This window comes from Sminthopsis crassicaudata, chromosome 5 (assembly GCF_048593235.1).
Source record: "Sminthopsis crassicaudata isolate SCR6 chromosome 5, ASM4859323v1, whole genome shotgun sequence".
NCBI classification, from domain to species: Eukaryota; Metazoa; Chordata; class Mammalia; order Dasyuromorphia; family Dasyuridae; genus Sminthopsis; species Sminthopsis crassicaudata.
In genome coordinates this window covers 17,116,397-17,404,754 of record NC_133621.1, presented here as the reverse complement: position 1 = coordinate 17,404,754, position 288,358 = coordinate 17,116,397, and the positions used below count along the sequence as shown (strand labels likewise).

General features: G+C 45.2%; 4 protein-coding genes across 10 annotated transcripts; 2 read left to right on the top strand and 2 right to left on the bottom strand.

Annotated features, from left to right (window-relative positions):
- Positions 1 to 11,757: 11,757 nt before the first annotated feature.
- On the bottom strand, positions 11,758 to 51,810 carry PLEKHA8 (pleckstrin homology domain containing A8). The gene is made up of 14 exons (XM_074266709.1): positions 51,306 to 51,810; positions 30,163 to 30,279; positions 28,626 to 28,781; positions 27,715 to 27,839; positions 27,032 to 27,190; positions 26,018 to 26,058; positions 24,558 to 24,715; positions 23,170 to 23,356; positions 21,995 to 22,080; positions 20,971 to 21,029; positions 19,837 to 19,967; positions 18,668 to 18,738; positions 16,793 to 16,854; positions 11,758 to 16,464 (listed from the first exon to the last, which is right to left on the bottom strand). The coding sequence occupies exons 1-14, from the start codon at positions 51,343 to 51,345 to the stop codon at positions 16,267 to 16,269; spliced, it is 1,590 nt and encodes a 529-aa protein (XP_074122810.1). The 5' UTR covers positions 51,346 to 51,810; the 3' UTR covers positions 11,758 to 16,266.
- Positions 51,811 to 54,738: 2,928 nt separating this feature from the next.
- FKBP14 (FKBP prolyl isomerase 14) lies at positions 54,739 to 63,121 on the top strand. 3 transcript variants are annotated; one of them, XM_074266711.1, is made up of 5 exons: positions 54,863 to 55,276; positions 56,539 to 56,690; positions 58,561 to 58,637; positions 61,266 to 61,392; positions 62,280 to 63,121. In XM_074266711.1, exons 1-4 carry the CDS (start codon positions 55,092 to 55,094, stop codon positions 61,278 to 61,280), a joined length of 429 nt encoding a protein of 142 aa, XP_074122812.1. In that variant the 5' UTR covers positions 54,863 to 55,091; the 3' UTR covers positions 61,281 to 61,392; positions 62,280 to 63,121. The 3 variants fall into 3 exon arrangements, with proteins under 3 accessions (XP_074122811.1, XP_074122812.1, XP_074122813.1); XM_074266712.1 differs by lacking the exon at positions 58,561 to 58,637 and having other exon boundaries at positions 54,870 to 55,276; XM_074266710.1 differs by lacking the exon at positions 62,280 to 63,121 and having other exon boundaries at positions 54,739 to 55,276; positions 58,561 to 61,393.
- Positions 63,122 to 81,485: 18,364 nt separating this feature from the next.
- On the top strand, positions 81,486 to 142,503 carry SCRN1 (secernin 1). The gene is made up of 8 exons (XM_074266683.1): positions 81,486 to 81,767; positions 104,643 to 104,802; positions 113,729 to 113,910; positions 118,080 to 118,282; positions 123,357 to 123,551; positions 126,445 to 126,610; positions 136,851 to 137,031; positions 138,362 to 142,503. The coding sequence occupies exons 2-8, from the start codon at positions 104,644 to 104,646 to the stop codon at positions 138,518 to 138,520; spliced, it is 1,245 nt and encodes a 414-aa protein (XP_074122784.1). The 5' UTR covers positions 81,486 to 81,767; position 104,643; the 3' UTR covers positions 138,521 to 142,503.
- A 4,242-nt stretch (positions 142,504 to 146,745) lies between these two features.
- On the bottom strand, positions 146,746 to 211,170 carry WIPF3 (WAS/WASL interacting protein family member 3). Of its 5 annotated transcripts, none has more exons than XM_074266679.1 (9): positions 211,005 to 211,170; positions 184,460 to 184,603; positions 162,929 to 163,061; positions 160,450 to 160,581; positions 158,652 to 159,353; positions 157,312 to 157,461; positions 156,290 to 156,391; positions 150,114 to 150,190; positions 146,746 to 147,477 (listed from the first exon to the last, which is right to left on the bottom strand). In XM_074266679.1, the coding sequence occupies exons 2-9, from the start codon at positions 184,547 to 184,549 to the stop codon at positions 147,454 to 147,456; spliced, it is 1,410 nt and encodes a 469-aa protein (XP_074122780.1). In that variant the 5' UTR covers positions 184,550 to 184,603; positions 211,005 to 211,170; the 3' UTR covers positions 146,746 to 147,453. The 5 variants fall into 5 exon arrangements, with proteins under 5 accessions (XP_074122780.1, XP_074122782.1, XP_074122778.1 ...); XM_074266681.1 differs by lacking the exon at positions 211,005 to 211,170 and adding an exon at positions 210,785 to 210,994 and having other exon boundaries at positions 184,460 to 184,605; XM_074266677.1 differs by lacking the exon at positions 211,005 to 211,170 and adding an exon at positions 210,792 to 210,994 and having other exon boundaries at positions 184,460 to 184,605.
- Positions 211,171 to 288,358: the final 77,188 nt, after the last annotated feature.

The following is a 288,358-nucleotide window of genomic DNA, read 5'->3' as shown; positions in this document are numbered from 1 at the left end:
CCAGATTCTCCTAGGAACACAGCACCTGGGTCTCATTCCATCTGGGCGCCTTGTTGCCGAGTCCCCAAGCTCTCCAGGGACTTTCTCTTAATTCCTCATTCTGTCTACAGTCTCAGAGCCTGCATCCGAGGTGGGCCAGATGCTTTCATCCAGGCCAGCAGAAATCACTTGTCTGGCCCTATTAAATACTTAGCCAAACCGAGCCTTGCGTTAGTTAAACCAGATTGAATCCCTATGAGCAAAAATAAAATTTCCCAAGATCCAGGAGTCAATGAGAGACAACAGAATGAGCTTTAACCTTAGAGTTCAGAGATCTGGGTTTAAATTTTGTCAGCTACGTAGGGAGTCACTTAAGCTTTCTGAGCCTCAGTTTCTCCATCTGAAAAATGAGCACAATAATTACAGTACTTATCTCATTAGGCTGTTGGGAGGAAGGTTTTTGAAAACTGTAGCATCATCTCTAGGGCCATTTTGCCACTCACACTGGCAGACAGAAGACAGATGGTAATGGTTTTTAATACTGTCACTCCTGAGCCCCTACTGATATTGTCCCCATCCACAGCCAACTGCTCGACTCTTTTAGCTTTTTAGAAAAGGTATTTATTAAGACAAGTTGACACAAAGCATTCCTTTCCAATACACATGGAGTCCTTGGGAAGAGTGAGCAGTCACTCATTCCTGGCCCTAGAAGTACTTTTCTCTCTGTGTGGAATCCTCACCAACTTAGCCGTGGGTGGTGATGGGAGGTTCACCCCATTGTTCAGCTGCCTCCTTACAAAGCCTGGCTGTTTCCCCTGGATGGGCAATTCAGCTGGACAGGCTTTTCTGCTGGGAGAGTGAATTCATTGTTGGGCTGGGCTGCTACTGTGGCTTTCAACTGGACTAGTCAGCTGGGTCACTCATGGCAACCTCTCCAGATCACGACATGCTCACAAGTCACGCCTGTGTACATCAGGCTTCGGGATTCTGTTCAGAAATCTGATTCATGTCGCTGTTGCTACTGCTTACCCTGAATTCTGCTATGACTCCAGTGGTCATTGGGGCAGCTTGCAAGGTCACTGCCTGGTACATCCATTAGGGAACACTCATTTGCTGATGACCAGGAAATAATAAACAGCAGAGAAAGAGGCGGCTGTGTGTTCACAGTCACCATGGTCAGGTATGACTTAGGAAAGATGTCCCCGCCCTCCTACAGCAGCTCAAAGCTGTCCCACTTCCTCACAGCTGCAAAGGAGAGATTGACAGATGTGTGGACCACCTTTCTGTCTGCCCACCCACCCCTGCGCCATGGTAGATGAAGAGATCCTCATTCATGTCAGCCAGAAACCAGCTTCCCTCAAGTTCCCCATAGTGGCGTGAACTGAAATGAGGGGGTGGAAATACTTGCTCCCCCACAGGCCCAACCCCCTTTACAAAACCCTAAAGAGCCATAGAAATGGGAGTAATTATCTGGCCAGTGACTTAAGAGATGTTCCTCAAAAACTCCCCGTTCCTTAGAGTTAGGAAGTATTTCAAATTTCATCCTCATCCTCATCTTCATCATTACATTAATAATGCATATAATTAATAAAAATAAGCATAACAACTTGCATTTCCATGGCGCTTTTAGGCATTTTACATATAATATCTCACCTGATCCTCACAATAACCCTGGGAGTTAGGTGATATTATCTACATTTTACAGTTGAGGAAATTGAGTCTTACACAAGTTATGTGACTTGCCCAGTGAGTATTAAAATCCTCCATCCCCATTCACCTTAAATATGCTCCTCTGGGCCCCAGGCCTTAGCAGAGGCTAGGCACATGACAAGCTCTTAAAAATGCCGATCATTTAACTTGCACCTACAGAGGGAATGGATAATAAAGAGCTCATCGAGCTTCTGGACATGTGGAAGTTCAGAATCTAAAGAAATCAGGATCCAAGGTTGCTATGGACTTGCCTCTACATGAATCAGGGAAGGAAAGAGGAGAAAGCGCGTGTTCTGCTCTCAGCAAACAAGTGGAACTAGAGGCTAGCCACAACAATCGAGCAGAATTGGGAGTGGGGACTGTTTCCCTCCTTCTCGTCTATTTTAGCTTCATTTTTAATAAAAATGTTTCCTGAGTAAATTTTTTTTTTAGAAAACAATGGATAAGTACTTAATAATAATACTTAATAATAATCCCCACTTCCTAAGGGACTTGTGGGGATTAACTTTTAATATTTTAATGGTTGGATGAGCTCGTTGATATGGGCACTCCTTTGACAATGCAGATTGCAGTCCCTCTAGACCTGCTTATTAATCAGTCATTCGACTGACATGTATTTATTGTGTCAACTCTGATCTGGGTACTGAGGATGAAAAGAACGGGCTCTTCCTTGCTTCTAGAGAACTTGCATTGTACTGGGAAAACCAATGTAGACCTTATAAATAGATACAGAATAAATAGAAAATAAATGCAAGTCTAGATAGGGAGGGAGGGCACTAGAATTTTTGGGGGGGTGTCTGAAAAGGTTTCTCGTAGGAAGTCATGCTCAAGTTGCATCATGAGGGAAGAGAGGGATTCTAGGTGACTCTTTTTCCATGTCCTCTCATAAATCTTTGATGGGGGTCCACCCAATGTGGGAGGACTTTCCTTATGAGTGGATGCCATTTGAGCATTCCATCGGTTCTTTCTCTTTCCTAAATGTCTTCCATGGCATCCTTTATACTTGAAACTGACTCATGCCAACTATATGTTTCTCCCATATTCTCAGTGATTCCTTCCTTCCTTCCTTCCTTCCTTCCTTCCTTCCTTCCTTCCTTTCTTCCTTCCTTCCTTCCTTCCCTTCCTTCCTTCCTTCCCTTCCTTCCTTCCTTCCTTCCTTCCTTCCTTCCTTCCTTCCTTCCTTCCTTCCTTCCTTCCTTCCTTCCTTCCTTCCTTCCTTCCTTCCTTCCCTTCCTTCCTTCCTTCCTTCCTTCCTTCCTTCCTTCCTTCCTTCCCTTCCTTCCTTCCTTCCTTCCTTCCTTCCTTCCCTTCCTTCCTTCCTTCCTTCCTTCCTTCCCTTCCTTCCTTCCTTCCTTCCTTCCTTCCTTCCTTCCCTTCCTTCCTTCCTTCCTTCCTTCCTTCCTTCCTTCCTTCCCTTCCTTTCTTCCTTCCTTCCTTCCTTCCTTCCTTCCTTCCTTCCTTCCTTCCTTCCTTCCTTCCTTCCTTCCTTCCTTCCTTCCTTCCTTCCTTCCTTCCTTCCTTCCTTCCTTCCCTTCCTTCCCTTCCTTCCTTCCTTCCTTCCTTCCCTTCCTTCCTTCCTTCCTTCCTTCCTTCCTTCCCTTCCTTCCTTCCTTCCTTCCTTCCTTCCTTCCTTCCTTCCTTCCTTCCTTCCTTCCTTCCCTTCCTTCCTTCCTTCCTTCCTTCCTTCCTTCCTTCCTTCCTTCCTTCCTTCCTTCCTTCCTTCCTTCCTTCCCTTCCTTCCTTCCTTCCTTCCTTCCTTTCTTCCTTCCTTCCTTTCTTCCTTCCTTCCTTTCTTCCTTCCTTCCTTTCTTCCTTCCCTTCCTTCCTTCCTTCCCTTCCTTCCTTCCTTCCCTTCCTTCCTTCCTTCCCTTCCTTCCTTCCTTCCTTCCTTCCTTCCTTCCTTCCTTCCTTCCTTCCTTCCTTCCTTCCTTCCTTCCTTCCTTCCTTCCTTCCTTCCTTCCCTCCTTCCTTCCTTCCCTTCCTTCCTTCCTTCCTTCCTTCCTTCCTTCCTTCCTTCCTTCCTTCCTTCCTTCCTTCCTTCCTTCCTTCCTTCCTTCCTTCCTTCCTTCCTTCCTTCCTTCCTTCTTTCCTTCCTTCCTTCCTTCCTTCCTTCCTGGCAATTGGGGTTAAGTGACTTGCCCAGGATCACACAGCTAAGAAGTGTTAAGTATCTGAGACCAGATTTGCACTCTGGTCCTCCTGACTTCAGGATTGATCCACTGCGCCTCCTAGCTGCTCCTCGGTGATTAATTTGTGTCAGTAAAATATTCTGGAATGATAAGATACTGGGTATTATTGAAAGGCAAAATATTATTTATGAATCCTATGTAAACACTTACCAATAGTCAGGTATGTAATCCACAGGTTCCAGACACTGACTCTGTCTTCATGATGTCCATTTGAAAGAGGCTGATGACAAATATTATTTTCCCTATTTTAAAAAATTTAATAAGGAGCAATCATACAATGAAGCAAAGGATTGGGAACTGTGTTCACTGATTCAGAAATAAGTTATATACGCTCATCAGCATTGCCTTTCTCTGTCCACTTCCAGGTTGATTTCCTTTTGTCCAATTCTCAATTTGCCGTTGCAGTTTCTGACGCCAACTAGGGCATAGATGCTGGAGGGAAGGTGGACAGCTTGTCCCAAATTTAATTTTCCCTTTACAAGAGCAAATGAAAGGCAGCTCCTCATTGTGACGGCCCAGCCTGTGCCTCTCGAGAAGAGAAAGGACAGTGTGCTTCTGATGATCAAGCTTGTCATTCCCCGAGCCCTTTCAGATCATCTCAGAGCTCTGTCCCCTGGGAAAGACGGTAATTAAATTCTGCTCTTCTCTTCTCGGCCCTTCTGCAGCAGCCCTGCTGGTGTGCTCCTTTGACATGTCTGACTAGGCGGGGAGGCCAATTTCCAACAAGATTTTGAGAATGGGGGATTGCCAGGAGGAGACACGGCAATAAAATCCAGTTACTCAGCAAAGTCAATGGATGTCAGCTTCCTGGCAGGAAGACCGTGGTGTTCTGCTGATCACTTAATGCATCTGTCAGAGGAGACCAGGTGAATTAGGTCCATGGGGCTTTGAAAGCAGACAAGTCTTTTGTGCTCATATTCCCCAGGTCCTGGGGCTCAATACAATGACCTGGGGCTTGATGTAAATGACAGACACTCCAAGAGTCAGCAGAGAATGGGGATGTCCATGTCTCTGAGAGTACCGTGACTAAGAAAGCCAGCTACACCCACCTCCTCACCCTCCCCTCAAGTCAGTGATGAGCTTTTGTGAGCTTAGCCAGGCTGGTCCGCAGGTGACAGACTTTTGCTGGGCTCCCGCTTGGCAGGAGCTAGAAGTTCCTGGCTCTGCTACGATGGTCCTTTGGAGGCCAGATTCCCATCCACATGCTGAGGAAGCAGCCAAAGAACGTGTTAGGAGAAGCCCAACAAGAGCACGAGACTCAGTTAGACTTAAGTATGACAGACCCTGCTCTCCACAGAAGGATTTCATGGAGGACAAGAACCAGCTCAGGCTCATTCTTCCAGGGGCATCTGCAAGGGGGAAAAAAATCTTAATTCTTTCCACTCCAAAACTTTACTGTGGTTCCTTTGGCTGAAAAGGGCTTCCATCATTGCCGACAAACTGCCAAGATTCCGAAAGTTCTTCCTTCCTGGAGTCAGAGATCGCAGTTCAAAAGTTGGAAGGGACTTTGTAGAGGTCATCCAGCTCAACTCCTTCTTTCTCTAGATGAGGAAACTGAGGCTACGAAGGTAAAGAGATGTGTTCAACATTACCCCTAGGATCACAGATCTAAAGCTGGAAGGAACTTTTGGTGGCTACACCCAGTTAGGGAAACTCTGGAGCTGTCCGAGGTCATACAGCGGGTAATTGCTAAGTTGGAATTTGAACTCAAACCTTCCAACTCTTAGTATTTCTTCCTTTGTGATACTTTTCAAGGAGGAAAAGACATGAGAAAGGAGGGGATGAGAGACACAGAAGTAGCAGGAGATGTAAACAAGAGATATAGAGGACAGCGAGTCTAAGGATAGCGGAGGGCTGAATACAAGTCACCAGCCTCTCTATCCATTCCTCCTTCCCTTTCTATCTCCACTCTAGAGTATACGTCTTCCCCTTTTTCTGGTCTTGACCCTCTGACATTCAGTGAATCCATCTCAGTTGGTTCTCTCCTCCATTTTTTCCTGGACCCATCTTTCCCTAAACTATATACTATAGCTTCTCCAAAGGACAGTCCTGTTCTTACTCTCTCTTCTTCTGAAGGGCAGAACATTAAAGCCCACTGGAGCTGCTATCTTCTTCAATGGACAGAGGTGAATAAAACTCACCTTGTCTATATTCTACTTTCACTCTCTTTCTGTTAGCAGTTGGGTAGTTCACATGATCTTTTTTTTTTTTAATTATAGCTTTTTATTTACAAAACATGTATGAGTAATTTTTCAGCACTGACCCTTGCAAAACCTTCTGTTCCAAATTTTTCCCTCCTTCCCTCCACCCCCTCCCCTAGATGGCATGTAATCCAATAATTGTTAAATATGTTAAAAGTATATGTTAAATCCAATACATGTGTACATATTTATACAGATATCTTGCTGTACAAGAAAAATCAAATCAGAAGGAAAAAAACTGGGAAAGAAAACAAAATGCAAGAAAACAGGGTGAGAATGCTATCGCATGATTTTTTGTGAAAACAGGTCCTCCTTCTGTAGGAGAGGTGCTCCATTGTCATCCCTTTTTTTTTTTTTCAGGAATAATTATATGCCTTACATTTTTAGGATTATTACTAAGGACCTATTTTCATTACGTGTGATAGGTTGCACGTTTGTACTGAACTAGGAATTGCCCTGGGCATCCGTGTATTTGACCTCTAACCTTATATTAGAATCGCCTGTTCCTTACTGAGCTAATCATCTCCCTTGGTGATCCATGTACGTCATATTACCCATTTAATATTTCTCTCTCTTGAGCAAAATTATGCCCTTGTTTTGTGTGGTTTAGCTGCTGGATGCTCTCAAATCCAATGGCAGAAACATCTTCAAAGTATCATTGCCCAACAGACACGGGCAGCAACAGGCCCAAGAAGATGGGTGGAAGATGGAGGGAATGTCTCCTTTGAAATCTTCCCTTCCAGCAGGTTCAAAAACACAATGCCAAAGGTATCGTCCATCTCATGACAAGGATCTCGGGCCCAGGAATCTCCACTTCTGTAACTAAAATATCATTCAAATTCTCTCCATTTTGTCTGCAAGGAGACCATGGTTTCCCATCACTCCTTTAGGAATGGAAAATTGTACCAGGAAAAGAAGGTGAATGCCGAGTTCTTCTTGTTCTGAATCCTGAGTCTCTGATGAGCGATCACTATGCAAACCCAGTAACAGGTCTTGGACTCCGTTCCCAAGAAAATGGGGGTATTGAAGAGGGAGAGCCCATTTCCTTGGAGGGTGATTTTTTTTTACTAACTTTCTGAAATTCAACATTGAGAGGGCTTTGGTTGGATTTTTTTATATTTTTGAAGCGCTGCTCCGAGGGACTCGTTCATGGACGTCCAAGAGGGAGATGAGGCTGGCGAGAGAGCGATCCGGGGGGGACGAAGCAGGGGAACTTCCCCCGACGCTGCCCCCCTAGGAAGCCCCCGCCGATGTCTCCGTCCCGCCTGCCACTGGCCAGCGACACCTCCCCGGGGCTTCGGCTGTCAGACGGCTCTCTGATACGGTCCCGACAGGGCCAGCTCCTCTCTCTGCTGCCACCTGCTGACGAGAGCGAGCTACCCGGCTTTGGACTTGGTCTGCGGCCTCGCCAGCCCGCCCCAGGCGCTGAGCCAGCTCGCCCCCGGCCCCGTCTGCTGGCTGGGATGTCAGGCGCGGCATCCGAGGGGGAGCGTGAGGATGAGGGGGCTACAAATCGCAAAGCGCTCTGCACAGTTGCTGGGGTTTGATTATTCAGGGCTTCACCTCCCCAGGGGGCGGGTCGTTATTCTCATTCACGTGTTCACCATCCTCCTCCTCCTCCTCCTCTTCATCACCAAACTCGAGATCATCTTCATCACCATGCTCATCATCTTCATCACCATGCTCATCATCACCTTCATCATCTTCATCACCATCATCACCATCCTCATCATCTTCATCACCATCTTCATCACCATCATCACCATCCTCATCCTCATCCCCATCACTCCCTCGGGTTCTAAGCCACCAAACCCAGTCAGCAGCCAACAAGTTTTCCATTCTCGATGTGTTTTCTGTCTGGGACTGATTCAAAGTCAGATAACTTCCGGCCTTATCAAAGTTAGATGCCCAACCCAGAATAGGAACTCCTATTTCCCTCTTTGGAGACCAAGACGACCCTGGTATCCCTTTCCTAACGTGACTGGTTCCATCCTTAAACCAGCGCCCATTCTGCTGGGGCGCTCCTGTCCACCGCTCTCCACATCCTCCTGTTTCAGCCTCCTCCATTGCCCTCCGTGTTAGCTACAGAGAAAAACACCGCCCTTACTATGCTCTCCTGAGGTCAAAGAGATTAATAAGCCCCTGCCTGCCTCCAAGGGCAGCTGAATACTCAGAGCAAAAATCCTTCAATTCTCCCTACACTCCATTACTGTATTCCCTCCCTGCTCTTTGGTTGGCAAGGAATGCCATGAGTCATGTTTTCCCTATTGTGGCTTATAATGATATCTGGCCGTGTGTGTGTGTGTGTGTGTGTGTGTGTGTGTGTGTGTGTGTGTATATATAAAAGATCTGATCCAAGATATAATATCTGACCCAATTTTATGAACTGTGACCCTTATGCCATTTCCAAATTTCAATCTTTTGCGCACCTAAAGATTGTCAAGTACAGAGCTATTGGAGGCTGGAGGGCTAAGGGGAAGCCCTCTCTAAATCCTTAGATTGGCATTCAAAGGACCCCAGGGACCAGAACAAAAACTAGATGCTCTTTGACCCCCTCTTGTGGGACATCCTCATTTGCATCATTATTTTATAAATTCTTAGAAACAAAACCTGAGCTTTCATTTTCCTCCACTGAGCACAAGTTCTGCTTTCCTTTACTTGTTTTATTTTTACTTTAGGACAGACCCTTGCAAGTCATGAGACAAAGATGAAACTAGAATTTTCTAGAATTCTAGGACCTGGAATCTCTAGAATTGTGTATGGGCTGGGGATGAGGATGAACCCAAGACCCACCCATCTATGGGAGATCAGGACCCTCTAAAAGATTATTAGCATTACTAATACTGTGCATTACAGAAACTTCTGTAGACTTGCACAGATCTCAGCTTTTAAAATTGTGGTTCATGACTCCATGTAGGTCTTGTAACTGAATGTAGGGGCTGCAAAAATATAATTTATTTGCTGTTAGGTTTTTACTAAGTGCTAACTCGGTACTTGACAATTCTCTAGTTCCGGCCTTTACTGGGAGTTTTTACTTGTGAATTCTTGGAGAAGAGCTTGAATGCTTAGGAGGAGCAAGTTCATTGGTTGGAATACTTCTTCCCAGAAGCCCTTGCATTATCCCACGCCCATTCTCTGGGAGGATAAAGAGGGCAGCTCTGGAGGAAAAAGGGAGTTGTTTCTGGACCAGACTTGAGGCTGCTCTCTGCAGGAAGGGAAGTCGGCTCTCTACAGGAAGAAGAGTCTGTCCGAGAGATTTGAGTTGACACAGCAGATCTCCTCCCAGAGAGCGATCGATCAGCAGCTTCTGGAGACAACAGCACGTCACAATTTGCAAATGTTTGACTTGTGTATCTATTTTGTACACTTATGTATTTATCCAGAATCACATACATTTCTTGGGTTAGAAGGGATCAACAATGGAAAAATTTATGAAGCCTTGATGTAGATTATGGAGTGGATTTGGGAAAGAGAGCAACCATTGTATTGAGTGATCTGCTTGACAAAGTTGAGCCTTCCTAAGTCCCCAGAAAGATGTCCAAAGTTGGGGATGCATGTCAGTGCACCAAAAAGCATCTTGGTCAGATGAGTAGAGACTGTACTTTTTCACTGGGAGGACAAGCCATAATCATGATCAGGACAGCTAATTAATTTAATAAGGTGAACTATTGCTTGGAATTTGGTCTGTCTTCCCTTGTCTGACTGTGCCCGGTGGCACATTTGAGAAGACTGAGGAAATCTGGCCCAGGGTAGCCATAAATCACTTCTCCTGAAGGAGGTGAAGTCACAGATGGGAGATTAATGACCACTGGGATTCAGAGTCAGTTGACTAGAAGGGTTCAGTTGTAGTCCTTCATTTTGGAGATATCCAAAGAGAGCTGAGCTTCAATCACAGACTTGTGAGTCATCTTTGGTTCTGGGCACTGGCATAGCCCCTCCAGGGTGGATCCTTCTCTTCCTCCACCCTCCCATCCTCAGCCTCTGAAATGGCAACGATGAAATGGCAACAAATGTTCAACCCAGGAAATGGCGACAGGCACGGGGCAGCAAGATCTCTGGGAGCCCTGTGATGACCACGTTAGCACCCTGGATACCTTAGAATCAGCCAGAGTCAGGATAAGCAAAAGGCCTTAGTCTTTATTCTTGGTCCTTAGCAGTATAAGTGAAGGGAATGGCCACTGAGGATCTCCACGACCTCACTCTTCATCTTCCGCCCAGAAGTGATTCTGGCTTGTCTCACTCCACCCCTTAGTCCCTCCCATAATTCTCTGTATACACCAAACGATCGAACCAGCACAGGATAGTGGAAAGAGCCATTTTCCAAGCATATCCTTGTGTTGTCCAATCGGTCATTAGCCTCAAGTGCTGGATTGTCTGACCTCGGTGCATTAACTTAAGAGTTTCAGCCCTTTACCGACCCCCACGTGAAGAGTGGTAGAGACCTAGTTTAGTTATAAATGTTCTAAACCAGTGACATCAAGCTCAAATGCAAAGGAAGACCCCTGCAGTGGTGTACTGACTTAGAAAACCACAAATCAATATTATCTATGTTGTATTGTGCTTTTCTGTTGCTAAATATTTTCCAATTATAGCTTCATCTGGCTTTACGCTGGGGATTTTTGCAGCCACGATGGTGAATCGGACAGCTCTGCAAAACTAGGCTGCTGCAGGAAAAGATGGAGCTACTTACTTAGTCTCTTGGATAGAAAAGGGGAATTTCTTGGACTATGGCCAGGTCTTCGAATGTTCTGGTACCTGGTGGTCTGGAGAGGGAAGAGGAAGTTTCTTGAACACATTTTGATTTTCTCAACAGTCCAGAGATCCCGTTGTTTTAGAGAGAAGGGAATTTTAAGGTGGTACCATACTCTTGGAGAGAAAGCCCTAGTCCTGGGGGAACAGCAAAGTCACAATAGAGATGAGGAAAACAAAACAGTCTTTCCCCTCTGAAGCTCTCAAGGGATGTGTGGATAGCAGAGTTCCATTGGGAAGAATGAAATGCTCCAATTCCCAAAGTAACACTTTTCCCAAGGCTCTGACTCGCCTGTAGAATGAAACTGTATTAATGTGTTCTAAAATGTTCCCTACAGACCTACCCACCTCTCTCCCCCTAGATTTGTGCAGCATCTGCTATGGTTTAAAGCACCAGCCCGGGTCTTCCACTTCCAGGGCCTGCTGGCAAAACCTGAGCGCCTCATCCCATGTCCCTGCTCTCAACACCAGTCCAACGTTAGAAGTCACAGAATGGAGGTCTTGGAAGAGGCTTTGGATTTTTCGTCCCTCTTTTTCCCCTTCTCTTTTTACATCTGGGGAAGCTGAGTCTCACAGAGGGGATGTGACCTGAGTTAGCCAGAAAATTTTGACAGAACTCAGAGAAGGAAAATATCCTAGTGATGGCATAATTGAACAGAAACTCAAAGGCAAATACTTGAAAAATAAGTTTATTGTAACTAAACAATATAAAATTTGACAGATGTTTCAAAACATTCTTGCAAAAAAAGTAAACCCATGCCCCCCCCCCTCATCTTGTCTCAACTGATATACAGGATGAACTTGTTCAGAGCCACAACAACAAAAAATAATCAGCTTTTATTTGGTCGAACTCAAGAATATTTCAAAACTTCATGTTCTAGGCAAAGTTCAGTAAAAGAGGGACTAATGGAGAGAAATCAATGGACTACTTTATGGTACATCTTTTATGTTTATTCTCTGTTCTATTGACATTCAGAAAGGCAGGACTGTCTCCAAATGGGAGACCGCCTGGGATGCTAAAAAGTTCATCCATTAAACCACAGAAGCTAGAGAGAGAAATACAAGACATGAAGCTGAACATTTATTTAAAAAATGAATGCAAGGAAATATCACTATGTACATTTTAGCCTTTGGCATATATTTGACCAAGACCCTCCCCCTTTCCCTTATATACACCACTCCGTTCATTCGCTTGTTTACATTTACTTCCACAATACAGTTTTCTCATTTGTCTGTGGCCAATTTCAAAATGAGGTAGATGAGCTGTCTGATGACGTCCTACTGAAATTCCCAGGTGGGCTGCAGGACACATGCCTCACACCGGCCTGGAAATGGCGCATATGTGACGAGAAGCCAGAAAGTGCGACGACCCCCCTATGCCATGTCACCCCGGGAGACACGGATTCCGAGGTCTGGGGAGGTTGTGGATGTGGCAGAGTTTGTCTCTGCTAAGAGAAGTGGGACCGACGCAGAACACAGAGTCTGTAAAAGCGTGAGATGGGCTCAGATGGGGAGCAGTTGCCACCTCGGTCCCTGGGCATTTCCTGACAGCTCCAGCGCAGACGTCTTCCCCCTCGTGTTCGGGCAGCACCTCAGGAGAAAGGCCAGTGGGGCCCGTGCACTTCAGGGGGACCCTCGGCTTCTTTTGCAGAGCAAGGAGTCGACACTCACTTCGACATGTGGCCGGCCAGCCTACGAAATGCTGGCGTGCCCCGCCAGGTCGGTGAGGAACCGTTACCTTTGAGACGTGCAAATGGACAGAATGTGCAGGCACACAGACTGAGCATCTGAGGGGATAGAGATCAGCACCCTGGAGGGAGAGAATGCTCACGGACTAGCAAAGGGCCCCAGAGACCGGAGCCAACCTTAAAATGCCCTAAATAGCTGGGTCAGGTGAAAACCCTGAGTAAGCAGTCAGCAGATTGCAGAGGAGAGAGGGGCTCGTTTCTCAGCAGCATCCAGCACACACTTAACACAAGGTTACAAGCTGAGGGCGTGCGCTGTCTGTCTGTTACAACAAGGATTCTAACCTGGGGGCTAAACTTTTTTTTTTTTTTTTAAACACCTAGATAAGGGTATTTCTCTGTAACTGATTTTCTTGGAAATCCTATCTATTTTATTTGATACTTTCTTCTGAGGAGCAGTCTATAGGTTTTAGCCAGATTGCCAAGAGGTCTATGACAGATGCCCCAAACTGAGAACCCAAGATCTCTAGCATCACAGTTAAGAGGAACTGTGACTAATTCTAAATATCTTTAAAAAAAAATCTAAATTTTAACAAAGCAATCAAATCAATACTGGATCTTAGTCTCCCTACTGTAAAACACGAGAGTTGAACAAGATGACCTTTGAAGTTTTCTTCTAGCTCATCCTCAGCTGAGCAATATTTAAAGGAACTGCTCTTGGATATCGTTCAGATAGTGAAATCCACTTAACTGGCAGTTGTGAGGATGCTATAACTTGGGTCTGTTACTGGGGGAGCCCACGCTCATCCAAACTGCTGCCTTCCCTCTAAGAGCCCCCCGTGGGGGGAGTCACAATAAGGTACAAGTACAGATTCCCAGCATGCTTCAGGAAATTCTCTTAGCTGTTGCTGACCCGGTGAGAACCTGACCTCCCTTTGAAGAGATGCCTCCCTGCCATTTGGTACTGGCTTAATCTTCCCATCTCCAGTTAAGATGCTTTGCTAAATGATTGTTTTTTCCTTTTACCATTCTGCACTGAACGCTGGTGGCTGTAACCATTCTCTTGGCTTGATGCACCCCATTCTTGGGAGGAAAGGCGAACTCTATCAGGAGCTCTCTCTTGATAGGAATGTGAACAAGATTCTGTTACACGCGCACCCTTCAGAGTTACATCTCTGGACCAGGGCGGCCCAAGTGATTCCTTTGACTTCTGGAAATCCCTTGGAAAAGAACTGGCGAGTCACGGGAGTTTTCATTTCTCGTCATTCCTTGAACCTTGCTACCGATGGTCTTACCCAGGGAATCTATCTTATTTACCCGCTGTAGCTCTGAAATACTTAGTTATTTTCGATAATAACATCCATCTTTCAAGGACTGCTGAGGATACAAGAATTGGACACAGGGGCTTAAGACTGAATAGTTCTAGGGGGCAGCTAGGGGGCGCAGTGGAGAGAGCACCGGCCTTGAATTCAGGAGGACCCCAATCTGGTCTCATACACTAACACTTCCTGCTGTGTGACCCTGGGCAAGTCACTTCACCCCAGCCTCAGGGAAAAAAAAAGACTGAATAATTCTGGAAATATTTTAAGGAACAGTAGTTCTGATGAAACATGGCTATCACTGCCCCAAAATGGGGGCTCTTGAGAGCCAGTTCCCATGATTGTCAAGATGGTGGGATGATGGTCTTTTGCCATCGCTTTTCTAAACCAAGGCTCTCAAAACGAGAAAACACAAGCCAGATCCAAGGTGACGACTACATTAATCTTAACGTATGAGCTCTACTAGGTTTGTGAAAAGATGAATGCTACGACTCCCTATCAGTCATGTAAACTGGTGAGAGGCGGCCCAGGGAGCTGAGGCCCACCCAGAGAGTCTGCGGGGGTGGGGAGTTGGTGCCTCTCTTCTGGTGCCGACTTCTAAGGGAGAACTAGAGAAAATCAACGCTGGCCCAGCTAAAACCAAGAATCTAATAAGAAAGCCTTCCAGACCCCTTTATATACACAGACACACAGAAATGGAGCAGTCTCCGTCCCTGCGTCGGCCTAAGTTGGACAGAACTTTGGGTGTTTCTAGACTCCAGAGCCTTGGGCCAACCCCCCTTCATGCTGGTGAGGAAAAGGGAGGGCGGGTTTGGGGCTAGAGGGCGTGGGATGCCTCGGCCACCCTCCCAATCCATCTGAGGGCACTCAGACCCTCAGAGGCCAGTGCCGGGCTCAGGAGCACACAGCTGGTGAGGGAGAACCCAGGGCTCTGCCCTCCCAACATACCCTGCTGCCTCTGTGGGCGGGGAGGATGGAAATGAGGGGAATATGGCTATGCTCAAGCTCTTGGCAGACTCAATTTGGGGTCTTCAGCACCCACAGCAAGCCCCTCCCTCCACGCAGACAGCAGCACGCACACAGCGTCCTAACGGCCCGGGCCTGGTGGCGGAGCCTGAGCTGCTGACCAGGCTGTCTCACCAGTGTCCGCAATTTCATTGGGAATGAGGAGGCGCTCCAAACTCCCCTGCTTCCTTCACCTTTCCACCATTGCACAAACCAGGCTTCCAAATTCACAGAAGGGGGCGGGCTTCCTGGCTTTGCCTCCCCTTGCCAGTCTTTTTGGTCCATCCGCTTTGCTCCAGGAAGGTCAGTGGGCGAGGGTCTGCAGCAGCTGAACCAGATGCTCTGATTTCACAAAGCGTTGAATAGTTTAAGGGCTCGCTCTATCACCCTTGACAAGCTGGCAGGTTCTCTTCAGCATCTTAGGCTTTTACCAGGTACTCTCATTTGCTCCTTTAAACTACTCGCACCCACCTGCCCATCGCCTTCTGCAGGAAGCTTTGGAGAAAACGGGGGCTCTGTGGATGGGGGACGGTTCATATTCCCGGAAGCTCGCTGGCCCCCAGCTGCTCTGTGATGCTCACCTACAAATGCACAAAGTGGGGGCACAACTGCTCAGTCACTCTCAAGAGTGGGGGCACAACTGCTCAGTCACTCTCCCTACCGGGGGTTGAAAGCAGAGGCTTCGTGTCCTGAAGGAAGCCTCGTCAGCACCCTGGTCTCGGGGCTGGTCCTCCTCTGCTAAGCCGCTTCCCAAACTCCTCCTCCCCTGCCTCAGTCTATGGCCCTGACATCTATGTTACTCCAGGAGAGAACACTGGGGAACTCTGTCAAGGGGGAGCTGCAACGACGCCATGGACACTCCCACTTCTTCCTGACCTCCCCTTGGAAAGGGGCGTCGCTCTGGTAAGCGTGAAGGGCTCCAGGGCACCAGCCTCCCCTCCCCCGAAACAGCTTTGGGCAGCAGCCGCAAGAGGCTCCACAGAGAAGGTGAAACACGGGCTGGCGCCTCTGGGAACGTCCATCTCCCATCACCCCCAAAGGCTGGTTTGGGAGAGGAGCAAATGGCCCTTGCCGTCGCCTTGTCCTTGTCCAACAACTCAGCCCCGGTTTGGCCTCTGAGAAGGGCACCGGGGCTGACCTCCCTGACAGCATGGATTGATCAGAGACACACTGGGGCCCTTGGGCCCACAGAACCGGGACATAGCACCTTGGTCCTCACACACACAGACGTGGGCACTGTGAGCTTTGACAGAGAAAGCAGGGGCAAGCTCCGTTGGCCCCCCACCATCCTGGGGGTTGTGGGGTCAGAAGACAGAGGTGGGGAGGAGGGAGGGGGAGGAAGGAGGAGGCTCACGGCCACAAGCCTCAGAAAGCCAAGAGCGGATTCAGCTTCATCCCCTGAAGTAGCAGGAGGCACCGTCCACAGCGGTCACACCACTTCGTCGGACTCCAGACCGTGGGCTTCGTACAGGGCGTCCAGGATGTCCAGCTGCTTCTCCATGGCCGGCAGGTACAGGTCCAGGTCCCTCTGCATCCCCAGGTCAAACGCCTCCTTGTGATGGTCCCCCTCCCTGATGCTCAGCGCCGCCACGAAATCTTCATAGGTTGGAGCTGCCCGTAGCGCCAGCTGGAAGAGAGAGGAACGGGCTCCTGAGTGTGCCGCGGGCACGGCCACCCCCCAGACACACGCGCACCCAGACAGACAGACAGACAGACAGACTCACACACACACACACACACACACACACACACACACACACACACGCACACACACACACACACACACACGCACACTGCTGGGCATCTCCTCATTTCTCTCCCCTTTTCCCTGATGCTTAAAACTACTCTGTGTTTAGGAAGGGAAAACCAGGGCCCCTCGCTCTCCCCTCTGGAGACCCTGCCGGGCAGGCCTGGTACTGTCAGGGCACCCAGGGCGACCTGGCACGAGCACTCACCGCGAAGACGCCGCGAACCACCCAGCCATGATGCTGCCGCAGTGTCCGGCCATAGGCGTTATCTGCAAAAGAACCAAGCGCCTCCGTGAGAAGCTGACGCCCGAGTGCCGGTGGTTCTACGTGTGTGGGTGCGCGTGTCCGTGCGTACACAGCTGTGTGCATACATGTGTATATACGAGCACATGTGCGGGTGTAGATGGAGCCAGCAGTTTCTCACAGGTGATAACCCCGGGCCCCCACTCTGAACCCCAGCAGAGCTTCCTTCCATTTTCAGTGGGAGCCCCCCCACACAGTGATGCTGACCTCAGCTAGGTCCCCACGGGGGGGGGGGGGGGGCTCTCCAGATAATGAAGGAAGATTCAAAAGCAGGTGACCTTTGGGGGACTCAGGAGGACACACTGAGGGACGGCGGCCCCCCTCAGTCACGGGGCCTGACTCTGCCGTTTAAAATTCAGCTTTGGTAGCTGACGCCATTAAGAAATCATTTCCATTTCGGTTTAAAAAAGGGCCCTTTCGCACAAGCCCTCGGGCTCCACAGGCCCTGCTGGGGCCCAGCTCTGGCCCGCCTCTCTTCTGCACACTTTCATGTTTTCTTCCATTTCAGAGAAAATCCAAACTTCACCAGCAGCCAAGCCGAGCGTTGCCAGGCCGAGCGTTTCCAGGCCGGGCGTTTCCAGGCCGGGCGTTTCCAGGCCGGGCGTTTCCAGGCCGGGCGTTTCCAGGCCGGGCGTTTCCAGGCCGGGCGTTTCCAGGCCGGGCGTTTCCAGGCCGAGCGTTGCCAGGCCGAGCGTTGCCAGGCCGAGCGTTGCCAGGCCGGGCGTTTCCAGGCCGGGCGTTTCCAGGCCGGGCGTTTCCAGGCCGGGCGTTTCCAGGCCGGGCGTTTCCAGGCCGAGCGTTTCCAGGCCGAGCGGAGGACGCCATCGGACGCTGAGGCTCTCCCCCATGTGCTTATCTCCTTCAGGGTCGCACGCGGCACCGAGAGCTTCCAGAACCAGCCCTGTGCGCCCCGCGTCCTTGTGGGCCGCCTTCTGCTCCCTCCCTGCAGCAGGCTGCCCCACGCTAACCCCAGTTTGTGACTCAACGGACCCCTCCATGATGGACTCCTTCCTGATGGGCTCCTCCATGGGGGCTTCACGGGGGGGCTGACACAGGACAGGTGCTTCTGCTCTCTGTGGGCATCTGGATGGGCAGGAGGCCGTGGCACCTAGGCAAAGCCCGGCCGCAGGGTGCTGGTCACTTCTGGCTGTGGGGTTCCACAAGGCCACGGGGAAGGGGGAGCACATTTGGAGGAAGCCGGTCAGCCGGTGAAGGGGCTCCAGCTGTGCTGGGAGGGACTGAGGACACGTGTCCTGGGAGGCCTTGCAGGACTTCTGGGGCTCATCCTGCCAACTGCTGTAGATGGAACCCAATTTGGATAGTCCATGGGCCCCCAACAGCAGCAGGGCTGCCTCTCAGAGCCCAGCCCTTGCAGGGCCCCCTCCCCAGGCCTCCAGCCCAGATTTCGGGGGGAAGCGGGACCCTGTGGCCGGGACGGGAAGGGGCTCTTTGATGCCCAGGCTGGCATCTCTCTCCGTCCCTGTGGGGCCGCTGCCTCCACCAACAGCCCCTGGTCGTGCCCTTACTCTGCCTCAGCCCGCTGACAAGGAGGAGCCCTCAGCCCTTCCAGCCAGGCACACGGGCAGGCCTGGGGAGGTGCCCATGGTCGCTGAACAAGTTCGCCTGGCAAGGAGCTGGAGTCGACTCCCAAAGTGCAAGCATTCCCGCCCGCTAAGGAGGGGCAGGGGACGGCCCCCGGGACCATGACCAAACATAGGGTGAGCTCGGACCCACAGCCCGCCCCCAGCCACCGTCGCAGCAGACGCAGCGCCAACTCACTCAGGGCTCTCTGGACGTCCTTCTCCCCGTTCTTCACCTCCGTCAGGAAACCCTTCAGAAACTTCAGACCTCTGTGGGGGAACAAGACAGGGCGAGGGAGCGGTCAGCGTCCGAAGGTCACAGGCCGGGCCTGGGGAAGGGGCCAGGCTGAGGCCCACGGGCAGGGATGGCTGAGGCACCTGGCAGGCACCCTGCAGGGCTAGGAGGTGCACTGGATAGCCTGGGAAGTCCCTCCCAATGCAGGGACTCTGGATGGTCCCCCCTGATTTTACAGATAAGGGACGGGAGCCCCAAAGAGTCCAAGGGTCAGGGAGGGCCTGAGCTGGACCTTGCTCTAAGCCCCTGGTGTCCTGAGTACGAAGGTGAAGAAGGCAAGCAGCTCGAGGCTGACAAATGGGACTGACCACAGACTCCCTTCCTCCAACCCAATGTGCACTCAACAGTGGAGAGTCAGGGACCCCCTGCCTCAGTTTCCTCATCTGTAAAATTAGCTGGAGAAGGAAATGGCCAACCGCTCTGCTGAAGGTGAGAAGGAGTCAGATGTGCCTAAAAGTGGCTGAACTTGGAAGGGGAGGCAGGAGAGACGCTGGGCCTGGGTCAGGGAGGCGAGTTCAAGTCCAGCTTCAGACACTGACCAGCCCCATGATTGCCTGCCCTCCCCAAGGTTGTGAGCAGTAGAGGAGACGCTACAGACAAAGCGCCCCACGGGGTTGGGCTGCAGCGCGTGCGGGCCCCGTGCTATCAGCAAACTGATCCTCAGAGTCCTCCCTGATACCTGCGGACCTTCCCCAATCCCCAGTCCAGGAACAGAGGCCCACAAGAGGCGCAGCTTCGGTACCGGCAGTGCACCAAGCCAGCCCTCAGAGGCTTCCCGAGGGCAGGGAGGCCCCCACTTTGGGGTCCGGCCCAGGGTTAATGGAGGAACTCCCTATCTCTCCATGAGACTCATTATCAGAGAAAAATGTGAAACAGAAATGAAGTCCTGGCCCAAGGGATGTCCCCCCCCAATGGCCTGTCCTCTGTGAGTCAGATTATGTATGAGCCCCCTGCCCCCCTCCCAGCCTGTCCTCTGTGAGTCAGACTCCGGGGGAAGCTGGGCCCTGGTTAGTAAAAGCCCGTGCCCACGGCCCACGGGCGGCCAGAGCGGGTGTCCCCAGGCCTCCCCTTACCTCTTGAGCCACAAGAGGGCCTCCGTGGCCGAGTTCCTGACCTGAGCCACGCCGGCGCTCACTTCGTGCAGCACGATCTTCTGGAGGGTGCTGAAGCCTTCCTTGTTGGTGATGTACTTCTGATTGACTTTCTGCAGGAGAAGAGGGAGGCACGTCAGGGACAGGAGTCCGGCCCGAGCGGAAGCAGGAAACAGGCTGCCACGTAACCTGCCTCCCATGGCCCGGGAGGCCTCCTCCCCTCGACGGCGTCCACTCCCTCACCTCCCTAAGGAGGCAGGGCTCGGCAGGAGGCCAGATGGAGGGTCTGGATCCAACCCAAAGCCTGAGGCCTCGTGCCTCTCCGAGCCTGGGAGGAGACCCTGCCCCTGGTTTCACCTCCTTATCCTTAAGCACGGGGCTCCCTTCCTGCCCCAAGACCCAGCGATGACCCGGCTGGAACGAGGGCCAGGCTTAAGTTACACACGATGGTGACGCCGGGCCAGGGGGCCCCCGCCGGCAGGCCTGAGAGGCTTCCCTCACACAGATCACTCCCAGCTGCCTGAGAGATGGGGCTCAGCACAGAAAGCCCCAACTTCCCCCAGCAATGCAGGGCCTGAATCAGGGCAGGGAGGCCGGGGCGGAGGAGAACGCCGTCTCTGGCCCAGGCGGGCCGGGCCTTTGCTCCAGACCGGGAAGGTCCCTTTGGAGTGGGAGGGGGTGGGGGTTGGTGGGGATGATGACGAGATCACAGATTCGGGTCATTAAACAGCTGTCCTGGGCCAGACATTGGGCTGGGGGCACAAAGACACAAAGACTAAAGAGAAGGAAAAGCTCTTGCCCCAGGGGGTTCCATCCTGCTGGCTGATAGGTGCAGGTCAGTAAATACCAAGTCCTTTTAAAAGGGAGAGACCCTTAACTGGAGGCTCAGCTGCGGACCCCACCTCGGGCGAGGGTGTGGAGCTCACGGGAAGTTGCAGACAGAGCCCCCCGTCCACGATCTCCTAGGCCCCGAACGCTTCTGAATCTCTTTTAAATCGCAGATCGCCCAGTGCTGAGAGGAAGGAACTTGTGGCCCCGGGCTCCCCGCCAGCCGGTGACGCGCCAGTCCGAACGCCAGCGCCCTGCCCTTCGAGTGAAAGCCGGGCTTGTGCTCACCTTAATGTTTCCTACAAGGTCCATCTTAACGGGAGCAAAGACCGTCGGGCCAAGTTTATCTACAAGAGAGAGGAATCGGGCTGGGTTTTTCCCTTGAACAGTGGGCATTTTCAGGCTGCTCTACCTCCCCATGCCCTGGGGGCCGAGTCCCTGCCGACTCCTGATTCACAGGTCCTGGATTTGAATCCTGGTGAGGCTGGTGAGCTCCGGCCACCACGGCCTCAGTTTCCTCCTCTGAGGTGAGGGAGCTAGACCAGCTGGCCTTCCTGCCCTGGATGTAGGTCCGGGACCTTCCCCCAAGCCCTTTACCCTCACTCCCTGGCCTCCCACTCTAGGACTGAGACCCTCCAGCTCTTGGCTTTGGACATTTTTCTCCACAATCCTCTGCTCTCACTGTGGGACCCTCAGAAGCCTTCCCTGAGCCCCCTTAATCCCCACATTACCCCATGTACAATTGAGTGTGTGTTTGTCTCTGTTGTCCCTCCTTTGGGTCATACACTCCTTGAAGCAAGAACTACCTCTTGCCTCATTTTGTGTGCCCATAGCCCAGTGCAGTGCCTGGCACATAGTAGGAGCTTTACCAAGACTTGTTTCTCCTCCTCCTGCCCTTTGGTCACCTCCCAAAGCTTAGGAACCTCTGTCTGCCCAGGGGTCCGAGGAGCCCCACTCTCCAGGGTACTCATAGGGAGAGGGAGCCGAGGGGCCCTTGGGGGCTGTGACTCCCTGAGGGAGCTGAGGGCCCTCAGGCCCTGTGACCCCAGAGGGGGCGGCACACTCTGGCCAATGCAGTCTGAGACTCCAAAGCTCCCCCAAACGGACGTGCTTTTATCTGGCCTTTTATCTGCTCTGTGTTCCAGGCTCAGAAGGGAAATAAAAGACCCTCCAGCCCCGGCAAGGCTCCCCTAGCTGCTCTGTGAGCCCCAGGGGGTCTCTCCCTCCCAGCTCCCCGTGACCACAGGCCTCAGTTTGGGGGACCTGGGGCACCTCTCCCCAGACCACTGCTCCGGGCAGAGGCCGCTCTTACCCAGGACCGGGACGATGGCGTAGCACGACTCCAAGAAGGCTTCCGTGGGGATGCCGCCGTCTTCCAGGAGGTCGATGTCACTGAAGCTGCGCGTGGGGGTGACAGGGAAAGGAGGGAGGGTTAGAGCCACCTCCGGACAGCCACAACTGCGCCAGCCGGCCCAGTGCCACGCTGAGAGCCAGAGCTGTCGAGGCCGGTGGCACTGTGGGCCTGGGGGGCCAGGGAGGAAGATCCCTCGTGCACGGGGGCCGCCTCCTGCGCTTCTCCGCGCCCTCTTGTTCCACTATCAGCAAACTCTCCTTGGTTGGAGAGCCAGGCCCCCCCTCCCAAAAAACTACTGGGCCCGTGTATCCTGTATCTGATCCTCCATGTCTGTCTGGGGGCCCGTAACACCGCAGGGGCCTAATCAACCCTGACTCGATATTCCGCCTCTGTGAACTAGAGCCCTCTGCCTTCCTCCAACAACAATCATCACTAGCAACCCAGACAGTTAACGTTTCTATGGTGCCTACTATGTGCCAGGTGCTTCACAAATATTACCCCATTCTCGCAACAGCTCCGGGAGGTCGGACCCATTGTCTCCCCAGGGGCGGAGCAGCCATTACAACAGCCCCAATGTCCGAGGCTGGGCTGAGCCTGGGAGTCTGGCTCCAGGCCCAGGACTCGGCCCCCGTCCCACCTCGCTCAGCCCAGGGCGGCGGGGACCCCCGCCCAGCTCCTGGCCCAGAGGCCCTCGTTCATGTGAACTCCAGGGCCCTTCAGAGCAGGCAGACACGGACGACGTCGACCGCAGACCCGCAGTGCGCTCACTCGCCGCGCTGCGCACATGTAAGTAAATGCTGTTTGTGAGGTCCCGTGTCTAGACCATTTGGGAGCAACTTTTTCTTGAAGAAAGCACGCGTTTCACCGGCTGCACTTATTTTGTTTAATGGAAGCACGAATAAAAACAATCTTCGAGTTCTGCTCTCTCCCTCCCTTCCTTAATTAAGGATTTGCTCGTCACCATAGAAAAGGTGCCTCCAAGAGACTAGCATGGAAGGTTTCACCTCCTCAAGACTCAAGTGTGGCTTCTCTCTCTTGTTGCAGGAAGATTCCCCTCCTCCACATCACTGTCCACGTGCAAAGTAGCCGGGTACGGGCTCCCACTAACATGATCTACGTGGCGCGGACGGTACCTTATGTTCATGGCACTGAAGAACGTCTGGACCTCCTCCGCCTCCTCCTCCTTCTCCTCCTCCGCTCCTGCTCCCGGAGATTCGCCTCCAGGATTCGTTCCCATGGGATGCTCCAGGGGCGGCTCCACGGCACTCTCGTGAGGTGTCTCCGTATCCCTTTCTCCATCCTTGATGTCACCACTTTGTACTTCAAGGAGAAGAACATCACTGTCAATCATCACCGCTCCCTCCCCAAGAGGGAAAAGGGGAAGATACCCGCCGTGGAAGTGGGGGCAGCAGAGGCGTGGGGAGTGCATGGACATGGACCAAAGGGCCCAGCGCTTCCGCTGAAGTTTTTTTTTCTCATTTCAAAAATCCTCTGGAAGGGGACAGTGATGGATATGGAAGAAATCAAAGTGACGTAAAAATAAGATTTATGAAGTAAAATCTATTATTAAAAAGCAAAGCCAAACAAAATCAGTGTGCCTCTTGTTTCTTGCTTCTGTAATAAGTGACAGAGCTAATGAAGTTGGGAGATTCAGACCAAGTTCACTTTTTTTTAAATGACAACTCTACCCCCAGGGAGAGGACTGTGGGAGCTGAATGTGGATCAAACATAACACGCTCACTCTTTCTGTTGTTGCTCGTTTGCATTTTCTTTTCTTACTCATTTTCTTTCCTTTTTAATCTGATTTTTCTTATGCAGGAAGAGAGTTGTATAAATGTTTATATATGTTGGATTTACCATATATTTTAACATGTATAGCATATAGTGGATTGCTTACCATCTAACGGAGAGAGGAAAGGGGGAGAAAATTTGGAACACAAGGCTATGCAAGGGTCAATGGGGAAAAATTATCCATTCATATGTTTTGAAAATAAAAAGCTCTAATAAAAAAATTAAATGACAACCATCAGCAGAAATGACATTCGCATTTCTGACCTATTTGCAAAAGCAGAGTTTTTAATAAAACAAAACTACTTTGGGGAAGGTGAAGAAGGAAACCGTTTTTTAAAAGATCTCAATAACAATTCAGTATGAAGGTGCTTTGGCAGAGTCCTCTAAACCATGGACTGTGGGAGGTGATGCCTTGGTCCCCCGCCCAACGAAGCTGAAGAAATGGAAGCCTGTCTCTAGTCAGAGTCCCACCAGTAAGTGGGTCTGGTATGAGAAAACACAGAACCACAGGACCCCCCAATCACTGGAGCTGGAAGGAGCCCCACAACCCCATTGAGTCAACCCCTCAGCCCCCATTCTAGAGATGAGGAAACTAAGACCCAAATTTGTATGTGCCTTCAACAAGGAGACTGCTGGGTCTCACCCGGCAGTGTGCACCAGATCCCACATCCAAGTCCCCCACCCCTCCAAAGAAAGGCCCATTTCATGTGTTCTCCGTCTTTATTTTTACCTATTAAGTGATCTTCTGTATTTTCTTTAGTTGACAAGCTGTTCCCCTTCTCTGTGGGTTTCATATATAAGGGGCTCTCGTTTTTAATTAGAGTTTCTTCGGAATCACTTATTTCTGTATTTAAAGATCCGTTTTCACAGCTGTTTAATTCTGTCTGCCTAAAAAAAATCCAAAACCAATCCACAAGGCATTATTTCTCACAGAACAGAAAGGTACGCAATCCCTACAGCCTAAGAGGCGTCCCCCACCCCAGTTCTCAACAGACCCTCACAAACAGCTGGGGGAGGAACTGTCCCAATTGGACAAGGCCCAAGGCCGTAGGTTGTGTCTGCCCAGGGGGCTCTGGAGAAAAGGTCCTGAGGGTCCCTGAGTCCCAGATGCCATCCCAGAGCCCCAGGGGGGCTGCCCTTTGCTCAGAAAGTCACAGGAGCCTCCCCACACCCACACGACTTCTCTAACCGAGCTCCCGGGGTGTCGGGAAGTGGGTGCGGAAAACTCCCCCTTTAGCTTCCCACATTCCCCTTCTTGGGTGGGAGACACCTGCACTTTCCCTGAGACATAAACTAGGGGAGGGGGCTGTGGCCCAGCCGGGGAGCTGCGAGGAGCTGCTTACACTTTCCACACCAGTCCAGGGAAAAGAGACATTAATCAGCAATTAGACATTTAAAGATTCTCTCACTCGCCCAAAGTTAACCCTCTCAGGGCGAGCACCTGGGAAGTCAGTCTAATGGAAGAAGTCCCAGTCCCATAGTCCAGTCTGAAGCCTTACTACAGTGACCTCAACCACCCTGGGCTGCCTCAGTTTCCTTATTTAAACAGAGATTAATTGTTTAGTAAACAAAATTAAAACTACAGCGACAAGATGAGTGGCTAAGGCAGGACTTCAGAATTCACTGAGAAGGAAGCCTGACAGTCCTGGAGATCTGTGTACGTCGCTTTATTTTCTTTGTTCAAAATTATTTCATTTTTAATCATTTACGTCATTTAGGATTTGATTTTCCCCAATTACCCATAAAAAACAATCTTTAGCATGTTTTTCAGCATTTCGAGTTGCCAGTTCTCTCCCTCTCTCCTCACTGAAAAGGCAAGCCGCTGGATCTGGGGTCTACGTGGTATAGAATTCCCGAGAAGTCTTTTTCTCAGGGTCACCCCCTCCTCAAATCCTCAGGGGCCAAGCCCAGAATTCTTCCTGCCACGCTGCGCCTCGCCCCGCCTCTGGGAAGCCGTGGTTGGTCTAGTTTCTTTATTCCCATCCCATCAAGTTGGGTTCATAAGCACACCCCGAGCCTCTCTCTGGGACCCACAGGGGCAGCTAGTTCCCATGGAGCCGTCCGGGACCAGAGGACAGGGGCCCCCAGGAGGAGAAAGGGGCGAGACCCTGAAGCAGAGCTTGTCCTGGGGAAGCTCGCGGGTCCTAGGGAGAGCGCGTCTTAGCACCACAAACAGAGAGCGGACCCTACCTTTCCAGGGCGCTGGGAATCGGCAGGATGGGAAGTTTTGTCTTTAAAAGAAGAAAAAAATATATTCACACAAACAGCTTCCAATGCAACAGCCTTACAATTCAGGTGCCTCTGACCACCTCGGGAGGTCCTGAAGAGGAGATCCTAAGGAGGGGGTCCCAAGAAGGGATCCTGAGGAGGGTCCTGAAGAGGAGCTCCCGAGAGAGGGTCCTGAGGAGGGGGTTTTGAGAAGGGGATGCTGAGGGGGTCCTGAGGAGGGGGCCGCAGATGCTAAGGAGGCGGCTGAACACCTAATGCTGGTGTACAGATCTGTCTACACATTTGGCTTTTAAAAAACGATTCTGAGAGCCGTCCCTCAGTGTCATGGCCACTTTGTGGACAAGTTTTATTCTGCAGCATTAAAAACCAAGAGGAGTCCACAATTCCCCAAGGGAGGCCCAAGGGTCTAAGACTCCAAGGGGGAGGAGGGCAGGAGGTCCCTCCTTTGGCCACTGGACCCCCCGCCCAGTTCCACACCCCCTGCAGCAGCAGGAGCCCAGAATCCGGGCCGTCTCCACCAGCAGCCATCCAGCCTCTGCTGGCAGAGCTCTAAGGGTCTCCCACAGAGAGCCAGCCCCTCCTGGAGACCCCTAGCTGCCAGAGGGTTGGGTGTGAGCTAGGGCAGAGATAGACAGAACGAGGATGGGCCGCGGTGTGGAGGCTCAGGCTACCTCCCAGCAGAGGTGTACTGAGGGGGGGCCGCACCCCGGACTCTGGGCAGAGGCCACGGGGAGAGGGGATTCTGGGTCAGAGGCCTCCCAAAGAGACCAACTGCCGAGATGGGCTGTTGTAAAACAAGGGGCTTCTTGAGAGTAAAGGTCCAAGGCTGCCATTTATGGAGGGCTCACCATGTGCCAGAAGACGGGCTGCGGAGGGGAGCTCACGGGGCGAGGAAGCCGCCGCCGAGAAAGGGGAGCTTTGGGGAGCGGGACAGTGTGCCGAGGGGGGAGGGCCGGGAGACGGCAGCCCCCTCACCTTGCTGGGCTTCAGCACCGCGAGCCGGGGGGAGCCCGGAGGGGTCCGGTACAGCAGCTCCGAGGTGAAGGCCGCATTCGCGATCTGCATGCACTCCTCCAGCGTCTTCAGGAAGGTGTTGCAGGTGGACTGCAGCAGAGTGCCCACATCGATGCCCTCCTGCAGAGGAAGTGGGAGGCTGCCATCTTGTGGAGGGCCGCGCCGCGCGGTCAGGAAGTCTCCACCTCCCTGTGTGGGCCCCAGCCCCCTGAGCCCCCTCCCCGTGTGGGCCCCAGCTCTAAGCCCCCGCTGTGATAGGGGCGGTGTCCCCACGAGGGGCGGGCCTTGGCCCCCACAGGCTGGCATACCAGCCCTTTCCCTGGCTCTGGGATTAACTGCTGCCCCGCTCCGGCCCCCCACAGGGGAGAGGCTCCCCACCCCATGGGGCGTGCCTGGCCCGCAGCAGACACCCCATAAGGGCTGGCTAGGGCAACAATGCTCTTTTACTGTCACGTGAACAGCTACCACGTGTTCATAATTATGCACAATTACACATGTTAGTGAGGGATCTACGACAATAAACAGCCATAATTACACGTTAGCCCCTCCACAGGTTATAGGTAGCACAGCGCTGGCTCCTGCCCTGCGCCCCAGAGGGCCGTGACCCGCCACAGGGAGGGGCTGCGCCGGGGAGGTCGCCATACCTTTGCGTCCCCCACGCCGGCCGCGGCGGCTTCCTTCGTCCTGTTCACTTGCTGAACAAGGAGGTCGCAGTACAGCCTGAGCTCGGACATCTTGGTTTTCAAGGTTTCTGTATTCTCAGTGAACTCTGGGGAGAAGACGCAGAGGTGAGCATGAGGAAGGTGGGGGGTGGAAGGCAAGGGTCAAGGCAAGATGGGGAGGAGGCTCAGGGACCAGGTTTTCCTCCCGAGGGCAGCAGACCCGCTTGTGCCCTCTGCATAAGGGAATGTCCCATGAGCGGTTCCTGCAGGGCTCCCGCGCCTTTTACTTGGGGCGTTCAGAACCCCTCCTCTGAGCCAGGGCCTCCGCAGGCCATCAACAACATGGGAGCTGGGTCGTGGGCCTTCACAGGGGGTCCTTTGGCCACCTGGACCTAACTGAGTGATTGGGGAAATGGATTCCAGGCCAAAGTCGGGGTAATGTGGGGCCCAGCTGGAAAAGGTGCCAACATAAAAGGTGGCAGTGGGCATGGTCTCCTGCCGAGGGTGGCCACAGGGAAGGTTGTGATTTTACCCCCGAGGAACTAGGGAGCTACAGGAGTTTCCTGAGCAGGGCAATGACGCCATCATTCATGTTTTGAGGACTGCCATCAGGCAGGGGTTATCCGTCACAAGTGCAGGCGCTGACAACAGCGGACGTCCCTGATGGTGCCTTTTAACATGTCACTGCTGTGGCGGGAGGTGATGGTGAGAGCGCGGTGGCCTGGGGTCCGGATCCAGCCTCAGACCCTGTTAGACGCCCTGTGGGAGCCTGGATCACTAAGCCCCAAAGTCACAGTAAGGAGGGGAAGGCCCCGGAGGCCCTGACCCCGCACCCTGGGGGCGGCCTTGTTAGGAGGCGAGAACGGAGCAGGCCCGAGGGGCCCGGCACTCACCTCTCTCCTTCTGGGCCCTGCTGTCCGTGAGGCAGGCCTTGGCCGAGCCCAGGGCCACCAGCCACCGCTGCCGCTCGGCCACGTTTCTGGCTTTCAGGTAGAAGTACTGCTCCCCAGGGATGATCAGGTCCATCCGGGTGTTGTCTGCAGAGTGAACTGGGGACCCAGGACCGAGGTCAGCATGGGAGGAGGCCATTTTGCCCAATCTGCCCCCGCCTCCCTCTGCCCAAGGGCGAACCTGGAGAGGGGATGGGGGAGGGCAGCCGGGATATGTCCACGGCTGGACCGGCCACTCGCCTGCTTTTCTCTTCAATCCCCACACCCCGCATACGGCACGCAATTAATTATTTTGGATGGATGACTTCCAGTGATGGAGAAATCATTAAGGAGGCTCCCAGAAAAACTACAAAGCCGCTTTTCCTCTAAGCACTTCGGCCGGGCTAGCTCTCGTCATCCTCCACACACGTGCGTGCAAATATCTTAGGGTCAAAAGCCAGGCCAAGGTCAGCTAAGGCCACGGGCGGGGGTGGGGGTGGGGAGAAGGATTTCTTTGGTGATTTGTTGCAGGAACAGCGATGGCACATGGGCGGGCCTGGAAATAAACCCAGTGGGGGCTCACTCACCAGGAAGACCACCCCCCAGCGCCCTTAGGAACTGGGAACATTCTGGCCTGTCCGGGATTACTGAAGCTAAGCTGGATGATAGAGGGAGAGGCTGGGCCGGGGGACAGGGGGAGGGGGGGGAGATTTCCTTCTTCATTCATTCACTTAACAACATTTGCTAATATTGGAATATTTAACCCATAGAATGAGCAGTTCAGTGTCCACTATGTCTAGCACCGTGCTAAGGCGTGGGGACAGAGAGACAAGACAAAGACAGTCTCTGCCTTTCACCAAGGGACACTAATGAGCAGAGCTTTAGGGTTGGCAAAGCAGATAAATACATACAGAGTATCTCATTTCATCCTCATAAAAACTGAGTGATGCAGACCCTATTGTCATCCCATTTTCCAGATGAGGAAACTGGGATCCCACACCTAGGAAACCCCTGAGGCAGACTTTGAACCTCGGGACCAGCACCCACACTGCCATGACACTGAACTGCTTTTAACACTCACAGATACAATGAGCAAATCTGCATAAAGCTCTTCGCAAATATTAAAGCTTGTATCATGCTGGTTATTATGCAGTAATAGGAAACACCCGAAGACAGGCGTGTATCTGCATATCCACACAGGAGACAGACACAACATACCCCGTACAGAGTGCGGGTGCACACGGATGCATAACCACACACACACACACACACACACACACACACACGTGTATATATGTAAATATTTTACATAACCACATGGCTGGGTTGTGTGATTAATGTACAAAAACACTCGCACTTTTGGAAGTTTGCCGAGGTTGTCCAAGTCCCTAGAACCCAGGACCCCCCCAGGGCCTGGGACACCCCCATTGCCCAGCAATTCCGGGGGCTCCCAGTACCTCAGCCAGCTCCTGGATCAGGTGTGTTGGTGGGCGGGGCTTACCTTGAATTTCACACACCGCCATCTGGATGCTTCCTTTGCAGCCTTTCCAGGCATCTTCGGGGGAGTCATAATAAGATAAAATCCCCCCACAAAGAAGAAACCACCGGGGCTGCCAACCTGCAACGAGAACCAAGGTTTCTGCCGGGCGGGCCCGGGAGCCTTCCTCGGGGGTCTCTCCCAGGCCTGGAGCAGAGGAGCTTATCCAGCACCCTTCCCGGGGTCAGAGGCCAGATGTGGGCCCCGGCCTTCCCCCGTCAGAGCCTCCACCCGCCCCCCCCCAGGTCTTTGCTGACCTCCACTCAACCTGAACCTTTGTCACCTTCCTGGCCTGAGGGAGCCCAGCGCTGGGCTTGGGGACCCAAGGACAAAGAGCACAATCTCCACCCGCTGCCAGTGGCTCATGTTGCAATAGACAATGGGGCAACATAATGAAGGCAATGGCTCCTGAAAATCGGAGGGACTCGGTCGGTGCAGCGATGGGCCCCAGATCCAGAGGGCCACTGACAAAGCAGGCTACAGAGGGACGGTCTCTGGATGCGGAGGGAGAAGCGCATTTCTATACAAGCCTCATATTTGTCCATGTGGGGCTGGGGACGATTCTCCACATACACTAGAGGGGTCTGCTTTTCTTTTCAATTGGGCAGAGAGGTGGGAGGGAGAGAAAAGAAATGATTGAAGATTGAAAAAAATAGATGTGTAATGGGGAAAAAAAAGTCCTTGCCCTCAAGTAGTTTACACTCTACTGTTCTTTCCCCCCTTGCTTTTACGTTTAAAAGCAATGACGGAGGAGTTTGCATTTTGGCAGGTGGGAAAATGCTTTTGTTTATATTTTTAATGGATGCACATGTCCGAGCAGAGGTTCAGACTCCCCACCAGCTGGCCACAAACACTCCCAAGTGTGCCAGAAGCAGACTGAAGTGTAGTCCTCTCTGATTTTAATGCACTGATAAAAAAATCCTTCTACAAACATCTATAAATTTCTACGTCAGCACGAGGGACCAAAGTTTCTTGTCCCCTCTTCTGCCCCAGTTCCACACTGGGCTAGACAATCCCCTGCCTCCCCTCACTTTACCTCCACTGGGGACGTCTTTCCAAATTTATCTCTATTTTATAGATGAGGAAGCTTGAGGCAAACAGAGGTTAAGTCTTGCCCGGCATCACACATGTAAGTGCCAGAGGCTAAACTTGAATCCAGATCCTCCTGACTTAGTGCCAACAGCTCTGGGCACTAAATCTTTCCGGGCTGATTGCTTTAAATTTTTATTCTGGGCATGAGATTGGGGATTTTAGAAGGCGGATAGAGGCACCTAATTGATGATTAAGGAGAATAATGAACTCTTGGTAAGGAAAAGAAGGCTTCCTTCTGTCAGGTCCTTGGGATATAGCCAAATATAATAAGCTATTTATTAAAAGATACCATAGGTGCAGAGAACCCTAGAGAATGAACTAAAAAGCTATTAGAAATAGTCCACAACTTTAGCAAAGTTGCAGGATACAAAATGAATCCACATAAATCCTCGGCATTTTTATACATCACCAACACAATCCAACAGCAAGAGATAAAAAGAGAAATTCCATTTAAAATAACTGTCGATAGCATAAAATAGTTGGGAATCTATCTGCCAAGGCAAAGTCAGGAACTACATGAGCAAAACTACCAAACCCTTTCCACATAAAGTCAAATCTAAACAACTGGAAAAATATCAAGTGCTCTTGGATTGGTCAAGAGAATATAATAAAAATGACAATAAACTAATCTATTTAGTGCTATACCAATCAAACTCCTAAGAAACTATTTTAATGACCTAGAAAAAATAACAAAATTCATCTGGAAGAACAAAAGGTCAAGACTTTCAAGGGAACTAAAAAAAAAAAAAGCAAATGAAGGTGGCCTAGCTGTGCCAGATCTAAAACTATATCATAAAAAAGAGGTCATCAAAACCATTTGGTATTGGCTAAGAAAATGAGTAGCTGATCAGTGGAAAAGATTAAGGTCATGGGACAAAATAGTCAATGACTATAGCTATCTAGTGTTTGGCAAATCTAAGACCCCAGCTTTTGGGAGAAGAATTCACTATTTGACAAAAACTGCTGGGAAAACTGGAAACTAGTATGGCAGAAACTAGGCATGGACCCACACCTAACATCTTATACTAAGATGAGGTTGAAATGGGTTTATGATCCAGACAAAAGAATGAGATTATAAACAAATTAGAAGAACATTAGGATGGTTTTACTTCTCAGACCTGTGGAAGAGGAAGGAATTTGTGATCAAAGAAGAATTAGAGATAATTATTGATCAGAAAATAGAAAATTTTGATTACATTAAATTAAAAAGGTTTTGTACAAACAAAACTAATGCAAACAAAATTAGAAGGGATGCAATAAACTGGGAAAACATTTTTACATTCAAAGGTTCTGACAAAGATCTCATTTCTTAAATATATAGAGAACTGAGTCAAATTTGTAAGAATTCAAGCTATTCTTGAACTGATAAGTGGTCTAAGGATATGAACAATTTTCAGATGAAGAAATTGAAACTATTTCCAGTCATATGGAAAGTTGCTCTAAATCACTATTGATCAGAGAAATGCAAATTAAGACAATGCTGAGTCACCACTACACACCTATCAGATTGATTAAGATGACTGGAAAAGATGATGAATGTTGGAGGGGATGTGGGAAAACTGGGCCACTGATGCATTGTTGGTGAAATTGTGAATGGATCTAATCATTCTGGAGAGTGATTTGGAAACATGCTCAAAGAGCTGTCAAACTGTGCACACCTTTTGACCCAGCAGTGCTACTATTGGGTTTGTATCCCAAAGAGAGCTTAAAGGAGGGAAAGAGACCCATGTGTGCAAAAATATTTGTGGCAGAAACTGGAAACTGAGGGGATGCCCATCAATTGGAGAATGGCTGAATAAATTATGGTATATGAATATTACGGGATATTATTGTTCTGTAAGAAATGACCAGCAGGAGGATTTCAGAGAGGCCTGGAGAGACTTATAAGAATTGATGCTGAGGGAAATAAGCAGGACCAGGAGATCATTATACACGGCAACAAGATTATACGACGATCATTATGACGGACATGGCTCTCTTCAACAATGAGATGATTCAAACAAGTTCCAATTGTTCAGTGATGAAGAGAGCCATCTATACCCAGAGAGAACCATGGGAACAGAGTGTGGAACATAATGTAGCATTCTCACTCTTTTTGTTGTTGTTTGCATTTTATTTTCTTTCCCAGTTTTTTTATCTTCTTGAGTCGATTTTTCTTTTGCAGTAAGATAACTGGATAAATATATATACATATATTGGATTTAACATATATTTTAACATATTTAACAAGTATGGGACTACCTTCCAGCTAGAGGAGGGGGTGAGGGGAAGGAGGGGAAATTTTAAAACAGAAGATTTTGCAAGGGTCAGTGTTGAAAAATCACCCATTCATACATATGTTTTGTAAATAAAAAGCTTTAATAAAAACTAAAAAATTAAAAAAAAAAAAAAAGGATCGCTGAGGTGCTAGGGACAAAGAACAGTCTGCTCACAAGGAGCTTTCCACAGAGACTGGCTACATATACATGTTCAATTGAAAAGGATTTCAAGGAGGAGGAAATGCTAACTAACACCTGGAAGAAGCAGAAAAAACCTTTAAGAGGTGGCACCTGAGCAGATCATATGACAGGAGAGAGACCACCATTCCAGACCTGGGGGCAGTCCCAGCAAAGACACCAGAAGACAGATGGGATGGAAAGTGGGCCAGACTGTCTGTCAGGGAGAGTGTTGAGGGGGACGAATGTTAAATAAGTCTGGGAAGGTGAGCTGCGGCCAGATGGCAAAGCTTTAAATTTGAACCCGCCACCCTCTGAGGGCAGGACTGAGGCCACTAGGATGTTTGGGACCCCCTGTACCCTGATTTCTTCATTTTATAAGCCAGGAAGCTGATCCGGAGGCCCAGCGATAAAATCTGCTTATTAGATGCATCACCTGGACAATTATGGGATGAAGGAAGGGGAGACGGAGGGGGGGGGATACCTGAGGCTAATACAGAAAAGTCTGTCCCCTTCCTTTTTTCTCTCTCTCTGCCCCGCTCCCCCAATATCTTCCCCTTAATGGCTTCTTTTTTCTACTCTTGGCTAAACTCCTCCTCAGGTTTACATTTAGTGTACATGGCACCCTCGGGCCTCATGGCATATTCCCTCCACAGATTCTTCCAACCTCCTTCCCTTGATCAGCTGCTTGCCCTCCCAAATCTGTCATATTTACCACTCCTGAGGCTTATTTCCCCTTTCCATTTTGTCTGTAACCTTTTCTTCTGAATAAACTTGCCTTTTGGCAAAGGAAACAGCCACAGTGAATTGGTCCTGCTGATTTCGGGACAGGGTGTTTGATGGGCTAACCAGTCACAGGGAAACCGAGGAGGGTCAGAATTACGGCCGGCCTGGGAGGCCGGTCTGAGCCTCTCGAGAGGCCGGTGGCCCGGGTTCCATGTCCCACAGAGTCCCAAGAACAACTGGCCCAGAGCCATTTCCTGGAAGGCTTCTGGTAGAAATATAGGGGAATTTCAGAGACAGGGCCCTGGACTACGGCCAAAAGCCTGGCTCTGCCCCAGGCAGAGGCCACAAATACAATTCTAAACTTGAGAACGCAGAAAGAAGAGTTCCAGACCAGGGTTCTAGTCTTGGCTCTCACAATAACAAGCTTCACTGAGCCTCCATCTCACCATGTGTGCAAGAAAGACACTTTGATCTCCTACCCTTCAACTCCTTTCCCAGCCCAAGCACACACAGAGCTGGGGTGGGGGGGGGGGGAAATATGTACATAAATATGTGCCCTCTGAGGGGGCCGCTAGGGGGCGCAGTGGATAGAGCACCTGCCCTGAATTCAGGGGGACCCGAGTTTAAATCTGGTCTCAGACACTTAACACTTCCTAGCTGCATGACCCTGGTCACTTAACCCCGGCCTCAGGGAGAAAAAAAAAAGTGCCCTCTGGGAGGGTAATATTTTATACAAGAGTGAGATACCAGTCAAATTGAACTAGACCCTAGCCTCCTAAAGCCAAATGGACCTTCTTCTCTGCTGCACTCGACCCACCCACAGTGCCCTTGGTCTTGGGCAAGCCACTTAGTATCTATAAGCCTCAGTTTCCTCATCTGTAAAAAGAGGTACTTTCTAGTTTTAGATCTCTGAACTCATGATCTATGATAAAGAGCCACAGGATATTCTGGCTTAAAATACATTAACAAAACCCATAAATACTGGTCTAAGGGCTCCTCCCTGGCTGATAAAGGGAGGTCAAGGGCATTTGGGAGTGGGCAACAACTTAAACAGGAACATGGAGGGAAGTGGAGGTGGTGGATGTCTGTGTCTGTATTGGGGGGCATCAGGGGCCCCCCAGTGAGCGTCCAAAAGGAGCAGCTTTCTGAGGTAGTGGGCAGCCACAGGCTGTGAAGGAGACCAAGAAAGTTCAGGGGCCAGAGCCCAGAGGGTGTATGGGAAAGCAGCAAATGCCAGGAAAGGCTCGGGCAAGTGTGGAAATGGCAGTGCCCACAGCAGGAGGAGGCAGGAAGGGAGCAGAAGCTTCTTGAGGACAGGACCTGAGGCTTTTAATAATGTGCCCCAAGTCACTCTGTTATCCTATTTCTGGCAGGATCACTGAGACCCAGAGCACTGGGAGGAACCGCCAAGGCCAGCCAGAGTCTGCCGCTTTCATTTCAGATAAAGACTGAGGCCCTGAAGGTGGAATGATCTGGCCAAGCTGGAGTGTGCCAGGGCCCCAGCCCTCACTCGAGGAAACTGCGATCTAAACAAAGGGTGAAAGAGGATTGGAGGCCGGAAGTTCCAAGTTCCAATTCTGCCTCAGACCCGAGGCTGGGTGACGCTAAATAAGACACTAATCCTCCACCTGCCTCAGTTTCCCCATGTGTTAACAGAGGGATAATAAAAGCCCTTAGCTCCTAGGGCTGGCGTGAGACAAGTGAGAAATACAGCATAAGCCTTAGAGCTGGTACTAATCATCCTGATAAGAAGGGACCACAAGAGAGTAGCGAGGCAGTTGGGTCTGTAAGCAGACCCCTGTAGGGCTTTTTCAATGACCCTTTCAGGGCTCTACAGGAGCACTAGTACAGGCGCCAGCTCCTCCTGACCGGGGCCATCTCCATCTGCCTCTGGCCCATCAGGCTCATTCAGCAGAAATCCAAAGAACATGAATAAGTCACCACCCCAACAATAATCAGTGTCTGGCACGAATATCCTATATGGTTTGTAAAGCACTTTACACATATTATCTCATTTTTACAGCTGAGAAAACCGATGAGATGGAAGTTAAGTAACTGGCCCAGGCTCACACAGCCAGGCTGGATTGGGACCTGGGACTTCCTGACCTCTGGGCCTCCATCGCCAGGCACCAACAACCTGCTTTGAATGCTTAAGATGGGTGATGCTAATTGTGGTGTATGAAGGTTATGGAATATTATTGCTCTGTAAGAAATGACCAGCAGGAGGAATACAGAGAGGCTTGGAGAGACTTAAATCAACTGATGCTGAGTGAAATGAGCAGAACCAGAAGATCACTGTACACTTCAACAACAATACTGTATGAGGATGTATTCTGATGGAAGTGGAAATCTTCAACATAAAGAAGATCCACCTCACTTCCAGTTGATCAATGATGGACAAAAAAACTGCACCCAGAGAAGGAACACTGGGAAGTGAATGTAAACTGCTTGCACTGTCTTTCTACCCAGGTTACTTATACCTTTGGAATCCAATTCTTACCGTGCAACAAGAAAATTGGATTTGCACACATATATTGTATCTAGGTTATACTGTAACATATTTAATATGTATGGGATAGCCTGTCATCTAGGGGAGGAAGTGGAAAATTTGGAAATTTGGAAAAAAATGAATACAAGGGATAATGTTGTAAAAAAAATTACTCATGCATATGTACTGTCAAAAAATTATAATTATAAAATTAATAATAAAAATTTTAAAAAAAGATGGGTGATGCTGAGGGACTGGGGTGCTTGGTTTTGGTTTTGGACATCATGTCTGAGGAAGGACACAGACATGATGTCTAAAACCAAGCACCCCAGGAAGGACACAGAGAAATGTGGGGAGGGGGAGGAGAGCACAGAGAAACATGGCCAGGCTGAGAGAACACAGAGAAACGTGGCTGGGGGAGGACACAGAGAAGAAACACGGCCGGGATGGAAGGAGGATTAGAGACTGGACCCCCCCAGTGGTGGGATGCTGAGCCTAGGGGAGGTGAGGGAGGGGAGCCCCGCAGTTGTTCCCTGCAGGATGCTCATCTCCAGACTCTGGGCATCCCCCTTGCTCAATTCCTTCAAGGCCTTGCTACAACCCCACCTTTCATAGGAAGCCTCCCTGATCCCTGTCATGCTCCCACGTTCTCTCTGATTTTCTCTTCAATTTATCCTTCCTGTTGCTTCGGTTGTTTGCATGTTGCCTCTCCCATGAGACTGTGAGAAGACAAGGAATGGTACCCCTAGTGCTTAGCTCAATCTCAGGCACCTCGTAGGTGCTTAATAAATGCTTACTGACTGAAATTACAAAAGAAGCAGATTCTCCTGTGCATATAAGGAAAAACCTCTTTTTCAATCACAGCTTTCCAGAAGTAGAATGGGCTTCTTGGAAGGAAGAGAATAGCCCCTTTGAGGAGACCACCAAACAAGGGGGAGGGGTAACCTGTTGGGGAGATTTTCAAACTTGTTCTGGTTTTAAGTGGATTCTCGGTCTCTGAGGCTTCTTCCCAATTTGTGCTTCTGTGAGAGGAGAGGCACTTACAAAAACCTACAGCAATAGAATTAGCATCTTTCCAGATGGGGGCTAGTGGGAGCTCCACGGATGTTACTATTTAATTCTACGGTATTCTGGATTTATGGACTCAGTGACCTAGAAAAATCTCATTAAACATTTTACTGCCAGAGTTTCGGGAAACAGATCGAGGAACCTTGGCTGGACTTATATACAGGAAGGATGGGTGCTACCGATGGGCATCAGGACACCGAGTCCGCTTAGCAGTGGCTGGAGCTGCCTGAATGGCAGCGATGACTCATACGGGGAAACTGGCAGAGAGGGCAGAGGAGTGGGTGACTGTGAGCCTGCTTCCTGGTTGGAGATTCATCTGCAAGTTCTGTGGCCGTGACACAACAAATGAAACATGGAGGGTCTGTCCATGAAAATTTGAAAATCTATAAGTAGGGGGGCAGCTAGGTGGTGCAGTGGATAGAGCACCAGCTTTGAGTTCAGGAGGACCTGAGTTCAAATCTGGTCTCAGACACTTAACACTTCCTAGCTGTGTGACCCTGGGCAAGTCACTTAACCCCAATTGCCTCAGGGAAAAAAAAAAAAAAAAGAAAATCTATAAGCAGAATCTCTCTCCAAAAGGCAGCTTAGCCGGCTGCCCAGAGGCATTACTCTTGCCATTCACCAAGCTGGTAGGTCTTGATTTAGAAGGACAGGGAGAATTCAGATGGATAGATGGGAAAGAAGAATGCATCACTGGGAAAAAAGTATGAACAAAGACTAAATTATCCCAATCCTTATCACCATGCTTATTGTTTGCTGAAAGTTTTTTATGTTATTGCTTAAATATTTACCAAGCTGGGAGTGAAAGTTAAAGAGACCAGGAAACTTGTACCTTTTCCTATCATGAAAGTGTGCATCTGAGTAATTTTTAGCAGTCCCACCGCCTCCTAACCAACCCTATCTACTTATATATACCCCTAGAGAGCTGCTCCCAGACTATGTGCCTTCTAATCCTCCACTTCGGTGTTGAACTGTTCTAGAACCCATTTACTTTTTCTATAGTCTCTGTCACAAAGACAACATTTCTCCTTTTTTAAAATCAGTAAAAATCAGTCTCCTCTTTCTCCTACCTTTTCTTCTGCTCTACTGCAAAAGAGAGGAAAACAAAACCCATTACAGCCAAACAAGCAAACAAAATCCAGCATTGTCATCTCCAAAAAAAGAAGTCTCAATCTATATTCTTCACCTCTAGCAGAAGACAGGTAATGTGTCCCAACAAGAATCTAGGGGAATTGTGCTTAATTATTAGACTGACAAGAGTTCTGAGTGTCTCAAAGTTGTCTTTATAGTTTTACAATGTAATTTGTTTTCCTAGTACAGCAGTTTTATACCAGTTCATACAAGTCTTCCCAAAGCTTTCAGAAACATCCCCTTCATCGGTTCTCATAGCACAACAGTATTCCATCACATTCCTAGACTATTACTTGTTCAGCCATTTCCCAATTTATGACCAAGCCCTGTTAGAATTCTTACAAGGTGCTAAGTCACTGGAATAGATAGAGATAATAATTATCTAATTTAGCCCTTCAATTCTCAACTCTTTGCCAACACACACAGACACACACACAGACACACACACACACACACACACACACACACACACACACAGAAAATGTGTAGAGAGCATTGTAAGCCAAGGATTGATTATAATTTTGGAGGAGATCACTGAACTTTTAGAAACTGTATAGTACACATCTCCTTAGTTCGCTATGGAAAAAGAATTAGATCTAGAAGAATGGAAATTAGTAGAAGAGCAACTTTGTCAATACTACAACAAAAATGGACTTGACTCAATTTCCAAAGATACATACATACAATTTAATACAACTGGCTTTAGGAAATTATTTAAGTTATAGAATAAGGAAAAAGAAGAAAGAGCAGGAAGGGGAGAAGCCAACTAAACTAAGTGAAAAGGATGAAGAATAAGATAAGAATTCACAGAAGGAGAAATTAAATCATTTCCAATCCCCAGACCCACCTCCCTCAATTAACCCTTCATGGGTGGAGGGAGGAGGAGGAGGGGGAAAGGCAGTAATACAAACAGAACCACTTATTAAGCAGCCTATGACAAGACTAGAAAAAGCACTAGTTAAAGCAAAAAATGAAGGAGAGGATATAAGTGATTTTATAGATGCATACCCTGTGATTGAACAGCTTGACTCTTCAGGTCAAAAAAGGAGAAGATACACTCCTTTGGACTTGGATAAAATTAAGGATTTGAAAAAAGGTTTCACTCTTTATGGGGCTACATCATCTTATATTAAAATGTTACTAGATAATTTGGCTTATAAAACCCTAACCCTGAGTGACTGGAAATCCATAGCAAGGACATGTTTAGAACCTGGACAAAACTTGTTGTGGCTTTCGGAGTATCATGAATTATGTAATGAATTATGTAGGATTCAAGCCAGACGCAGTAGGCAAACAGGAGTTAATGTACAATTCACTTTTGACCAACTAGCAGGTGAAGGTCAGTATGGAGAGAATTCAAAATAGATTAATTATAACAGTGTATGAGCAAATTTCTAAGGCTGCAATAAAAACTTGGGGTTACCTCCCCGGACAAAAAGATCGAGGGGAAGCCTTCACAAAAATAGAGCAAGGTCCCAGTGAACCCTTTGCAGATTTTGTGGGACATTTGCAAACAGCTGTAATGAGAACCATTGGAGAAAATGTAGCTACAGAAAAAATGACCAGACATCTGGCTATGGAAAATGCATTTGGGGTGACTGAACTGAACTGAAAGGAAGGCTGCCTCCAGAAGCTCCCCAAGAAACCTACTTCCAGAGACAATTACAGTTTAGAGAAAAGAACATTACAAAGCTCTTCAATTCTCAACTCTTTGCCAGCACACACACACACACACACACACACACACACACACACACACACACACACACACGTGCGCATACACACACACAAAGAGTGGCTATAAAAATTTTTGTGTATTCTTAATTGAATTTTTCTGAAGACTTGAGTTTTCCCTCAATCTATCCTAATTCCTCCCTTTCTCCTCTCCCTTCCTGGGTGAAATGTTTCTGTACCCAACTCTGCGTGTGTATATTTTTCCCACCTTTGATCAGTTAAGATGAAAGATTCAAGTGTCACCAGCTCTCCCATACCCCTTCTTTCTTGTGTGTATAATGTTCTACTTGCACAGATTAAGTGAGATAATCTTCCCTAATCTTCCTTTCCCTCCTTCTTTTTCTCTTCCCTTTCCATCCTTCTATCAGGCCTTTTGTTCAAATGAACTTTTTCTATGATCCCTGATGATAAGATTTAAAGTAGACATGTGTGATCTCTCTATATATGAATGTAAGCAGTTTATCTTTGCTTAATTCCTTATGATTTTTTAAAAAATGTTTCTCCAGGGTTTGCAACTTCAAAGTTTCTATGTTTTCACCAGGAATACTTGGAAGTCTATTTAAAGTGCCATTTTCCTTGCTGTAGTATTTTAGTAGTTCTGTCGTTTGTTTTTCTTATTGTTTTTATAAGTAAGCTATTCTTCGTTGTAATACATCCTTTACTTTCTAAGCTCTCCACTGCTTTGATGTGAAGGTTGCCAAATCTTGTGTGATCTTGACTGTGGCTTGGATTCTTTCTGGCTGCTTACAATATCCTTTTTGGGTGGAAACTGGATTTTGGCTATAATGTTCCTGGGAATTTTCATTTGGTGGTTTCTTTCAGAAAGTGACCGGCAAATTTGCTTTATTTCCACTTTGCTCTCTGGTTCTAAGAGATCTAGGAAGTTTTCTTTTATGATTTCTTGAAATACAACCATTGCAAACCACTCACTTTGTCTCTTTCTGGATAAGTCACCATCACATTCTAACTATGATTTCTGATTCAAAGTGTTGGTTTTTCTCTCTCAGAAAAGCTCTTTTCTGAGTCATCCCCAGTGTTGACTCAAGAATGCTATTCTTTCCCTTCCTCCTTTTCAACCCTCGTGCAGTCCCAACATACCCTTATCAGATGCTATACCCTATTTAGCAAGACTGCATTTAAACAAGGTGACTGATCCATCAAATTAGAGCATAACCAGTTCTATCCATCCTCTTTCCTCCTTACCTAGTGACAGATCAAACTGTGAACTCTGGCCTTTACTCCTGAGAACTGCAAATGGAAGCCCAGTAGTGGGTTTTGGAGTTAGAGGTCCTGGGTTTGAATTCTGCCTTTGCCAGATGACCTTGAGCAAATCCCTACTCTGATTCAGAGACTCATCACCTCTTGCTTGAACTAAGAAAAGGCTTCTAAATGATCTCCTAGACTCAAGTTTCTTCAATCTATTCCCTACTTAGCTGCCAAAATGATATTCCTGAGCACAGAACTGCCCACAGCACTTCCCTTCTCCAGAACATCTGGGGCTCTCTATTGCTTGGACTATATAACAAACATTTCTTTCTGATGTCTAACACCTTTTACAATCTGAGCCTGACCTCATTTGAAGACTGTGAGATCTTCTACATTTCACCAAAACTGACCAATTTGCTGTTGCCATCCCTCACTGTCCATCCTTCCCTTTGTACAGAAATAGACCCCCCTCCCCTTATCAGAAGCGCTCTCCTTCCTTGCTTTTTTCTCATAAATCCCTAGCTTTAAAGCAGAGCTTGGCTACTCCCTCCCAGAGGAGACTACCCCAGCTATCAGCACTCTCCTTCCCATTCCTGCCTCAACCCTTGCCATCTTTCACAGGGACTCTGGACTTAAACCCAGGTCGCTTGATTCTAAATCATGGGCTTTCTTCTGTGCTGTAGTAGACATGCCATCTCTAAAATCTCTGCTCAGGACAAATACCCTGAATTTCTCCATTTCTAATAGAGCTTAATCTTTGGCCCAGGAGAACCAGAGTTCTAACCTCAATTAGCTCTCTGCATTACTTACGAGCCCCTCCTCTGCCAAGAAAAGGGCCAAGGCCCTTCCAGAGGAATCAGTCCCACTGAGTGTCCCTGGGGGGAATTCCAGAAACCCAAGAATTCAAAGATTGCCTAAACAGGAAACCCCTGGACAAGATCCACTCCTGGAGGCCCCGCCTCATTCTGGGCCAGCGTTGTCCTACCTCACTTTCACTCACAGGACCTGGCTCTGCCCTCTGGGACCAAGCTGACCAAGTCTGTTTTTTCTTCCAGGTGACAACCTTCAAATACCCAAGGACAGTTATCACAGTCTCCCTCCCTGCCCCTGCCCTTTAAGTCCTTTCTTCTCCAGGATAGACAGCCTCTGGTCACCCTTAACCCAAAACCACATGGCATGACTTCTTCTGGTTTTCCTCCTATGAATGAGCTCCAGCTTGGTCTCTGGAAGTGAATACAATCAATCAGTGAGTAAACATTTGTTAACCATCTACTCTGTGCCAAACATAGACTTAAGTCCCTGACCAGTTTAATGTCCCCTATTCTGGACAAGCTTCTATTGATGTACTTATATTGATCAATGTTTCTTTGGCTCTTATGTCCCACTGTCATAGTGGGAGGCTCAGATCTGTCTGTAAGCAGCTGTGTGGCTTTGAGAGAGCCACTCACTACTCTGGGCCAGAAAACTCTCGTGACCTTTGCCCTTAGCAGTGGGATCACCCTATGGACACTACTGGCAGAAAAGAAAAGGCTGACTGCAATATTCTGAGAAGCAGCATCCACAGCAGCAAACCTGGCTTGAAATAACCTTTGTGGTCTGTGATTCAGAAACAGCTGGAAGTGACATAGTGAAGGATTGCAATGAAACATTTCCTGAATCAAGAGCTATGAAGAATATGAAAAAGAGAGAAATATGGGGAGATTTGTATGAAGCAGCCCAGATGTAAAGTCAGCCAATTATAATATATTATTTTATTGTTTATTATATTATAAATTATTACACAAATATTATCATAGGTAACTAATAATTATATAATATCATCAACAGCAGAATCAGGAAATATATACAGTAAAAGAAAAATTCAAAAGGAGACATAGTAATAGGAGAGATATGTCGCTACTTTTCTGAAGCTAAATTATATTTTTAAAAATTTCTTAAAATATTCCAATCACCCCCTCCCCCCCCCCAAAAAAAAAAAAACAAAAAAGGGAGGGAGAATTTCTTCATTTGAAATTGCTGGATGTTTATTTTTTAAGAGACAAGGGAAACAACTCTTGAGGTGCCACGTTATACCTCTCAGATTAGCTAAGATGATAGGAAAAGATGACAAATGTTGGAGGGGATGTGAGAAAATTGACACTAATGCATTTTTAGTGAAATTGTGAATTGATCCAAACTTTTTGGAGAGCAATTTGGAACTACACGCAGTATCCCTTTGACCCAGCAGTGTCTCTACTGGGCCTGTATCCCAAAGGGATCTTAAAGGAGGGAAAGGAACCTGTATGTGCAAGAATGTTTGTGGCAGCCTTTTTTATAGTGGCCAGAAACTGGAAGCTGAGTGGATGCCCATCAGCTGGGGAATGGCTGAATAAGTTATTGTATATGGATGTTATGGAATATTATTGTTATATAAGAAATGATAAGCAGGATGATTTCAGAAAAGCCTGGAAAGACTAACATGAACTGATATAAAATAAGGAGGTAAGTATAACCAAGAGAACATTGTACACAGCAACAAGATTATGTGATGATCAACTGTGATGAACGTGGTTCCTATCAACAATGAGGTGATTCAGGCCAATTCCAATGGCCTTGTAATGAAGAAAGCCATCTGCACCCAGAAAGACAGCTATGGGGACTAAATATGCATCACAATGTAGTAACAGTTCCACCTTTTTGGCTGTTGTTTGTTTTTTTCTTTCTCATGTCTTTCCTTTTTGATTTGATTTTTTTTTTTTTTTTTTTTTTTTTTTTGTACAGCATGACAATTGTGGAAATATGTACAGAAGAATTGCACATGTTTAACTTATATTGGATTACTTGCTGTCCAGGGGAGGTGAGGAAGGAGGGAGAAAAATCTTGAACACAAAGTTTTCCTTTTTTTTTTAAATCAAAAAGAAATACTTTATTTATTTATTTTTATAAAGTTTTTTATTTTTAAGACATATGCAAGATAATTTGCATAGCCCTGTGTTTCAGATTTTTCCCTCTTCCCTCCACCCCCCTCCTCTAGATGGCGAGCAATCCAATCTATGTTAAACATGTTAAAATATATGTTAAATCCAATATGTGTTAACATTTATACAATCCTCTTGCTGCACAAGAGAAATCAGATCAAAAAAAGAAAGAAAATGAGTAAGAAAACAAATGTAAGAGAACAACAACAAAAAGAGGGAGAATGTTCTGTTGTGGTGCACCCTCAGTCCCCACAGTTCCTTCTCTGGGTGTAGATGGCTCTGTTCATCGCAAGATCACTGGAACTTATAATGCCTGGGCTAGCTCTCTGGTGGGCTTAGTCGGGGAGTGAAGTGAAAGAGGCAGAAGAGCCGCCATGTGGCTGGTCAAAGATGGAGTCTGGCGTCTGGTGCCTGAGGTTTTCTCTGTGACTGAGATTGCCTTGGCCAAGAGAGCCCTTTGTCCCCAGGACTCCTTAAATACCCAGCATGACTACAGCACCGCACCACACTGGACACAGGTATAGAACATCACATCACCACATCAGCCTAAGTAGTCGCCAACTAGACTGACCGCATCATTATCTTACATCAAGTATGTGCTCAGAGAACCACCATCCCCCACCCAGTAGGTACTTAACTACAAGCACCCTGCTGTCCTAGATTCAAGTAGGCCCTTTCAGAGGCTGCTACAGGAACTGGCATCAGTCATCTCATGTGGAAGAGAGCCATGTCCATCACAGCTGATCATCATGTAATGTTGTTGTTGCCATGTACAATGATCTCCTGGTTTTGCTCATTTCCCTCAGCATCAGTTCCTGCAAGTCTCTCCAGATCTCTCGGAAATCATCCTGCCGATTGTTGCTTACAGAACAATAATATTCCATAACATTCATTTACCATAACTTACTCAGCCATTCTCCAATTGTTGACGGGCATCCACTCAGTTTCCAGTTTCTGGCCACTACAAAAAGAGCTGCCACAAACATTTTAGCACATACAGGTCCCTTTCCACTCTTTAGTAGTTCCTTGGGATATAAGCCCAGTAGTAGCACTGCTGGGTCAAAGGGTATGAACAGTTTGATAACTTTTTGGGCATAATTCCAGATTGCTCTCCAAAATGGTTGGATCCATTCACAACTCCACCAACAATGCATCAGTGTCCCAGTTTTCCCACATCCCCTCCAACATTCGTCCTTGTCTTTTCCTGCCATCTTAACCTATCTAAGAGGAACACAAAGTTTTTCAAGAGTGAATGCTGAAAACTATCTTTGAATATATTTGAAAAAAAAAAAAGAGACAAGGGGTCCTGAGGTGGGCACCAAGATTCTAAAATGCCCGGGGTCTGTGCCATAGATGAAGTGATTGAAAGAAATGGGGATGTTTGAATTGGGGAAGAGAAGGCTAGGGGAGTGGGTGGGGTCAGGATGGGCAGATTTAGTACACGGAAGGAGCCGCCTTCTGGCTGGTCTCCAGGGGGCAGGACCCCACAGGGGCCACCCGAGCTTGGGGTCAGGCTCCCAAACAAAGCCAGGTGCCCCAGCTCTCCCTCCCAGGTAGTAGTGACTCCTTTTCAGGTAACAGTTGGAGCAGATGGTTTCTGAGATACTCATTCAACTCACATCCTGAGAAATCGCATGAAGGCAGAATTTCTTGTGCAATCACTCTGGAGAATTGTTTGAATTCAGGGGGGAGGGGAAGGTAATAGATCAGCAAGTCCAATCCCTCAATTTACAGAAGAGGAAACAGGCACATCAGTGAAGGTTCAAGACAAGATCTGAACCAAGAGAAGCCAGATGAGGAAACAACATCCTGCCTCAGTTCCCCCATCTGCAAAATGAGGGAATAACCTTGATGGCCACTGAGCTCCACGCGTCCATGCTGACCCCACCAGGAGAGCAAGGACCCAAATACCGAGGATGGAAACTAATCCATCTGCAGCAGCCCAGCTTGGACAAATCTGGGTGAGAATTCAGCGAGCGAGGGGAGTGGGTGGGGTCAGGATGGGCAGATTTAGTACACGGAAGGAGCCGCCTTCTGGCTGGTCTCCAGGGGGCAGGACCCCACAGGGGCCACCCGAGCTTGGGGTCAGGCTCCCAAACAAAGCCAGGTGCCCCAGCTCTCCCTCCCAGGTAGTAGTGACTCCTTTTCAGGTAACAGTTGGAGCAGGCTCCCCCCTCCAAGCAGCTTCTCCCCCTCAGCCTTCCAAAGCCAGCTCTCTTTTACTCTTTCTGTAAACACTAAAATGGAAGGTGGGGGGGAGGGTACCACATGACTTCGGCTCCAGGGAGCCTTCTGGAGACAGGTGCTCCTTCAGGCTGGCACCGCCCTCAGATAACACCCACCACCCTGACAAGCGGGACAGCCAATATCACTTGGGGACAGAGGAGACCCAGGGAGGGTAGCCAAGGCTTTGGCAGTCCATGATTCACATGAGACAGAAGGGAGGAGGAGGAGAGGTGGAGGATGACGGGGAGGGCCTCAGGTTCCCCCAGCAGCCATTGCAAATACGCTGTTCTCCTTTTGGAAAGGAAATGCCTCCGGTACAGCCCTCCGGCCGCCCTGGATGCAAGCCGTAGGCAGGCGTAGATGGTCAGGCTCCGTCAGAGCTGGGGGAGGGAAGGCTGGTGAGGGCCCAGGATCACATTCTGCTTTCAGCAGTGGGGCTCTACTTCCTCATTTGTAAAATAAGCGGGGTGAAGGCAGTTCTGTCTATGGCCTCGAGCAGCTGGGAGTCCCTGGACAGAATGCTCGCCGCTGTCTCAATGTCCCCATCTGTAAAATGGGGACAGTAAGAGAGCCTGAAAGAGCTGTTGGGAGGATCAAATGAGATCATAATCACAAAGCATTAGCACAGAGCTTGGCACACACTGATTATTATGTAAATACTAATTATTATTATTACTCACTATTGCTTTTCCTTATAGGCAACTTAAACATTAAAAAAAAGAGACTTATCTTCAGACTTGTAGATGGCAGAAAGGAAAAAGCTTTGGGATTTTAGCATCAAAATGGTCTCCCTTACCCAAAGGTAGGAAACCCTTCCCGCAGGAAATTTGAATAAGGATCTTATTACCGGAGAGCTCTGCCATTCAATGAGAACTCATATAAAATCCCAATGAAGCCGCTCAATCTGCTCCTGGGGGGGGGGGGGGCGCAGGGGCACCCACAAGGACCGCATGGGGCGGCGCCGTTCAATTCGCCTGGTTTTCAGCATCTCCCTGTGTCAGGCAGCACGAGGAAGGCACGGGGAGTTCCAGGCAAAAACCCAAACGGCCCCTGCTCTCAAGGAGCCTCCATTCTGTGGCTAATATTTTGTGATAACGGGGGTGACAACGGCCTCCAAATACGCAGGGCTCTAATGTTCCCAAACTGTCCCGTCCACATTATTGCACATGCCCGGGGCAGGGACCAGACCACGGGCATGTTTATCACGCCGGACGGACAGCTGAGGAAGAGATTCAGGAGGTAAGTGACCAGCCCAGGGCCGTACAGCTTCTAAGGGAGAGACATGGATCCTCCCAGCTTCAAGCCAGCACTTAATCCACTCATAAAAATGGAAGGGAGGGAGGGAGGGAGGGAGAGAGAGAGAGACAGAGAGAGAGACAGAGAGAGAGACACAGAGAGAGAGAGACAGAGAGACAGAGAGACAGAGAGAGACAGAGAGAGAGACAGAGAGAGACAGAGAGAGACAGAAAGACAGAGAGAGAGAGACAGAGAGAGAGAGAAAGAGAGAGAGAGAGACAGAGACAGAGAGAGACAGAGACAGAGAGAGACAGAGACAGAGAGAGAGACAGAGAGACAGAGAGAGAGACAGAGAGACAGAGAGAGAGACAGAGACAGAGAGACAGAGAGAGAGAGAGAGACAGAGAGCCAGAGAGAGAGACAGAGAGACAGAGACAGAGACAGAGAGACAGAGAGAGAGAGAGAGAGACAGAGACACAGAGAGAGAGACAGAGAGACAGAGACAGAGAGACAGAGACAGAGAGACAGAGACAGAGAGACAGAGAGAGACAGAGAGTGAGATGGTAGAAACTAGGACATGAGGAGGAGGAAGCAACAGGAGGAGAAAATATAAAGGAGAGAAGGGAGGAAACAAGAAAAGGGAAGAAGGAAGGGGAGGAGAAAAAAGGAGGGGAGAAGAGAGGGAAAAGAAGGGAAAGGCGGAGGTGGGGGAGAAGAAAAGAAGGGGGAGAGAAGGGGCCGGACGGGCCTTTGTATCCCACCCACCAGCACAAGAGTGGGACTCTGCGGAAGAGAGGTGAGTGCAAGTGATAATGTAAAAAATTACCCAAGCATGTGTTCTGTCAATAAAAAGTTACTAAAAAAAAGACTCGGTCTGAGCCGTCCAGAGCGGCTCTGTCCAAGCCCCGCCCGCAGGCCCAGAAGGCCCACTCCACAGGGAGGCCCCGGTGGCGCAGCCGCTGCCCCATCCCTGGGTGCACCCGAGCGCTTGGAACTTTCTCGCTGTACCTGGGAAAATCACACTGTGCTTCCTCCCGCGCCCGACGGGTCCGAGAAGCTCAGCTACCCCAACAACCACAATTCAAACTGTTTCACTGCACTTTAAATCTTGGCAAATTGTCCTGGAAAAGGTCAAAGTCCCCTGCAAGAATTCCTAATAAAAACCAACATCCCTAAAATGTCCCGTTACAGGAGAAAGACTCCAGTCTGAAGCCAAGGGTTCTGAGTTCAAATCCCACCCAGGCCGACACCTCCCTCCGTGGCGCCCCGAGCGGCTCGTGGGGAGCCGGCTTCAGAGCCCGGTTCTGTCACTTATCCTCCTGGACAGCGGGTTCGTCACTTCCGGGCTAAGCCTCGGAGGCCATATGAGCCCTAGCTCAGATCTTCCAAGCACTGGTTTTAAATGTCAAAGGGGCCGCTAGGGGGCGCAGTGGATAGAGCACCAGCCCTGAATTCAGGAGGACCCCAGTTCAAATCTGGCCTCAGACACTTAACACTTCCTGGCTGTGTGACCCTGGGCAAGTCACTTAACCCCAGCCTCAGGAAAAAAAAAAAATGTCAAAAAATTTTTTACAAGTTTTGACCCAAAGTTAGGAGGGGCCGTGTGCGCCAAAAGCAGGCCGGGAGGGGGCGTGTGGTGGTGGGGGGCCAGCTTGGGGAGTCCCACCCGGGCAACAATTAAACCCCGACTGTTGACGGGCACTCCCAGGGTGGCCTGGAGCCAGCCAGACCCCATTCATGAGGAGGGAATGTGGGGAGCCCGTGTGGGGGGGCGCTCCAGGGGACACCCCGGCTCCTCTCTCCCTTGGGCCCTGGAGCCCGGTCCCGAATGCAGCGCAGCCAGCGAAGCCCGCCTGCGGCTCGACGGTTTCTAAGGGACCGTAGTGGCCCATTTTCCATTTCATCCCGTTCTCCACTTCTTTGGTCATAAATCCCTCCTTTCTCCAAAGATCTGGGGGGAGTCACCTCGCTCTCCCAAGGCAAAGTTTTTCTAGCCCGGAGACCAGGTGGGGGAAAGCCTGAGGGGAAAGCTTCTCGAGGCGAACCTGGGAGGAGGGGCTGCGGAGCTAGCCAGCGATCCTGGGGAGAAGGGCCCGGGACTCTGTGTGGATGCAGAAGAATCACAAAACTGGGACCTTTAATCCCAGTGACCACAACAATGCAGAAGGCGGGGACTGAGTTCCAATCCCGACCCGGCCACTTACTAGCCACGTGACCTTGCTCAAGGCAAGCTCGGGGTCTCCGTTTCTTCCCCCGACTGAAGAAGGGGGAGTGGGCGGCTAGGTCCGGGATCCGGGCACCCCTACGGGCTACCGCGTGACCTTGGCCAGCTCACTTTTTTACCTGGTGGAACTGGCTACCTGAGTCACCGGGCTAGCCCGAAGCTCCTGCGGAAGCCGCACCTAGAGAGGAGGGGGCAGTCACCTGACCTGCCGGCCCGGCTCTCATTCATAAGCGGAAGGAGCAGGACCCAGAAGCCCTCAGGTCCCTTCCAGACCGAGACTCGAGAACCAGCCGCCGCCTCACGAGGCTCCTTCCGGGCCTGAATCAATGACTATGGCTGTGTAACCCCTACGTTTTCTTTGAGTGAGACTCCGAGATTAGGGGACCCGCCCCCAAGGCCCCGGACCCTGGACGAACCCCTCCTCGCGCCCGAGCCTCAGTTTCCCCACCCGTAAGAGCCGGGGCTTGCTTCGGCCCGCGGGTCCCCGCAGCCCCGCCAGCCCGGGCTCGGCTCGGCCGGCCCTCGTCGGTCGACGTCACGGGGGGCCCCGCGCCGCCCCCCGCCGAGGGGGGCTCTCCACTCACCGCTCAGGTAGTTAGTCCACTTGTAGAGCACCCCCTCCATGGTGCCGGGCTCCCGGGGCCCATCCACCCGCCGCCGCCGCCGCTCTCAGGCGCCCCGCAGCAGCCGCCGCCGCTGCCTCAGGCCACGGGGACTCCCGAGAGGCCGCAGGGCCATCGCCCGCCCGGAGCGGCCCGCGCGGCGAGGAGGGCGCTGCTCAGGACCGAGCTGGAGCCGGGCCGGGGCCGCCGAGCTGCCCGGGCTGCCTCCCGAACGCTCCGAGCCCGGCGGGCCGCGGGGCAAATCGGAACGGCGCGTGGCCGAGCCCGGCGGCCAATGAGCGCGCGCCGCGCGCGAGACAATGTGCCAACGTTCCAAAAGTGCCGCGAGTTCCCGGGCCAGCCCAGCCGCTCGCGGCGCCCGCAGCGGCTTCAGCAGCTTCGATCCAGGCTCCGGCTCCGGCTCCGGCTCCGGCTCCGGCTCCAGCCGCTGCCGTCGCCGCCGGCCGGCTACCCGCAACCTCGGGAGGCCGGCTCTGGACTGAGCACGCTCGCACATGCCCAGTGCTGCCATCCGTCCGGGCGTCGCAACCCGGAGCCGCGAGATCCATTTCGGGTTTTCGTTCCCACGCAACCTGTGGGAGGAGGGGGCTGGTCCTGGAAGGACGGCCTGGCCCAACCTCCGCTAGGCGAGCGATTCTCCCGGCTCTGTCCGGGAAAAAGCAGGCGCGTCAACTTGCTCTCCTGAGAAATGGGCACCCGCTTAGTCTCGGCGCGGCCCCTTTGCGGGGAGCTAAGGGAATGCTGATCTTGAGACAACAAATGATGTTTAAACTCTGCGGGCCGGGGGGCGGGCTCCACGTTCGTGGCCACACCCACTCGGGGGTCTCCGCCGCTGTGGTCTTCAGAACTCACCCCCCCCTAGCTCTTGGAAGTAGAGTGGGGGGAGACCCTTCGAGCTAAGCCTCCGTTTTACCGACGAGTACCAGGACGGGGCCCATTTACAAGCAATAGCAGGACTGGGATGCCCCCTCGCTCCTGGGGTCCCCACAAAGCGAACCGGGAATCCCGAGAACGGGGGAAGGCGGGGTGAACCTGAGAGAACCTCCGGGTCCGCTGCCCCATTCGCAAAACGAAAACCCCAATCCGGGAGAAAACCGGTCGTCCCGGGACTGAGAAGGAGAGCGCTTTACGGGCCGAGGGACCTGGACGTCAGTGTTTCCAGTTTTCCCCTTTGAGGGAGCTTGACCAGGCCCTGGATCTTAGTAACGTCCCCCGTAAAGTGCCAATAATGAAGGCTTTTTTTGATTTGTCCCAGAGTAGCCCGGCTCTCCAAGTGTTCCCACATCTGGGGCAACACTTATTTTAAGACCCTCCCTTAGAAGCAGGTTCGCTTTGTCCTTGTTTATCCCAAAAGGGCAGCAACCATTTTGTTAATTTACCCAGAACACTTTGTACGTTTAAATGTCAGGTCCTTGCTGTAGATAGGAGAGTTCGCTTGGGGGGGAGTAGATAGAGCCCTGGGAGGGAAAGAAGGAACGCTGAGTTTGGGGTCAAAGGGAGGTGGATGACCAGTGAAAAGAAAATAAGCCCATATTCTATGTGATCTGTACAGTGCGCTCACACTTAATGCTGTAATTCAGCGTTTTCAAGTTCCCAAGCCGCAATCAGGCCAGCTACAACCTCTTTGGACAAGCTTGTTTTTAATCTGTAAAATGATCTGATAGTTTTTAGGTCCCCTACCGCACTACGCTTATGATGGGATGGATGTGCTTCAGGATTTGGACAAACTCTTCTCTTTGGGAACCGGCCTCTCTTTCCTCGAGTTTTACAGTGGAGAAATCCTGCATCTCTACGTCTCAGGGTTGGAGTGGGCTTCAGAGGAGCCAATGTTCCCATGCAAAAAGCTTTGTGAACTTAAAATGGCTACATTAAGTCAGTGAGGATGCCAAAGAAGCTTTTGGAAGGCGGGACCGCCTAGCTTTTGTCTTGGAAAGTAGCACGATGCCTGGCATATGTTAATTTTTCAGTTGTCTGGATCTTCCTGACCTGGTGCACACCAACCTGAAAAAAAAGTCATATCCTTCACCACTGTAACACTGTTTATGGGGTTTTCTTGGCAAAGATACTGGAATGGTTGGCCAACTCCTCCCCTAGGGGATCACCTTTTGTCACTATGACCTGCCCCTCTTGGGCAACTGAAAAACAGCTCTCATAGTTTCACTGAGCTCTGAAAGCTCCCCTGCCATAAGCAGTGATCCAGGAGGAGCATAGAGTAAATACTTTATGAATGTTTGATTATTCTTCACCATGGACGTTATTACTCAACTTAAAATATCAGCTTACCTGAAATTTAGAATATTTTAAAAATCATAGGTAAAAATCTTAAACATGCTTATCTTTCCAAGTTCAAATAAGGACTAACCCTCAGTTTGCTTATTTGTCAAACGAGCTGAAGAAAAAAATGGTAAATCAGCCCTGCAGTTTTGCCAAGAAAACCCCAAATGGGATCACAAAGGGGTGGACACAACTGAAGAACCGCAACAACATATGTATGTATGCAGGCAAAATATTTTCCCATGTTCGTCATGTTGAGAAAGAAAATACACCAAAAGAAAAATGAAGTTTAAAAAAAAAAAAAAAAAGGCATGCTTCAATCTACATTCGGATTCCATCGGTTCTTTCCGGCCTGGGTAGCATTGTTCACCATAGAATTGTCTTGGATCACTCCATTGATCAGAATAGTTGTTATTCCAGTTGGTCTTTGTACAGCATCACTGATCCTGTGTATAAGGTTTTCCCATTTCTGCTCACTTCACTTTGCATCAGTTCGTGTAAGTCTTCTCAGGTTTTTCTGAAACCGTCCTGCCGCTCATTTCTTGTGGCACATAGTACTCCTTCACATCCATATACCACAACTTGTTCCGCCATTCCCCAGATCCTGAACATCCCCTCAATGTCCAAATTCTTTGCCACTGCAAAAAAAAAAAAAAAAAAAAAAAAAAAAAAAAAAAAAAAAAAAAAAGATTCGAAAGGTCTTTGTGCCTTTAAGTTCTTTTCACTTTTCTTAGGTTCGGGATACAGACCCAGACCAAAGGGCACGCGTAATTTTATAGTCCCTGGGGCATAGTCCCAAATTTCTCCCAAATGGGTGGATCAGTTCACTATCCAACAGCAGAATCCTAATTCTCTCTCGTTCCCTCCAATGTTTTAGGAGAATCTTAACCCTGTCCCTCAGCCCTCCCCCCCTTCCCCCCAGCATCTCCCTCTCTTCTCCCGGCCCGGCCCGGCCCTTTTCTCGAAAATCCGGAGCCCGGGAATGCCGAGTTGCCGGCTCTGTACGTCTCCAGTCCCGGGGCTGGACCAGTGAGCATGCTCCAAGAAGCCGCGCCGGCTTGGGTTGCCAAGCAGCGCATCCCATGGATACGCTACGTCCCGTAGGAGGCCGGCCTCATTTGAATGGGCTGTGCTCATTGGCCGGTGCGGTACAGGGTTCGGAGAGGGATGGGCCCGGGACCCAGTGAGCGGCCGCGATCCCGAGGCCGGGCCCACCCAGAGCAGCAGTCGTAAGCGCTGGCTGGAATTTAACCCTAAGATCTCCGCTGTGCTGCAGAGCGCTTTGCGGGGAGCACCGTGCCACGTCTACTAGCACCGGGAGCCATGAACTTGGCCGGGCGCAGAGCCTCCCTCAGCCCTTAAACTACGTCCTCGGAGTCAAGGCAGGCGTTGATTTCATGTAGTCAGGTAGGGCCCCCTCGCCCCATAAGCGGTTCGCTTTGGAAGGCCGCGGGTGCTGCGGCCCGGGCCACCATGAGACCGGTCCTGTGGTCAGCCCTGCTGGCCCTGGCCTGGGGGGCGCTGATCCCGGAGCCCGAGGTGAAGATCGAGGTGCTCCAGAAGCCCTTCATCTGCCACCGGAAGACCAAAGGCGGCGACATGATGCTGGTCCATTACGAGGGCTACTTGGAGAGAGACGGAACCCTGTTCCACTCCACGTAAGTGATGGGCAGGGAAGGTGGCGGGGGAGTGCGGGCGCCGCCTGGACCTGACCCCTTAGCGGGTGAAAAAGCTCGCGTGGAAACTCACCGAGCGCCTATCCCAGCCGCATCATTCATAAACCACAACTCCTGGAGGAGCTCCGCGCCTTCTCCATCACTTAGAGCCTTCCCAAGCCGGCCGGGGCGCGCGGGGAGCTTGCGGGACTCCCCTGGAGTGACGTGGAGCCGTGAACCCCAAGTCAGAGGCCAGAACGGCTCACGAGAGACCAGGGACAAGCTGAGCCACGGGCCGAGCCCTTTTATAGACGCTTATTAAGGCTTTGTCCCACACTTACCCGGACTATTATCTCATTCTGTCCCCACCACCCCGTTCTGAGCCAAATATCCCGTTATTGTCCCATTTTGCAAATGAGGAAACTGAGACTGGCGGGGTGGGGGTGGGGAGGAGTGCTTAAACCACTTGTCCTAGCTCCTGATTGATAAGGAGGGCCATAAATAACTTCTCCCAGCTCCCGGCTGATAAGGTGGGTGACCAGGCTTGTTCCAGTCCTTTGAATATAGCTATCGAAGTTACATTAAGTTATTGTTTCTAATCATCCATCTGTCCCAGACTGGGAATACAAGACTGCCCTTCTTCCTCCCATATACTCACCCGAGTAGGGATGTGTTTGCTTGACTTTGCGTATTTGTTGCAAAGATTCTGCTTCTTTTTTGTCCCCATTAGAGGCAGGTGAGAGGGAGAGAAAACGATTGTTAACTGAAAAACCTTAAAAGTTAATTAAAGAGATCTCGGGGCTCATGGAGAATTCTGACCTTTTTTCAGGGCTCTGACGTTCTCTACTACAGGCAGCTCTGTAGAAGACTTAGTGCTGGGGCCCCTAGAACCCTCCTTCTTTCCCTCTCTGCACCAACTCTTGGGTCTCTAGGTACCATAATCCTGCCCGGGGACACACACCTGGATTGGGTGTCTATGGATCTCTCCTACCTGACAAGACTTTGTCTTCCCCTCCTCCCCCTCTCTGCTTTCAAAGCTATTCCCGAGTACCCCTTTCTGTGGCTCTCCCTGTAGAGGACTTCATTCTGTGATACTTGCTCAATGGGAGGGAGCGCCATCCTCAATATAAGGAAATTATCCTAAGAGATATCCTAAGAGAACAAAAGGAAGGAGCTGCTTTCTTGGAACTCGTGGAGGATCCGGGGTAGCTGGGAAGTGAGGAGCCACTCTGTAACTGGACTTTCCCCATCTTCTTTTTCCTTAGCCACAAACATAACAATGGCCAGCCCATCTGGTTCACCCTTGGCATCCTGGAGGCTCTCAAAGGTTGGGACCGAGGTCTGAAGGGCATGTGTGTGGGGGAGAAAAGGAAGCTCACCATCCCCCCTGCCCTTGGCTATGGAAAAGAAGGGAAAGGTAATTTTGCCTTGTCATCATCATCATCATCATCATTATTCCCATCCCCATCATATTGTTATTAATATGAGCATTTTTATGAACATGTTACAAAGGCATATAACATAATGATGAACATCACTGGCATTAATTTAATAATATAATTATTAATAATAATCTATCTGATAACATTAATAGCATTTAACAGCAATAATATTGTTATCAATATCACCATTATTATTATTATAGTCGTTGTTAATAGTAATAATAACAATAGATGCTGGATCTAGGATTTCATTGGTAGGATGAACTCCCAGATGAAAAAACTCCCTCTACATGTGCATGTCAACATCTTCTTTAATATTACAATCTTGGGGAGTTGTTCAAAGCAATGGCAAAGTTAAGTGACTTGCCTGATGTCACACATATGTCAGAAATGGGATTTGAACTCAAGTTTCTTGGGTCCTAGCAGGTCGCTAACTACTGTACTGTAGCTTCAGATCAAAAAAATACTTGATAAATATCACGTCTTGGGGTTTCCAAGACATTTTCCATAAAATATTAGAACTGGATGGATCCTTTACCCTCTTCATTCTACAGATGGTAAAACTGAGGATCATTTACTTAGGAGAATACCCAACACATAGTAGGTGCTTAATAAATATTGATTGATTGATTGATGAGGGCTGATATAGAGCTAAAAGAGAACTGAGTGGTCATTTTGTCTAGCTCCCTGGACACTTCACTGGACAGGTGAGGGGTCTGGGCCCAAGCCATGAGGCTGTGGGTTCCTCCCCACTCCATCCTGCAGAGACCTTGGCCTTGATCAGGCTTTGGGGCCATTTAGAGTCTGGAGGAGACTAGATGGAAATACTCTCCAGGTGACCATTCCTCATAGTGACTGGGTAAGGAATGTTCTCTCATCTTCTCTTCCTTGTACAGACCTGGGGGTTGAGTTTCAAGGTAAGTGACTCCAGGCCTGTAGAGCGAAGGCTGTCTGAGAATGATCCAGAGCTTTTTGAATTAGTTCTGCTGGGGTCAACTTCACTGCTGTTTTTTTTTTTTTTTTTTTTTTTTTTTTAATTCTCAGGACTTTAGATTTAAGATATTAATTCTCAAAACCAGGGTTCAGGCATGAATATGGAAGCAGATTCCAAGATACATCCTGTCTGTGGGACAATCTGTCTTTACCAGAAATCTCCACCCTAGAAGTTACTTTCCACACCAATGATATCATAGGGCTAGACAAAAAAAAAAAAAAAGGAAAAAATGATTATTCTTTTGTCTCCTCTGTCTCATTCACATGCCCCATCCTAACTTCTTTGTCCTTAAGTTCGTTTCTTATCAATCTTTCAATGAGTCGGTTTATTTGCTCTTATTTTTTTTAAAGATGTGTTCTCATACTCAGATACACTCCCCCAAACCTTTCACTTTATAACAAACCCTTTCCCTGGCTGTTCTCACCTGCCTTCCCTTTCCTGGGCGGTGCTAAGGCCTTCCCGTTTCAGGACATCCCATTTCTTTCCCAGGTGTGTGCACATTCCTCCTCGCAAAGATCCCACATTGGTATTCCTGAAAAGGGACCCGCTAAGCTAAGCCTCCTCTGGCTAAAGTTAAATATTCTTGTTTCAGTAGTTAGAAGCCCATCTGGAAAAGAAAATCAGTCACCTGGAAAACTGGGGGTCAGAGTGGCCTGGGGTACATTCGCTGTGTTTTTAATGCTTCTGTAACTCTCAGTGAAAGCTCTTTCCCCGTCTCTTCTCTGCCTTTAATAGGGTGTCCCTAATGTAACAAACGCCTCCCTAACTCTGCTTTCCTTTCCTGAAACTGATGCCAGTGAAACTAACATGCCTCACAAGGAAACTAACACGGACTAACCCTGCTCTTTTAGCGCCGGGGGGTGCTCGCCTTCGGAATCGGTCGTGGAGAAGCTGGGCCCGGCCCCCTCGCCCTCACTGTGTGGACAGTGTAAGTGTTGTTCTCCAGGGACCCTCCGACCGTCCCTTGTGGTGTCTGTCAGGAGAAAAAAGCATTCGGAGGTGGTTACTGCACGCTCCCAGATTTACCGTATTTGGAAATATTTGGAAGGGGAGTTTGTGCTTTCCGGGAAGCTGGGGGGCTCCAGAAAAATTTCAGATTGAACATGGGGGATTCATCCTTCTCAGGAAGTGGGGGGGGTCTCCAGGTAACTAGCAGAGACCTTCAGTTCCTTGCAGCTCCCATCTTCCCTCCTCTGTAAGTGCTTGTTCTTTTACTAGGGAATCATCCCCATTTCCCAGGAAGTTGCTTGAGTTACGTGGCTTTTGTGATGACTTCTAGCTCTGTTAAGATGAGAAAGAGAGGTTAAATGGCTTGTCCACTACGTCAGCGGCCTGCACAGCTCTCCAGGGAGGGCAGAGCCAGATTAAAGTGTCCTTGAGAAATGTTAACAGAATCATCGAGACGCACGGCCACGTGGGAATCTCATTTGTGCATCGCTGCGGGCTTCTCCCCTTGACACCATCCGGCTCCATACACTGAGATTGCTCGCACCCATCTGCAGGTTTCTCTCTTTTTATAAAAGAGGGAACATCCCTAGAACCATAGTCTAGGTGTCTCATGATCTGTGGCACATTGCCGTGTTTTAGTGTCATATTGATAGGTCGGTGTTTTTGACCTCATTGACCCATTTGGCAGTTGTGTCGTGGGGTTACATTCAGTCTGTCAATCCACAAGCATTTGTAAGTTCTCACTCTGTGCTGGGTACTGGGGCTAAGTCATGTGATGTTATTGACCCCTGATCGTGGTATAACCGAGAAAGCTTAAATTCTGTGAGCAACACTGGCTAGCTGTGTGACCCTCTCTCTGCTGGTCTCAGCTTCCTCATGTGTGAAAAGCAGGGGTTGGACTAAACATTCTCTAAGGGCACCTTCAGTTCCAGATCTATAGTTAAATCAGGTTTGTATAATGTGGCTTTATTCTTTGAAAAATAAAATTAGTATATTAAATAAACCTTTTTCTAAAAAAATTAAGGGCACCAGATTCATCAGTATTTAAGCACAAGTACAAAAAAGAAAAAACAAAACAAATTCCAAAACCAAACAGGATTTTGAAAGCTGTCATTTTGGACCAGGACTCATGTTTTCTTCTGCCTCAGTTTAAACAAAAGGGAGCTGCCTTTATCAACAGTGATTGGGCCATCGCTTTAGAGCTACAGCCTTTAGATTGTAAGCTCCTTGAAGGCAGGGACCATCTTTCTTTTTTTTTTTAATTTGTATCCCCAACACTTAAGATGATGCCCGACACACAATAGGCACTTAACAAATGACAGATTCATTTGTTGGTCCTAAAACCAGGAATTAGTCTCCAATGGGAGTGCCCGGTTGAGCCAAGGAAAAGAGAAAGAATAGGAAAGAGAGAGAGAGAAAGAGTCAGGAAAAGACATAGGGAGGAGGCAGGGAATATGGGAAGAGAAAAAGGGAAAAAATAACATTAACCATTTAGGCTATAGGCCACTTACATAAGTTGAGGCAATTACAACTGCTCATACTCTTACTTTTGTTCATTTGTTTCAGTCATGACTGATTCTTTCTTAGTAAACATGGTTTGGCATTTCCTTCTCCAGCTCATTTTACAGAGGAGGAAACTGAGGCCACACTTGAGCCCAGGACTCAAGTGCAATCCCCTCGGCTTACAGATGGGGAGACTGAGGCCAGAGCTTGCTCAGGGGAGCTGGTCTTTGTCTGCTCCTCCATAGAGCTGACCCTATCTTTAGACTGATGGCAGTAACCAAGTACTTACTTTTTTTAAACTGGGCCAGATAAGTCCATTGATGGAGGGGACTGCAGGGGAGGAAGCTCCTGCTAGTGCAGATCTGCAATCTTATCTCCTGAAAGGACTCTCTGGGCCACCAACAGGTTGGGCTTGCCCAGGGTCCAGGTATCTGAAGGGGAAATTAAACTTGAGTCTCTCTGCTTCTCAGCTATTACATAGTGCTTTAAAGGGAACAAAGTGCTTCCATTTTTCACCTATTCTGATCCTCACGACCATCCAGGGGGATAAATGCTGTAGGAATTGCAGGAGGGAAACTGAGTCTGATTTGCCCAGAGATGGAGGGGAACTCTCTTTGCTGTGCTGTGCTGTAATTTAGGATTGAAGGGCTCTGGGTACATCGTTCTAGTTGAGTTGAACTAACTTCTATCAGTTTATTAAATAATAAGAGGGAAATCTCTCTTGAGAACATAGCCCAGTTACACAAATGAGATTTCCCTTTTCCCTCATTTTGTTTGTCTTAGGTCTGAGTAGGCAAAAGCACTTTAGTCCTCTCAGGGATGGAGTGTGAGTGTGTGTGTGTGTGTGTGTGTGTGTGTGTGTGTGTGTGTGTGTGAGTGAGTGTGTATGTGAGTGTAATGGAGAGCAGAAATCTCTAGGGAGCAGACCACCCCACTCCTTCTTGCTGATAAAGGCAGTGAGCTCACAGCCTTAAGACGTGACATTTCACTGGTGTGCTCCTTAGTACATTTGCCCCCAAGCTTAGCTAAGGGCTTATTTTGTGCAGATTCATAAATATTCTATTTTTAAAATTTCTTTTTTTCTTTCCCCTCCTTTACCCAACAGGTAAAATTCCCCTGAGAGCACATTGATATTCAACATCGATCTCCTGGAAATTCGAAATGGACCAAGATCCCATGAGTCATTCCAAGAGATGGATCTTGATGATGACTGGAAACTGTCTAAGCAAGAGGTGAAGTCCATGTAGTTTGGGCTCAGCTTGCATGAATAATCGTGGGCTCCTTGTGAGTGGGGGGCCATAGATGCTGGACAGGTCAGCCAGGTGGGGTCAGAATTTCTGGGCCACTTGGTGGTGGGGTCAGATTGAAAATGGCCACAGAACTCTCAGCCTAGGCAGAGACAAGGACACCTAACTCCCACCCCCCACCCAAAACCAACCAAAACAAGGGGACCATTTCCTGTCAAAAATTTTCCTATTTAGTTAGTTCCAAAGATTTATAATTTCCTTGAGGTACGTGCCCCTTCCTCTGATGCAGATTGCATCAACAAGATCATATATCCATCCAGATATACCTTCCTCCAATCAGATAGCTAAATTTATTAAGGGGAAGGGGATTCCCTTTTTATAAATAAAAAGTATTATAAAAATCAACAGTGTTTTGATTATTTGTTATTTAAATCTCCATCTCCAAAATAGGCATATAGGTGCATATAGGTGCTGGACTTGAAGTCAAACAAATCCTGCCATTGATACTTAATTGCTGTGAAATCTGGGGCAAGACACTTAACCTCTTTCTCCCGAAGTTTCCTTAACTATAAAATGGGAAAAATGAATAAGAAAAACCTCCTTCCTGGGGTGTTGTAAAGATTAAATGAGATAGCATCGATTAAGTTTTTGACAAAACTTAATGGCTTATACAAATGCTAGCTGTCATTTTTATTAATAATGAAATAGCTTGAAATACACATTATTATTATATGTTATATTTAGATATATTAAATATAAATTTATGTATTTATAAATATATTATATTTATATATATTATAATAATTATTATTAGTAATATTCCCAAGTTCCAGTTCCATCTTTTTCAAGTGGCTTGTGTCTTTCCTTTGCAGGTTAAAATCTATTTGAAGAAGGAGTTTGAAAAGCATGGGGCAGTGGTCAACGAGAGTCACCACGATGACCTGGTAGAAGACATCTTTGACAAAGAAGATGAAGATAAAGACGGGTTTATATCTGCCAGAGAATTTACATACAAGCACGATGAGCTATGAACACCCCCTGCTGTGCACAGCCCATGACGGGTTGTGAGTCTTTGAGCCTTATTTTCTAACTATGTTGATTTTTGTCTTTGAATTGGTATTTATTCATAGGAAAGGAGTGATTGTCTCCTGCTGTGGGTCTTTGACTTTTATAAGCAATCACTGGAGAGGGGCTGCTGACTTCCCCTTTCTCCCTAATGAACTGTGAACCCAGGAAAGAGGAGCACTTGGAGCTGACCCTCCGATCTAGTCCTCCCATTTTGCTAATGACGATGCGGACATTCTTAGAGGGACACCTTTTGTCCAAGGTCACCTGGGGCCTCTGAATCCGACTCCCAGGTTTCCCAGTGCACCCCGACCCCTCTTATTTAAGCCTCTCATTCTCACGCCTGCAGCCTGTCATTTAACTAGCTTGTTCATAATTTTAAAATACAGTGGCTATAAGCACGCATCAGCATCAGACTTAATTAAATCACAAATCACACACTTAGCTTTCTTCCACCCACCATTTTCTAGAAGTTAGATGCATTCTATTAGGAAAAGCCAAGCCTGTCAGATTTTTTTGGATTTTGAATTGTCTTCGTGAAGAACTGAGAAAAATGTTTATTCAGATTTGTTTGTTCCAAGTGTTGCTTTATTTAAAAAAAAAATGTGAGTGGCTAAAATGGTACAGAATAAAAAAATGTGCACCACAATGCTCAACAGACATTTATTAAATACCTACTATGTACCCAGCACAGAGGATAAGAGAAAAAAAAATCTGCCCTCAGGAGCTTACATTCTATTTGGGGGGGATGACCTGAACACATAAATAAATATAAAAGGGAGACTAAGTAATTGGGAGGAGGGAATCAGAAACAACTTCTTATAGGGAGTTTGGAAGAAAACTAGAAATTCTGCCCAAGATGGAAATGGTTCCTGGTACTTAGCCCATTTGTGACTGGGGCAACATGGTGGGAGGGGAGGAAAGTCGTAGACTGTTTCCCCCCCCCCCCCCACTGATATGTTTGTTTGAGGATGGGAGATACACTGCTTTTATCAAATGGTCAGGAAGTGAAACCAACAAACCAATAATGGCATGAACCCCAGGCCAGAGACAGGGAAAATGAATTTAAGACCAAGTCTGGGTGAAAATGGCTGTTAAATGAAGAGCAGATTTAGTGCCTGACAACCATGCTATTAATATTCTTTGGAAGAGAATATTTACAATGAGATGCTTCAGTGAATCCGGTTACACATTTATCTGTATTTCACCAATTTCAAAAGCACCTACATGTATTTTGAAAAATGTAGGACAAATACATATGAGATAAAATTCACAAAAGCTCAGAAGCCCTCTGGGCTGAACCCTAGGAAACCAAGAATCCCTCTCTATAATCCCTCTCTACTTCTAGCAAGAAGTCACTTCTTGAAGACTTCCCGTGATGGGGAGTTCACTACCTATGGGACAACCCCTGCTATTCCTGGTTAGCTCTAATTGTTGGGAAGTTGTCTCCGTACCAAGTCTAAATTTGTCTCTCGGCAGAATCTACCCATTTTCTTCTTTAAATACTTAAGGAAAGTCATCTTGAGTATTTGTTCCCTCTTTGCTTCCCACCTTCTTTGCTTCTCTGAAGCCCTTCTTTATCCTGATTACTCTCCTCCAAATACTTCCCTTAATTCTAGTCAACTAGATGGCGCAGGGTTTAGAGCTTGGGGCTTAAGAATTAGGAGAGACCTAAATTCACATGATTGCCTCAAACACTAGCTGTGTAACTCAGGCAAATGACTTAACTTTGGTCTGCCTCAGCTTCCTCACTTGTAAAATGGGAATAATAATAGCACCTCCTTTCCACTGGGAGGTGGGAGGACCAAATGAGATAACATGATAGATAAAATAATTTGACATTTATTTAAGATTAATGACTAGCGGGGCAGCTAGGTGGCTCAGTGGATAGAGCACCAGCCTTGAATTCAGGAGGACCCAGTTTCAAATGTGGCCTCAGACACTTAACACTTCCTGGCTGTGTGACCCTGGGCAAGTCACTTAACCCCAGCTTCAGGGGGAAAAAAAAATTAATGACTAGTAATACTAGTCATTCCCCTGAGGCAATTGGGGTTAAGTGACTTGCCCAGGATCTCACAACTAGGAAGTGTTAAGCATCTGAGGTTAGATTTGAATTCAGGTCCTCTTGACTTCATTGCACCACCTAGCTGTCCTGTAATATTAAATAATAATGTTTTATCACAATTTGTATAGCACTTTGTAAAGCACTTTATAAATATTTCATTTGATATGTAAAGTGTTTCTTTGAGTATATTTGGCATACAGTAAGCACTTAAGAAATACTGATTATTTTGAATTCCTATGGATGGGGCCCAAAATGGGAACATCCATCTCCTCTTGGAGAGAAGAATTCTAAGGATAGCTTAAATCCAATCCTCAATCCTCCTGTACATGTTTGTAGAAATTCTCTTTCAGCTTCTTCCAACTCACCAGCAGCTTTTTTTTTTTTAAGAGTTAGAAGATTAAATATAAAAATCTTATATTCCTACCTATTCAGAGGTGCTAGTGCGGATGCAGATTTGGTGAGCCAGCAGGGAATCATCCGTATTTTTATGTGGGTGATTTTCCTTTTGCCTCCCCTTTTCTATAGCCCAGAAGAGGCTTTTTTAATCAAAACATTTAATTACCTCCCACCCCCACCTAAGAGTTGTGAACCACGACAGAGACAGCTCTGTGGGAGGGTGAGACAGGAGCAGCTGGCCATGGGGGGGGGGGTCCTCTCTACTTATTCTTTTCAATTGTGAAGAAGAGTTTTGATTGGAAGGCCCAGGGAGTTGCCTCATTCCCAGAGCATGGGAAGCCTCATATTGAAGAGAAATATAACGTGCCTCCATAGCCAAACAGAAATGCTACTAAAAAGTGGTCATTTGGGTTAGCCCTTGCTCCCTACTGCCTCTGTGGTGGGCTCTCAGTCAGTCACGGCCTTTCCAGAAGTTAATCATGAGGCACACTTGGGCAGTTAGGACTGGAAAGGCTTGTCGGGAAGAACATCACCTTTCTGGGACCAGCTGCCGAGATGGGTAAACTCAGCTCACAGATGGTGAGAGGTCTCAACCGGGGGCCAAACAGTCAAGAATGGGCAATCACAAAACTTTACACATTCTCTGTTTGTGTCCTGGCTGAGCCCAAATCCCCCATCCTGAGGTTCTGCATCTCCAGGATGTGTGACTGCAGCATCCTAAGGGAAATGGTTGTCTACCTTCCTAAAAAAAGGTCTCAACCTGCATCTTTCCTAGAACTCCTTGGTTTGAGTCCAGTCTCATGTCCAGGGGGAATTCTGGACTTTGGGGAGAATAGCCAGCTTGGCTCATAGCTACTTAGTAGATTTTTTTAAAAAATTGTTATTATGCATTGTTTTCTTGTTATTACACATTCATAATTTGCCGAGTAAGCTTCTTAAACTGTAGGTTGTGGCCCCATATGGGATCTCATAACCGAATGCGAGGGTCGTGAAACTATAATTTATTATCAATAAAAGTTTGGTTTGTAAACCCATTTTATAGGCCTATATACCCAGGGTTGAATAAAATTTTCTTGGTGAAAAGGGATTGCAAGTGGAAAAAATTTAAGAAGCCATGGAATAAGTTGCATATGGTATCCAACTATGAATACTTGTCTTTATTATGTGAAGATTACATAACTAGGGTTCATTGAAGTGTAAGTTCAGAGAATTTATCAATGGATAGGAGTGCAGGAATTATTTTCTGATTAGGTAAAGAATAAGGCAACTAGATGGCATAGGGAAAAGAATACTGAGTGTCAAACTATGAAGACTTGAGTTCAGATATTTATTAAATGGGTATTCCTGAATAAGTCATTTATGCTCTCTTAGTTTCCTCATTTGTAAAATGGGGATAGCGATAGCACCTGTCTCACAGAATTGTTGTGAAGATTAAATAAAATAGCATATGTGAAGTGTTTTTCAAATCTCAAAGCATTATATATAAATGTACATTATTATTATTATTACTACTGCTTTTAACATGGGTTTATAATAGCACCTACCTCCAAGGATTGTCATAAGGATAAAATGACTACAACTTTTATAAAATACTTTGCAGGTCTTAAAATGTTATATAAGTGTTAATCAGTTTTATTATTGTTGTTGTGATAGCCATACTCCTAGGACAAGAAGTTGGAATTGTTCCACAGAGAAAGGTGGAGCTGAGGGATAGGAGGAGGATGAATCTCTGAAAATATAAAATTCAGGACTCACTTGGAGACCAGAAAGTTATTGTAGTGGATAGAGAGCTAGGCCTGGAGTTGAAAACCAGCCAGGCACTTACTAGCTGAATGATTCTGGACAAATCATTCAATCCTCAAAAAATCATTCAAAGCCTCAGTTTCTTCATCTGTAAAATGAGCTTGGAGAAGGAAATGAGATAAACTACTCCAATAGCATTTCTTGGAAAACGTCATGGACAATACTGGTATATTATGATCTATTTGTCACTCAGACACAATTGAACACAGCAAAGGAGTGAGTGAGTTAGGCTAACTCACTCAGCCTTCCTATGCTGCTTGCACTATGGTGTCCTGAGTGTTTTGGATAAGGAAAGTGTGGGGTTTAAATTTTTTTTTCTTAAACTTCTTCCCCCATTTTATAATGTGATAAATTCTCCTTTTCTGGTATTTTTTTTTAAGTTTTAGGGAAATTCATCTTTTCCAGTTATTTAGGCATTTGAAGAGGTTTTTTTTTTTTTTTTTTAGTCTCTACTCTGAAGTTGGGAATGAGATCTGAATTGTCAAATGGGAATACATTCTCATTATAGCTTTAAAGCAACTAAAACTACAATAAGTTGGTCTTTAGGTATTTTAGTGTTATCTTAAAAAATAGATATGACTGCAGACATATGGAAGTGTGTTTGCTGTCTCCAATGACTTTAGAAGAGGTAGTGTGATGGGAAAGATAGAGGGCTGCATTTAGAGGCAGGAAGACTCGGGCACTTTCAAGCCATGTGACCCCTCTATAAGCCAGTATTAAACTCAGTTTCTTCATTTGTATAATGGGAAAAAGAATACCTATGGCATCTACTTATGAGAGCATACTTGTGTGTGATGGAAGGAATCCTATGTCCAGGTCACTTCACACTCATTGCTTTTAGGGCAGCCCTTCCAGCAGGTTTTGTTCTGTAATAAAGTGTTTAGGGATTCGGGCCCTCCCTGACCTTCACCCTGGGTAGCATTCCCTCACTTTGCCACCCATGTCCCTCCCAAGGACATTGGGTTGGGCTCTGAAGGGGATTCTTTTCATCATTGTCACTATCAGGCTTATCTAGTTTTAATTTTTGTTCAACTGAATTCAGATAGAAGCAATCATGGGCTGGGTCACATGCTGCCGTGGATTTATGTTTAATCTGCTGCTATGCAGGTAGACAAAATGCTTTATGTAATTAAATAAAAAATATTGGGATCCGAGCTTATTTTGTGCAGGATCACCAAAAGCATCTTTGGGACAAGTCCAGCAGCAGATAAAAGGGTGGTGATGGTAATGGATACTCTGTCCTGTTTCCAGTATGTTCCCTGTGGATTTCTTCTGCAATAACTATATTTTGAAGCCCTTTAAAAATTCTGTGGAGCCTTGGGATCATGAGTATTCAGTAGTTAGGGAATCCATTAAAATGTTCTTAAATCTTTAGCTATCAATAATAATTTATATTCATTTATATTTATCTGTAGCCTTATTTATAGGGTTTGAGTCTTTATTTAAAATTAAATTTATTTATTTTTGCTTTTTCATGTTGCTTTATTCAGTGATGAGATTCTTATCTTTGAAAGCCTGCTGCCATCTTGAAATTATTTTTTTCTCCTTTGCTTTAAAAGTAGATGTTCTTAACCTGGGGCTCATGAACTTGCTGGTGGTATTTTGTTATTGTTGTTTTAATTTTGATAAATGTATTTTGGCATAACTGGTTTCCTTTGTAATCGAATGTATCTTATTTTATTAGATTATTAGAAAGGATCCCTACCTTTCACTTGATTGCCCGAGGGCCTCACTTCACAAAGGCTGTGTACCTCTGCTTCAGAATGTTTTAAATCTAGTCATCTTTGTTGTTATGTTGCATTTAATGTAATAGGATGCAAGTGAAATGGTCACAGAAGTTCTGAAATGTGGAGCTGGAAATGCTTACATTTTGGTAGGTTTAATTAAGGTCACCCAAAAGAGATTGGAGTGGATTGTCACCATACAAAAGGGTAATGCCATTTGAAAGCTGCTCTAGGGGTAGCAATGGACAATGGATTTGTCTGTGGACCCTTTTTGTTCCTTCCTCATTCTCTGTATATTTGCTTCGCTAGTGATGCACCCAGCCTAAAAAGGATGCACTTAAGTGAATCTGAGTCAGGCAATTATCTAGCCAGCAATCTAAGTGCCTCGAAGAGACCTGGGCTGTAAATCCTTTCATGTGATGCTCAAGAAGGAAATGACACAAGATGCTTGCTAAGAATGTTTTAGTCTAAATATACAGAACTCAGTGGGTAAACTGTCCCTGGACTTCATGGAGTATATTTCTTTTGTGAATTGTGGGGAATTTACAAATCCTTCTCCACATGAAAGCCTGAAATGCCTACTTGGGATAAAGAGAACTTTCTTGTAAGTAAAAGGATGCTGAGAAGCAATTCGAGCTGTATGACAAGTTCAGGCTCCAGGAAAGAATCTCCCCCATCCCCAAGAAGGAAATACACTTGAAGATTGGGGTGAAGCATGTTTCACTCATTTCCAGTTTTCTTTAACACCCTGAATTACTTCACTACCCCTGTCCTGTATGATGACTATATAGCCCTGAACCCTTAACCTTTACCCCTAAGACCAGGAAGCTAGAGCAACACACCAGGGCTTTCTCCAAAAGAATAATATGCACTGGAAACTTTTTTTCATAGCTGTATATGATATATAATAATGCTACTATATAATATATAATATGAAGATTATAAATCTTTAGATTTTCCTTATTAAGAAATTGGTTTCATCCTTAGCAATTATCAACTCTGTGTGTCAACCCCCACATTTGGGATCTGGGTACTAGTTTTTTCCTTGGGAGTTGGCTTTTTTTATGAGTTGAAACTGAAGAGGAAGAGGGAACTGGAAAGGCAGGACATGGTAAATAACCATGAGTTAAAATCTGCATCAGAAAAAATGTGGATGACCTTTACTGGGACTATTAAAGCTGGGAGAGGGCGAGTCCTAGGATGAGATCAGCAGATTGTTAAGTAGAGAGGCACATTGTGCTTGAGATATTAATCAATCAGCAAGCCTTTACTAACCACATATAATGTGCCAGGCTTTATGCTAACGGATGGAGATGCAAGAACAAAGTTTATATCCTCAAGAAGTTCATACAAACATGCATAGCTATGCATTTCAACATGTCTACACAAGCACATACATCATACATATCCACATATATCAGGACATCTAAATGACACAAGGGATTGGAATCCTTCACCTGGAGTTAAGCAAACCTGAATTCAAATTTGACCTCAGAGACCAGCTTTGTGGTCCTGAGCAAGTTACTTAACCCTATTTGATTCAATTTTCTTGTTTGCAAAAATGAGCTGCATAAGGAAATGGCAAACTAGTCCTGTATCTTTGCCAAGAAAACCCCAAGGAGATCACAAAGAGTTAGAAATGACTTAACAAATGACTGAACAACAAACACACATGTAAATATACAAATACGAACACATTTTTAAAAATATTTGTGTGTTTGCATACAGACACAGACACAGATACACACACATAAACAAATAGATACATACTGATTACAATGTAGTTTTTCAAGCATCAGCTGTGGGAATCAGTAAAAACTTCCTGCAGATACTGAGGGGAGACTGAGAACTTGAGGGGAGTCTTAAAGAATTTAAGGAGGGTCACCTACACAATGAAAGTATTGATTAAAAGATGGGCAAGAATCTTACAAAAATAGAAAGTGTCAGGGGTTGTTACAAGCATCAGAGAATAGGTCCATAATCATAAAACCAGTTCTCAAATTTTTCGATTTCAAATTTTAAACTCTAAAAAATTTTAAGGACCCTTCCATAAGAATTTTGGGCCCGTATTCTATTACTGTTTTTCAAATAACATATTAAATTATGTATTTACTAGATGGGTATTTGATTATTTTGATATTTACGAAATTACATATGACAAGTTTGGATGCCATAGTATTATGATATGTGGTGAAATATTGTGAAAATAGTTTTGGAGCTCTGCCTTGGGGACCCCTGGATCACACTTTGATCACACCCTGCTTTATAGTATCAAAAATGGTAACTCAAAGGAATGACAGTTGAAATTCAAGGAAATGAATTTACTCAAGAAAAGAAAGGTGGCTTTTAATATTCATATATTTTCAGGAACTTACAGAAAATCCTAAAAATGATCAGTTTATGAAGTTATAAATCATAGATTTGGAGTTGGAAAGCGTCTCAAAGACCCTGTAAGCCAAGGTTTTCATTTTACAGATGAGGAAATTGTGACCAAGAGAAGTTGTGACTTGTGCAAAAACTGGTAAGTAAAAAGTTGCAAAGTTGAGATTGAATGTATTTTCTGATTTCAAGGCCAACATTTTTTCTGTTGTTTTTTTTTTCCCTCAGTTTCCTCAGGCGTCTGTAGCCTTCCCTCATTTCTTCAAATGACTATATATATATATATATATATGTATATATATATATATATATAATATATATATATATATATGTATATTCTGTGTTTATTTATTTATGCCACCCTCCCCCAAAAAGAATGTAAGCTCTTTGGGAGCAGGCATTATTTATTACTTTTTTTCTTTGCATTCCCAGCACTCAGCACAGTACCTGCCCCATAGAAGCAATCTGTTGAATTGAACTAAATCACATCACTCTGCCTCTTAATTTAGAGTCAGTATTGCTGAATTCTGCTCTAAAATAGTCAGGTCCTTTGCTGGGCTTCAGAGAGAGTGAGCATTTTTTTCATATCTGGTCTCCCCTTTCCCCTCCCTTGTAATATGTATTTTTAAATTTTTGGTCTGAATCCCTTTGAGTACATAATCTTTTCCATAATACCTTGTGGGTCTTCCTTTATTGCATGTATTATTCTCTGTTTTCTCTTTTGTATCATCATCTGTTTAAGAAGATTAAGTGGTGTGCTAAAATTAATTGATTCTTTCTCTGGCATTAAGGCTGAGCTCTAAATCAATTCCACTTCTCTGATTCCCTCTTAATACTTGATGACCTCAACAGTAACCAGTTTATGGCTCATTGTCTTCCCCTCCTGCCTTTTCCCCAGTCTAACCCGTCATACTGACTTTGAATGTCTTATGTGACTTAGTCCTTCATGAAGAGAGACAGGGGGGTCATCTAAGAAGACATCCAATCACTTTGATAGAAAGAGAATCTCTATGACTTCTTAATGCAAATGAGCTTCAGTGTTAAAACCTCTACAATCCTCAAAGGGGCTATAAGGATCATGTAGGCCAATGGCCCCATTTTACAGAGGAGGTCCAGACTAGGGAGAGCACACAAGTCATAGGAATCAGAGGTAGGATTAAAACCCATTTCTCCAAGATTGACTCCACTGCCCCAAGCTACTTTTCTGATTTCAACCCAACCAACAAGGTGACCCTGTGGCTATCTCACACTTGGTCCTCATGGGAACAGTGGGGAGAGCATGAACTTGGAGTCAGGAAAACTTGCTCTCAAAATCAGTCTCAGACGTACATTAGCTTCAGGAGTCAATCATTTGACATCTGTCTCCCTCAGTTTCTGCATCTCTACCATGGGGAATGATAACAACTACCTCCCAAGATTGTTGTGAGAATAATATGAGATATTTGTAAAGTACTTTACAAACTCTAAAGCATTATATACATGCTATCTATTGTTATTGTGTTTCTTCTTGAAAACTTCATGTGAACTCAAGAGTAACCCTGCTCTACTACTATTACTACCACCACCACCATCACCAGTATCACTATTACTACTACTATGACTTTCAACTTCACCATTATTACTACTATTGCAATTACTACTGTCACTACTACCCCTACTATTGCTCACTAGTAATCACTAGACAATTACTATTACAATTACTACTATCACTACCACCACTACTATTGCTATTTCTATCACTAGTAATCACTAGACCATTACTTTTACAATTACTACCATCACTACTACCCCTACTATTGCTATCACTAGTAATCACTAGACAATTACTATTACAATTACTACTATCACTACCACCACTACTATTGCTATTACTATCACTAGTAAATCACTAGACCATTACTATTACAATTACTACTATCACTACCACCACTACTATTATAATTACTGCTATCAATACTGCCATGCTATTGCTATTACTATTGCTATTACCTCCATCATTACCACCATCACTACTACTCTACTACTACTATTATCACCATCACCATTACTATTACCACCACTACTACTACAATTGCTATTACCATAATCACTATCAGTACTACTACTTCTACTATGACCAGCACGGCTACAATTACCATTACTACTAATGGTAGTATCACTATTATAAAAATTACTTTTAACGTTAGCACAATATTTTGCTTATGTTTTCTCACAGCAAACTTATGGGGTAGTATTATAGATGGTTTTATCCCCATTTTATAGATGAGGAAAATGGGGTTCAGAGATTAAGTAACTTGTCCAAGATCATATAATCAATAAGGCTAGAGACAAGATTGGAACTCAGTGTTCTTGCCTTTAAATCTAGTTCTCATAGGAAGGGATGGCCAAAAAAGGTCATCAAACCTTTCCAGGCACAAGAATTCCAACTACAATATATTGCCCATAGTCATCATACAGTCCTTCCTTAAAGACCTCTAATGAAGGGAAACCACTATCTTCCCAGCCATCCATTCCTTTTTGAGGTGGTTTTAGTTGTTAGGAAATTTTTCTTATGCCTAAATTTGCTTTATTGAAACTCGAATTCAACAAACATATAAACATTTCTAAAGTAATTCAATGTGATTTCAAGAGGGAGGAGGTGCCAATGGGCCCAGAATGTGAGAGACTTGCAGGTCAGGAGATCAGTCCAGATGACTCTAGAAGACATTTCTCTTTCCCATCTTCCCTGCCCTGCCTCTTCTTCCACTCCCACCCTCCTTAAGACTTCGGGCTGCCTTCATTGGGCTCCTTTCTCATGCATTTCTATCCAAGAGTCACTCAAGGGGATTGAACTCTGGGAAGATACAAAACAGTGTGTGTGAGATTCTGCCTCTCCCTTTCCCCTGGGAGTTTTCTGTGTCTTCTGTTTCTTGGCCTTTGGGACCAAGAAGCTAATCAAACCCTCCTCTCCATAATATCCCATAATTCTTCCAGTACTTGCAGATGTTATCCTAAATCCCCAAAGTCTTTTTTTCTTCCTAACCTAAACCTCCCTCTTCAATTAATCCTCATGGAGTATGGGTTTAAAGCCTCTCCCCATCCTGGTGCCTCTCCATTTCATAAATGTCCTTCATAGGACATAAAATGTTGCCTTTTCCTCACCTTACCATGTTCAAACCCCAGCAAATATGCTGATGAATGGGCCTGCCAACTCTCTTCAACTGTTCTATGACTAAAGAGAATCTTCTTTCCAAAGCAGATGTAGTGAGACACTAATATCAGGTCCTGAGGAGACAGGTACTTCAGAGAAGGAAGTAGAAATCAGGAGGACCCTTTGTGGGCCTTTTACATTTCTTTTAGCAAATCTTTCATTGAAAACAAGTCTTTATTCTGTTTTCCTGTGGTCAGGGCTCTCTTCCAAGTTGATTCATTGTGAAATCTCTGTGTGACAGCTGCCACTCAAGCCCATGAAAGAACTGCAGAGACTTCCAACTACCAGCTCTTTGTGTGACAACTGCTTATCATGCAGAAAAAAATAACATTCCTTCCGAAAGTTTAGCCTAGGTCATTCTTGTGTTTTGTTTTTGAAATGTATGAAGATCTTTTATTTTTTTCCTTTTTAAATCATTCAAAATGAAACCTGAGCCACCCACATGCAGAGAATTTCTCCAAGAATTGAGTTGATAAGAGTGCTCTAGCTTATTTAGCCATTAAATGACACAAATCCTAAGAATATGCCATACTAGCTTTTAACTCAAAATGTAATTTTAAATTATCACTGAAATGTATGTCCAAAAGATTTGATCTTCTCTTTCTACAATCAAGACTGACTTATGGAGTGTGAATCTGAAAATAACAGAAATAGACAATAACTCCCATTGTTCCCTTGCTTACTTAGCCAGCAGTTGAAAGCTCAGTGATTGGTAAATGGGATTTATATATGTTCTGAAGACCTGTTGCTGTGGCAACCAAATTCAGAAAACTAACCTCTCCTTGAATGTCAGGAGATTATTCCAGATGACTAATGAATCTAGAAGACGATTTCTCTTCGCCATCTTCCTCTCTCTTCACTCTTGCCCTCCAAGAGCCTTTTGGCTGCTTTTATTGGGCTCCTTTCTATTTAAGGTTTCTAGTTAAGGGTCACCCAAGAGAATTAAAGTCCTGGAAGATGGCAAAGATGTGATCTTCTGCCTCCCTACTTCCCTGATATGTAAATACAGCATTCCCAGCAGGATGGCTTCAGGTTCCTCCCTGGAGACTCACCTAGTGGCAGCTTGTTTTTCTCCTCATATTTTCAGGTATCACAGAATCTCTGAGCCACAGGCATCTCTATTTCTGAGGTCTTAAAATACATTTCTAAAATCACATATAGGACCTTTGAGATCATGGTGGGCACATAGTAAGTGTTTAATAAAGGTCTGTTGACTTTGACTAGAGCTGCAAACTGGTTTCACATTTTTGGAAGACAATTTGAAATTATGAGAGAAAATTCACTAAAATGTTTGTATCCTTTGACCCAGTGGTTCTATTTCTAGGCAGGTAGCCTTTGGAAGTCAAATACAAGAACATCCCATTTTGTGGTGAGTAAGAACAAAACAAAACAGGAGAGAATAGTGTGTGTTCATTGATGAACAAATTACCATGCACTATTAAATACAAATCTTGATACAGGCCACACCTTTAATAGCTTACAATTGCATTAAGACTCTTGGAATTCTTGTATAATAGCATAGTTATTGTTTGTCCTTCCTGCTCAAAAAAAGACCATGATATCAGGAAGGTGATGCTGTGAGGTGCAAGTGAGTTGGATGGAAGGGAGGGTTGTGCAAGGTCACCTGCCTCACTTTCCCCTCCAGAGACATTTGGCTTGAGTGGCTAGATACAGATCAGGATGACTGGAAATGGTCCTGGATGCAGTGGGAAAATATTGAATCATAATACCGGAAAGTGGAAAGAGCTTTGAACTTGGAATCAGTGAGATCTAAATTCAAGATATTTTGTTTTCTTTTAATTTAAATTTTTTTTAAAAAATATTTTTTTCAAGTTATTTGCTAGTTATGCACTTCTGGAACAAGTCATTTCATTTCTCTGGATCTCAGTTTCTTCACCTGTAAAATCAGGTGTAAGGTCCTTCCCAACACTAAACCTAGGATTCTTTGTGGGGAATTCAGAGAAACTTGGGAAAATAGGAATAGCCAGAGTGAAAAAAGTTTCAGAGAACCATATGCATTCAAAGTGACTGCAATAATGTAAATGGCAAACAATCCTGCCTGAAAACCAGGTGACAAACAGCGATGGAGTTTGGTCCAGGAGGATAGATGACAAAACCCTTCCTGGTAAAGGCGTGAGGGATTTCCAGTGTGGAATGTTACATCTACTGTTAAATGAGGTCACTGGTTTGGCTGGGGTGGGGGTGGGGGTTCTACATTGGAATAAACAAACCAGCCTAAAGCTTCATTGAAACTTGTGGCAGCAAGTTCTAAGTTCTTAGCACAGTCTAGGTGTTGTCCCTGGTATATGACATTTCTCAGTTCCTCAGATAATAGCCCTTCCCCTTTCCCCACAATTCCTTTGTATTTATTTTGCATGCTAATGGAGTGAACACTTCCTCCCCACTCCCCACCCCCAGTAGACTACAAAGTCCTGGAGGTTATTTTTGTCATTGTATATTCAGCACTAGCATGGCATCTTGAATATAGTAGGAGCTTAATAAATGCTCATTGAGTTGGATTGAATGTAGAGAAGAAATATAGCTTATCCCAGAAGTCTTGGTGCAATTTTAGATTACAAGACTTTTGAATATTGATTATAAAGTTGTTTGGTTTTTAAATAAGGCTTTCCTGATTCTTATATTTCTTCAAGTTCAAAGGCAAAGACTAATGACTTTGCACTGTCACCCATGCCTGAAACCCTCTCCTAACCACTGACCCTTAGAATTCCCGGTTCCCTTTAAATCCAACTCAAAGGGCCGCTTTTTGCAGGAGACTTTCCTGGTTCCAGCCCCTCTCCCCTGTAGCACCATTCTCTCTAAAGCAGCTTATCTTGTAGGTATCTTTTTGTGTATCTGCTACCAGAGTGCTATATATATATATATATATATATATATATATATATATATATATATATATATATACTTATTCATTGATCAATAGGCCTTCAGTACTTGTAGGATATTAAGGGCAGCTAGATGGCTTCTAGAATCAGGAAAATTTAAATCCAGCCTCGGATACTTCCTAGCTGAGGGATTCTGACTTCACCCTATTTGCCTCAGTTTCCTCATCTATAAAATGGGCTGAAGAAGGAAACAGCTAACCACTCCAGAATCTTTGCCAAGAAAACCCATGGATATTATGGGAATAATATCACCCACTGGGTCAGGAAGAGCCAGTGATTAAGTTGGTTGACTTAATCGCAACCAACAAGCACATATAGCGATGATCCTGTTATTCCCTGGAAAAGTTTGGTGGTGTTGGACCCACAGCTCTCTCACTGGCAGAAGCTAAAGAGCCTTCTGAGCTCATCACGTCCCGCTTCCTTTTCCCTACCTTTGATCCACTGGCTACATAAATTTCCCACTTTGGGTCTAAATTTAATATCTGTCTAAGTTTTGGACATTACAGAAGTCATGGAAATTGGAGAATTGGGGAAGCGCCTCTCGTTAACTTTACCATTTAGCAGTCAGGCTTTTAAGTTTCCTGACTAAATCACATTTCTTACACCAGTGATTCTAAATTAGGCCAGAGATATTCCCAGAATGACTTTCCCAGAATATAGAGAGGATTCTACTAAATGTCTCTTCATGACAGTGCATAAATGCCAAAGAAGGGAAGAAAGATTTCCATTTTAAAGATTTTTTTTTTTGTTTCTTACCCTTTTTAAAAAAAAAAAAGGAATAGATGAGGAGAAAGTGCAGGGAAATATGGGTTTGTGGAACTTGGTGGGAGGAGGAAATCTGGTGCCTTTTGCTTGGGATATGAGATGGAAAAAAAGGCCACAATAAATTTGCACTCGGAGAACCCAGGTTCAAGTTCTAGCACAACTCCCCAAACCTCTCTGAGTTTCAGTTTTCCCTTCTGTTAAAGGAGAGGGTTGGCTGGAGTGACTTCTAAAGGCCATTCCTGCAGCCTCTGATGCTAAGAACACTTGAAAAAGCAGGCTACTCTTTGTACTTCCTGGGTTGTGACAAGAAACAATAATCACAAGGTGTTTCTTGCTTGGACTAAGGACAACAAGCTCCTTCCATTCCTCCCCTTTGAGCAACACAGTGTGGCCCCCCTGCAGGAGGTGTAGACAGGTGGACAGAAGCCAGATAGGGATTGGGGGTGGGGGAACAGCTTTCTCTAGACCACCCTCTGGTAGCTTCCTGATTTAATTAATTCTTGCTAAAGAGGAGCTAATTTCTCTTGTTTTTTATGATGCAAAGAACTCAAAGTGCTATCAACACCCTCTGATTAGGTAGCACCTAAGTTGCTCCACCCCTGGGGCAGACAAAGCCCTGACTGAGGGGAAGAGGAGGGGAGAGACATGATGTAGTTTGTTTTCCTTCCCTCAAACATTTGAACTGAAGTCTTTCTTTATGGTCATCTCCCCCCCCCCCCTTGCCTTGGACTGTTCCAGGATGGCAGATTTAGAAATGGAAAAGACCTCAGGGGTAATTTGGTCCACTCTCCTAATTTTATAGGATCCAAATAGGGCCTCCCTCCCAGGGCTGTTGTGAGGATCGAGTGATAATACACTATTTGTAAAGTTCTTAGCTTGGTGCCAGGCACACAGTAGGCACTTAATAAATGCTTGTTTTCTTCCTTTGTCCCTTTGTAGCAGAGCAAACAGGCCCAGAGAGGTTGGCTTTCTAGGTAGGTCCATGCAGGAGTCAGTGGCAGATTTGGCATGTGAAGCCGGGTCCTCTGCTGTATTCATCTTTTTACTTCCAGTGCTAAGCACAGTCACTGGCATTAGATCAACCAACAAGCTTTATTGAGTCCCTACTGTGCGTCAGTGCTAGGTGCTATAATGATGGCATGAAGCCATGCTTGCATTCAGAGAGCTCCTGTTGCCCTGCACATTCATGGAATAATGAATAGAAGGAAGAGTTCTGGACTCCCATCCTGCCTGATCTCTGGGAGCCATCAAGCGGCTCCAACCCTCCAGAACAGGATGGGGAGGGAGTACCTGAGAAGGCTTGCCTTTCTGAACACCTTGTCCCCCTCCATGAGGCCAAGGGAAGAAGGTGTGCAGGTGAGGGGGGGCCCTCTAGTGGCTGGTCGGATGTTTCCATTTCAGCACTCTTTCCTGTCCCTGATTTCACTGCTCCCAATTTAGCATCCCCTGCCTATCTTAAGAACCAGAAGAACCTGTGACCTTGGATGAATCACTGCATGACTCAGTTTTCTCATCTGTCAAAAGAAAGGGCTGGGTGAAAAGTCCTCCCAGGTTCCTGTTAGCTCTAACATTTGAAGTTTTGTGAATATAATTTGGGAACCTCTTTGCCGTAAATAGATAAGTAAGGCACAGAGCCCTGACTGCTGTGGCTGCTTAATAAAATGTTCATCTTAGCTGACAAGTGATAGATGCCAATGGGGTTTTCAAGACTCGAAATTTTCTCTAGTGAATATTGTCTTAAGGGGTTTAGGTTGGGCACTTAAAAAAACAAACCCAACAACAACAACAAACAAAAAGCCAAGAACGAGAGAAATGCATTGTGGAACCTTCACAGTCCAAGGGAAAGGATGATGATATTCAGGGAGTGACTCATCGATTCTTTCATTCTGTATGGCTCTGACTCCGAGGGGCCCAGAACCCCTGGAACATGTCCACGGTCAGACTCCTTCTAGCTAGGCCAGAAACCTCAAGGACAAATTTAATGAGTCCTTTCAACTTAGGAATCTTTGGATTTAGGGCTAGAAGGGGCCGAGACAGCCCTCAGAGTCCTTGTGTTGTTATAATTCATTCTCCACAAAGCTGCCAAATGGATATTCCTCAAACACAGATGGGACCATTCCCTCACTCAGGAATCTCTAGTGGCTTCCAAGGAACTCGGGAAGGAAGCATCGAGTTCCCTTATCTGACCTTTATCTGTCTTATTTCATATTCCTCTCACTCAGTCCCAAATATACTTCCATATTCTCCTTTCTAGTGTTTCCAAGAGGGGACATTCCAGCTCCCCATGGCCGGGCGGCCGGATGGGCTGCCTCAAATGCTCCTTCTCTCCTTAATTTTCCTCAAAGCCCAGCTCTCAGGCTTCCTTCCTCTGAGTTTCCCAAACTGGAAAAAGTGCTGGAACTGGAGTGAGGAGCTGTGTTCAAATTCTACCATGGCAACCAAGTTCCTATGTTCCCTCAAACTTGCCATTTCAATGCTTCAGGTTTTGAATCTTTGCTGAGGCATTTGGGGGTTAAGTGACTTGCCCAGGGTCACACAGCTAGGAAGTGTTAAGTGTCTGAGGCCAAATTTGAACTCAGGTTCTCCTGACTTCAGGGCTGGTGCTCTATCCCCTGAACTACCTATATGCCCAGGGCTTTGAATCTTAATCTGTAAAATGGGGGGGGGATGTTCACCAGATGGCTTCTGAGGTCACTTCTCCCCCTAAATCTATGATCCTATTTGGTAATTTCTTGTGCAATGGGGCACGGATGCATCCCTGTCATCCCTCTGAATGCTACAGAGCTCATAGAAAGTTACTTAAATACAGGTTTTCTATCCCCAGGGCCAAGCTCATATGTAAGCTCCTTAAACGGGAGATCTTTTGTTGTGGGAGGTCACTATCTATTTTCTATAGCTTGTCTTCTTTTAAATGTATCATAAATTTAGCTTAAAGCTTTCTTTAAAACATAGCTTCTTATTATCAAAATATGTGTAAAGGGAGTTTCCACCCTTGTGTTCCAAATTTTCCCCCCTCCCCTAGAAGAGAGCAATGCAATCTATGTTAACATGTGCAGTTCTTCTCTGCATATCTTCACATTTATCAGGCTGCAGGAGAAAAACCAGATCGAAAAGGGGGGAAACAGAAAGCAAACAAAAGCTGCAGCTTAAACCTTTCAAAGGCGCCTTGCTCGTCCTTCCTCTTCCACTCTAGTAAAACGCTTCAATGTTCACATTTCTCGCCGTCTCTGGGGGAAAAAAGAAAGCACTCATAGTCGGCCCCTTCTAAAACAGTGGTTCCTTCTGCGCCAGAGGCGGGATTCGAACCCAGGCCTCCTTATTCCTACAGTACCACACTGAGGGAGCCGAGGTCCGGGGAGTTTTGCCCAAGGTCGCAGGGGGTCACGGGCGCAGCGCCAGGCTCAGCATTCAGGCCTCCGGGGCCAAACCCCTTCCCTCGGCCCGCTCCCTGACGGCCTTGGCCCGCGAGAGCCGGAAGTCTGGCTCGGGCTCCGGCCGCAGCCCCTCCAAGCAACAGGGTCCGGGAAGACACCCCGAGGGCTCGAGCCTTCTGGAAGGGCATGGCCCCCGGCCCAGAGGCAGGGTCGGGCCTGCGGGCGATGCCCCGAGGGCGGCGCTGCCCTCGCCAGCTGGGCAGCCGGAGGGCGCCTCCCTGAGGGCCGGGAGCGGAGCTCCGAGGGGCGGCTTTGTCCCCGGACCCGCCCCGGCTGCCGCAGCCCGCTCCCACTTGGCGCTCCTCCCTCCCCGCCCCCGCCCCTTCCCCTCCTGGCACCCCGCCGCACTGCTGCCGCCGCTCGCTAGCTGGCAGCGGACGGGGCCACCGCGCCGTCCCCGGCTCCTGCAGCCTCCGCCTGGGCTGGGAGGGGCCCCAGCTGTCTGGGGACTGAGGGGGGGTCCTCTGGTCACGAGGGCCAGAGCCAGCTGTTACCTGCGGGGGGGAGGGGAGGCGCCCGCTGCGGCTCGGACAGTATCCGCTACAGTCACTGCAGCCCCGGCTGCCACAGCAGCCCGCCGCCGCCGCCGCGGAGCCCGGAGCCGAGGAGCCCGAGAGAGCGCGAGCGCCGGGCCAGGTGAGCGGGGGGCACGGCCGGCCTCCGTGCACAGCATCGCCCGGGGGCTGCTACCTGCGGGGCACCGGGCGGCTGGGGGCCCTGCTTTCGGGGAGCGGGGGCCGGGGCGGGCCCTCTCCCGGGTTCTCCTCCCCCACCCCCCGCCTCTTCCACTGGGGCCGGAGCCCCGATCCCTGTGGGACTGCCGCGGCGGGATGCGTGGGGATGCGCTCCCGTTAGAGCCCAGAGGGAGAGAGACCAGGCGCCAAGGAGGGTCCCGGGACCCCCCTCCATCCCCCTGCCCCTCCTCCCCCTCCTCCCCTCCTTTCTTCCCAAGGTACAGTTTCCCAAGTTGCCTCCTGCGGGTGCGGGGGGCCGAGGCCGTGTGTGCGGGCCGTCCATCCCGCCCCGGTGGTCCTCCCGCACCCCTCCCGCCCTCCTCGCCCGCCCCGTGGTCCTCCCGCGCCGGGAGAGGGGCTCCTCTCGTGCACCCCCGACTTCGGCCTTGCAGAAGCAGGCGGTCCAGCCGCCCCCTTCCCCCTTCCGAGAGTTCCTGTACCTGTCAGGAGGCTTCTAACATGGCTGCCTGGTGTCGCCTTCCAGACCTCCCGCGCCCGCAGCACCTCTCTGCCCCGTTAGCCGAGCCCCCCTCGCCCCCAGTGGCTTTAATGAGCCCGGGGCCGCGCCCGCCCCGGGCCCCGGCCGCCCCCGCGCCAGCCCCCACGCCGAGCTGTGGCATGGCAGCGGACGCTCCTTCCCCTTCGATTCACCTTGGGGGCCACGGGGGCGGGGGCGCCTCGGAGGGCTGGCCGCGGGCCCTGTTGCATGTGTGGAGGCTCCTTCACTGCCCCTTGTTTGCCCCTGAGATTCCCGAGGCAGCCCGGGAGCCTCCCGGCCGCCCCTGCGCCCGCCGAGGGGTCGTGCTCCCGTCCTTCGGAGGAAAAAGTTTTATGTTTGATGATTTAGAAAATGTGGGAGCCGGGGGAGCACCAGGCGCGCCAGCCCGCCTTTACCGCTCTCCGCTCCGGGCAGAGCCCACGGGGCGGGGGGGGGGGGGGGGTCCAGCACCCTGCAGGGTTCTTAGGTGTTCTGCTTCCAACCCCGAGCCTCACTGCTGCTGAGGGAGAGCTCCGAGCCGCCCATTGCTGCTGTGAGCATGGAGTCTGCCTGGGCCTTCTCCTGCCCAGATGATGCAGCATTTCGGGGAGAAATCTGGCTTAACCATTCAAAATGGCAGCGTGCTGAACCACTGGGGCTTGCTTTGGTTTGTTTTTTTAAGAGCCCAGATCGCCATCAATATACTTCCCAGAAGGTATCGAGCTTCGGCGGAAAGCTCCCCAGCTTCCCGGTGACATATCGGCCGTGTTCCGTCAGAGATTGCTTCTAGAAATGGGGCCCGGAGTTTAGGAGGGGAACGGGCTTGAAGGAGGCTCTTAAAGGTGGATGTAGCCCAGAGGATAGAGGGGTGAAGGTGGAAATTCAAAATCCTGCCCCTCCTAGAAAGTCCCTGAGCCATTCCCTCTCAGCTCCTTTCACTTGTAAGAGAGGATGATAACAGCTCCCACCTCGCCTCAGCCTCTGTTTCTTCATCCGGAAAAGGGGCTAATAATATCGCCTACTCACAGGGCTGATGTTGAGGAGCAAAGGAAACAGCACGGAACAAAGCGCTTAGAGAAAGATAAAGGATCACTGTTGTTATTAGGACTCAGCTACTCCAATGATTCCTCCCCCCCAGCACTAATCTCTCCACTGAGGAGGAATTTAGAACTGGAAGGTCCAATCACTGTAGAGTTCATCTAATCATTTTCCAGATAATGAAACCGAGCTCCAAAGAACGGAAATGGACAAAAGTACCAGAGCAACTGTGCACCAGAGTCAGAACTGGAACTCAGACCTTAGACCCGGAGGCCAGTGTTGATTCTGCTCCCAGTGAGCTCCCTGTGAGAAGTGGGAGCTAAGGAAGGTGTCTTGTGGAAGGGAGCTCTGGGAGCTGGTTGCCCAGCTGTCCAGCTTCTTTGAGTGAATAAAAAGTCCAGGAGTTTGCTGGCCTGCTTTTATCTTAATTTGAATACCGTCCCTTCTAAGATTTCTTCCCCTCTCTCTTTCCCTTGTCATTTTGTTTCATACATTTTGACTCCCTCTTTTGACTATAAGCACTTGGATGACAGGGATGGTTTTGCTTGCCTGGCACATAGCAAATGCTTGATAAATATTGATCAGATGCTTGTTTGTTCATCTGCTTTAAAAACAAAACAAAACAAAACAAAAAACCCCAAAACATTAAGTTTGGCCTCTGATCAAGTAAGACGTATTCTTCAGGTTGGGCAGTATGTAATCATCCAACAAAATTTTTTTTTAATTTTAATAGTTTTTATTTACCAGATAAATGCATGGGTAATTTTACAATTTGACAATTGCCAAACCTTTTGTTCTAATTTTTCCCCTCCTTCCCCCTTCCTCCCCCCAGATGGCAGCTTGACCCATACACAACAAATATTTTTCAAATACCCAACAGGTACCAGGAGCTGGAACAAGACCAATAGGAAGCAGTCCTGGCCCTCAACAATCTTATGTTCCTTGAAGTATAAAGATAGAGAAGTTGGTATTGTAGCCATCAGGAGCCACAGAAATTCTTGAGCTGGGGAGTGACATACTTAGCTCTGTGATTAGCACACAAGGCTCTTTGACAGATAGGGTAGGTATAATCAAGTATCATTGGATCACTTGGTAGTTGTTTTCCTCATGGAAGAGGGATTAAGGTATTCTGTTAAATAGTTCAACTCAACATTTATTAAACCTATTGTGGATTACAGCATATGCCAGATTCTCTGCTAGGCAATGGGGAGCCAAAGACAAAAGAGAACCAGTTTCTTCCTTTGAGGAGCTTACCTTAAACTGGAACATCCACACAATTTATATAGATACAGGGAGAGAGCACAAAGGCTAGGAGGATCAACTAAATTAAATGGGCATTTCTTCCATGTCTCCTGTGCTCCAGACACTGGGCTAGGGACATTGCCTTGATTTTGTATTTGCATCCCCAGTGCTTGGCAATTTGGGGGACAGAGTGCCTAAAGGTGCTACAGAGGCAGAGCCTCCACTCAAGAGGACACACAGAGAGAAAAAAACAGAGACAGAGAGAGCAAGAGAGAAAGACAGAGACAGAGAGACAGACAGAGACAGAGAGACAGACAGAGAGAGACAGAGACACAGGGACACAGAGAGAGAGAGAGAGAGAGAGAGAGAGAGAGAGAGAGAGAGAGAGAGAGAGAGAGAGAGAGAGAGAGAGAGAGAGAAAGAGAAAGAGAGAGAGGGAGAGAGAAGAAGAGAGCAAGAAAGGGAGAAAAACCCAAGTGAAAGAGTGAAAGAGACACATAGACAGACAGGAACAGAAAGAGATGACAGAGGCAGAGACAGAGAGGAGGAAGGGAGGGAAGGAGAGAGAAAGAAAGAGATCCAAAGGTACAGAGACAGGCAGACAGAGATGACAGGTGGCCAGAAACCAGGGGATCAGATCTTTATAAAAATGCTATTTCTTTATGTTAAAATTTGGGATAATTTGAGTAATGTTTGGAATGCCTCCTTGTCCAACGCCCTTCTTAAAATCTTTGTGCTTCCTTCTGAACACAGGGAGCTTGCTGATCCTTTCATCTATTTCCCCCTGGAAGTGATATTCTTTAGTACTGTTACTATCTGCAAGTATGTTGCATGCTCCTTCCTAAAGAATTTAAGGTCCTTGAAGGCAGAACCAGTTTGCTTTTTTTGTCTCTGTATCAGTACCAATAGCATAATAGCTGACACCTAGTAGGAACTTTAAAATGTTTAAATTAAATTGTATTTTAGGATTTTTTTAACCAAGTTTAATTTTTCATCTAAGCATTCAAGAAAGCCTTTGTTAATCCAGGCTCTGTATCAATGCCTGCCCTCAAGGGGCTTACATTTTATTGGTAGAAAACAACCCATGTACATAAAAGTAAATACACCACTTTACACTTTTTTATGATATAAAAGTAAATACAAATGAATACAAAGTAAAAGTAAGTTCAGAGGAGCGGAGGGAACTCACTACCAGAGAAACCATAGGAGGTCTGAAGGAGATGACCCTGAGCTGAGCCTTTTAGGAAGCTAGGGAATCTAAAACATTCATCTCTGTCATAGCCTTTGGAGAGGGAAGAAGGCACATTTCGAAATTTCATTTTTTAAAAATAAATAAAGCTTGTAGTATCTTTGGAAAAGATCTTTTTTCTAAGAAATCAAAGGGAGTCACAATAGCCTATCTATTCCCCTAAGGCAAGCTAAAAGTAAAAAAAAATAAATACTATAAATAACCCAAAACAATAAATACCATAAATAACCCAAAGCCAAAGCCAGTAGGTTTTTGAGGCAGCCTTGGTGAGGAGAGTGATTGATTCTTTTTCCGGTAAGCCTGAATTTTTCATGCCTAATTTGAGTTGAATGGTTTACAAGTTGCCATAGGAAAATTTAAACTGGGGCTAAGACTCAAGAGAAAGCAGAACAGGGGACACATTTCTGTTTGGATGGTCTTTGTGCTTCTGGAAGATGGCATTTGGATGGACAGGAAGGATAATGAGAGAGAGAAGGTGGAGAGGATGGACATCAGGAAAGAGACACTGAGATGAAAACAGGGATAGATGGGAGAGCTTGGGCCTGATGGACTTGAACTTTTTGATGAAGGAAGATTTGAATTCCTTGGTTGTGAGGGCTGGGGTCTGAGTGAATGTGGAGGAAGTGAGATCTCAAAGGAGGTGATACTGAAGTCATGAAAGTTGAGTTGATGTAAGTCCAGCTGGGACTTGAATGAAGGAGGTCCGACCTAAGAAGGGGCCCTTACTTGAAGGTCTGCGGTAGCAGGAGTCCACTTTGGGATAACTTTTAAGATTTTAAGGTAAATTTTACATTTAAATGTGTCCTCCTGCATCTTCCTCCCATCGGTCCTGGGTTTGCCCTTTGGGGCCAAGCAGGAACTGTTTTCCAAGCAAAAGTCCCTAGGATGGTTGATCAAAACTGCCATGTTCACCCGGATGCTTCTCTTCCCAGATCGAACATCCCCATTCTGAGAAGCCAGTACTGCATGCGGGTTTAAAGATCTTGGAACTAGAGCTGAAGGACCTAAAAGTCCATCTAGTCCTCCTGATACGGCCCTTCACCATCTCGATTGCTTTCTCTGTGTGTCTTCCAGTCTGTCAGCATCTTGTCCAAAATGTGTAATGGGGACAGTCAAGGGATGAAAAGTAGGATTCCTGGGCAGTGGCCCTGAGCAGGTTAGTGTTGGGGAGCATCCCTCCTCAGTGATGGAAATGTTTTTATTGGTTCCATGAGTCTGAACTAGAGTCCCACATTATGTGGGAGATCCTGATGTAGCAATTGATGGGATTGTCAAAAGACTTTCAAGGTGGCAGAGAGAGCAATTGGTCATAACAGAGATTGGTCATAACATTCAGAGCATCAAAAGGTGCCCTTTAGCTCTTTGAAAAACTTTCCCTGGGACTACTGACATCTTAGCATTAAGATGAGATAGAATTCTATCTAATGACTAATAAGTTATTTAAATAGTACTTTAATTTTTTTGCAAAATAATTAAATTAATTTTCTCATTTGATAACGCTGTGAGGTGGGTACTATCATTATCCCCATTTTGCAGATGAGGAACTGAGGCACACATTGTCTCTGTGTGAGAAGAGTCACACAGCTTGGACATGTTTGAGGCTGTCTCTGCACTCAGATCTTCCCATTTCCAAGTCCAATACTCAATGCACTACGTCCCCTGAACTGTTATCTGCTATAAACAGGTTTAGGTAACTGGTCAGCTGCTTTGGCACTAATCGTACAGGTGTCCAGAAAGGGAATTAATGAAATAACTAAGAAATGAACAGTAAATACTAGTTTGAGAGCCTCTTTCTAGTTCTGAAATCAAATTTCTGCTTTGCTCTTCATCTTTTGCACTTTTCTTATTTTGTGTATTTAGGTACTTTACTAATCTAACATAATGGCTGAAAATTGGGATATGTTTCAGAATACTGGAACCACCACAGATGTACTTAGGAGCTTTCTAGATAAACATTGGCAAAATGGAAGAGCCAGCTTGCTTATGGATCGTTAGATGATTTCTACCTTGAACACAGATCATAACTCAATCTCTCAAGAACAGATGAACAGTTTGTCCCTTTTCCTTTTTTAAAAATTAATATTCTGAAATTAAAACCATGGACTCCATAATAAAATGACATAATTTACTCACTGTTATTTCAATAGGAAAAAATACAATACAGAAAATCAGTTTTTCTTAGGGTGTAATTTGGCACCTTTTCATGTTAGAGAAGAAGCTGAGATATGGAGCAGTGAATTACTCATTGTCACATGGGTACGACGTGGAAGTCCAGCTCTCTCTATGGTTTTCTTCTCTGAATGCTTTATTCCCAATCCTTCAGTTTTTATTTTAAAAATTCCAGAGACAGACTTGTTTTGCTTGACTCCTTTGAAAGAATCATTGGCATTCCTGCTAAGCTGAAAATGGCAAATTACACTTGAAGAAAAACTAGTTTTCTCTGTGGTATTTTTCCTATTGAAATATCAGTAAGTTATGTCATTTTATTATGAGGTTTTAAAAATTTAGTTAAATTTAATAAGTAATATAAATACATTTAGTTAAATTTAAATTAAAACCTGGAAAGGTATGGAATATTCTGGGGAGTCAAGGGCAGTAGGAAGTTATAGGAAAGTAGATTTCAGGTCAATGTAAGAAAAATCTTTAAAGCTATTGGAGTTGACCCAAAGACAAAAGGGAGGTTGTGGGAAGTCTTCCCTGTCATTGGAGGTCTTCAGACATAGGTTGAGTGGCCCCCTGTCAGGTAAACTGCAGAGGGGAATCCTGGTCTGGTGCAGGTTGTCCTCCTGAGTCTGATTTTCTGCAATTCTGTGAAATATAACAATATATCCTGGATTGAAGTTTTTTAGGGTTGGCACTAACCAATGAACTTTGTAAGCCCTCTGTGCAGATGGTCTCAGAGAGCTGTCCCGGTCAGAAAAATTTGTCACCTTGAGCCCAACCTGATGTTGAGCTACTCCATCACTTAGCAGACCAGTTCTTGGTCTTTTGCTGGTGCATCCCTGAGGGCTTTGCAATTCAGTGGGACTTGCTTGGGAGTGTGCATTCCCCTTATGTGGCCTTAAGAACCAGGGCTCACCTACACACCCAAGATTTTTGTTTCCTCATTATTGCGCCAATCTTCTCAAAGCAAGGCTTTCTCCCCATCTTTATTTATGTGCCCAATGTGGAGCCTGGAAAACAGCAGGTGGTTAATAAATGCTTGTTCACTGTAGTAGAATTTGGTGAAAGAATAAATAAATTTATCATTGCCCAAGATATTCTTGCAGATTCATCCTAATAAGCAAAGCATTGGATGTTACAGAAAAACAGCTTGTGGTGGGGGAGAATCAACTGAGTCAGGCAAATTTGGGCTCACATTGGGTTAGCTCCATACTTGGGCTGAGTAACCTCAACCCTGTAGGGAATAAGACAGTTCTCTAAGAGAGTGGTTCTTGTGGAACTTTTGTGTGTTATGGACCCCTTTGGCACTATAGATCCCTCAGAATCTTTCAGGTGCATAAAATAAAGTATGTAGGATTACAATGGACACCAGTTATATTGAAATATAGATATAAAATACATACAACAACAGTAAACGGTCTATAGACCCCTTTAGTCATGGAGGAGTAATCACTCTGCACCTGTGGAGGGAGTTTTCACACTGGGTCATCCCTAAGCAGATGAAATTGCAGCTCTGTCAGAAATAAGCCAATATGGTGGAAAGGATGTTGGGGTGGCAGTGAGACAGGGCAGTCATGTAGAGCTGAAGTTGTGGGGAAGTTGATGGGGATGGATTTAATCTAGCTGTCAGAAAGAGCTTGCTGATGAGAGCTCCCCCAGAGAAGAGTATTGGACTTGGGAATGGGAAGATCTACTATCCAGGGAGGTAGTGGGCGTCCGTCCCTCGGCGGCTGGCTGACCCTTCATCTGGTCTGTTATGGGAGGAACTGTTTCATATGGCACCTGTGGCTGCTGAGATCCCATCCCACTCTGAAGTGCTGCGATTCTGCCATATATCACTCATTGCTTTGGTGCCAGGGGGCTCAGATGAGAACATGTAGCCATGTCCCCCATCAAATCCTCCTCTCTGGGTGACTCAGCATTAATTTTGTACGTGAAGCACTCTTCCAAGCTTCTTCCCTAGGCATTTCGCCACATTTTGCCGTTCTCCAACAATTTCAGGTAGCAAAGGGACAGACCCTTGTGACAGATCAGCTGGCCACTGGGGACAATCATCGGATTTGAGAATTCTGACTCTACTAGTCTTCAGATGAACAGCCCAAGGCATGTGCTACAGGCACTGACTATTTGTAGCCATAGGAAATTGGTAATGGGGCACCAGGTGTCTACTGTTCTTGGGCTGGCGCTCCCAAGGGAATCATTTCTGACAGCCTGCGTTCCACTGGGACAACTCTGAAGCACCGGGGTGGGAGGGTAAAGTGGGGGGGGCGGGTAGTGATAGGCTAGGCTACTCTCCCTGCCTTTTCTGCTCAGCCTGACGAACCAGCAGAATGTGTAGGGGTTCGGGGGCACTTTTACTCTTTTATACATGAATGCCTTGTGCAGATAGACTGAGGGAAGAGCTGAGTTCAAATCCAGCTCAAACACTGACCAGCTGTGTGTGATCCTGTTTACCTCAGTTTCCTCATCCCTAAAAATGAACCGGAGAAGGAAAGAGCAACCCCCTTCAGTGTCTCTGCCAAGGAAATCCCCCATGGGGTCTCAGAAAGGATGGAACAGCAAAGACTTGCCTGAGGTCTAACAGAGTGAGTGACAGAGCTGGGATTCACACCTGGATCACCTGGCTTGAAATTCAGGACTCTTCTAATGCTACTGTCTTCCCATTGGGCTGTATTTCTGTTCCCCTTTTTATTTAAAAAATTTCACAGCCCCAAATTTAACTTACTCATTTCCATTTTAACAGGAAAAGTACAGTAGGAAATCAGCTCCTCCTTGGGATGAGGCTCATGGCACTGACAGTCCTGCAATGCCAGTCACTCTGGCAAGTGAATCAGTAATTTTTTTGAATGTTTTTTTTTGGGGGGGGGTGGAAAGGAGGGGAGAACCAGCTGGACAATTGCTTCATTTACTTTTGCAAGAAAAAGCATCTCACCCCAGGATTCCGAGAGCTAATTAATAATTGTAAAATCTCATTAGAATGGACATTTATTTCCATGCTGCCCTAAACGAAACCATGTCCTTAATAGAGGAGATGATGACTAATGAGGAATGTTTCTAGAAGTTTCACTGACAGCGATGTGGGGCATTCTGTCGAGAGCAGCCAGTAATAGCCCCCAGTGATGGAGGGAGCATTCATCCAGTTCTGTAAACACTGCCTGAACTTGAGCACAAAGACCTTTTTCTCTGACCTAGCTTCCTCCCTCCTTGTCTAGACATTCTAGGAGCTGTTTCCTAGTTACGTGTGACCAGCATTTCAACCCCCGAAATGGGTTAATGTTAGCCTCCTTTCAGTAGCCTACAGAGTGACTATTGAGGGATTAAACTCCTTATGGCTGGACCCCATTGGGGACAATTCCCATCTTTCCTCTGTGAGGCACCAGGAATGTCCATGGTACTCGTGGGAAATTCAGGGCTGATGTAATGAAAAGGACCAGCGGAGAATGCAGCTTAAATGGGTCGGCCAGTCTTGGTTCTGAAGAGCAGATGTGGGAGATGGGGACCGGGATGCCAAATGGAGCAGATGAGGTCCTGTTGTCTCCTGGTTTTGCTTAAAGGCCGAGACGTGAGTGGGATTCGGGAATCCCTGATGGGCATCCCTCAGAGTCCTGCCATGAGGATGAAGGTATCCTCGATGAAGCTGTTTAAGGCAAATTCTACTGAGGGGAAGGAGGAAGACCTCATAGAATCTTGGGTTTAGAACCAGTTAGGACTCATGGCCATCTGGTCCAGTCTTCTCAGGTGGCTGACGAGAGGTCCAGATAATTAGTAGCTGACTCAGGATTCAAACACGTGATCCTTAATTGTGAATCTAATGCTGTTTCCCTCACCCACCTCATGGAGAGACCTTGCCCTGGGATAGAGTCTGGTCTTGGGAAACTGTCTTAAGGTAATGATCAAAGGTAGATTCAGATCCCAAGGCACCGTGAAGCTGCGTTTATTGAGCCCAGGGGAGAAGATGGAGACAGGAAGCATGATTCTCTTGGGCTATGGCCCCAGAGGCAGCTACTTTTTAAAACTCAACTTTGCTACCTAGCTAATAGGCTCAGTTATTTTATCTACTAACAGAATATAGGTGCCGTTATGCAGGATGTTCTGTACAGGAATACAGGTGTCATTCATTCTCTAAATTATAGCATCCTGGTCAAAGCACCCATTGTCCCGTCCTACTTATGGCTCTGTTGAATGATTTTTCTTTTTTTGCTGAGACAATTGGGGTTAAGTGACTTTCCCAGGGTCACGCAGCTAGGAAGTATTAAGTGTCTGAGATTCGAAATCAGATCCTCCTGACTTCAGGCATGGTGCTCTTCTACTACAATAATTAGCTGCCTCAGGTTTTCTTTTTGATGAGGAAAGGTTCGGTGGAGAAGGGGACATTGGGAAAAGTCTGTGATGTAAGAAATGAAAGCTATCACTTAATCTTTTACAAGTTAAGAAAATACTGTAACAAGAAAGACCCAGCAGAACCAATATATCAATGAAAAGGACACTGTCATCCAGTATGCATTTTTGAAACACCTGCTGTATACAAGGCACTGTTTTAGAAGCCAGGGATAAAAGGCAAAAATAAATCAGACCTTGTCCTCAAGGAGCTTACATTCTAATGAAAAAGATCTCATTTGCATGTATCAGTATATCCAGAATACATACAGCATGAAGCCCAGGGAGACTGGGGAGGGACACGAGCTTCCTCGTGGAATGTTTCATTTCAAGCTAGAATTGGAGCTGAGTTTTGAAGAAAATCAGGGATTCCAAGAGGTAGATTCTAGGCTTAGGGTAGAGCCATTGCAAAAGGTGGTTTGTAGCCCGTGAAAAACGGTGAGCACCGTTAAATCACAGATTGTTGGGAGGGGAGCTGTCCAGGTTCTGGTCTGGTGCAAGAGCTTACTCAGACCCCATGGTTCAGAATAACAATTCCATTAATGAGAACATCCAACAATCCCTAAAAAGGAGCCCAAACTGGTTAAAAACAATAGCAACAGCAACAATAACACTCCATAAAGGTACCTAGCAGGGCAAAAGTCTCAGGCCAGGAGATTAAGAAGCAATATGCTACTACATTTAACATATACTTTAACCTATTTAATATGTATTGGTCAACCTGCCATCTAGGAGAGGGGGTGGGAGGAAGTAGGGAAAAAGTTGGAACAGAAGGCTTTGCAGTTGTCAATGCTGAAAAATTACCCATGCATGTGTCTGGTAAATACAAAGCTGTAATAAAAAAAAAGAAGCAGCAATATGCAAGGAAGTTCCCTCAAGTCTCAAGAGCCTCTTTGCTAAAGTCTTAAAACAGTTTCCTACATTCTCCTTTCCCAAATCACCCTCTGTAGGTCCCAGATCTGTTGACCGGGGGAGTTAAGTCAAACTCCCTCCAGGTCTGCTGGGATAATACTTTCCATCTCACAACAGCCCTTGGTGATTGGGGGAAGTGTGGGGGTGAATTCAAGCCTTCTTGGTTCCATTAGTGCCCTGGCTCACAGAGAAGTGGGTGCAAAGATTGGAAAAGTCTGTTTTATAATCATACTAATAATTGATATTGGCCACAGTATCTGTTTGTGGCAGGAGAGAGAACCATAGTTCTTTCATGAAAGTTGAAGATGTATTAGATTCTTTGACACCCCCCCCCCAATCTGTCTTTCAGTATTTCCTCCCTTTCTTCTGATTGCATGTAACCTTTATAAATAACGTCTGCCTGAAAGCCTCAGTCACATGGTGATTAACTCCATAAAGACCAAGGGCATTAAACAAATAAATATTTTCTTATTGACATTTTCATCCTCCCCATGCCTGGAATGAACTTTTCCTCGACTTCCAATTTTTCATATTTCTATGTTCAAAGCCACAGTCCAGGTACCACGTCCCACGTGAGGCCTTTTCTGTCCCCTTCCCTTCACCCTCCTTATGCTTAAAATTCAATAACTCTTGAAATTATTAAGTATTTGCTTATCAGTGTCCCTAATGTACGATTTTGTGGAAGATGGGGCCCCTGAGATGACCTACAAGGAAGAGACATATTTCATCAAAGGGGGCAGGGACAATTTTCTTTTGAACAAAATAGGTGTTTAACAAGTCAACCAATAAACATTTATTAAGAGTCTACTGGATGCTAGGCTAACTGCTGGGGTATAAAACCAAAAATGAACCAGACCCTTACCTCAAGGAATTCTGTGGAATTGAATTTGTGGTCTTCATTTTTCCTTTTTGCCATCTTTGCCACCATGATGGGTATAAGGAGGAATTCCAGAATTGCTTTAATTTGCATTTGTCTAGTTATTAGTGATGCTGTGATTGTTAGTTTAAGCACTCCATGGCACCCACCTGGTGATCCCCTATTGGTCTAAGTCGTATAATTTTATCATCTGGCAAGAATCCAAACGTGTTTAGGAGCAAGGTCCCTGGGGGCAAAGCCCCCATACCAGTAACAGATTGTGTAGCTGGCTAATCAGACCAGAAGGAATTATAGAGCAAGTAAATGAGGCGCGGATAATGTTCTTTATATATTAGAACATATTTTATTGCAAATAATCTTGAATATGAGCAAATGATGGTCTATGAATGTGTCCCTGTGGGGTATACCTGCTAACCCTGCAGACTGTAAACTGTCTGTGTTTCTTCATCCTGCGTGATTCTTGGTCGTATCTTGTGGCCATCCAGAGAATCGGGAGTGACCTTAGGGACCATCCAGTCCCCCTCTCCTTTCGCACGTGAGGAAACTGTGGCTCCCTCAGTATAACTGATCTGTCCAAGGTCCCATAGCTAGCAAGCAGCAAAGCTGGCATTTTTGCCCAGATCCTTGGATTTGGAGGGCTGCTTTTTCCACCACGCTCTCCTGCCTATAAATTCTACATAGAGGCTCTACCCAGAATGGTGAAGACCTTCATGTCTCTTGGGATCAAGGGGGTTCCAGAGCTCTAATCACACTGTACTTCCATTGTATCCCTTTCTACCATCACATGACTGGTCCATCTTATTTATTCATGCAGCTTTTTGGCCAATATCTTTTATATTATCTATTTTTGTTATGTAAAGTTAGGTTCATAATTCCATTCATTAAGCATTATTAAATGCCTTGGAATTATGTGGGTTTCAGAACAGCACTCATAGCAGCCTCCTCTCTCCCATTATGATTTATCCAATCATGAGACTTTTTGGCAATATCTTTTATGTTGATCTACTTTTGCTATGTAAAATTTGGTTCATGATTTCATTCATTAAGCATTTATTAAATGACTGGCATGTAAGAGGGATTAATAAACGCTTGCTGACTCACTGACTTCCTCCTGTATCCAGGGGACTGTACTGAGCTTTCGGGGTACAATTAAAGTTATGAAAAAACCCCTCTATTCATAATACTTGACTTCTTCTGGAAGATGCAGTGTATAGGGAAATCAGTGTAATACGAAGCAAAATGTAATAGACCAAAGGAGGGACCCAGAGGACAAAAATGCATTCCCTGGGAAGACTTTGTGGAAGATGGGCCCCTGAGCTGACCTGGAAGGAAGAGAGAGATTTCATCAAACAAAGATGGAGAAGGGAGGACATTCTTTTTTTATTATTATATATTTTTTATAATATTATCCCTTGTATTCATTTTTCCAAATTATCTCCCCCCTCCCTCTACTCCCTCCCCTAGATGACAGGCAATCTCATACATTTTACATGTGTTACAATATAACCCAGATACAATACATGTGTGTAAATACCTTTTTCTTGTTGCACAATAAGCATTAGATTCCGAAGGTACATGTAACTTGGGCAGACAGATATTAGTGCTAACAATTTACATTCACTTCCCAGTGTTCCTTCTCTGGGTGTAGTTGTTTCTGTCCATCATTGATCAGCTGGAAGTGAGTTGGATCTTCTTTATGTTGAAGATTTCCACTTCCATCAGCATACATCCTCATACAGTATCATTGTTGAAGTGTACAGTGATCTTCTGGTTCTGCTCATTTCACTCAGCATCAGTTGATGTAAGTCTTTCCAAGCTTCTCTGTATTCCTCCTGCTGGTCACTTCTTACAGAGCAATAATATTCCATAACCTTCATATACCACAATTTACCCAACCATTCTCCAACTGATGGACATCCATTCATCTTCCAGTTTCTAGCTACAACAAAAAGAGCTGCCACAAACATTTTGGCACATATATGTCTCTTTCCCCTCTTTAGTATTTCTTTGGGATATAATCCCAGTAGTAGCGCTGCTGGGTCAAAGGGTATGCACATTTTGATAACTTTTGGGGCATAATTCCAGATTGCTCTCCAGAATGGCTGGATTCTTTCACAACTCCACCAACAATGTATCAGTGTCCCAGTTTCCCCACATCCCCTCCAACATTCATCATTATTTGTTCCTGTCATCTTAGCCAATCTGACAGGTGTGTAGTGGTATCTCAGAGTGGTCTTAATTTGCATTTCTCTGATCAGTAGTGATTTGGAACACTCTTTCATATGAGTGGATATAGTTTCAATTTCTTCATCTGAGAATTGTCTGTTCATATCCTTTGACCATTTATCAATTGGAGAATGGTTCAGTTTCTTATAAATTAGGGTCAGTTCTCTATATATTTTGGAAATGAGACCTTTGTCAGAACCTTTGCTTTTAAAAATATTTTCCCAATTTGTTACTTCCCTTCTAATCTTGTTTGCATTAGTATTATTTGTACAGAAACTTTTTAGTTTGATGTAATCAAAATCTTCTATTTTGTGATCAATAATGATCTCTAGTTCTCCTCTGGTCATGAATTCCTTCCTTCTCCACAGGTCTGAGAGGTAGACTATTCTCTGTTCCTCTAATCTATTTATTATCTCCCTCTTTATGCCTAAATCATGGACCCATTTTGATCTTATCTTGGTATATGGTGTTAAGTGTGGATCCATATCTAATTTCTGCCATATTAATTTCCAGTTTTAAGGGAGGACATTCTAAGCTTGGTAGGGATGATTCAAAAGACTTGGAAGAGAGAAGGATGGAGAGGAATGATGAAATCAAGAAAGAAGGAATTTTCCAAATTAGCTAATGCATGAAATCCATGAAAGGGAATCAGAATAATGATAATGTAGCTTTTAGGGATTCCTTTAAGGTTTGCGAAACACTTTGCATGTGATCTCATTTGATTCTAACTACAGCCTTCTCAGAGGGATGTTTTTCTTGGTCCCATCTTGCAGATGAGAAAGTTGAGGGAGGGAGAGATAAAGCAATTCTGGGGTCACACAGCTAGTAAAGTGTCTGACTTGGCTTTTCCTCACTCCCACTTCACCGCTATGGTTTGAAAAGTCTGGAAAGGAAAGCTGAATCAGGCTGATAGATGGATCACCGAGTTTCCATTTTGCCCTAGAAACAGTGGGGAGTCACTGATGATTTTAGAGCAGGGGGTGATTTGGACAAGTCTGTGTTTTTGGATGGTTAAGACAGCTTATGGAAAATGGAATGGAAAGAGAAGAAAGCAGAGGCAGAGAGAGTGAGCTCTCTCAAGCTCTAGGGGGCGAAGGCCCAAGTTAGGTTATAGTAGCATTAATGGGAAATTCATCAGGATTAGCATCCTTGTCTCAGGTGGGCAACCAAGAGGGATCTGCTTCTCCTGACTTGTGACATTCACAATGTCCAGGGGGCACAGACCTACGCAGCAGCCATGATTTCCCTTTCCACTTCAGGTCAGCCACCTCTAAGCCCTGGGTCTTCTCCTTTTGCCATGGTATTAGAGCATTGGAAATATTCGAGACAATAAAGCAAACTGAGGTTATGCTACACTGTCTCCCCTAGGCTATGAAGAAGAAAATGTCCTGCCCCCAGGAAGCTGATAGTCTGATTTTTATATATGACATGCTCCCAGCATGATTCAAGGTACGCCGGGCCAGGGATGGAGTTGCCCTCCAGAACCATTCCCCTGGGAAAGGCTGAGGAGGGATAGCTCCCTTTCAGTATGGGGATGTGGGGATCATGGAAGGCTTCAGGGGAAGGAGGCATCTGAGCCGATTGTTAATGAGGATGGAGTATGTTCTTGACATGAAGTATGGCCCATGGCAATGTATGGAGGCAGGAGAGCTCAGGATGAGACCAGAAGGCCTATAATTTATATGACTGGGGGGGAGAGTATGAAAAAAGGCAAGAAAGGTAGGTTGGAGCTGGTTGAAGAGACCTTTAAATGTCTGGATCAGGGATTTATATTTTAGCCTATAGATAATGGGCAGCCATTGTAGTATTTTGAGCGGGGGAATTAGTAGCTGTTCTCATGTTCTATGAATATTATTCGGCAACTATAGGATGGATGGATGGAAAAGGGGAGAGCCTGGGAATGGGGAGCATGCTTTTACATGGCAATCACACTAATCTAGGCAAGAGGTGATAGGGACTTAGTTCTCTAGTAGAAGACAGAACTGATATGGCCATCTGATTGGAGGTGGGAGTGAGGAAGGAAAGTGAAAAAGTCCCAGCAAGCTCCGGGATAGCCTTGAAAATCTGGGTTAGGAGGATGTTGGCCCATCAATAGACACTGGGAAAATTGGTCTTGTAAAAATAGTATCATCTCCCTTTGATTGCTTTTGTTCTCTCGTTTCTGGGTCAAAGACCATTTTTCTTGGCCAAGAAAATGGAAGGAAAGTACTAATTGAGCAGCTTGGCCTTCTCTGCTGTCAGTTATCATCCCATCTACTCCAAGCAAAGGACTTTGTCTTTTTTATATCTTCTTTTTCTTCCCAACAGAGACTTTTTTTTTAAATAAAAGTTCTTTTTGTTCATTAGTTTTTCTCTTCAGCTTCAGATTCTTCTAAAGTTTAGCATTCTTGACACATTTTTATAAGGTCATGCAAGATTTTTATTTTCATTTCTTATTCCATTTGCTTATGTCTTCTGTACATTTTCTTTGAAAAGTTCGAGTTTGTCCAGGGTTTCCTGTGCATATACACCATTTAACAATTTTGTGTAAGTTGTATTTTATTTTTTCCAATTAGATGTGAATATAGTTTTCAATATTCATTTTTATAAGATTTTGCGTTCTAATTTTTTTTCTTCCTCCCTTCCATGCTCCCTCCCCAAGAGAGCAAACAATCAGATATAGATTATACATGTGCAATTATGTAAAAGTATTTCCATATCAGTTGCCCGACTAATCTTTTTTGATACAATTTCCTCTTTTCTTCCTCATTAGAAGTGATTTTTTTGTATCTTCAGAATTTCATGCTAAAAAGATTTTCATCTCTCTTGTCTAAATTTTCCTGTACAATTATAGCCTATGAGATCCTCGTTATCTTTTCCCTGAATAATTGAAATTTGCCCTTCTAAAATCTGGGGAGATGGGACATGGTAGCATAGTTCTACAATTCCTGCTACTGGGGAGACCGAGGCTCGTAGAACTCTTGAGTTCAGGGGTGGTGACCTACAGTAGACTCTGCTGATTGAGTATCCATAGTGAGTACACAGAATGAATGTGGTGAGAGTGGGACCACAATCTGGCCCAGGTCAGAGACAGAACAGGTAGAAAGTCCTGCGTCAATCACGAGTGGCCCATGTATTTTTAGTTTGAGAGACATAGGCATGGTCTTGAGTGAGAGCGGGCAAGGAGATTAGAGGTAGTTTTGGGATTTCTAACTTGGGTGACAAGGAGGTTTGTTTGTTCAGGTTCCAGTTCTGATACTTACTGATTGTGTGGTCCTTGGAAAGTCATTTAAGAGTTCAGTGGCTCAGACAGCTCTTTAAAACTGTATATTGCCAGAGAGGGAACTAACATGTGACTCTGTCAGGCTTGTGATCTGTTTCTTGCAGCCTTCCTCCATTTCTTCTTTCCATCTTGGTGGTCTCTAGTATAATCTGATGACATGCTCGCTTCTGTTTCTTGCAGCCTTCCTCCATTTCTTCTTTCCATCTTGGTGGTCTCTAGTATAATCTGATGACATGCTCGCTTCTGTTTCTGCTGTCATTGTCTTCATCCTAACACTCTCCAGTACTGTTCCTCTTCTGGTTCTTGAATTTCTTCATGACACCCATCCACTCTTTTCCCACTTTGCCTCTTTGGTTTTTATGAAAAACTCCATTGCCTCTCTAAGTGAAAAAAGGAATGTTTGGTCACCTGGGAAAGAAGATGACTTTGCATAATTCTGATGAGAGAAGAGAAAGCTGTGTCTTCTTCCCATTCTTTTCACTTTCCATCCCTCAGGAAGGGGTTAGAAATCTTGAGTGAGAAACTCATTTGCTACTTACACCAAGCCTAGTTTAAGCCAAACTTTGGCCTGGATATTGTTTCCAAGGGCAAAGGTGATGAGATTCCCTGAAGAGATTGGTAAAATTTTGGCTCTCACTTGTGACTCTCCAACATGTGATCAGGCAGCTGGAGGTATCACTTATAAGAGGTTCCAAGCTTGAGTGATTTCATTATTCAGTCTCACAAGAGTCCTTTAATAGAGGACCTTAAATGCCCGACAGCTGCCACGGTTAGTCTTTTGCCACTTTGTTTTGTAAGGGGGATGGCAGATTACAGAAATACTATATGAGCCCAAAAGCAGAGGACTTCAGAAACAATGGATCTGATGATTGTTTGGGAGCTCGTTTCGCTTCTCCTTTGGCCTTTATTTGGGCATAAGGGACAACAATGACTTTAGCGTTGGAGAACCTGGGTGAGTGACCACCAAATGTGGAGGCAGGGGCCGTGTTCAATGTGGCTGTTACAGAAATAGCTGCGGTTTCAAATCTTCTGCCTCTGCTTGGTCACAGAATTCAGCAGAAAAATGATATCCTTCAGAGCCACAAACTGCTGGGCATCTGTTGCCAGCACTCACCCCTGCACCAAAATGGACCGAGAACATTTGGTGGTGCAGCGGGAATCCTGACGGAACGGTCAGAGGTAGCCAAGGAGCCTACGTGAGACTTTGCTGTTTGTCTAGGGCTAGTCCTTGGTTTCTGAGGCAGAGCTGGTGAGTTAATGTCTTCCGTGGATGCTCAATTTTTAGTGTTCTGACCTTGTCAAGGACAGGATACTATAAAATATTGATTGTGTATGAGGTAAGATATAAATAACCTACAGTGTATTGTGCTTTCCCCCAAGCATCTGAAGAAATACACATAGGAAGAAAAAACTTATCTGTGTGTGTGTGACAGAGAGAAAAAGAGACAGAGACAGAGACAGAGAGGACAAAGAAATGGAGAAAACAGACACAGACACACGGCACACTCACACAGAGCGAGCGAGCAAAGGAGCTGCCATTTTGTTGGCATGGAGATGCCTTTCAGTGTGGGAAGCTTCATTCACCAGCACATATTGCAACCCATGAGGTCATTTGGCAGGGTGCTGCCATGGAATAGAAGTCCCAGGCTTGCATCCCAGTTCCAGCTTGGTGTTCCTCTTCGGAGCTCTCCCCAAGTCACAGTCTGGTTTATTGGTGACCATACAAAGTAATCCACTCAGCCATGTCTGTCTGCTGGTTGGCTCTAGACCCTAGACCATGCTTTAGCAGCACGTGCTCTGTAGCCATCTCATCATCTCCTCTGCAGTATCTGTCCTCTCCCTCTTCAGACCCTGGAGAACAAAGCTCCCTTCCCTCGTCCAGTCTCTCCAAATGTCCTGTCTTCTCCTTAACATCCTTAAGATCAGGGATGGTCTCTTTTTAAATCTTTTTAGCTGCAGAAATTAGCACAGTGACCAACACATCATACTGCTTAACAAATGCTCATTTATTCAAATGCGTTCCATATCACATGAATACGATCTTTGAGTTTATTTATAAAGGAAACAGACGTCAAGGTTTGACACCAACAGGTTTGCAGTTAATCAAGACACACAAGCTTGTTTCTTGATCCTAAACCATCTTAAATTTTCTGGCTAAGTCCTTGGTCCCCCATCAGTTTTCTCTATGGTTTGGCTGTAGATTACCCTCCTCCCTAACCCAGAAGGAGCCTGCCATGTTTTTCCACTAACCATTTCCCTTCCCTTCCCTTCCCTTCCCTTCCTTTCCCTTCCCTTCCCTTCCCTTCCCTTCCCTTCCCTTCCCTTCCCTTCCCTTCCCTTCCCTTCCCTTCCCTTCCCTTCCCTTCCCTTCCCTTCCCTTCCCTTCCCTTCCCTTCCCTTCCCTTCCCTTCCCTTCCCTTTGTTCCCTTCCCTTCCCTTCCCTTCAGAATTGGGAATCAACCACCTAAAGGGATCCTCTGTCCATTCAACAATCCCAGGCCCCCTCAATCATTCAAGATCCCCAGCTCGGTCTTTGAGACTACAAACATGCACTATCTCTGACTTGGAAGGGATTAAGGAGGTTATCCAGTGCCACCTGAGCAAGAACACCTATAAATCAACAAATTTGCCAGCATTTATTAAGCACCTTGTGGAGCAAACAGTAGGTTCAAAATCAATTCATTTAAGCTCTCTAAGTATCAGTTTTCTTACCTATAAAGGGATAATAATACTTGGATCACATGCTTCTCAGAATTGGGAGGAAATTGCTTCATAAACCTTAAAGGACAGAAGAAACAGAGCTGGAACTAGGATGGTAGGAGCTTTGTCTCAGGGTGCTGATGTCTAGGGTATATGTATATCTTCCCTGGAATAATTGAGAGACTAGTGTCTCTGCCTTTCCCATCTTTTCCCATCTTGCTATCCTCTAACAATCTGTCTTTTCATCCTACTTTGTGTCTTTCCTAACCCCACCCCACAGAAGGTGTTGTCATGGTGCCCTGCTTCTGCGACCCACATCCTCCATCCTCCCTACTCTAAGTCCTTCAAGGGTGCAGGATGGACTTTCTGGGAGGGAGGAAGGCTGTTCTGCTCTCCTTGTGCCTCTGTATTCAGGGTTAACTGTCTTTTGTACTACTGTCCCCTTTCTCCCAACTGCCTTTGCTCCAGACGAGAGATTCTATAACTCTATATAGATAGAAATGTGTTAAATTGTTAAGATTTTGTGCGCTGCAGGGTGGTGACCCTACATTTGGATTTGGAGTCCAAAGACCTGATGACTTCTTAAGAGCTGGTATGACTCTGGGCAAATCATGTAAAATCTCCGGGCCTTATCCCCCTATAAACCAAGGGATTTTCCTCTATCTGCAAGGCCCCAGCCTTTCTACACCATGGGGTGTTAGCCTGAGGTTGGAGTGATATGCAGAGGGAGGAGCCATGAGTTGTGTCTGGCCTGTTGGCCAGTATAGACGTCTTGATGTGAATAGAGATCCAGTTCAGGGGAGTAGAGACCTCCATTGTGGGCAGCATGTCATTATTGCACAACTGAAACGGGATTAGAAAAAGATGGTTTTTCTGCTTCTCACTGGTCTTTCCTTGCTCTTTCAACTTCAGCCATATGGCACCGTGAAAACCTGCCAGCCCTGCGGGAGACTTGGGACACAACCAAGTGGAGCGTTCCTGCTTTCCTATGAGGTGGCAGATTGCCTCTTTTAAAAATTCTTTTTCTTTTATTGTACTTTTAGCTGCTTCTGAACCATTGTCTGCCTGGTATTGAACTATCTTGTAATTATTTGTATTTCTACATGCCTCTATTTACCTATAATTATCCATCAGTTCATCTATCTCTCCATCTTACTACTTATCTATCTACCTAATTATCCATCCATCTATCCATCCAACCATCCATCCATTCATCCATATGTCTATGTATCTATCCATCAATTCAATCATCTGTCCATTTACCTACCTATCTATCTGCCTGTCCATCCATCTTTCCATTTAACCATCCATCTATCTATCCAAGTATCTATGTATCTTTGTATCTATCTATCCATCCAGCCTTTCAGCCATCAATCCATCTATGTATCTAAGTATTTTTCTATTTAGTATGTATCTATCTGTCTGTTTATCTATCCATATATCCATCTAACCATCTGTCTGTCTACCTATCCATCCATCCACCCGCCTATCTATCTATCTATCTATCTATCTACCTATCTATCATCTATCATCTATACAAACTATCTATCTATCTATCTATCTATCTATCTATTTATCTATCTATCTATCTATCTATCTATCTATCTATCTATCTACCTATTTATCATCTATCATCTATACAAACTATCTATCTATCTATCTATCTATCTATCTATCTACCTATCATCTATCATCTATACAAACTATCTATCTATCTATCTATCTATCTATCTATCTACCTATTTATCATCTATCATCTATACAAACTATCTATCTATCTATCTATCTATCTATCTATCTACCTATCATCTATCATCTATACAAACTATCTATCTATCTATCTATCTATCTATCTATCTATTTATCTATCTATCTATCTATCTATCTACCTATCTATCATCTATCATCTATACAAACTATCTATCTATCTATCTATCTATCTATCTATCTATCTATTTATCTATCTATGTCTATCACTTTTGTCTTTGTATCCCCAGTGCCCAGCACACAGTAGGCATCTATTAAATTCTTGTTGATAATTACTTGGCTTTTTGAGCCTGCTTACAACTGACCTGTCTTGACTATCCCACAATTTTGCTCCTTTTTTGCCAGCTGGGATTTCTTTATGACCAATGGTGTACGCAGTTTAATACTGATATTATTTCAGTGGATAAAATCCTCTGGGGAAAATTATTGTGCTGATGACATGTTCTGTGTTCATCCCGGTTTCATCACACATGTGTTCTCTTTCAGGATGTCGGTGGCTCCTCCCAGTTATTGCTTTGTGGCTTTCCCCCCTCGGGCCAAGGATGGGCTGGTGGTGTTTGGGAAGAACTCAGCACGGCCCAGAGATGAAGTCCAGGAGGTTGTCTATATTGCAGCCGCTGACCATGAACCCGAAAGCAAAGTGGAGGTGAGTGATATGAGATCCTTGCCTTATTTTGTGGTTTGTGGCTTTTTGTCTTCCCTCCTTCCCTCCTTCCCTCCTTCCCTCCTTCCCTCCTTCCCTCCTTCCCTCCTTCCCTCCTTCCCTCCTTCCCTCCTTCCTTCCTTCCTTCCTTCCTTCCTTCCTTCCTTCCTTCCTTCCTTCCTTCCTTCCTTCCTTCCTTCCTTCCTTCCTTCCTTCCTCCCTCCCTCCCTCCCTCCCTCCCTCCCTCCCTCCCTCCCTCCCTCCCTCCCTCCCTCCCTTCCTTCCTTCCTTCCTTCCTTCCTTCCTTCCTTCCTTCCTTCCTTCCTTCCTTCCTTCCTTCCTTCCTTCCTTCCTTCCTTCCTTCCTTCCTTCCCTCCCTCCCTCTAGGCTGACTTAGCTCCTGCCACTATAATTTCTGTCTGGGAAGCATGGTGCTGCTCCCATCTGCCACCTAGACTTCTGTTTGGTGTTATTTCTCCAGTTCAAGGTCTTAAAAAATAGTAGTCGATAAATACATCTGTTGCTGTCATGTAACTTGATAAATAGGAACACTCTCCCTGAGTCTTCAGGTGCAAATTTCATCAGTATCTAAGAGTAAGTTTCTGTTGGTAGTTCAGGAGAAACAGATCCCCCTAAATGAAGTATATGGGACTTAAAATCAGGAGAAGCTCTGGTTTCAATTTTGGAGCTGGCAAAAAATCCCTCTCTGTTCCAAGTGGGTTGTAATCTCCAGAGGGAACGGGAGATCGTGTTAGCAGGCCTCCCACGGCTTTGGAGGGGGGATCTTGGAGCCGCTGCAGGAAGAAGGGCATGGCAAACTGCACCTGGGGAATTACAACACATGAGTCATTCTTAGCTTGTGTGGGAATCCCTGACTCCCACAGCCCTCACCATGAGGCATCGAGGATATTATGGAGGTGGGAATGAGAACTGGAAGGGATTTTCGGGGGACTCCTCATCCAGCCCTCTTATTTTAGAGGTGAAGTATGGAGAAACAGAGAGGCTGTGACTTTCTCCAGCTCACACAGGTAGTATTTGGCAGAGCTGGGACTGGAACTCTGGTCCTGTGACTCCAAGATGAGTGCTTTCTTCCACCACGTCTCCTCCCCTTCCTCAGCTTCAGTGACTCCAGTAAATGGCAGTGAGCTCTTGCTCAATAACATATGGTCCTGTCCAAGTCAAATTTTCAGTCTGATGTGGCTCAGGCTCGAAGGCTTTCCATCCCCAAATTCCTCAGGTTCTGCTTAATTTCCTTTTCTTGATTTTGTTCTGCGTGCAGCAGTCCCTGAAAGGTCTATTCCACATTAGGAGAAATCAAACAGCCGAGGGCACCATTGGCCCCCCCAGCCTTCTTTTTCTGAGGTTGCCACTCCTTCTTAGCTCGATCTGAGGGATGGCTGCTGTACCAGCCTCCTCTCAAAAGGCTTTGTTTGTGGGGTAACTGTTGGGTAGAGAGGGGATCTGATCAAGTGATGTGTACTTACGGTAGGAAGAAGTCTTGACAAGAAAATTTCCTCGAACTTAAATGAACCAGCCTTTGGTTAGTTCTATGGGCAGTACCTTGGGGTTAGAAGGGACCCCTTCTAGACAGTCAGTCATTTATTTGGCACCTATTGTTTGTAACACCATTTACAACCAAATACCTATAAAAGAAATTTCTGAGTCAGTCTTTGCAGTGTGGGGATGTGTAATTGGACAGACTGCAGTCATTGCAAAAGTAGTCAGATCTGCTCCAGTCAATGCTGCTCTTTATTCCGTGGTCCAGATAAACCACAGCTTAAATCAGTCCCTTTCCCTGAGCTACATGAGGTTGTTTTTATAACTGCATTAGGTAAATATTAGATATCCTATGATAAATTCTCTATTCCACTGTTCTCTGGGTCTTAACCATCAGCATTCTATAGCTACTGCCCTTCATAAGTGGTCATATTCATTAAAAAATAATAATATCTGACATTTATATTGCCAAATCTACAAGAATATGTTAAGTGCCTACTGTGTGCCAGCTATTGTGCTAAGCACTGAGGATACAAATAAAGGCAAAGGCCCAATCCCTGCACCCAGGGGAACTCTTCATCTAATGGAGGAGACGACAAGCAAACAAGGATGTAGAAGCCAGAAAACAAGGTGGGGGTGTGGCCTTCCTTGCCATTCAGAAGGCCCCATGTAACCCCCCCCACATCATTCATCTGTGCTGTCACTCATGGTGGTCTCAGGCCTTTCAGTCCCAATCTCGCAGCTGCAGATAAAGACCTGTTCCCAAGCTGAATTAGAGAGGACTCTTAATAGTGTCAGTATATGGAGCCTAGCCTTCCCCTGCTGGGCCTTATGCTCTGGGCCTGAACCCCTTTTGGGACATGGACTCTCAAAGTCTGCTGAGCTCTCCCCAGATTTAAATGCGTAAAATAAAGTACTTAGGACTACACAGAGTGCAACAGACAGCCCCAGGCCGGGCGTCAGGAAAACCTGGGTTCAAATATGGCCTTCTTGGGGTAGGTGGGAGGAGACGGTACAAACTATCCATAGGCTTCAATAACACATTGCGGGGAGACTTTCCACACCCTGCCATCCCCCCATGCTTGGTTGGGACATGGAATCTGCGCAAAACAGGCTAGAGCTATCTCGTCAGTGTTCTTGGGGTTGCACAAGTGAGCTCCATAATTGGTAAACAAGTAGTGGGCAGTCCATTAAAACTCTCATTAAAACTATTATATTCTATATTCCTGTGTGACTGATTTAAAATATGGATGAATACATTGCTTATTCTTATACCTATTAGCAGGTGATTGACTAGATATATATTGCCAGATGATTATATTAAAAATAAATAGTTACTAGCAATCATTACCCCTTATAAAACCATAATGAATTAGCTAGTGCTGACTAGAGTTTGAGGAGGGGTCCCCAATGAAGTTACTTTCTCATTTTTAATATCTAGCTATCCAGATGTTGAACAAGGTCATTGTAACAGTCCTTTGGCCTAAGGGAGTCCCTCCTGGGAGGACAGAAGGTCCCCTTCTTGATCCTTGCTTTCTACACCCAGCTTATCATGCCCCGCTGCCCTAAGAGAGGGGCGCCTGCCCTTAGGTTAAGCCCTTGTCCAGGTGCACACTTTAGGTTGAAGGAAAGGCCCATGGGCCAGGCAGGGACATTGGGGGAAAGCAATCCCTCAGTGAGTTCAGGTGCCAAGAGTAGCAGGTAAAACAGTGGGAATCAGTTCAGGGCAAAGTCTCACGGCAAGGAGTGAGGGAAAGGGGGAAGAGGAGGAAGAGAGAGAGGGATCCTGCCTACAAGTCAGGCACACACACTACCAGAGTGTGGGTCATATATGGGCAGTTCTGTGTTTGGGAGCACATAGACACAGGTGCATTCAGCAGGAGGGGGTGCTCCCGCTGGAGGGGAGACTGTGCTCCTAAGTGCCCTTCTGGGAGCAGGTTCTCATTTTGGGTGGTCTGGCCAACTGGCGTATCAGGAAGTCAGGGCAATGTGTTATTTTATTATCAGGGAAAAAACAAGCTAGTGGTAGACAAAGCATTATTTGGGGACACAGTTGTACCAACCTTCAAAAATCATTTTTGTCAGCATTTTCCCACAAATATGTTTTGGAAATTTAGCGCCTCCCCTAAGGGGAGCCTGTCCCAGTGGTCTCAAAACCACTGTGAGAAGATTAGATTTGATGGTTTTGAGACCACTGGGACAGGCTCCCCTTAGGGGAGGCGCTAAATTTCCATTCATAAATTCTAGCTTCCCTCTCAACATTTCAGCTTGTGAAATTGCTGCTTACAATTAGAATGACCCTTGTCACTTTATCCTCATCAATTGTACAAGGAGCTGGATATAGCTTCAGCAGAATCAGAAATAACACCCTCACAATTACTCTTCCTCAATCCCCCAGCCCCCAAACATTTCCAGTGAGTGAAGGATCGCAGCAAGAGGTGTCCAGTGGCTCCTCCTTCCCCTGCTGCTTTGCCTTCTATGGTCTTCCACCTTGTATGATCTCAAAGCACCAATTAAAAAAAATTCTCCCCTCTACAGAAGGTGGGAGGTGGCAGACCCTGCCGTGATTCTGTTTGGCCTTGGATGGCCCATCAATAAGTCAGCTTCAGAGAATGTCAGCATTAGATAGATTGGGATTTCCCTCTATAATGTAGGCAGTGAGGGGGGATAGTTTGGGACTTTCCTCTATAATATTATAGAGTGAGAGGGCTTGATAACTCCCAGTGAGGAAGGAGGCCCAAACCAGCCTGGCCATTTAGGGATGGTGCTAATTATTAGGATTTCCCTCCCGGTATCAAGCCTAAAACTGGCTCTTAGTTTCTGCTCTCAGGCCAGGAAGAACAGGGCTGGTCCTCCTTCTCAGGTTTACCCTTCAGAGAGTTGTGTTTTTTCCCTTGAGCCTTTCCTTCTTCAGTTAAATCAGTCCAGTTCCTTTCACCAGCTCTTATTAATGGCACCTGCTGGAGGCCTCCCCTGGGCAGTGCCTCTGAGCGTCCTTCCCAGAATGTGGGCACCCACCATGGTACCGGGTGCTCTGGGCTGATCAAGCCAGAAAACTACCTCACCCAAGTTGTCAGTGCCATTTGTCAGGGCTTTGCCCAAGGACAAAAAGCTCGGCAGTGATTCCTTCACGTCCCTTCTCATCTCCGCGTCTGCCATTCATGTCCTGCCGTTGTTTCTTAGACTAGGAAGTTTGACTGACTCATCAGACTGATCCCCAACGGCCCTGCTGGCAGTGCCAGGATTTTCTTCACCCATCCAAGTACAGTAGGAATGACACAACGTGTTTTTTTCATTCATTAAACAAATCTATTGTCCTGAGGGCTCCATTCCTCCTTTCATTGGACAGTACCCAGGAATACCGGCTACTGGAATGTGTAAGGGGGAGGCCAGGATTGTCAGGAGCCCATGAAACAATAAGGACTTCCTCTGGAAGAATTGCCTTTTGTGTTTCTGGCTTCTGTTGGGTGCCATGATCTTTGCAATCTGATTTTCAGCTGTTTTTAGGCTTCTTTCTCCAGGTGTTCATGGGCTCATAGGATGGAAGGAAACTCAAAGATGACTTTAACTCGATCAGTCCTTTTGGAGCTGAGGAAATTGACTTCCATAAAGTGACTGAGGCAAAGTCACACAGCCAGTCAAGGATTTTCTGTGTGATTTTAGTCTTTATGTTGTAAGAACTTAATTATTTCTTTTGATTGCTGGCTATTAGCTTTGCAATTTTTCAAAATTAAATTTATTATTTACAAATTCCTTTCAATGGGCTCAAAGATGAGTACCTCAAAATAAAGAAGGAATTTTAAACAAACACACACACACACACACACACACACATACACACACACACACACACACATACACACACACACACACACACACACACACACACACACACACACACACACAGAGTCAGTTTATTCGGTTCCTGGTTCAAGTCTTCAGTGGCTCTAGAGTCAGGGAACTTGGATTCAAATCCTACCTCTGATGCCCTGATTGGCTCCATTGTTAGCGCCTGGGTGGGTGCCCCCCCCCCTCCCTGGTTGCCCCCCCCTCCCCGGGCTAGCTGCACAGCTGGACCAGTTTGGTGGGAGGCTGAGACAGAGGGCCTGTATCCATCCTGGGAGAGATGAGATAATGAGGCAAAAGCTAGGATGCTTCCGAAGACCTTTCCTTATTTCCACTGGGAATGTTTTTTAGTTTATCCTCACTAGGCTTGTGACCTGGGAAGCAGATTTCTTGGTCACATGTTGGAGTTTTTAATTTAGCTAACTTCTAAAAATTACAAACTTAACCACCAACAAAATAAAGAACAAAACAAAGGCCTTACAAAATAAGAAGTAAAACAACACAGAAAGGCACAGATGTATAATAATACAGATAACCATTTATAGAGTGTATATAAACTATAAATGTAGAGTTTATAGTTTATATATAGAAAATGTGTTTTTATATGTGTATATATACATATACATATATATATATACACACACACATGCATATATATACATATATATGTATAAACATTTTAACAAGGCAACATGGTGTAGTTGAAAATGGATTGGATATCGTAGCAGAGAACTAAGGTTCAATTCCCCTCAAAATTTCATCAGCACCTACTCTGTGTCAGGCATTGTGCTAAGTGCTGGGGGATCAAAAAGAAGCAAAGGACAGTCATCTTACCATAGTCATTTACTCCCTCTGGGAGCTGAGGCAAGTCATTTTTTTCTGGGTCTCAGTTTACTTTTCTGTAAAAGAACGCCCCTGGGGTCTTTTCTAGGGCCAAGCCCACAATGCTCAAACCAACCAAAGGGACACAAGGCATCTCCTTTTCCAAAGTTTATGAGGCTGCTTCCATTTGCATCCAGTCCAAACATCCTCTCCCCATCCATCCCGCCTTTAATCTTTGGCTGTTCCATCAATATCACAAAGAGGAGGGATCCAAGGACGTCACCAGACGACCGCTGTACTCGAAGTCCTTCCAGCTCCGACGTTCTGTGCTTCTGCCAAACTGGGTCTTACCGATCCTCGTGAACTCTGCCCCATATATAATAAATGCTTTTTTCCCCTCAGTCACAGGCCAGACTGGGAACTGGGACCTGACACCTCCAGGACTTCTTCTGGCAAAGGGCTGTCAAATGTGTCGTCAGTAAGAGGCGATTCCCCCCCGGACGGGCCATCTTTGGCTCTGATCTGCCCTTTTCAGCCTTGCTGGACTCCATCCATGGCAGAGATTTTCCCAGCCAACTCTGCATTTAAAAAGAGCAACTCCAGATTTTTACAAGCTGTAAACAAAGCTGTCCGTGATCACTATGTTTTTTTCACCTCTCTGTTTGGTCTGAAATAACATGTCCCATTGACATCCTAATTTCCGAAGAGTTCTTGGCTGTAACTTATTTTGTTTTTTGATAGTTTTTGATATTTTGATAATTTCATTAGAATTGGTTTCCGGGACACATCTGTGTATTTTGTTCTTAAAAGCATGATTTTGAGAAGGAGTCCGTGGGCTTCCTCAGACTTGATCTTCAGAGGAAGCCATAATACAAAATGGCTGAGAACTCCTACTCTCCAGGACTGTGGTTTTCTTGATTTATTTTTCTATGTTTTATCAACCAATTAGCATATATTGAGCACCTATTATGCATCCAGTCTTGTACTAGGCACTATGGGGGAATAAGAATGAAGTATTGGACTTTACCTAGTTGTCACTAGGTAAGTTTTCTGGGGGTAGGGACTGGGTATTGTTTTTCTTTGTATCTCTAACATCAAGTAGGGTCAAATTGCACATAGTAGGTGGTTTATAAATTGAATGGGAATTAACTCAAACCTGATAGTGAAACAATAAATTAACCCCTAAATATTAACCCTTAAACTTCTTGAGGATGGAGAATTTCTTACATCTTTATATCCCAAGTGCCTAGTATAGTGCCTGACACATAGTAAGTGCTTAGTAAATGCTTGTTGAAAAATAGAATTTCCCAAAAGAATATACTTAGTGACAGTTGAGATAGCAGATTTAATAAAATGGGGGATGTGGAAAGCTGATTACAGGAATTTAAGAGAGGAATAGCTGGCTAGGAAGGAGGGCTATTCAGCTGTAGATGAGCTTTGGGAGGTTGGGAATTCAAGGTAGGGTCTCATCTGAGGGTCAGTCCAGGGATTCCTTTTTAAGTCGATTTAGTTGTCGAGGGGCCTATGACCGGGAGCTACCTCACATTGGTGGAATTGTGGGTCCTTAAAGTATGGCCTCAAACTCAACTGGAACTCATGCCGAGCCCGCTGCAGAATTCACAGGCTTCATAGAGTCTTAGGATTTAAAGCTAAAACTGTGCCATTACAGTCATCTATTTTCCCCTCATCAAGTAGCTTTGTGCTGTTGACAGGACACGTCCTTTTCTGCCATCTTCCTCTGAATCTGAAATCTAAATCAGCCTTGCTCTAGCCAAGGTACATTGTGGGTTCTTTGGTTCACTCATCATGGGGGCTGCTTTAAATCAAGCTCCTGCAGGAGCTTATAGACTTTAGGATCTGGAAGGGGCCCCATCCAAATCCTTTCCTCAAAGAGTTTTCATTTTCTTCTCCTTAATGGGCATTTCTATTGGGGGGGGCGGTGTCTGGAAGCCACTGACATGGTTTTCTCTTCATGGCCTTCTGGTTTCGGGAGAAGGGAGAGGAAGCATGAACCAAAGCTATTATTGTGATCATCTCTTCCCTCCCATCATCCCTCCTCTACCCTCTGTCTTTTGGTTTGTAGATGAGAAAAGTCAGGGTCCCTTTTACCTCTCCAAGTCCCATCCTTCTAACTCAATCCCTTTTTTGTCACAGTATCCCAGAGAGGAGAGACATTTGGCCACTGTGCTAGGAATGGTACCTCTGTGCGTGTGTGTGTGTGTGTGTGTGTGGGGGGGGGGTGATTGGCTTCTTAGTGTTTGCTGATACTGTCTTCTTAGTGTTTGCTGATACAGAACATTACACAGAGAGGGCAGGAGTGAGGTACCTCCAGGTAAGACCTGGTTTGGGTGCTCACATTGCCTGGCACAGTCAGTGCTTTATAAAAGCTTATTGATTGATTGTAGGCGGAATTAGATTTCCTTTTGAGAACAAATGAAGGGTTTGTCTGGGCCAGTCCCATAGAATGCAATCTCCTTGAGGGTAGAATCTATTGCCTTTTTGTCTTCTTGTCTCTAGGAGAGCACGTGGCTCACACCAAGGCCTTAAAAATGTTAAACATATTTAACATGTATGGGACTGCCTCCATCTAGAGGAGGGGGTGGGGGAAGGAGGGAAAATTTGGAACAGAAAGCTTTGCAAGGGTCAGTGTTGAAAAATTACCTCCTCATATGTTTTGTAAATAAAAAGCTTTAATTTTAAAAAATCCCTTAAAAATGCCATTAAACTGAACCGAACTCTCCCTCTTGTCTTCTTCCTTTCTTAGTGCACATACATTTCAATTGACCAAGTCCCGAGGACACACGCCATTGTGATCAGCAGGCCCGCCTGGCTTTGGGGAGCAGAAATGGGAGCCAACGAGCATGGGGTTTGCATCGCCAATGAAGCCATCAGTACCAGAGAGCCAGCCCCTGAGAACGAAGCCTTACTAGGGATGGATCTGGTGAGGTAGGTGGGGTTTCACAGAGAAAGAGAGGTGGGAAAAGGAATGGGGGGTTGGGTTTGTCATCCAAGAGAGAGACAGACAAATGCATGACATACCCTGAGTGTTAGGCATTGACCTGATTATTTATTGCCTTGTGTATATAAGAAGGAAAAAAATATCCATTTATCAAGCACCTACAACATGCCAGGAACTGTGATAAGCACTTTACAAATATCCTATTTAGTGCAGGGCTTGAGGTAGGAAGGAGATCTGAACCTCAAAGGTTCCCTTCTCTTTACCCCACTTTGTAGATGGGAAATCTGAGTCTCAGAAAAGTAGGATGGCTTCTCTGGGATGGTAAACTGGAATCCAGGTCTTTCCGGCTCCTGTTCTGCCTCCCTTACTCAGGGGTTTGGACCACTCCACCCACTTTTCTAATGGCGCAAAATGGTGCCATGGAAAGAATGCTGCATTGGACTTTGGGAGGGAGGGCTGACTCTATTCAAAGATCATAGAGAGATGAGATACTGATTTTAACCTACATTTTCTCTAAGACTCTGGGCAAGCCCCTTACCTTTTATGGGTCTCAATTTCCTTCTTTGTAAAACTGGGAGGGAATATGTGGAGAGGATTACTTTGGGTCATAAAGCTCTGTTCCTTCTTTGTGACCCATGTATCCTCAACAACAAAATTCTTTCTTTCCTCTCTACTTCTTGCACCCCTCACAAGATATGAAGGGATAGTGTCAAATATATTCTCAAGTTTGTTTTTTTACATTTTATGAAGCAATGGGATGAAATCAGCAGGATTCAGTCGTTCATCCCGCCAGATGGAGAGGTAGGAAAGCCGAGTTCTGGGCCTAGCTAAGCCTTTAAGAATATAAGATCAAAGATTCAGAGCTGAAAAGACTGCCAGTAATCATCTAGTCTAAGTGGGGAGACTTCTCCACAAGGGGCTTATTTTCCTCTTCTATAAGTACATTGGACTGGAGATTCATGAGGGTCCGACTGTCTGGGACCCCATTTGGGGTTTTCATGGCAGAAATACTGCAGTGATTGGCCATTTCTTTCTCCAGTTCATTTTACAGATGAGGAAACTGAGGCAAATAGAGAAAAGTGATTTGCCTAGGGTCACCCAGCTAGTAGTAAGTGTCTGAGGTCAGATTTGACCTCTATCCCCTGCAGTGCCCCCAGCTGCCTATTTGTGCCATACCTTCCATCCAAAACCTTTACAAACAAGAGCAAACGTTTCTGGGGCACCATCCTCATTTTGCAAATGGAAGGTCTGGTCTGAGGTATCCAGATCCAGGCGAGAGTTCACCGTCACTGAGTTCCAGGTTAGTTTTTTGCCAGTTTTTGGCAGGAAGATGGATTTGGTCGCACACCTGCCCCTCTCAGTTCCTCACCTGCACAGTTCCTGTCACATTAAGTGCTTCAGAGATAAATGCCTCCTGCTTGGTGGATCGGAGGGACCTTTTCCTGTAGCTGTTCTAAGCCGGCAGCTGAAATGACAAAGGCAGCACCCACTGATGTGGTGAAAAGCACCAGGGGGTCCGTCTTAGCTTTCTCATACCCGCCCTGTAATGTGTGAGCCGAAGCTGACGGCTCGGGGGGAAGATCAGAAGGCAGAGTGGAGACTTTCCTTGCGAGAAGGAGCATTTTACAGCTGATGCTCCGGCCAGGAGACCTCGGCCGGGGCAAGAGCTCCCCTACGTGTCATGTTCAGAGGGAAAGGAGCCTGTGACATGTCACTCTTGCCACCTCCTGAGGCTCTGCAGTGACATACATTTGTACCTTTTCTCCTTTTTTCATTGGGCCTCACTGAATGATTTAGGGCACTGATTAGTATCAAGTCTGAAGGCACAAACAAGCCAATCACCCCGGGGTTCTCACAGTTACCAGCCCCATTCTTGCTCCGGCACCTTGTTCAGTAAAAGAATGGGGTGTCAAGTTCGCAGGCTGGCAATGGCCACATTGTTCTCACTCCCCTGCTGGCTCATCCCTGGCATTTTCCCGTGAGAGAGCATAGAAGGCTGAGTTACTGGCATTGACCTTCTTCTGGTTGCTTTTAGTACAACTGAAGAATTCTTTGAAGAGTCTTCTGTGGGGGGCCCTATGGCAGGGCCTGGGGAGACCAGGACCACGTGATACTGTGCCCAGAGCACTTGCTATCTAATACCTAGTTTTTGCCACGAGGGGAGCTGGGATCCTGTTGTCCACATGTTGGGAACCCAAACATAAACTCTAGATGCTAAGTTTGGAGATTTTGCGAGAGTAAATGCTGGGTGGGGACCATGAGCCAAAGATAGAGGGGATATTTTGGGATATCCCTGAGCTCAAACCAGGTCTATATGAACCCATTGTTGGTATTGTATAAGTTCTCCATTCTTCATCAGTTCATACAGATCTTTCCCGCTTTCTTTGATGCTATCCATTTTATCCTTTCATAGGTTGCTTCTTATACCACATTAGTCTGTCACATTCATGCACCATAACTTATTATCCTCAAATGGTTGAGCACATCCTTCATTTTCAGCTCTTTGCTGCTACAAAAAGAGCTGCTCTAATATTTTTATACATACCAGTTCTTTAGAAGAGATTAATGTTGATACGCTGTAGTTGAAAGGGATTTTGGGGGCCGATCGGATTTGGGGATGGACTACAGGGTGAGAATTTAATCTCAAACCACCTAGTCTTACTTCTGTCCCTTGCTAATCACTCCCATGGAGGGATTGTAGGCTTGGATGAAGAAGGAATTCGGAGCATTGGAAATGGACCTCCTAGAAAATGACAGCCTGGAAAGACTTTATAAGCACGTGTGCAGTGGTTCCACATCGCCATGCTTGGAGCTAGAATAAAGTGCTCCACTTTACTGAAGATTTGGTTATTTTGTGGATAACCATATCTTCTGAACGTCATCTTTTAGGAGGATTATTAATCATTTGGAATGATCTGAAAGAGGCAGGCTTCTGGGGCACTACAGGGAATTTCTATCTTATACAGCCTTTTTAATTATGTGTATATTAAATTTAAGTGGGTAGGACCAAAACTGCCCTGCTTGTTTTTGGCTCCTTCTGAACTTCTGTATATTTTAAAAAATGTTTCATTGACTTTTTTTTTGTTGTTCTCTCCCCATTACTGTCATTATTAATCAACTCTCCTACCACAAGCCAAAGCCCTGCCTTATAAACAATATAATCAAGCAAAACAAAACAAGGTGTGGATCATCTTTGAAAATGTCCTTCTGCTCCCCTAGTTCCTCACCTCTCTTGCCAAGAGGCAAGCTTGCCAACAGCCTTCTGATGTCAGAATTCTGTCCTTGGGGGCCAAGCATATCCAAGCTAATCCCTCTTCCACATCACAAACCTCCCATAATTCGACTTTTTGAAGAAATAGATTCTCTCCCATAATCCCTATCTAGAAAAGGAGACATCTATTAACAGGATTGCCCCCTTAAGTCCATTTGCCAATGAGCTTATTCTTATGTAATTCATTCCAAGTTTTATCATACATCTTCCCAATCATTACTGTGAAACAAAGTCTTCTTAGGAGAGCTTAAATTAGAAAGTGTCAGGCACTCCAATGAACAATTATTTGAGCATGAAAATAAGCCTGTTATGGGAATAAATGTCACATTCTTTTTAGTATCTGGAATAGCCCAGTTTAAAAAAAAGCTTTTTCAATGAAAGGGGAGGAATTCTTTTATTTTAATAACTTATACATAGACTAATGTAAAATTTACAGCGTATTTTATATATGTTTGAGTCTCAATAACCTTGTGAGAGAGATATAGCAAGTGCCATTATTTCCATTTTAAAGTTGAGAACAGCAAGGCTCAAAAGGGTTAAGTGATGTGTTTGGGTCATATAGCTTAGTGAATCTCAGGGGTGGGATTTGGTCCAAATCCCACCTATATCTTTTAGATTTAGATTTTGGATTTAATCCAAATTTTGAAGTTCTCTCTCTCTCTCTCTCTCTCTCTCTCTCTCTCTCTCTCTCTCTCTCTCTCTATATATATATATATATATATATATATATATATATATATATATATATATGTTAGCTATTATTTATTAATAGTTATTAGTTATTACTGGTTAACAATATTAGTCATTATTATCAGTGCTTGATTATTACCAAGATCTCAAAGTGGATTAAAAGGACTGGGTTCCCACTTTCTCTTTTCTCTTCAGGTTGGGTCTAGAAAGAGGGACCACCGCCAAGGAAGCCTTTGAGGTCATTGTCTCCTTGCTGGAAGAGCACGGGCAAGGTGGAAATTACTATGAGGATGGGAACTTGTGTCACACTTTCCAAAGCTCGTATCTGATTGTGGATCGAGAGGAAGCCTGGGTGCTGGAGACCATAGGGAAGTACTGGGCAGCTGAAAAAATCACAGGTTGGTGAATCTGAGGAGGAAGAAGGAGCTGGTGCAGCTGGCAGCCTCCTAGTTCCTGGGTGATTCTGATTTCTTACTGTGCAGTCACTCCCCTCTCCTGGGTCTCTCACCCACTCAGGGCTCTGCCTCTTCATTAGGTTAATGACACACTTGACATCAAGGTGATGTAGATTTGCTTCACAGGAGATAAAACTCTGTGGGGTTTTTCCCAGTCAATAGGGATTGTACCCTCTCCCACTTCTTCCTCTAAATCCACAAATTAAACAAGGATGACATCATTATCACTCCCTCCAACTAGATAAACCCGAGTCAAAGGGATAAAACTCCTGTAATTCTGCCTCTTGATTCCACTTGGCGATCTGGAACATCAGAACATACAGTTTGACTTTATTCAGCCTTTAGCAAATTTGTGGGTAATCAACACTCTTGCCCCTCTACCAGGCCGCCTTTAAGAGGAAAAAGGAAGAAGATTTATCTGGGGAAATGTGTTCCTCCTTTATGGTTCTTCTTTCTGTACAGTGCCTGATCCCAACCTGGGGCCACAGACATTCTGCAGGGTTCCAGGTAGCTAGGGCAATACAATATTCCCCCAAGGGATATTTGGTACCCAGTATTTCATATTTTAATTCTACACATCCCCAGCATGGATCTAGACTACAAATAGGAGCGTGGAGTACATTCATGGGCTGCTAATTCAAAGCATGGTGCCCAGAGTCCTCAGGGACTCCGGAATGGAAACATGGCTTACTTTAGATTATACTCACTAATAGATGTGCTGGGACAATCAAATCTTAAGTCTTTTTTTTTTTTTTTTAAAGAATCAATTCAGTATAAAAGAATGTTCTTTGGGAGCCAGAGTTATTTGCATATTAAAAAGAACTTCAATACAATATAAAGTCTGCTCAATTTAATGACCTACCAATCTGCCTCAATCCATCGAGCATTTATATTTATTGTCAAATAAAGTTTTATTGATATCTTTTGTTTTTATGTTACCCACATTTCCCAATATAATCCTCCTCTTGCTGGAGAGCTAACCCATTTAAGAACAAAAGAGTGGAGAAAAAGAAAAACAGTTCAACAAAACTAGCTGACAGAAAGACTGATTTTATCTGCAATGTCACCCCCCCCACAATCCCACATGTTCACAACAGTCTCACTTTGGGGCTAAGCTCAGTCATTCTAATTTCACAATATTCTGTTTGGTTGTTCGGTTGTTGGTGTTTAAATTTATGTCATTGCGGTCATTGTGTATGTCAGTCTCTTGATTCTGCAGACTTGACTTTGTTCCACTTTCTATGTCTTCCCATGCTTCTTGTCGTCACCACATTCATCATTTCTTACAGTGCAGAATATAACATCCCATTACATCCTTGTCTCACAACTCATTTAGTCTTTCCTTCAATGGATGGAAATCGACTTTCTCTTTATTAAATAACTGACAAGCCCGAGAATCATAAGATCATTGCTTTAGAGATGGAATATACTAGACACCATCTAGTCCAGTTTCATAATTTTGTGTATGAGGAAGTTGAGTCCCAGGGAAGTTAAGGGATGTGTCCAAATTTACAGAAGCAGAATTTGAATCAAATCCTCTGGCTCCGAGTCATTACTTTATTATACCATCTCTCTGCCTTCTTCTTCACTTCTAAGCACAGGGGATGGAAAGATAAAATTTACATTTTCCTCTCTGTGTGTGTGTGTGCGCTGTATGACTCCTCTTAGGGTTTTCTTGGCTGAAATACTAGAGTAGGCTGCATTTTTTTCTCCAGCTCATTTTACAGATGAGGAAACTGGGGCAAACAGGATGAAGGATTTGAGCTCCTGAAGAGGAGTTCCTAACTTCAGATTTAACACTCTGGGGCACTATGGTGTCACCTGAGCTGTCATTTATAGATATATACATCACGCATGTTATGTGCAAGTACAAATTATATAAAATAACAATTAGAGGGGAAAAAAGAATTAAGTGAACGCTGTGATGGTTATCTCTATTCCAGAAGTTCATTTTCAGCAGAATTCAACTAAAATCCATCTCCCTCTTTTCTCCATAGATCTATTTTTAATTTCAAAAACACTGAAGTTGTGCAGCTGCTGCTTTTACTGGCTGATTGCAGGAAGTCCTATTACAGATTCACGTCCTGATAAATGTACATTAACAAATTGCCACTATGCATCAGCCCAGTTAAGGAAGAAAAATCTGAGGGTTTGCTTATGGGATAACTTAGCATGAATTGTATGGAAATCATTCCTGCAGCCTGAGAGTTTGCTTTTTTAAAAATTGCTCTCTTCTACTTTCCTCTCTGATGACAAAAGGCAAAAAGAGGCTCGCTGTTGTCAGCAGCTTGTCTTTATGGGGAAGTGAGAGCAGGAAGAATGGAGAATTCTGTTCATCAGGAGTCCCTGGTTTTTGCTTCCCATTTTCAAGTGATAAATTGTTTTCTTGTAGCTTATGATTTTAGGTTTTTCCTTATCTCCTGTTCTTTGGGATTAGCAAACAGGACTACCACTGATCTAGCCACAGTGCTTAGCTAACAATTGCCTCTCATAAGACACCCCCTCCATATGTTGACCCTCGAGAGTCAAATAAAGTTTTATTTTTTTAATTTTAATTTTTTTAATTCTTTTCTTTTCCCCTGAGGCTGGGGTTAAGTGACTTGCCCAGAGTCACACAGCTAGGAAGTGTTAAGTGTCTGAGACCAGATTTGAACTCAGGTTCTCCTGAATTCAAGGCTGGTGCTCTATCCACTGCTCCACCTACCTGCCTCCCAAATAAAGTTTTATTTATTTTTTTTTAATTTTTATTTTTTTTTTAATTATTTTTTTGTCTGAGGCTGGGTTAAGTGACTTTCCCAGAGTCACACAGCTAGGAAGTGTTAAGTGTCTGAGACCAGATTTGAACTCAGGTCCTCCTGAATTCAAGGCTGGTGCTCTATCCACTGCTCCACCTAGCTGCCTCCCAAATAAAGTTTTATTGATATTTTTTGTTTTTATGTTACCCACATTTCCCAGTATAACCTTTCTCTTGCCAGAGAGTTAACCCCTTTAAAAACAAAAAAGAGTGGAGAAAAAGAAAAACAGTTCAACAAAACTAGTGTTTAGCTAATAGTTGTGTTTCACAACACCGCCTTTCCTCTATGTTGACTCTAGAGAGTATCTTGTAGACCCAAGTCTAACTTATCTCATGGGTATGTTGAGTTTTGAGGTACAGATATGAGGATAATAAGTCTCTTTTATTTGCTTTGTGGGTGTTAGGGGAACTTGATGTCCAACCATTCACAGGACAGGAAATCCAGAGTCTGGGTATATTTTGATACAGATTTTGCTGGACTTCATTTATTTTTCTAATGGGAGGAACTTTCAGATACTGCACCACAGTTTATTGTGTAGAATGTTCACATCATGATTCACAAGCAACTTTTTAGACTAGCTAGTATTGTTCATTCTGATGAGAAGTGGCCTGGCAAAGGAGGTAGATTGTAGGATTGACCCTCGACAGTTGCTCAGATCAAATCCCACCATGGATGTTTATTAGCTGTGTGACAACGAACAAGTCCTTAAACCTTTCGAGGTTCAGTTTCTTCCTCTGTAAAATGAGACAGTTGGACTGGATGAGATGGCTTGAAAGTCTCTTTTAGCTCCAGGTGTAGGTCTTATGACCAGAGTTCACATCTCACCTCTAAAGATTGGAGCCTGTGGAACAAACAATGATGAATGTTGGAGGGGATGTGGGAAAACTGGGACACTGATACATTGTTGGTGGAGTTGTGAAAGAATCCAGCCATTCTGGAGAGCAATCTGGAATTACACCCAAAAAGTTATTAAACTGTGCATACCCTTTGACCCAGCAGTGCTACTACTGGGATTATATCCCAAAGAAATACTAAAGAGCGGAAAGGGACCTGTATGTGCCAAAATGTTCGCGGCAGCTCTTTTCGTAGTGGCCAGAAACTGGAAGATGAATGGATGTCCATCAATTGGAGAATGGTTGGGTAAGTTGTGGTATATGAAGGTTATGGAATATTATTGCTCTGTAAGAAATGACCAGCAGAAGGAATACAGAGAGGCTTGGAGAGACTTACATCAACTGTTGCTGAGTGAAATGAGCAGAACCAGAAGATCACTATACACTTCAACAACGATACTGTATGAGGATGTATTCTGCTGGAAGTGGAAATCTTCAACATAAAGAAGAGCCAACTCACTTCCAGTTGATCAATGATGGACAGAAACAACTACACTCAGAGAAGGAACACTGGGAAGTGAATGTAAATTGTTAGCACTACTGTCTATCTACCCAGGTTACTTATACCTTCGGAAGCTAATACTTAATGTGCAACAAGAAAATGGTATTTACACACATATATTGTATCTGGGTTATATTGTAACACATGTAAAATGTATGGGATTACCTGTCATCGGGGGGAGGGAGTGGAGGGAGGGAGGAGATAATTTGGAAAAATGAATAAAAAAAAAAAAAAAAGATTGGAGCCTGTGTGATATTGGGCAAACAATTCATTTAGCCTTCTAGTTTTGCATGGGTTTCTCATCATTATTCACTTTTCCAGACCTGGGTTTCTTTCGTGTGTGTGTGTGTGTGTGTGTGTGTGTGTGTGTGTGTGTGTGTGTGTGTGTGTGTGTGTATAACAAAAGTCCACAAGTGGTTTCCCTAAATAACTATCCGGAATAGCCAAACATGTCTCTTGAAAAGGATTTTCTACCTTTCTGAGGGTAATAAATGCTTAGCTGCTCTTCAGCCAGATGGTGGAAGTACCTCATATATTTTTCTTTAATTGCAAATTTAAGCTCAATTAAGCATTATCTATTCACTCCTTCATACTCTTTAGTCATGAATGGCTAGGTTTTTTAGTTTTCCTGTTGTGTTGCTTAATGGAGGTTGCCCAGAAAGAGGGCAAGATGGTGTCTTTTTATATCTACCCAATTTAACACGTTCCAGTTTTACTTCCTTCCCATCATTAAGCACCAAAATGGGAGGGGCAATGGGGGTTCTCGGGTTCCAATGGCTTCTTTCGAGATGTATTTCGAATTAACACAAACTTTACTCTTTTTGTAGAGGGAGTGAAGTGCATTTGTAACCAGCTTTCCATCACATCCAAGATTGATGCAGAGCACCCTGAGCTCAGGAGTTATGCTGAAGGTCAAGGCTGGTGGACTACAGACCAAGAGTTCAATTTCTCAGAAGTGTTTTCTCAAGCAGATGACTATTCAGGCTGTTGTTCAGTCAAAGACAGCCTAGAAAAGCAAGAGGGTGAGTAAAGGCACCCTTTAAGTCTCTCTCGTTTGGTCTCCTGGGCAACATACAAATAAGTAAGTCTCCTTCACTTCTCAGATTTTCTGCAAGACTTAGCTGGCATCCTCCCTCCTTCACTGAACCTTTCCCGGTCTCCTTTCTCACCCTTTTCTCTTTCCTTCAACATCGCCTTTCATTTATACTGTACACACTTGTATTTATGCAGTGAGCACTTTGAGGATGGGAACAGAGTTTTTGCCTTCTTTTGTGTACCCAGGAATTAGCACAGTGCCTGGCTGTACTAGTAACTACTCAATAAATGCTTGTTGCTTAAATGACTGTTAAAATGAATAAAAGGGAGCGGACAGAATGGACATTAAGTATGGAAATCCCGGCTGATGTTGAGATAGGGGAAACTATGAATTGGGCTTCTGTTTACATTTCTGTTGTCGAACTCTTCCACTGTCTATTATCCTCTAATCCAGTGGTCCTCAAACTTTTTAAATAGGGGCCAGTTCACTGTCCCTCAGACTGAGGGAGGGCTGGACTAGAGTAAAAACAAAAGCTCCCACTCTGTCTCCGCCCCTCAGCCCATTTGCCATAACCCGGTGGGCTGCATAAATGTCCTCAGCGAGCAGCATCTGGCCCGAGGGCCATAGTTTGAAAACCCCTGCTCTAAACTGTTAATCTAGTCATGTTGTCTAGCCTATTTATTTGAGGTTATCAAGTTCAAAATGACATTGGAGATCATCTAATTTAGCCCTCTTCTCCCTAATTTTACAACTGAAGGGACTGAGGTTTGGAATGGTTAGGGGACTTGAGAGAACTCCAATTTGAACTCAGATTACCTGACTGGAAGGCCTTCACTCCACTGTGAATTTTAATAAAAACGAGAAAATTAAGGTGGACAATCCCTGACCCCGGAGTCAGAGGACCTGGTTCAGATCCCATCTTTGTTATTCATTATACCTGTATGACGATGGCCAAGTCGCGCTTCATTTCATTTGTGAAACAAGGTGCCTCTGAAGGAAGCCCTTTCCAGCTCCAACTCTCCGCTCCTGTCAGGTCTCATTGACTGTTTTTTGTGTTAAAAGTCTTGGAACTCCACAGCTGACATACTGAGAGGCTACACAGAAAGAAGGCTGACCTTGGTTTTAGGAGACCTTCCCACCTCAGATTCAGGACTCTGCTTCCTCAAGCCTCAGTTCTTCTGGGTGTTAAATGAGTTTGGTAATAAAGCATGACAAGAAAAGGACTTTGAAGCCACAAAGAAATGTCATAATCTTTTTATTAAGATTTCTTGGGTTTCCCGAGTTGGTGCTCCCTTGCTACAGGATCCATAGTTTTATTGCTGTCGGTGAGGGATTTCTAACCTCAGGCCCACATATCCATGGATAGATTTTAGGGAGTCCATGAATTTGAATGGGAAAAACTTGACATCTTTATTTTCACTATGATTCCCCCCCAATAATAGTATTTTATTTTCCAATTACATATAATTTTCAACATTTTTATAAGATTTTGAATTTCAATTTTTCTCCCTCCTCTCTCCCTTCCCCCTCCCTAAGACAGTAAGCATTCTAATATAAATTGTACTTATATAATCAAATTAAACATATTTCCACATTAGTCATATTTTATTTTCACTATCTTCTAATTGAAATTTAGCATTTCCTTCAATTATTTAAATACAGTACTCTGAGAAGAGGTCCGTGAGTTTCACCAGACTATCAAAGGGAACCAGGACACACAAAAGTCAGACCTCTCTTTATGAACATGGATTACGATCCTTCTCCTATTTGGTAGCAGTCATCGAGAGATGCTATGGCTGGATATTCATCCCCTTTGGCCAACTTGATAAAGAGCTCTTTGAACTTGGCCATGCTGTCCCTTGGATCTCTGACTATGCCAATCCCCTGATCAACAAGTGGCTCCCTATTACTTCCAAGGCCCACATATAAACTCATCTGTTTGACATGTAAAAGCCTTCGTGACCCAGCTCCAACTCACCTCTCCAGGCTTACTACTTTTTACTTTTAAGTTATTGTTTATTACTGATCTATCTATATTGATTACTCTTATTTCCACTTTCTGTGGTCCAGTCAAAGGTCCTTTCTGACCCTCCCTCCTCTTTTCTCTCACGCAGGCTGCGCCCTCATTCCTGAAATGATTTCTTCCTTACTTTCACCTCCCAGTTCTTGTTTTTTTCAAAGCTCCCCCCATTGCTACCTCCTGCAAGATCTCTTTCCTTATTTCTCCTGATTACTGGCACCTCTTCCCTTTGGAAAAACGCATTTTATTTATTTCTTTATATACTTGTACATATGTTGGGCTTTCTTAGCCTTTTGTGGTGTCGTGGACTCTCTCTTTGGCAGTCAAGTAAAGTTTATGGGTCCCATCTCAGATTCACATTTTTAGATGTTTAAAATCAAATACATAGGAATATAAAGGCAACCAATTATACTGAAATACAGCTATTAAAATATTGAAAAAATTATGTTCCTAGACCCAGGTGAACAGTCCTTGGCATAGACTGTCTCCTCTTATAGAACATAAACTCCCTGAGGGCAAGGACCATTTCTTTTTTGTCTTAGTACTCCCAGTATCCAGCTCTTAATTGGTGCTTGTTGATTGTCTGATTAGACAGCAGCCAGCCAGCCTTTCTGCCACACAGTTAAGGTTCCTGTGTTTATACAAGTCACTTGTCAGATATTGATCTGACTGTGAATGTTTTTGTGGGTATAGTATAAACAAGCAATAGTTGGCGTGTCTTCCCCCAGAGATGTATTCATCTATGTCTTACTCTTCCTTCCTCCCTCCCTCCCTCTTTGCCTGCCTCCCTTTTTTCCCTCCCTTTCTCCCTTTTTTCCTTTATTCTTTCCTTCCTTTTCTCTTCTTTCTCTCTTCACAGAGAGCATCACTGTGCAAACCATGATGAATATTTTGCGAGATAAAGCCAGTGGGATCTGCGTAGACTCTGACTCTTTCCTCACTACTGCCAGCATCGTGTCTGTCCTGCCCCAGGAAGGGAGTTCACCATGCATCCACTACTTCACCGGGACCCCGGACCCCTCCAGGTGAGCCTGGACAGTCACGAGGTACAAGTTGGTGGTGACGCCTTCAAAGATTTTCTTTTGTTGCTGAAAAAAGTCTGATTCTTCCGCTGATTAAATGCCTGTGGCCTGTAGTTCTCCTGCCTAAATCTCTCATTTTATAGCTGAGAAAAATGAGGACCAGATGAGTTAGGTGACTTGTCAAGATCATCCAGCAATTTAATGGCAGTGACAGGGCTGGAATCAGGGTTTCTTACCTTCTCTCTTTAATGAGGTCACATGACCGGCCACACCAACCCAGGTAGTGCAGAGCAGTAAACTTGGACCTTCTCCTAGTGAATCTTCCTTTTAGAGTAATAACGACCTAACAAAGTGCCTTCCTCTCAGAAAAGCTACAATGTGGTCATAGGATTGTAGATTTTGAGCTGGAGAGGGAAATATTAATACATTTGAAAAGGCTAAATTACAGAGAAGGTAAATGATTTATGTAGGGTCACCTAGCAAGTGTCAAACTGACCCTAGATTGCTTGATAGTGTGCCTTCTATTAATACTGCTTGCACTACAGCTTGCATCTATTAGTTGCATTTTACCAGTGAGGAAACTGAGGCACAGAGAAGTTAAATGACTTGCCCAGGCTCACACAACTAATAAATGTCTGATGCAGGATTTGATTTCAGCTTTCTCTGGCTCCAAATTCACCATACTGCTCTTCAAAGATCTTGGGGAAAGGCATAAGGTTGGGCAGCAGTATAAGGAAGAGAGAACTGGACTAGGAATTTGGGAAACCTGGGCTCCAGCCTAGCTCTGCCAGTCATGAATTCTACTTAAAGCAACAAATCTATCGTGTTATTTTTTAGATGAAGGAAGGGACCTAGAGAGTTGAAGGGGCTTGCCCATGATCACAGGGCTGGTGGGTGATGGAGGCAGGATTGGATTTTGGGGATCTCCTGACTCCACCTCTCTGGCTTTTCCAAGAAGTATGATTCATGGGGTTGACCTTAGAGCATCTTAGGACTGGAAAGGACCTTGGACAGCTCCTTCATGATACAGGTGAGGGAGTTGTGTCTGAAAGAGGGAGGATCCATTCTGCACCAAGACTGCCTCCATGATCGTTCCCAAACACTCTTCATTCTGTGCTTTCTCTCCTTTTTTATTTTAATCAAGCAAATTCATCCTTCTCAATAGTGCACTCATTTTCTTATTGATGAGTATAGAACAATCCTTCTTTCAAACGAATTCAGTTTGATTCAACATACATTAAATGTTTACTCTGGGGATACATGGACAGAAATCAAACTTCAACTAAGCTGGTGATGACAGAGGAAGGTGACCCCAGAAACTTAACGGCTAACTTCTGTTAGAAAATATAAGCCCCTGAGGGCAGGGATGAATTTTTTTAAGCTGTCTCAGTGCCTAGGGCAGTCCTGATACATAGTTAGTAATTAATAAATGCTTGCTAATTGGTTTGTCTACCTCAAGTATCGAGTCTGAAAAGTCTCCCTGACTTCTCTTAGCTTTGTGATCATGGGAAATTCCATTTGGGTATGAGTTGGACTAGATAGCTGCAGAGGTCCCTTCCAGATCTTGAATTCTGGGATTCTGTCATTCTGTGACTGCTTGAAATTTAATCCAGGACTTGTAGTCTATGAACAGAGATGGTACAGTGGGAATAACATTGGATTGGATTCAAATCCTGGACTTCGGCTTCTTGAATGCAAAAGGAGATTGTCGGAAGCACTTTGGGGAAGTGGATTGAATTCTGAGTGTAGAATTTTCTGAGGACTTGAGTTCAAATTCCAGTTCTGTTATTTATTCATTACATTACCTTAGGCAAATTGCTTCTGGGCCTCAATTTCCCCTTCTGTAAAGTAGAATTTGGGATAGGTGGCCACTGATGTCCCCTCTAACTTTGCATCTGTGATCCTATGACTGAGGGATTGCTGAGGTCCCTTCCAATTTCAGATTCTATGAATCAAAATACAAATCGAGATCCAGCTGTCTCCAAATGTGGGGTTCTTGTTGGAACATCCTACTTCCTTAATTTTTGTTTCCCTTTTGTTCCAGCTAGACACACAGGTTCACAAAGTCTTCTTTGAATGACAAAGGTATTTTGGTGACCTCCTTTTTTTAAATACAAGAGACTCCTTTATCTCAAAGTAGACCATTATTGGTGTGCATTTGAAACCAGAGAACTGGGAAGAAGCAAAACCCATTGGAAAAAGCCTTTGTCTGGTGAACAGACACAGTTGTAACGAGGGATGCCAGATTTCAAGGGCTCTGAAAGTACTTGCAGTCCTTCTGAAGAGTAGGAAAATCCGTATTGGCACTTAGTTAGCAAAAAGAATTAATTAAAATGGGAAGCTGCCAGTGGCCTACTTCCTCTTTCCAACAGTTGCCTCCAGGTCAGCTCTTGTTCCTTTTCAGGCTTTAAAAGTTTCCTTGAGAGTGAATTTCTTGCTGCTTTCCCTGGACATGGTTGTACCACAAACATTTCTAGTTAGGGTTCTGTGCTCTGTGACCTTAAGAAAGTGATTTCGTCTCTCGGGACCAACTTCTTCATGTGCAAAATGCAAGGGTGAGATTAGACAAAAATCTTAGATTCCTTCCAGTTTAAAAAAAAAATCTAACCTTATCATTCAAGGATTGTAGATGAGCCAGGGGTTAGAATGCAGGCTTTTTCATTTCTTAGCAGCCAAGTAGAAAGGAATCATTTGTCTTGAGGAAAGTGGATGGCTTAATAAAATTATAGAAATGGACTGGAAATACCTCATCTATAATTTTTTGAGGTGAAAAAGTGCTTTAGATTTTCAAGTAATTTTAAAATAAGGTTCTCTGAATGATTAAGCGCTCCCTTGATGAATGAGCTACATTACCCATAATGACAGAGGAAAGATCACAGATTTGGGGTCCAATATTTTTTAGTAATTGCATATGTTAACATTTCCCATTTTGTCATGGGGAAACCCAAGGCATCATTGCAGAAATATTGCTGAACTAGGCAGCGAGGGATCCGCTATGTGTGTGATGTTGGGCTGGTTGATGGAGTGGAAGACCTCCATTGTAAAACTGAGCCAGACTAGACTAGAGGACCTTGGAAGTCTCTCCCGGCACTAATATTCTATGACTCTGTGATGAAAGGTAGGGTGGTGTGGTGGAAATAGCCCTAGAGACAGAGTTCCAGCTTGGCATGCTATTTACTGTGGACAGAGCATTTAAGCTAACTGAGCCTTGCTTCCTTCATTGGATTGTTGTGAATAAACTCTTTGGAAACTTTGAAGAAAGTGAATTTACACTGAAGATCTTTGCACATATTAGAAACAGACTTTTTTTTTTTTTTTTTAGCACAACCTGTGATTTCATCAGCATATGACTCTAGTTCCATCAGTCTGCATTGGTGAAGGTCAGGAAACTCTTTCCAATAGTGCAAGTTACACTTTCTCTGGGGGGCCATCTGTGCTTCTGAGGGATTTGTCCAGGGTTGTGCAGCAACTCTGGGTCAGAGTAGGCCTTCAACCCCAGTTCCTGATTCCCAGGACCAGCCTCTACCCACTATTCTATGCTGACTCCCTGAGTGTGCTTGTAACTCCATTCTGCTTCTACTTTCTGGGCACAGGGCCAGATCAGTGTACTTGGAAAACACTTGGTAAAGAGTGTGCTGTCTTAATTAACCCTCCCCAGTTAGATCGCGGGGACCCCCAAATGACATCATGACATTATTACTTCTGTCTTTTCCTGTTCCAGATGACTGGTCTTCAATGTCTTTTTTTATTTGCTTATTTATTCCATTCATTTCTTATAAAAGCTTTTTTTGTTGTTGAACATGTTACCTTCATTTATTTGGGGGAAGCAGAGGAAGGGAGCAGGAATGAATGGGGAGAATGATAACATTTAATAATTTGGGATGAAAGTATCAATAGTTGTACTTGAAGCTTGGTAAGCCATCAGATAACAACACACACATATAGTTGTGGTTTTTGCAATAATAGCAAAAATAATAAATTGGATAATATGGACAACACGTATTATCACTTTAATTGGCCCAGCATCCTGTCTTTAATTCCAGAAGGAAGAATTTCCAATAGGAAACAAATATAAGGTAACATCTTTATAAAAGGAAAGAATTAGAATGGAAAAAAATCGGACACCCTCAGTATTCTGAGGTCCCCACAAAGGGGAATCCTGTGGACAGTGGAACATTGAGTCTACTGTACTGATTAGATGGGGAGAGGAGCAGGAAGTCATGTGAGCAATTCTGACCTACTTTGGCCCAACAGTAAGCAATGGTCACGTGCCCATCTCTTTATCCTTTGTCCTTTTCCTTTGTTCCCTTTCCTTCCCAAGGACTTGACCAGACTAGGTTGACCCTGACTGGGGATGCTGGGCAGGCTGAGGCTTGTGGCTTGCCAAACTGGTTCTGAAATCTTAAATCAGGAATATTCACACTCAACAGACCCATGAGCACGGGAGAGCCTAGGAGTTGAGAACTGCAAAGGACCTTAGAAACCGTCAAGTCCAACTGTCTCATTTGACAGATGAGGAATCTGAGGCCTAGGAGATCAGATAACTTGTCCGAAGTTATATCATGGCAGAGGCGAAAGTTAACCCAATTCTGATTCAAAATCAAAGACTTTTTTTTTCCTCAGAGTTACCAGTATTACATGATAAAAAGTGCTTTGCAAGCCTTAAAGGGCTGTGTAAATGCTATTATTATTATTATTATTATCTGGAAAGCTACCTTTGGAAGGCAGTTAGACAAGCTCTGAATTTACTGTCTGAGAATCAGTTGAAGGAACTGGATATATTTATGGAGAAGACTTGGGGAGGGGGGCATGGACAAGCCTCCTGTCTTCAGTGCTGTGAAGGGATTTGAGGGATTTACCCCCAGGGGGCAGCACCAGGAGCATGAGTGGCAGCTTGCAGAAGGAAGCTTTAGGATATACAGAGAACAAGGTGGACAGAGAGCACCCCACCCCTCGGCGCTCTGGGTAGATCTTTAAAACTCTAAGTTAGAGAGAAGGTGCTGGCTTGCATTAGTGGAGGAAATGGCTTGCACTAATAACACCTCTATCTTTAATATTCTCCTATTAGGCAGTGATGCAGAGGGGAAAGAGCCTTTCAGGAGAGTCCATAGGGCAGGTTCCAGTTCTTGATTCATCATTTCCTTGACATTTATCACACTGTCTTTTCAACATGATAAAGATCAGTGATTAAAAAAAAAATAGTTGACACTTTTACACTGAATTATACTTAGAGCTGGAAGGAAGCCTTGACCTCATGTGATCCAACTCCTTCATTTTAGAAGTGAGCAAATGGGCTTTCAAAGATTGGGTCACCTGCTTAAGGTCACTGAGGCAGGAGAATTCACACCAATTCAGCTGCCTTGTGAACATCCTGGTCCATGGATACCAGGGAGGACTTGGAAGGTCATCGGAGATGGTCTGTGGCAACAGGGTGGGAGCCTGGTAGTATGCCAGTCCCTGGCCCAACCCCCTGGTCAGCTTTAGCACAGTGGGATGGAGCCAGTCTGAACAACCCCAGGGCAGACAAGAGTACTTGTGGTCAGTGGTCAGGTCCCTAGAAGGATCTCTGAAAACAGTAGCACAAAACCTCTGAAGCTTGGCAGAATACATCCTCCACTCTCTGAAATCGAACTCTATTTTAGCAAAGAGTTAAAAGCCAAGTAATAGGCTAGGAAAATGAGCAGACAACAGAAAAAGATTCTGACTGTTGGAAGTTATTATGTGACAAGGAAAACACACACCTCCAAAATAATAACAAAGTCAAAGCCTCTACATTGAAAGCCTCCAAGAAAAATAAGAATTAGGCTTAGACCATGAAAGAGTTCAAAAGGGATTTTGAAAATAAAGTAAGAGAGACAGAAGAAAAATTAGGAAAAGAATTGAGAGTGGATGCAAAAGGAAATAGCAAAGGAAAAAGCAAAATTGGCCAATTGGGAAAGGAGGTACATAGCTCACTGAGGAAAATAATTCCTTAAAAATAGAATTGAATAAAAAATAAATAAAAAAATAAAAAATAGAATTGAGTAAATGGAAGCTAATGACTTTATGAGAAATCAAAATAAAATAAAACAAAACCAAAAAAAGGGGAAAATATAAAATATCTCATTGGAAAAACAATGAATTTGGAAAATAGATCCAAGGGAGATAATTTAAAAATTATTGGTTTTCCTGAAAGTCATGATCAAATAAAAGAGCATGGACATCATCTTTCAAGAAGGAAAACTGTTCTGATATTCTAGAACCAGAGGATAAAATAGAAATTGAAAGAATCCACCTATTACCTCCTGAAAGAGATCCCAAGATAAAAACTCCCAGGAATGTTGTAGCCAAACCAATCCAGCCCGATTCCCCCTGCATCCAATGTGGACCTCAGTGATATGTTTGTTGATCCATCACAAAATGTAGACCCTGGACAAATCTAGTGCTAAGCATAGACATCTGAGTCCGGCTTTCAAGGCCCTTTGCTCTCAGATTGCTTTGAGCCTTTTCCCACTGCTCTCCTCTTTGTGTTCAAAGCTTCAACCAGACTGGACTATTTGTCTTCCGAACCCAAAGCTGGACTCTATCTTCTTTCTGAGGGGGTTAGGTGAGGTGGGGGAATGGTACATTAGCACATAAAAGGGACTTAGTTTCAGGCAAAATGTATGGAAGAAAATTCTGGCTTGATTGCTTACCAGCTGTGTATTTCTCTCCTCTCTGTGGCTCAGTTTTCTCATCTGTAAAATGAAATTTTTTAAGGCTCTTTCCACTTTTAAATATATAAACTTCTGCTGTCCTTAAGCCTGTTTCACTCAATCTGAACCTCAGCTTCTTGAGTGCACAGCGGACATAAAATCCTTGTCCCAATCATCGTTCGTGTTTGCTGCACAGACTAGATGTAACTATATACAAATAAGCTCTTCAGAGACCTTAAAGTGTGATAGAAACAATCAGGGAGTGTCCCTCTTCAGTCGCCCAGAGAAAGTCGCCCAGAGTTCTTGGAAAGTGGAGGCTCTTCTCCACAGGTCTCAGGGCTGGGGATGATTGATTTGTCTGGCATCGAATGCCAGAATCCTCTTGGATCAGGCTGCGAGGGTGACTGGAAGATGAAAGAAAGCAAGTCCGGAACCAGCTCCAGAAACTTCGGAGGTGACATCGGGCTGGCTGGCGCCATAATTGTCTGGACGTCCTCAAACTCTCTGGGAGCCCAGGGTCCTAGGGCTGGAATCCCCAGCCAAATAGTACTTTTCATGCTTTCGTTTTAGTAATCAGCCATGAAGAGCCTTTGAAATGGTTGTGAATGCTTCCCAGGTGTCTTCCCTAACCAGCTGAGCATTTGTGCCAGGCGGGCAACCAGCACCCCGGTACCCCTAGGATATCTGTGCTGAGTGCTCCACGCCTCTTAAATCTACCTCAGGACCATTTGACAGATGGGGAAACTGAAGCACAGGGAGATTATCTAATCTTTACAGCCAAGAAAACATGCTTGGGGAGCTCTGAGTCTGGAGCCGGGAACACCCGAGTTCAAATACAGCCTCAGACACTTACCAGCTATGGCAGCTTGGGCAGGTTACTTAAGCACAGCCTGCCTCAGTTTTCTCAACTGTAAAATGGGTGCTAATAATGGCACCTACCTCTCAAGCTTATTGTGAGGATAAAATGAGAGATCTGCTAAGTGCTTTATGGGAGCTATTTAATAAATCCATCTTTCCTTGTATGTAGATTGCTCCTTTTTATCAGCTCAGAGCACAGTATGCTATTATTCACCAATGGCTTGCAGGCTTTCTGTAGAACAGACTCTATATAACATGGAGGGGATGAGGGAGGCGATCCCCTTCATGGAGTTTGCCCAAGGCAGAAGGCCGGAAAAGTGGAACTTCAGGGTTTCCTGTGCTCGTGTAGCCCACTGCTGTCCTGCAGTCCAGGGTTTCTGGGACAGCCATCATACTGTTAGTGTTCATGTTCATTGATATGACATTTGTATTGATTTACTCTCTCTCTCTCTCTGTGTTTCTGTGTCTGTCTCTATCTCTTTCTCTCTGTCTCTGTCTCTCTCTTCTTTGTTTCCTCCCTCTTCTTGCCCCCTTACCTTTCCTCCTTTTCTCTCTGTCTCTGTGCATCTGTCTCTCTCTCTCTCTCTCTCTCTGTCTCTGTCTCTCTCTGTCTCTCTCTGTCTCTCTCTCTCTGTCTCTCTCTCTGTCTCTCTCTGTTTCTGTGCCTGTCTCTATCTCTTTCTCTCTTTCTCTCTGTCTCTCTGTCTCTGTCTCTGTCTCTTCTTTGTTTCCTCCCTGTTCTTGCCCCCTTTCCATTCTTCCTTTTCTCTCTGTCTCTGTGCATCTCTCTGACTTCTGGCTGCTTCTCACTGATAGATGACACTTGTTCTACAGCAGTGGTACCAGGGGTATGGGCCCAGTGCAGGCCCAGCAGGAGTGAGCTCCCAGTTGTCTGCCTCTGGCCCTTGCATGTATCTCAGCCTGCCCCCGCCTTTCAGCGATTCATGGGCTCCCAGCATCCTTTGAGGGATAGGGGAAAGCAGTTCTTGTTGGAGCTCATCCACTTCCATTCCTATTTGGAGAATCAGTTTCTCCAGCTCGATACATAGAGTTGTGCCATTCACCATCTACAGTAATGGAAGAGAACAAAGGAACAACCAAAAAGGGAAAAAAAGTTATTCTTATGAGCCTTTCAAAGGCTAGAAATGGGGACAGCTCAGTGGTGCAGTGGATGGAACACCAGCCCTGAAGTCAGGAGGACCTGAGTTCAAATGTGGCTTCAGACACTTAACACTTCCTAGTTGTGTGATTCTGGGCAAGTCACTTAACCCCAATTGCTTCAGCAAAAAACAAAACAAAAACAAACAAACAAAAAGGCTGGAAATATGCTTTTCCTTCCTAGGTTGGCTATTAGGGTCCTATCTTCGATAGGTTGGAGAAGGGGAAGAGGGAAGGAGAAAAGGTGAATTCTAACCATTTTCTACCTTCTCCTCTGCCGCAGGCTCTGCAGTCTAAGGACAGTAGTTTCCTTTTACCTCAAATACAATATTCCTTGTCCTATCTTTAGACACTTTTCCTGGCTGTCCCCTAAGGTGTCCCTCCTTACCTCTGTCTCCTGACTCCATTCAAGCCTCATCTAAATCTCCACTTTCTATGAAACCTTTTCCAGCCTTCCTAATTATTAGTGCCTTCCCCCTGAAATGGTTCATTTATTTGTGCATTGTATATTTTTGCTTATTTATGTATTCAGCTGTCTATCTAGTGTAGAGACAGTTATAAATAATTATTTGCATATTGTCTCCCACACGAAGCTGTGAGCTTCTTGAAAACAGAAATTTACTTTTTTAAAATTCCCAGTAGTTAGTACAGTGACTAGCACATAGTAGGTGCTTGATAAATGCTTTGTTGACGTGACTTGAACCATGGGATCAGAGAAGGATCATGGAAGGGAACTCAGAGACCATTGACTATAATCCCCTTATTAATGACATGCCCAAGATCACACAAGTAGTAAAAGTCTAAGACTAGATTTGCACTCAGGTTTTCCTGACTCAGAGGCCAGCATTCTATCTATTGCACCACCTAGTTGCCAATCCCATTCTTAATAATAGCTAGAATTTATATAGCACCTACTATCTGCCAGGCACTATGCCAAGTGCTTTACAAATATCACCTCATCTGATCCTCACAACAAGCCTGAGAAGGAGGTGCTGTTATTATCCTGATTTTGCAGAAGAGGAAACTGAGGCAAACAAAAGTTAAGTGACATGCCCAGGGTCACACAGCTAGCAAGTGTTAGAGGGTGAATTTGAACTCAGGACTTCCTGAATTCCAAGGCCAGAGCTCTGTGCCCTGTATTGCTCCCTAGCTATCTTTCTGGCCTTAGGTGGTTGGAGTAGGTGATTTCTAAATCCTCTGCTAGTCTTAAAGCTCTGTGCTACTATGAAACCCAGCTGTTTTAAATTATTTATTATTATCTTTATTATTAATAACCTCTCTAGTTAACAGTTTTTTTTATCTGTACGATGGGGGTACGATGGGGTACTGAACTGAGCTAGATGGCCCCGAGTTTCTTCCTCCTTTGTGTTCAGGAGACATCTACTTTTCCTGTGCCTGGAACAGTTGCTGTTTCATCTCCAGCTCCCTGGTTGGGATGCAATTGTTGTATAAAGGTCACCAGTGGCTATCAGCAAGCTGTCATTTAAGGAAAGCCAATTTTGTACTACATTTTGTGTTTGTTTGAAAGAGCCTCTCCTCTCCTCTCCTTCTAGGTCCATATTCAAGCCTTTCATCTTTGTGGATGATGTCAAGCTCGTCCCTAAAGTCCAGTCTCCCAGCTTTGGGGAAGATGACCCTGCCAAAAAGGAGCCCCGCTTTCTGGAGAAACCCGACCGCCGGCATGAGCTCTATAAAGCCCACGAGTGGGCGAGGGCTATCATTGAAAGTGACCAGGTGAGACATGAGAGAGGAGGGGAGGGTGCAGAGAAACTTGGCCCACGTGTCCCTAGTCTGCTGGGGAGGGGGTCAAGCATGGGAATATGACCCTGATCTCTAAGATCTGCTCCCGGTGATGCATATTCCAAGAGAACCTTCCTAGACTTGCTTCTTTCTTGGTTATTATTAAGTTTTCCCACAAAGCCTTTTGAAACAAGCAAAAGCTCCTGGTAAAATGTTGTCCTAAGATTCCATTTCACTATAAAATCCTTCTTTCCTTTGTGGATTTATTTTCCCAAAAGTTGCATCTTCAATGAGGATAGAATTCTTTTTAGAAATCACATCTTTACCTTTTCGCCAAGACAAGTTATTTATATGCATTAAGGTGAAAACACATCCTTGCCAGGAATAGTTTAATTATAAGAATTACAACCTTATGCTCTTTAAATAAAGCAAAATACACACACCTGTTCTACTCCCACCCACACCCTTCACCATCTTAGTTCTTCTTCATTAAGAGTTTCAATGCATCAATTCAGACTTGAATATTCCCTAGTAAACTTGCCCCCACAGCTTGGTTAGCCATCCCTGCCTGTTGTTAATGATAGCGATTCATGTCAAAGCTAAGGCCAGAATGGGTGGGATTGGAGTCTGGGGGGTCAACCTTCTTACTGAAAAAATCAGGGGGTAGAGGGAGCCTGTTTAGCTGTTGGCATGCCATCCAATTTGGAAAATGGACCTCATTAAGGATGTCCCCTGAACTTTAGCAAATATACAACTTACTTGTTAAGGACTGAGCGAGTTTTCTATCCCCAGAGATCTGGGGTAAGAGGGTGTGCGCTACCATGGTGCAAAGAGCATGGGATTTGTAGTCAGAAGCTGTGACCGGCCCTTCCACATCTCTGAGTATGACTTTCAGCAACCCACTTTTCACGTCTCAGCCCTGATTTCCTCATCTGCAAGACGAGGTCAGACTAGGTGACATCCAAGCTCCCTTTGAGCTTTCAATCTGGGATCCTTTGGTATATTTGTATCCACAGGAAGGGGAAGGGGATCACCTCCCTTAATGAGCAGCTATGTGACTCTGGATAAATCAGTCAACTCTTCTGCTCTGCTTAATGGCCTCTGAGATTTCTTCCAGTTCTAGATCTAGGATTTTGTAACTTATTCCTGGGAATCAGTTTTCTTGTTTATTAAATGAGGGCCTCTGAGGTCCTTCCCTCTTAGAATGCCTCGACTCTCTGCATCATGAATGATTCTACCATATTCAGAATGGTGAGTCAGCTGATTGGCCACACAGAGATGTGGTTGGCTGTTCCACAGCCTGACCCTGTCTCTCTTTCCTCAGGATCAAGGTCACAAGCTCATGGAGACCATGCTCGACCTGGAGAAGCAAGGGCTGGAGGCCATGGAGAGCATTCTGAGCAGCGCAGACCCCATGGACCCCACTGAAGTGGCCGACCTTTTCTATGACTGTGTTGACACAGAGATTAAGTTCTTTAAGTGAAGTAAGCCCATCCTTCCTCTCCTCTCATTTAGAAACTCCCTACTTGGCCAAACTCCAAGCAAAACCAATCCCTCTCCTTGAGTAAAATAGAAGATGAATATCTCAGCCCCTTTTTCTAAACAACCAGTCTAATTTTAACTCACACTCTGTGCTTTTGGTCTCAGAAAGAAACTCCCTTGGCCCTCTTAAGATTTAGTCAGTTTTCATTTTCTCATGAGCCTGATCTTTGGCTTTATGTGACTAATTGTGGATTTTAAGCTGCTGTTATCTTATTTCAGTGATGATGGGCACCCTTAGCCTTTTTCCAAGGAGACTAGCGCTTGTCGAGCCACATTGCTGAATTTTCAGGAAAGCAAAACCTTTAAAGAAAGTCTTTCTCCCTTGTTGGTAGCTGTTTCAAGTTTAACAAACTGGCTTTTCTTTGGCCGGTCACATGCTGTTTGGTGTAGAGGTCAGGGAGAATGTGGCCATGGTTTTCCAGAGTGGGTGTGCTGGCTGCTACCCCACGGAATGCTTTTCTGGGCCACCAGAACAATGGCTAAAAGGAGAACCTTGATGCTCATGTTCTGGTGCCTGGAGCCACACACATGTTTTTCTTCTAGTTAGCGTGTCCCCAGGAAAGCTCTTAAAGAGTGAGAGGCGCACACTTGATTGTCTCGGAGGGAGTTGCGCTGACTCGGTGCATGGATTGATGCTGAAGCAGCCCCTCCAGCATGGATCTCGGCAGGCCGGCCGCTTCTCCACCTGGATGGTGTCATGTATATAGATGATTCAGAACCAGGCCGCTGCTGGCTAGCTTGAGGTTACTGTAATGAAATGGCCCCCTGGAAGGATTCCAAACACACAGAGGCTGGGAGTCTGCCAGCATCCGAGGCAGAGAGGGAGAAACCAGAAGCCAGTGACCGTGGAGGCTCAGGGGGCATCTTTGGCAGCTGATGCTCTCACAAGCCTAGGTTCCCTCATTTCTGAGGAAATTCGGAGGAGCTCTCCCAGTGTATGCATTATCTCAGCAGCCACTTAGGTAATTAAGTTGATTCATTCTGCACGTGTATAATTAAGTGAAAGAAAGCAATTTGCCAACAGCGCCTGGAAACCGGCTTAGGGGAGACGGGACTAGGTCAGCACATGAAGACAGAGTACCAGGAGGGTCAGAGAGGTTCAGGATTTCTCTGCCATGCATCTGTTGGACTGTCTCCCCAATAGCTGACACTTATTTACAGATCACTTTAAGACTTCCCAAGTGTCTCCCCTGCAGCCCCTTCTACTTTCTGCTGCTAGCTGTACATTGTTCACTTCTCTGTGGCTCTCCTTCCCCACTGTTCCCCTACTTCCCGGCGGCTGGGTCTCCAAAGCTTACAGGGGGAGAGCTCCTAGACTAGGGGGTGTCCTCTGCTCGACTGGAAGGAGGCATCAGCCTCCTGTTCAGCAAAGCCCCCGACTATTCTTAAAACAGTCATAATTTTAGGTGGAGGGTATGGGGTGTGTGTGAAATGATCATTCACAAAAATGGACAAATACGATAACAAAGACAACAGGGACGACTTAGAGCACCTGGACCGTGGCTGTTGGGATCAGATTACTTGTCATCCTCTATATTGAGAGGACTCCACAAATGGGACAACTTAGAAGTTACCTAACCCTTAGTAACGTTGTAGCTCCTGCCTGCTACATTCCTTCCTTCCGTAGATACACTCCTTGCTTTAAACCTGTTAGCCAAAGTCCTGTGGTGGTTGAAAAGCATGGCGATTTTTTTCAGATCTCATGATATTAATGCCAAGAGAGCGAATGCCTGAGAGTTGTTGAGGTGAAAGAAAGATGAGGGGCTTCCTTCCCTCAGCTGGGAGAGGCAGGGCCTCAAAAACACGAAGATAAATTTGTCTTCGTTTTCAGACTGTGGGCTGCAAGACGTACAATTTTCTCTCTGGAGAGTGAAGAGAGACGACTCCTGTTTAGTTTCCATGACAGGAACGGCTTTCTCAGGCCTCCCATATACTGGTGGTAGTACAGGGTAGCAATGGCAGAGCTGCATTTCACTGGTGACTATTCAATCTAGTTGTAGACTATGGATTCTTAGACTCCATGGACCCTTGGGGAAACCTGTGAGCCCCTTCACAAAATCTTATTTTTAAATGCGTAAAATTAAATATATAGAATTAAAAGGAAGCTAGTTCTATTGAAATACAATTATAAAAATATTTTTAAAAATAGCTAATGGATCACTTGAGATTCTCCACCCCCCCCCCAGTAGGCCCCAGGTTAAGGACTCTCTGTAGTAGAAAGATTGATGATGGAATATGGGGTATTTTAAGTAAACCAAGAGAATCTAGAAAGACATTCTACAAAGTTATGATGGGGACTATTAAGAACTCAGAGATCTGCTCCATATCAACCAAGTTGATTCAAATGTTGAGAAAATACATTTGATTCCCATGATTCCTCCTGTGTCTTAAGTCCTTACTGGTATAATTCTGAAGGGGAACCTTGTTGTTCTAGCTTGATGCTTGGACCCCAAGAGAGGACTACTGAGACACAACATTGACCTTGCTTGGGCAGATCAAAAGAATAGTGGAGCAGATTCTGGAAAGTCATTTGGACCAACCCTATCTATGGTGTCCCTAGCCCACCATCATTAGCTGATTCAATAACTCAGAGCAAAGATTTTTTGTTTGTTTGTTTGTTTTTAAATAAGGCTGGTTACAAAGAAATATGGGCCTTATACTGCATATAATCTGGGGTGGGCTCCTGATTATTTTGTTTCCCCAGGCGCAATGGGAAAGTGGCCACTGAAAAGCAATTATATTGGAATGGGAAGCAGTTATATTGGAATGGGCTAAGTCATTGATGTTTCTACCACTTTCTGTGAAGAGTTTTGCACTTTTATTTAACTATTTATACAATTCTGTGCCTTCTGAGGCTGAAAAGAGAACATCAGAACGATCCCCAAACTAACAAAAACTCACTTTTTTTCCCCACTTTGGATCTGTTGGGAAATGCTTGAGGAAGTTCATAACTCCAACAAGGTTTTGCTTTTCCAATCTGGTCATTGAGAGAAAAGTGATATTGTAGACAAACCTTTTTTTTAAATGAAGTCCAAAGTTTGGAATGTTGACAAATTTACCATAATTATGGGATCCACCTTTGGGTTCAGAAGCCGTGACCAGTATGGGTAGAAAGGTCAGCCAGAATCATCATTCTCTGGTCCACAGCAACGCGAATCTGATGGCTGTCTAGTTGGGACTCAGCTGGTCACCAGTCATAGAGGAGGACGGGCCAACTGTTTTAAGAGGAAAGAGCCTGATTTTTGTAAACCGATGCCAGAGAGGTTTAGAGAAGTAAAGGTTATAATGTGAAACATACCAATTATTCCATGATCTACATGAGATCATCACCGTGCAGTTCTTACCTCAGACCAGGCAGACATTAGTCTGCTTAGTTCCCAGTAATGCAGTTCTTAGTTATTGAATGAAGATATGGAAGTATCAGAACATCCATCTGCCAAGAAGTGGGGAGAGGGTCCATGTTGGGTCAGGAAGACCTGGTCCAAGTGTTGCCTCTCCGGTCTGCAGTTGTCCCCCAGATCCACTCTCCCAGAGGCCAGGTGGCTTCATTAATTAGGGTTATTCTTAGCCAATGCTGATCATTTCATGCAGCTTCACCGTTCCCCTTCACCGTTCCTGATTCTGTGTCATGTGCGCTTTCTCCGACTGAACCCGAACGTAGTATGAACCTTCATTTGCTAATTTCTTGTGAAAACTCACCCCCTGTTTGCAACCATCTTGTGATAAACTGAAGTGTCTTCTCTGAAAAAATACAATAAAAGAGGAAACCTTCTCTATCTTACGGGAGCTGACAATGTGGTGATGATGGTCATCTTTTTTAATGAATGCCTTTGAACAGGAAGATATTCTCTTCCAGCTCTTCCCCATGACCTTGTCTTTAAATGCATCATGCATAAGATTAAAACTGTACTGAACCACCCCAAACTGCCTCCTTTGTGATGTGTCTCAGCTGTCCCATAAATAAAGGGGGGTGAAGTTGGAACCGGGGAGCTGTTAGTCTGTGATCGGACTATTCTGGGAGCCTAATGGGGGCACCTGTGGTCCTCCTGATTGGGAACGGTCTGGCCGCTGCCTCCGGTATAAACTGCTCTGTTAAATGAGCTCATTGAGCTCAGAGGAGCCAGGAAACAAGCTGCCCCTTCAGGCGGAATATTCTTAGGACCCAGTGGGTCCCGGTGAGCCGTGATTCATCCCTGCCTGAGACAGGATCACGTTCTTCCCCACCTCCCTCCCTTCTGCCAGGTCAGACTATAGGTCCGGGCTGTCTCTGTTACAGACACTACCCTCTGGCCTCAGACAATGGCAAAGAAAATGTCATTCTTGTATTTCTAGTATTATGGTCATTAAACCTGGGATTGTAGAGTGAGGGCTGAAAGGGGGGCAAGAAACAAGTAATTATTAAGCACCTACTACACGCAGGCACCGTTCTTTGTAAATATTATCACATTTGCTGTGGAGTTCAGAGCCCAGCTTGTCCACGCTCCATGTTTTACAGATGGGGAAACTGAGGTTCAGAGGGATGTGGGGGTCACACGGCTAATCAGGAGCTGAAGGGAGTTCAAGCCTAGGTCCTCTGGACTCCAAATTGAAACTCTGATTTTAGAGATGGGTAATGGAGAACAAGGAGTAGAAGCCATTGGCCCAAAGACAAAGGATTAGGATTTGGACTTTGAATTCAGGGCTTGGGGCATTATACTGCCTCATGGCTCCCCAACCTATCGGTGAGGAAAGAAAACACTGGAGGTTACTCAGGGGGACTTGGACCCCAGATCCTCCATATCCAAATGCAGCATTCTTTCCACTTTGACATCCTCAAAATATCCTAGGCTGGAAGATCTAAACCAACAGGGTGTGGACCAGGCAGAATTCCTCTCCTGCCAGAGATGTTCTCCCCATCAAGGGGGATGTGAGTCAGGAGTGGGGTGCTCTGGAAGCGCTCCCCTTCCAAAAGGCTGAACCCCAGACAGAGAGCCATGGGAGGGCGTTCCTAGAAATTCACTTTAAAAAGTCTCTTCCATTCTGTGGCTACTGTGGGAAGTCTATAAGGAGGGGAGATCTTTATTGACCACATAGACATATGGCACCGGGAATAAATAGTAGGGCTTTGATCAGCCAATGACCATTTACTAAGCACCTACTGTATACCAGGCATTGAGGATGTGAATACAAAAAGGATAGTATAGCCATTATACTCTTAAAGAGCTTACTCTGTTGGGGATTTTTTTTACAATTGTCCAGAAGCTCTGATTTTGGGAACTAAATTATCATTGGGAGGTAATGAGTTCCCCTTACTGGAGTTACTCAAGTGAAGTCAGAATGGGCGAGAACATTGTGAGGGGAATCTCATTCAGTATGGGTTAGACTAGCTGGCCTTTAAGGCCCCATTCCACTGGGAAACTCTGATACTAAAACAGAAATACAAAGAATAGAGGTGGTCCCAAATAAAATAGAAGAGAGGATTCCTCCTTTGAAGCAGTGGGAAGAACATGACAGGGGAGCAGGGAGAGGACATGGCATATGCTCTTTAGACTTCATCGGAGCAGCTAGATGTCGAAGTGGATGGAGTATCGGCCATGGGGTCGGGAGAACCGGAGTCCAAATCTGGCCTCAGACACATAACTCGTACTAGCTGTGTGACCCTGGGCAAGTCACTTAACCCCAACTGCCTCAACAACAACAATGAAAAAACATAGACTTTGTCAATATATTGGGGTTTTGATGATTTTTTTTCCTCTTATTTTTTCTTTTCAAATGTTTTTGTTATAGGATGGCTGTGGGAGGGGAAAGTTGGAGGAATCTTGGGAGAAACTGAGATGTTAAAAGAAAAAGATCGATAAAATATATTTATTTATTTATTTATTTTTTTAATCCCAGAAGAACAGGGAAGAGTTTGCATGGGATCTTGGGGTGGGGAGCAGGTCTGCCAGTTCTTGCTTTGAGGAGGGGGGAGCACATTACTTATGGACTCTTAATCAGAGTTTAAACATCAAAAGCACAAAATGCTTTTTTTCCCCAATTGACCGCATATGTGTAGGCATATGCTTACATATCAAGAATTATTTTCCAGAAAGAGGCTTACTTAGGCCTGTATTTCCCAGGGAGTTTCTGGCTCAGCACAAACACTTATCATCAGATTAAAATGGCCACTTCATTCTCTAAGTGAAATCTTGGACTTAACTGCACAAGGATGGTCCTTATTTCCAATGTGGCGCTAACCTTGCTATTTCCACTCGTTGTTAACAATTTCAGCACCAAGAAATTGGTTTCTTAAAAGAATCCTTAATAAATATATTTATTACATTTTATTATTTATTTAATATATTATGTTAATATATTAAATATGATAAATGTACTTTAAAGAGGGAGGGGTCACAGTACCAGTGAAAATCCTTGAGGTGGGAGAGTTGGCAGGAAAAACACCCATCAAGCATCAAGACTGAGATTCTTTTATTTACCATATTATGACCAAAGAGCCAAGCCCGAATATCGTCCCTACAACTTTACCCCTGTGATTAGTGCAAGAGAAGGCTAATTTGGCGACTGTGACTGCAACCAGTGGGAGCTTAAGATTTTTTTTAATTCATTAATTGCTTACTGATTTGTTTAAATCCCTCCCGTTTCCAGAGATTCTAATCTGAAGATGGATCATGGCTTTTTCTTTGCCTTTGGAGAATCCCATTTTTTAATTCACCTCTTAAATTAGCCAAACAGGGTTTTCCTCTATGAACATACCAAGCACAGCCCACAGAGCTTCCTTCTGGCCATGCTGCTCTGGGATGGAGAGAAAATGCGGGTCATGTATGTTGTCATGACTCTGTGGCTTTCAAATATGTACATATATAAATATGTATGTATATTCAAATATAGGAGAGGTAGAAGAGAGGGAAAGTCCATTATATCACTAATTTCGGGAGAGGAAGCTGAACTCACTGGAAGGCCCAGAGCTTCACTACAGCTGAACTTTTGCTGGATTTGCTGAAGGAAGCCTGTTCTTAGCAAGGAGGGGATGAATCAGTTTTCGAGGGAAGAACTTCTCTGCAAGTTTCAGGATCTACTTTTGTGGGAAGAGTAGGCTGATCACATGGCAGAAATGTGAATTTAACAATTCAACAATTCCACAAATTAATTTTTTAAGTGCTAGATTCTACAAATACAAAGACAAAAAAAGTTTATAATCTACTGTTTGGTCATGTTTTGACTCTTTGTGGGGTTTTTTGACAAAGATACTGGAGGGCAACTACATGGCCCAGTAGATGGAACGTAGGCCCTGAAGTCAAGAGGACCTCAAATTTAGTCTGACACAATATTTCTTAGCTGTATGACCCTGGACAAGTCACTTAATCTAACTGCCTCAGCAAAAAAGGGGAAAGATACTGGAGTGGTTTGCCATGAAAACTGAAGTTGAGTGACTTGTCCAGGGTCTTAGAAGTATCTAAGACCAGATTTGAGCTTGGGTCTTCCTGACTCCAGACCCAGTGTTCTAGCCACGAGTCATCTTGCTGCTTCCTATAATATACTACATGCTGTAGAAAACACAAATCTTATGTGTTGTTTAGAGACATGTAAGCTATGTTCATATAAAATAATGCAAAATATATTAATAAATGTTTAGGTAATGAAAAAGAAATGTGAAGTTCACCAATGGTCAGTTGACAGGCTCTGCCGGCACCCTCCCAGTATTTGAAGATCCCTAGCACACTGAGTAGATTCCCTGTGGTAAATGGCTGTGTGGGAGGGTAAGGATCAGAGACCCTCAGGATGGAAAATGGGCTGAGAATACCCACTGATGAGATCCATTCAAACACTGAACCATGATGGCCATTCTTCCTTCTAAGGGAGGGCTCTGGGGACACCATCACCATTTTCACCTTGTTCAGAAAGAGCTATGGACACTCCCACATCACAGGAACAAGCATGAAAAAGAGATCTCTCAAAGCCCATCAGGCACCTTGTAAGGAAGGCTGCTCAGAAGCACATGCAGCATGGTGTACGCTTCCTGAGGGCAGGTCCCTGGGTCTTCCCAACATCCAAGCACCTCATTTGTAAGGAGATACTTAAATTCTGCTGGGCTGAATCACTGGAAGGGAAAATCCTTGTGTAAGCAGAGGATGGGTCACATTAAGTAAGACTGACAACCCAGGTGCAAAATGAGCAACACAATCATCATTTGTATGGAAACAAAATTCCTTCTTTTTTATTAAGGGTCATATTTACATTAGGCAACAAAAATCACATATCGAAAATCAGAGGGAAAGGGGGAAGAGGGCAGAGAGCCATGACATCCCAGTCATTCCACGCTGACGGGTGACGTCCATTGCTACAGTGCGGGTACACTGCTTGTCCATCCATTCTGCAAAGGCATTTTTTGGTTTCATTACCTAGCTGGTGCAATTAAACTATGAAGTCATGTCATTGATGAGTTGCCATGTGCTCTTGAACACAGGGACTAGCTAAAACTTTTCTCTAAAGCTAATTCAAAAAAGGTTTTCTTTTTCTAAAGACACAGGAAGGGCCAGCCCACTGGCTATTTACAGTCATGGAATGAACACCGGGCAGGGAGGGAATCGGACGTCCTCTCCCCCATAGCACTTATCAGTTGGGGCAAAGCTCCTTTTTGTACTGCTTTGGACAAACAGGCGGCCGCAATCTGGGCGCGTGAAAAAAATAAATCACTAAAATAAAATACAGCTACAACACCGATTCAAAGCCTGTGCAAACGACCTAACTAGAATAAATAAGGGCTCGCTTCCGAGCTGTTCGTCAGATGAAAAACAAAACTTGAGTTTGGTTGGTTGCTGATGGCGTTCCTGGGCAGATCCTCCATTCCACTCTGCGGACCAGGACATGATGAGAGGACTTTTACTTCGTGTCTTCTTACCGTAGAGTTTTCAATGGTAGCTGTAAAGATAAGACAATTCTGAGTTCTGTGGTGAGGAAGGCTGCCTTACCCATTGATCTGGGGAAGGAATATCCTTCCAGGCCCCTTGAAGGCTAGAACTCAGGATTATGCAGGATTCTCTGATCCTTCAAACTGAAATGCCACAAATGCAGGTCTGGCTCTCCCTACCCAAAGAACCCAAGATGGCATTTTGCAAAAATCTCTACATTAGTTTTCCCTGGTAACCCTTTATTGAGCTGGGTTAGATGGTTTCAGCACGAGCAAAACACCTGGTTTTTTCTTCAACAGAAAAAACATGAACTTAAAATAGAATGAAATCATTGACAAAGTTGACAGTGTATTAGGGGCTCATATTCCTCTGGAATCCATTAGGGGCAAGAAGTGACCTGTCTAGGATTCCAAGACAGACTTATTGGATTTGTGGGTGAGAAACTGAAATCATTCTGCCCCCAACTTTTACTATTGGAGCTCCCAAGTTTGAGCAAATAAATGACACAAACCTCATGGAGGTCTATTCCTGAGCTTTAATGATTCAATGGCTTTTGGTATTTCTGCAGGTCATGAAGTCAAGAGGACCTCAAATCTGGCCTGACGCTTAACACGCCTTGGCTGTATGACCCTGGGCAAGTGACTTAACCTAACTGCTTCCTGCCCAAGGAAGCTGGAATGGCCTCTTGGGAAATCCTACCCAAGGAAGCTGGAATAGCCTCTTGGGAAACTGTTTTATTTTATTTTTATTTGTGAAACTGTCTTTAACCAGTATCTGTGATGCTGAAGACTTGGACATTTTGGGTGAGAACTTCAAATTTCACTAGAATGGGAGACTTCAGCTAAACACAAAGAATTATTTTCTGGATATGAGGATAATTAGGTATTGAAGTAGACTCTCAGCAGAGACTGAAATGCCCATTTTTAGGAACAAGGCTAGTTCTGGCTCACCTGGAGAAGGCACAATGATGCTTTGAGTTGGAGGAACCAGTGGAGTAAGAAGACCCCAAGAGATGCTTACTGATGATAACACCTTTATAAGGCACTTGAAATGTTACAAAGATTATTATCCTCATCATTTCATCTGTTATATTGGCTAGAAAAAAGGAACTAAGTTCCTTCCAAATGATCTCTGAGGTCCCTCCAACTTAGAAGCAGGATAGTCTGAAGGACAGTGCTGAATTTGAATCAGGAAAGTCTGGGGGTGAATGGCCTCAGGTGCTAACCATGTGACCCTGGGCAAATCACATAAAGCCTCTCGAATCTCAGTCTCCTCATCTCTAAAATGGAGATAGTTGTAGCACCTCTGGCAGGAGCTATGAACATAAATGGGAGCATCCCTGTAAAGTGTCTTGTAGACCAAGTGGCAATTGCTCTGGCCATGGTGCTGAAGCCAGAGAAGTTGCTCAGAGAGATTTCATGAATTTTTTTTTTTTCCTGAGGCAATTGGGGTTAAGTGATTTATGTAGGGTCACACAGCTATAAGTATTTGAAGTCACATTTGAACTCAGGTCCTCTTGACTTCAGGGCTGGTGCTTTATCCACTGCGTCATCCAGCTGCTCCAGATTTCATGATTCTAAGATCTTAGCGCTAGGGCTCCTGGACAAGTCACTTTCCTCTCCTCTCTCATCTTGCTACTGGAGGGATCATCAAGGAGCTTGTGAAGCTTCAATAACATTCTTGGAGTTATTACAGACTTAGAAATGGAAAAAAGTGAAATGCCAGAATAGGAAGGGACTGATGTAATGTTTCCAACAATAGCTCTTAAAGAGGAGAACTGAACTTCCCCAGTGAGAAAAGGGAAGTCAGCTCTTTAGGGTTAGGAAGCCCAAATATCTCAACTGGGCTAAAAGTTGCCCAACATTATCCAAAGTACTTCCCCATCTCTTGTCCCTTTTGGGTCCTCCGGTTTTCACCTGAGGTTAGAAACTACTGTGTGATTTAGATCAGAAAGAGACTTAAAAACTCATCTTTATTCAACACAGAGGAGGCCCAAGGATAGTAAGTAATCTGCGCCAAATCACATAACTAGTAATGGCAGAGCTGAGATCTGAACCCACGTCCTCCGATCTACTGGACTGTTGGACTGAAATGAAGATCCCTAAAAATAAATGTATTAATGGCTAAGCCCTGTGGCAGAGGAGGTGCCCACCTGCATCCATGGAGGGAGCTTTCTCCTCTGGGAGTCCTGCTCCTATCCCATATACTCCCCTTGAGGAATAGTCCTGGTCTCCTACCTACACCCCTACAATACGCCCCAAGAAAACCCAGGAAAGCCCTGTTTTCATAGTAAGATATTAAAAATCACATGTTTCATGTATAATCTACATCAAATTTCTTGCCCTTTCAGTGAAGAGGAAGAGAAAGTAGGAAGAAAATTTGGAGCTTAAAATTTTGAGAAAAATAATGTTAAAATTGTTTTTACACATAATTGGAAAAAATAAAACATTAAATTAAAATTTTTAAGAGGACATCTCCTTTAGAAATTCTGTTTCTCATCTTTTTTTTAATATGAATGAGTTTTTTAAGGGAAAATTTTGGGTCAAACTTTTGATAACGGGAGATGAAGTTTCCAGGTTCATTCTGTGGCTGTCTGGAGAAAATTCCTGAGGTTGGTTGGTTTGACATTTAGAGACATGTTGTTACCTGAGAATTTCGACCCTTGGCATCCTCAGTGCCCCGGCCAGTCGCCTCTGCTGGGACCCAGGAACCTGGAGTTGGGCCTGAAAACAGGAGATATGATTAATTAATCAGGATTAATTGGCACCCCAGGGTCGGGACAAAGAACATTTACTATGTTTCTGCCTCTGCAAGCAGCAAGGGTATCAAAGTCACTAATGATTATGAGATTGATCAACTGAAAACCTTCGAATTAAAAGGCAGGAAAACTGGATTCAAAATCTGCCTCAGGCACTTACAAGCCTCTGCCCATTTCTTAGCTGCCTCCTCTGTAAAACTGAGGGTATTGGAAGGAATGACCATTAAGATCCCTCCTGGCTCTTAATCTATAATCCTGTGAGTTCCCAGCATGGGTGATCACTTTCTTATTCACAGTCTTTGTTGCAGACAGTCAGAGGAAGCAAAAGCTCTTGCTACTCTGTTTTGTATACAGTAAGTGCTTCATAAATGATCACTGAATGAAAGAATAGATGCATGTTTGAATGGAGACTAGAATAAATTATCCAACTTTCTCTATTTGTAATGATTCTCCTTCAAGATTCTCCACATCATGGCTGTTTTAATCGAGGTCTGCTCCCAGGTAATATCAAAAGTAGCTGGCCTGAGAAATGTGTTGATCCACTGGCTCTGGGCAGCTCTAGAGTTACTCTAGCTCCCTCCTAATCCAATCCAATCAAGGTTTAGTTAACTGCCTCTCAATCTGCAGTCATTCCAAATGAGCCCCACTGATGTCCTCCACCAGAATTCAATAAGCAATTATGAGCACCTATGGCTCAAGAGCTGACCTCAAAGCCAGGAGGTCTGCCTCTGAGACACACTGGCTGTTTAAACCATAAGTGAGTCACTCTCACTGTCCCCAGAAACAAGTCAGTTCCTGCCCTCAAAGAGCTTACAGGCTTTCAGGTCACACCCTATAAACAAGATAAGTAAGTACAACATCCAAACCAACAATACAAAGTAATTTCAGGACAGCACAAATAACAGATCAAGGGGATGCTCAAAAAAAGTTCTGTACAACAGGAGGAAGGAAGCAAGTGTTCATGTAGGGCCTACTATGTGCCTGGCCTTGGGCCAAGTGCTTCACAAATAGGATCACTGGATCCTCAGACAAATTCAGTGAGGAAGATTGTTATTGAGGAAATTGTGGCAGGTGGTGGTTTAAGTGACACAGGGTCACATCTGAGTTGTGCTTTGAAGGAACCAGAGATGCCCCATTCAGCTGAGGGGACCACCCACCCATGCCAAAGCTAGGAGGGGAGAACCCTCATTTGGATTTAATCCTTTTAAATTCAGCAATTAATCACTAATGATTATAAGATCTGATCAACTGAAAGAAAATCTTCGAATTAAGAGGCAGGAAGACTGGGTTCAAAATCTGGCTCAGGCACTTATAAGCCTCTGCCCATTTCTCAGTTGCCTCATCTGTAAAACTGTGAATTATTTAGTGATTCTCAGCAAACACAGTGATCCAAGACAATCCTGAAGAACTTATGATGAAAAATGCTATGGGCCTTCAGAAAAAGTACAATGGAGTACGGCTGCAGTGGAAGTAGACTTGGAAAAAACTGCATTATCTTATTTGTTTTTGATCTGTGTTTTCTTTTGCAACAAAGTCAATATAGAAATATGTTTTGCAAGATCACACAAATATGTCCATTGCAAATTGTGTACCTTCTCAGGGAAGGAAGCGTAAAGGGAGGGAAAGAATTTAAAATTTAAATAAAATTTTAAATTATCTTTATATGTAATTTTAAAATAAAATATCAAAATGTTTTTAAAAATAAATTCAATGATCATTAATTCAACAACGAATCATGATTTCAGAGAATTCATGAAGAAACACATTACCTCCTGTCAGAAAGATGAAGGGTTCAAATAAGACCCAATTTTTTTGGATGTGGCTATAGCAGAATTTATTGTGCTTGGCTATGCTTGGTTATAAAATTTTTTTTTGGTTTTTCTTTCTTTTTTAATGGGAGATGGTCAGTGGGAAGAAGAAAACACAGATTTTTGGATCAAAAAAATGAAATAATTTTTGGAAATTTATTTTAGTTATGAGTTTGAATTTTTAAAAAGAATCTGAAAGGCAGCCAGAATGGAGAAGGGATGTAGTGTACAAGGAACTGTCAACAAGCTCATTTAGTTGACGTGTAGTTAAGTGCATGCTGAGGAGTAATGTCCAATCAACCTGGAAAACAGGCTGATTCTGGAGCACTTTAAATGCCAACCTAAAGTATTTTAAAAGAAAAGCAAAGGGGAGCCCTGGAAGCTTCTTTAGCTGAGGAATTACATGGTCTCATGTTAGGGGAGAGAGGAGACTGGAGGCAGGGAAGGTTATCAAGAGACTCTTGCAGCAGTCCTAATTCCTCACATTTAGGAATTTCTTTTAGATAAGTCAGAATAAGTTATCCATACTTTGTAAATGCATCTTTTTATGATTTTCTATTTGTTCTCTTACAATTTCATCTTGGTGAACTAAGAGGTAAGGAGATCATAAGCATGTCCATTAGGATAGAGAGGTGCAAAGGCCGACCCCCCAAGACAGCATCGGAAATGGTGGGAATAAATTGTTTAAAGCTCTGAAAACATATTAAAGGAAACATTCAAAAGTGGATGACACTCTGCTTCAGATACTTATCAGCTATATTTATTTTGGGCAAATCTCTTGGATTCTCTAAACCTCAGTGTCCTGATCTGTCCAGTAAATACAAGCACAGGATATGAGGATGAAATGTATTTATGAAAATGTGTGTGTGTGTGTGTGTGTGTGTGTGTGTGTGGTGTGTGTGTGTGTGTGTGTGTGTGTGTGTGTGTGTGTGGTGTGTGTGTGTGTCAAAGGGCACTAGGACAATAAATTCCTTGGAGGAAAGATGACATTGCTTTTCTAAATCATAAAGGAACCAGGTCAACAGTGAGTTGGGGGAAGGGGAGCAGGCTTGGAAGTATTAGCAGACCAGAATAATCAAAGGTTAATCTAGCAGCTCCTAGCACTGGGGTTCCCAAGGACAGGCGCTTACAAGCCCCCCATCCTGAACTGAGAGCATGAGCTCATTTCTTAAGACCACGAATATCAGTTCATAGTTGATTTTATTCCTTCTGCCGACAACTCTGGGGACAACTCAACACAGAGGATGTTAACCATGGCCCTTCAGGAGAAGAGTGGAGGGGCAGCAGCAGGGGGCATTAGAAAGCCTTCATTTCCACTGAGAATTAAACTTAAAGCAGGGGGTCCACTTATAATAGGAGGGCTCTGCATTAACAGGAATTTCCGTTTGCTAAACTCTCAAGGAGATTACAGGGTATCTGAAGATGAAGAACACCTTTCCCAGAATGACTTAGGACAGAGATTTCTAACTTAGGCTTTATGGCTAGATGTCAAAGAATTCAAGTTTATTGAATGGGGAATAATTACATCTTTCACTCACCTCTAACTGAAATTTAGAATTTCCTTCAATTATATAAGAACATGAATCTATTCTGAGCCTCCTTCTGAGAAGGGGTCCAGAGGCTAACTAACCTGCTTAAGGGGTCCATGACAGGAAGGAGAAGCAGCAAGATGACTTACTGCTCTGTCCTATTCACATCAGTGTGTAATTTCCCAAAGATACAACAGTGAGAAGCACAAAGGAGAGGAGACGACTATAATGAATTAAAGAAATCCAGAGTGCTTATTTTTCACTTTGGGATGGGCGATCTCATCAATGTGGCCATCTCCTCCATGACACAGCCCTCAAGCATTCCCATGGGGCCAGCCTGTCTTGTGTGACCTTTGTCCATATGTGTATGACATCATCACAGGAGGTCTACCCGGTACACTGAGGGCCCTCCCAACTTTCTTGTGACCTAGCAAAGGTTCCAGTGGAGCTCATGGGTCCTCCATCCTTTCCTCTTTCTCAAAGGACCAGCTCATTTTTTTCCCCTTTGGTGACATCTTTAATCATTCCTTGGTTGCAATGTCTTGCTGCCTGTTCACACCCATCAGGCAACTCTCTGTTGTTATCTGGGTAAAACTTTGTTAATTCTTTGGATACTGTAGCATTTGATGACTTCCCCACCATACCAGCAACCTCTGAAACAACTTGTTAGTACTAGTATGACAAAAAACCATTTCATTGTATCTTTCTCAGGGTTCCAATGTTATTCCTTCTTTGATCTCAGTGATATCCTTGTTTCTATTTCTTCTGTCTTAGCAAGAAAATACATTGTTTAGAGGTAGTTTCCGGGCTCTTTGCTATGGAGAATTTTATCAGAGGGACTTCTCTGGGATATGCTGACTGTTTCATGTAAAGAGCTATCTTTTTATTCATTTCTAATTTGAAGGTCTACAACTTGTTTAAACGGTTAATATATTCAGAGTACTTTGAAAAATCTTTGTTGTTTAGTTGTGTCCAACTCTTTCTTACCAAAGATGCTAGAGTGATAGGCCATTTCCTTCTCCAGCTCATTTTATAGATGAGGAAACTGAGGCAGATGGGGTTAGGTAACTGGCCCAGGATCACACAGCTGGGAAGTATCTGAGGCCAGTTTTGAACTCAGAGAGATGAGTTATCCTGACTCCAAGCCCAGCACCCTGTGCACTACAGTGCCCCTTAATTGCCTCCGAAAACCCTGGACTAATATAATTAGCAACGAGGACAATGGTGATGGATCCTATCTTCTCATTTTTTAGTCTTTATTTTAATTTGCTATTTATTTTGATCTTTTGTCTCACCAAGTGAAGAGTTGATGATATAGATGGCTAATTAGAAAGTGACTCATTAGTAATAAGCCTTTCCTGCCTTCAAATAGAATCCATTTTGTTTTTTATGATGCTATTTGATGCTCCCATTTCTAAAGCCTCCAAACTCTCTTCTTAAGAAAAACAGTCAGATTTAGAGGAATGGAGCTTTGCTATTGTCTACAAATTGTTAGCATCTGTTTTACTCCTGCATCACATTTTCCACTTTATTTTTTGCCATCTTCCCCAATAACAACCAGCAATACATCAGTATTAACATACATGTATATATGTATGAATATATATGTATATATATAATCTATCTATCTATCTATCTATCTATCTATCTATCTATATCTATATCCAAATATATCCTCCTCAGATGCAAGATAAAATCAACTTTGCCTGCTCCATCAAGAGGAAAATGATTCACAGGTTCTCCTTGGAAGGTTAATTTTTAACTTTTACAAATTAACTCCTGCCTTCATTGAGATGTAGCCTAGTGAAGTGGATATAGCGATGTTAAGCAGGGTAGTTTTATTACAACTGGGTTAAATTTAATACACATTTACTTTAAAACTTTAGTTCCATATGCAACCTTCTTTTTCTGTTCTTTGTATGCTAAAATGTTCATGTTTGCTGATGATGTCTGTTAAGTTTATAATTAAAAAGAAAATGAATTAAAAAATAAAAACAATGCATTTGGGATCAGAAAAGGTAATTATGTTATTTGCTATAATAATGTAATACTATGAACAATTGTATAATGATGTAATCCATCCTAGTTGCATGACTCAGGGATTAGACCTCATTCTGCATTTGTAAAAGGAAATCATAAAACTTTTGTGTCTCCTTCACAGGGCTGTTGTGGGAAAGATATTACAGACATAGCTTAAAGCATTTATAAAAATGTGAATTAGTATTTTTTTCAATAAATATTTTTGGAAAACCTTGGAATCCAAGCATCTGAATTTGAACCCCTGTGGAGATGCCTGATGGGCCCGTGGATGGTCATCTGATGGTCATGACCTCTGGGTTTCAGGTTCCGAGTGTGTAAAGGGAAGACCTTGGTCCAGATGGACCTCTAAAGACTTCTTTCAGTTCCATATTTATGATCTAAAAGATGCTGAATTATATATTCATTATGATATTACACAATATTTAAAGGCAAATACACAAATAAGTGAGAGCTCTATGATCTCATCACTCAGGGAACTTAAACTCTTCCCAACTTATCTATGATTTTGCAGACAAATATGAAGGAGTTGCCAAGAATCTGAGTAGTTCTCCCAGGGTTGCACAGCTCATCAGGAGTCCTAGGCAGGATCTGAACCCTGATCCTGAGGCTGTTCTACTCAACCTAATACACCAACTTCATAAAGGTGAGAAGGAAAAAGCCTTCTTTGCCCAGAGGAGCCATACTCACTTTTGGGGACCTTACTGGGATACGTCTTCTGGCTTGGCTTGTATTCATCGGGAGGAGGGAAATCTTCTACCGAATGAAAAGTAAATTTGGACTCAAAGTCATCTGTAGAAGAAGAAGAAATAATGAGAAACGTGCCAGTTAATGACAGTCCTGGGCATCAAGCCTGTTTTTGCTCCAGGGAGTTACCTCCCCACCCCAGGGGGAGGGGGGTGGCTCTGAGTCTGGAAGCTGCTCCCTGTCTCTTGCTTGATCACAGGGTTCACATTCAGAGTGATTACAGTAGTCTTCCAAACAGTCATTTGGGGTATAAGCGGGACAAAGGAAGGGATGGGGAGCCGGAGTCCACACAGAACTCCCCAAAGTGTGCCCATGTGCCTGTTGTTCCAACACAAATAACTAAAGTGACAACATGTAAAGTTTAACGGCCCCCAGCAACAAAGATGACCCTCCTGTGGGCAGGGACAACTCAAAGTGAAGCTGATCTAAGGCCAAAGGCTGCCTCTGGTGCCCTAAACTGATGTGGGCAGCCCTGGTTAATGGGCGTTCCTGCCCAGGCCCCTGCATCTGCTGGCTTCCTGAGGCACCTCAGCTCTCCTGGAGTCCTGGCCAGGGTCCAAAGAGGAGGGCCTCATATTTCCCAGAGCCTCCTCTCCTGACAGTGGGCCCAAGCTCCAGGAACTCCCCCTCATAGCCCCCCCTGGGTCTTTGCCCCCCAAATTCCTCATGCACATGGCATTTCTCCTTCCAGCATCCCAGCTTTTCCCTGCTGGTCTGTCCTCGGTGACAGCCCTGTTTGTACAGACACCTCTGGGAGGCAGTTTGCCACCTGCCCAGGCGCATTTTCATACTCGTAACTGCCCAGGGCAGTGGGAATAAACTTGCCTCCAAAACCGTCTGCTTCGTAAACCTCAGAGTTCACATTGCGTCCCTTGGCTCCCCAAGTCCATCAGAAAAGAGAAACTGCTAAGGATGCTGGGAGTGGGAGGCTAAGTGGGCTACCTGTCTGGGAGCCATCATGTTACCTGTGAGGTGGAAATTTCCATTCTTCAAGGGTGCCCCCGGCTGTGGGGTGCCCACCCAGGCCAAGGCCTGCTGACTCTTGCTGGACAGCTCTGTTGTGGGGGATCTTGCTGGGGGTACTGGAGGTGGATTCAGCTTCCCACCACCGCTCCCTGGGGAAGAAGATGGAGCCTTACTACACCCACGTGCAAAACCCTCAAAATGGAAATTAACAAAGGATCTGGCTTGGGATTTAATTCGTTTACCCAGGGAGGAAACAGCTTGCTTTAAAACTTAACGTCTCAGGGAGTTGTCTGAAATCAATTAGTCAGTCAATGCTTACTAATAAGAATCAGCATTATTAATAATGGCTTATCAATTACTAATAATGTATTTGACCAACCATTATTTATTGGTTTATTTAATGAGAACCTTTTACTAATAATATTTTATTAACTAAGAATAATTTAATTATATTCAATTATTCTTTATTTTACTTAAAATAATTTATTGATTAATAATTGACATTATAAAACATTTGAAAAGTAAAAATTGTTTTATTATTATTTTTAACAGATGGGAGAGAAGCCTTATAGTGAGGTAGTTCTGACATTTTGGTAATAAGGTCAGAGGTTTTTTTTCCCCAAGGCCTTTGCTAGCTTCTCCGACACACATCCCAGGGAAGGTTTCTGAGCTCCTTTATTCCTGTGGTCCCTCCAGCCCGGATCCTCTCTGGGAAGACCATTTTCCCAAACTTGTTCCCTTTATTACCCCATCTACTCCTTCTATGCAGTGTCTATGAATGGTTTTAATTGTGCGTAAGAAGATAAGCGCGAGATCCCTCTTCTCATCCTGGCATCTCCTTCACTGGAACATAGGGAAACTGAGGCCCAGGGGAATGGCTGACTGGGCCAGGGTCATGGAGCTCCTCCTGGGGCGCAATACACGCCCTGGCTCTGGGCCAGACTAGGAACACTAGGAGTCTTGCTCTGGAGATGGAGGCCTGAGTTCAGACCCTGCCTCTGGTTCTGATGACCTGTGTAACTCTGGCACAGCGCTCCTCGCTTTATTTTCTCATCCAGAAGCTGACAATGGAGTGTTCTATAATCTTTTGCAACAACGAGAAAGATGTGACTGATTCAGGACGTGCTGGTGAGTGTTTAACAACCAGCTCTCCATTAACTATTAAATTAACGAACCTACTACAGGTTTTTAAGCTTAAGCATTATTAAACACTCTTTTAACAGTCAACAAAACAATAAAGGAAGCCCTGCTTTGCAGTGGATTTCTGGGGAGCAAATGCTCACATCCAATATCTAAGCAGCAGCTCTTGTGGGCAGAGCGCCCCCGGAGGTCCACTTACCTGCCCCTCTGCCAGGTCTTTTCTTCTGCACCAGGATAGTGGACTGAGAAGCCGGGGGAGTGGGGGGGAGGGGGCCGGCCTTAGGGGACTTGAGAGGGAGAGAAGGGGCAGCGTCACTGTTACTAGTGGAGCCCGGCAAAGGGGTCGGGGGCAAGGAGGACCGGGGAGAAGGAGAGGAATAAAGAGGGAGGGGTGGCGGCGGGGGTGGGGGTGGAGGCGGGGGAGGGGCGGGCCCAGAAGCTTCGGAAACTGGCCCAGGAAACCCACAAGGGGGGAGCAGAGGGAGAGGGGGCGGAGGAGGGGGCAGGTTCAAGGGCCCGACGGCGGGCTTCGCTCCCTTCTCGCTCTGCACGGGCGGAAGAGGAGGAGGAGGAGGAGGGGGCGTGGGGGGAGGGGGCGGGGGGCCCACGGTGGGGGGCGGGGGGGCCGCGATCTGGGCGCTCGTCTTGGTCATCGGAGCCGGGGGAGACACGAGGGGGGGCTTGACAATGGCCGAGAGAGACACGGACGGAGGGAGGGGAGGGGGCGGCGGGGGAGGGGTGCTGGGAGGGGGCGGGGCGGGCACGTTGGGGCGCGGAGGGACGGATCGGGAAGGGCCCGACGCTTCGGCCGCATGTCCGAGCCTGGGAGACGCAGGGGGGTTGAGCGGCCCGCTGATGGCCTTAGTGGGAAGCCGAGGGGATGGAGCTCTGGACCCGGCACCTGGAAACCGAAGCGGGAGTCAGTGACGTCATCGCGAGCCCAAGGAGGGCCCGGCGGGGCAGGCAGCCCTGGGGGCCTTCCCCTCCCCCCTCAGGGGGAATAGAGGGCGGAAACTCCGGGCCTCCGAGAGGGAAAATTAGGGGGGGGTCTTTGTCAGGATCCCTGCCCTCCATCCGCGGGCACCGCCCAATAAGGATCATTCAGTAATCAGAAAACTCCGCAAGGTCACTTTCTTCTACTTCCCAGAACCGCCCCGGGGAATTCTGGCGCTGAATCTGGGGTCGGAGGACCCGGCTCAGTGCGTAGTGAGACCGTGATCGAGGGGAGCGGATGAAAGCATCCTTAAATGTCGTTAAAATTATTCTTCCCCAAACTTGAGAGAAACTTTGCTCCCCTTCTTTCCCCTTTCTCTTCCCCTTCCTTCTCTGTCTTTTTCTTCCTTCCTCCTTCTCTCCCTCTCCCCTCCTCTCTCCTTCTTTGTTTCTTTCCTTCCATCTTCCTTCCTTCCTTCCTTCCTTCCTTCCTTCCTTCCTTCCTTCCTTCCTTCCTTCCTTCCTTCCTTCCTCCCTCCTTCCCTCTCTCCCTTCCTTCCTTCCTTCCTTCCTTCCTTCCTTCCTTCCTTCCTTCCTTCCTTCCTTCCTTCCTTCCTTCCTTCCTTCCTTTCTCTCTCTCTCTTTCTTTCTTTCTTTCTTTCTTTCTTTCTTTCTTTCTTTCTTTCTTTCTTTCTTTCTTTCTTTCTCTCTCTCTTTCTTTCTTTCTCTTTCTTTCTTTCTTTCTCTCTTTTCTCCTCTCTTCCCTTTTCCTTCTCCCTTTCTTCCCCCTTTTTCTTCTCTTTCCATCCTTTTCTTTCTTTCCTCCTCTTTGTTTCCTTGTCTCTTCTTTTTCTTTCTCTTTCCTTCTCCTACTCCCTCAAGAAAGCAGGTTCTGAAGTCAGAGAATCTGAGTTCAAGTCCTACCTGCCTCAAATCAGTCACTTAATTTCCCTTCACATCCTCATCTGTCTCCGAGGTCCATCTGGCTGGAATGACTGAGAACCCCACTGCGCTACTTTGCCCTGAGCCTGTTCGGGTTTCCTCCACCCCTGTGGCCCCCTTACCTGAGCCATCTCTCTGGCCAGCTGGTCTCAGCACTGGAAAGCCCCCTGCAAACAGACCTCCCAGGGCCTGTGGGTTGCCCCCTCGGGAGTTCCCGGGAGCACCTCCGCTTTCTTTGTTGGCTCCTTTTGAAGCTGAGGGGGGAAAAGTAGGAGACAGCACTGAGATCAAGCATCCTGCAGCTAGCACCCCTGGTAGTTAACACAGCATGTTCTCTACCCACCATCCCACATTGCTTCTCCTTCAACCCCCTTGCCTGCAAAAAACTTCTGCTTGTGAGCTCCCCAAGGCTGGGGCCCATTTCGGCTTCCTCATAAAGCCCAGCAGTGAAGAAGTGTCTCTAAGTTCCAATACCAGACAGTCTGTGAAGGTGGGACAAGCTAGAAGGCATATTTCCACCAGACTGGTCTTCAGCCCCCTCCTCTCACCCATAATCCCCTTAGAAAGAATGAAATGGTCCTAAGGAGGGGATCAAGACTCAGCCCTTGCCCACAGCTGGCTTGAATTGCCTATGTCCAGAGAGATACCTGTGCTAAGAAATTACAGAAGATGAAAAAAACCCCTCAGTTGTGCCGTGAAATGAAAATCTTGAGCAAGAAATTACAGTTATCTCTAGAAATTACAGCTGTCTCTTATTTCATTTTCCTCGAGAAATGAGGCCATAGTGCCCTCTGGTGGAGGAAAATGGCTAAGTTTTCAGAGAGTATTTATTTGTAAACTCCAGTTTTTTGGAGCCTGGAAGAATTCTGGTTCCCTGGATTTCTCAGTTAACAAAGCAAAGGCAGAACAGCCTCTCTTCCTCCCTCCCTCCTTGTTGAAATTTCTAAAAGTATTTGTCCCTAAGAAGGTCAGTGAGCAGAAGGAAAGGTCTTTGAGGACCTTCAAATGGGTGTTTCAAAGCAAGCATTTCATCATTCAGACTGAACTCCTAAAAAGAAGCCTTGGGACTATTTTTAGGTGATTTTAGGTCAGGCAAGCTTGTTTTCTCCATCTCTATCTGTGAAGAGACTTTCAAGTCTCTTCCAGGTCCACGTAGGATGTCTGGGTACTAAGAACCTTTGCCATCTTTACACAATATTTTATCTACATGGTGGACTATGGACTGAGCCCAAGAGACAATGATGGCTGCACTTGGGGAGAACCAAAGCTTGCTATTAGCTCGTTGCCTTAGGACCCACTTCTTTTCTCCTAAAATTGGCGTGCAGAGGAAAAGACAATCATCTTATAGTCTATCAAGTTTTAATTGTGTCCAATTATGGTCTCAGAACATTGAAGCTGGAGCTAGAAATAGCCTTCAAGGAATACCAGGCCAACCTCTTCCTTTTTAGGGATGAGAAGAACCAAGAATTAGTGTCTTGCCTAAGGACACCCAGGCAGTAAATGGTTATTTGAGCCCAGGATCCTTTGGGATTCCAAGTCCAGTTGTCAGCTTTTCATTTCATAGTGAAACAGATGTCTAAATGTAATTTCAGTCTAGATATTTTTTTAAGTTTCTGGGCAAAGAACAGAAGTTTTACAAATTACCTCCAATTTTTTGGTTTTTAAAAAATATTTTTAAAATATACATTAAAAAATTAAAAATAAACATAAAAAACAAACATTTGGGAGAGAAAAATCAGAACAAAAGGGGAAAACAATGGAAGAGAAAAAAACAGAAAAAAGGAAGTGAAATAGAATGTGTTGATTTACATTCAATCTCCCTGGATGCAGACGGCATTTTCTACTCAAAGCCTGCTGGGATTTCCTTGGACACCTCCAATTTCTGCTTTCTTATGGGCTGACCCAGACTCATTGACTTTGTCAGGGCAGCAGTGCTCAGGAACAAGTTCTAAGCTGACACTTGAACTCGGGGATCCCGACCCCCGGCTCTGTACCTGACTGGACAAACCTCTGATGCTGGATCTCCCTCCTGGGAAATGGAAAAGGCTGCTATTGCAGAGGTGGGAGACTGCGGGTGTAGAACACGGCATACACTGTCAGGTTCCCAGACATCAGCCTCTTTGCTGTTCCTCACCCATGACACTTCCCTGGCTGGCTCCCACCTTGGGAACGTTCCTGGTCTCCCTGAAATCTCAGCCTTTCCCAGACCTCCTCACTCTCAACTACCTCTCTGCCACCAGGTCCTGCCTGTGTCCTGCTTCCCCAAAGCTGTTTGTCTCTCCCATCAAACCAGGCGCTCCTCGAGGGCAGGGGCAATTATGTGCCTTTCCTTGTGCCCTTGGAGCAAAACAGAGTGCCTGGTACACACTAGGTGCTTAATAAATGACTTTTTATTCATATATCACAAAAAAGGGCTAACTGAGCAGAGAGGTGGAGATAAGGACAAAGGCTAGCCATAAAATGAAAGGCCCCGGAGGCCATCTCCTCTGAAAGCCAGTTATTGCCAGGCTCTAACATCCTCTGCCCCTTGGGCTCTGGTGCCCGGTTGGGATGATGGAGCTCTAAGTGCTGAGAGAATGTGCCAACGCGGCACCCACTTACTTTCAATCTGGGGGGCGCTGCGGTCATTGATCTGGGTGACTTTCCTCAGGCGAGTCCCTTGCTGAATGTCTGCCAGCAGCGCACTGCGACCTTGGGATGCGTCCTTCTTGAGTCTGGGGGCCTCCGCGCTGGGCTGTGCAAGAGAAGGAGAAGCCGGTCACTGCCAGGCCGCCGGCCACGGGAAATGTCTCTCCCAATTAGAGAGCCTCTCAGGCGTGGAAGGCAGGAGTCCTGGCAGCCAGGCTGAGATGGCAGCAAGGTCAGGAGCAGAGCGGAGTGGGGGGAAGAAGGGGATTTGTGGGATTGCCCCCCCCCAAATGGGAATGTCCCAGCCCCCGGCCTGCAGTTCCCACGGGCTCAGGAAGGAGCACGGGCATTCACTAGGTACCTGAAAGCTGCAGAGAACATTTATTCCTCATTACCACCCAAGGAAGGGGACCTTCAGTCTGCAGATGAGGAAACTGAGACCCAGATGGGTTAATCCATGGTCTAGAGGAAGATTCAAACCCCGGTTTTCCTGACTCCAGAGAAGAAGGCTAGGTGATGCAGTGCTTAGACTGCTCCATCCGGAGTCAGGAAGGCCTGAGTTCAAACTTTCCCCATGTTCCCGCTCCCTGTGTGACCACGGGCAGCCCAGCTTTGGTCCTCTCTTGGGGGGGGGCAGCTCTGCAGCCCACCGTGTTCCCTCATCCAACAGGAGCCTCCCTGCCGTCCCTGCGTGTCGGCTGTGAAAAGGTTCAGTGAGACATGAGCAATCGCCGTCTGGGGCCCCAGTCACAAGCAGCGGGACATCACACTGGAGGCGTCCCCCCTGGGGGGTCTGTTGTAAGCCCGGAGGAGAGTTTGCAGCCCTGATGTCAGGGTGTGAGAGTGGGGTCCTGAGTGAGCATTGTCTCAGGCTCATTTTTCTAAAAACCTCTTGGATTCTGGGTATCTACACCATGGAAACAGCTGAAGCTGCTGTATTTTGGGTGCATAATTTCTGTTTTGGAGACATTTGAGAAGTCGTAATGAGCAGAGAAAAACTGTCTAGTCCTCCACTTGGTTCCCATGTGACTTGGGAGTTTTTATCTCTAATTACTAGCTCTCCTTGCTGCCTTTTGAGTGACAATTGGGCTCACTTAGGATGTTTGCTCTATCCCCCAGATTATATCTTTTCTTACCAAAGACCTCTCTGCTTTCTTATTTAAGCTTGCTCCAAGATGGCGGTACCTGGCGCGCCGACCACCGAGCCTTAAGCACGATAGACCCTCACCGTCTATGTCTCCATTTCAAACACCCATTGGCGCAGCCCTCCCAGGCCACCGGATCTGGCTTCCCAGGTCATCGAGAGAGCCCGTGTTAGGACACATGCATTCGCCCGGTGCTGGAGAGCTCTCTGGTCCAGATTTCAGGCGCTCCTGCCTTCCCTTCCCTGGCTCAGCCCCATCTGTCCTGGACAAGCCAGGCCTTGTAGTTTCCCACCAGGGGGCTCCCTGAGGCGATATCAAATACAGCATCTCTATCTCTCTCTGAGATAAACACTTGGTAAGAGCCTCATGTGGCCCCTTCCCAACTGTATGAAGCTCAGCCAAGGACAGGTTCCTTCCCGCCAGTTAAGGCCTGGACTTTCCACCATCCTCATGTTTACAAACAATTATTCCATCACAACTTCTCCACCAGTTTAAGAAGCCAGGGTTACGACAGTCTCCCCATTTCTCCAGGTTACCCCAGAACAGGCCTTCACACTCCCAGCTCCTGTTGCTCATTAAGGGCCGTTTCCAAAAGTCAATGAGATTTCACAGTGAGATGATGAGGAAAGCAACAAGAAGTGATTCTGTGATGTTTTAAGACCTTTACCTGTGAGCCAGGCAGGTGCGCCATTTTTAAAAATGAGGAAGCAGATTTGGGGAAAGTGAAGGGATCCCCCAGGACCCTTTTGGGTACAGAGAGGATTCCCAGCTCTGGATGAGTCTGCCCAGAATCTCTGCATCCTCTAAGAGCCTTCCCTGACAGGCCCCATCCCAGCCCTTACCAGCTTTAAAAATTAACAGGGGTGCTTGCTTGGAGAAGCACTGGACAACTCCAGAGGGGATCTTCTCAGGAAGAACAAACACAAGTCTGGGGCCTAGAATCCTGGGGTTCCCTGAAGTGCGGAACCCTCCTGGGGGCCCATGGAAGCTGGAAGCTTTGATCCTTGGGACAGTCCTCCAGTGGAACCCCAGGCGTCCCCTGGAACAAGTCTGAAGCCCCGGCTCTCAAGCCAACAAAGGGGGCTCCTGTTCAGAGGCTGCTCGCCAAGATGCACAGACGGGCTCCTACAAGCCTCAGAACCTCTGAGGGACGTGCCCCAGGTCACAGCACCCTCTCTCAAAAAGAGAAATCAGCTCGGGGACTCCTGGCTGGAATTCCCCCAACCCTGACAGCCGTGTCCCCGGGCCTCCAAGCCCAGCACCTCTCGGCAGTCCTCGGCCAGTGTCCTTACCGGTGAAAGGCCCTTTCTCTGGGTCACGCCGCCTGAATTCTGCCCATCTCCCCTTCTCAGGAATCTTGGATTCGGCCCTCGGCCCCCAGGCTCTGACACACGAGTCCCGGCCTTAGCTAGCCAACACTGGGCTCCACACCCACGTCCACACTTCCCAGCTGTGTCCACACCATACTAGGTGGAGACTTTCTGCCTTTCCCATTAGAAAGTAAGGTCCCGAGGTCAGGAACTGTCTTTATATCTGTACCCCAGCACCTGGCCCATGGTAAGTGCTGAATGAACCCTCCTCCTCTTTCCCTCTGCCATCCATCTCTCCTTCCTCCCCCTCTCTCTCCTCTCTTTTTATTCCTCTCTTTCTCTCCCCCCCACTTTCCTTTCTATCTGACTTTCTACCTCTTTCTTTCTGTCTTCCCTCTCTGTCTCTCCCTCCTTCCTTCTTTCTGTTTCTCTCTTCCCCTCTCTCCCCCTTCCTCTTTCTCCTTTCTATCTATATCTCTCCACAATCATGGTAGGACTCACGACTGGCCCTTAAATACAGAACACTTGGGGTTTGTAATGAACTTTGGCTGCAGCAGCCCTGTGAGGGGAGACTACCGTACCACCGCCATTTACAAGCACAGACTGGGCCACTTGCCCAGGAATGCTCAGGTAGTCTGAGGCTGGACTTGAACTCAGGTTTTCTGGCCTCCCTCTGTCCCTGACCGCTGCCTCCAACCTAATTCTCAGCTTCTCCAGCTCTGTGACCAGGGAGAACTCCACAGCCTTTCTTCCCTTCTGTATTTACATCAATTCTGCCCACGCAGAAGAAGGGGTGTAAGGGCTGCAGCTGCTCTCTTTGTGACTGACTGGTCACTTTGCCAGTCCCACGGTGACCCACTGAGCCTGCTGCAGGCGGCAGTATAGAACCCGGGCAGGAGGCCTGAAGTTTTAGAGAGAAATAAAAATAGAAGCGAGAACTAAATGCAGCCTTTGTGTCAGCATCTCTGGGCAGCAGATGCTCCTGTCCCCTGGTCCGCTGTACGGCTAAGTGTCTGAAAGGCGTATAGACCCTTGGGGACTGGGCTGGGGAGCCTCCGGAGGAATGTGGGACCCAGGCGGTAGTCAGGCTTCTCTGCTTTGCTCTGTAGGAGTCGAGGAGGCCCTGAAGCTCACCCGGGAGCTCTAAAAGGCCGGCCACGTTACCATTGTGGAGCCAGGGAGGGTCAGCACAGGACCAGGAGGAGAAAACAGGCGTTTTCCTGAGAAGTCCTCGCCCATGTCACGTCCAGCCCAATGCCCAGACTTTAACACCATGGGCCTTTGGGGTGCATCAAGACCTGTTGGTTTATTTCAGAAACTTCAAATGTACAATTCAAACGAGTTAAAGTCATGAAACAAATGGAGAACTCCTGACTTTGCCCAGGGCTTCTCTGGGTCTGGAAGGCCCCCCCTTCCCTAGGGAGTTCTTAGCTCCCTCCAGAGCCCGGCTCCAGATGGGCCCTCCTGCCGCTGACATTGTCCCATCTCAAAATGACTGAGTGACTGCACTAAGGGGGAATCGGCCATCAGAGCTCCTGGCTGGGACCCTGCAGGAAATTCTGCCCTGGCCCTGAGATCCAGCCCCCCTCCCACCTGGCCGACGGGCTCCCTCCAGGGACAAATCGCTTCACCAGCTCCTTGTCTAGGACCTGCAGGCCGAGGGAGTGCCTGCCATGGAGCCGGAGCAGCCTGCCAGGTGTGCAGGGAGAGGACGAGGGGAAGGGGCTGGAAGCCCCCACTTTATATCCCGGCCCTACCTCTTAAGAGTGCGGTGTCTGAGGGAAGTGGCTGTGGGACTCGGTTTCCTCATCTGTTAAATAAAGGGCTCAGACGGGAAGGCCTAAGGACTGTGCTCAGTCCTGCCAGCCTGCTCTGCTCAGGCAGGACTTTTGTAGAATGACTCTCTTTTTAAGGGTGGCTCAGTGGGCCGTGGGTACAGCACCAGCCCTGAAGTCAGAAGGACCTGAGTTCAAATTCTGCCTTAGACACTTAACACATCCTGGCTGTGAGACCCTGGGAAAGTCACTTAATCCGAACTGCATCAGGGGAAAAAAAGATTAATTTTCTTTTTGAAAAAAAGACTGTGGCAAGTAACTTCTTGTCTTTCCCTTACCCCCAGCTGCAGTGGTGAAAGTAATGAATACTATCCAAAGGACCTACTGCAGGTGGGTGCTGGGAATCCTAGTGAATAGAATGTTCCAAAAAGCATCTGTTAACCACATACTTACTATATACTATACACCAGGGGTTCTCAAACTATGGCCCGAGGGCCAGATGCCGCTGCTGAGGACGTTTATTCGGCCTTCGGGTTATGGCAAATGGGCTGAGGGGCGGAGACAGAGGGTGAGCTTTTGTTTTTACTACAGTCCTACCCTCCCACAGTCTGAGGGACAGTGAACTGGCCCCTATTTTTAAAAGTTTGAGGACCACTGCATATACACTTAATACATAGTATATTACTATATACAGACATTGCAAGTTGCTCAGCACCCTAAGTGGGGGCACCTTCTGGGGAGCCAACAGCCATCACCCATGGGGCTCAATTGATCCTCACGCCGTGAGGTCCAGATGTTGCTTCCTTTTCATCTCTAAGGAAACTGGGGCATCCCTAGCACCCAATATAGTGCCTGATATGTAGTAGGCACTTAATAAATGCTTATTAGATTGGATTCCCATGATCCAAAATCCCCAGCACTTAACAGAGTACCTTGAATATAACAGATGCCTAATTAATGCATGTTAGACTGGATTCTATGACCTGAATCCTCAGCACTTATCATACCTTGAATATAGTAGGTGCCTAATTAATGTATGTGAGTGAGATTGGATTCTATGACCTAGGACCTTGCATACAGTAGATATGTAATTATTGCCTGTGAGTAAGATTGGATTCTATGACCTAGAATCCCCAGCACTTAACATAGGACCTTGCATACATGGCTGTTTTTAACCACAGGCTCACCGTTACCTGGGAAAGCCCCCTGGGTCTCAAGGAGCAAACGCTGACCTTGGGCCTTCGCCCAAGGCACCTCCTTGGGGACGGAGCCACGGATTCCTGCTCCCAGATGAGACGTGGGCACGGGAGAACAGGGTGACCCGACACACAAGGGAGGGCCTGGCTTGGGCGGGAGGGCATCCAGTCAGGAAGCTGCGGGTTCAGATCCGTCCCCGACATTTGCCTGCTGGGTGACTCTGGGCAAGTCACTGAACCCTTCCCCTTCCCCCCCCCAAACTCTCTCATTCAGAGCAGGCTTTATCCACATTGGAGGAGGGAGCTTTTTCACACGCAGGCTGCCCTGGGCTAAAACCAAAAAGGAGACAAACCCAGGTGGGAGCAGAGAGCCAAGAGGCAGTTTGATTTTTCTCCTGCTCTCAATTATTCTTCCAATGGCGCTCGTTCCACTTCGGCGACCCTGGCTCCCCTTCCCTTTCATTCCCCTAAAATGACCAGAGCTAAAATAAGGATGTTTTTAACAGTCATTAGAGATAAAGAAGCAGATTTTGTTTTGATTTGGGGCAGTCCCAGTGTTACGCTGCCCTTCTCCCCAACCGGTAAGAAGGAGGCTCACAGTTAAACAGAATGGCCTTGGGTGGGTGGGGGCTATTCAGTCCCCCACCCTTGACTGGCAAAGGGAGCAGGCTCTTCCCTAGGGACTAGAAGTGCCATGCAAGAATCAGGGTGGCTGTTGGGCACCAGCTGCTGGGGGCTTTGTTCTCCTTGCCCCTTTTAACCCACTTGTGATCTGGCCACAGGTCAGGGGTCAGAGGACTCTCCACGGGCCCTTCCCTCCATTTACAGTTGAAAAAAGGAAACTGGGAAGGTGGAAAGTCATTCCTCCCACGCAGCGCGGTTAATAAGTGACAGGGAGGGTTCCACCCAGGGCCCTGACACAGGCTTCCTGGCCCGGGGCCACCTTCTGCTCTCCAGAGGGGAATTTGTGGGACCTTGATCGACTTTATAGAGAACTGAGCATTTGAGGGAGGGGGTCATTCAGTCAATTACTGAGCAATTATGAGGCACCTACTGTGTGCTGGGCAATGTGTTTGGCACCAGGGCAGTAAAGACAAGAACTAAAAAATAAGGAAGGAAGCTGCCCAGAGACCTTCCCTTGGGGAAGACACAATGGGGAGAGACTGGCCAAGGGCAAGTGACTCTGATGCTGGGCTTGATTTCAACACTCCGAATGGTAGTAAAGACAGTAAACAAAAATCCCCTTCACTTGAACCCAGAACAAGGAGAGAGACAGAGACAGAGACAGAGAGAGGAGAGAGACAGAATACCAGTTAGTGAGCAATTATGAAGCACCTAGTGGGCTCCAGACACTATGATGCAGACTGGGCGTTCTAAATAATAGAATTCAATCTAACTCATGCATTAATTAGGTATTTACTGGGGCATGCCCAGGCAGGGGGTAGTGCCAGGTGTTCCATCCTCGGGCTCGGGGCACCTTGTACCATCCTCCTGAAAGAGGCATTTTATAAACACGGATCAGCACGGTAACAACCTTGGGCCAAAAACGTGCTGTTGTTGAGACTGGCCCACGCGAGCGTTCTGATGGGCTGAAGTAAAAAGCAAACCAGTGTTTCCAGCATCCCTACTATGTGCGGGGTTAAAAGCGAACCTGTTGCTGGCCTGGTTACTTTGGAAAATAAATCCTTCAGGCCCTGCTGCTGTGCACAAGGCCCTGTAGGGATGAGCCGCTCCTGCCCTCTAGGAACTTACCTGGAGCCAGGAATGGGAGGGAGCCCCCTTACTGCCATAGATCAGGAGAGCGCCCTGGTTTCCCTGCTCGTGATGACTGACCAGGGCAGAGCTACAGCTTCCCCTGTTGCTTCTATTGGACCCTTAACCTTGGCCTTGGGCCCACCATGGAATCCTCCCAGACCCAGATCCAGTGCCGATACGATCATGGTTCTGAGAAATAATCGGGTTGGGTCTTGGGATGAGGAGAACTCAGTCAGTATCCAGATTCTCCCCAGACCTCAGCCTGCTTTGTCTTAGAAATACTCCAATCAAATCCCAGAGGAGGGAGATGGGGGCGCGGGAGAAGCTGGCCATGGAGCACTAGACTCCTAGCCCAGGAGACCTTGGGGCTTTAAGCTCCTGATTCTACAAAGAAACCGAGGCTCATAGATATGAAATGGGCCAACTCACAATCTTGGTACAGAGCGGGGCTGGATCAGTGGGAGGTTTTGCTCCAGGCAATCAGCCACTCTTGCTATGCACCCCCCCCCACTGGGGCCCAAGACAGCCCTTCCTAGGTATGTGGTTGTTGTGACTCATGAGTAAACTGAGGCACAGAGAAATGAAGTGATTTATCCAAAGGGATGGAGGTTGGAAGTGTCAGAAGCTGGCTTTGATTGGGACTGATTGGGATTCATTAATTGGGATTGATTGAGATTCATTGATTGGGATTCATTAATTGGGATTGATTGAGATTCATTGATTGGGGCTGATTGGGATTCATTGATTGGGGCTGATTGTGTTCAAAGCCACAGGCCCTGGGAATTCCCAATCCACTCTCTCTGAGATCTGCTGCACATTCTGTCACTCCTCTCCACTGTGCAACTATCATGGACAAATGACCTTGAACTTGTTGCTACTTATACTTAACTCTGACTTTCAAACAAGTTCCCCCAAAGGAGTGAAACGTATTCTCCTTGTTCCTCCCTTTCCTGTCATCAGGAGGCCCCAAAGTTCCCATTACTTTCCCTTTCACCAAGGCCCTCACGCCTTTCCTCTGAGGGGTTTCCTTCTCAATGTCAATCTCCCCCCCCCCACTTTTATACAGGAGCCAGACAAAAGCTGTACAGAAGCTGCCTTGTCGTTAGGCTGATTAGCAGCAACATGGAAAAACCCGCTCTCCTCCGGTGTCACCGGCAAAGAAAATGGCCCTGGGGGACCTGGCTTCTGGGGTGCAGAGGAAGCAGCCAGAGAAAGGACCTGCTGCCCCCATCAAAGCCCCATGCTATGATTATCCCTTTCTCTTCAAGAAGTTGATCAAGAAAGGGAAAGTGTAAAGACTAATTGCGAGAGCCTACGGAGGTCCCTTAAATAATTATTAACCCCCATCTCAGGTTCAATTACCTAGAATGCAGCAGAAGCCAGAGGCTTTTCTTCTCGGAAAGAACATGGGGGAGGGACCTCGAAGGGCCAAGCACTAAGGTTCCAGCCCCCTCCCTCTCACTGTGGGGTCTTCACAAGCTCAGATTTTCTTTTTAAAAACTAAGCTGGGGGCACCCCACCTTCTGGCCCAAGCTCCTCTCCCCACCCCCAGAAACTAGCTTTCAGCGCTCCTCCCCGTGTGCTTTGTGGGGGAATGGAGTTCAATGAGGGGATGCTGAGAAGCATTAGGAGGGATGGGGAGAGTCCCCCTCATCTAAGCGGCCTTCTCCTGCAGAAAGCGGGGTGAGCTCCCCAGGGGCAGAGGCTCTGCCAAGTGCCACCCTGAGCACAGCCAGTTATAGCCACCCTGCCGCTTGGACCCTTTTTATCTCAGCTAAGCAGGCTTTGTTTTCCCAGTTTGAGCAGGAGCCAGGAAGAAGGAGGAAGTCATTGCAATGGACCAGGCTCCCGTGGGAGCGGCTCCCCAAAGTGCAATGTCTCACTCTCCACGGAACAAAGCGTAGCCCTAAATCTGAGTCTACTGCTCCCCTTGACCCCAGGATTCAGGATGATTCCTCCGCTGAATGGGACAGTGGGGTCCGGACGGGGCTGCCCCAGTCCTGGGGAATCAGAGATGCCTTGTGGGAAAAGCAAACCCCTCGCACATGAACAGACAGGGAGAATCCCAGAAATATTCTTACGGGGGGGGGGGGGTTGAGTTTTGATTCAGTTCTTACTACTTATGAGATTCCCCCCATTTAATTTCCTCATAAATAAAATGAAGATACTGGACCAGACAGTCTGGAGAGTCTTCTGGCTCTCTTGTTGTTATGTCCCTTTTTAGTCCTGTCTGAGACCCTGCGGCTTGCCATCTCCTTCTCCAGCTCATTTACAAGATAACTGAGGCAGCAGGGCAAAGTGACTTGCCCAGGGTCACACAGCTGGGACGTGTCTGATGCTACATTTGAGCTTGGGAATATGAGTCTTCCTGACTCCAGGATCCCTCCACTGTGCCACCTGGCCACCCTTTCTAGCATTATAGAGCTCAGGTATTGGCACGAGGTCACACTGCTTGGAAGGGTCAGAGGCGAGTACTCACAAATCCTTACAAATTTCACAAATAACCAAATTCCCCACAAACCACAAATCCCCAAAGCCTGAAGTAAAATTATTAATATTCTTAGTGCAGATGGTCATCGGTCTCTGGCCAACTGACCTCTCCTTCCCTTCCCCACTGACCATTTCTCTTTCTCTCCACTCACTTCTCTTCCCTCTTCCCAACTGTTCTCTCCTCTCTCTTCCCAGGCAATCTCTTCTACCTTTTCACTCCCCCTCTCAGCTGATGAAGTCCCAGAAGATAACAGGCAGATAATGGGATGTTTAATTATCTGACAAAGAGTTTTTGGGGGGATTGTGGGCATGAGATGGGTTGGCCCTTCCCATTCAGAGAAAACTTGCTCACACATCAGTGTTCCATTTTTACAATTAATGTAACTCTTCGCCTGCTTTTTATTTTCTGTGACTATGTGAACAAGGGGGGGGGGGAATCAATTAGTCAGAGACTAATTATCCTCCCCCTCTCTCATCCATCCCCTACACACACACACACACACACACACACACACACACACACACACATGATAATTGCATTGGCTCCCAAGCCTGCCTCGGTAGAGGGGCTCTCCTGTGCCAACGATATCTCGGGCCCAGCCTCCCCCCCCCCCCCCCCGCTGGCCCTCCTCTTATCCCAGCACTCAGCCTTTCTCCAGGCCTGAAGAATTCAAGCGTCCCAGGGAACAAGAGCCTCCCTGTGTCAATATTTCCCAAAGGCTGGCTCCAAGCAAGGAATACTAAACACGGCAAGTGCACTTTTAATGGCCCTTGGCCTTGTCAGAAATGCCGGGTTAACATTTCTCTTTCCTTGGGTGGGGGCCCTGGAGCCCACGGCCTTAGCTGTCTGACCATGGAGTGACCTTCCGAACTCCCAGGTCACGGACACAGCGAGCAGCCCCCCAAAGAGCAAGACCCACAGGGGGGCACAAAATTCCTACTGCTTACAACACATCAGAATGGAAGAGCAGCTAAGAAAACAAGCCTCCTTTTAGATGTTTCACATATTTTCTTCAGTAACGTCCTCCCCGGAGTCAGCCTGTGGAAGCGCCCCAGTGCACTCCAGCTCCCCTCGGGGCCATTCTTGGGGTTCGTCCCTGATGACGTCTATCCCAAGTACGGGGGCTCTTCTCTTACTCCCCGGATCCCTTTGCTCTTGTGGACCTCTCGCTATAATGTTCTTAAATAAATAAAATTCATCACATAAGATTAATCACTCAAGGAAACGAATTACACTGAAATAGAGACCAGATCATTTTTAAGTTCACAGACGTGAGAACTTTCCTGGGATTGCAATTATTCATTATCCAGACCCTCTCTTCCCCCAACTGAAGGCCTTGCCCCTGGGGTCTGGCTACCTCTGGGCTTCATTTTAATGACTGAATTAGATTCTGGCCAGTAAAGTGTGTTACAAACTTTAACCATTAGGACCATCCGCAGGCCCCTAAGAGGAGAGGGCTGGCTGCCTGGTGGGAAAGCCGGCTGTTCTCAGGTCTCGCCCTCTGTATGTACACTTGGGGGTCTACTTGAGTCCCTGTGCTAATCTGTCCTCACTACAAGTGCCCTGGGATTGCAGAATCAGATTTAGGGCCAGGTCTGGCCTCTGAGGGATTTGTCCGGCCTTGACTGCTGGACTCAACCCTGCCCCAAACCTCTGACAGTCTTAACTGGCCCCTTTAATTCTGGTCAGCTCACCCCCCCCCAGCCCCAGAAGGAATTATATGATACGACAAATGCCAGAGGGAAACTACCTTGTATGTCCTCACACGCCCACCTCAGAGAAACACGCCAGCCGTGTCCAAACCAAATGGAAACAGTCACTCATCCTACCTCCTCACAATGACTTAAAACCACATGTTAACCTTGTCTAGGATCGATTGGGTTTCTATTTATCTACTAAGCGTTTCCCAATCTGATTCAGGTTTCCTTCGCAATCCTGCACTTTTTACTGTGCACTTTCTATGTTGCCAGGCACAGACTGAGGGATGGAGATCCCGGGAAGGCAAAACCAGGCCCTGCCCTCAAGAAGCTTCCACTCCAATGACAGAGACAAAAATACATACAACATGGTACCAGCAAGACGCCTGTGGAATGGATGGAAGGAGCCTGAGAAGGGGAGTTGAGGGGGCCTGAGACAGGCTCCTGCAAAAATGGAGCTGATGGGGGCAGCTGTGGATAGAGCCCCGGCCCTGAAGTCAGGAGGACCCACGTGTTCAAACACTTAACTCTCCCTGGCTGTGTGACCCTGGGCAAGTCACTTAACCCCAATCACCTCAGGAAAAAAAAATGGAGCTGAGCCAGGAAGAATTTGAGGGACATTTGGTGAGCTCCTGAGTCATTCTCCCGTGGCCCGGGCACCGGCTGGACACGGTTTCTACTTGGCCTCTGAAGAACTCACAAATGTTGTTGGCAAAAGTCAGAATGAGCCTCAGTTCCTGGAGCCTTTAGGACTGATGAGGAAGACGACGAGACCCACAAGGCCAGGACCTCTGACGGCTGGGAAGCGGAGTGGTCTCCCCAGCGGCTCACCTTCTGTACCCCCCCATGGCTCTGCCACCTACCACCTGCCTGAGTCAGTGTAAGAGTCGAGCTGAGCCTGGGAAGCATCTCCAAGGAGGGACAGGAGGGACCATGTCTGGGATCTGGGCCAGAGGGGGGGGGGTGGGGGGCGCCGGGGACAGGAAGAGAAACTCTGAGCACCCGCTGGGGGGGGGGAAATCGGGGGTTCAGAAAGGCTCCGGTTCCTTGTAATTATTCTTTCTGCCATTTAAGGAGCTTTGGGAAGTCCCGGGCCTGCCGCTTCTGACCTTTAAAGAGAAGATTCATGACCCTCGGCGCCAAAGGCCTGTTCGGGCAGCCACGCGCTGCACCCCCTTCCCCGCTCACCTCCCCCTCCGGGCCTCTGTTTCCCTCCCTGTACAGTCAGACGGCTGTGGCAGCCTCCGCCCCTCCCCCCCTGAAAAACGGGGTTTTCTGACCCCCCTCCCCCCCCATTCTCCGGCCCCAACCTCGGCCAAGGCCGCCTTTGGCAACGAGAGCCTCGGAGCCTTCCCTAAGTGACAGCGCGGCCACATAGCGGCACAGAACGGAGCTCCCGGCGGCCCGGCCCGGCTCGTTGTCCGGCTGAGTGACAGGCCCGGGAGGCCCAGAGAAGGAGCCCCGAGGTGCTCCCGGCGGGGGGAGGCCTGAGATCGGGCGGAAAGACCCCGTGTCCGGGCCCGGGGCGCGTCACCGAGGCTGGGGCCTGCCCAGCTCCGTCCGAGCTCTCACCCAGGACGTCCGAGGAGCGCCGGGGGGACAAGTGCCGAGCGCCTCAGTATTCCCGGGGGCCAGCCCCGAGCAAATCATCGCGGGGGGGGGGGGGGGGGGCGCTAAGCTTCTTTCCAAGAGCCTGCGGCCCCTTTCACAGCCGGCGGATCCGAGAGGTCCCCACAAAGCCTCGGCGCGCTGCCCTCCCTCTCACAGGCAACTCCTCCGGGCCGCTCCGAGGCCGCCGGGCCCTGGGAAGCCCCTCCATGAATTATGCATCCTGGGGGCGGGGGGTGTCCACGCTCCAGCTTTCGGGGGCCGCTAACCCGAGATTCGCCACCCGGCGATCTGGGCGCCCCGCCCCCGCCCCACGGGCTTTCTGCCGCCAAGGCCCAAGGGCACCCAGCTCTCCCTCATATTTAGCCGCACACTCTGCCGCAGCTAAATATCGCTGAGCTCAGTCCTCCCGGGCGCTCGAATGTCCTGCCTGTTCTACGTGGTCCGGTCATTTTAAAATACGGGCAAACCCGCGGGCTCCGGGACCTGCCGCGGCTCTCCCAGCCAGCAAGTGCCTGAGGTCACATCGGAACGGCCTCAGTCTTTCTTTCTTTTCTTTTCTTTTCCCTCCCTCCCTCCCTCCTTCCCTCCTTCCTTCCTTCCTTCCTTCCTTCCTTCCCTCCTTCCTTCCTTCCCTCCCTCCCTCCTTCCTTCCTTCCTTCCTTCCTTCCCTCCCTCCTTCCTTCCTTCCTCCCTTCCTTCCTCCCTTCCTTCCTTCCTTCCTCCCTTCCTTCCTCCCTTCCTTCCTTCTTTCCTTCCTTCCTTTCCTCCTTCCCTCCCTCCTTCCTTCCTTCCTCCCTCCCTCCCCTCCTTCCCTCCCTCCTTCCTTCCTTCCTTCCTCCCTTCCTTCCTCCCTTCCTTCCTTCTTTCCTTCCTTCCTTTCCTCCTTCCCTCCCTCCTTCCTTCCTTCCTCCCTCCCTCCCCTCCTTCCCTCCCTCCTCCCTTCCTTCCTTCCTTCCTTCCTTCCTCCCTTCCTCCCTCCCTCCCTCCTTCCTTCCTTCCTTCCTTCCTTCCTTCCTTCCCTCCTTCCTTCTTTCCTTCCTTCCTTCCCTCCTTCCCTCCCTCCTCCCTTCCTTCCTTCCTTTCTTCCTTCCTTCCTTCCTTCCTTCCTTCCTTCCTTCCTTCCTTCCTTCCTTCCTTCCTTCCTTCCTTCCTTCCTTCCTTCCTTCCTTCCTTCCTTCCTTCCTTCCTTCCCTCCCTCCCTCCTTCCTTCCTTCCTTCCTTCCTTCCTTTCTTCCTTCCTCCCTTCCTTCCTTCTTTCCTTCCTTCCTTTCCTCCTTCCCTCCCTCCTTTCTTCCTTCCTCCCTCCCTCCCTCCCTTCCCTCCCTTCCCTCCTTCCTTCCTTCCCAAGACAATTAGGGTTAAGTGACTTGTCCAGGATTATGTGTCTGAGGTGAAATTTGAATTCAGCTCCCGATTTCTATCCCTGCACCCCTGGCTGCCCCGGCCTTCTCTGCATTCTGCCGCTTTCCATCACATCTCCGTAACTTCCACATCATGGCTGCTCCACTTACTCCCCTTTGGGGCCAAGTAGGACAAATCTTTATCCATTCCAAAGCTCAAATCCAGCTCTCCCCGGACTCCCATGAGTCCCCCACTTCTGTGGTGACCCAATACCCCACAGTCCTGGCACCCCAGGCCCTTCACTGCTTAGTTGTACATGGGATGCCCGGCACAGAACACGAGCGGCCAGCCAGGGTCTGGCCAGAAAATAGCACAGTGCGTGGAATCATTACCTCCCTCCTCTTGGGCACTTTGTCTCTGCAAATGCATCCGAGGCCGCAGCCACTTTCTTGGCTCCTCTGTCCCATTGCTGACTCAAACCGAACTTAGAGTCCATTAAAAAGCCAGATCCTTTCCCGACAAACTGCCGTCTAGCCAGACTTCCCCCACTTTATAATTATGGATTTGATTTTTTTAAAGTTTAATAGCCTACATTTATCTCTATCAATCATATCAACCGTTGGGCCAACATTCTAGTCTACTAAAAGCCAGAGCGTCTCGTGTGGGGAAAGAATAGCAGTTGAAGGTATTTTAGCAACATTGAGTATCAGCTGTCCCCAAAATATGGCTTCTGGTCAACCAAAGAGTGACGAAGTTATCAGCCAATCAAGCCTTTCAGCTGTAAGCCTTGCCAGTACAGCTCACGCTATAGGGGTTATCAGAGAATCATTAGGAGATCTCAGGGCTTAGTCATGGAGAGATGCAAAGTAAACAGCAGGCAGGGGGTCCTTCCCCCCAAGAAGCCTGTGGACCAATCCGCCCAGACTGACTGCACTATTAGACCTTCAATTCAATTAACTTGTGGAGATTTAAATCTGAAAATTCAGCATTCTCCCCATCTCCTCCTAATCAGAAAGACAGATCCTGCTCTTTATTGATGGGAGGCAACAAAGCAATGCAAATGGGGGTCATCATTCATCTTTAAGTGGGTGAATCTGTTCCGGGAGTGTCTCTACCATTACATGATAAGGTAGATAAAGAGGAGAAATGAAGGGCAGGCCCAAGGAAGAAAGACAAGCAGGGCCCGATGCCTCTCTGCCTACTTTGTATCAATCATTGTCTCTCTTATGCAGCCCAGGCTCCTTCTCGTGGTCCTGCTTTCTCCTTCACTAAGACTACAGTGGGACAGAAAGAGAAAAAAGCTAGAGAGGAACAGTCCAAGAAGAAGCTACGGGAGGGAGTAAGGGGCGTTTTCAAAGGATTTGGTGCATTTAGAACAGGAAACAGCCTCGGAGCTCCGCCTCCTCATTTCACGGATGAAGATCATGGAGTTCAGAGTAACCAAGGTGACACAGGTGGTAAGTAGCAGAGCCAGAATTCCAGAATTCTCCCCACTTCAAACCCCTGCCTGTTTCCATCCCCCCCCCCCCCCCATGCTACCTTCTTGCCTCCTTTCTCTGGGACCTCCTCCAGCTGAGATAGGAACCAGTCTTTATTCTAGAGGGCTTCCTTCTGAGCCAGAACTGCTGGGCACATGTTACTTCCTCCAAAGCATCCTAGCTACAAGAAAGACTTGGGGGATATGGTCAACTCTCTTCCAACTCCAATGGCAGCCCGGTGGTTCAGTGGATAGAGCACCAGGCCTGGAGTCTCTTACTAATCCTGGGCAAATGACTTCACCTGAGTCTGTTTCCTCAGCTACAAAATGGGGGGAAATAATAGTACTTCCTAGCAGGGTTAATGTCAGGATCAAATGAAATGTTTGCAAATCTTGACATGCCATTATATAACATTTCTCACATTTACCATGTATCACTCTTCCTATCTGTAAGGGTTGTTAGAGAGCATCTGGTCAACCTCTTCAACTCACAGGTGAGGAAAATGAGTGTCAGACAAGGGAAGCAGCTTCCTAGGTTAATTAACACATCATGGATCTGAACCCAAGTGTTCTGACTCCTAAGTCTCATGTTTTTTTCCAGAATTCCATTTTCTAGTTACAGAGGACCCCAATTTTCATTTTCTACTTACATAGGACCCCAATTTCCATTTTCTAGTTACATAGAACCCCACTTTCTGTTTTCTAGTTACATAGAACCCCACTTTCTATTTTCTAGTTACATAGAACCCCACTTTCTGTTTTCTAGTTACATAGAACCCCACTTTCTGTTTTCTAGTTACATAGAACCCCACTTTCTGTTTTCTATTACATAGAACTCCACACTTTCTTTTTTCTAATTACAAAGGACCCCATTTTCCATTTTCTAGTTACAAAGGACCCCAACTGTTAATGGTCACCAGCTCCTGATTTCTATCCACTGCACCACCTAGCTGCCCCAGCCTTCTCTGCATTCTGCCACTTTCCATCACATCTCCATAATTTCCACATCAGAGCTGCTCCCCTTTAGGGCCAACTAGGATAAAGCTCTGTCTCCCTCATTTCACAGGGAGTGCCCAGATGCCCCTGGTCACTTTTTCCATCTACTACTGAGCCATACACAATTACACAAAATTTCCGGCCTCTCTTAACTTTAGAAAAAATCCCACCCCTTTTTATAAGCTCTGTGCCAAGAAGTCCTGGAAAGATCCTTCTCTTTTTCCTCCCCAACTTGGAGAACATGCCTAGGAAGAGAAAACAGGCCCCACCAAGATCCTGATAAAGAGACTATCTTTTCCATCAGCTTTCCCCTCATCATCCAAGAGCCAAGAACAACAGCGTCCCTGCTGCTGGCTTCCCATGCTGATCACATGGCTCGAAGGTGGGGTTCCCAGTGCCTCAGGATCTGCAGGATAGCCTGGACCTTTTCTACTGGGGGCTACTATCTTCTCCTTGCCCCCAAACCAGGCATGGAGGTGGGCCACAGAATGCACGGAGAGGGCCATGTCCCCCAATCCAGGCCATATGGAAAGCTTTAGACTCTTGGAAGAGGCAAGAAAAACCCCAGCCTTAGTGCTCATTCATTCATCCAATAAACATTTGGTAAGTGGTTCCCAAGGGCCAAGCCCAGTGGTCTCTGCTCCAAGAAATTTATATTTGACCGGGGAATGGGGAAGTACAACACAATCCCAAATATAATACACAAAATAACTACAAAATATGCTATCAAGTGGCTCAGTGGCTAGAATGCTGGAGTGAAAGCCTCCAAACACTGTCTTGGATATTTAATAGCTGTGTGATCCTGAGCAAGTCCCTCAGTCAGTTTGGGCCTCAGTTTCCACCCCTGTAGAACCAGAGGGTTAGACTTAATGGTCCCTCCAGTCCCTTCCAGTTCTCAATTTTGATCCTATGAAAATCAGAACCAAGTAAATACCAAGTAATTTTAGAGGGTACTTGAAAGCATTAGAACAAAACCTTGAAGGCCACCGGGGAGGCTGACGGGCGGAGATAAGAAAGAAAGAGTGTTCCACGAGCAGAAGCCAAACGACTGGGGTAAGATGGCGTGTCACCCATGGGATATACACATATGTAGCCTGTGCATACATGTGTATGATATAGGAGCTGTACATATACACACTTTACATATTGGCATAAATATTTTAAGACTGGTGCTCCAAGACGAATTTCATTTAGCAAAAGGAGGTGACCATAAGCGATACCTTCTTATCTGGAAGGTCAGGACTGAAGGGGACCTTAGGGATCATGCAGTCAATCTGTTTGCTTTATGGAATAATTGGGAACCAGAAAAGTGGAAGCGGCTCATCCACGGTAATGTCAACAAGTGACATCAGAGGCAGCATTAGAACTCGGGACTCTGCGTCCTGGCTCAGCCCTCTCTCACTTACACCCTGGTTAGCTTCCAAAGGAGGAGATGGGCTACTTGTGATAGAGGTTGGCCATGAGACGTGGCCACCAGCTAGGCAAGAAGAATATGGGTGCCCGGGAGGATTGGAAGGGACTGCAACCCAACCCCCTCGTAGCTAAACAACGGAGCATTCCAAATTCAATATACTCAGCTGCTTCCCCCTCCTCCCCAACACTTTTCTTTGACACTTAAGAGAAAAAATTCACCAACTGCCCACCATTATCTCACACCTTTTAGTTTACAAAGTACTTTTTTTCCCCACAACAAAATAGGAATTGTTATCCCCATTTTGCATGGGAGGAAAGAAGCCCAGAGAAGCGAAGCTTTTTTTTTTTTTTTTTTTTTTTTGTGAACACGGCTAGTTAGGGGTCAGAATCAGACCTGGAACAGAGTTCTTCCTCGGAGCCCAGCCTTCTGTTCGGGATGCCCCACTGTCTCCCAGTAACGACCACACGCTGTCCAAATGAAATGCAGTCACATCCTTCACTTGTTCCCACACAGAACCGCCAGCTTCACCATTCCTGCAACCCACGTGGCCAACTGTCGCTCTGTTTTATTGTTGCCTGGCCCCCCAGCTGCCATCCCACTAGAGACAAAGGGGCCAGGGAGCCACTCGGAGCAGTGGGGGCCCAAAGGGGTGCTGCCCCAGGCGGCCCCCGCTGCCAGCGAGCTACCCACCGCCGCTGGGCTATGTTCTCGAAATCGGCTATTTTGGGCCCTGCCGTTCTCAGCGTGCCTTACATAACGGCTTCTCCTTTCTGGCGATGCTGTGGGTTTGACAAAAGAAGCCACGTCTGATTATGCTGAGTCTACAGATCCTGGGCCTCAAAGAACAGGGTTTTCTCCCCGTGGGTCTGGAGGTTTATGTTAGCAAGACATTATGGATCTTGCAGGGTGGATGGGCTCAACTCCCCGTCACCTCCCAGGGGCTTTCAGAATGGGGATGAAGAGGAAGGCGACAGGGTCTGGGGAGCAAGGGGAGCATCCCTGGGAAGGCAAACTCCTGGAGGTCAGCACTATTTCACTGCACTCTTGTCCCCAGTCAGCCACACTGCCAGACATATAGATAGAAAGACAGACAGACAGATAAATGGATGGATGGATGGACGGATGGAGAATGGATGAATAGATAGACAGATAGACAGATTGGATGAATGGATAGGTAAAGAGGTAAATAGAATGATAAATGTATAGATAAATAGACAAATAGATTGGATGGATGGATAGACTGATAAATGGATGGAGGATGGATGAATAGACAGATAGCTTGGATTGATGGATAATAATAGATAGCGTTGATGGATGGATGGATGGATGGATAGATGGATGGATGGATAGAGAGATGGATGGATGGATAGAGAGATGGATGGATGGAATGATGGATGGATGGATGGAGAGATAACAGATGGATGGATAAAATCCTCTTAGCTTCTGTCACAGACCTCAGCTCATTTTGAGCTTTCACATTCCCAACACTATCCATCTGGGCCCCTACCACCTAAATTATCACAGTAGTCTCCTAACTGGCCTCCTGGCCTCAAAGCTCTTCTGGCTCCAGCCCATCCTCCAAGCAGCTTCCAGAATGATGTTCCTCAAAGTAAGATCTGACCATGGGACTCCTCTGCTCAGGAGATGCCAGAGGCTTCCTGTGGCCTCTAGAATCAAGTAGGAATTCTCCCATTGAGCTGAGAGCCCTGAGCTTTCTGTGGAAAGACGTCCCTCACTTCCTGCGCTCCGTGACCCAGCTCCCCAGGCTTCTCCGGGCCTCCTTCGGAACGTCCCATCACGGTGCCTCCCCCCACACCTCCCACCCTCACGCAGCTCTTGCATGAAGCCTAATCTTCCCAACTGTCAGCACTCTCCTTCCCAAACCACCTCGCAATTAATTCTAAGTACATAAAGGTGCAATATATGCATATATATTCGTACTTATAACTTTATACTATAAACTTATCTCGCTGATAGACGTTCAAATCTAGTCTCAGACACTTCCTAGCCATGTGACCCTGGGCAAGTCACTTCACTCTGTTTGCCTCTATTTCCTCATCTGTCAAGTGATTTGTAAAGAGAAATGACAACCCCCTACAAGAAAACCCCAAATGGGCTCACGGAGTCAGAAGGAAATAAAACAACAAAATAACAAAACGACGGATCCTTTTCTTAGAAAACCACATAGTAACACTGTCCATGCTAGACTGTATTTTTCCTTTTCTCTGTCCCAATTTCATTTTAATCCGGTCCAGCTGGCACTCCGGAGTGTCGTGTGTCCCTTCTTGGAACTTTGGGATTTAGACTAAATGACACGTGCAATCCTTTCCAGATTTAAGTCTATGGCTCTCGGCACTTCGAGATCATCTCCAATTTATCCCGTATAAACTTTGTCCCTAGTTGTCTCATGTTGTGTCTCCCACCAGACTATGAGCTCTCGGAGGGCAGGGACCTTTTTTTTTTTATCTTTCTCTATCTCTGGAGCTAATCACAGTGCCTGGAGCACAGTAAGGTGCTTAATAAATGCATAACTTGACTTGCTTCTGGTCCTGCAGCGGAGGCCTCCCTGTTTTATCTGGGTGGCTTTGGGTAAGCCATTGTAACTGCTCCAGAGCCCCAGTTTCCTCATCTAGAAAACTGAGGGCTTGAAGCAAATCTTTAAAGCTGGGGTCCTACAAACTTCTGAAAATAGGGAGGAAAGGAAGAAGGGAGAGAGAAAGGAAGGGAGAGAAGGAGGGAGGGAAAAAAGAAGGGAAAGAATGAATAAGCAAGCAGAAAAAACTGAGCTGCCCAACACTGACCCAGGAGAGTTCAGGATTTCGTGGGCAGGAGTATGGTCCAGTCCAGTTCATGAAGAACCTCCTATTTCTCTATCTGCCAGTCGGGCAATGCTGGGGACTAAAGCCTCGGCGGAGGGGAGTCTTCAGAGCAACAGGCGCCATCGCCAAAAGAAGCATTTTCTGCAGCCCCACTGCTGCGTCCTGGTCAGACCTCACGGGGGATGTCCCAAGAGCATGGAGAAGCCGGGCGGGCAGACTCCACGAAAAACGGCGTCCATTAGGGAGCTTCCCACAACAGGAACCCAGAGGGGAGATTACACTCAGGGAGGCAGGGGAGGGCTGGCAGAAGGAGTCCAAAGAATAACCAGCCCACTGAGAGCTTTTATCCCTGACCTTGACACCCACAGAGCCAGTGGGCTCCCTGGGGAGCTGCCCAAAGCTAGGGGAAACCCCAGAATGGGCTTGGCCAACTCCAGGATGCTCCAGCTAAGAACCAAGACGGAAACCAAGCCTTACCAGAGGGGCCAAAGGCGGAGGGGGTGGAGGCGCCCCGGTGGGCGGTGGGGGTGGGGGCAGAGGCGGCGGCGGTGGCGGTGGCACAGGCATATGTCACGGCTGGAGGTCTCCCTGCTGATGAACAGTTCTGCAGATCGTCCTCACCTCTGAAAAGAGAAAAACAGAAATGGAGTTTATGAGTCTTCAAGTGTGCATGTGGGGAAAGCCGCGGGCAGGAGGAAGGTCCTCCTCGGAGGCCCAGTCCTGCTCGCTCCAGCTAGGCGGACTGGGAGCCCAGAATTTTCAGCTGCAGAGTCGCAAAGACCAGGTTCTAGGGCTAGGAAGAAATGTAAGATCCCAGAACGACAGGCAGGAGAGGGCTTCCTTGGAAAAGAAATTTTCCATATAATAATTATGATAATAAAAGCAGCTATCTACATTTCCATATGTCATCTATACCGCAAGGCTACATTTCTATGAGGGTATTAATAGCACCTGGCTCCCGGGGCTTTGGTGAGGACTAAATGAGACAAAGTGCTTTGTAAATCTCAGAGCAGTTATAGATTTTGTTATTATTGTTGTTGTTATTGTGCCTTACAACTAGAGAAGTGCTTTATCGATATTATTTTATTTAAGCTTCACAAACCATGAAATAAGAAGTACGAGTATTATTATTCTCATTTCACAGATGAGGAAACAGTGAAGTGGGGAGCCCAGGACTAGACAGCTGCTAAGTGTCTGAGACGGGATATAAATCCTCGGTTTCCCCATTCCAAAGCTTCCCAATTGTTGTAGCCCATAGGCTAGAGTGTGGTGCACTGGAATAACACTGATCTTAGAGCTGGAAGGGCTGGTTCAAATCCTGCCTCAGCCACTGACTCTCTCTGCTGCTCTTTGGAGATGATGATCATCCCCTGGCAGGATGGCTACGAGCCCACGAGCTGTAAGAGTCACAGGTGGCTGCCAGGTTGACCCATCACCCTATACTCCCGAGGAAGACCCCTGGGAAGGATTTTATGACAGAAGATCAGTGCTCCCCATGAGGTAACGAGGCACAATGAGACCCCAGACTTTGTCCCAGACTCAGCCAGATCTGGTTTGTCCAGCATTGCCTTGATCCCTCAGGAAGCCACTCCAGGAGCAGACCCAGCCAGTGTCTCCAGAGGCCCGTTGGCCAATCTCTCCCTGCCTCTGCTCTCTCCTTAAACACTCCTGAGATCAGCTCCGACATGCGCCTGCCTGGTGGAGAGCAGGGTCTGTTGGGCTCTGCTGTGAGGCTGGATCTTGAGGCACGTAAACGATCCCACCTGCCTCCCCCAAGAGATCTCTCTCCATCCAAGGCAATCCCAGTAACTTTGGCTAGAAAACACCATCTGCATCCAGAAATCAAACTACAGAGACTGAATGTAAATCAACACAGGCTATGTTCACTTTTTTTTTCTGTTTTGTTTTCTCTCTCATGCTTTTTCCCTTTTATTTTGCTCTTTCTCTCCCAACGATTCATAAAGAAATGTGTATTTAAAAAGTTAACATACTAGCACTACTGTCTATCTACCCAGGTTACATGTACCTTCGGAATCTAATGCTTATTGTGCAACAAGAAAATGGTATTTATACACATATATTGTATCTAGGTTATATTGTAACACATGTAAAATGTATGGGATTACCTGCCATTGGGGGGAGGGAGGGGATAATTTGGAAAAATGAATAAAAAAATAAAAAAATTTTTTAAAAAATAAAAATAGAATTGCTTAGATCCAAATAAATAAATAAATAAATAAATAAATAAAAAGTTAACATACATGTATAACCAGACAAAAATAAAACAATTAACTTGCAAAAAGAGACCCGTCTCCACCCACCGATGCTCTTCCTGAATTCACAGCTCAATGGTCAGATGCTCCCACTCCCTCACAGGGGTCCTAGTGATTCCCAGCTCCTACTGCAGTGTACAAACCCCATTCTCTATTCCCATACTCCCATCTGCCTCGGCCCCTGTTATTTTCTGACCTTCCTCCACCACCATCACTCAACAAAATCTCTCCTTTAGGATTTATCCAAGGTATGGCAAAGAATTGGAAACTGAGTAGATGCCCTTCAATTGGGCAATGGCTGAATATAAATATGAAATTAATGGAATAATACTGTTCTATAAAATGATGAACAAGCTGATTTTAGAAAGACCTGGAAAGATTTCCAGGAACTGATGCTGAGAAAAAGCAGCAGAATCAGGAAAACATACACATCAACAGCAAGACTATGAAAGACTTTGCTCCTCTCAGCGTTTCAATGATCCAAGGCGATCCCAATGAACTGTAGATAGAAAATGCCTTCTGCATCCAGAAAGAAAACTATGGAGATTGAATGAAGATCAACACATGCTACATTCATTTTTTCCTGTTTTTTTTTTTTAATTCTGCCATCGTTTTCCCTTTTGTTCTGATTTTCCTCTCCCAACACGATTCATAAAGAAATGTGTATTTAAAAAGTTAAGATAGATGTAAAAATACATATGGGGGAAATAAAATAATCCTCCTCCCAAAAAAGGATTCATTCAAGTAAAATACTGGTAGTTACTGTCAATTGATCCTTCCTTCCTCAACTCCTCAAAGCCACCATCTATACTGCTCTTCCTTCAAATGACCCAACTTCCCAGTTCTTCTTTCTGCTCATTTCCCAAGGCCAGTACTCCTCCAGCTCACCTCAGCTACACATTTTGGGCTCATTTGTGCCGAAAAGCTATTCCTGAAAACCTGCTCTCCTCATTTCAAATCGAGACCGTTCCTGAATGCCTTTCTTTGCTCCTCACTTCAATCAGTAGAAGTCTTTCCCCATTATTTCCTCTTCCACACCTGTCTCACTCAGCCTTGGGATGCCCTTCTACCACCCCCACTCCTTCACTAATCTTCAATCCCCTCCTCCCTCCTGTCTCTTTCTGCTGCTTAGAAATGCACTCATCTGATGCTGAGTGAAACGAGCAGAACTAGGGGATCATTATACACTTCAACAACAATACTGTATGAGGATCGATTCTGATGGAAGTGGGTATCTTCAACATAGAGAAGAGCTAATCCAATTCCAATTGATCAATGATGGACAGAATCAGCTACATCCAGAAAAGGAACACTGGGAAGTGAATGTAAATTGTTAGCACTACTGTCTGTCTGCCCAGGTTACTTATACCTTTGGAATCTAATACTTAACGTGCAACAAGAAAATGGTATTTATACACATATATTGTATCTAGGTTATACTGTAACACATGTAAAATGTATGGGATTACCTGTCATCGGGGGGAGGGAGTAGAGGAAGGGAGGGAAAAATCTGGAAAAATGAATACAAGGGATAATATTATAAAAAAATTACTCATGCATATAATGTCAAAAAATGGATAATTATAAAATTAATAAAATAAAAAAGAGAGAAAGAAAATAAGAGATGGACAAAAAAAAAAAAAAAAAAAAAAAAAAAAAAAAGAAATGCACTCATGTCTCCTCAACCCTTAAAAAAAAGTCCTTGAACTGGCCATTCCTGTTAGCTCCCATCCTACAGTACTCCTCCCTTCCCTGACCAAATTCCTTCAGAATGCCATGTCTACTTCCTCTCCTGACTCTCACTTGGCTGCAAAGCCTCAGCAATGTGGCTTCCCAGACTCAGGTTCCAATCTCGGTCCAAGGTGTCCCTCAAGCCTGCATTGCCTAATCCTCCACAGTCCAACCCAGAGGCCCTCTCCCACAGGAAGCCTTTTCTGGGTCTCCCGTGCGCCAGAGAGTATTTTATATAAATCTATCCATTTATCTGTGGATATGCTACATGGCCCTGGAGAATCTAAGCAACCTGACAAGCAGCATCTGTCTTTGGATCCCAGCACATAACATGATGCCATGTACACAGTAAGTGCTTAATGAATGCTGAACAAATGAATCAACAAGAGAGTTAAGGGATGGGAGTCTTACTTCCATGTTAGGTTCTTTCTAAGTGCTAAGTCAGTACTTAACAATTCTCTAGTTCTGGCCTTTAAGGGGAGTTTTACCCCTTGGAGCTTCTGGGGAGGAGCTTTCATGTTTAAGAGGAGCAAGTTCATTGGCTAAAGTATTTCTCCCACAAGCCCCTGAGTTATTCCTGGCCCATTCTCTGGGAGGATAAAAGAGGTCAGAGTCTGGAAAGTCAGTTCTGGATTGGGTCAAGGAGAGGACGTCCCAGGGATTCAGAAGTCCAGCAATCCCATACTTTGGAGGGGAAGAAGAGGACAGAGAAAAAGATTCACAGAGAAAAGAAACCTCCTCCCAGAGAAGGATTACAAGTGAGAGACGATCAGGACTTTACACTTTCCTTCAGCCATTCTGTGATAAGGGATAGGTTTTGGATTTCCCATCTGGAGTACACCATTCTATCCGGAACATATTTTAAGTGCTTTGAGTTCTTCAGAATGAAAGAATAATCTGACATAGCACTGGACCACAGAGTACACATCCAACATGGTCACTCTATAAAACTGTTGCTCCATGGACAGTCTCAGGTGTAGCTCCAGTCAGGATCTAAGAATGACAATGATGCTGTTTGCTCTTCAGAGATGTGCCCAAAAAGCTGCCAAAGGATGAGGGATGTAAAGGCTGGAAAACAGAGACCTTCTCTGACACCGAACATACCTCTTTCACTTGGAGAAAAGTCCCCGGATCCCAGAACCTCAGAAGCCATTTAGCTCTCAACAGAAACCACCTCAACAGGTGGACACCATGCCGTGGCTCGAAGACCTCCCCTGAGAAAGAAACTAGCAGCTTCCCAGGCGAGCTGTTCTCCTTGGACGGCTCAGAATGCTAGCAGCAAGGTTTCCCTGGCAGTCATTTGTGTCTCTAGTAGGCTTTCTGCAGCCCAGAAGAAAAAACCAAATCGTACTTTGATACATATGGAATCCTTTCACCTATTCTAAGATCACGTATTTTCATAATTCCTCACTTCTCCAGAGTAAATGTATCCTGTTCCTTCGACTGGTCTTTGTACAGCAGATTTCAAAGTCTTTATTAATGTGGTCACTTTTCTCAGGCCACAGCTTATCAATGGGCTTCCTCAAAAATGGCCCCAAGAACTGATCATAAGAACCTCTGATGGGGCAGAGCCCATGGAACTATCAGAGCCCTGACCTGGACACAATACGCCTCTCTCAAAGTACCTTATGACTCCATGGGTTTCTTGGCCACCGTACTATGCTGTCAACTCATTTTAAGCTTGTGGTCTATCCGGATGGTCAGATCTTTTCCCATTCCTTCACAATCACAAGGCAGTGTGGTGTAATGGCAACTGCTAGACTACACAAGACACTGCACTCACACCGTGGGAGATGCAAAAATAGGTCAAATATATTCTATGTCCCTAGAAAAGTTTATAAGCAAATCAGGGAAATAAGAAAGGTGTAGAAAACACCTATAGTACAGGAAAGAGGACAGAAAGGGTTAATGCAAATTTTCTTTTTGGCTCCTTCTCTTCCTCTCTGACTTGATGACACTAAGCTAGGTTAGGGACTCTGGCTTGCTGACTTGCTAAAATCCCACCAAATTATTTTTCACATTTCATTGTTTAAAGCTCTTTTTGTATATGGACATTGCTTGATTGCTTTTTATATAAAGTCCTTTGGGGGAAGATCCAGCAATTAAGCAATTCTATGGAGAAGCATTTATTCAAATCTGACAGTTCAGAATGGAGGGCTCCAGAAAGACACGGGTTGTACTCATTAGCTCTTGGTGGCTTCTCGCCCACAGTATTAAAATGGGAATTTCTGGAAATGTGTTTAAAATTTTTGGGGGAAAAAAAGCTAACAATTATAAAAAAAAAAAAATTTGGAAAGGCTTTTATTCCCTCAATGGAATTCTCCAACATTTGCAGATTTCATGACTTTGTAGTCCTGGATCCTTTGACCATTAATATAAATTAGAGTCTTTTTGTACCTGTCTACATTAGTTACTCTAAGAAAAAAAAAAAGCCAGCTGGTGGAAGACAGTCTGGGGAAGCATCTCTGGGCCTAGGGATCTGGGAACTTGGATTTTAAATATTCTGATTGCTATTGCATAGATTTGGTTCCCTTTATGATCCTATGTATTCAGCTTAATTAACATTATTTTGAGAAGGGAAAACTGCAGAAAACTGCCAAAGGCGTCCATGGCACACAAGTCAAGACCCCCTATGGTAGATGACGGACCAGGCAGATGCTTGGATCAAACAGACACGAGCCTTGTTCTTGAGGCCGGTCCAGGTTGGAAGTTGAGCCAATGCTTGCATTTCTCTGGTAGCATCTTCTAGAGCCCAGGTTCCATCCATGACATCGTGAAGTCAGCGAGACAACTGCTTGGTGTTTAGTATAAATAAACCTTCTGAAATAGCTCAGAAAAATAAAATCTTAGGACCATGCACCCCTTGCTCACATCTGTATATACTTCCCAGAAGCACCATGATACAGTGGAAAGCACGACAGATATGAAGTCAGAGGATTTGGGTTCAAATGTCTCCTCTCTCAATAACTTACTAGCTATGTTAACTTGGGCAAGTCATTTAATTTCTTCAGGCCTCTTTCCTCACCTGAAAAATGAAGAGACTCATAAGGAGACTTGGTCTTTTCCGGTCCTGATGCTACAATCCCATGAAGTTTTTCTCAGTTCCCCCACTTGTTATTATTAGAACTAGGTGGCAGTAGGATAGACTCAGGAACATGTGAATTCAAATTACACCTCAAGTTCTGAGTGTATATCAACTTCGCAGCCTCAGCTTCCTCTTCAGTAAAATGGGAATAATCAGAGCACTTCTACAACAGGGGTTGCTATGAGAAGAACATTTGTAAACAGTTTTGTGAATCTTAAAATTCCACATGAATATGCTTTATTGTTGTTGCTATTACTGTCCTACTATTTATATTTATTTATTTATATTTCTATTTACAAACATGTGTTTATGTGCAATAGATTGCAAGCTTCCTGAAGACAAAGGCTGACTCATTTCTAGCTTGATGACTCCAGTGTCCAATTGTACAGCCAACATCCCTTGAATGAATGAAGGAATCAGAATAGAGTGGAGGATAAGACAAGTACGCAATAAGTTGGACAAATTTTAAACTCCCAGCAGACTTCCGAGTCCCCCTGTACAATACAAAGTAGAATGTACCAAGGGGGAGAGGTACTGATAATTCTCTGTGGAGTTTATGCTTCGGTATTTAGGAATGATGTGCTCTGACTGTAACGGCTAGTGAATGAAATCCATCAGGTCATTGGAACTGGGCACTGCTGACATGGGAGTGAGAGAACTGAACGGAAAGAAGAGAAATCCCAATTCAAATCTCAACTCCATTCTTTACTAGCGGTACAACTATGGAAATCACGTTCCATCTCAGGACTTCAGTTTTTTAACCTGTAAAATGGGGACTAGATAGTCTCTGAGATCCCTCTCCAGCCCCGAGTCTGTTATGAATGTTCCTGCAGCCTGGGCTGCCCCTGGGACACTGACGAGCTTCCAACTGGGAAGCTGCGATCTGCACCAGTGAAGGGCACAGCACCTCAGGGAGTCACAGATCCATGGAAATCGAGACGTATTTAGATTTTACACCCCAATCAGCCAACAAGCATGCGGTGCTTACTATGTGCTTCACACTGGGCTAAGTGCTGGGGATACAAAGGCAATGGAGCCTGCCTTCAAGGAGACGCATTCTCACAAAGGAAGACTTTGTGCAAACCAAGATGGTGTCAGCCGTCCCAAAAGTCTTAGTGTTGTTTTAAGCTTGATAAGCACATTTCAATATGCACAGAATAACACAAAAGAGGTATGGTCATGTCCTTCTTCCTACTACACAGAACTTAATTTCCCCCCTTATATCACTGGAATTTAAAATGGTAGTTCCCCCTTGTCTGCTTCCTTTTCCAAATTCATTTCTGCTCTCTTCTATTAAAAAAAAATTCTCTGATAATTTTAAAAACTGTTCTTATTTTTACAAAAAAGGAAACTGAGGCACAATCGGGAACATGAACTTGTCTGGCTCCCAGGTATCTGAGGCAGGACTTAAATCCTGCTCTTCCTGACTTCAATTCAGCACTAAATCACACTGAGGAAGGAGAAGGGGATGGGCCAGGGTTGCCCCTAAGCAAGGTTTCCCCTGAGGTCTATAAAATGGGTGTGTGGGTGTTTTTCCTTAGAAGTGGTTTCCCTTCCAATCATCCACATTTTATTTTATTCATTTACAAACCTTGCTGAGAAGGGGTCCATTCAGCTTGACCAGACTGCCAGAAGCAGCTGAAAAACCCCGTTCTAGAAAGGGGAGATTCCTCTCCTCTGCAGCCTTTAAGCAAAAGGCTCCTGGGATTGCAGACTCAAAGTTAGACAGGACCTTAAAGATCAGCTAGTCCAAGCCCCTCATCTAACCAAAGAGGAAACTGAGGGCTCAGGAAGTCCCTTGTCTCACGATATGAGAGCCAAAATTCGAACCCAGAATCTCTGGCTCCAAAGCCAGCACGCACACCACCTTAGAAGTTGGGTCACCATTCTGGGAGGTGGCGTAGAGGGGATCCCTTCCCAATCAGGTAAGAATTGGACCCTCTGGAGTCTCTGCCAGCTCTGCTGCTATGATTCCAGGCAAAAAGGAAAGGAAAGCTGGGGCCCGACCCTGGAGAGCTCCCAAAGGTGCAAATCCTTCCTGAGGCTCCCTGCATGGAAGGTTCTGAGAGGCTGAGGAAAGCAGCTGGGGCTCCCCTTCCCTTGTGGTGGATTCAGGAGCGTGGGAGAGCTGCCCAGCTATATCTGGATCTGGCCGGGAGCCAGGGACCAGTCCCCCAAGCAGGAGCACAGAGCCGGAGCCGGAGGGCCTTGGAGGCCAGCACCCCATCCAGCCCCCTTACTGAAGGTAAACTTTTGCTGACAGCTTTTGCTTTTATGTCACTGACATTTCCCAAGGCAGCTTTCCTTCTTTCCCTCAAATGAAATCCTATTTGTAAAGTGCCTGACACACACTAGCTGTTAAATAAATGCTTGTGTCCTTCCCCTTCCCAACCCTGGGACTCATCCCTTATACCAAAGATTTCAAAAGCTGGGGAAAGCTTGGCAAAATTTAAAACACTGAAAAACTCTAACGTTATATGCTCAAGCGCCTCCTGTTACAGAGGAAGAGGAGAAGTGGCCTATGGAGGGTGTACAAAGAGAGTCTGGGGAAACAGTGGGTATGCAATTATATTTGTATGCATACATATATACATAAGTGCATGTATGTGGAGAGACAGAAGAAGGAAGGAAGGAAGGAAGGAAGGAAGGAAGGAAGGAAGGAAGGAAGGAAGGAAGGAAGGAAGGAAGGAAGGAAGGAAGGAAGGAAGGAAGGAAGGAAGGAAGGAAGGAAGAAAGGAAGGAAGGAAGGAAGGAAGGAAGGAAGGAAGGAAGGAAGGAAGGAAGGAAGGAAGGAAGGAAGGAAGGAAGGAAGGAAGGAAGGAAGGAAGGAAGGAAGAAAGGAAGGAAGGAAGGAAGGAAGGAAGGAAGGAAGGAAGGAAGGGAGAAAGGGAGGGAGGAAGGGAGGGAGGAAGGAAGGAAGGAAGGAGAGGGGGAGGGAGGGAGGCAGAGAGAGACAGAGAGAGAGAGAGAGAGAGAGAGAGAGAGACAGAGAAAAAGAGAGAGACAGAGAGAGACAGACAGAGAGAGAGAGAGACAGAGAGAAAGAATGAGTGGGGAAGCAGTGGGTAGATACCTATATTTGTATACATACAAATAGTTCTCTCTATATACACACATGTACATGTATATACACAGGTATGTTGGATAAAAGGGGAATGTCTAGGGAATGGGTCTTGGGTTCAGCTGAAATACGCTCTCTGCCCACAGGTGGTGGGTGACTTTTTCTGCCATGGGGCCCTAGGGGGCAGATGTCAGTTTACCAGGTCCTGGGCCTCCCTCCCCCAGCCCCACTCCACGACAGATGGAAGTCCCCATCTGGCCTAATGATGCCCTCCGTGGCTGATGGCACACAAAAGCCCTTCCAGGTGAGGAATGCAGACCTGCCACCGAGGCCAAGCTGGCCACGCGCCCACCAGCCGCCACCTCCCCTCCAGACAATCTGTCTATGACCTGCAGGGAGCCAGACAGGAATGGGACCCAAGTGCGATGGAAATAACAGCATGTTGATGAGAGAAGGTCCTCTGGGTCCTGGGCTTAGGCAGCTATTTCAGCGGCGAGCCACTCACTAAATCTCCTAAAGCCTCCATCAGTTAGGGAGCATACGCAGGCTTCGAAAATACCCACCAGCGGGCTCCCCTGGCCCTGGCAGAGCTCATTTTTGGCAAGCTCTAAGAACAACAATGAATAAGAATGGGGAGATGAAGTTCCCGCTCAGTCATTCTCTATTCAGAGAGTAAAGATGCCAGGCCCTGGCTCCTCTCACAGAATCTGCAACCTCTGGACCAATCAGGGATGATCACGGGGCCATCAAACTCGGAGGGGACCTGCTCTGCACGCTGACTCACACAGGGACTCCCGCTCCGTGGATCAGCCTTTGATTCATCAAGAGATTCCCCCAAACTGAAGTCATCTCATCTAAGGCCCCACAGCCCGGCAAGTGCATCGTGGACCTAAAAGGGCTTTCAAAATAAATGCCACCGGGGCAGCTAGGGGGCGCAGTGGATAGAGCCCCAGCCCTGAAGTCAGGAGGACCTGATTCAAATGTGGTCTCAGACACTTAATACTTCCTGGCTGTGTGACCCTGGGCAAGTCACTTAACCCCAATTGCCTCAGCAAAATAATAAAGAACAAACAAATAAAGAGATAAAGAGATGAACGAATGAATGAATAAATGCCACCAAGTTTTTGGAAGTCTCAAGTTAAAGGTCAAGCTAAGGACTGAACAAACCGGAATCCATGCTCCTCTTTCCCTCACGATTATGATTCCCCAGATCCCGGCTCTTGACCATCGGATGTCAATAACCCACAATGAATGACGACCTACTGCTTGCACAGCGCTGACCTGGGGCTTTTAACAGCACCTTTAACATACTTTTAAGAAGAATCTTATCTCTACCCAACCCTCCCATTTAAATCTCTTCTAAAGGGACCGGAGCATAATTGCTACAATTTTGTGCCATGTGATTCAATACCACCAATTTTCATTAAGAATCTACTATGTGAAAAGTCTCTGCCTCTCCAGGCTTATTCCACTCCTCGAACTACTCTGTCCGAGCTGCTGCTCTCATCGGGCATCACTCAATTCCGAGATCCATGCCTGGAACGCTTTCCTCCTCACTTCTGCCTTAGTCTTCAGTTTCCTTCAAGGCTCAATTTATGTGCAACTTCTTAAGGGAAAACTTTCCTGGGCCCTCTGGATGGTGATATTCTTTTCCTTCATTTATCTTGTGTAAACTTTTGTTGGCTTTCTTGTCTCAGGAAAACTTAAACCCTTTGAGTGCTGATTTTTCTTTTCCTTTCTTCTCTGTCTCTCTCTATATATCTCTCTGTCTCTGTCTCTCTCCCTTTCTCTCTCTCTGTCTCTGTGTGTGTGTGTCTCTGTTTCTCTGTCTCTCTGTCTCTCCCTCTGTCTCTGTCTCCGTTTCTGTCGCTCTCTGTCTGTCTCTCTCTGTCTGTCTTTCTCTGTCTCTGTCTCTTTCTCTCTCTGTCTCTGTCTCTCTCTGTGTGTGTCTCTCTGTCTGTCTCTGTCTGTCTCTCTCTGTCTGTCTCTCTCTCTCTCTCTCATGCGGTTCCCTTTGCTGTACAAGCCGCAGGCCGGACTGGAAACGTTTGTGTTCTCCATCCATGGTCCCATGCGCCCCCGCACCTCGGACCCGGGTCTGAGACTAGATAACAAATACAGGGCAGCCGAATTGAATGGGATGCTCCTGGCATTTGACAAGGAACGGACCCCAAGCGTTCCGCAGACGTCCCAAAGCCCTGTCCACGCGGGCTCCCGGGAACCATCTCCCAGGATGCGGCCCCCCCCGGCCGGGTGGCGCCTTGCCACCAGCGGATTCCGGACAGAGATGCCGCCGGGCCCCCTCGCGCCCCTGAGGTTCCGTGCATTCCTGCGGCCTTTCCCCTCGTAGTCCAAGTCCGGGCGAGGAGCTCGCGGAGCAAAATCCCCTTCCCCGCCCCCCCCATCCCCCCAGTCAATGATCCACTTGACAGGATTAGCAGATCCTTTCACCGCGGGCGGGGAAAGGTCTAACCACAATCCCCGGCGGAGCCTCACCTCCGCCCCCGCGCCTTTTCCCGGCCCGAGAAGGAAACGCGAACTCTGGCGCTCCCCTGGCAACCCCCCGGGGGGTACAGGAGGAGACGGAGATCTGGGCTCCGGCCTGGAGGCCCGTGGGGGCTCCCACGAGTGACACGAGGACGGCCTCCCGCCCCCTTCGTTGGCCCTCGAGACACACCCACTTATAAAAAGAGCCCCTCGTGCTAGTCCCACCTCCACAGCCGGGTCTCCTGCACCAGGCCCGAGTTCCCGAAAAGTCTGATGGGAACCCCACGAGCGCAAACCGGATCAGGCGCCAAGTCCGCGCGGTCCCCGGAGGCTCAGTACGCGGGGAAGTCGAGGCAGGGCCGGGGGGGCGGCCAGCCCCAGGGGCTGGACCTGGGTGCCAGGACGGAGCCCTCGGCCCGGGGGGAGAAGGCCCGGGCGGGGAGAGCCCGGGGCGCCCCCTCCCCGCCCCCCGCATCGCTCGCGGCCGGCTCCCCTTTCCCCGCCGAATGTCCCGATCTCCGGGCTCCGCTTCCGGCGGGCTCGGGAAGCCGGGCTCCCGGTGCTGCAGCCTCCTCACCCACTCTGTTTACGTGGGGATACCAGCTCGCGTTTCCGCCTGCGCTTAGAGCTTCCACCACCTGGGACCCCGTCTGTGTGCAAACTCCCACCTCCGGCAGCGGCGGCCACGCCCCCGGGGCCTCCGACCAGCTCTTCCAGGCGCGGGCGGCCCGCTCTAGAACCCACCTCGGCCTCACCCGGACTCGGGGGGCCGCTCCTCCTGTTCCAGAGCAATCCCGGCCTCTGGGGGCCTGCCCCCAGTCACGCGGGCTTCAGAAGGAGGATTCGAACCCAGGTCCTCTGCTTCTCCGCTGTGAGGCTTTATATAACAGAACACCCGGGATCGCAGACTTCGGAAGGGTTCGGATCCTCCTTATAACACGGAGCCCGGGCGACTTTAAGCCTCAGTTTCCTTATCCATAAATGGGAGAGTTGGACCAACCGCAGCGCCGTCATCCTGAACCAGTCCGGCTGAGCCCCCAGACACGTGGCGGCTGCGGCCCCCAAAGCAAAGGCCCCTGGGTAACCATGACGGGCGGTGGTCTGCGTCAGGGGAGGGCTTGGACCCCGAGGGAACTAGGGAGCCATCTCCTAAGTGCCCGAGCACCTCGTCCTCGCGCTTGTCTTCCGGTCCTAATGGATATCTGGAAAGCTCCGGAGTCTCTGTCTGGATGGAGTCGTGGATGATTCATGCACCACTAGAGCTCGAGGAGACTTTGGAGCTAAATGAATAATAACTGCTAACATTCATGCGATACTTAAAGCTTTTAAAAGGGATTTGCCTGTATGCGCTGCTGCTCACAGCTCTCTAAAGCAGGTGCTATTTTTACCCCCATTTTACAGATGAGGAAACTGAGGGACAAAGCAGTTACTTTCCCAGGGTCACCCATTAGTAAATATCTGAGGTAGAATTTGAACTCCAGACATCTTCACTCAGACTCTAGCATCATACTTTAAGCCATATAGTCCCCATCCTTCCAGGGCAGCCACGTGTTGCAGTGGAGAGAGAGGAGTCAGGAGCCTAAATTCAAATCCAGCCTCAGACCGTTCCTAGCTGCGTGATCCTGGGCAAGTCACTAGACCGTTTGCCTCAGTTTCCTCACCTGTAAAATGCGCCAAAGAAGGAAATGGCCAATCACCGAAGTATCTCTGCCAAGAAAGCCCCAAATGGGTCATGAAGAGCCTGATGAATGAAAAACCTTCTCCTCCCGGGCTTGGGAAGAGAACCCAGGACTCCTGTCAGCAGCGCAGTCATCTCGCCCCTTCGTGATGCCAGTTTACCCAGGTCCCTCAGCGCCCGGGAGGCTGGCAGAGCCCTGAGCACCCCTTTGTGCCCGCAGACACCCCCCTCCCAGGGCCCATGGATTCCTAATGAAGGAGACAGGAAGACACCCACTCATCAACATCTTGAGGGGCTGGAGACTGCCCCGGTCGGAAGCCCCAGAATAGCAGCTTGTTGTCTCGGGGAAGGACCTTGGAAACCTTCTAGTCCAGTGCCCGAATTTTCACACATAAGAAAACTGAGGGCTGTGGACATTAAAAAAAAAAAAGTCTCCAAGGTCCCAAGCCGCCTGAAATCCAGACCTCCAGCCTCCCACCACGCGGCGCTGCCCCCGCCGAGGTTCTAAATATTCAGACACTCTCCGGGTTTCCAGAACACTCTGTTCTAGTGATTAGAAATGAAGCACAAATATTCCATTAGAAACAAAGCAAAAAATGATACTGAAAACCAAAAACATGACCAGCTAGATGTGGAGGAGGAAAAGAAACAGCAGCAAAGATAAGGAGAGCCACAACGATAATAAAGAGGTGAATAACCATGAACGTTAAGTTGACAAAGTGATTTCTGCAGCTGCTCTCATTCAGGGCTCAGAAGTAGAAACTATTGGGCACTATCATCTCCATTTTATGGATGAGAAAACTGAGGCCTAGGGAAGTCAGTTAACAAGCGTTCATGATATTCCCGTTGCTATGAAAAGCACTAAGATGAAAAGTTTCTAAAAGGTGTAATAAAGAGCTATAAGAGAGGATGATGCATTAGGAAAACAAGGGATGGGGAGAAGCTGTTTTTAGCACGATGTGTCCATCTATAAAATGGAAATAGAGTTACAAAGGTGGGAGGAAGCTTCCAAAATGTCTACACTGGGAGTAGCCTAAGCAGTTCTAATTCAGGCAGTATGGAATCTCCATATATCAAATGAAATTCCAGAAGACCCTCTGGGGCTCCAGATTTATCATCTCCACAAGGATCTATTTGTCTTGGCTTTCTGAAGAGCTTCTCTAGGCATATATATCAACACGTGCATAAGTTGTTTCCTCTCCCCTTCCAACATCAGCTCCTTGAGAGAAGGGCTTTTTCCTTTTTGTCATCACATTCCCATTGTCGTAGTCCCTGGCATACAGTAGGTGTTTAATAAATGCTTACTGATTGAACTCAGATTACCTTCCTTCCTTTAAAAAAAAAATTGCTCTAATGTTTATAAGGCACTTGAAGGCATATCATTTCATTTGAGCCTCCTAACAATCCTTTAAAGTTTCTACTACAAAAAAATAAAAAATAATTAAAAGAAATGAATAGCCACAAAAAAAGTTTCTACTACAAGTATTGTTTATCTTTATTTAATAGATAGGTAAAATGAGGCTAGGAGAAGACCAATGACCAGCACAATGTTTGAGCACATCAGATAATCCTTCTCAAGGGTAGGGCTTCAAGCTTGTTTTCAAATGAACTCAATCAGGTATTTATTAAGCTCATGATTAGGTGATTCCATGTCCTTGTTAGGCTGATGATCGGACAGTTCTGAGAGTGTCACTGGTCCCATTTATGGGCCCAGTTACACAGTTAGGGCGATGTTTGAAGTTTGGGGACGTAATGTGAGGGGGTGGGCAGATAGGAGGACTCGAGAAGAGCTGGGTTCAAGTTTCATCTCAGACACTTGGAGTTGTGACAGTCTAAATTCTCTGTGCTCAGTTCCCTCATCAGCAAAATGAATTGGACTCAATGGCTTTGAATGTCCATTTCAGCTTGAGACTGGAATCTTTCGATGCCATGATTACGAGGAGTGAACAGGGATTTGTACCTTACGGGCAGGAAGGCCTGGGTTCAAGTCATAGCTGAATCCTCTTGGCTTCTGACAAGGCAGACTAGCTGTATGACATATACTCAGAAGTTTCATTTCTCAGCATCCCTGGACAGCTTGCTAAAACTAAGGTCCTTCCACATAGATAGAGGAGTTTCCTAAACAGAAAAATTGTTTAACTGGGTTTTTTTTGCTCCAAACTCTGATAAGCTCTACAGATACAAAGACAAAAAAATCAGTTCCTGCCTTCAAAGATCTTACATTATTTTGTAAAGAAACAATAAAAAACAGCTAGGTCACTATAGAGCCTCTACATAAATCAATGGAGAGGAAGAATGTCATTCTTCCTCCTTTTCCTCTTTCTTCTATTTTTCCCCTTTCTCCTTTTTCTCCTCCTTCTTTTCCTCTTCCTTTTTCTCTTCCTTCTTCTCTCCCACCCTGAAACCAGAAAAAGTCTTGGGGGGGGCGGTGAGGGGACTCTTGGGCAGAGTCTTGAGCGGACTGAACATCAGCCACTGTCTGGATCTCCAAGAAAGTCATCTGGAAAGACCCAATGTCAGTCAAGTTGTTCCATCTGACCTCTAACTTTTCTAACTAAAGGCCAATTTCACCATTTAGAGAGCTGGCTCCTGACGCTTAACCAAGAGAAATGATTAAAATACCTCGATGAATGTGTTCCTTCATGCCCCATACTCAGAATGAGCTCAGGCCCCACTTTACCTGGGAGTAAATTTCGGACTCAGGCCTTCCCCACACCATACTGCCTCCTTTCTCTTGATCTCTTTTTAAAAATCCATCTAAAATATTCCATATATTTCAAATAATCCTTTGCCTCAAAGGCACAGGCAAAGGATGGATGAGGGGACAAGAGCACATCTTTGGGACTTGGGAGGCAGAGACCTGGGTTCAAATGCTGCCTCTGAGGCTACAACTCGGGCTACACACGGATAAGACCCTGGGCCTTGCTGCTCCTATGGAAGATGACCAGGTTGGCTGGAAGATGCTTCCCACTTTGAATCATGATTCCTATCACTAAACCTCTGGGTTGGGCTGGTGGCCCCCCAGGGCCCTCCGAGCCTCCTCAGTCGCCATCCTTTTAACTGGGAAGCAGCTGTGGGACTGTATTCTACGTGACTCCTTGCCTGGTGAGGGGCAGCTGAAGCTCAGATTCAGTCCAGGACCTCCCGGAGGTCAAGATGTTTTTGGTGAAATGGGCAGGAAGAGTAAAAAGATGGGAGGAGGGGTAAAAAGGCAAGTCCACCACGGGGAACCCACTTAGGCATGTACTTCTCAGCTGGCAGGCTCCATCACTGGCAATTTTGTTCCATTTGGAACAGACCTGCCCATTACCCAGAACAAAGGCCCAAGTTCTGGGAGGAGGGGGCTATTTTCCACTGCCAGTGGCCTTTGGATCCCCCCAGACACCCCTCTGGGGCTGCAGACAGGGCTGGGGGACTATTTTTAGACCTCAATTTAGGTGAGAAGTGCCAAAGAGATGAGAGGGAATGAGCTTTCGATGTTCTGAGTGGGGTAGACTGGCACATGCAGGGGCAGCCCTTCCACACGGGAACAGTGGGTCAGTGTGGCCACTCAGAGGATCCGAGCTTGGCTGAGAGCCGAGATTTAGGAGGGACGTCCATGGATGGCAGACACACAGTCTGCTACCGGCCCACGTGGGAAGCTTTTCTGTGTCGCCAAGATGTGAGGACATTCTGGGTACCACAAAGGGCATCAGCGCCACTGTGTGGGTTAGTAGGTAGTTCAGCAGTTAGAGCGCTGGGCCAGGAGTCAGTCAAATCCAGCCCCACTCGCTCACTAGCTGTGAGACCCCAGGCAAGTCACTTAACCCTGTTTGCCTCAGTTTGCTCATCTATAAAATGAAGATAAAAATTAGCATCCCCTTCCCAGGTGACTTGTGAGAATCAAATGAGATACATTTTTAAAGTTCTTATCACTGTACCTGGCTCGCAGTACATGCTAAATAAGCATCAGCTTTATAATAATAATTATTATTATTAATAAAAATCACTATCATAATTCCCTTCCTCTTTTTTATTTTGCATCTTCTTAAATAAAAATGTCTTCTTCAACAGATAAGCCCATTGAGGACAGGAACTTTTTAAAAAATGATTTTTGTCTGTTTCCCCATATCTGATTTCATTAATGTAAAAAGCCTCAATAGAGAACAGCTGAAACAGAAGAGTTTTAGAAAGCTGCCTTTGTGAATGATTTGTCCAGGGTCACAGAGCAGCATATAACAGAGGCAAGACTTGAATCCAGGTCTTCCTTGCTGACCAGAGCTGGCTACCGTTCACCTCACACAGTGGCTGAATTCACATCAGTCTTTCACTCTAAGGTTTGCAGGGTGCCTTCTTTGCTCAGAATATTTCTGTATTCTAGGGAATGCTAGCCTCCCCACTTTTTTTAGCTTTTTTTTTTTTAAGCTTTAGTTTTGGTACTAAGATTACTTGGAGTCCTTCTCTGATTGTACTTGGGTTAATGGCTTCTCCTTCCTCACATATTCCTGATCCGCTCCTTGCCTTCTGTTCTCTCCCCTACATGCACATTCTGGATGTGAAGATGGTGTATTTGCCTAATAAAAGGTAACCTCTGGAGGCCCCGGGTTCTTTTGGATCTTTGTCTTGGTCTGAATCCCTAACACCTACCTCAGAATATTTGCTGAATTTAGTTGATTTAAATTATGTTCATTTTGCAAATGAAGAAACTGAGGACCACAGACATCTTCAAAAGTTCATGGAGCATCAACCCTGGAGTCAGGAGCTCAAATTCAACCCTAGACACTAGCTGTGTGACCCTGGACAAGTCACTTAACCCTGACTGTTCACACACACACACACATACACACACACACACACATACACACACACTGACTTTCACAACCACACAGTTAACAGTTTTCCACTGTAGGCATACTTTCAGAATCCTCTCACATGTACAGCAAGGTAGAGCCAGGAAAAAGAGAGAGACGACTAGAAACCATGGCAATCAAAAGTAGCTGAGGGTTTTTTTGGTTAGGGTTCATTTCTATTCTTTTTCACCCTGCCAAGAGAGCTCGTCTAAGACTCAGGGGAGGCTCTGTGAAATGAAGAATGGTTTTAAGGCAGTACCTTACTTATTGCTAAAACGACTTTGCCCTTTTTGTGAATCTCTGGAGAAAAGCGTATTGGAAAAGTGAATGTTTGCTTCGAGACCTACTCTATTTTTAAAAAATGGATGAGCTCGGAAATTATGCTGGAAAATAACAAAACCATCCAAACCGTGACATTTAGGGACTCCGCTGCTTGGCGTATCGCCCGAGGAGGTTAAAGACCAAAAGAAAGGCCACATAGATATCAGAATATGCATAGAATATCTTTGGCATGTGGCTATTGATGTCAGCAAGGAATGGTGAAACGTTAGATTTGAACTCAGGTCCTCCTAACTCCAGGGCCAGGGCTCTCTCCATTGGCCCATGAAGCTGTCCGGGAAGGGGGCTCCAGATAGAGAATACTGAATATACTCCCAGAGTCACCTGCTAGGTTGGTTTTGTGCTTTTGTTGTAAGGCATGATTTGATGAATGGGGAAAGGAAAGAGTTGGGGGAAAATATTATATATTTATATATATTATTATATACATATAATATGTGCATATAGACATGTATACACATATATGTATAAATATACACATGTGTATGCATGTGTACAAACATGTGTGTACATGAATATATTTAACTGTATTAGCCACCAAGGACGAAGGTAGAAATCCTGACATAAATACTGACATATATCAGTCAAAATCCTACAGCAGAAGGAACATTTTTAGAGAAACTGAAGGTCTCAGATATAATCCAGCTGCTGCTTTATGGCCAGCATTTAGAGTGTGCTTTAAGGTTTACCAATCACTTTATGTAGCTTTTCTCAACAACCTCATGGTTGCTATTATTTCCACTTTCCACATTTCAAGATCCCAGAGATCACCTTGGCAGTGTAAGAACGCTGCACCAGGACCAGAAGGGACCTCACAGAAACATCACTTTACAAATGAGGAAACTGAGGCTAGAGGAGGATGGGTGACTTGCTAAGTGACTGGCCGAGGGTCACACAGCGAGGAAGCAGCTCTCTGAGGTGGGAGCTGAAGCCTCTAGCATCTTTTCTAGTTCTACAACACAGGGCGATAAATTAAGTCCCTGGAAGTCATCCAGTGTAGCCTCTTCATTTATGGTCCGGAGGGTCCCTAGGACACTCCCATGTTTAGCGTCAGTTTAGCAGCTGTGTTATCCTGGGGAAATAGTCACCAGTTCTGGCCCCCCCCTTTCAGGCCTATGGAGCCACGATTTTGAGGACCTGGGGTACCTCTGGTGCTTGAGATCCCTCTCTGACACTGATTGCTGGGGGGTGATCTGTCCCTGAAATTCCTTGTAGCAGCTGCCATGATGAGCAGCCTCTGTAAACTCCACGGGTCTGGCTCTGAGACACTCCCGAACGTCCCTGGGCCTGTGGGCGAAGCTTTCTTCATCTGCCAGCTCCTGTTCTCCTGGCACAGTCGTGGAACTCCGTTCCCAGTGCGGTGTGAGGGGAAGATTGTGGGGAGCCTGAGTCCAGCACTGAGGAAAGTGCTCCCTCATTTAACAAATTATATTTCTTATATGGTCACAATAGTGATTTGCCATCATCCCATGAACCAATCTCTCAACCAATGCAGATCAATGACTCTATAACTTTAAGTTTTACATATTTACTAAGGACATTGTTAAATTAGGTGACTCAGGCAGGGACACCCAGCTAGATTGGGACCAGAAGCAAGTAGACCCCAACATCATGGTCCCCGTAATCCATAATTATAAAGAGGCAGATTCCAGTTTAACATATAGATTTAAGAGTTTCCCAAAATGCACCGGGTTGCCGGGGGCTGCGCCGGGGAAGGGAGTCGATGCTTGTTGGGGGGACGGTAGGGGAGATTCATTCCAGTCAGTGGGATTGACCGGTCTCTGCGTCCCGTCCTCCTCTGCACTTCTGTGACTCTATTAAGTCCTTTAAGGCACTTTCTGATTATTCATATTCCAATGTCAATTTTATCAAACACCAAAGTGTCGATTTTCAAGCTTGGAGCTGACCGCAGTGACTTCTAATGGGGCCTGGGCTGCTTGAGAATGCTGGAATAAGTCAGAACGCTAGCTGCTAAAAGGAGCACAGATGTGGCTAGAGACATCCGCCCCCCCCCCCCCACCCCTCCTGATACAAAAGAAACAAAGGAAATGCTCCTTATTATTATATTCATTAGCCAACAAGGGTCAAACATGAAAGACTTTTTTCTCTAAATATGATGGCAGCCAGAGGGAAGTGAAAAGCTTCCTGATGTTACAGTATTAGGGACTCTGGGGCAGAGTGAGAACTGCCTCCCTCCTCCATCTATTTTCTTTTCCCTTTCTCCTAGCTGCCCGTGGTGCTCCCATAAAGGCCGGCCGGGACCCCCGAGCAGACAGTTCTCTCCAAGGCTGGGCTCCCCACGTCAGCTCCCCCAGCAGCCGCCCCAGAGATGGACTTTCCCAGACTGAGCGGAGCATGCCCTTGGGCATCCTACACTTCCAGCTGTGCAGAATCCTCTTCGCTTTCTGGGAGAGCCTTCAAGGTCCCAGAGATGGCCTTAGGAGTGTAAGAACACTGCGCCAGGGCCAGAGGGAGCACTGAGAAATCATCTAGTTCAGAGGTCTCTAGGCTTTTTTGAGTCATTATGGAACCCTTCTCAAAGCAAGCATTTATTAAGCACCTACTATGTGCTAGGCACTATGTCAAGTGCCGGGTATTTAAAGAAAGGCAAAATGCACGGTCCTTTCCCTCAAGACCCTGTTTTTCTTGTGGAGAACTTGAGCCATGCAAGATAGACAGGAACATTCACAGATTTAGAGCAAGAAGGGACCTTGGGGGTCCAGTGAATCAAACCATCTCATTCTACTGACACCCTCTCATTTTAGATGAGTGAGTGATGCAAGACGGGGAGAGTCTGGAGATCTTTATCATGACCCACCACAGGAAGCTGGAAAGAGACCGGTCCCCTGAATTAAGGGTAAGAAAATGCCTTCATTCAGGGCACGTGGGCGCCTTCTCTGCCACTTCTCGAGTCTGTGAACGTATTTAAAGGTTAGGGGACTTGTCCACTGTCACACAGTCGGTACACGCAGTCAGATGAGGGACCAGCAAGAGTTACACCCGTCTGCACAGGAACACAACCCACTGATGCATTATTTAGGAAACTTGGAGGCATCCCCCACCACCGCGAGCTCCTAGTTTATCTTTCCTACCCCCCCCCCACCCCACGCCTGCACCCGCATGAACACTGCGTCCAACCCTATGGGGGTATATGCAATATCAGAATCCAGCATCAAACCGAGCTGCCTAGGTGCACAGCGGCAGCTGATGAATAAATCATGGAAGTACGAGGAAGCACTGACAATATTGTGCTTCTCTTAAAGCACCTGATTCTCATCTGATGTTAAAAGCTAAGCTTGGTCAGCAACCTTTGAGGGAAAAGAGCCACATTTGTTTCTGCCTCTTGGCTGGAGAATCCACCATCTATCATCCAGGTTCTGCAGAGGGGGTGGAAGTCGAGCGAAACCAGAACCCCTGATAACCCCCAAGAAGAGCTGCAGGCTTTCTGAATGCCGACGTGGAAAGGGAGGCTGAGGGGGATGCACAAGCCCCAGGTGCGCACACTAGGACTGGGAGTCGGCGGGCCTGGCTCTCGCTGTCCCTGTGACCTTGGATAAGTAGCTCCATCTGTCTCCGCCTGAGTTTCCTCTTGAGAAATGAGAGGTTTGGCCCTGGATTACTCCAAAGGTCTCTTGTGGTTTAAATCTTTGATCCTCTGACCTTTGTGGCTGCCCACAACCAACCTGGAGCTCAGTTATGATCCTCTGCTTGGGAACCGGCTATGGGAAGGCAGAGGTACAGAAGGACCCCTAAGCAACTCACCCGTAATCAAAAGATGGTGGATCCTTGCCTTGTACGCCAAAAGCAAACTCCCATGCTCAACTTTCTGAATACAAAGAAATGGTACCAGAGCCAAGGAAGTGGGTTCAAATCCCATCTCTAGCCTTACTACCTGGGTGACACCTTTACCTCTCTGGGATTTAGTTTCCTCATCTGTAAAATGGGGCCAGGTGGTCTCTGAGGTCCCTCTCAGCCCCACAGACAGGATTCTTTGATTTTTAAATGGTCTTATTCCACAACCCCAAGATTACAGTGTTCCCAGGCATTTCACTTGAAATGTACCGAGTCTGCAAACAGCGAACAGCCCACAGAAAACAGCTCGCCATTGGGCGTCTGTGCCGCTGACTGTGCTCTCCCTCTGTCAGCTGTTCAAGGAGACGTTCTAGCGAACAGCCCCTCCCCCCCCAGCAGGATATCACTCTCCCCCACGCTGCCAAACGGGTCAGGTTCCCGGCCTCCTCGAAGCAAAGTCCCAACATGCACAGGCTGAGGCAGTAAGAGCCCCACTCACCGTCAGTGTCTACTTGCAATGGAAGCCCAAATCTCCTGAATTTTGTACAAGGGTAGCATCCCGTTAAATGGGTATGAACTCTCCAAAACAGGCGGAAGATAGAGGCCAAGATATGCCATAACAACCATCACCTAGACAGAACAACACCTGAAAAGTGGCCCAACTCTGACCGACTGTGATAACCAACCTCCAGCATGGAGAAGGGACAATGAAAGAATCTTCTCTCAACTAAGAGGTGGGGGCCTATGGATGCAGATGACGGTATACACAATCAAAGTGCATCGCTAGCTGTTGCTGTCATACAGTTTATTACCCAAAAAAGTGGAATCTGAGGAAATGGTTGTAATGTAAAATTGGAAAGCAGTTAGAAAACAGAAAAATGTATTAAATGGCTAGCTCGCTCCTTCCCTTCCCTTCTTTTTAATAATTAAATCAAGGTTGAGTTGGTCGGGCTATGAGTGAAAACAGTTCAATGTTAGAATTCCTTTCTAAAAATTCTAGCAGCCAGATGGCACAAGGAATGTGGTGACAAAGGAAACCTTGCCTAAAGATAACTTTCTGTTGCATAATCACGCTCCATCACAGCAAACCTCCATCCTCCTCCCAAATGTGTGGCACTAAGAGGCAGACTCTAAAAGTCTCCCCCATTGAGATAAACTTGAGAGTGGGGAGGGAATCCAGGCTCCCCCAAACCGGGCTACAAGGGCAGCATCTTGTGATGTGGGGTGGCCGAAGAGTCGGCCTTGAGTCCCCACTCGGACACATGGAGAAGGGATGAACCTGGGCAAGTCACCTTCCCCAGGAAACTCCTCTTCTGAGAAGGGACTAACTTGCACCGGACAGTTTCCTCTCTTCTCTCCACCAATGAAACCGGGGGTCGGGTCCCTATCCCTGTCCCTAAAATATGTGCAGATCCTATTGGAAGGAGCAATTTTCTCATGTTTCTCCTATGCTTTAAATATTCACTCATTTCAGAACATGCTGTAAACAAACTATTTTTTTCTATTTTGCAATTTCTTGTTTTAGCTTCATATTAAACAAGCTGACATCCTCACAGAGCTTTACAAATTTTAAATAAATTTACTTTAAATAAGTAAATGCTTTACTGCAGCAAGAGGGCCGTAGCAGAAGCACCCTCAGGTTCGGGCTGGAGAATCCTGGGCATCCCCCCCTCCCCTTTCTAATGGTGTGACTCAGGGGAAGACACAATCTGGGGAGCTGAAACTTCCCCAGCTGTAAAATGGGAACAATATGTAACACCAATACTACCTACCTACCAGCCTGCCTCACAGGGCAGTTTGGGGAAGGTATCTGGTTAAGAACATGCAATAAAGGCCCAGTGAGTAGCGGAAACTGGGAAAAGTTCATTTTAGAGCCGCTAGTGGCTGTTGGGCTATTCTAAGATGACCCAAGGTCGAGGGAGAATGTGTCGCCTGCAGCTGTCCGTTTCTTAGCCTTGGGAGTGAATTGTACTCTCTCTCTCTCTTATTTGTGAGTTTTCTTATAAGTCTTTTGGGAATATCTACAAAAACTCAGCCTGCATGTATTAGATGGTCTGCAAATCCCAGCCCATAAAGCAAGAAAAAGAAAAAAGAGGTTCCCCCCCCCAGAATGGATGGATTTTTCCTCTTCCTCCAACTTTCACGTTCTTAAAGCTCCCTGTGTGCAGCACACACATCCTCCATGCCTTCTGCTGCTGCCTGACTTCAGGCTGCCTCACAATCTCATGCTCACATTTATCAGAAAACAAAGAGTCCGCCCGGAGGAAAAGGGAAAAGGGCATCCCGCAGAATGTCTGTCCTGCCTGCGGCTGCGGGCTGCGTGAGCTCCAGCCCTGCGGGGTTCCACAGAGAAGGAACCCGGGAAGGAGCCGCATCTCCCGTATTCTCTCCTCCACCAGAAACAGACCCGAGATGTTTCTCCACCAACATCATCTCTCTCTCTGTCTCTCTCTGTGTGTCTGTCTCTGTGTCTGTCTCTGTCTCTGTGTCTGTCTCTGTCTCTGTCTCTCTGTCTCTGTGTCTGTCTCTGTCTATTTCTCCCCTTCCTTCCCTCTCTCCTCTCTCCTCCCTCCCTTGTTCTCTCCCTCGCCTGCTCTCTCCCTCCTTCTCTGTTCTTCCTCCAACTTTTCATTTTCTCTGCTTTCCCCCACATCCCGAGTTCCCGGAGCTCTGGGTTCACAGAACCGGCCGCCTCCCAGCCCCCCGCCCCTTCTCCGGAACCGCTTTGAGAAGAGGGTGACTCTCACCTGCAGTCAGACTACGTGGCCGCCAGGAATTGTCAGCGCACTGCCCCGAGCCCGGTAGGAAATGAAGGCGGGAGCTGCTCTCCGGCCCGCAGCTTCCCCACACTAGAGAACTTTGCGGCTGACGGAGGAGAGGTCCCTCCCCGCGGCCCCGGGTGGGAGGGAGGCTGAGGCAGGGGGAGGCAGCCCCCCGCTGCTCCCCCCTCCCCCTCCCTCTGCTCGCCTCCTCCCTCTCTCCACCGCCTCTCCCGAGCTAGTACACGGCGCTCTATCTACCTGCTGCCTCGGGAGAGCTCCTTCCCGGGGGAGGTGGGGGGCGGCTCCTCCCCCCTTCCCCCCCGCCCCCCCCCCCCGCTCGGCGCTGCCGCCCCCACGCAGGCAGCGGGTTACTTCCCGAAGGCAGCTCGCGCTCTGCTCCCGGGAGAGCTGCCCACGGTGTCCCAGGCTCCTGCCCCGGGAGGGCCGCTCGCCCCCGGGATGCGCAGCCCCGCAGGTCCCCCCCCTCGCCCCCCACCCCCGCGGACGAGCATCCCTCGGCGTGTGCTGGGATCTGGGGGCCCGAACGAGAGCCCACCGCGGCTTCTCCCCTCCCCCGCCCTCGCAGGACCCCGGCTCCCCCCCTTCCCGCCCCCCCCCCCGGCCCAAGCCTTTGTCTGGGGCTGGGTGGAGGGGTGGGGGTGCAGCGGCGCCGGGCACCGGGGAGCTACGCCCGAGCTCGGGCCCCCTCCGTGCCAGGGGCTGCTCATCTGAGCCCGGAGCCCGGGGAGTCTCTAAGCAACCCACAAGTGACCTGGTCCGGCTCCCGGGTCCGGTTACCGCCTGGCAGCGCCCTCGATGTCCCAGGACCGGGGCCTGAGGCAGCTCCAAGAAGGGCAGCGGGGGGTGCGGGGAGCCCGGCCGCTCCCCCCATGGGGGCACACGCGGCTCCCCTTCCCCCACCTTCCGCCTGCTCCGCTCCCCCGCGGCCCGGGACACACAAGCACCCGCGCGCGCGCACACTCACAAGGAAGGCGACAGGCGAGCGCTACATTACGGGGAGGGGGCGGCGCTGCTCCGGCTGCGTCCCGCCCGCCGTCCTGTCCCGGAGTCCCGAGCGCCGCGCGGCCCGCGGTCCGCAGGGCTCCCGCCGCTCCCCGGCCAGGCTGCACCGAGCGCCGCGCGGCCGCCGGGACGGGGAGGCGGGGCCGCGGCGCCCACCTGCTCGCGCGGCTCCTCCCCGGGGCTCGGGAGGTGCCAGGCGGCCGCTGGAGGCACTCACTCTCCGGTCGTGCCCCGCGACCTTGGCCCGGGGCGTCCCTCCCCGGCGAGCGCTTTGTGCCCGCCCCGCTGGGCATCCGGCCCCTCTGACAGCAGCATCCCCCTGGGGAGGGGACCCGGGACAGCACCTGGCTCAACCCCCCCGGTTCGGCCCGCCCTGGGAGCTCGAGCCTCCCCCAATCTTCCTCTCCCCCTCCCCGCCCTCCGCGGGGGGAAACTTCTCCAGGAAGGAAACCACTAGACTAAGGTCACACGGCTCGGGCTCAGGTCTCGGGACCCCAAGCCCAGGGCTCACTGCCCCACAGTCAGCCTGGGCCCCGGAGGCCAAACCATTTTCCCGGGAATTCGACCTTGTCCCCCTCCCCCATCCAGCCACAGAAGCGAGGGGAGGGGGCGGAGATGGCAATAATGATGGGACCCCCACCCACCTACGGGCCCATGGAACCTCCTCCTCTCCGTCCCCAAGCCTTCCGCACACTCAGCTGTTTCTGCGTCCGGGAGGCTGGGGGCTGTGGACGCCGCCGTTTCGGAGAGCGGGCCGGCAGAACCAAACAGACCCGGCAGTTCTACCGGAGCGGGTCCGGGCCGGGCTCCCGCCCCCATCCCGCCTCCCCAGCGCCACATTCTAGAGCAGCTGCTCCCACGGATTTGGCCATTGACACTTGTGGGTTCAGAAGGCCGTGGCAGCTGGCCGGGGGCCGGGTCCCTTTAATTACACATTCAGAACAGGACACAAGTCGGCACTTGGGGGGGGGGGGGGTCCCTGTTAGAGATGGGCGCTCCGGCTGTCTCTCTAGAAATTCGGCCCTTCTACTTGTAAAATTTCTAGAGGGGGGGAGGGAGCGCTGAGAGGACTTTTCCCTCCCGGACTTGGAAGGGGTCCAAGAACCATTGGGGGGGGGGGGGATATGGGAGGAGGCCGTTCCCTCCAGTCACCTTCCTCTCCTGGGCTCCTAAACAAACGGAGGCTGTGGCCAAGACTTCACATGGAGCCTTGCCGACGGAAGGGAGCGGAGCCAGAGCAATGTTATATAAGCAAACATTTTACAATGTCATAAACAACGCGGAGAGTGAAAGGCGTGAGGGCTCTTGTCGTACACTAGCGGGCCAGATCTGCAGGGGCCTCCCCCTCACCCAGGCGCTGGGCCCGTGCTGAAGGAGACAGCGGTTCTGGGGGTGCTCAAGGAGGAGTGTATCTTGCTCCACTGTATATTTGTTACAAGTTTTATTTTTTCTTTTTTCCTTATGGTGGAAAAGAAAAAATAATTGTGAAAGAACAAAATAGTAGCTGGGTGACCTGCTGGCAGTTTTCTGCCAGCTCCTTCCCCTCTCAGGCTGCCCATGGGCTGAGCTGGAGCTAGGTGGGTAGAATTGTTTCCTAGTCCTAACCCCACTGTCTGCAGCAGCTGCCCACTGAGTGCACTGGAAAATACTGCTGGCTGGGAGGAGTTAGGACATGGCCTGGAAGTAGGTATTGTAGGAAATTCAAGAGACACAAGTGCCCTGGAAGTATATTGTAGACGAACACAGGATACAGGAAATATACAGCAGAGTATACTGGATCTGGAGTTGGGAGAGACCAGGAGATCCTACTTATGACCAGGACCTCGGTTTCCTTGTCTGTAGAATGGGGATAATGATATAATAGTTCTCAGGGTTATCATAAAGATCAAATGAGATACTGTATACAAAGCACTGGATACATCTTAGCTATATTCAGCTATTCCCTCCCTATAAAAAGAAAGGGCTACTCTAGAACTAGTGACTTCCAGAACCCAGACTTTGCCAGGGATTTGAGCATTTCCCAATGGCTGACACGTTCTTCTCCCCAGGGAACTTGATCCACCCTGACCTAACTTGCTCTTCCTTGTACTTGACATTTCCACTCTCACCCTTATGAATTTGTATAGGCTGGCTGCCATCCTCAGATACTGTCTCCTCACCCGGCTTGTACCAATGCCTTCGAGACCTTTCCTGTCCAAGGAATCTAGGATGTGGACCTTGACCTCTGCAAAGAGGCAGGAAGAAACTACTTCTCCTATCTCTTCTTTGGAGCCGAGCTTGTATTTTTACATTTTAAAATCATTCCCCTATATGTATTTTTCATTGTTTCATGGTGGTTGTCCATATGTCCAAGGGAGCTCGGAGAGCTTTCGGCTGCCCCTGAGCCCAACTCACGCCTGAGAGGATAAACCTGACAATGGGCCCAGGTACTTCCAGAATACCAGGGGCTCCGCTAGCTCCTGACACAGCCCAGGCCCAATCACTTTTGACATGTTTTTTTTTTTTTTTTTATGTATTTATTTATTGTCCAATATGTATCTTACCCTTTCTTTCCTTACCGCTAGAATGAAAGCTCCTTGAGAACAGGGACTTGTTTCACTTTTGTATTTTTTATCTCCACTATCTAGTCTAATGTCTGTCGCACAGTTGGCATATAATAAATGCTTATCGAGTATTCTGGTACTAAAAGTAGTATGATGTAAGCTCCTTAAGGGGAGAGTTTACTCTTTTCTATTTATTTCTCTAATGCCTTGTACAGAGTTCAGCACCTGTTTAATTGAATTAGATTCAAAATTCTATAGATTCATGAGAACTTTTGCAGAGGAGACCCAGCCTTTCAAGCTTCTGTTGGCCATGATCTCGGTTTGTCAGAGGGATATTAGAGCAGAGAAGTTCCCCTGACCATTTCTTCCATAAGGGTGAGAGTGGAAATGTCAAGTACAAGGAAGAGCAAGTTAGGTCAGGGTGGCAAGAAGGGGTGAGCTGTCATCTTAGGGATGAGACTCACAATGGTACAGGAGAATAGAGATCAATTGAAGTAACATGTGAAGTGCTGGGCCAACTTGAAAGTGCTTTATAAATGCTAGCTATTCTTATTGCTAATAATAACTACCTAATATGAATATCCATTTAGGTTGGCAAGCACTTTATATGACATACTATTACTCCTATGACTGATAATAATAGTACCTTCCCCTTCCCTTCCCTCCCACAAAGTCTTGCAGGCAATCTCCTCTTAGATGTCCTATTTTGTGAGATACATTTAGACCTTGCCTTTGGAAGAGCTGAGTTATAAGGTCAATCTTATAAATATTTACCAGGATGAATTTTAGGAGATTTGGTCTGCCTGTCCTCTTCAGTTTGAGGATGTGATTTGCTAAATAAAACTGTCAAGGTTTTCAAGATGCTACATGATTTACATCTCCTCCCTATATTTCCTGCTTACTTGGCACTCTCTGGATGCTAAACATTTTTTAAAATAGATTTTTATTGATATCTGTTGTTTAACATTGCCTAGATTCTCCCCCTGCATCCATTGTCCATCCCTTCTTAGAAAGGTGACTCATATACCAAACAATTTTTTAAAAGAAAAGTAGGGGGAAAAAATTGGCCAAGTTAACCAACTCACTAAAAAAACCTGACTTTCTATGCAATGATCTAGGATGTGGACCTTGACCTCTGCAAAGAGGCTGGAAGAAGCTACTTCTCCTATCTCTTCTTTGGAGCCAAGCTTGTATTTTTACATTTTAAAATCATTCCCCTATATGTATTTTTCATTGTTTCATGGTGGTTGTTCTTTCTAATTATTGTTATAGTCATTATGCATATTGTTTTCCTGAGAAAACATTATGCATATCATTTTGCATGAGATCTTCCATTTTTTCTGAATTCATAATGTCCATCATTGACTTTATCTGTTGGGAAATGGCTCTTATTCTTGTCTATTTTTAATCTATTTATCTATATATCTCAGGGTTTAGATTTTTATTCAAGGAATTTGCTAAGATTCTCCCCCCACCCACTATACTATTTCCTTTTTAATTCTATTACTTTTCTCTGTATAAAAACTTTTCAACTTTGTGAAATAAAACCTTCCCTTTTATCTTTCCGGATTATCTATTCCTCATTTGGTTAAAAGTTCTTCCTCCAGGGCAGCTAAGTGGTGCAGTGGATAGAGCACCAGCCTTGAAGTCAGGTGGACCTGAGTTCAATCTGGTCCCAGACACTTAACACTTTCTAGTTGTGTGACCCTGGGCAAGTCACTTAACCCTAATTACCTCAAGAGGGAAAAAAAAAAGTTCTTTCTGAACCCATCAAAAATTATCTCCTTCCCTTTTCCTCTAATTTATGACATGGCAATTTATATCAAAACTATGGACCATCTGAAATTTATTGTGCTATATTGTGCAAGATGTTAGACTAAAGCTAATTTCTCCCTGGCTATTTTTCATTTTTCCCATAAGTTTTTGTCAAAAAAAAAATCTTTGACTCAGTAATTGGTACACTCAAGTTTAAGGAACACAAAGCTATTATTAATTTGATTGCTTTGGAGTCTTGTGACTAATTGGTTACACTGACCAACTATTATATTTTTAACCAGTATTGTATGATTTTCAGGGCAGCTAGGTGGTTCGGTGGATAAAACACTCAGCCTGGAATCAGGACGGCTCATCTTTCTGAGTTCAAATCTGACACTTACTGGCTGTGTGACCCTGGACAAATCACTTCACCCTGTTTGCCTGTAAAATAAGCTGAAAGAATGGTAAAGCACTCCAGTATCTCTGCCCAGGAAACCGCAAATGGGCTTACAAAGGGTCAGACACAACTGAAAAATGACTAAGCAACAACAAAACCATGTAGCTTTCATCACTTCTGCTTTGTAGCATAGTTTGGGATCTGGTTCTGCTAGGCCCGCTTCTTGCCCCCTTTCTTCATTATTTCTCTGTAAATACCAGATCTTTTTACTTTTTTGTCTAAGTCTGTAAAATAACCCCTTGGTGTTTTGATTGAAATGGCACTGAATCTGTAAATTTACATTAACTCTTATCATCTCATCATTTCATGATTCCAAGTAAACCCTTCCTCAGAGCATTATCATGGTATGGAGGTGACCTTGAGTTCTCAAGGCTGTACCATTAGAGGACATACTCTGGAAACTCTTTCAAGCTGGAAAGGTTCTCAGAAGGGACCATTGGTGGGCTCCATATTGTTAGAGAACTTGTCTTGTTGGGTTCAGCCAAGTGAATCATCAGGGTAGCTCTGGGTCAAGGGATGAATTTTTCAGTCCCAGCAACTGTCAAAGAGTTTTGATCATAGAGAGTTTTGATCTTCATTGATCACGCCCTGAGAGAATGATAGATCCTTTCAGTATTTTTGTTTATTAAAATAAATAAATATATAATATATATATAATATTTTATACAATATAATATTATATAAATTATATATTATGTATAATATATAATATATTATATAAATAAATATATATTTTTGTATGATGTATATAATATATTCTATAAATAAATATATATTTTGTATAATATATATAATATAAATAAATAAAATAAATATATTCATTAAGATTATTTTTGTCAAAGATTATTTTGGACTAACAACCATGTTGGATAATCAAGGGCCAGTTTCTGAGGGGCCCAGGACCAACTGGAAGCTGGAGGGGAAAGGATATTGGGTTGGGGTGGCACCTTTATTAACTGCCAAGTGGGCTGTAAAGACTCCAGCTCAAAAACACTCAAAAAGAGATGATTCCCATAACTCCAAGAGCAGAGTAATCAATGTAAAGTGTTTGTTTGGTTTCTTGGCTATTGTAGCAGAATGTCCAGGAAGTGCTTAATGGACAAAGAAGAACTAGACTTGAAGGGCCATGTTAGGGGAATGAGCAGCCAGAGGCAAAACAGAAGGAGGGAAAGAGAGCAAGCTCAGAAGGAGCAGGGAGATTTCAGCAGGACTCAGAACACAGCAGAACACAATACACTGCAAAGTTCATAATGCAGTAGATAGGCCAGGGGAAGCAAAGACCCTCGTGAGCTCGCCGAAGACAAGGCGGATATGAACAATCACTCCTTGTGTTTGACTGAGAAGGCAAAAACCAAGGCTGAGATTCTTTCTGAGGCTCAAACTTTGTGTGTGGGGGAGGAGGGCATGGCAAGGCCATCAATGAACATCACTAGCACAGACAAGGATTTATAGGAAAGTATCTTTATTATCCCGCCAAACCATAAATGCTCAGAGGTGGAGATGTTTGCATGTAAAAGATAGAAATAGCTCTGGCTTCTATTGGTCCAGGCTCAGTTGAAGGTAAACAACGTTGTATCCCTTCTTCAAAACTCTGGTTAAAATTTGAGAGGCCTTTGAAGTGTTTTTGGTCCCTGAATTTCATGAATCCTTTACTTCTTTGAAAGGGGGACTTTTGCCCTCATTTTACACATCTAGTGCCATAGAAGCATAGTCCTACCAAAGGCAGGACAATCTGACCTTGGGCCCAGGGCATCGAAATTTAGAGGTCACAAAAATATAAAATAATGATTTTAAAACTTGGATGATTTTACTGTGCTCGATTTTTATTTTGTCATGATCTTCACCCTGGAATGATTTCTATTTATTTATTTATTTGTTTATTTATTTATTTATTACTAATAAAGTCACAGATGTAGTTCCTATCCCTTTATTTCTTCAAGAGCATAGAAACTAGTTAGCAAGAAGGATGAGTTAAACTGGGAAGCTGGTCTTCTTTCTGGCAGCTCTCTTTTCTCCTCTTCCTCCTCTTCATGGCAGCATGCCTGGTATTTCCGAAGGCAGGGACCTCCTTCCCAGCAGCCTCTCTGTCAAGGGTCCCAAGGTTTCCCATCAGAACTCTCCCCAGCCATGATGGGTTACAAGACCTCAGTTTCTTCTTCTAAAAAATACATAATACTAGCATCATTTTAGGGTGATTTGGGGTGTAACAGACATGACAAGCTGTGGTTACAACACCAGGGAGGTCAGTGGATGTTGCTCTTTCTGTGAGTGTAAGCCTCTGAGAGACAAAGCTTTTTAATACATTGTGCTAAGCACTGTGCTAAGTAGCTAGAGTTATACAAAGGGACAAAAGACAGTGTCTGATCTCAACAATCTTATAATCTAATGGGGGAGACAACAGACAAACAAAAATGTACAGATTATGTACATTAATTAATGGGGGGAGTGGGGAGAAGTTTCCTTTAGAAGATAGGATTTCAGTTGGAACTTAAAGGAAGCCAGTGAAGACAGCAGGCAGAGCTGGGGAGAGAGAGCATTCCAGGCACGGGAGGCAGAACATTGGCTGGTTTTGGTCCTTCATTCTCAAAGTGGACCAGAATAACATCACTATGTTACAGTGGAGTCACAGTGTGTCTGACTGGGGCTGATCAGACCAATACAAGCGCCGAGTGCTCTGCCACAGGTGGACGATCCGTGTGAACATTTGGGGTAGATTCTCTAATTTTACACATCTTGAGTTTCCTCTGGGCCGATTCAATTCTGGTTTGCCCATAGAGCACAGCTCTTCTCTGATGGGGGCACGCCATGCTGGGCGAACTGTGCCAGTATCTCCCATGTCATACAATCAATTCTAAAGTTCTTAAGAGAGACCTTGAGTGTGTCCTTGCATCACTTTTTCTGACCACCTTGTGGGCGCTTGCCCTGTGTGAGTTCTCCATTAAATAATTCTTTTGGCAAGTGTACATTGGCATTCAAGCAATGTGGCCAGCCCAACGGAGCTGTGTCCGCTGCGGGAGAGTTGGAACACTGGGCAGTTGAGCTTGAGAAAGGACCTCAGTGTCGGGTGATCTTCAGGATCTTCCTAAGAGTCATGTAAAAAGCTTTCTATATCAGTCACATTGTGAAAGGTTTATAAAAACAATTAGTTTGCAACAGGAAAAAAATACATGAAAAAAATAAAATTAAAATAATGTGTTTTCATCTGCCAAAAACATCAACCAAACAAATAAAACAAAAATCCAGAATCTTCCCAAGTCAATTCAAATGGAAGTGGTTCAGTTTCCCAGCATGGGGCTGATAGACGGTCCAGGTTTCCCAGGTAGGAACGGTGAGCTCAGCTCCTGAGACCTTCAGCGGGGGGTCAGTCTGATCCCTCTCCTCTCCCACACATTCCTTGGGAGCCTCCCAGACCCCAAGAGTAGCTCTGGTCATACTTGTGTCCACTTGATTATCAACGTGGGAACGTATCCTGCCAAGGTCAATGAACTTTCACAGCATTCACAAGTCCACCATTTACTGGAACTGACGGTTCCACATATGGGCAGCGTGGGGCTGGCTGATGGAGGACTTTGTTGTTAGGTCAAAATTAGCAGGAGCAGCAGAGAAATCTGAGCACGATTTGTTGGGTCTCAGCTTTAGAGGCCACACTGAGTGCAAATCATCTGCAAACAAAAAATCAGGCACCAGAACTCCCTCCACCTTAGTTTTGTCTTGTGGCCTTTTCAAATAAATACCCAGAGGTGGAAGGTCTTGTTTGTGGAACATCCCAGAGGCCCGTGTTCCTGGATCGAAGTGTGCATGTTGGGTAATAGTAGACTGGAAGGGTAGGAGGGGCCGGGTGGTACAGGGCTTTCAATGTTAAGTGGAACATTTTATATTTCAGCCTGGAGGTGATAGGGAGCCATGGGATATTATGGAGTCAGAGGAGAGCTTTGGGAAAAGCACTTTGGCAGCTGAATGGGAGATGGGCTGGGCTGGAGTGTGTGTGTGTGTATGTAGGGGGACCGCGTATCAGGAGCTGCTGGGAGTTAGACGGGCGTCAGCCGTGCATGGAACCTGTCCATTCCCACAGGCCCCCTTCCTCTTCCTTTTCCATCTTCATTCCATCTACTGTCTCTGTCTGTGCAGAGCTCTAGCTCCCTTGTTCTGAGTTTTCACTAAGTCTCCCCTCCTTGTGATCCAGGACCCCAAAATCCATGCTGTGCCTTGCCATAAATTTGCCTTCATGCAACCCTGGATGTAATAGGGTGGGGGGATGCAGCAATCTCCTCACACCTCACATTGAGACCTCAGATGCCCTTTGACCTTTGCCCATGAAGTTCCTGCCTCTAAAATATGGCTCCCTCCCCTTACTGAGGGCAAAGTCCAGCAAAAGTGGAAGCCACGGACCTGAGCGGTGCAGTTTCCTCTTGATTTGGACTTGTGACCCTGGCCCGATATATCTGGACAATTCATTCAACTGAAGCTTCGTCATCTGTAAAATGGGAGTAAAAATAGCACCTACCTCATAAAACTCCTGAAAATGTCCCAAGAGAATATCATAAAATATATAGAATTATAATAATATAATCATTAATTATTCAATATATCCATAATTAGACAGCCCTTGAGGTGTGTCCATTTCTCTGTTATTATGAATTAGTATGTATTGTTGCTGCTGCTGCAGCTGCCTCTCCTTCCAGACTTGCCTCAATCTTTCCCCCATATCCATTATGTATTCTGGCCAATTTGGCTCACCTCCTATTCTCAGGACTTTTGCCTTTTTCTGGTCCTCCCCCATACCGACACACAGGCTCTCTCCTTCCCTCTAATCCCTTGGAAGCCCCAGCTCCACCTAATGCTCCTCCCATAGGTCCCCTCCTATTTGCCATTTTTGATCCTCCCCTAAACCACTGGTAGGTACCCTCCCTATCACTTTACCGATTCCCTATTTTTGGTAATAAAAGCCAGTCTTTTGTTTTAAGGATTGTAATAACGTACTTTACAAATATGATCTTGTTTCATCTTCCTAAGGTAGGTGAAGATGATTATTTCCATTGTACAGATGAAGAAACTGAGGCAGATGAAGGGTGATACCGGGGTAACTATTATCTCAGGCCAGATTTTAGCCAGATCTCCCCAGCCTCAGACCCATCGCTCTATTCACATCACAAAGCCCTCCAGCTGTCCACACTTTGCCCTCTCTGGGCTCAAGGAGTTTGTAAGGAATTTTTATTATCTCTGTCATCTGAGAGCTGAAAGCAACAACTGTCTATAATATGGTGTCTGGCACAAGGTGAGAGCTTAATATTTATCATTCAATTGAATTTCAGAAGTCAGTCAACTGAAAAGCATTTATTAAACACTTGCTGTGTTGAGAATTTAAAAATCAAAAAAAATTTAAAACTCATGGAGAGCCCCAAAATTGGTAAATAAAAACAAAAAAACCAAGCAAACAAAACCCATTAAGTTTGTAAGAAGGAAATTCCTATACAGAATGCCCTCATTGCCAGCATTCTCACACAGGTTGGTCCAGGGCAGTTTGGCCAGACAGGAGGGACTCGGTCGTCACGTGACTCCTGGCTCTGGGAATGAGTAGGCCCGGTCAGTCAGTCACCCAGGAGCACCTGGGACCGAAGATAGGCTATCGTTCCCTCTTCCAGTTTGTCTTCACCCTGCTGAAGTCCTTGATTACAGGGCTTTCTGGGTGGCGGGCAGCCTCCTTTAAGGGACGTGATATCCAAGCCATCTTCTTGCCCAGATTTGCAGTGGGACAAGGTTTCTACTTGTCCAAGGCCAGGTACTTAGCTTTGTTAAGGAATGTTGGCTCCTGCCACCAAAAGTTAATTAGGCGACTCTTGTGACCCACCAGGAATTTGACAGATTAGTTCCCGGCCTCCTGAAATATCTCCAAGTGGGAGGCTAAGGGCCAGGGCATGAGGGCAGGGACCTCCTGCCTCTGTGGGGGAGTGTGATCATGTGTGTGAGTGGGGGGCGGGGAGTCTGGAATGTCTCAAAGCTCTCGACTCCGCTGACGTCACTGACTTTGACATTGCCCCATGGAGCGCAAGAATCTGGGAATGTCGGCCACGGAGTTCCTGGCCCCTCAGCGCCTGCCCATCTGAGGCCATGTTTGCCCAGTCCATAAAACTAAAGCGTGTATTAGTAATATAAACCTGATTGAATAGACAGACTCATACGTCAGCCATGCACCCTGCGTCACTGATGGCTTTCATGGTTACTTTATGTGCATATATGCATATGTACATAGAGAGAGGAATATGTATTTAGAAACTTAATACTTATACAGTCTCTCTCTATTTTTTATGTATACATTCCTCCACTAGAGTATTATTAGTAGCAACTGTCTCATTCCTGTAAGATGATGCTTAGTAAATACTTATCCATTAACTGATTATCCCGAGTTCCTACTTTATCTGGTTTGGAGAAACGTTACCGCACTGGCCCCGGGCTTAGGGCTTTCGTATAGCTTCAGTGCAGGCCACAGTCCATCCCTGGATGGACCCCCAGTGAAGGGGCAGTGCCGTTTTTCACTGAGGTAGAGCAGGGGAGTTGGAGGCCTTTCCACAAGGGCCCATCTCCAAGGGAGCAGGGAGTCTCTGGTTGGACCATTCTCACGTGTGTATTCTTCAGTCACCATCTATATTCCCTTCTCTTCTGAGCCAAGGGGCCTGGTCTTTGAAGCCTTTGTCACTCCCTGTGTCAGAGCGTCCATCTTTTTGTCCGGGTAAACGCGTGTAGTGACACAGGAGATTGCTGTCAGGGAGACCCTGAATCACCCAGCAAAATCTGAGCTTCGCGATTCATCATAAAGGGAGCCCTGGTTATCAAAGCTCCCCCATGGCTCCCTCTTTTTAGATAAGCACAAGTATCGCTCCTCTGCCCCACCCAAATTCACCTGGCGATCCCCCACATTTCAGCTCAAGAGGCTGGTTTATGATAGTTACAAAAGGCAGCCTAGCTTGCCTGGACCCCCAACTTCTTGCAATATTTCTCCTCCTTCTTCCCTTCCCCTCCCTTTTGGTAGGGCTGAGAAAGGCTGCTAGTGGTTCCTTAGCCCAGGTGGCAAAGTTCCCGGTGCCCTCTGGCACAGAGTGCAGACCAGAGACCGTTTCCGTAGCCACGGGTTTCCATTTGAACGGAGCATTCACACGCAAGGGGACAGGGCTGCAGACGGAGCCGAGGGCTGGCATCCTCCCTCCATCTGCCGGGAACACGGGCCAGATGGAGGGAGAGCGGGTTGTCTCTGCCACTAGTGTTCTCTGCTTCTTTCCCCTCACCTCTCAGAGCAGAGAGGGCACGGAGCCAAGTAGTCAGAAAGCCAGGGCCCCCGCCTTCTACAGGGCAGCGTCCCCCGCGGCTGCAACCAGAGCTCTCAGGTGACTGAGGATGAAGTTTATTATTACCAATTATAATTATTACCAATAATAATGATTAATAATAATAACATAGCTAGCATTTATATGGGGCAGCCAGGAGGAGCTACGGAAGACTCATCCTCTTGATTTAAATCTCTCCTCAGACACTTCCTGGCTGAGGGACCCTGGGCAAGTCAATTTACCAATTTGGCCTCAGTTTCCCCATCCATAAAATGAGTTGGAGAAGAAAATGGCAAAATGCTCCAGTATCTTTGCCAAAAAACAAACAAACAAACAAAAACCCAAATGGGCTTATGAAGAATCAGACAGGATTGAAAAACAATAAACCACAAGTATTTAGGTGAAATATTAATACATTGACATGTATTATTTCATTTGATCTTTATACTGACCCTGTGAGTTTGGTGCAGTTTTAGCTTCATTTTACAGAGGATCAAACAAAGGCTAAGAGAGATAGGCTCAGGGTCACTTAACTAATAAATACATAAAGTAGGATCTGAACTCAGTTCTTTTACCTCCAGGTTCAACATTGCACTCTACTGCACTATCTCACAGAGACAGCGTCTGGCTGTGAATTAGACCTCAAAGCCTGGTGACATGTGGACAAAGGCAAGGTAAGTTGCTGAGCATTTGTGGGCCCGGGAGTGGGGCCTGTGCCATGAGGTCAGAGGGTAAACAGGTGCTTAGGCCCCTCCACGAAAGGAGTGGGGAAGAACAGAGGGGGATCAGTCATCCATCCTGATTCTGAGTCTGGAACTGCCCAGCTCCTCTCAGAAGTGGGAACCATGGTTCTTGGTCACTTGGAGTCAAGTAGGGAAGCCAGCAGATGCTCTTTAGAAACTGGGGGGAGTCAAGACATGAAAGAACCCTCATTCCGACTCTAGGGGCCTATCTCCCTTGCTCGTCAGCTCACCAACTCTTTTTGAGGCTCACTTTAGGAATATTTTCATTTGAATGAAAGAATATTGAGAAAAAGGATGCCGGACAATACAATCAGGCAGCCTCAGAGCTCCCTCCCGAGCTTGACATTGTTTGAATCTGAAATTCTGAGCAGGATTGCCTAGGAGTCTTAGTGGTGGAGAGCAGACATCTTAAACTGTAAAAACAGAATTAAAAAATAGAAATTAATCAACTTCTCAAAAAGGGGGGGGTCCTATGAATTCTGGAAAAGTTTGTTGTTTTGATTTAAGAGCTGATTAAAGTTTCCTTGGGAATAATCCTAATACAGATTAATCCCTCTGGCCTCTGCCTCTCTCTCTTTCTGTTTCTCTTTCCCCTCTGTCTTTGTTTCTCTTTCTGTCTCTCTCACACACGTACACTACTTTCTTTTTCTTCCCTTCCTCTCTTTTTTCTTTATCTTGTTCTCTCTAGTTAATTTAGTTTTATTTTTAATCTATAATTTATAGTTTATATAATTTAATTTATAGTTTATAGTTAATCTAGTTTTATTTTTCTCTTCTTTATCTTTTCTTTTCTTTCTTCCTTTCTTCCTCCCTCCCTCCCTGCTTCCCTCTTAACCTTCCTATTTCTCTCTGTGTCTCTATCTCTTTTTCCCTCCCCCTCTGTCTTTGTCTATGTTTCTCTTTCTGTCTCTTGTACATGTACACTACTTTTCTTTTTCTTTCTTTTTCTTTTTCTTGCTTTCTCTAATAAATCTTTTTCCTCTTTTCTTTTTTCTTCTCTTCTTTTCCTTTCTTCCTCCCTCCCTCCTGCTTCTCTCTCTCCCTCCCTTTCTCTCTGTCTCTCTATCTCTTTTTGTCTCTCTGCCTCTGCCTCTTTTTCTCTGTCTCTGTAACTGTCTCAACTCTCTCTCCTTGTTCTCGTACCTTCCTCTCTCTTTTCTCTTCTACTTCTCTACTTTCTTTCCACATGTCTTTCTTTTATCATATCTTTTCTTAGACCATCAGCAGGGTATGCATGTTTATTTTTTTTATTTGTTTTCCAAAACATATAAAACACAAAACACATGTGATGATTCACATCAGGGATACTCAAGGACTGAGGGTCTGCTCACTCTATCCTAGAAACTCCCATTTCTTCTCTCTTTCTTTCCTATTTTTTGAAACAGCCTATGTAATGCTTTGGCAAATATGTTCAGGGGAATCCTTGATTCATAATGAAATTTCTAACCCTAAGTCAGAGTTGGCTGGAGCCAGGGACTTTGAGCCAGAGTGGAGGAATCCTCCAAAGGACAGACTTAATCACGGCTGGGTGACTTCTGTTGACTTTTCCTGCTGTTTGACTGGGTGTGACTGTAAGCTGAGGCTTTTCAGTCTAAGAACTCTGGACCCTTCATTATGAGTGAGAGGTTACTAACAACTACACATGATCAGGAAGCATAAGAGATAAGAGTAGCTCAAAATTTCAGATAAGAACAGAGGGCAGAAACCAACAGAGAATGTTATCATCACCATAAGATAGTGATGACCTACCATTTTGAAGGTAACAGGTCTAACTCTGATTGTTACTCCAAATTCTGAAATGATTCTGGAAAGGAAAATTCTGGAGAAAGCTACTTTAACTGAGGTACCAATCTATCAATAAATGACCTGACACTTTGCCAGGCTGCTGGAGACTCAAAGACACAATTGAAGTTTTTTTCCCCCAAGAAACTTATATATTAAAAAAAAAAAAAAAAAAAAAAAAGTAGTATGCGTTTCTACGTCCAGACTGATTTATGAGTTGTGACCCAATTGATGACATCTTCTAGTACCTAAAATCCTACTTTTCAGTTTTAATGCTGGATCTACATAGCTCATGAAAAACTTCCTCAGATTACTTTGGCCAAAACCAAAATGAAAAGAACAGTAGCCTATCATTTAATCAGTTGGGTCTGAAAAATCCAGATTCACTCTAGAAGTACTTTAAGAAAGGATTCTCTTTCATCACTGGGCCTACAGACAGATGGCCTTAACCTTTGATCTGAACTCTTAATAATTTGACTCTGTTTTTCTATCACTAGGATTATACTGTCCAAGGCAAAAAGTTAAGGAAGTTGTTGATGGCCTGAGATGCAGTGGATCGTATCATCTGGGGTAAAAAAAAAAAAAAAAAAAAAGAGGGTTGGATTGTCGAGGGTCCCAGATGGAGAAAATATTCCCTGGGAATTTTTGCATGGTGAATAAAATCCATATGAAATTGAATTTAGTCTTACATTTAATTCAACATCACCAACAATTTTAGAGGGCTTTCTGTGGGCACAGTTAACATTGGAAAATTTCCTCTCTTTGTCTCAAAAATAATGAGAGTTATCAGATACATACAAGTAGGCGGTTTAGGAGGCAGTCATTCCAATGAGCTGAAATTGCCCTTGGCAAGAGATGCTCCTAATCTGACATGAAGTTAGTGTTGTTCCAGCCGTTTTGACAGACTGAAGGGTTTAACAGGAGCTCCCTGGCTGTTGGGACAAGCTCCAGCCCTTGAGACCCTCCAGGACATGAGGCCACTTTTCTAGCTTCATTTGTTCTCAGGTATGTCAAGGGTTTTCACATGAGCAACGATTACATTTGTTCTGCTAACTTCAGAAGACCAACTAATGACAATGGGTAGATGCTGCATCAAGGCAGATTTTAGCCCTGTGTGTTCAGTGTAGATTGGACCAGGTGGTCCCTGAGATGCTCTGCAGATCCTAGGGGTTGTGTTTCTGGGTTTGTGACCATGGACACATTCTAGACTTCTCTCCATCTCCCCCCAGAACGTACCCCATCTTCATGCCTTTGTTTAGACTGTTCCCCATGCTTAAAATGCCCCTTTTCTCCTTATTTTCATTTACTAAATTCCTGCCCATGCTTTAAAACCCAACTCAAATATCTCCTCCTCCAGGAGGCCTTCCCTGATCCCTGGAGGGTAACAACATTTTCTCTCAGACTGGCTACCATATAGCTGTATTCCATTCACCAAACACTTGGAGAAGAACCTATGGGGTTCTCAGGGTGCAAAGCTGAAAGGGGCCACCCAGCTGCCCTCACAGGCAGGTATTAGAGTCTAGGTCAGGGACTGTTTTTCATAGACTCTTTATCATCCTTGAATCCTGCACATGTCCTGACCTTTGTCCTTTCACTGGATTCCAACAAGTGAGCTTGACAGCTCTGGACGATTCAGCCTCACTTAAATACAACTGACCTGTAATGATGACACTGGTCCTCCTGGAAAATGAAGAACATCTTGCACATGAGAGGTGCATAACTGTGGAATTAGATTAAATTGAATTATGTCTTATCTCCAGATCACAAGCTGTTTGAATTTAAGGCAAAACTTTCTTTGGGCTTGACAAATTCTGAGATGGGCAAGCGTGTTAGAGAGGTTTTAAATAAAAAAGGGCTAAAATTTGTAACTATTTCTTCTCATTGACAATTGCTCAGAAATACAATTTAGTGTTCAAAAATATGATTTAAAGGTTCCAATTATTATGGAACAAAAATTAAGTCCTGCTTAACAATTTTAATTTTTGGTTAGCTTTTAGGAAGATGGAAATAATTCTAGAGAAATTAAAACTATACAGTTAAAAAAAAAGAAATTAAAGTTCATCTCTCAAAATACCTGGCTATCATACAAGTAAGTTATTGGTGCCTAATTAGTGTCCATTGAATTGTATTGTGACATCATATGTGTGTATATATATATATATCTACATATATATATATATATATATACACACATATATGTATGCATTATATGCATTATTCAGTATATATTATGTGGAGTTATATTTCATTATATTATGTAACCTAGATGTCATTTAACCTTTATTTGCCTCAGTTTCCTCATCTATAGAATGGAAATAATAATAGAACCTACCAGATAGGATTGTTGTGAGGATCAAATGATGTAATATATGTAAAGTGTTTAGCATGGTACCTGGCACATAGTAGGTACTATATAAATGGCAGCTATTACTATTATTATATGATATTTACAAAATGTATAATTTTTATATAATATTTAAACTGTATTATATCACGTTACATTGTAGTGTACTGATTCATATTTTAGTGTATATATCGTGTTGTGTTGTGGGTACATACTTTGTCGTGTGACATTGCATTGTATTAGATTGTATTATATCGTAGTGAATGTATTGTACTTATTATATTGTGTTATATTGTGTGAGTCCAATATCTGAGTTCCTTATATAAGATTCAATAAGTCAGCAATGGATTCAAATAATACTGAGGGTAATTTATTTAATAATATAATCATGATCACACACATTCAGTAAAGAGCAATTATATTAAAAGGTTCCATTTCTTCTAGGCCAAGCCCAATTATCTTTTGCTAAAGCCTGTGACATTCAAGCACAGTCTATAGGAAAAGAGAATGTGCTCACCAGCTTGCTTTATTAGTCTGCCTGTCTGAATAGGTAGCAGCATCTCCTCTTCCTGGGGTATAGAAGCAATACTGATGCTCTGGTTGTTTTTATCTCACAAATCACAGCGAACAAAATACTATCTATCCATCTAATCTATCTATCCATCCATCCATCTGTCTGTCTATCGGTGTATCTATTCACCTGTCTATTTGAATGTCTGTCTTTCTATCTGTAAACATGTGTAAATAAAGAGCACATATGTATATGTGCATATATATAAAACATATACACATACTCATAAATATTCTTTGTATATATACTTACACAAAACACACATATGTATGTGTATATACATACATATATATATGTACATATATACGTATATGTATGTTTGTATACCAGATATTATTCAGGTCTATTGTGTGTGTGTGCACAGCTGCTGCATATGGACCTTGAAGGGAATCTAGAATTGAATTGGGGGAACAATCGCTCACCCAGTCCGTAGCTGTGTCTCACAGGCAGAACAACAGGCCTTCTTCATCCACAAGATTCTCTCTAGATGGAGAAGGATGCTGGCTTCTTTTGAACGACTGTAGAGGCTTACCAGCGGTGTCAGCAACCTTCTAGGTCCTTAATAGCTGATACAACATAACCCACAAACAGGAGCCTTAGGATGACTTTACTATCAACAGAGAATTTCTCTTCACCAATTTATTTTGGGAAGAAATGTAGTAGAAAAAAACACATGAAAGAAGCCTATCATCCAGCTACATAGGGATCTTTTTCTCTAGCCCTTCATCCTTTTAATGCATGAAATAAGAGCTTCATTATGCAAGATGAATTTGGTTCATTTCATAATAGGCTTTGTTTATATTGTACTTCAGTGTTTCTAGCACTGTATGTATATTATCTTATTTGATTCACACAACAACCCTGGGAATTAGGTCCTATTGTTTTTTTTTTTTTAATTAATTAATTTTTAAAGCACATTGCTTTGTGGATCATGTTGGGAGAGAAAAATCAGAACAAAAGGGAAAAACCATGGGATAGAGAAAAAAACAGAAAAAAAGAAGTGAACATAGCATGTGTTGATTTACATTCAATCACCATAGTTCTTTTTCTGGATGCAGATGCTATTTTCTGTCCAAAGTCTATTGGGATTTCTTTGGATCGATGAACCACTGAGAAGAACCAAGACTTTCATAGTGGATTGTCCTGTACTCCTGGTTCTCCTTGTTTCACTCAGCATCAGTTCATGCAAATCATTCTAGGCCTTTCTATAATCAGCTTGTTTATCATCTGTATGCCACAATAATATTCCATTACTTTCATGTACTACAACTCACTTAGTCATTCTACAAATGATGGGAATCTCTTTATTTTCCAATTCTTTGCCATCACAAATATTTTTGCACATGTGGGTCCTTTTCCCTCTTTTAAGATTTCCTTGGATGGGGGCAGCTAGGTGGCGCAGTGGATAGAGCACCAGCCTTGAATTCAGGAGGACCTGAGTTCAAATCTGGTCTCAGACACTTAACACTTCCTAGCTGTATAACCCTGGGCAAGTCACTTAACCCCAGCCTCAGGAAAAAAAAAAAAAAAAAAAAAAAAAAGATTTCCTTGGTATATACATCCAATAATGGCACTTTAGGGTCAAAGAGCATGTACAGCTCTATAGCCCTTTGGGCATAGTTCTAAATTGCTCTCCAGAATGGTTGGATCATTTCACAACTCTACCAACAATGTATTAGTGTCCCAGTTTCCCCCCTCCCAACATTTATCATTATCTTTTACTGTCATCTTAGCCAATGTGAGAGGTGTGTAGTATCTCAGGATTGTTTTAATTTGCATTTCTCTAATCAATAGTGATTTCGAGCATTTTTTTCATATGACCATATATGGCTTTCATTTTGTCACCTAAATATTGTCTCTTCATATCCTTTGACCATTTTTCAATTGGGGAATGACCTATATTCTTATACATTTGACATAGTTCTTTAAATATTTTAAAAATAAGACCTTTATCAGAAACACTGGCTGTAGATTTTTTCCCCAGCTTTTTACTTCACTTTTAATCTTGTTTCTGTTGGTTTTGTTTGTGCAAAACCTTTTTAATTTAATTCAACCAATTGTCCATTTTGCCTTTCCTCATGTTCTCTAGTTCTTCTTTGATCACAAATTCCTCTCTTTTCCAAATATCTGGTAGATAAACTATCCCTTGATCTCCTAATTTGTTCATGATACCATCCTTTATGCCCAAATCCTGTACCCATTTTGATCTTATTTTGGTATGGTCTATGTAGGTCTATGCTGAGTTTCTGATGAATTATTTTCCAGTTTTTCCAGCAATTTTTGACAAATAGTGAGTTCTTATCCTAGAAGCTGAAGTTTAGGGGTTTACTAAATATACTATAAACCTTGATTATTGTGTCATGTGAATCTAATCTAGTCCACTGATCCACTACTCTATTTTTTAGCCAGTAATCAAGTGCTATTGTTATTCCCACTTCACAGATGAGAAAAACAAGGTCAGGAGCTGAGAAACACGAAGGCCTCCTGATGGTGTGAGGGATGGAGGGAGGCTTGGAGTCAGGACCCTACCCCAGTGCCGGGCTCTTGGCTGTGCCACTGACAGCCTTAGCTTCCTTATTAGTAAAACTAGGATGACATCAGCTCCGACCTCCAGGGCTATTTTGAGGAGAAAAGGGGATGATAGTTGTTAGTGTTTCACAAACTTGAATTCACTCCATTAGTTGTTGTTGTTAGTACTGCTGTTGTGGCTGTTGCTGTTGCAGCAGGGCCCTCAGAGGCCATCTAGACCAAACCTTTCACTTAGACCCCACAAGGTCAAGTGAGCGGCAGAGAGTCGCAGGAGTCGTTGCTGGTGGAGGTGATTAGAATCCAAGCCTTCTGGGATCCCAGCCCCAGTCCTTGCCCCCTGCATCCTGTAGCCTCCCTGGACAGTGCCTCCTGACCCGCTGCATGTACCTGTGTTTTCTGGTGGTCAGATGATGTGCAGAGAAGGGCTCGGGGCCTGGAGCTTCAAGAGCCTTAGGAGCCTCAGGCTTCTTCTCCTTCCATTTAAAATTCAGAGGCTCATTTATAGAAATCCAATTGTCCTTTGGCTGTGTTTTCCCAAGGATCTCCAGAGCCTGACAAGAAATTGGAGGCAGTGAAAACCACAAGTATCTTATTACTGTGTGGCTTTCATGTGGCCAGCGGCAGCATCTGGCCCAATCCAATCCAGCATGCATTTATTAAGCACCATTGTCAGTGCTCAGAGCAGTGGGTCCGGGGTTAGAAAATCTGAGCACAAATCATGCCTTAGACCCTCCTGGCTATGTGACTTTGGGCTTGTCTCAAACTCTGTCGGCCTCAGTTTCTTCCACTGTAAAATGGGGATAATACTTATCAAGGTTATTGAGAGGATCAAATTGTATAATGTTTTTAAAAGTGCTTAGTACAATGCCTGGCACACAGTAGGCATTTAATAAATGCTTATTCCCTTCCTTCTCCCTTCCTCCCTTCCTCAAATCAGTGAGTGGCTATCCAAATGGGCAAGTTGGGCAATGTCACTCCTGCCTGGATCTAGTCCCAAAGATGGGATGATTTCCTCAGTGTTAGTCTATATTTTCCTATCTTTAGAATAGAGCATTGATCCACTTGGATTTTATTGCAGGATATGGTAGGAGGCGCCCTTGGCCATGGCACCCGTGGGCTTCTCTAGGATGGGGCTTCAGCATCGCCTCCAGCAGGGGTGGGGACTGCCCTCTGGTGTGCTCTGGACAGCTGGAGGGTCCAGAATGCCTGGCTCTGGGAAGTATTTCAAGCATTTGGGGACCAGCTGTCTTTCCTCAGTCTTCTCTGACTTGACAGTCGCTGTCGTGGGCTGCTCCAGAGCCTCTCGAAGCTTCCTGGGTGTTCTGTAAACACCTCGGCACCAGAATAGGCTTTCATTTTTCTGGTGATTACGGGGAAGTTTAACACCTCTTACAATGGATAGAATCAGGGTCCCTTTTTGGTAAATAAAAAATAAAGTACAGAATGTTCCCAATCTTTTTTCCCATTCCTCTTCCCACAGATTTTCCCCCTTTGTGCTAGAGTACTGAAGGGAGGTTCTGTGTCAGCTTCCTACAGGAGGAGCTGCCTTCACATGGGTCAGGAATTGTTTGTTGACATTATTATTGGAATTAAAGTATCTCTAGGCAGCAAATCGCACACATGTGTCTGCCGAGCAGTGTGCCTGATGCTCACAGCCACGCAAGACTTATATAACCAAAGGTGCTGCTGTCTAACAGGAGGGGGGAAGGAGGAGAAATGGATGCAAGGAGGAAGGTCTGTGAGAGAAGCCAAGCTCCCTCATAAATTGAAAATGGCATATAAATAGCTATTGCTTGAGAGAGAGAGAGAGAGAGAGAGAGAGAGAGAGAGAGAGAGAGAGAGAGAGAGAGAGAGAGAGAATGGGAAGGGGGGGGGGGCAGTGACATAACTCAGAAAGAACCAGGCAGCTCCTCCTAAGTTGGAGTCCGGGAGCTTGTTTTTGATAATATAAACGGTTTCCTTTGTGATAGTTCTTCAGTCTTTTCAATCAGGTTTGACTCTTCATACTCCATTTGGAGTTTTCTTGGCAAATATACTGGAGTGGTTTGCCATTTTTTTTCTGCAGTTCATTTTTACAGATGAGAAAACTGAGGTAAACAAAGTCACTAAGTATTTTAAGCCATATTTGAAGTCAGTCTCTGAGATTCCAGTCCTGATATCTGCCTCTTTTTACCCCTAGCTGATATATTTTTTCTTATGTATTTAAAAAAATGATTCTGAGAAGAGGTTAGTAAGCTTTATCAGGCTCTCTAGGAAATCCATGGCACAAAACGGTTAAGAATCCCATTACTAGGAGGACAGGTTCCCTGGGTAAAACTAAAAGGACATGTAGAGTTCATATCCACCCCATGTTTTTTTAGGCTACCTCCTAACTTTATTAAACTTAGTGTTATTTGATTTCTTGAATTTTCTTTTTTTTTTTCAATCACAAATCAATACAATTTTTAACATTTACTTTAAAAAAATTTTGAGGTCCATTCTGGAGAGCAATCTGGAAGTACATCCAAAGAGCTATAAAACTGTGCATACCTTTTGACCCAGAAGTGCCATTATTGGGTCTAAATAATCAAGGAGGGAACAGGATCCATATGTGCAAAAAATATTTCTAGCAGCAATTTTTATAGTAATAAAGAATTGGAAAATGAGTAGATTTCCATCATTTGGGGAATGGCTGAATAAGTTGTGGTATATGAAGATAATGGAATATTATTGTTCTATAAAAAATGATGAATGAGCTGATTTTAGAAAGATTTACATGAACTGACACTGACCAAAACAAGCAGAACCAGAAATATATTGTACATGATAACAGCAAGATTGTATGATGATCAACTATGAAAACTTGGTTCTTCTCAGTGGTTCAGTGATCCAATGTAATCCCAATAGACCATTCCCTTGGATTTGTTTTGTCTATATTTATATTGACTTATCTGCTCAGTAGTTGACTCAGTCATTATATATCTAGGCCTGAGCTCCAGTTAGTCTTTTCTTCCTAGACTTATCTCCAGTTCTGATGGCACCTGATCCAAAAACTGAGCTCTGCAAGACTTAATAGGGGGAGGGGTGATAGTTAAGAACCCAGAATTTGGCATCAGGTGATTAGCAATACAAAGCATCAATAGAAACAGGGAAATTAGGAACAGAGGCTGGGCTTTGGGGGATAGGGGGAGGTAGGAATGGGTCAAGGTGAGCTCAACTCTAGACATGTTGAGCTTGAGTCCCTGTTAGGATATTCCGAGCTATCTAATTAAGCAGTTGGAATCTTGGCCTTTAAATGGAGAAGCCAAGGAAGTATCTAGAAAGAAATCATTTCTATGGAACTTATAACAAAAGATAAGAAATGAATGAGGTCATAATGCATAGTGCAAAGGGGATGAGAGGGAAGGAAGTATTGAGAAGCTCGGGGAATAGGGGAGAAGGGGAGGAAAAAAAAAAAAGGGAGGCAGGAGCCCTTCCCGCCAATACATGGTATCCTTCCAGCCATGTAAGGGTTCCTGTCCGCCCAGCGGCCACCTCTGACCCTGGCGTCTTTCTAACTGAGCTTTACTTCCAATTTCTACAATAAACCTTTTATTTATCAATAAAAAAAAAAAAAAGGGAAAGAAGAACTGAAGAGGGAAGAAGATAAGAAAAAGTGGAGGAAAGGAAGAGGAGATGAAGAAGAAAAGGTAAGAAAGGATGAGGAGCAGGAGAAGGGAAGACTGAAGACAGAACCTTGAAAATATCTACACAAAATCAGGAGACGGTAGAGAAAGGTGATTAAATACTGTAAAGCAAGAGAGCCAGGAGGAAGTACCATCATGGGAAGAACAGTTTCAATGGTTTCAAGAAGGAAGGGGAGGTCACAATAGTGTTCACTGTGGCAATGATCTGAAAAAAAAAAAAAAAAATCATGGCAGCTGAAGACACCAAGAAGTCAATGAATATTTAGCTAGGGAGTCACTAGTGGCTTTGCAAGCAATTTCAGTAAAGAGGTGGGCATAAAAGCCAAGAGTACATAGGATAGAGAAGAGAATGAGAATCCAGAAGTGTACACCATTTTAATCAAAGAACTTAAGGTCTTTGATCTATTCCTTTTCCATCCTACCCCATGCTCCACTTGGAATATCTGTAATACCTCTCCAGGTATCACAATCCACTCATGTACCACTTTTTGTTCTACGATATCTTCTCTGATCACCTCCACCTACAGTGATCTCTCTCTAGATTTCTATGCTACTTAAATGGGTACCCCTCATTTGGCATTTACTCTAGAAAGCCCCTCATTGCTAGTATCTTTTCAAGTATTTAAGGCCTTTCTCTCCATTAGTGAAGTAAAAAACAGTGGCAGCAGCAACAGCAATAGCTACAATTTAGGATTTGTAATCAAAGAACATTGGCTGGAAGAAATGGTCAAGAAAATACCTTCCTTGAAAACATCTACCTAAACGTGGCTCTCCTCCACAATGAGATGATTCAAACCAGCTCCAATTGGTCAGTCATGAGGAGAGCCATCTGTACCCAGAGAGAGGACTATGGGACCTGAGTGTGGTTCACAACATAGCATTCTCACTCTTTCTGTTATTGTTCGCTTCCATTTTGTTTTCCTTCTCAGATTTTTTTTCCTTCTAGATCCAATTTTTCTTGTGCAGCAAGATAACTGTATAAATATGTATACATATATTGGATTTAACATGTATTTTAACATATTTAACATGTATTGGATTACCTACCATCTAGGGGAGGGGGTGGGGGGAAGAAGGGGAAAATTTGGAACAGAAGGTTTTGCAAGGGTCATTGTTGAAAGATTACCCATGCATTTGCTTTGTAAATAAAAGGCTATAATAAAATAAAATTTTAGAAAATAAAAAAAATTATGTACTTTGGGGAAAAAAAGAAAATATCTACCTAAGAACTGACACTAACATAATGCTTCAGAATTTCCAAAGAGCTTTATAGACATTACAAATCATGCACAATGAACAGATAAGAAACCCGAGACTCAGGGCAAGACGTTCTTTAGAACAGGAGCCACTATTAGCGTTTTGGAGGTCCATTGTCACATTCACAGTTAAAATGCAGTGTAGCCAGACTAAAAGGAAAGCTAACTCAAGGCTGTCTGTACTTGAGACTTCAAAAACTGGTCAGCAGTTTTCAGGATACAGTAAAACAGGTTTTGTTTCTTTTCACTGACAATACATTTTGTTAATAGAACAGAGCAGAACAGAACAGAATTGAATAGAGAGATTGGAGAATGACATTCCCACAGTCAGGCAAGAATACATCTTGACCTTGAAGGGGGGGGTGGGTTTTAGTGCTATCCTGGGTGACTAGCACATGAGTGAGAGAACAGGGGTATACATCATCCTGTCACAATGCCTGGTCTGCCCATACAGGGAAAAAATCCTATACCACCCGAAGGACTTGAATGGAAGCCTGCTGACCACTTTTCAACAAAGGGAGGAAAGCAGGGACAGAATGGGCAAGAGGGTCTCTGAGATTTTTTTAAGCTTGAATATCCTAAGACCTTCATGAAAGTCACGTAGCTAGTGAGTATAATCCTGGTCTTTTGACTTGAATTTTTTTCCATTTTATCTCATTCTCTGGGTAGGAAAATAGGATCTGAACCTGGAAGACATATCAGGGTCTTCTAAATCATCTCCCCTTCTTTTTGCAGATGAGGAAATTGAGGTCCAGAGATAGTAAGTGACTTGTACAAAATCACACAACTAAGGATTGCATGGCCTTTCTCTCCAATGGCATGGTAAAAATAGCAGCAACAACAAAAATAACAACCTAGAATCTGGAACCAGAGAACATCAATTGGAATTCTAGTGAGGAAAACAGTGTTAGAGATTTGAATTCAGCTCTTCTACCTCCTGATTCTGCTCTCCATTGTACCTTGCTAGGGTCAGCTTCCTAAAGAAAATTTGAAAGATGAAGCATTTATTAGTGCTTACTGTGTACCAGGAGTCCAAATACAAGTAAGTAGGCAGAGAGTCCCTGACTTGTAAAAGTAGATTGTATCTGATGTCATGAAAAGCTCCCCAGTAATCAGCTCTTTTCCAGAGAGGAATGGTCTGGGTCTGGGGGTGGTAAGTTTATTGAAGGTCTTCAAGCAAAATCGGCATGATATTCTGTTATATTGGGCATTCTTTGTGGGGGAGGATTATTTTGACCACTAGGTCACTGAGGTCCCTTTTACTTCTCCATTTCTGTGATTCTGGAATTGGATGAACTTTCAATCCATATATTAGTCTTTACAGAGCTGTGTCTTGAAACATCCCAATCATAAAAATGTTACCAGTAGAAAGGAAACTTTTCTTTTTAAACTTTTGCTTCACTTGTTAATTCGTACATTATGTTCTTGGGAACTGAATCATTCATTGGTGGACCTCAAAAGTTCCTTAAGTGTGTTTGCAACTGCCTAGTTGATGAAAACAATGTAGGAAATATCCTTGCTGTGGAATCGAGGATCTGTTAGAGCCAGCCTTGACTCATCAGGACTCAAGGTAATTTTCTGTTGCCCTGGGAACTCTGCAGGCAACACTTTTCCTTCTTAAACTTTTCAGGAGTTGGGAAAGTTCTGTCTTCCAGTCAGGAGGAGTTGGGTGTGAAGTCAAAAATCTGAAGGATCACTTGTGCCCGAGTTGACAGAGGAGAAGAATTCACTTGTTCTTTTCTAAAAATAAATATAATAAGTTTTCTTATTCAAAAATGGCAGAACAGATATCATACAACTGTTCAGCTGAATTTGCTGCAGGGCTGACATCAGGCATGGAAAGTTTGAGCACCAAAATAGTTGGCCGTGTGGAAAGTTTTGAGTTGAAAACAAGAGCCTGCATGGAAACAACTTCCTAGCCTCCCATATGCGAAGGGAGATAACAGTGGCTCTGAAACCTGGCCAAGAGCTTGGTCATTTCCAAGAACATCCATTCCTTGACCTGCATAACATTCTCTTTGCCTTGCCTGCATGCAGGGAGCCAATGGCAGCAGTTATGAGTGGCCGAGGTGGTGACAATTTACATTGGGGGGAGTTTCTTCATCTGAGAGTTCTCCATGGTAATAAAACCATAGATTCCAATCCTATCTCTTTTCTACTCAAATGTATTCAATTCATTTCAGCATCTCTTATGTCCAAGGCATGAAGGGGGTCAAGAGTCTAGTGGGTCTTGAAATCAAATCTTCCCTCAAGCATACATTACCCGCTAGTTCATGGACAAGTTGTATAAAACTGCTCAATGTCCCTCCTCCCAAATCATCTCCAAGCCATTTTCCTAGTTCCTTCAACCAAACATCATGTTGAATAGACTCAATATCCTCTATCGCCCTGATTGCCTCCCTTTAGACCAAGGATTCTCAAACTACGCCGTGGGCCATATGCAGCCCACTGAGGACCCTCCGGGTTATGGCAAATGGGCTGAGGGGCGGAGTGTGAGCTTTTGTTTTTACTATAGTACGGCCCTCCCACAGTCTGAGGGACAGTGAACCGGCCCCCTGTAAAGGGCTAGAACTGAGCAATGCACTTGGATAATGAAGCACATGAGACTAATTGCCAATTGGACAGTTCCCTATTAACTTGTTTGAAGGTTGACCCTCCCCAGCTGTGCTGACTTGATTGGAGGGAGAAGTGACTTGTGTGGGAGGAGTAGGAGGAGGAAGAGGAATTGAGACGCAGAAGCTGACTCAGTCTCTCCTGGTGTTTGAGGGAGGAAGGTGTGTGTGAGGTAGCTGGGTCTAACCCCCTGACCTTGACCGAAAAGATCAAGAATAAAGATGTTTAGTGATCCTGACTCCGGCTGATTTCTGGGAAGACAGAGTTCCAGCAGCCCCCTATTTAAAAAGTTTGAGGACCACTGCTCTAGACTTTCAGGAACTTATCAATGACTTCTCTAAATACTCCCGCAGTGGAGGGCAAGCCCTTCAGCTGTCCTCAGAAGCCTCCTTTCTCCCCTCGTCCAGATCTGACCTGATCCCTGAGAAGCCACGAGTGGGGTAGCCATCTAGCTCAGAGCATCATTGACTTGGAGGCCCAGGCCATCTTTCCCAGATCCCTCTTGTTTTCAGATGAGTAAAATGAATATTCTGAATTGAGCATATAAATACCTCATTATGGTCTGACCCTATTAGACACTGATTTTCTTAATGTAAGTTAGGAAAACATGAACTTCTGGAGTTACCACCATATGCTGTTGACTCCTATTCAGTCTGCAGTCCAGGCAATTCCTCGGTGCTTGGAGCACTAAAAAATGGTATCAATAGCAGCCATTATTGCTATCAGCATCATTCTGGTATGATTCAGGCAGAGCTTGGGCTCTAATGGGTTCATTGTAGGTGGGTGGTTGAAAAAGTGGAGAGAGGAGGAGGAGGAGGAGAGGAAAAGAGGGAAGGCTGCTGGGTTAATTTGTCAAATGACAGCCAGTAGGCGGCGTTTTCCATAAAATGCAGCTCCCCAGTAGAGTTCTTGTATCTCTCTCCTTTGAAGGATAAAGGCAGGTATTGGTCTTCCTCAAGCAGTGCTTTATAGTTACACAGACCGTCAGGTCAGAGGCAGCCATTCCAGCTGACTAGCGATGGAGGAGAAAAAAGGAGCAAAAGAACCAGAGCGAGAGGAGGCGATAGAGCGGGAAGTGACACTGACACCCAATCTTCTAGTCTTTGTGTTATAGAAGAGTTATTACACTGAACAAGGCAGTAAAGTGTCCCTGCTCACATCTCTTTCTGGACTTCCTTTGGTTTCCTTTGTTATATTTTTAAAAGTTTTATTATTGATTTTTTTCTCTTTTGGGCATCTCCGTCACTCCCCACTAACGCTCCCCCATCTTTTAACCAGTCAAAATAGTCCAGGGAAGAACCTGGGCCTAACTGAAAATGCATCCGGCGCGGCCCTCTGGAGCAGCCGTCGCCTTTCCGCCGGGAGACGAGACGGTCTCTGAAGTCACGCGAGGCCTTTATTCCGCTGCCCTCAATAACCATCCTTTATCCACGTTACTAAATGACGGGGCTGGGGAGATGGTTCCAGAATGTAGTTGAAATTAGACAAGGGGATAGTTCCTTCGAGATTCTCCTCTCTGGACGCTCTTTTCAAAGGAGAATGTGAGGAGAAGTGACACGAGCTACTTGGAGGATGCCGCTGGAGTCCTCGCAGGAGGATGGGAGAGCGCTCCGGGGACTCCCCTTCAGCGGCCGCCGGTTCCCGCTTTTGTGCTCCCAGCCCCGGTGTCACTGGAACCGCGCTCTCCGCAAGGACGGGCAGGTTCCGGTCTCAGCACGTGGATCTCCAGCCGTGGACGAGTATTCGATTCCGGTCCGTCAGATGTAGGATCCTTCCGCCACGTCTGCTTCCGCCTTTCTTTCTATGTCCCGGACATTTAATGAAGGATTGTCGGGGCCGCCAGGGGGCGCAGTGGACAGAGCACCAGTCAGGAGGACCCGAGTTCAAGTGCGGTTTTCAGCTGTGACCCTGGGCAAGTCACTGAACCCCAAGCGCCTCAGCAACAAATAAGTGAATAAATAGATAGATGAGGGAATAAATAAAATGAATGGTTGTTGGCTGACTGACATGCGGGGCACAGAGTGAAATCCGTGCACGTGTAAGGCTCGGGCCCGTTCCCATGAGGCTCGTGGTCTGGTTACAAGCCACAAGACACCGACACACGTAACGCTTAGTAACTGGGGGGCGGGGGGGTAGGCGGTGGGAGGAGCTGTCACAGGGCGGGAAGGGTGACTGACAGCTGGGAGGGGCCCAATCCAAGGGCCGGTCGGAGGAGGGGGACCACCGGGGCTGGAGGAACCCCCGCGGGGGGGGGGGGGGGGCGTCAGCTCTCCCGAGAAGCCTCCTTCCTCCTCCGCCGGGATCCGGCCCGAGCCCTGGGGAGAACCACAAGCGGGGCAGCCACGTAGCTCAGAGCCCCCGGGCCGGCGTGCCCGGCCCCTCTCTTTTCAGATGGGTAAACTGAGGCCCAGAGCGCTGGCCGAGGGCCCGCGCACGCCCGGCTCCTGAACATGCGGCGCGTCCGGGAGCTGCCCCGGTGAGGGCGGCGGGGGTGGGGGTGGGGGAGAGCCTCGCCATTTCCCAGAAATAAACAGCGATTATTTCCAAACGACACTTAGGAGGGAGCAGCGCGGAGTGGGGGAGGGGGGCTCGGGAGGCCTTCCAGCCCCGCCTGGTCCCGCGGAGAGCGGCCGCGTGCCGCGCCCGCGCCAGGACCGGAGCCGCCGTCTCTGGAAGAAAGGGAGGACTGACGGACGCGGGGAAACGCCGAGAAGCGGTGAAGGGCGCCCTCTGCTGGAGGATCTGCGGAGAGCCCGCACACAGCGCGTCCTTGGGCAGTCTGGGCGGGGACCGGCTGATCGCGGCGGACAGCTCCCGCCCTGCCTCAGAAACGGTCCCCGGCCGGTGCCCCCCGCGCACGCGCCGCAGAGGGCCGGCCGGCGGGGCGTCTTTGTCCAAGGACCCAGCGGTGCCGTACCGCGGGATCGCGGGCCTGGAAGAGGTTTGGAGTCAAGGGATGTGGGATCCAATCCTGCCTCCGCTACCGAGGAACCTCGGCTACTCCCGGAACCTGTCCGAGCCTCAGTTTACCCATCGCTAAAAGGAAGGAGGGCGATGGCAAGGCAGAGGGATAAATATACAAATATACAATACAAATAACTATGTCGTATAAGTATTTCCGATTCACACGTAACTGCCATGTTGGATTTCTTGCTGTCTAGGGAGGGGGGAGAGAAGAGGAAGGGAGAAGACACGGAACACGAGGTTTTACAAGGGTCGAGGCTGAAGAATTATGCTTGCATGCGTTCAGAAAATAAAAACCAACAAAAAAAGAGGAGGGCGGTGTGCAAAGGGCTAGTTTAGAGAACTGAACTGTAGCACCAGTCAGCACTTATTAAGCACCTCCTGTATACGAAACACCACGGGAGCAGACATTATCTACAATTTTACTCATAAATTGATGTCAGGGTCCTGGGTCTGTGGTTTACAAAGCCCACCCTCTTTCTCTGTAGAAAACTGAGGCAAAGCCATGCAGCTGGGGGTCTTTCTGTCCTTCAGGGTAGTGTTCTTCCCCGGGAGGTGGTTAGAAGGTCCTTGATTGTCTCTCCGCTTAGTTTAGGTTTCCATGCCCTGTTAAACATGTCCAGTTTATCCTTCCTTATCCTTGTTGGAATAGAGAAGTGAAAAAACAATCGGAGTAGTTCAGTCTCCCCACCATCATTCCATTCTGCCTTGCTATTGGTCCTCTTCCTCCTCTTCCTTCCTTTATCTCCCTCTTTACCTCCAACAAGCCAAAAAAAACTCCACAAAACCAAAAAAAAGGTCCCCCACACATGTGTTTGCACCTTCACTGACACCCATTAGAGCTTTCGGTCCAGTGCCTGCAGGTGTGCCTAAGTGCGCTGTGAGGGCAGCCAGTCCTCCAGAGCCTCCGCCGCTGGACCTCTGCAGGAGTTGCAGGGCAGCCTTCGCTGACACCGGTGTGGCTCGCGCACTAGGAATGAGATAAATTGGAGGCAGAGGGAAGAGGAGGGGCCGGAGAACAGCCACAGCCTCTCAGTTCCCTTGGGCCATCGCCACCCTCTCACAGGAAGAGAAGATGTACCAAAGGTAAAGCAAAGTCACACGTTGTGTCCCCAGCCCCCAGGACTGTTTTCGTCTATTTCTGTCTTTACCTTCATCTTCTTGACTCCATTCTACCTTAGAATCTGAATTTGTTGAGGAGTTTCTGGTTTATATATGTTAGCTTTTCTGGCCACTTTCCTTTTTTATCCTCAATGGAATTATTTGTGCTTCTTTCTTCAGAATCTCATACTTTTATTCTTGAGAACTTTCACGATAGTCCTGAAACTCTCCCCCTCTTTTCTGGGCTTGGCTTTTTGGAATAGGTAACCTCAGTTCTAGATGTGCCGTCCCAGCCCCATCCTGACCATTCCTGAAACCTTTCCCCTTTGGAGGAAACTTTCAACTTCCCTAGATGCTCCCCACAAGTGACATGAGAAGTGGAAAGCCCACAGCCATAGCTGCGGACGCCTCTGACCCTCCCCATCAAAGCCCAGAGCTGCTGTGTTCCTGGAGGGCCCCATGAGCAGAGTAACAGTGATGGTTTCACCTGTGGAGGAACTGCAGGAGCTTGGTATAAGGATGCAGCACTTGTAGCATCATCAGACTCTCTTCCTTGCCTTAGCTTGAGCATCATTGAACCTGAGCCACCCTAAAAGAGGCAAGGCGGATGGTGGCCACTTCTGCCCTGCTCTGGAGGCCATAAGCCCATTGGCAAAAATAAATAAATAAATAAAACGTCCAGGTCCTTGAGTCCTTCATTTTTTCAGGGGAAGTCCCAAGATTTCACTTCCTCTGACTTCTTTTGAGGTCTCACAATTAGCAAAGTCTGAGGATTTGATTCCAGCCCCTCTTGACCCTGGAGGGCAGGGACCATTTATGCTTTATCTTCAGATTCCTATTGTCTAGAACAGAGAGACATACACACACAGAGATAAAGAGAGACAGGGAGACAAAGAAAGAATGAAAAATGTGTGAGAGAAATGGGAAATTAGAGAGAGGTGAAAGAGGAGAGGGAAAATGAGGAAAAAAGAGAATGAGAAAGATGAGAGAGTTGAAAGGGGGAAAAAAGAATGAGACATGAGAGAAAATGAAAGGGAAGATGAGAGAGAATGAGTTAGGAGAGAGGAGGAGAGAGGTGAGAGAAAATATAAAATAAGACAGAAAAGAAAAGCTAGAGAAAGGAAACAATGGGAGAAGAGAGAAAAGGAAGAAAAAGGAAAAAGGTGGAGGATTCAGGATATCAGTAGATAGGTTCACAAGTAAAGTTTCTCTGGATCAGCTTGAGGCTTGAAACCCTTGGGATCCTGAAGCGCAGGCTCCTGTCCCTCATCACAAGCCCGTGATGGGTTTTTTCCTGCTCTTGGAAACACTAGGAACAAACACTAGAATGTCTTCCAGTAACAGCTCCGGCAGCCGACTCCCAGAGAGTGAAAGGGTTAACAGAGATTCTAAATATTCCTGCAGCTCACAGAGCACTGATCAATGGCCAGTCTCCTTTCCCCCACTTGCCCTGTGACCCCATCGTGAGACCTGGGGTCCTTTTTCACTCTCTTTTTGATTTGCTTTTCCACGAAGAGTAAATTGGCATTAAATTGCCGTTCTGGGGAAATAGAGGTGTTGCTATGGTAACAGCTTTGCTTCAGGGGGATGTAAACATGAAGCTGTGGATGCTATTCTCTGAGGACCCTTTTTTTTTTTTAAGGGGCAAAAAATAAACAGACTCAGAAATCTTGTTATTCAGAATTGCATCTAATTTTCAGAGGGGAAAAATTGAGGTAAAAGCTGTGAAGGTCCTTTTTTGAGCATCTTAAATCACTACATGAACAAGAGTTTTTGTGATTAATCATATTCTTAATGGGGTCCAGTAGGTCCCTGAATATCCCACATTTGTGGACACATAAAGTGCTCACTAAGTGCTGAGCCCTGGGAGTACAAAGATAAGCTAGCAAGCTAGTCCTTGTCCTCGGGAAGCTTACGTTCTACTGGGAGAGCTGGAAACCTGGATCTCAGGAGGGGGGAACAAACCCACTTGTCAGAACTGTGGGACCCGGGGTTGAGTTCAGGTCATCAGGGGAGAAGGGAAGGTTCAAGGAGAGGGTCAAGGCTGAAAACAGATGGCTTGGGGTTTGTCATTGACCCAATCTGCCCCTACCATGGATGACATCATGTTCTCTGACAAATGAGGTTGAGTTGGATTTGGAGGAAGAACACCTGGATTTAATTTCTGCCTTGAACTTCTACTAGCTGTGTGACTTTAGACAAACCTGTGTGCCTCAGTTTCCAAATCTGTAAGTAATACAAGGGATTACATCACCCCTAGATTTGAAACAGATGCTATGTAAATTAGATTAATTAGGTTTGATTCTGAAGAAGAGGAGTGAGAAGGCATTATCTTGTGTGCAAGAAATGGACTGGGAATGGGGAATATGACATAGACAAATAGGTTGATCCGAACTGATATTTTCTCTTCTGTTTTATTCCTTATTCAAAACTAAAACAAGTCTGGGTTTCTGGTTGGGGGCAAAGGAAATAACATATGAAATGAAGGAGTTATTTAAAATAAGATAGCTTTTTCTAAAAAGAAAACATCTCTGTAGCTAAAATTTAGCCCACAAGGAAGCTGGTGTGTGAATCTAACATGTAAATGCACACAATGCTATTATCATACAACTATTAGGAGTGGAATATAACTTACTATTATTATGAAACATATGTTATTATGAGTGGAATGTAAAACACCCGATCTGGGGTGAGGATGTTAGAGTGCTGTCCAGCACAGGAGTAATAAAGACGTTTCTGTTCTCAGTTTCCTGTTTTAATTCTTCAAAGCTCTCTATGAAGGGCCCAGGGAAAGTGTGTTCTTATGTAAACAGGCCATGTAAAATCCTGGTATTGACCAAATATTGGGGTTCAAACTCTGCTCAGCCTCTAAGACTTTGGGAAGCCCCTTAATTTCTCTGAGATTTGCTTTTCCCCTTCGTAACAGGATATTAGCCCTTCTTCTACTTGGGGCAATGGAGTAAAATGGAAAGAATTTGGGGCCTTGAGTCAGAAAGCCTGGGTTTAAATCTTGGCTTAAAAGACCACTTAGTTTTGTAGAAAGGGATTTTTGTACAGGTCTACATTACACTAGATGGTGCTAATCTAGTTTAGAACCCCCTCCCAACTCTGAGGTTCTAGGACTCTTCAGGGTATTGACTGGGAGGCTTTGGGGAAATAATTTCACTTTGGAGGGACCTCATCTTCCTCACCTTAAAAGGGCAGGAGATGGACTAAATCATCTCTAAGGTCCCTTTGTTAATGGGTAAGAGATACCCTAAGAGTGATGGGGTCCCCAGACCTCGAAGTTTTTGGCAAAAAATGGGTTAATTTTCACCAAGAAACAGCTTCCCTCAGTGGGCGATTCCTGATAGGAATTAGCAAAGGTTTGGGTTTTGGGTTTGATTACATTTAGGTTTCTATGGCCCAGGGCTGGGGACTGATCTCCAGATGAATTTGAGGGACTAATCAATAATGGATGGTAATTATGCCCCAGGCCAAGATCTCTAATTGAATTGTGGGTGGACATTATTATGGGAGTTTCCCCTAGGAATAGGAGGGTGGGGTTGCTCCCAAAGGTCAGGAGGGGTTGAGATTTAGGGTGTTTCCAATGCAGGTCCACCCTCCCCCCAAAAAATCAGGGGGATACAGTGTCATCACCTTCTTCTCTTTTGAGTAAATGTTTCTGTTTTTTCCTTGTTTAAGCTGCTTTCCAAGATGGCCCTTGTGTAATGGAGAGAAGGAATTTGGTAAATGGATTCTGCCCCTGGGTGATTTGGGGCTAAGTCACTCAGCCTCTCTGTTGCCTTCCCCTGTCCCACAGATTCTCCAAAATTCCTTCCATCACAGAGCAAATGATTTAAAAACTGAAGTTGTCCCAAGAGAAAGACAACTGCCCTGGCCATGAGTGCCTATCTTGGGCTGTCTCTTTATTTTCCCCTTCTTTTTTAGGTTCAGGGCAGAGAAGTCCACAATAATGACCACGTGGGCGTAAAGGCAAAAATAAATAAACCACATCAACCAAAATAACCCCTGAAATGCAATTCTGTTTTAATCTATTTCTGCACAGACATTACAGCTAATTTAACCTCTGCACAGTTGATGTTTACTCCAAGCTATATAAAAGCCATTTATGAAATGAAAATGAGTCATTGAGTTGTAAGGGGTCCTTAGTTCTTTTCTGTGTCATAATGGCCTTTCTTTTTAATGGTCAGCAATAGCAACAACATTTTAAATACCTATTTGCCCAGAAAAACAAAATAAAACAAAAATAGAATAAGATATTAAGGAGTTAAAAAAAGGTATTTTTGAGACTAGTTAAGGTTATTTGAAAAGTAGAACATATTTTTAAATTATATACTTGTTATTCTAAGTTATTTCATATTTTTGTTCCTCCAAGAGAGATGAAAACTAGTGCATTTTAATTGATGTACAATTATATGCCAATGTCTCTCCTGGCTTTGTATCCCAAAGAGATCATAAAAAATTGGATTTTAAAAGTGATTGTTACCCATGCAACAAAAAATAAAATATCTTTAATAATTGGGAGAAGGAATCTAAAATTCTTTTGTAAGGCATGTATAGTCCAGGCACCCAAACCAGAGAAGGAGAAAGCAGAGAAAGAGAATCATAGACCAGACCATTTCTACATTTCTAATTAGTGCTTAGAAAATAATAAGGTTTGCTCTTCACTAAAAGGATGAAAGGAATGAAGATCAATAGGGAGCTCTAAAAAGAACAAAGACAACTGAATTGGCCACAGAGTTTTAAAGTTGCAAAATTATTCCCACAAAGGAAGTCTTCTTTTTACAGATCTCTCTCTCTCTCTCTCTCTCTCTCTCTCTCTCTCTCTCTCTCTCTCTCTCTCTCTCTCTCTCTCTCTCTCTCTCTCTCTCTCTCCCCTCTCTCTCTCTCTCTCTCTCTCTCTCTCTCTCCCCTCTCTCTCTCTCTTTCCCCCCTCTCTCTCTCTCTCTCCCCTCTCTCTCTCTCTCTCTCTCCCCCCCCCCCTCTCTCTCTCCCCTCTTTCTCTCTCTCTCTCTCTCCCCCTCCTCTCTCTCTTTCTCTCCCCCCCCCCTCTCTCTCTCTCATTTTCTCTCTCTCTCTCTCTCATTTTCTCTCCCTCTTCTATTCTTCTATCTTTTTCTTTCTCTCCCTTGTGTCTTTCTCCATCTTTGCCTCTTTCTTTCTCTTCTTCCATCCCACAACAGCTGTTGGATTGAAATGGCTTCTGGGATTAGGGCTGAAATCGGAGTCTGGACAATAAGTCCTGGGATTCTGTTTCTGGTTGTGTCTGATGATGCAGAATTAAGGGATCTTTCTTGACATTTCTGAGCATGCCCTGGTATTGTTTTCTGTTTATTTGCATGAAGAAAAGGATCTTTTCTGATTGTTTCAAATTGAGAGGCCCTTTCTGTCCATGTTCTCTTTCCTTTCTGGCTCTTGGATTGAAGAGGCAAAAACTACTATAAAAATCCTCAGTGGGGAAATAGCCCTGGTGCCTTTATCTCTTTGCTCAGGGCCCTGCCAGCTGCCCTGTGAGGCTGTGGCCTTGTTCTGTCTCTCCTGTGTCTACTTCCCTGGTTTTTAGGTGAAACTATATGGGAAATGGCTACAACCTCCTGAGCCCCGAAAGATTGGGATATTGAAAGACAGAAGTCTTGCACCACTGGGATCCATGTTAAGATGGCCAGTCTAAGCATAGAAGAAGCACTTCAGAGGCTTTGAAGGGCAGACTGTTGATAAAATAGGATTCTTTGGTCACCTGATCTTTTTTTTTTTGGGGGGGGTGTAGGGGAGATTGGGTCAAGCAATCCTGAATCTTCTGGCTTTGGAATCTGTCTCAGAAAACTTTCCTGATTCTGACCACTCCTTAGCTTCTAGCTTTAGGAAACTTTTATGATAATCACCACCCTTAATTCATCTGGAGATTACTCCTTAACTTACCACCCTTCACCCTTAATTCATCTGGAGATTACTCCTTAGCCTTTCAGTCATTTGCTATTTTCCAATCAGGCACCTAGCCCTCTGAGAATTCTCAATATCAAAATAAACCCTTTTTTGCTAATTTAACCTGGAGACTGGGACTATGAATTCTTTCATAATACCTGCAACACCGACCTGGGGACCCCCAAATATTGTTAGGGTGTCTCATCCCTGAACATTTTGACCCAGTCAAAGGCAGGGAAAGACTCATCTGTTAGCTCTGCTGCATTTGAGTGACTGCATTGTAGCTAATTCTTCAAATATGAGCCTCCTTAAGGACCAAGATGTATAGGGACAGGTTGCAGATGACCACCCAGGTAGGAAGATACATACTCTACAGCTTCTGTTCTTGCAGCATCTTCTCAGTAAATAACAGTGTGTGAAAGCTAATTGATGCTATGTGATTAAACAATGCTGGGATCCCAATCCCCAGAAGATCATCTTGGGGAGAACATATTGGAGTGGGGGCTTGAGCCAATCACCTCTGACCTCTTAGGATTTTCCCCAGAACCCTGAGAGACATCTTTGCTCAGAGAATGATTCCCAAGTGGCAGTTAGGATAAGGAGGCTCAGAGCTGATAAAGGCCACAATGATTAGTTGCTGATATTTGACATTCAGCTCTCCATGAACTCTGATGTGGCCCCTAAAGGCTAATAGAGCGGCTACTCTCAAGGATACAGGTCCCAGATGGACGTGAAGGCAGCTGGAAAACTCACTGAATAAGTGACATGTTAGTCCTAAGGAACTCCTCCAACATGTTCTTTGATTGAGGTCAAGGAAAGGGGCCCTGATTCTGTGACTGTTAGGGCTTTAGCTTGGTATTTAGAGTTGGAAGGAGCCACCTTCTTCTCTATTCTAATGCAAACTGGCAAAGATTTACTATGTGAAAAGCACTTTGCTTCTGATGTATTTTTAAACCAAGGAAAGTACACACGGTACCTTTTGAATCTTGAATGTTTAAAATATTTTTGCACTATACACAGAAATTGTGCTTCCACGGCCTGGTGGCAGGTGGGCTGCTAGGGAGTACTTTGCCATCATCTGACACCTGCCTTTCAGATGGTTTCTGAACATGGCTCTGGGCTCTGTGACAACCAGCAGGTGGAAGGCAGAAACAGACATGGAGAGGAGCGTCCAAGACAAAGCATCAAGGACCAGGAGGGAGAGGGTGGGCGGGCACCTAGAGTGGGGAACCCGGAGCCAAGAAGAGGAAACTTCAGGCGGAGCACAGCATGGATTTTCCAGTACAGAGGACAGTTTTTGATTGTGAAAATAGAAACAAAAAACACAAAACACCAGACATAAGTCCAGTCTGGTTTTTCTGTCATAATGACAGACCCAGACTGAACAATAATAGCTCACGTTCATCTCTTATTGCCCAGAAAGTTTGCAGAATACTTTCTTCAGATCTGCTGCACACAAAATGTTTGTGGCAGCTCTTTCTGTAGTGACTAGAAACTGGAAGATGAATGGATGTCCATCAATTGGAGAATGATTGGGTAAATTATGGTATATGAAGGCTATGGAATATTATTGCTCTGTAAGAAATGACCAGCAGGAGGAATACAGAGAGGCCTGGAGAGACTGACAGGAACTGATGCTGAGTGAAATGAATAGAACCAGAAGATCCCTGTACACTTTAATGCTGTATGAAGATATATTCTGATGGAAGTGGAAATCTTCAACATAAAGAAGATCCACCTCACTTCCAGTGGATCAATGATGGACGGAAACAGCTACACCCAGAGAAGGAACACTGGGAAGTGAATGTAAACTGTTAGCACTACTGTCTGTCTACCCAGGTTATTTATACCTTCGGAATCTAATACTTAATGTGCAACAAGAAAATAGGATTTACACACATATATTGTATCTAGGTTATATTGTAACACATGTAAAATGTATGGGATTGCCTGTCATTGGGGGGAGGGAGTAGAGGGAGGGAGGGGATAATTTGGAAAAATGAATGCAAGGGATAATGTTATAAAAAAAATTACTCATGCATATATACTGTGAAAAAAAATTATAAATAAAAAAAAGATCTGCTGCACAGCAAGATAACTGTATAAATATGTACATATATATTGTATTTAATATATTTAACATTTTTGCCATCTGGGGGAGGGGAAAAGTTGGAACAAAAGGTTTTGCAATTGTCAATGTTGAAAAATTACCTATGACTATGTTTTGTCAATAAACTATTTTTAAAAATCTGAAGAGGTAAATAACAACAATACTGCTGCACAAGATAGGCAGAGTTTTGTATTTCCACTAAACAGACAAAGCAAGAGGAGGCTCTCAAAAGATGAATGACTTACCTGTTAGTCGCTTGCTATTTATCTCTGGATTTCCTCATCCTAGGACTCCTGCTCATACTCATTTTTGTTCTGATCCCATTCTAGGGTTTCATTAACATGGAATAAACAATCAAAGAGACAGAATTTGAAACCAGATCTCTTGACTTTAAGTCTTCTATCTAAAACTGCAATTGGGCTGCCTCTCAGAGCAGTCAATGGCTGTGGGCTTGAGTAGTGATCGTCCTTAAAATTTGTGGATAATCAGTTAGATTGGTTTACATATTTTAAAAAATCACCTTCCTCTTTTGGGTACTCTAACAGCACTTTATATTTCTCTTATGGACCCAGCATGTTATATTTTGAATTATAATTTTGCTCATTGGATAGAATTTGCCACTTGGATTCAAGAAGACCTGAAGTTCTGATCATGCTTTAGATACTTATTAGTTGTGTGACTCTGGGCAAGTCATTTAACCTTCTTCAGTCTCATTTGCTCTTCCCTGCTCTGCTGCACTCAAATCTAATTTATACACAATTTAAGATATTACCCTCAGGATATCATTGGTCTTCTTTGAGATTGAAGGGCAAACAACAAGAATCTCTAAAATGGGGGTTATGATGGCACGTACTTTGCAGGAGTCATGTGAAAATCAAGGGAGATAATATACATAAAGCACCTTGAAAATCTGAAAATCACATATAAAAGCCAGTTATTAGAGAGTGCTAATATACTTCCCTTTATCCACCCAATTTCTAAATGCTAATTGTACTTTTGAGAAAATACCAACAGTGTCTAGAACAAGTCGTGAAATGTACCCTCAGTTCAATTTCTTAAACCAGAACAACTCGGGACCTGATATTGAGGAGAGAAGAATTAGGCAGCTGGGCTGGGGCAGAGCTCACATGGTACAGCCTAACTGGGGGTGGGCAGGATGCGGAAAATTGTGCCATCTGGTAACTTTCCATTTAAATTAATTTTTTTCTTGCCAACTAGATGCTGAGCTTGGTTGTTTCTACATTGCACCAGAACTCTAAGTACTTTCAGTGTCTTTTAAATTTGGCACCCTGGTTCAAGACCCCATTTGCTCATCCTAGTTAGAACTCTGTATCACTCTCCAAGAGAACAGACAGACAGAATCTTTCTATTTTTACATATTCCCAGTGTCTCCAATTGTAGGACTCGGAACTGGAAAGGTCATCTAGTCCAAGTGCTTCCTTTTAAGGATAAGGAAACTGAGGTCCAAATAGTATGACTTGGCTAGGGTCACAAAACTATTAATGTCATGGAACATGAGCGGAGCCTAGGTCTCCTGGCTGTACCTCCCATTGCCTCTCTGGCACAAATCTTGCTTCAGAGAAAGGCAATGCTCGAAGGTAAAAATACAGTGAATCAAATAACATTAATTTAGCACTTTGCTATTTACAAAATGCTTTCTTCACAAAGGTCGTGAAAGGGAGATGCTACAAATTGTCTTACCCTGTCTCTCTAGAGAAAGAAATTGAGACATTAAGTGACTCAATCAGGGTCATATGGTTGTTGAGTAAATCAAAAAGGACTGGAATCCAATTATAAATCCAATGATTTCTTCACTGTCCCAACAGTTCTTAATTTTCCTACTTTTATTTTATTTTACTTATTTATTTTATTTTGTCACAAACATTTTGGGCAGTCTAATGAAGCTTGTAGACCTCTTCTTAGGACAATATTTTAAATACAATACATGTACAAAAAGAATTAGACTTTGAAATAGTGTGCAATTAGCCTGTGAAGGAAATAAAAAATGCAGGCAGACAAACATAGAGGGATTGGGAATTCTAAGGACAATATTTAAAAAAAAAAACATAAAATAAAATGCACAGGAATGTAAGAGGTGCTAATTATATTGATTTTTTTTTTAAATTCATAGATTTCAGATAAAGACTTCCTGCATAATACCATGCTACTTCCAGTATGCAAAGATTGGCCCTTGACCAAAGTTAGATATAGCTGGAGACAACAGAGACTGCCCCGCTACTAATGGAGCACAAATGGAGGATGTTTGTTGGAATTTATTGTGATAAATGTATTTAAAATTCATGAAAAATCAGACACCGGGAGACAATGTACACATTTTCACACAAAGCCAAATTTGAGATATTTTCTACTTGAAGAGTTATTCTGAGTGGATGGTGCTGAAATGAATAAGACCCACTTTACCTTCTGCATTGGAGAATTGTTCTTTTTCTCTCTTGATGTGATTAGCTGTCAGGTTTACTGATGTCTATTTCTCACATCAAGCAGACACCGACTGGATAAGGAAAAACACAATTTGCTTGCAAAGAAACAAGAAGACAAGGGGAGCTGACTCAGTGGGGTAAAATAGTCATGGGAAAGATCACCTTTTCCTCCTCTGATCATGGTGTCAAAAAGAATGAGAGCTTCTTTAAATGCTAACTCCAATGGAAATTGCCCAGTTAAAGTTAATGCAGCCCATGATTGCTGTCAGCAATTATCCAACTGTTTCATCCAAGATACTGGGGGATCTGAGGTTCATTGTGAATGAAAATGCATTCAGATCTCAGGCACGTGAAAATGTCTTTCAGAAGATAGTCCTGCCCTGGGCAGAGCAACACCTTGATCTAACCAGCTGCAATAATTCTTTTCTTTTTTAATTATGAAAGCTTTTTATTTTCAAAACATATGCATTGGTTAATTTTTCAACATTGACCCGTGCAAAACCTTGTGTTCCAAATTCCCCCTTTTCCTCCCACTCTCTTCCCTAGATGGCAAATAATCCAATATATGTTAACCATGTTAAAATATATGTTAAATCTAATATATGTATACATATTTATCAAATTGTCTTGCTGCACAAGAAAAATCAAAAAGGAAAAAAAATGAAAAAAAAAAAACAAAATGCAAGCAATAACGACAAAAAGAATGAAAATATTATGTTATGATCCACACTCAATTCCCACAACTCTCTTCTCTGGGTGTAGATGGCTCTCTCCTCACAAGGACATTGGAACTGGCCTGAATTGGAACTGACCATGTTTCAGTGACTCTGCATCCAAGTCCTTCAGAAATGGTTCACTTACAACTGTTCCTATAGAGCTGTAAGCAAATGGAGAGCAAAGGGTAGAACCGGGGATAAGAGCGGGGGAAGTTTTGGAGAAGCTCATTATGGCTTCTAAGACATTGCCCTTCTGCTCTGTTTGCTCTCCTCCTCTTCCTTCTATCTCTCAAGCAAGAATGCCTCCCAACAACAGAAAGCTGAGGGGAAAACATTTTATACCCAGTGTTTCTGATAAAGGTTTCATTTTTAAAGTATATAGAGAAATGGCTCGATTTGTAAGAATACAAGACACTCTCCAACTGAAAAATAGTCAAAGGGAAAAAAGTCAGATGAAGAAATTAAAGCCATCTATGAAAAAAATGCTTTAAATTGCTATTGATTAGAGAAATGCAAATTAAGATAACTCTGAGGTACCACCTCACACCTGTCAAACTGGCTAAGATGACAGGAAAAGATAACGAACGTTGGAGGGGATGTGGGAAAACTGGGACACTTATACATTGTTGGTGGGATTTTAAAATGATCCAACCATTTTAGAGAGTCCAAAGGGCTATTAAACTGTGCATACTCTTTAATCCAGCAGTGTCGTTACTAGATCTGTATCCCAAAGAAATTATAAAAGAGGGGAAAAAACCCCACATATGCAAAATGTTTGTAACAGCCCCTTTTGTAGTGGCAAGGAAGTGGAAGCAGTGCCCATCAGTTGGAGAATGGCTGAAACTGTGATATATGAATGTCATGGAATACTATTGTTCTGAAGAAATGATCAGCAGGATGATTTCAGAGAGCCTGGGAGAGACTTACAGGAACTGATGCTGAGGGAAGTGAGTAGAACTGTACACAATAACAAGATTATGAGATGGTCAACTGTGATGAACTTGGGTCTTTTCAACAATGAGGTGATTCAAGCAATTCCCAATAGACTTGGGATGGAGAGAGCATCTGCATCCAGAGAGAGGACTATGGGACTGAATGGGGATTGAAGCATAGTATTTTCACCATTTTTGTTGTTTGCCTTTTCATTGCTTGTGGTTTTTTCCCTTTTGATCTGATTTTTCTTGCACAGATATGGAAATATGTTTAGAAGCTTTGCAAATGTTTAACCTATATTGGATTGCTCGCTTGAGGAGGAGAAAAACTTGGAATACAAGGTTTTGCAGGGTTGATGTTGAAAGCTATTTTTGCATGTGTTTGGAAAAATAAAATACTACTAAAAAGAAAAAAGAAAAGAGGACATAATAAAAAAAGGATTATTATTATTTAGGTTGAACTTCCCTTTTTTCTCTACACTCATATTGCCCATGTTCTCATTTTCTCTGTCTTTCTCTCTCTGTTTCTGTTTCTCTCTCTCTCTGTCTCTGTTTCTCTCTCTGTGTATGTGTGTTTTGGTCTGTCTCTCTCTGTTTCTCTCCTCCTCTTCTCCTCTTCCTCTTCCTTTTTGGAGGTGGTAAGCATCTCCAAACTTCAGTGTGTACTTCAGACAGCTGCCTCCTCCATGTCCTATCAATTCTCTCTCCACAGTATCTCCTGACCCATGGCCTGAGAGGCAAGGTTCTTCCCAACCCTGATCATAATGCCTGATTGATCTTACTCTCCTGTTTCTCCCATCCAGACACTCCTTTATTCAAAAGCCTTCCGTGGCTCCCCATTGCTTCTTGGACTGGACGTTTGGGTCCCATCTCCTTATTTATATCCAACCTTATCTCTAACCACTCCCCTTCATAACTGCTGTAATAACTCATATCTATATAATCCTTTAAGGACTGCAAACCGCCTTATAAATATTATCTCATTTTATCCTTGCAACAACCTTGAGAGCTATTATTATCCCCATTTTATAAAGACACTGAGACTCAGCAGATTGCCCAGGATGATGCAGTTAATAGATGTCCAGAGTCCGGGTTCTAACCCTCAAGTTTAGTGATCTCTCTTATAGTCAGCCCCCTGCATTTTAGGGATCAAGGATATTGAGTGATGGAGGGGTCTTTGAAGCAGGGAATTAGATCTGGAAAGTGCCTTAGACATCACCTAATCCAACTTTGTTGATAAATGAGGCAGAGAAAGACTAAGGGATTCATCCAGGGTTGAAGGACAGGTAAAAAATGTGGAATTTGAACCCTGGTCTTCCTGATCAAGTCCAGCATTCTACTCACTATGCAACCTCCTCATTTTTTCATTTGGGGAAACTGAGATCCAAGAAGGAGAAGGGACTTGCCTTGCAGATACAAACACAGGTTTGGTGCCTCCTGATCCAGTATTCTGCCACACCTCACGACAGGCACAACTCTGGCTCCAAGTGGAATGAACGTAGTGTTGGATGCACACAAATGACAAAATTAAAGCTCTAATTTCAAAGCCTGGAGTCAGGGCAGAGAGAACGAATAATTTTAGACTGAGTGATTGATATAATTAAAGTGATTTGCTAAGGAGGGCTCAATTGTCAAAGGGAACAAAACTTAGCAGGATATTAAAATAATGAAGCCGTGCACAAGGGGATGATTCACAAATTCTTGCCTATTTGGGGAAATTATGTTGTTTCTCTCAAAGAACATCATGAACCTGAAATAGCTAAAGCCATACTGGGAAAAGAATGGAGAAGGGGCTTGCATTTGTAAGTAAGTGCCCCGTGGTGGGCTACATGGTCAGAAACATACGGGCAGGGGACACTGGGAAATCCACAGCCTTATCTGTTAACCACACAGGGGTACAATCACCTTCCTTGTTCTCTCTCCCTCCCTTTCCCTTTCCCTCCCTCCTTCCCTCTTTCTCCTCTCTCTGTCTGTATCTCTCAATCTCTCCCTCTTTCTGTCTCTCTGTGTCTTTCAATCTCTCTCTGTCTCTCTGTCTCCCTGTCTCTGTTTCTCTCTTTGTCTCTCCCCCCATACAGCGTAAGACAGACAGCATGAGGGCAGAGCAGAGAGTGACTATTTTCCTTCTGTCTGGGATCCTCCCATTCTTCCTCTCAGCCTCCTGGCTTCCCTGGCTTCCTTCAAGTCTCAGCTAAATTCTCCCCTCCTACAGGAAGTCTTCCCAATCTCCCTTCCTACTAGAGCCTTTGCTCTGTGGAATATCTACCATTTCTCTTGTCTCTGCACAACGTTGTTCACATGTTGTCTTCCTCATTAGACTGTGAGCTTTTGGAGAGTAGCAATTGTCTTTTTGTCTTTGTATCCTCAGAGTTTAGCACAGAAGGTGTTTAATAAATGCTTAAGGCTGCTGGACTTAGTGTCAGGCAGACCCCCCTGACGCTTAGAAGCCCTGTAAAGGCTAAATCACGTGACTCCATGTGCCTCAGTTTCCTCATCAATAAAATGGAGATAATGATGCCTGTAGAACTCTATGGTCTTTGAGATTCCTGATAACTCTAAATTTGACTCACTTGGGCTCCTTTGGAGCTCAGACCAGATCATTTGTAAGGCACTTGGCCAATGTTAACAAACTATATAATGGGATACCGGGCCATCTATAACCTCTTCTAAGTTAGGGGTTGTCCTGACCCCCCCCCAGCTCTCTTAAACCTATACACCCCTTCTCAGAATCATGGTATTAAATGCTCCAAATAAACTACATAGCATTACATTGAAATAAAGACAGAATTATTTTCCACTTGAAATTGTAGGCCCCTCCAGATGGATTCACATGTGAATTCTACCAAACATTTAAAGAACAATTAGCCCCAATGTTATATAAATTATTTGAAAAAATAGGGGATGAAGGAGTCCTACCAAACTCCTTTTATGACACAGACATGGTACTGATACCTAAACCTGGTAGATCGAAAACTGAGAAAGAAAATTATAGACCAATCTCCTTAATGAATATTGATGCTAAAATCTTAAATAAGATATTAGCAAAAAGACTTCAGAAAATCATCTCCAAGATAATACACTATGATCAAGTAGGATTTATTCCAGGAATGCAGGGCTGGTTTAATATTAGGAAAACTATTAATATAATTGACCATATTAATAATCAAATTAATAAGAACCATATGATCATCTCAATAGATGCAGAAAAAGCATTTGACAAAATCCAACATCCATTCCTACTAAAAACTCTTGAGAGTATAGGAATAAATGGATTATTCCTTAGAATAATCAGGAGTATATATTTAAGACCGTCAGTAAGCATAATATGCAATAGAAATAAACTGCAACCTTTCCCAGTAAGATCAGGAGTGAAACAAGGTTGCCCACTATCACCATTACTATTCAATATAGTACTAGAAACGCTAGCCTCGGCAATAAGAGCCGAGAAAGAGATTCAAGGAATTAGAGTAGGAAATGAGGAAATTAAACTATCACTTTTTGCAGATGACATGATGGTATACTTAGAGAACCCCAAAGACTCTGCTAAAAAGCTACTAGAAATAATTCAAAATTTCAGCAAAGTGGCAGGATACAAAATAAATCCACATAAATCCTCGGCATTTTTATATATCACTAACAAAATGCAACAGCAAGAGATACAAAGAGAAATTCCATTCCAAACAAATGTTGAGAGTATAAAATATTTGGGAATCCATCTACCAAAGAAAAGTCAGGAATTATATGAGAAAAATTACAAAACACTTGCCACAAAAATAAAATCAGATTTAAATAATTGGAAAGACATTCAGTGCTCTTGGATAGGCCGAGCGAATATAATAAAGATGACAATACTCCCCAAACTAATCTATTTATTTAGTGCTATACCAATCAGACTCCCAAGAAACTATTTTAATGACCTAGAAAAAATAACAACAAAATTCATATGGAAGAATAAAAGGTCAAGAATTGCAAGGGAACTAATGAAAAAAAACTCAGAGGAAGGTGGTCTAAGTGTACCTGATCTAAAGCTATATTATATAGCAGCAGTCACCAAAACCATTTGGTATTGGCTACGAAATAGACCGGTAGATCAGTGGAACAGATTAGATACAAAGGACAAAAAAGGGTACATCTATAGCAATCTAATCTTTGACAAACCCAAAGATTCCAACATTAGGGATAAAAATTCATTATTCGGAAAAAACTGTTGGGAAAACTGGAAATTAGTATGGCAGAAATTAGATATGGATCCACACTTAACACCATATACCAAGATAAGATCAAAATGGGTCCATGATTTAGGCATAAAGAGGGAGATAATAAATAGATTAGAGGAACAGAGGATAATCTACCTCTCAGACTTGTGGAGGAGGAAGGAATTTATGACCAGAGGAGAACTAGAGATCATTATTGATCACAAAATAGAAGATTTTGATTACATCAAACTAAAAAGTTTCTGTACAAATAATACTAATGCAAACAAGATTAGAAGGGAAGTAACAAATTGGGAAAATATTTTTAAAAACAAAGGTTCTGACAAAGGTCTCATTTCCAAAATATATAGAGAACTGACCCTAATTTATAAGAAACCAAACCATTCTCCAATTGATAAATGGTCAAAGGATATGAACAGACAATTCTCAGAGGAAGAAATTGAAACTATATCCACTCACATGAAAGAGTGTTCCAAATCACTACTGATCAGAGAAATGCAAATTAAGACCACTCTGAGATACCACTACACACCTGTCAGATTGGCTAAGATGACAGGAACAAATAATGACAAATGTTGGAGGGGATGTGGGGAAATTGGGACACAAATACATTGCTGGTGGAGTTGTGAAAGAATCCAGCCATTCTGGAGAGCAATCTGGAATTATGCCCAAAAAGTTATCAAACTGTGCATACCCTTTGACCCAGCAGCGCTACTACTGGGATTATATCCCAAAGAAATACTAAAGAGCGGAAAGAGACATATATGTGCCAAAATGTTTGTGGCAGCTCTTTTTGTTGTAGCTAGAAACTGGAAGATGAATGGATGTCCATCCGTTGGAGAATGGTTGGGTAAATTGTGGTATATGAAGGTTATGGAATATTATTGCTCGGTAAGAAATGACCAGCAGGAGGAATATAGAGAGGCCTGGAGAGACTTAAATCAACTGATGCTGAGTGAAATGAGCAGAACCAGAAGATCACTGTACACTTCAACAACAATACTGTATGGGGATGTATTCTGATGGAAGTGGAAATCTTCAACATAAAGAAGATCCAACTCACTTCCAGTTGATCAATGATGGACAGAGGTAGCTGCACCCAGAGAAGAAACACTGGGAGGGGAATGAATATTGTTAGCACTAATATCTGTCTGCCCAGGTTGCATGTACCTTCGGATTCTAATGTTTATTGTGCAACAAGAAAATGATATTCGCACACATGTATTGTACCTAGACTATATTGTAACACATGTAAAATGTATGGGATTGCCTGTCGTCGGGGGGAGGGAATAGAGCGAGGGGGGGTAATTTGGAAAAATGAATACAAGGGATAATATTATAAAATATATATATATATATATATATATATATATATATATATATATATATATATATATATATAAAATTAAAAAAATAAAAAAAAAAAGAGAAATTGTAGGCCCCTGAAACCGATCCACGAAGCCCTCGGTGGTCCCGGGTCCTTTTCACCATCCCCAGTCTGTGAGGACTAAGGACAGATCTCTGCAGCCCTCCCTTAGAGACGTCTTCGGCCAGATGTGGTTCCATTAAACATGGCAGCCTGGGGAAGGCCATTCCGAGATGCCCGCCTTCCCCACTTGTTCCCAGAGATACCGGGAGGACCTTGGCCGCGGGAAATCCAGGTATGTCACGTCTCAGGCGTTCCTCTGATTAACCAGTCTATCCTTTGGATAGGAGAAAACACCGAGACTAATAGGATCAGGGCTTCCTGTGAGCACAGACTTCGTGCAATTTACTGGCAGCCCTGCAAGGGGCACCCTCTCCTCGCCAAACACTAAGCGAAGCCTTTTGTCTCCTAAAGGTTCCTAGTAAATAGATTTCTCCAAAAGGGGTTTCTGTTCTCCCTCTGCCCTGCCCCATGGCAAGTAAGAGACTGATTTTCTTTCTCTTTCTCCTCTAATTTTCTCTCTGACTGTGGAGAGAGGAAAGAAGGCTTATGACATAACAGTGGGACCACAGGCAAGTCATTTAAAGTGTCTGTGCCTCAGTTTCCCCACATGTGAAATGAGAATAACAATATCTGAGGTTCAAATGCGATGTCTTAAAGCACCTTGCAAACTTTAAAAGGCACTAGAAATGCTAGCCATTAATATTCTTCCTCCTCTTTTTTCCCTCTTTCTATTTTTCATCTCTCCCTATCTCATTCTTCTTTTGATGTATCTATCTCTTTTTTCTCTGTTTATTTTTTTCAGTTTTGTTGGTCTCCATGTATTTCATCATTTTGAAATTTAATTTCACTCTTTCTCTTTTGTCTTTTTTTAATTTTCTTATCAATATTTTGACTATCTCTTTCAATTTTATTTACTTTTGGCTCTCTTTGTCTTTCTTTTTTCTTTCCCCTTTCCCTCTATTTTTATTCCCCCCTCCCTCCCTCCCTTCCTTTCCTTTTCCTTCCTTCCTTCCTTCCTTCCTTCCTTCCTTCCTTCCTTCCTTCCTTCCTTCCTTCCTTCCTTCCTTCCTTCCTTCCTTCCTTCCTTCCTTCCTTTTCCTTCCTTCCTTCCTTCCCCCTCCCTCCCTTCCCTTCCTTCTCCTTCCTTCCTTCCTTCCTTCCTTCCTTCCTTCCTTCCTTCCTTCCTTCCTTCCTTCCTTCCTTCCCCCTCCCTCCCTTCCCTTCCTTCTCCTTCCTTCCTTCCTTCCTTCCTTCCTTCCTTCCTTCCTTCCTCCCTTCCTCCCTTCCTTTTTCCTCCTTCCTTCCTTCCTTCCTTCCTTCCTTCCTTCCTTCCTTCCTTCCTTCCTTCCTTCCTTCCTTCCTTCCTTCCTTCCTTCCTTTCTCCTTCCCTCCATCCCTCCCTTTCTGTCTTTCTTTTTTAAATTTTCCTCTCCCTCTTTCCTTTCTCCCCTTCCTGTAGACAGTTCAGCTCATGTTGGCTCACAGGTGCCCCACACGGTACGCAGGTGGCTGCACCCATCTAGATGAATTAGTAACCCAAGCAATCTGTGCCAAAGCCTCGGAGGATTAGGGGAGCACTAAGAGGTTTTCTTTGTGTCTCTTCCTGCAAAGGAAACCTCCCAGAGGCTCAGCAGCAGCTTTGAATTACTGCCGTGACCCTGTCCCCTCTCTCTGGTCCACATTGTGTAAAATGGGGCTGGGTCATGAGAAACATCATTTCTGTGATACTGAAGGAGGAGGCATTAAAGAATGCTCAGGTCATTCCTGGGTTTCACCAGGATTTCTTAAAAACACACAAAAAAAATCCAAATCTTCTGCCTATTCAACAAGCAGCTCTGGCTTTGGCTGCTCCTAGTGAGAGGTGGTGGGATGGAATAAGAAGTGCGATGGACATAAAATCAGAAGAATTGGGTCTGAATCCCAGAGCTGACTCTTTGCTTGCTGTGTGGCAATGTGCAACTCACTCAATGTCTTTTAAGTCTCAGTGTTCTCATCTGTTAAAGAAAAAAAAAGGATAATAATGCTTGTGCTACTTCTATTATCATTTCTTATTAATTAATAATTAGTATTCATTATTAGTAAGTAATTATGATTACTTATTATTGTAATTTCCTATTTGAAGCATCTAGGTTAATCCAGTGGACAAAGCAAGAGACTCAAACCCTTATTAACTGTGTGACTCTGGGCTAAACCACAATTTGCCTCATTTTTTAAATGGGGGTCATGTAGCACCTACCTCTTAGGGTTGTGAGGATCAAATGGGGGCTTTGCAAACCTTAAAGCTTCTATAAATGCAAAGTATTATTATTTCTTTTTTAAAAGTTCCATTGATATGCGCTTTTTAAGATTATTTTTATTTTCAGATTACCTCCACCCAGTCAGAGTTCTCTGTAATGTAATATACAACAATGACACACACACAAATCAAAGGGTACAATGATCTCATCTTAAAGTGCCTGCAACTTTCCCCGCTATAGCTCTCCCCAGTCAGACTTTGATCAGTTTTCTCTTTCCCTTTTTTCACCCTAGTGAGAAAAAAAGAAATTCTTTGTAATAAATATTCACAAACAAAATAAATTCCATTTTTTGGAAATAATACAGTACATACATGCATATATATATATTCACACATATCGTTATATCTTTTGAAAGAGACTCATGATATGGGTGAGATGATGTCTTGACTTGCAAATGAATTGAAGTGAGGGAGGGCTGCTCAAAATCACTTGCTGCATTTGCTCCTCCAGAGCCATCTGGGTCCAGTGGCAAGAAATAAATCAGAATTATTGGAGATGGCCAGGGATGGCCTTTTTAAGCCAAGGTCTTTAACAGGTTTCAGTTTAACTGAGGCAACAGCCAATCCGTGATTAAGGCTAGGTAAGAAACGAGGCAGAGAATGACCTTTTTTATGTTGCCAGGGAAAAAAAAATCAATCTGAGAGGGAAAGACGCGCAGGGTTTCTGGCTAAAACTGAAGTAACTGCTCTTTACATTCACTGAGTCAATCAGGGCCCAAACTGGGGCCCTCATGTGGGCCACTCAATGAGAACCTGAGTCATTTGGGTTTAGAAAGAAATCTAGCCTGATCAGCAATCAAAATGTATATTCCTTTGGGCAAAGGAAGGGTATGATAATCTAGATATGGACAGAGGGAAGGGAAGAGGAGGTTAAAGAAAAAAAGGAAAGGAAAAAAAAAAGAAAGAAAAAATTAGATTACTCTGGTCATTTACTATTATGTAGTATGTATCTAAAATGAGGGATTGGAGCCCATGGCCACATTGGGTGGGGACCTTTCCAGCTCTAAATCCCCTGCTCTCTTCTGGGATAAAACAGCCAGGATGTGGTCATAGGGTCATGTCCATCTTCTTCCTTTCACAGAGACCAAGGTGGAGAAGTGACTTTCCCACAGCCACCCAAACTGTGCAACCTGATAAACTGAGGAAGAATCCTGAAATTTTTCTTTCTTTTCTTTTGGAAAAATTCTTATGGGATAATCCTAGAAGCTGCAGAATTTCAGTATTTATTCAGGCTCAAGAATTTTGCTCAAGCTATTCTGGATTTCACCACTGGCCACTAGGTGGCACTGTCTTTGAAGATTCCTATTAATCCATAATCTAAGAAGTTCCTTATTAGTCTGATATTAAAAACCTAATCATTTCCCCAGCACTCTCTCCTAAAAGCCTCCAGCCAACTCTTATGTCTTCCGAGGCTGGTTTGTGGAGTCTCCGGCCTCCCTTCCCCTCCATGGTCTGATCTTCAAGCCAATCCCTCATGTAATTCATCCTCCATGAAGGAACTCTGAAATGTGCTTGAGGAGCTGAGGTGACCCACGGAGGCCAAAATAACAGAGAACAAGCTCTGGGGACTTTTCTAAGATGGGAAAACGTGTTCTTCCCAGAGGTGACCAGCAGTTTGTCATTTAAGGCTCCTAGGGAGCTAGCGGGTCCCCCAGGACCAGAATATCCTAAATCCATGAAGTCAGGTTGATCTCAGGGTGATAAAATTAAGCGGTTTTTAAAGGTTACTAGGTAAGTCAGAGAGGGGTAAAAATCTGCACAGCGGACAGATACACCTGCAACACTTCAGATGTTTGGAAGTAGATTTCTCTTTCTTTAAACAAAATCTTTTATGATATTTCCAATCAGTCTGGTAAGTGATGCACAAGTTCTACCCTGGGGAAATAGAGAAGCCAAGAGTCAAAATAAATGGAACATAGGAGAGTCAAGAAGGACAGGCTAGAGATGGAGTGTGCGAGGCATCGATTTAGAACTGGAAAGGATCTCCACGTCTCTCATTTGGAGACAATATGACCCAGTGAAGTGAGTGATGCTGCATCTGGGGTCAGAAAAGCCGCGTTCAAATCCCAACTCTGATACTTATAGAATGCCCTCATCAGAGAAGGCGCTGGGCGCTGTGAGCAAAGCAGAACTGGAGCGGCTCAGAAGAAACGTGACATGTACAAAGGTAGAGAAGCCCCCCAGATGTTCATATCCGTGTCCAACCTGTGGTAAAGCATCCGAGCCCACATTGGTCTGATCAGCCACAGTCAGACCCACTGTAACTTGACCTAACAGTGATGTCATTTCAGTGTTCTTCTAGAAGGAAGCACAACTACTACAACCATGGGCAATTCACTTAGGCAAATCTCATTGGGAATGCTCTAGGATTTATCTGCTAAGTCACAAACAGATGGTGAGCCTGCAGTGGTGGACAGAATTCTTAAATTGGAAGTGTCACTGCTGATGAAATAAAGCCCCTTGGATAAATACATTTGCATTATTTGTGTATACAAATGAATTTACATGCATTATCATCTAAGACTATGGTGAAAAGCAGGGGATAATCAGGCCTTGGACTTGAAGTCAGGAAACTCTGGGCTTAAGTTGTCTCTTGGTTCTAGCCAGCTGTGTAATCCTAAGGAAGCCATATAGCCCCACTTATAAAAAAGGGGAATAACAACCATGATCTCCCTCAAGGGCTGTTAAAATGCTTTGCAAACCCTAAAGCACGATTTAAACATTAGTTATCATGTTAACCTCTTTCAGCCTCATTTACTTCATCTATAAAATGAGGATAACCTCTATAGAAGGATCACAGATTTATAGGAGGATGGGAAAGGAAGGAAATAAGCACCAGGTGCCCAGCACTAAGCTAAGTACTTTTACAAATATTATTTCATTTCATCCTCACAACACTTCTGAGTAGATGTTATTTTTCTCATTTTGCAGTTGCAAAAACTGAGGCAGAGTTAAATGACTTGTGTAGGGTCACATAGTTACTGTCTGTAACTAGATTGGAACTGATCTCTTCCTGACTCTAGACTCAGTGCTCTATCCACTGCACCACCAGCTGCCACCCAGGAGATCTTGAAGGCTATCTATTTTAATCCTTTTTTTTTTTTTTTTTAATAGATAGGGAATATAAGGTTCAGGGAGATTACATGTTTACTTAATGATTTTGTGGAGCTTCAATGTGATACTTACTGAATATAAAATGTTTTGTAAACTGTAAAGCAATACATAAATGGTACATAATTATTTAACAGATGAAAAAAGTGAGACCCAGAGAAGTCATTTGCCCTCCTAAAAGGAATATTAAACTTTTTAAATAAATATGATAATAATATAAATAATAAAAATAAAATTTAATACCTATTTTTAAAGTGGGGAGTAAAGAGAAACCTTAAGAAGAGTGAGGAAGAAGGTAGAATGGAGCCAAGCCGAAGAAGCTGGACAGGTCTCCTACTGTGGCAGGAAAAGGCCCTGTTCTGGAGTAGGAGCTCATTTGGGTCTTGCTTCCTCATCCCTGCTCCTTGTCCTGCTGAGCAACAGGCAGTGGAATCTCCCCTCGTGGGTCTCCGGTGCTTTAGAGACCATTTCCTGAGGAGCAGCTTCACCTCTGTGTGCTCATAAACGCTGGACACAAACAAGAACCTGGGCAAAGGTTGGACACCACACCCAAGTGCCATTCGCCTGACTAGAATGAGTTTTCCTCAAGCAGGAACAAGGGATGCCCTGGGGTCCCTCTGAGGGCTGACTAACACCGCCCTCGAGCCCCCAGGGAAGGAACTTGTCTGGAGGAAATTGTCCACTCTGGTCATCCTGGAAGGCTCACTGACCCCAGGACTGGGAAAGCAACCTTCATTGTCAAGGGCTATTCCTCAAGGTCCAGAGCAGGAAAAGCAGGACTAGAAATTCCACTCTCCTGGCCAAAGCATGACTTCCTGCATTTTCTGGAAGGCTCTGAATTGTTCATGGAGCAGTTAAGCTTCTGCTTCGGTCTGCTGCTTCTCATTCTGGTGAGAATGGATGTGAAGCAGCACAGTCTGTGGCAAGAGTATTGTGTGGACAATCGTGGAACAGATATTCCACGAGAATGTAAGCTTTCAAAGGCCTTGCTTCATATTTCTTTTGTCTTTCTTTTTGTGTTCTAGGATCACAGGGGCCATCCATTTATAACTGGAATCAGGGCTGTTCTCCAATCAGAGAAAGTGGCTGTTAAATTTTCAATGTGGTCGTTTATAGCTCAGAATTCAGCATTTATTGTTACTTTATTGAATGTCTTGACTTAGGGAAGTAATGAAAGAAAATGTTAATAAGGATGATGAACTTTTATCACTATATCACAAACTAGAAGGATCAGTGTAGTCCACTATCTTCAAACTGGGACCCAAAGAAGTTAGGAGTAGCTCGTCCAAGGTCACACAGATAACAAGAGTGGATCTGGGCTCAGATTCTAAATCTTGTGTCCTTTCAACTGCAGTTTCTCTAGGGACCTTCTCAACTCCTCTTTTGGTCACTAAAGCAATCCTTTAGTTGATCTCAACCTGCAGATTGATTCTTTTGTGCATTCCTGCGCTGCAGTAGAAAGATCTACCTCTGAGACCAGACTATTTATTCCTCAAAGGGTAATGGAACTGTCTTGGAGACTTAATTAGCTCGGGGCCTAAGGCTCTGCTAGTTTACTGGCAGCCCAAGTACAAAAGCCAGTCCACAGGAGGTGGGCAAGCTGAGCCCAACTGAATCAAAGCTGTGTGCTTCCTGGGATCCTTTGCAGCCTGTAGCTAAGTACACTTCCTTTTTTAACTATTAAATGGTCTTTGAGTTTCTCATCTCCTTCCGATTATGAAGCAGCCAGAATCAGCCCTGACCTACATTCCATGTCTATAGAGTCCCTACTGATGTCAGCTTGTAAGGCACCAAACCTATGAGACAGAGCAGAGGGATACCAGTGGGCTCAAGAGTGAGCATTGCCTGAAAGTTCTTCTTACCCAGGGAGGAGAACCATATTTATTTTTTAATAGTATTTAATTTCCCCCCAAATATATGTAAAGGTAGCTTTCAACATTCATTTCTGTAAGATTCTGAGTTTCAGATTTTCTCCCTCTCTCCCTTACATCTCCCATTCCAAAGACAGCAATAAATTTTACATAGGTAATACATGCACAATTATTTGAAACATAATTCCATATTTGTCATATTGTGCAAGAAAAATCAGACCAAAAGGACAGGCTATATTTCTTTATTTTATTTTATTTTACAAGAACCACATTTTTTTTTCCTGAGGTTGGGGTTAAGTGACTTGCCCAGGGTCACACAGCTAGGAAGTGTTAAGTGTCTGAGACCAGATTTGGACTCAGGTCTTCCTGAATTCAAGGCTGGTGCTCTCTCCACTGCGCCTAGCTGCCCCAAGAACCACATTTTTTTAATTAAATTTTTTTATTTTATAATTATAACTTTTTTTTTTTTTTTTTACAGTACATATGCATGGGTAATTTTTTACAACATTATCCCTTGTACTCCCTTCTGTTCTGACTTTTCCCTTCCCTCCCTCCACCCCCTCCCCTAGATGACAGGCAGTCCCATACATGTTAAATGTGTTATCGTATATAGAAGGTAAAAATAACCTGGGAAGAAAAACGAAAATGCAAACTGTTTACACTCATTTCTCAGTGTTCCTTCTCTGGGTGTAGCTGATTCTGTCCATCATTGATCAATTGGAACTGGATTAGATTTTCTCTTTGTCGAAAAGTGGATACACTTCCATCAGAATACATCCTCGTACAGTATCATTGTTGAAGTGTACAGTGATCTTCTGGTTCTGCTCGTTTCACTCTGCATCAGTTGATATAAGTCTCTCCAGGCCTCTCTGTATTCCTCCTGCTGGTCATTTCTTACAGAACAATAATATTCCATAACATTCATATACCACAATTTATCCAACCATTCTCCAATTGATGGGCATCCGTTCATTTTCCAGTTTCTAGCTACAACAAAAAAGGCTGGAGAGCCTATATTTCAACAAAGATAAGAACAACTGGTCCATCACAGACACTAGTTACCACCAACAGCAATGATAAAGACACTTCTTCACTTATAAGCATCTGTCTGGGCCAAGGAAATGACACAAAGAGAAGACACAAAAAATCCCCAAATTAGCTGCTTCAAAGAAACCTTTGTATTGAAATGCAAATAGGGAAGCAAATAACAACATTCTGGTTAGAGAATTCATCTCATGCTTCTGAGCATCATTGCTCTTGAAGAAAGATGATTTCATTAGATGATAATCCCATTTTTGCAGCAGCCTTGGGGATAAAACATAATCTCTTAGAAAAACTACTCTCTACCAAGGTGAGAAAGAGGGCAACCTGAAGTTGATTAGGAGCAATTCACATGCTAATTTACTTACTTAGAAAATAACCTTCCTCATCTTCTTGGTCTGATTAGGAGCAGAAAAATGTCTACTGCTGCGTATGTGGGAGAAGAGCAAGGGAATGATGGTAATAGGTTGGATTTTAGCTTCATCTCTATAGTGTGCCGTTATAGAGCCACCCAAAGCCCTCTCTCGCTCTCATTTATGTATTTTCTTGAATGGAAACTTATTGAGGACTGAGGGCTGTATTAGGGATTGTCCCACGTGACTGGCATTTGGATCCTGTCCAGCTTGGAATTGAAGGAATCTGGAAAAAAAAAAAAAGAGAGAGAGATGTTTCATTCTCAGGTCGTGTATCTGATCCTCCAAAACTGAACTAAATGCCCCAGCCCTAGAACACTGCCCAGTAGTGAGTGACTAACTTGCACCTTTGTGGTTGAGCTCACTCAGGGTGAAAAATGGGCACAAGAACTTCAGCTGCGGACAGCTCCTCTCTACTGGGTCACAATCTTTCTGGGAGGAAGGTCCCATTAACCAGCAAACAAGGCAGAGACTGACCAGGGCTTCTCAGTTGGGACTGGAAGGATAATATAATAGGATTATGTGTGTGTGTGTGTGTGTGTGTGTGTGTGTGTGTGTGTGTGTGTGTGTGTGTGTGTATGGTGCTTTTTAAAGTAATTTTAATTTTAGTTTAATTTTAGAAAAGCATCAAGTGCTGCTACTAAATCCTTCTGGAAGGAAGCTTCATAGAGAATCCTTAGCTTATTATAAAGTCAGCCCCTGAAAAAATCATTTTTTCTTCAAGTTTGGGCTTTAAAAGGCAGTCTCTTGTTGTTTGTACTTCTTGGAAGAAGTGGAAAGTGTACTGGATTTGGAGTCATAGAACCTGATTCTAACCAGACACCTTCTTAAGATTCCATTCAGCCCTAAATCTGTGGTCCCATGAGTCTAGATTTTAGAAGACCCGAAAGTTAAAGTCAGGACTATTTCCAATAATGTTTTTGAGATTGTTGAGTCATTTCTACCTGTCCAACTTTCTGTGACACTATTTAGGATTTTCTTTGGCAGGAATACTGGAGTGGTTTGCCATTTCCTTTTCCAGCTTGTTTTATGGATAAGAAAACTGAGGCAGACAAGGTGAAGTGACTAGCCCAGGGTCACACAGCTAGGAAGTGTATAAGGGAAGACTTGAACTCAGATCTTCCTGCCTCCATCCACTGTATCTGGTACTTTATTGCACTATCCAGATGCCTGCACCTTTGAGACTGAAGGGGCTAAATGGTTACTACATCATCCTGCTTTACAAAAGAATACCAAATTTCCCTTGAAAGTCAAGACTTGATTAGAATTAGAGGCTTGCAAAAAGGGGAGTCATAAGATAGTGAGACCATGCTAACCTCAGACCTTCCACCAAAATTCCTTTAAAAAATAATAACAAAAAGGCAGCTGTTGACATAATAGATACCAACTGTTTGACTCTGAGCAAGTCACTTACCAGCTGATTGCCTCAGTTTCATCATCTTTAAAATAGAGGTAATAATATCATCTATCACCTGTTGTGAGGATGAAATAATTATAAGCACTTAGCATCTGACACATTATAGACACTATAAAAAGGTTTGTTCCACTCCCTTATTATTAATGATAATAAAGGCTAATATTTTATGGCTTTTTGAGATTTCCAAAGTATTTTAATAATATAATTTTATTTTCATAACAATCCTGGGAATAGGTTCTATTATTAACCTCTTTTTACAGATGAGGAAACTGAGTCAGAAAGAGATTAAATTACTTGCCTAGGGTTATGCAGGCAGTAAATGAGAGTGAATTTCACATGTCTACACCCAGCACTCCAGTGCTTTTGCTATGAGTAAAAGACTTTCCCTTAACTCTTTGTACTTGTCCCCAATTATGACTAAGAGCTTATCATGAATGAGCTTGGATAAACAATATCAGTGTTTATTGCCCTCAGTGAAAGTGTGAGCTATTCAAGGCCAAGGAAGGGAGGAGACAATCAGCTCACATGGGCAGGGAGAGGCCCAGGGCCAGCCCGGATGCCAGGAGACACCTGTCCAGTGTCTGTGAGGCTGGAACTAATCAGCAGACTTAGGGGGAGGAAGAACAAGAGAAAGGTTTGTTGTTGTTTAGTCCCATAACTCTGCTGATGCAAAGTGGCCAAGGATGCTGGGAAAGAAAGAAAGATAAGTGAGATCCCTCCTCACTAGCCCAAGTAGGCCGGGAAGCACTTGTCCCTTCCTTCCCATGAGTGTCTTTGGGATCCCATGCAGTGAAGACCACCACACGGGTGGCCCTGGCGAGCCACTGTGTGTCCGGGTTTGCCCTGGTGATCTTCCTAATAACAGTCACCATCATTTCCCCTTGCTTGGGCCACATCTTCAGAAGAGATCAGAGTTTGCCAGAGTTCAGCAAACGGATGCCATGGAATTCTGGGGTAGTGGTGGAGTGGGCAGACATAAAAGGGACTTCCTCTGAGCCCCCTTTAGCCAAAAGGTCACAGGTATGTTAAAAAAAAAAAACACCCAGAAATGACAGCTCCTCCTCTAAGATCTCTGAAGGCAAAGATGAGAAAAATGAAATTCAAATGTAAGGCATTGAGCAAAAACCTCTCAAATCATATAGTTTGTGGTGCCCAAGAATTCTTCTCTGGTTGCCAGGTATTCTGTATATGGGCACCCACAGATCCATGCCATGAGCCCTCACCAAGAGGGTTACTTTTCTTTTATTGTGAACTTAGTCAATAATAATAACTAGAATAATAGCTAACAGTTATATAGCACTTTCTATGTGCCAGACACTATACTCAACAAACACAAAACATTTCAGTACACAAAAAAGAAAGGAGCATGTATAAGAACTATGAACTTCCCTAATGTACAGCTTATTTTTAAAAGTGGGTATATCCTTTAACATGTTTAACATGTATGGGACTGCCTGCCATCTAGGGGAGGGGATGGAGGGAAGGAGGGGAAAAATTAGAACAGAAGGTTTTGCAATTGTCAATGCTGAAAAATTACCCATGCATACCTTCTGTCAATAAAAAGCTAAAATAATCATAATAATAAAATTTTAAAAAGAGAAGTGTGTATATTTACATACAAATACAGATATATGTGACATATGTCTGTGTGTATGTGTTAGATTTAACAGGGAAGTAACAAAATTCCATTTGTTTAAAATTTCTGCTTTTTCCTTCTATGAAATTTTTAAAAAGCATTTTATTTGGGGGGGTGGTATTTTCTGCATATCTGTCCTTATCCACTGAGTTCTTCTCATAATGTCTATTCTTTGTAACATATATACACGGTCCCACCCAACCAAAAACGACTGGATTGTTTGAGGATGCTCATCTCTGTGTCGTTGTACTCCCTGAGCTGTTCCTTGAGAAGGCATTTATTTTATTTTTTTATTGTAAACTTAATTAATAATAAAGCTGACATTTCTGTCTGTTAGTCTCTAGGGAGCCGGCCCCTGGCTCTTTTAGCTTGCACAGGATAAGGACAAGGCCATGGTGGGAGCGCAGCAAGGCAGGCAGCCAGCAGAACCTCCAATCCTGAGTGGGCTTGTCTGCTCTCTTAGCTCTTCCCTAGTGACTATTTCAAACTGCTGGTTTCTATTGGCTACAATTGGGTTTTACAAAGTTCTCTGTAGTTCTGACAATCCCTGGTGGTAAAGCCTCCTGCTCTGACCACAGTGGAGGGTCCCCTTGAGAAAGGGGCTTTAGGTGCTGTAACCATGAGGCTCTCAGCCCCCATAATGCCTCACTGCTGTACAAGTCAACCTGGGAGCAAGAGGAAGCCATCGAAACTCTAGACTGCGTCTTCAATGCTTTTGCAGGGAGTTGGTTGCCTATATCTGCCTCCGTGTTTATCTAGATAAGGTTCAGGGAAAGATTGCTCTGGAACTCTGCCCATCTCTCTCCAAGGGAGATTCCTGCCTATGGAGGAGCAGGACAAGGTCCACAAGGCTGGGTACTCTGTGCTTTTCTGAGACAGAGGGATTCTAGAACCATCTCTCCACCCTCTTAAATATTACTGATGGAGGGGAATGATTTTTTTTTTTCTTTGAAATTCAGACTTTCTTGGTTGCTATCTCTGAAAAAAGAAAAGTTATCCCAAGCTTAGACCTACAGGTTTGAATCCTTCCTGCTAAATAGTAGCTATGCACAAAGACATCACAGATAAAGAGAGAGTAAACCCCTTTTTTGTTGTTATCCACTCATTTTCAGTCATGTCTGACTCTTCATGACCCTGTTTGGGGTTTTTTTGAGCAAAGATACTGCAGTGGTTTGCCATTTCTTTCTCCAGCTCACGTTACAGATGAGTAAACTGAAACAATCAGGGTAAAGTGACTTGCCCAGGGTCATACAGCTAGTAAATGTCTGAGACTGGATTTGAGCTTGGGTTTTTCTGACTAAGCCCAGAGCTCTAATCATTGCACCACCTAGCTGCTCTATTCCCCTTTATCCAAACACATAGTGAACAGAAATTGGGCAAGTCGTGCGTGTTAGAGTATGCCAGAAAATACACCAAAAGAATGAATTCTTTTTCTGGGAGTGAGCTATCTCTGCTCAACCAGAAGAAAGGCCTCAGTCTCCCCCAGAGGGAAAGTTCCCAAGTCTGGAGGCAATCTCCAAGTCAGTGAGATACAGAGGAGCCAGCTTCCCCCTGCATTTCCTCCTTCTAAACTATTTGCTCTCCCAGTGACGAGAGTGCTGGGCAAATATTCCAGCCTTAGAAGCCGGGTTGCCCTTTGTCCAAAATCCATGTCTTGATTAGCACCAGGATAACTGCTCTTTGTTTCTCATCCCTGCCAGACCTTACAGTTATAGAAGTTTAAAAATTCTAAATGAATTGGGAAAAAATGAGCAGAAATGGAATAGCACCAGTCCTCCTTAGAAACGCTGAGGAAGCCTCTTGAGTAGATAATAGATGTTCTAAAAGTGGCCGAGTGCAGTCTAAATTCAGCCAAAGGACTTTGGGAGGATGAAAACTGAGATGCAGCTTTGAGGACTCGTGATTTAGGAGCTGGCAAGCCACAAAAAGTTACAAGCGAAGAAAAAAAGGATGGGGAAGAAATAGGGAAGAAAAAACCAGGAGAGTTCATGAATTCCCTCAAACCAATCCAAAGACAATGCAAGAAAACACGGTATATTCTAATGGCGAAGAATATAGGCTAGAATAACTGTTGCTTCAGAAGGCAGGGGGTAGAAAAAGAAAACCAGAAGCTGATGCATGTTATCCATATGTCCCTGTATGGAATGAAATGTCTTTGAAGGCAGAGTTTCATTTTTTTTTTCAAGGAGGGTGGGGTTTTTTTTAATTTTTAAAATTTATTTTAATTTATTTTTAATTTTTTAAAAGAGTTTCATTTTTATCTTCAATGCTTAGGCCAGTGTTATGCTTCATGAAAATTTATTGATTGATTATTTTTAATGCAAAATAGCAAGAAACTTGTCCCAGAATGATTTGATTGAATATGAAAACAAGCAGCCTATTGAAAGAGAAAAGAGTTCCAAACTTCAAATCTCTGAGACTCATCATCATTGAACTTTAAAATGAGCAAGATCAGGTAACAGAATGTCCCTTTATTCCAAAGTTTCTGGATCCTTTTTTGATCATCTTTTACACGATTTAGCAACCCAATTCCATATCATCCAGTGTGTTTTCTCTATGCAAGGAAAAGGCAATGTGGCCTAGTGGATAGAAACCTGGATTGGAAGGAGAGAAGTCCTGGGTTCAAGTCTCAACTGTGACCCTACTAGTTGTGTGGCCCTGGGAACATGACTTAACTCCTTGGTATCCCAGTTGGAGAACAGAATATTTTTGGGAGGGAGCTCACTGGAGTATGGCCATGTTGGTTTGCCAACTGGGAGTTTCCTAAGTCCAAAAAAAAATCACAGATCTGGTCCAACTTTTTGAAATGTACAAGGAATATAATTCTGGTCCAATCTAGAGGAGGTTGGCCAAATTGACCTATCAGCTGCAGAGGGGGAGATGTTTTCTGAGCTACCTGAAAATCATAAACCCTCTAGCCATCACAGGATCATTGATCTAGAGAGTTATATGTTATATGTCATCACCATCATCACTATCACCATCACCATCAAAATCATCATCACCATCATCATCATCACTATCACCATCATCATCATCACCATCATCATCATCATCACCATCATCACCATCATCATCATCACCATCACTATCACCATCACCATCATAATCATCATCACCATCATCATCATCACTATCACCATCACCATCATCACCATCATCACCATCATCACCATCATCATCATCATCACTATCATCACCATCATCACCATCATCACCATTATCACTATCACCATTACCATCATAATCATCATCACCATCATCATCATCACCATGACTACCATCATCATCATTACTATTATTATTATTTCGTCTCCAGAAGCTGCCAGATCGCTCTCTGGGAGGAGATCTGCTGTGTCTACTCAGATCTCTCAGACAGATTCTTCTTCCTGTAGTGAACTGTTGTCTCCAGGCAGTTGCTGTTAACTCTTGTCCAGAGAAGTGACTTCCCTTCCTGCAGAGAGCTGCGTCAAGCCAGATGTAGTGCAGAGTCTTCTCCTCTTCCTGGAGTGGTGTCCTCTTTTATCCTCTCAGAGAATGGGCGTGGGATAATGCAAGGGCTTCTGGAAGAACCACTTCAGCCAATGAGCTTGTTCCTTCTATCAAGTCAACCTGAGTTCTCACCTTGTCACTGTCCAGACAACCTGAATTCTCACCTTGTCACTGTCCAGACAACCTGAGTTCTCACCTAGTAATCCTAACAAGGGGCATTGGAAAAAGAAAAGTTAAGGGTAACTCTGTGGTCAGATTCATTAATCAACTTTTTCAGAGTCCTGCAGCTCTGAAGCATTGTGAAGACTCAGTGACTCTAAGCTCATCTTCTCTTCCACCCTGTTCCTCTCTCCTTAATTAGAATTTAAAGGTCTTATAATTGACTTTTACAGATAGCACATTTGTAAATTGGTAACAATTGGATTATGGTGACCTGATAATACTTTAATCCATTTCTGGGAACACTGACAATGAACAGTGTGTACTTATTCCTTAATTACCTTACTGCAATGTACTTATTAAGCCTATTATATATAACTTTAAGAAATACATTCCGAACTCTGTCCAAGGCTTGGGAAGGGCAGTTTTGAACCTGCTCATCTGCCAATGAACCAAATCTCACTGGTCAAGTAAGTTTAACACCTGAGTTTCCACAGTAATTCAGACTTGGGGTCTTGGAGTCTAGACCTACTTGGTGGGGTCAGGCAAACTAATGTTCACAATTTCGTACTCACTTCCCTCTTTATCATGTTAAAGTAGGGCCAGAAAGTGGGGGTCCCGTTCTTCCTGCTGTCTTTAATTTTCATGCGTCCAGTGGCTGACTAGAAATCTCCAGTAGCTGTAGCTTAATGTTTGTCCATGTTGGGGCAGCTGAGTGATACAGTGGATAGAGCATCAGCCCTGAAGTCAGGAAGACCTGAGTTCAAATCTGACCTCAGACACTTAACACGCCCTATCTGTGTGACCCTGGGCAAGTCACTTAACCCCAAGAGCCTCACCAAAAAAAAAAAAAAAATGTTTGTCCATGTCCCAAGATATAGGAAATCATGGAGGTAAAGGAGGAGGAAAGGGGGAAGGGATGAGAGAAAGAAATTCAGAGACACAGAAAGACAAAGAATACATGCAAATATATGTCTACTGTAGTGTTTGTCATTTTCTTCTCAAGCTTATTTGACATAAACAGCTAGTAAGTATATGAAACTGAATTTGATCTCAGGAAGATGCCTTTCTTTTTTATCTATTTTTTAACACATATTTCTTTATGAATCATGTTGGGAGAGAAAAATCAGAGCAAAAGGGAAAAACCATGGGACAGATAAAAAACAAAACAAAACAAAATAAAACAAACAAACAAACAAAAAACAGGAAAAAAATGAACATAGCATGTGATTTACATTCAATCTCCAGTATTTTTTCTGGATGCAGATGGCATTTTCTATCCAGTCTATTGGGACTGCTTTGGATCACTGAATCACAGAGAAGAACCAAGTCTTTCATAGTTGATCATCGCACATTCTTGCTGTTATTGTATACAATGTATTCCTGGTTCTCCTAGTTTTGCTTAGCATTAGTTCATATAATCTTTTCAGGCCTTTCTAAAATCAACTTTTTCCTCATTTTTATTGAACAATAATATTCTCTTACCTTCATGTACCACAACTTGTTCAATCACTCCCCAATTGATGGCATCTTCCAATTTTCCAGTTTTTTGCTTTCACAAAAAGAGCTGCTACAAACATTCTTGTATTTGTGGGTCCCTTTCCCTCCTTTATGATTTTCTTGGGATACAGACCCAATAAGGGCACTGCTGAATCAAAGGGTATGCAATTTTGTAGCCCTTTGGGCATAATTCCAGATTGCTCTCCAGAAAGGTTGGATCATTTCACAGCTCCACCAACAGTGTATTAGTGTCCTAGTTTTCCCACATCCCCTCCAACATTTAGCCAATCTGAGAGCTGTAAAGGGATAGCTCAGAGTTGTTTTAATTTGCATTTTTCTAATCAATAGTGATTTAGAACATTTTTCATATAACTATAGACAACTTTGATTTCATCATTTGAAAATTGTCTATTCATATCCTTTGACCATTTATCAATTGGGGAATAACTTGTATTCTCATAAATTTGACAGAATTCTTTATATATTTTAGAAATGAGACCTTTACCAGAAACACTGGCTGTGAAGATTTTTTTCCCAGCTGTCCGCTTCCCTTTTAATCTTGTTTCTGTTGGTTTTGTTTGTGCAAAACCTTTTTAAATTTAATGTAATCAGAGTTGTCCATTTTACCTTTCATAATGTTCTCTAGTTCTTCTTTGGTCATGAATCCCTCCCTTCTTCAAAGATTTGATAGGTAAATTATCCCTTGTTCTTGCTAATCTGTTTATGGTAACATCCTTTATGCCCAAATCATTTTGACCTTATTTTGGTATGGGGGTGTGAGATGTAGGTCTATGCTGAGTTTCTGACATATTATTAGGAAGATGTCTTTCTGACTCCAGCACTCTATCCACAAGTTTTATTGTGTTTGAATACGTACAAAAAAAAAAAAAAGTCTTAGTTCAAAGACCTCCCTCAAGTGCCCCCTGGCTTTGATGATCACTAAGACTCCTTCCAAATCTCAAATTCTGTGATTCCATAAGTTCACTTTTAAAATAAATTTTGCCTATTAGGATCTAGTGAAAAATGAAAAAGTTGGACCAGATAGTCTTTAGGGTCACCCTATTTTCTATTTCCAGGAAGGACCAAAAACAATAACATATATTAAGCACTACGTAAATGCTAGCATTGGTATTATTACGGGGCAGCTAGACTATCATAACCTTAGCCAGATTTGATTCCAAGGCCTATAGATATATTCCACATGATCAATATTCTACTGAATGAAATCAATGATGTATTCCAGCACGCCGTTCTTTTTCTTTCTCTAGCACCAACATCAATTTATAGAAGAAGGAAACTACTTTCTTCCATGATATTTACCCTCAACCAAAGTCCTCCTCAGATGTTTTAACGTATCATGGAAGTCCCTGGGCTTTGGAAGGTCACATTAGTGCAGTATAAGCTCGGGGAAGCCCTGTCACAACGGGAAGCTTCCATGTATGGGTCCCGAGATTGGTTGTTCCAAGAGCAGCCTCTGGAAATCTGAAAATGCTCTTCCTCAGGTAATAAAGGACTTTTCCTCGGCCACAGCAAATCCCAGAGTCTTCCTGAGTTCGTTAAGTCCCAACTACAATCCCACCTTCTACAGGAAGCCTTTCTGTGTGTCAGCCAACATTAAGATGCTTTCTCTTTGACTTGTTACAGTTTTTATGACTATTGAGCTTTATTTCCATTTCACTTTCTACTGGCTTTTAGTTTTTCAGTCTTAAGTTCTGACTTTCCTAGTCAGCCAACTCTCAAGCAGTTAATTGCAAATTTGTAAATAATTAAGTGAAGCAGAGGAGTCTTAATAAAAGGACCCTCCTTTAGTCCCTCTGCCAATTGAACTATCTTGTAGTTCAATCTAATATAAATAAATAAAATTTGATCCATTTGGATTTTCATCAAGTTGGATTTTTTTTAAAACCTGAATACACCTGGGCTTATCTCTGGTGCTGAGATGGAACATTTCCTGGCAGACTTAACGCAAGGAGGCAAGGAATAGACGGGAAATCTCTTCCCTGGTCTAAGCGCCCGACGAGGGCTGCCTGCCTCAGGGTGGTACAGGACAGTACCACGGAGGGATGGGATGAGGCTCAGCCAGCAATCGCTGCTTCCCCCGAGTTCTGGCCACAGTCCATCTTCCTGCCATTAGATGGGGAGGAATCGGACCCCAACTCCTGGGATCCTGCTTCTGAGTCATTTCCAACTCAGCTGTGTGGCAGATTCAGGTGGTCCCAATCCCCACTGCCCCCAAACCTTCTCTCCAGAGACACTCATTTGCCGGCCCTAAGACTGCCCAGCCACAGAGCTGCCCCTGAGCAGGAAGAACACCCAGTAATTTTCCAGCTTATGTTTTTTTCTTTGCAGAAAGAAAATGATTTACATCAATATGTCAGGGTTCTGTAATTCCATTGGCCTGGGTCCCACCCTCCGGTTCTTGGTTTGAGTTTTTCTTTGTTTGCCTGTCTTTCCTAGATTTGTGATTTTGCCATTTTTTTCTGCCTTTCTAGAAGGGCAGCTGCTCTGCAAAGTACAGAACTGCCAGGAACTCTGAGATGTTTGGTTACTAAGCCAGGGTCACACAGTCCGAATGTGTTAAATATAGGGTTGGGACTTCTTGATCCCCAGAACAACTTGTTATCCCTTATATCAAAACCCTCTCCCAAAACTTAACAAATAAATATTTCTTTTTTATTATTATAGCTTTTTATTTACCAGATATTTGCATGGGTAATTTTACAGCACTGACAAGTGCCAAACCTTTTGTTCCAATTTTCCCCTCCTTCCCCCCCCCCTTCCCCAGATGGCAAGTTAACCAATACATATTAAATGTATTAAAATATAAGTTAAATACAATATCTATATACATGTCCAAACAGTTATTTTGCTGTACAAAACAATCGGACTTTGAAATAGTGTACATTTAGCCTGTGAAGGAAATCCAAAATTCAGGCAGACAAAAATAGAGGGATTGGGAATTCTATGTTCATAGTCATCTCCCAGAGTTCTTTCCCAGGGTGCAGCTGGTTCAGTTCATTACTGCTCTATTGGAACTGATTTGGTTCATCTCATTGTTGAAGAGGGCCACGTTCAACAAATAAATATTTCAAATGGTATTCTCCCTGCTGGTATTTATATCGTCTGTATTTAGATAATAATGAGAATCATTTTGTTTGCAAAGTTTGCATTTGATCCCCAAGCAGCACTGAGAGGGAGTTGTGATTGAGGTTAATTGACTTGCCCAGGATTGCAGAGCTGGCAAAGTATCTGCAACATGTTTAGAACTCCGAGCTCCAGGGTGCCAGTCCGGGGTTTTATCCCCTGAACCCCCTCCCTGCTCTCTATCTATGTGACTGTCCTTGATAGGAGAGAAGCTTCTTCATTTTTGTCTCTGTATCCCCAGGACCTAGGGCAGTGTACACGTTTGACAAATGCTTATTGATTGATTGATTATATCACTATTTATGATGAACACACACACACACACGCGCACACACACATACACACACATGCACACACACACGCACACGCACACACACGCACACACGCACACTGAATTCCTTTTAATACCACGGAGGGACCAGGGAAGGAGGAGAGTCCCTTGGGTTCAGCGCCCTCATTTTCAGGATCGGTGGGTGCTGGCCAGGCACTTCCACAAAAAAGAGAGACATCACCCCATACCAGTTTGCTATTGAGCCGTGCTCCCAAAGGAAGCCAGAGAAGCTTTTCCAGGGCCAGCTGCTCAGCAGTGAGGGCACTATCTGGTCCAGCCCTGCTGAAGGTGGGGTTCCTGTGATTTATGGCTGAAAGGGAATCTAAAACACACGTGCAATCTCTGACCTTTATGTAGCCAGCCGAGGGTGGGAGGAGTAGTTCCAGTCATTCCTATATTGCATCTCCATATCCTGAGGGATGGGGGGAAGGTGTGCCAGGTGGCAAATCCCTCCTAAGGGAATACCCTGTGCCAGGCACTGTGCGGAGTGCCCGACCCACGCTGAGGCCTGGAAATGAGCGCCCAAGCCAGTGGAACCACAGAGCCTCGACACATCATCACAAATCGTTTCTTTCTGTGTAGGAACCAAAACAATCTGGAAAATAACTTGGCATTCTTCCTGTCCATGGGCAGCTCTGCAGCTGGCCAGCCTTGGGTACAGAGAAGAGCACCAGACAGTGCTCACAATCCGGTAAGGAAGACAACATGAAACCTTTGTGCAGAGACTGGATATATTGGAGAGAAAGCACCAGCATTAGGAGGATGTGAAGAGGCTGCTGATGGAAGGGGGGATTTTAGCTGGGACCTGGAGGAAGCCTGGGGAGCCAGGAAGCGGGGATGAGGAGGGAAAGGGTTCCGTGAATGGAGAAGAATAGGGAAAATGCCTGCAATCAAGAAAGGGAGCACCAAGGAGGCCAGAGCACGTTGGGGATGGAAGGTGTAAGTGTGAACGCTGAGACTCCAACATAGTTAATGCAAACAAGAAATATTTCATTTAAAAATATTTTTCAAACTTCAATGGAGTTGGGATTTTAATGTGTAGCTTCAAGTTTTATATTTGAAACGTAATTTATTATTAAATTCATTTCCATCTTTATATTTTATTAATATAAATTTTACATACCAATTAATGTAAATATGTTCTATTATATATTTTATTAATATAATTAATTTTATTATCAAAATACATTTTTTTTAGTATTCCAATTTTCCTTTTTTTTCTTTTTGTAGCTTTTTATTTTTAAAGTATATGCATAGTTTTCAACATTCACCCTTGCAAAACCTTGTGTTCCAATTTTTTTCTCCCTCCGTTTCCCTCACCCCGTCCTTTAGAAAGCAAGTAATCCAATATAGGTTAAACATGTACGATTCTTCTATACTTATTTCCACAATTATTCTGGACAAGAAAAATCAGATCAAAAAGAAAAAAAAATGAGAAAGAAAAAAAAGACGAGCAAACGACAACAAAAAATGGTGAAAATACTATGTTGTGATCCACATTCAGGGAAACATGACTTTAAAAAAGGGTAGATGAGGATTTCTTTTTAATTACATAAAACCATTTTCATGAGAGGTAGCTTTGGATGGTTCACAGAAGACCATTCTGGGAGCTAGCTGGGGGCTGACATATGACCGCCTGTGGGATTCCAGGCAACTCTGGATAAGAAGTTACCTCAGAGTGACAATCAGCATTGGTGAAGAGGGTTTTCACAAGTCTGGACAAAAACCAAACCAAACTTCCGCTGTTATTGTATCCTAGCAAAGGTTTTTCTTCCATAGGACTTCTCAAACTTTTTTTCACTTGCAACCTCTTTTTCCCTCAGAAATTGTTACACAACCTAGGTATAAAGGTATATAAAATAAGCATATAAATAAAAAATTTACCAATAATACATTATGATTTCACAACTCCCACATTCAATTATAAGACCTCAAATGACAGTTTAAGAAGCTCGGGGCTAACGTACCCCAATACCTCCAACAGATCCTCATGGAATGGACTCTAGTTTTCTCATGATCGCTATATTTCTTTCCCAAGAAAAGCTGTTAAACGGAAAGTACATTCCTCTTGGGGTAAAAGGCCTTGGGCTCAAACCCCAGCTCTACCACTTATGGTCTATGTGATCTTAAGTAGGTCACCTAAGTTTTGGGGGACCTTCTCCTCACCTGCACAATGAGAAGGGCAAATTAAACTCCATCCCCTTTGGGGGTTCGTCCAATTCTTCACTGATTTTTTTTTTTTTTTTTTTTACTTTTTTTGAATGATAAGATTCAGAAGGAATGAAACTGTATTATTTTATTATCTCCACGTAAACTATGGAAGCTAGACAAATGTAGAACAATGATTTAGGGATTTGCTAGCAAAAATTTTTCTTGTTCCAATTTTTATATTCCTTATTCAATTTACTTTCTCGAAATTTTCACCACACAAAGGATAAGAGAGGAAAAGAGAGGAAGCCTGAGTTTTAGGCTTGGCTCTCCTATCAGCAAGCTAGCTGTGTAACATTGAGCAAATCACGTCCTTCCTCTCCTCCTGCTCCTCCTGCTCCTCCTTCTCCTCCTCCTCCTCCTCCTCCTCCTCCTCCTCCTCCTCCTCCTCCTCCTCCTCCTCCTCCTCGTCCTCCTCCTCCTCCTCCTCCTCCTCCTCCTCCTCCTCCTCCTCCTCCTCCTTCTCCTCCTCCTCCTCCTCCTCCTCCTCCTCTCCTCCTCCTCCTCCTCCTCCTCCTCCTCCTTCTCTCCTCCTCCTCCTCCTCCTCCTCCTCCTCCTCCTCCTCCTCCTCCTCCTCCTCCTCCTCCTCCTCCTCCTCCTCCTCCTCCTCCTCCTCCTCCTCCTCCTCCTCCTCCTCCTCCTCCTCCTCCTCCTCCTCCTCTTCTTCTTCTTCTTCTTCTTCTTCTTCTTCTTCTTCTTCTTCTTCTTCTTCTTCTTCTTCTTCTTCTTCTTCTTCTTCTTCTTCTTCTTCCTCTTCTTCCTCTTCCTCTTCTTCTTCTTCCTCTTCTGCCATGCCTGAATTGCTACATGAAAAATACCTACCTTATTTATGAATACTGAAACCCCTGGGGGTACCATTGCCATCTACATTTAAAGTTCAGATTTGAGAATACCTGGTCTTTCTCATGTCACCCCACTCGGCTTTCCTCAGCTCCTTCTGCCTCTGTGCACCTGAAGCAAGACTTTAGTTTGACAAACCCAAAAAAAGCCTTTAGATTCTAGCCCTTTTCCTAGCACTATGCATGTAAGTGATTTAGAAGAAGGAGTACAAGATAAGGAGGAAAATGTTATTTTCTGGGTCTGGAAGACACCCTGGAGCTTTGGAATCTGGAGAGAAAGGAGGGGCAGAGCTAGGAAGGAATGATAAGAATTCTCTCCTGAGTTAGTGAGCATGAAAGTTCGGGATAATGGGTTTTGAGTGTCAGAACATGATAGAAGGTAGGGGACAGAAATCAAGTGAGGAGGAGATGGGGAAAGGTAAATGAGAGAATGGAGGGGGAAAGGCAGGAAAGTGGAAGGAAATATTGCCAAGCTGATATAAAAATGGCAGGTTAATGCCTTCTCGTATCCTACCAAGATTTTCTTTGGAAATAATTAAAGTGGTCATTTCAAAATATGGAGAAAGATTTTTTTTTTTAATTCACTCAATGCTACTTCCCCTTACATGGATGGTCAAGAAACAACCACAGATATGCTGAAAGGCACCAGACTCCAAGAGGTCTAAGAAGTCGTCAATCTAGTCCCTCCAAAGATGTAGATTGCAATCGTTCCATGGCTGCCCACTCTAAGCTGCATTTATCTGTGCCCTCCCTGAGTTCCCCTTGGGAAGTCTAGCCAGCATACTGGAGGCCTCCCTCATGTTCTCTGGTCTTTCATTGGAGGGATTCCAGTAGAGTACACAGACAATATCCCAAATTCTCGCTCACCAGGTGACAAGATCATCTGTTTTTCCAACCCCATATTTCTTCAAAAAACATTCCTTACACTATTTATTCCTCATGTACAATTCCTCAGCCCTATCATATACTTTTTCATGGCCTTTTGGTGACCCTTAATCCCAGGTCTTTGGCGTCTAGAGGGCTTCATTTATTCTTTTATTTAATTGTTTTCTTTATTTTTCTGGTTATACATGAAAATAATTTTAAAAAAATACACATTTCTTTATAAATCATTTTGGGAGAAAAAAAGTCAGAACAAAAGATAAAAAGTGAACAGAGTATGTGTTGATTTACATTCATTCTCCATAGTTCTCTCTCTGGATGCAGATGGCGTTTTCTATCCAAAGTTTATTGGGATTGCCTTGGATCACTGAACCGCTGAGAAGAACCAAGTCTTTTATAGTTGATCATCACATAAACTTGCTGTTACTGTATACAATGTATTCCTGGCTCTACTTGTTTCTTTCAAAATCAATTCATGTAAATCTTCTAGGCTTTTCTAAAATCAACTTGTTCATCATTTCTTAGAGAACAATAATATTCCAGTGCTTTCATATACCCCAATTTATTCAGCCATTCCCCATCTGATGACCATCTACTCGTTTCCAATTCTTTTCCACCACAAAAAGAGCTGCTATAAACATTTTTTCACAAGTAGGTCCTTTCCCCTCCTTTAGGATTTCCTTGGAGGTTTCATTTATTGTTCAGCTAGTGTCTGTTCACTTCTCCTGTCAAGACTCAAGGCATCACTTTTTATATAAAGCCTTTTCTAATTTCCCCATCACACCCACCCCTAAGCAATTCTTAGCTACCATGCATTTATTTATTTTATGTTTTATTCTCTGTACATTTATATATGTACATGCTGTTCTTCCTAATAGAATGTAAGCTTCTTGGTGGCAAGATCTATTTTTGTCTGTTTCCTCAGGGTCTAGCACAGCACTTAATACATGCTTGATAACTTACTGATACATACTGATGGGCAAGTTCTTTGGAGTTGGCCATCCAACTGCATAGCATAAACCGGATAATAGGCATGTTTCATCCACTTGCTTTTTCCTGTGTGGATTGTTAGGCCAAATTATTGAGTGTCCAGCACTTATCACAGAACTGATACATAGTAGGTACTTAATAAATGTTTATTGACTAACTATGAGTCAAAATGGAAAGCTAGTCAATAATAATTAGTTCTGAACCCACGAAAATGTTTCTAATTTTTGGGTTTGCTCCAAACCCTTCAGAAAGGTGGCCCAGCCAATAAGATGTCCTCGGCAAGAAACACTGATAAACAGGGACAAGAAGGACCTTGTTCCTCCTAAGACAGAGAAGAAGCTCCTAACAGAGGTGCCTTTTAGTGGGGAACTCATCACAGAATAAAACAGGAGCAGGTTCTCACAGGACCATGGCTTCAGAGCTGAAAGGGACATTAGCCATTACCTACTCAACCCGTTCTTATCCAGATGAGGAAAGAGAGGAGGCAAGTCTACACAGGTAATTAGTAGCAGATCTGGGATTGAAACCCAGGTCCACTGATAGTGCTTTCAGTTGTATCCTAGGGTCTCCCTAAAAGAAAGTCAGCTAAGATTTGGCTAATTTTTGAAGACTTACTCCTCCATTGGCTTATTCTGCTGGGACAACCGAAGCAGGCGATCCAGAGTCCCACAGCCTTGGGTTGTAACAGGGAAAGCCAATCAGGTTTCCACACTAAGTCCGGCACCAATATGGGGAGCCCCTCAGGAGGTGGAGGGGAAGGGCCACCTGGATGCATAAAGAGGAATGATCTAGCCTTGATTGGAAACAAAGCAGATCAAAGCTTCTGGGCTGATCAGTGAGATTGCACTTATCAGTAACCCCTGAACTTCCAGCCTGGCTGAGAGAGGGAGATTGTGTCTGCTCCCCTCCCTGGTCCAAAAAATACCCAACACCATTCATTCACAAAACAGGTGGTTGGACTAGCTGAGCCAAATGATTTTCCCGTCATAATTGAGTACAGTTTTGGAAAGGACGAGAATTTAGCATCACAATTATAATCATACCCTGTTACCAAGGTAAAATTGTTGAAATGGGAAAAACATTGTTAAGGAAAATGTGAGGACTTTTAAGCTTCCTTTGTAGAATGAGAGAACAGAGGAACATGGGAGTTGGAGGAGGAGAGATTGCATTTGGTGCCATTATGCTTGGAACATGGGAAATGTTTTATGAATAATCATACTTAACTGAGGTTTTGTGGCTATAAAATTTATCTAGTCCCCATGAGTGAACAGCAGAAGCAAAGGGAGAGATGAGGATGGACCTTTGTTCAGTCTGCTGGTGTTTCTGTGCTGGATGAGTCCCATTTCACTGAAGCTTCCACTGTCTTCCTCCTCTTCCCCTTAAAGATGTCTATTCTACCCTACTTTTCTCTCCCCACATTTTCCTTTCTCCATGTGGTCTCTTATTGCTTCTCTCCCCACCCTGTTGGGCAGAACCAAGAAATCAGGAGGCTCATGATTCATTCCCTTTGCCTCTCTGGTTACCTGGAAGATGGTGCTATTGTGAGGGCTGGGCAGACATCCCTCTCTTGTCCAGCACATTCGACTCCGGCTCCAACCTCAAGCCAACGAAGCAAGATAACAGGCAGGTTCAGGATTTCGAGTCTTTTGATTGCTACCCGCAACCTGGGCAGCCACCCTTAAAGAAACTTGCTCCTAAAACTCTCCCTTGCTGTGGCTCGGATCCATGTTTGGAATTCTTGGGCCCAAGCTCACCTCACTTTCTGCTAGCCATAATATAAACAAACGCAACAGAGAAAATTTCCCCCAAAGCATGCAAATAAAAGATTTCTGGGATTATTGGTTATCTATTTATCTTGAGCTTGGCTAATTAACTTTGTGTGGTTATATGTATATTTGTGGATGGTGAAAGCAAATAGGAAGGTCATTTGTGAAATATTGAGTGTGATTCTCAGGGAAGTGGGAGCCCAGATCATAGTCATGGCTTTCCAGAGATTGGGGGGAGGGGTATCTGTTATTCTGTAGAAAGAATGATGAATTTGGAATCACAGGACTTGGGTTTACCCAAACAGTGCCTGCGGGACTTTTAGTGAGTCACTAGAACTAGTTTCATGATTTGTAAAATAAGGATGACCTTTAAGATTCCTCCAAGTCCAAATCCCTGATCCTATGGCTTAATCCTATGACTAATCAACAAGATTAACAAAATGACTATTTTCTATATAGACTGGCCATCAAAGGCAAAAGCAGAACAGTCTCAGGACCTTTACAACGTGACCCTTTCTACCTTTACAATCTCCTTATACCAGATGTCCCTCCATGCTCTTGACAATCCAACTGGAGTAACCTTCATGTTGCTCTCGCATGTGTCTATTTGCATCCCAGAGATATCCCAGTCATTCCCTCCACCATGCACGTGAGACAAGAGGATACTTAGGGGTAATTGGCCACTCTGTCTCCTGGGCACTGACTGGGACATTCCTCCTCCTCCTCATCTTCACCTCCTGGAATTCCTGGCTTTCTTCAAGACTCAACTCAATTCTACCTCCTGCAAGACGCCTTGCTCCCCACTGCTAC

Coding starts and splice junctions, on each gene's coding strand:
- PLEKHA8 (XM_074266709.1), bottom strand. CDS start 51,345: ATGGAGGGGGTGCTCTACAAGTGGACTAACTACCTGAGCG. Junction 27,840..28,625: donor CAGGGCCCAGAAGGAGAGAG/GTGAGTGCCGGG, acceptor TCTTCTCCCCAG/AGTTCACTGAGAATACAGAA. Junction 19,968..20,970: donor ACCTTGTAGGAAACATTAAG/GTGAGCACAAGC, acceptor CTTCTCCTGCAG/AAAGTCAATCAGAAGTACAT.
- FKBP14 (XM_074266710.1), top strand. CDS start 55,092: ATGAGACCGGTCCTGTGGTCAGCCCTGCTGGCCCTGGCCTGGGGGGCG. Junction 55,277..56,538: donor GGAACCCTGTTCCACTCCAC/GTAAGTGATGGG, acceptor CTTTTTCCTTAG/CCACAAACATAACAATGGCC. Junction 56,691..58,560: donor CTATGGAAAAGAAGGGAAAG/GTAATTTTGCCT, acceptor CTGCTCTTTTAG/CGCCGGGGGGTGCTCGCCTT.
- SCRN1 (XM_074266683.1), top strand. CDS start 104,644: ATGTCGGTGGCTCCTCCCAGTTATTGCTTTGTGGCTTTCCCCCCTCGG. Junction 113,911..118,079: donor CTAGGGATGGATCTGGTGAG/GTAGGTGGGGTT, acceptor TTTTCTCTTCAG/GTTGGGTCTAGAAAGAGGGA. Junction 126,611..136,850: donor GGGACCCCGGACCCCTCCAG/GTGAGCCTGGAC, acceptor CTCTCCTTCTAG/GTCCATATTCAAGCCTTTCA.
- WIPF3 (XM_074266679.1), bottom strand. CDS start 184,549: ATGCCTGTGCCACCGCCACCGCCGCCGCCTCTGCCCCCACCCCCACCG. Junction 163,062..184,459: donor CTCCGCCTTTGGCCCCTCTG/GTAAGGCTTGGT, acceptor TCTCTTGCACAG/CCCAGCGCGGAGGCCCCCAG. Junction 159,354..160,449: donor TGGCCAGAGAGATGGCTCAG/GTAAGGGGGCCA, acceptor TTCGGTTTCCAG/GTGCCGGGTCCAGAGCTCCA.